The 239,050-nt window shown below is 43.1% G+C and overlaps 29 protein-coding genes across 54 annotated transcripts; 24 read left to right on the plus strand and 5 right to left on the minus strand.

Annotated features, from left to right (window-relative positions):
• Positions 1 to 3,068: 3,068 nt before the first annotated feature.
• On the minus strand, positions 3,069 to 59,840 carry LOC6550608 (potassium voltage-gated channel protein eag). 4 transcript variants are annotated; one of them, XM_026981797.1, is made up of 17 exons: positions 59,057 to 59,075; positions 43,321 to 44,011; positions 24,333 to 24,453; positions 20,169 to 20,281; positions 17,876 to 18,007; positions 17,231 to 17,337; positions 17,020 to 17,163; positions 14,932 to 15,028; positions 14,537 to 14,883; positions 14,317 to 14,472; positions 14,131 to 14,203; positions 12,685 to 12,884; positions 10,756 to 11,008; positions 9,982 to 10,397; positions 8,466 to 8,756; positions 7,793 to 7,810; positions 3,069 to 6,954 (listed from the first exon to the last, which is right to left on the minus strand). In XM_026981797.1, exons 2-17 carry the CDS (start codon positions 43,397 to 43,399, stop codon positions 5,743 to 5,745), a joined length of 3,759 nt encoding a protein of 1,252 aa, XP_026837598.1. In that variant the 5' UTR covers positions 43,400 to 44,011; positions 59,057 to 59,075; the 3' UTR covers positions 3,069 to 5,742. The 4 variants fall into 4 exon arrangements, 2 of the variants coding, with proteins under 2 accessions (XP_026837598.1, XP_026837599.1); XM_026981798.1 differs by lacking the exons at positions 3,069 to 6,954; positions 7,793 to 7,810; positions 8,466 to 8,756; positions 9,982 to 10,397; positions 10,756 to 11,008 and adding an exon at positions 59,666 to 59,831 and having other exon boundaries at positions 12,629 to 12,884; positions 24,327 to 24,453; positions 59,057 to 59,334; XR_003408017.1 differs by lacking the exons at positions 3,069 to 6,954; positions 7,793 to 7,810; positions 8,466 to 8,756; ... (12 more) ...; positions 43,321 to 44,011; positions 59,057 to 59,075 and adding exons at positions 59,186 to 59,303; positions 59,666 to 59,831.
• Positions 59,841 to 60,252: 412 nt separating this feature from the next.
• On the plus strand, positions 60,253 to 61,205 carry LOC6550609. The gene is made up of 3 exons (XM_001978100.2): positions 60,253 to 60,473; positions 60,539 to 60,718; positions 60,888 to 61,205. Exons 1-3 carry the CDS (start codon positions 60,261 to 60,263, stop codon positions 61,113 to 61,115), a joined length of 621 nt encoding a protein of 206 aa, XP_001978136.1. The 5' UTR covers positions 60,253 to 60,260; the 3' UTR covers positions 61,116 to 61,205.
• Positions 61,206 to 64,566: 3,361 nt separating this feature from the next.
• Positions 64,567 to 71,612, plus strand: LOC6550610 (probable 4-coumarate--CoA ligase 1). Its single transcript, XM_001978101.3, has 5 exons — positions 64,567 to 65,031; positions 68,634 to 68,844; positions 69,394 to 69,936; positions 70,237 to 70,351; positions 70,410 to 71,612. Exons 1-5 carry the CDS (start codon positions 64,750 to 64,752, stop codon positions 71,050 to 71,052), a joined length of 1,794 nt encoding a protein of 597 aa, XP_001978137.1. The 5' UTR covers positions 64,567 to 64,749; the 3' UTR covers positions 71,053 to 71,612.
• Positions 71,613 to 73,354: 1,742 nt separating this feature from the next.
• Positions 73,355 to 161,913, minus strand: LOC6550611 (flotillin-2). Of its 10 annotated transcripts, none has more exons than XM_001978102.3 (8): positions 161,819 to 161,913; positions 160,294 to 160,439; positions 81,248 to 81,435; positions 79,960 to 79,998; positions 78,822 to 78,930; positions 74,586 to 75,153; positions 73,778 to 73,961; positions 73,355 to 73,715 (listed from the first exon to the last, which is right to left on the minus strand). In XM_001978102.3, exons 2-8 carry the CDS (start codon positions 160,340 to 160,342, stop codon positions 73,536 to 73,538), a joined length of 1,317 nt encoding a protein of 438 aa, XP_001978138.1. In that variant the 5' UTR covers positions 160,343 to 160,439; positions 161,819 to 161,913; the 3' UTR covers positions 73,355 to 73,535. The 10 variants fall into 10 exon arrangements, with proteins under 10 accessions (XP_001978138.1, XP_026837416.1, XP_026837417.1 ...); XM_026981615.1 differs by having other exon boundaries at positions 161,706 to 161,913; XM_026981616.1 differs by having other exon boundaries at positions 160,294 to 160,429; positions 161,819 to 161,912.
• LOC6550612 lies at positions 76,786 to 78,261 on the plus strand. Its single transcript, XM_001978103.3, has one exon. The coding sequence runs from the start codon at positions 76,982 to 76,984 to the stop codon at positions 78,098 to 78,100; it is 1,119 nt and encodes a 372-aa protein (XP_001978139.1). The 5' UTR covers positions 76,786 to 76,981; the 3' UTR covers positions 78,101 to 78,261.
• LOC6550613 (glucose dehydrogenase [FAD, quinone]) lies at positions 82,175 to 86,373 on the plus strand. Its single transcript, XM_001978104.3, has 3 exons — positions 82,175 to 82,378; positions 83,949 to 84,421; positions 84,498 to 86,373. Exons 2-3 carry the CDS (start codon positions 84,040 to 84,042, stop codon positions 85,994 to 85,996), a joined length of 1,881 nt encoding a protein of 626 aa, XP_001978140.1. The 5' UTR covers positions 82,175 to 82,378; positions 83,949 to 84,039; the 3' UTR covers positions 85,997 to 86,373.
• Positions 86,977 to 89,063, plus strand: LOC6550614 (glucose dehydrogenase [FAD, quinone]). The gene has a single exon (XM_001978105.2). It carries the CDS (start codon positions 86,977 to 86,979, stop codon positions 88,948 to 88,950), a length of 1,974 nt encoding a protein of 657 aa, XP_001978141.1. The 3' UTR covers positions 88,951 to 89,063.
• LOC6550630 (glucose dehydrogenase [FAD, quinone]) lies at positions 89,942 to 91,965 on the plus strand. The gene is made up of 2 exons (XM_001978106.2): positions 89,942 to 90,570; positions 90,624 to 91,965. Exons 1-2 carry the CDS (start codon positions 89,951 to 89,953, stop codon positions 91,903 to 91,905), a joined length of 1,902 nt encoding a protein of 633 aa, XP_001978142.1. The 5' UTR covers positions 89,942 to 89,950; the 3' UTR covers positions 91,906 to 91,965.
• On the plus strand, positions 92,854 to 93,343 carry LOC6550631. Its single transcript, XM_001978107.3, has 2 exons — positions 92,854 to 93,098; positions 93,202 to 93,343. Exons 1-2 carry the CDS (start codon positions 92,855 to 92,857, stop codon positions 93,315 to 93,317), a joined length of 360 nt encoding a protein of 119 aa, XP_001978143.2. The 5' UTR covers position 92,854; the 3' UTR covers positions 93,318 to 93,343.
• On the plus strand, positions 94,066 to 96,863 carry LOC6550632 (glucose dehydrogenase [FAD, quinone]). The gene is made up of 2 exons (XM_001978108.3): positions 94,066 to 94,584; positions 94,990 to 96,863. Exons 1-2 carry the CDS (start codon positions 94,252 to 94,254, stop codon positions 96,601 to 96,603), a joined length of 1,947 nt encoding a protein of 648 aa, XP_001978144.1. The 5' UTR covers positions 94,066 to 94,251; the 3' UTR covers positions 96,604 to 96,863.
• On the plus strand, positions 97,587 to 101,064 carry LOC6550633 (glucose dehydrogenase [FAD, quinone]). The gene is made up of 3 exons (XM_001978109.3): positions 97,587 to 97,725; positions 97,911 to 98,913; positions 100,062 to 101,064. The coding sequence occupies exons 2-3, from the start codon at positions 97,941 to 97,943 to the stop codon at positions 100,958 to 100,960; spliced, it is 1,872 nt and encodes a 623-aa protein (XP_001978145.1). The 5' UTR covers positions 97,587 to 97,725; positions 97,911 to 97,940; the 3' UTR covers positions 100,961 to 101,064.
• On the plus strand, positions 106,099 to 116,375 carry LOC6550634 (glucose dehydrogenase [FAD, quinone]). Its single transcript, XM_001978110.3, has 3 exons — positions 106,099 to 107,225; positions 114,023 to 114,273; positions 114,358 to 116,375. Exons 1-3 carry the CDS (start codon positions 106,768 to 106,770, stop codon positions 115,881 to 115,883), a joined length of 2,235 nt encoding a protein of 744 aa, XP_001978146.1. The 5' UTR covers positions 106,099 to 106,767; the 3' UTR covers positions 115,884 to 116,375.
• On the plus strand, positions 119,845 to 126,976 carry LOC6550635 (glucose dehydrogenase [FAD, quinone]). Its single transcript, XM_026981614.1, has 3 exons — positions 119,845 to 120,278; positions 123,759 to 124,764; positions 125,035 to 126,976. Exons 2-3 carry the CDS (start codon positions 124,648 to 124,650, stop codon positions 126,757 to 126,759), a joined length of 1,842 nt encoding a protein of 613 aa, XP_026837415.1. The 5' UTR covers positions 119,845 to 120,278; positions 123,759 to 124,647; the 3' UTR covers positions 126,760 to 126,976.
• On the plus strand, positions 123,762 to 124,647 carry LOC113564484 (uncharacterized protein DDB_G0283357). The gene has a single exon (XM_026981621.1). It carries the CDS (start codon positions 123,783 to 123,785, stop codon positions 124,632 to 124,634), a length of 852 nt encoding a protein of 283 aa, XP_026837422.1. The 5' UTR covers positions 123,762 to 123,782; the 3' UTR covers positions 124,635 to 124,647.
• Positions 130,911 to 138,635, plus strand: LOC6550636 (glucose dehydrogenase [FAD, quinone]). Of its 3 annotated transcripts, none has more exons than XM_001978112.3 (2): positions 130,911 to 131,110; positions 135,240 to 138,635. In XM_001978112.3, exon 2 carries the CDS (start codon positions 135,689 to 135,691, stop codon positions 137,786 to 137,788), a length of 2,100 nt encoding a protein of 699 aa, XP_001978148.1. In that variant the 5' UTR covers positions 130,911 to 131,110; positions 135,240 to 135,688; the 3' UTR covers positions 137,789 to 138,635. The 3 variants fall into 3 exon arrangements, with proteins under 3 accessions (XP_001978148.1, XP_026837414.1, XP_026837413.1); XM_026981613.1 differs by lacking the exon at positions 130,911 to 131,110 and adding an exon at positions 132,470 to 132,537; XM_026981612.1 differs by lacking the exon at positions 130,911 to 131,110 and adding an exon at positions 134,868 to 134,973.
• LOC6550637 (glucose dehydrogenase [FAD, quinone]) lies at positions 145,305 to 147,370 on the plus strand. Its single transcript, XM_001978113.3, has one exon. The coding sequence runs from the start codon at positions 145,359 to 145,361 to the stop codon at positions 147,225 to 147,227; it is 1,869 nt and encodes a 622-aa protein (XP_001978149.1). The 5' UTR covers positions 145,305 to 145,358; the 3' UTR covers positions 147,228 to 147,370.
• On the plus strand, positions 148,270 to 150,579 carry LOC6550638 (glucose dehydrogenase [FAD, quinone]). The gene has a single exon (XM_001978114.2). The coding sequence runs from the start codon at positions 148,473 to 148,475 to the stop codon at positions 150,336 to 150,338; it is 1,866 nt and encodes a 621-aa protein (XP_001978150.1). The 5' UTR covers positions 148,270 to 148,472; the 3' UTR covers positions 150,339 to 150,579.
• On the plus strand, positions 152,615 to 154,960 carry LOC6550639 (glucose dehydrogenase [FAD, quinone]). Its single transcript, XM_001978115.3, has 2 exons — positions 152,615 to 152,827; positions 152,926 to 154,960. The coding sequence occupies exons 1-2, from the start codon at positions 152,683 to 152,685 to the stop codon at positions 154,638 to 154,640; spliced, it is 1,860 nt and encodes a 619-aa protein (XP_001978151.1). The 5' UTR covers positions 152,615 to 152,682; the 3' UTR covers positions 154,641 to 154,960.
• LOC6550729 (glucose dehydrogenase [FAD, quinone]) lies at positions 156,425 to 158,500 on the plus strand. Its single transcript, XM_001978116.3, has 2 exons — positions 156,425 to 156,697; positions 156,761 to 158,500. The coding sequence occupies exons 1-2, from the start codon at positions 156,541 to 156,543 to the stop codon at positions 158,488 to 158,490; spliced, it is 1,887 nt and encodes a 628-aa protein (XP_001978152.1). The 5' UTR covers positions 156,425 to 156,540; the 3' UTR covers positions 158,491 to 158,500.
• A 160-nt stretch (positions 161,914 to 162,073) lies between the features above and the next one.
• Positions 162,074 to 162,923, plus strand: LOC6550730 (BLOC-1-related complex subunit 8 homolog). The gene is made up of 2 exons (XM_001978117.3): positions 162,074 to 162,394; positions 162,466 to 162,923. The coding sequence occupies exons 1-2, from the start codon at positions 162,177 to 162,179 to the stop codon at positions 162,797 to 162,799; spliced, it is 552 nt and encodes a 183-aa protein (XP_001978153.1). The 5' UTR covers positions 162,074 to 162,176; the 3' UTR covers positions 162,800 to 162,923.
• Positions 162,924 to 163,092: 169 nt separating this feature from the next.
• On the plus strand, positions 163,093 to 163,894 carry LOC6550731 (glutaredoxin-related protein 5, mitochondrial). Its single transcript, XM_001978118.3, has 2 exons — positions 163,093 to 163,543; positions 163,612 to 163,894. The coding sequence occupies exons 1-2, from the start codon at positions 163,225 to 163,227 to the stop codon at positions 163,800 to 163,802; spliced, it is 510 nt and encodes a 169-aa protein (XP_001978154.1). The 5' UTR covers positions 163,093 to 163,224; the 3' UTR covers positions 163,803 to 163,894.
• A 68-nt stretch (positions 163,895 to 163,962) lies between these two features.
• LOC6550732 lies at positions 163,963 to 164,809 on the minus strand. The gene is made up of 2 exons (XM_001978119.2): positions 164,648 to 164,809; positions 163,963 to 164,587 (listed from the first exon to the last, which is right to left on the minus strand). Exons 1-2 carry the CDS (start codon positions 164,649 to 164,651, stop codon positions 164,016 to 164,018), a joined length of 576 nt encoding a protein of 191 aa, XP_001978155.1. The 5' UTR covers positions 164,652 to 164,809; the 3' UTR covers positions 163,963 to 164,015.
• Positions 164,810 to 164,957: 148 nt separating this feature from the next.
• LOC6550733 (myotubularin-related protein 10-B) lies at positions 164,958 to 168,680 on the minus strand. 2 transcript variants are annotated; one of them, XM_026982503.1, is made up of 2 exons: positions 168,305 to 168,680; positions 164,958 to 168,105 (listed from the first exon to the last, which is right to left on the minus strand). In XM_026982503.1, the coding sequence occupies exon 2, from the start codon at positions 168,011 to 168,013 to the stop codon at positions 165,467 to 165,469; it is 2,547 nt and encodes an 848-aa protein (XP_026838304.1). In that variant the 5' UTR covers positions 168,014 to 168,105; positions 168,305 to 168,680; the 3' UTR covers positions 164,958 to 165,466. The 2 variants fall into 2 exon arrangements, with proteins under 2 accessions (XP_026838304.1, XP_001978156.1); XM_001978120.3 differs by having other exon boundaries at positions 168,320 to 168,678.
• A 3-nt stretch (positions 168,681 to 168,683) lies between these two features.
• Positions 168,684 to 174,130, plus strand: LOC6550734 (lisH domain-containing protein C1711.05). Of its 3 annotated transcripts, none has more exons than XM_015155807.2 (6): positions 168,684 to 169,247; positions 169,314 to 169,376; positions 169,477 to 169,895; positions 170,591 to 170,665; positions 170,749 to 171,939; positions 173,013 to 174,130. In XM_015155807.2, exons 1-6 carry the CDS (start codon positions 169,206 to 169,208, stop codon positions 173,257 to 173,259), a joined length of 2,037 nt encoding a protein of 678 aa, XP_015011293.1. In that variant the 5' UTR covers positions 168,684 to 169,205; the 3' UTR covers positions 173,260 to 174,130. The 3 variants fall into 3 exon arrangements, with proteins under 3 accessions (XP_015011293.1, XP_026838306.1, XP_001978157.2); XM_026982505.1 differs by having other exon boundaries at positions 170,598 to 170,665; XM_001978121.3 differs by lacking the exon at positions 170,591 to 170,665.
• Positions 174,131 to 176,344: 2,214 nt separating this feature from the next.
• Positions 176,345 to 207,648, plus strand: LOC6550736 (Ca(2+)/calmodulin-responsive adenylate cyclase). 8 transcript variants are annotated; one of them, XM_026981497.1, is made up of 20 exons: positions 176,345 to 176,569; positions 176,675 to 176,775; positions 177,574 to 177,727; positions 194,799 to 195,078; positions 195,140 to 195,874; positions 195,949 to 196,076; positions 196,337 to 196,640; positions 196,739 to 197,038; positions 197,453 to 197,458; positions 198,345 to 198,575; positions 199,794 to 200,267; positions 200,337 to 200,476; positions 200,547 to 200,657; positions 200,741 to 200,981; positions 201,170 to 201,536; positions 201,608 to 201,782; positions 201,843 to 202,851; positions 203,429 to 204,567; positions 204,932 to 205,629; positions 205,687 to 207,648. In XM_026981497.1, the coding sequence occupies exons 4-20, from the start codon at positions 194,878 to 194,880 to the stop codon at positions 206,100 to 206,102; spliced, it is 6,675 nt and encodes a 2,224-aa protein (XP_026837298.1). In that variant the 5' UTR covers positions 176,345 to 176,569; positions 176,675 to 176,775; positions 177,574 to 177,727; positions 194,799 to 194,877; the 3' UTR covers positions 206,103 to 207,648. The 8 variants fall into 8 exon arrangements, with proteins under 8 accessions (XP_026837298.1, XP_026837299.1, XP_001978159.1 ...); XM_026981498.1 differs by having other exon boundaries at positions 176,345 to 176,775; positions 201,843 to 202,503; XM_001978123.3 differs by lacking the exon at positions 176,675 to 176,775.
• Positions 207,649 to 209,768: 2,120 nt separating this feature from the next.
• On the plus strand, positions 209,769 to 211,134 carry LOC6550737 (venom allergen 5). The gene is made up of 2 exons (XM_001978124.3): positions 209,769 to 210,181; positions 210,326 to 211,134. The coding sequence occupies exons 1-2, from the start codon at positions 210,065 to 210,067 to the stop codon at positions 210,977 to 210,979; spliced, it is 771 nt and encodes a 256-aa protein (XP_001978160.1). The 5' UTR covers positions 209,769 to 210,064; the 3' UTR covers positions 210,980 to 211,134.
• A 994-nt stretch (positions 211,135 to 212,128) lies between these two features.
• On the plus strand, positions 212,129 to 213,237 carry LOC6550622 (venom allergen 5). The gene is made up of 2 exons (XM_026981935.1): positions 212,129 to 212,686; positions 212,917 to 213,237. The coding sequence occupies exons 1-2, from the start codon at positions 212,169 to 212,171 to the stop codon at positions 213,161 to 213,163; spliced, it is 765 nt and encodes a 254-aa protein (XP_026837736.1). The 5' UTR covers positions 212,129 to 212,168; the 3' UTR covers positions 213,164 to 213,237.
• A 46-nt stretch (positions 213,238 to 213,283) lies between these two features.
• LOC6550623 (probable E3 ubiquitin-protein ligase makorin-1) lies at positions 213,284 to 214,685 on the minus strand. Its single transcript, XM_026981934.1, has one exon. It carries the CDS (start codon positions 214,683 to 214,685, stop codon positions 213,750 to 213,752), a length of 936 nt encoding a protein of 311 aa, XP_026837735.1. The 3' UTR covers positions 213,284 to 213,749.
• Positions 214,686 to 223,139: 8,454 nt separating this feature from the next.
• LOC6550624 (solute carrier family 46 member 3) lies at positions 223,140 to 231,780 on the plus strand. 2 transcript variants are annotated; one of them, XM_001978127.3, is made up of 5 exons: positions 223,140 to 223,535; positions 228,088 to 228,450; positions 229,735 to 230,136; positions 230,209 to 230,949; positions 231,012 to 231,780. In XM_001978127.3, exons 2-5 carry the CDS (start codon positions 228,089 to 228,091, stop codon positions 231,295 to 231,297), a joined length of 1,791 nt encoding a protein of 596 aa, XP_001978163.1. In that variant the 5' UTR covers positions 223,140 to 223,535; position 228,088; the 3' UTR covers positions 231,298 to 231,780. The 2 variants fall into 2 exon arrangements, with proteins under 2 accessions (XP_001978163.1, XP_026837252.1); XM_026981451.1 differs by having other exon boundaries at positions 223,140 to 223,524.
• Positions 231,781 to 239,050: the final 7,270 nt, after the last annotated feature.

Here is a 239,050-nt window from a genome sequence, read left to right on the forward strand (position 1 = left end):
TTCTGCAGATTGAAATTCGTCCATGCGGGCACTAGCATCATCGGCATCCTCAGACATCATGTCTTCCCCGTTTTCTTCATTAGTAATGATGTCCGTGTCGAGAATAGCAAACCTGTTACTAGAGCTTGCCTTCTGGTTAATTGTGGGGACCAAGTGCGGGCCCTGGGTACTGCTCACTCTTTTCGGTTTAAGGATGGGGGACAGTGGCTTTGCATTTTTTCTCTTGCCTGCTTTCCGATTTTGATCATCCAGTAATCTTCTGGCAGCACCGCTTAGATTTTTTGCTGCAATGTCGGGGCTGGTCAATTGGGAACATTCTTGGTTTGCTACACTTGAACCAGAACAGATGCTGCTCATTGTGGGATTTGCCATTGTGTATATGGTGCTGCTACTGGCACTAGAAAATGTCACTGTTGTTGTGGTGGGACTGCTTTGAGACTTATTGCATGTAATGCGTTGAATTTCTGATCGGCACTCGTCTCTAATCTTACTAGGTAATTTTCCAGCTATTGAGAACATTTTTTCATGATCAATCTGCTTCTTTATAAGCTGAGAGTCATCGAAACTGTTTTCATTCATTGTTTTTATATTGTCTTAATATTCAGCAAATAATTTGCGGGCCCAAATGTCCGGAACAGAGCATAAACAGTTCGGTTTTACTGATAAGCAAAGTTTGTTTACCTCTTGTGCAGTTCTGCGCGGGGTGAGGTAGATGACTTGCCCGAAGGGCAGAAAGCACCGTTTGAATGCACTTCACCTGATGCACTTTTTGTTTTTGTCAAACTGCCGACACCGCTCAAAGCAGCGCCCAAATAAATGATTTGTGCTATTTTGAGCACAAAAGGGAATGCACCGATAAGCAAAAAATAAATCACTTTTGCATGCGCGCGACACAACCGATCTCTTTGACTGCCAGAGTAGGAATCGTGGAAGTAAGTATAATTGATAAATCTTGATAGGTATTGCTAAATATGTTGCATACCTATTTGGATGGCAATATTAGACTGCTCTTTTTAGAATATTTCCCGCCCAGAGGGAAAATCAAAGGATTGGATGGTATTTTTTAAAAACATTTATGTATGTATTTCTCTTTTCTTTGTTTCTTTTCATTTATTGTGTCTTAGCTTCTGTCCTGCGCCTTTTGCGGTTCTGAAACATCATTCTTTGCTTCGCCGCGTTCTTAGTATTGACTTCCCCTACTTTCGATCGATCCTTTTTAGACCCACAAATATGGGCTTTTAGCCTGTCTGATTCTGATTCGGGTGTTGGTGTTAGTGTGTGTGTGTGTGTGTGTGAGTGTGTCAGTGTGGGTCGAATGCGGTAATAATCAAGTAACTATACACATTAACTGTAGGCTTTAATCCAGCGATTCTCAAATAAATGTTACAACTTTTTTCGGTTTCGGTTTCTGTTTCTTTTATCGATTTCGCGGCTTGTCTCCTGGCGTTTAAACAATAGCCCAAGGACGAGTCTTAGCAAGCTTTAAATGGTATAAACTACCTACATACATATGTGTACATATAGCGGCGTATATGCACGTGTATATATATACTTATGTGGGTGTATGTATGTATATAACTGTAAATCTGCTCAGCCAAGCCGTAGCTCGATGTATCTAAGTTTTCGGCGCGTTGAACCAAAACTCAATTGATTTCAAACTATTTTTACATGCTTGTATTATTATTGGTATTTTTTCATTACATGGAATGTTGCAATTGAATTATGTAGTATTTTAGTGGCTTGTTTAATTTGTAGTTAAATGGTATTCCTCTTACATGTTCATTTCATTTCATTTCGTTTGTTTGTTTGTTTGTAAATATATAAATAGGCAGCTTTTCGATTTTAAAAACAAAGGGCGCGTGTACGAAATAAGTTTCGGTTTCTCTTTTTAGGTTTTTTTTTTTGGTATTTTAGCAACTATGCTTCTCAAATTGGTGGAAAATGTTTAACATTGCTTGATCGCGTTTGTTCTTTCATTTTGTTGTAAAATTTTGGTTCTTTTTCGTCTAGAGTCTAGAGCATAATGCTAAATATTTTTGTTCGGTATTTTCAGTATATTTATGATGTTTGGTTTAGCCGTAATATTTTTGGGATTTCTTAATTTTCTTTTTTATAATTGCTGTGGGACTTACGTAATAAATGGAACAACGAAAATGAGGCGCGTGTTTACTTGGTTAAGGCTTTTTTCTATCATTGTATAATGTATATTTAAATTAATTTAGTTTTCACTTGGGGCTTTTTTGTAAACGGTATTCGTTAATTGAGTGTTGTGAGTTAATTATGCTCTCTTCTCTGGCTTGCATTAGTTGTGTATATTCTTGAGTGTTTCTTTAAGTTTGTTTAGTTTACTTTCCTTTTGTTTTTAGTTGTTTAGAAAAAAATTCTGGCGTATAAAAGCTTAATTTTGATAGGTTGTCGTCGTTATCTGTAACTAGAGGTACACATATATACATGTACATACATATCTATAATAATAATAATATGGTTAATCAGTTTCTTTGGCGCCGCTCAGAAAATATTCCAGCAGACGGACCCGAACCCGGACCCGAACCCGAACCCAAACCCAAGCCCAAACCTAAGCCCCATCCGGAACTGACCTTCAATAGCCTACCATCTGGCGATCTGTATAAATATCAGACTGAATCGGGCGTTTTCTAGGCGAAATCGAAGGCCAGAACATCATGACTACTCTTATCTGGGACTAGAAATGGGGGCTCTTATTCTTCAGTTGCATAACATTTTTCCTGTCTGGGTGTATATACATGAGACTCGCATATATAAATCCGCAAACTTTCCTTTTCCCATAAATTTTTCAATATAAATTTCGACTAAATTGCTCGCTCAGCTTGATCTAAAAATTGTAATTGCACCATTTTTAGTTTCACGTTTTCGTTCACTTGTAATGCTAATGCTAGGTTCAGTATTAGGTCTGCGTTGCTAGTTTGCTGAATGCTGCTTGAGTTGGTTTAGTTACTTTAGGTTATATTTATAAGGCTCTGTGTAGTAGGGTCTTACTACCCGAAAAGAATGCAAATGATGGGGCGAAAGCGAGAGACAGACATAGAGGAGTGAGTGAGAGAGAGAGAGAGAGATTGGCGAGAGATAGGGTCAAACAATATGAGCTCGAGAACCAGTATGAATACTAAACTGCTATCGTATCAGTGCTATCGTATCTTCATATGAGGACTTTCGGTAAACCTGCGTCTTATCGCTTCCCATTTGCGGCCTAGTGCGTCTTAGCTTTCCTTACTCAGTTGGTTTGCTGCCTAATTATTCGTTACTAATTAGTTTTATATATATTTATGTTTAGGTATATTTGATTTAATGTTATTAAAAAAAACCTATTTACAGTGAGCCCGCTACATTCTTTAAACTTTCAACTAGAACTTAAAGCCTAAACATATGCAACAAATGTTTATTCCGCTATCCATTAACTTTTGATTCTTTGTTGAGTATTGGAAATACGTATATGCAAAGGGAGTGGGTGTTAGTGACTGACCGCTCTGATTGAGTGTTGGTTACTCAGGTTTAATACCACTTGAATTGCTTTTTGGTTTAATTTGGTTAAACGGGGATGGGCTGGCGCCCTCTTGGGAATGGGAATTGAAAAAATCTACAACTAGAACTAAGTAACTTTCGCGGACAGAACCCCGAAACCCGAACTCCGAATCCCGCTTATGCAGGCCCCACCCCTCCTAACTCCCCCAACTATACAGGGAAGACAGTTCGTATGTATGCAAGTATCCGTAGTCGGGTCTTCCGGTTCTGCCCTCTCTCTACGCTAGGTATCATAGGTATCAAATATCAAATATCGAATATATCGAATAATTATCATATACCAACTAGGTAATCAAAACGGTAACCGAACGAGATTCAAGTGGACTCCAACTGACGGATGCTATGTCTCTGGCGACTTAAACGTAATGAAACCTTGCCTATAAACTGCCCAAGGATAATCGTACTCCTCATATTCCTCAATCTCCTGCTTAACCAAACCGAAGAGTACATCTCGTATTACTCCGGTATAAACTATATGCCAAGTGCAAGCCTATCAAATGCCAGCATAAACAAATATCTAGGTTCATTTTTTTGTCTAAACTTTTCAAATAGTTTCGTTTTTCATTAGCTAATGTCTTTTTTTTATCACAAAATATGTGTGTAGGTTTTGTTTGTTGGTTAGTGTTGGTGAGTGGCGTGTGGTAACATATTTTGCTAATTTTAATTCAAGTATTTACAATGCCCGAAGAAATCATATTTGATCCTTGCTTGTAACTACAGATTATGCTATTTCCATCTTAATTTTTTTGTTGGGTCTTAGTATTTTTTAAATTTTTTCTTTCTTAGGTCTGTCGATTGTCGTTTCGTTTAGCGGCCACATATCTGCTGTCTATATCTTTTTGGTTTTACTTAAGCTTTACTGTTGCTGAGTAAACTATTTGGTTGAGTTGAGTTTTCGTTATCGTTTTCGAGACTATAAGCCTACCATATAGGGAGCCAAGCGAGTGCGAGTGCCGAGTGCTCAAGCCGAGTTTCGTTAAGTTAGTTAGTTTAGTTAGTTAGGACGGGCTATATCCATACATGTATCTATTTACACTTTGTTCGTTAGCTTGGTATCTGTGAGTGAGTGAGTGAGTGCGCGTGTGTGTGTGTGTGGATGGGATCCCTGTTGGGTCCTTTCTATAGTTAGGCTTTAGTTTAGGCTATGTACAATTCGCGGGCATGTTTCGGTTTGTAAGCTTATTCTTCTGGTTCTTTGCCTCCTTTAGCAGTTATCACAAAATTATCCATATATACATACAGCTATATATATATACATATATATAAATGGGAGTGTGTCTCTGTCTGTGTGTCCTTTACAACGTTTGTATATATGTGTATACATAAAAAGGTAAATTATTGCAGTAAATGTAGCAAATTCGTAAGCAATATGCTTGCCCTAATCGTAATCGTTATCATTATGGCTAACGCTACCGTAATCATAGTCATAATCATAATCATGTAACGGTTATAGAGTTGTGAATATCGAGTATCGAGCACTTCCATTCAGAGTGTGTGTGTGTGTTTGTGTGTGTGTTTGTGAGAGACAGGGATATCACTAGGCCGAGATCTATGCAACAAAAAAGTAAGATTTTCATCCAAAACACGTTTTTCCTATCTAATTTAAAAAAATGTTCAATTAACGATAACTTAGTAAAAAATATCATAATCGTAGGTAATGATATATTAAACAGGTTTGAGAATATCACCAGAAAGCTTTTAGGTACTACGAAATAAGTATTTGAATACTACTCACATTTAAGTAAATGATATATATATGTAGAGAATTATTTTCAAGCTATGTTATCTAACCTTCAAATGAAATATCAATTAATTAAATTCAAACAATTGCAATCCTAAATCGACTGTGTTCAATAATATGAGTATTTAGATGTTTGTTTTGTACACAGAGATTTGAACATTTAAAAATCGGATTTTCAAAACGGCATTTCAACTACTCCTAGTGGAAAGCTTTCCGTAATCTTTGGATAAATACTTTGCAGTGGACTTTCAAGTGTTTGAGATAGATGAGCTAGTTTCAGTGTTGAGTTGAGGTTACAGCTGTATCTTAAGTATTTAGACTAACTAAGCGTAGGCGTAGGCTTGCGAGTGGGCGTGGCTGGGCCCCTACTCCCCGATTTTGTATTATTGCTCCTGGCTGGATACCGGCTCCTCCCCTCTGCGCTCCTTTCCGATCGTCGTGGGCTACAGGAAGTCCAGCTTGCCGCGCATTGTTGTACCGCTGCCTGTGGGTGTGGTCGTGGCTGTGGTGCTGGTGGGCGTGCCGCTTCCACTGCCCCCCGTTGTGGCCGGTGGCGGTGTTGTGGGCGTGGCACCGGAGCCGGATCCTCCAGCTCCTCCGGCGCCACCAGACGGTGCCGATGGCAGTTGGGCCGCCGTAAAGTCCTCCTCGAGCAGGCGCAGATGCAGTAGTTCCGCTCCAGGCGTTGTGGGCGATTGATCCGCCGCCAGTTGCTGTTGCTGCTGATCCGCTGACGCTGGCGCCGATGACGTCATACCAGATCCGGCAACGCCCGCTGGAGCTGCGGTCGCGGTGCCGGCCGTCGAGGCGAGTGTCTGCTTAGGAGGCGCCGGTGCTTTCCTGCTCTTCGAGCGTCGCTTCTTGAGCATCAGTGGCCCCAGGCCGTTGCCTCCCGCGCTCGACACAACTGTGGCGCCCGGATTTAGCAGACCAGCGCCACCAGCGCCAGCTACTCCTGCTCCTGCTCCCGATCCCGATCCCGATACTGATGCTCCTGGCGATGAAATGGTTATCACAGTGTCCACTGGGCTGGTTACCACAGATGTTGGGGGGGCCGGTGTTGTGGGTGTGCCGCCGCCCGCGCCGCAGCCCGCGCAAATCTCGTCGCCGGGCGTGGTCTGGCCACTGCTGTTATCCGGAGCGGTGGCACCGGTACCGGCACCTGGTGCCAGCCGCTTGACCAGCTCGCCCAGCAGATCCTCGATGCGGCCAATTCGCTGCTGCATGCGCTGCAGCTCCAGCCGCACATCCACCTTCATGTCCAGCACGGTGGCGATGAGATCGCGCTGCGCCAGCGTGGGCGGCGTCTCGCGCAGCCCAGTATCGTAGGTATCCGATGTGGTGGCCCTCGAGCTGGCCATCTCGATTTGGCGCTCCCGCTCCAAGGCCAGATTGCGATCCCCTTTGGTGACAATGGCCACCACAGTGGCTCCACTTCCTGGTGCTCCAGTTACTCCAGAAGCTGCTCCCGCCGACGCCGTGGATGTGGCGGCCACTGGCGGCGATGGTCCCACGGTGGCCGAGGCTGCACCCTCGATGACCACGCGACTGTCGCGACTTGGCGGCGAGGAGTCCACCTCGCCACCCTCGTCGATGGTGTCCTGGCGGGCCAGAGTCGCCTGGCTAGCCTGCAGCTTGGGCGCCTTGGGAAAAACCTGGAGGTGACGTTTAATGGAACAATGGGCGATGCGGAGATGCGGATGCAAATGCGGGATAGACAGGCGGGGTGGCAGGTTGTTGCATGTTGCATGTTTTTTGTTCGGTTCGGCAGGGGAGAAAAGTGAGAAAAATTGTGTTTGAGTTGGTTTTTTTGGTTTCGTTTTCGAAATTCGGGTTATCAGTTTTGTGGTTTCATTGTTGATTGATTTGGTTGGTTGGTTGGTTCATTGATTGATTGATTGATTGTTGAGGCATTTAATTCGTTGCAGGATTGTAGTTTTATTGCAGATTGGCAGAGTGCAGTGCATTGTATATTAATCCAATTTATTTTCAAGTTGCAGTTGTTGGTTTTCCAATTCGGAATCAATTTTGAGTTGTTGCAGCAAGGCAGGCAATGATATTATTTCAATTTCGAGTTTTAGTTGCGAGACAGAGAGAAAAGTCAACAGTAAACGGAAAAGATCGAAAAAATATATCAATTTGGTTCGGGATCATTGCAGTATAAACAATCTAAAGGCAGTTTGCTGGGTGTATTTCTTGAAGGGCGGTGGGCATGGTGCAGGGACTTATGTTTCGGCAATGGGCGGGCCTTATTGCGGTTCATTTATATATAATACATCTATAATCGAATGGACTTTAGAGCGTTTAAGTACAATAATTACGCACAGTGCAATAAATTTGATGAACTGATGAACATTACGATTATTACGATTGCCATTTGCCCGCCCATTTGCCTATCGATTGTCGAACCGATAACAGTGTTTTGTGTGCCAGAGTGGTACAGTACAGCCAACTAAAATAGCGGTTAAACAAACTAATTGTTCGTACACTTACTTTGCTTAATTGTAAATGCTATTCAATTCGATTGCACAATTTCAAAATGGAGAAATACGAAATGATAATTGAGAAAATGAACGGAAAATGATTGAGTAACCGCATTGATATCGATTACGTAACCGGAAGTGAGAAGAGCAAACGAAAGGCAAAAAAAAAGGAGAGACAGAGTTATCATTAAATTCGGGAAACCCCAACAAACATGCATTTTAGCATTATTCCGCGACATGTCTGTTTTGGTATACTTGTTTCGTGAATGTTACTACGTTTGAAGGCCTGTTTCAAATTTAATTTTCGGACAATTGATAGTAATCTAATTTCATTATTTGGTCTAGTTTTATATAGTGGCTTTAGGGCAGACTTTCAAACGTAGTATGTAATATATAGCTTGATTCCACCGATCAGAACTACAAAAATTACGTATACGCGAGCAGATCAAATTTTCGGTGGTTAAAAACCATTAGAGAATTTTGGGTAAATTCTTACAATAGCGTCACTGGAATCAAGCTATTCCAATCAAATTACAAATTTAGTTGCTTAGATTCGAATGCCTGTGTCTCTGAGTGTATGTTTCGTTTCTTGCTGAATGCCAGATCGCGGTCTCTGGATACCGTATAGCGGCTACTCAGATCCCAGATCCGATTCAGATCCGATTGATAAAGCGCATAATTACTTTGTTGCCTTGTCCACCATTGCTACTCGAAGTACTACTCTGCCGCGCTTGGGCGGTGCTCTCTCGGAGGCTTTCGCGGGCGCTCAAACTTCTCGAGACGGCTACCTTGGCGCTGGTGTCGCTAGCTGAATCGACGCTTGAACTGCCCAGGAGGCGTCCCCACTTGCTGGCCCGTGTACTGCGCGCAGATGGTGGACCCGATGAGGGCGATGGGGATGGCGATGGCGAGGGCGCCGCGGCGGTGCTGAGGATGCGAGCGTCCTCGGTCAGTGTCAGTTTGGCTGGTAGCTTCTTGTATATGTTGTTGCATTTTTGGTTGTCGATTTATTCGATTAATTTTGGCAAGGGGGCATTATCGAGCATTTTACCGAGCAAGCATTATCATATCATATCAGGCGTTTGGCGATCAACAAATTTTCGGGGAGAAAGAGAAAAGAAAGAGAAAGTGTGGGGGATTTGGGGGGTGTTTTTAAAAGCGCAGGGGTTGCAGGAAATGGGAAATTTTCGATTCGGATTTGAGGGTAATAATACAGAATTTTCCGTTAGTAATTTTGTTTAATTTCATATCAATTGTATTTTAGCCAAATTCACAACATAAACCGTAAGGAATCAAAGCAGAATATGGTATATACAAAGCGAAAGGTACAGTTGTGTTCGTAGTGGGTGTTTTCGTGGGTGGTGAGTATGTGTGGTTGATTTCGTGTTTTCGGGGTGAATTGTGAACAGTTATATGCATTATGCGTAAGCATGTAAAAGAAAGACAGAGACAAAGAAAGACATACAACGAGCATAAGTCACTTTTGTAATCAGTTTTTCGCTTCAATAGTAAACAACATTAGTTAAGCAATACAACGGTTATTAACTACTGTAAACAGTTAACAGTTAACGGTAAACGGCAAACAGTTGCCCCACCGCTCGTGTTTCAGTGCCCGGGTGTTTCAGTTCGCCTGGGGGCTTGGACTCTGGCTGGAGCTGTGATTGGTGGATTGTGAGGCTGAGGCTTCGAAAGAAACATTAGTTCGGTTAACTGTGAAGAATGGCAACGGAACGGGTTCGCACCGTGGTGATTTTGAGCCAACCGAAAAGGAACAAAGTATTTTAACATAACATAAAATTATACAAGTACCTTCTGCGGTTGTGCGATAAGGTGATAAGTCTTTGGTTTTATAAATCTCTTTGAAAACATCATTAAACGTAATGTTGCAATTACGCCTACTGTGTTTTTTCATATATATATGTATATAAATTCAAAATATTGATTTTGGTCGGTTGTTAGAAGTTAAGATCGTCCGTATAGCAGTACTTAAAATACTCCTTCTTATCGAACAAGCCCAAAGAACTTGAGTAAACCGCACAGAACTACCCAATGAACACAACAACATGAAAACATGAAAATGGAACATTAAATAACAACAACGAAACACTGAAAATGGAACGCATAACACAGAAAGCAGAATGCACAGCAACAGAGAGAGATAGAGAGACAAAGAGGGACACTGCAATCCCAAGGGCTCACCTTAGTTCGCTCCACCTCGCCGTCACCCTTCTCGACATCACTTTGGCCGGATCCGCCGACGAGCTCCTTACTGCCCGCTTGGACCTGCGGAGTGCGACGGAATTTGGAGAAGATCTTCCGGACAAGATGGTCCTGATTCTGGGGCAATTGCGGCTCGTTCTTACGCCGTTCGGCCAATTCTTTTTCGCGCTTCACATCGGCCACCTTGCGAAAAATCAGTCGATGTCTGAGATTGTAGGTGAGCACCAGATTGCGTGCAAAGCTATTCGCAAATGCCGAATAAAAATCGAGGACTTCGAGCAATTTATCACGTTTGATGGCATGCAAATCACAATAGGTCAGAGCACGCACATTGGCCGCACTCTGGCCAACGGCCGAGTCCTTCCAGAATTGATCGCCGAAGACGTCGCCCTTGCCTGCAAAGAAAGTGTTCTCAGTGTGCAGTATGGTTCAAGTTAGGGCCGCAGATCTATTGCCGATATCGATTGTCCCGTGTCACTTTCTTAAAACATATAACCGATACATCACGTTTTTGCGCTCCTTGGGTTATTAAGCATAAAGTATACCGAATTTGATCGGTAATCGAAAAAATCGATGCCTTGGAACATTTAAGTTCAATTTAAGTGATATGGGCTTAGTCATTTTACCTGATACCTCCAAATGCACTGACCTCCGTTATCGAAATAATCGAAACAATCGACGTAGATAGTTCTGCGGTTTCTGCTGTGGGGAAGTAGGGGAAATCGAATCGATTTGCTAGACCGCGTAACTCACCCAATATTGCCACAACCTCGTCGTCTTGTATCACCTCCAGGCTGCCGGTGACGATGAAGCATAGGCTATCGATGCTCTCGCCGGTGTGATAGAGCAGATCCCCCGGCGCCGAGTGCGACATCATGAAGTGCATCGCCAGTGCCCGGAGACAACCATCCGAGGCCAGACGAAATGCCGGATGCTCGTTAAATACTTTGCGATTTAGATGAACACATATGTCAGCCTTCATATCTTTCGGACAATAGTTTAGTACCTGCGAATTGTGAACGAGTTGCGAGTGGCGGTTCGATAGGCTTCGATTCGAGACTAATCGAATCGAAGCGATTGCAATCGATATTGGTGTATTTGGATTATTTGAAAAACACCTTTCTGAGTGGGAACTTAAAAACTGCGGACCACCACGGAGGTTTTCCACCCAGATTATTTGACTCTCTGGGCGGAATTCTTCAGCTCTAGTGGCTAACGGGACACGCACACACACGCACACATACACTAATACACATACAACATTGATCGAGTGTCAGTGTGGGTGTCTCCTGTTTATTTTTTAGTGTTTTCGTCTGTGACTGTTTGTGTGTGTGTGTGGTTGTATGAGTGTAATTGAGTGCTATTTCCAATTTTCAGGGAATTAACATCACAATTTTATTTTGGGTTTCAAGGACGGGGATTTTTGTGGTCTCCTAATTGCGGCACAAACTACAGTCAACGAGATAGTTATAAAGGTCAGTTTATACGGCTTAGACCGGTTGTAAACTATGTTTCTCTCTGTGAACCAAACACGGTTTTATATACTATCAAAATTTCGGGCGCAAACGACCCCTGATTTGTGTTATTTCTGTGATCAGGGTAATAGGTTCATAGCTTTCTAGGGGACGCTGCGCCGTTTGGTTCAGGTTCATCTAACGGCATGAATTTGACGGACGCTTTTCGTTTTGGCACGGATCTCGCTCGCGGGCAGACACATGGAGAGAATGAAAAGATAGATCGATTAGCTGAGTTCTGTTAAAGATGAATGCGTTAGATGAATAGAGCTATTTGGGTGATTCCGCACTTTTTCAGATATTAGTTTTCAATTTTTGCGGCCACCCACAGCTTACCTCGGACCCATCACCAGGACCTTGCTCTGTGGGTGGGCTGGGACTTTGGGCTATTTGATTTTTAGGGGCTTGATCTTAGGCCTAAGGAAATGCGAGTAGCAACTTCAAAATAATAGAAAAAGAAAGCGCGACAGCAGCGACCAAAGATTTTGTGTCGAACAGTTTTTGGAGAGAGAGAAATAGTACAGGTGTCATGTGAGGTAGCGAATAACAATTAACGAGAATTGTGGTGTCTTTAGTTTGACGTACGAGTAATTGGTGTACAGTGAAATTGTGTGTGTGAAGCTGCTTATGAAAAACGATTGACCAACCAATAAATTTATTTTCAGATAATGGAACCTAATTAGTATAATACCGAAATAATAAACTGACGAAATCCATTTATGTAGTGGTCGTTTTATAAACATCAAAATACATATGAAATGCGCACAGAAGATTAAAAAAATATTTGAACAAAAACCAGTTGTATGTGGAAAATTTAGTAGCGATTGACGAGTGACTAGTAACGAGTAAGGAGCAATTGTTTAATGTATGTCATGTATGTGTGCGTATGCCGAGTGCATTAGAGATAGTGATAGGCTGAAGTATGCCAAGCTCTGTAGAGAAGCCAGCTATGTACAAATGGAACGCAGTTCCAGCGCATTGACTTTATAGACAAAAGCGTTTGTAAATGAGACACATAAATGGGAAAATGCATCCTTGATCCATCTGACACAATGCCAAAATGAATGATTCTGAAAGCTAAAAGCTGGTTTGGCAACGAAAAAAGGCTCAAGGCAATTTCGCTCCCCAGAAGATCCTTTTGGTTAGTTGTGTCGTATCAGGAACTTACCTTCTCCGTATCCAGACCCTTGGTCATGGCCCAGGTGGAGACGACATAGTCCATCACTCTTTCGCTGAGAGCCTTCGGCACCTCGTGCAGCTTCATGAACTCGCGCACATTGTTCAGCATGTCGTGGTACTTGGCCGTGGCTGACGTCATCTGCTGGATAATAGTGGTAACGTGGCCAAAGATCGTGGCATACAGCAGAGCTATATCGTTGAGGATTTTTAGATGGAGAGAAAGAGAGAAACGTGATGAAACATTCAGATTAAGCGACGGCGGTGCACACAAAGTTGAAGAGCTCGTAGTTTTTGGGGTTCCATTCAAAGCAAACTTTACACGATCAGCTAGATAACACTTGAGATGTGTGAGAGTGCACAGAGAAGAAGTTACCACAAACTAAGAATTTTATTTGTGAATCTCAACTAATGAAATCAAATCAACTGTACAATGGAGTAAATTAAAAAATCTTTGGCAGTACAGATCAACAAGTTAAAATACTTAGTACTTTTGGTATTATTTTTTCTCTGCGTGTACACGAAGTGTGCGTGTGATATGTGTGAATTAGACAGTTATAGGGTGTGTGTTATCAGTATTCGCTGATGCTACGCGCTGTGGAAGAAGAGACGCACAGGTGCGCGGCTAGAACAGTAATAAATTCCACAGATTGGACGAGCACACAGTTAGACAGAGACAAACAGGTGAGTTGTAGGAAAAGGGAGGAAGTGGGAGCGGGATGGTGAGTGACATGAGCGAAATACTGCGCAGGATCAGCTCTACGATGGCAGTTTTCTTTCGCTTTTGTTGAAGTGCTAGTCATGCGCAGTGTTCGACATCATTTTTTCTTACTGACTTTGTTCGATATGTACTACAGTACAGCAGAAAAGGTACGCGTTGCAAATAACGAGTTATAGATAAAGAGTACCGAATAACAGGTTACATAAAAAAAATTAATATCAACGACTTATGATTAGTTACTATTAATGAGTAACGAGTTCGCCCAACGAGTTACAATTACGGATCATGCGTTACGATTGCCGATTTACGTATAACAAGTAACGAGTTACGGACAACGAGTAGAGAGGAATACACAATGCAACTCACACATGGCCACGAATTGTGTAACTAGATGACGACGGAGCAGAAGAAGGGTGGAGAAAAAGATTTGACACTTGATTCTGGCTGCGATCAATCAATGATTGACATTGTGAGAATGCGAGTGAGTTGCTCTACTAGGACATGGACAAATGGACATGGGCTACGAATCGTAATCAGGCTCTACACCAAATAACTGCAGCGATTTATTAGTTCTAGCGGCGCAAGCGGATGGCCTAGCTTTCAAATGAAATCGGAATCGAGATCGAGAGATCGGAACCGGAATTCAAAAGCGTGACGCGTGTGCGGGAATATCAAGAAACTTGGACGCGGCAACGGAACGTGTTAAGGACACAGCACCTGCAATGATCATCATGCAGATGGTGAACACCTTCTCGTTGTCTGTCTCCGCGGCGACATTGCCGAAGCCCACCTGTACAAAAAAGAGAACAATCATATGAGGAAATGGAATAGTGAACAGTTAAGGGATTATTTAGTTGGCGGCAATGATTACAAAGGATCATCCACAGCCACACACACACTTACCGAGGTCATGCAGGTCATGGTGAAATATAGGGCCGTCACGTACATGCTTTTTCGTGACGGCCCATTGACCAACTCTGGCCCGGTGTCATTACTCCATATATACGAGTACGGTGACTGGGTGACATTCGCCAGCTTCCACAGCCAGCTGTACTGGATCTGAAACAGAATGGTTCACAAGTGATTTAGATCGAGTACATGTGTTGCGAAATATCATACTAACCCCATTATCCGCATCGCTGCGACCAATCGAGTACCATATGCAGGCTAGCCAATGGGCCACCAGCATGTAGAAGCAGAGCAGCAGGATCAGCATCGCCGCACCGTACTCCAGGTAGCGGTCCAGTTTTCGCACCACCCTCCCCAGACGCAGAAGGCGGACGACCTTGAGGGCACTGAACAGGGAACCGATACCGTCCTCATCCCGATCGAACGCATTGAACACGTCGTACGGCAGGCAGCTCAGCAGGTCGATAATGAACCACGACTTTAGGTAGTTCATTCGGATCACCTTGGGGTCACTGACAACCTCGCCACCGGGACCCACGAACGTTGTATGGAAGTTTAAAACTGTGCAGAGGTATTAGTAAGGTACAATGGAGTATTTGGCCAACTCACCAATATCTATAAAGAATATAACGTCGACTATTGAATCGACCACGAGCAGGGAAACATCCTCTGAGGTTTTGTTTTTAAACGCTACATTGTATGGCACCTGGAAAAAGGTATGAAAAGTAAGAAAAAATTTGTAATTTGTAGTTTTAGAACCTTGTTACAAAAGTATAAAAAAAGGGTAGTCAACAGTGCGTATTAGCAACGAGCTGTTCATCCGCACCACATTACTCATACGACCCATAATACCTATTATAGAAACCTTACATATTAAATTGCTTTACTTCTAATGACTCCCAATAAGCCAAAGTAGCTAGTTTTTTGTGTTCTTGCATACAATATAGAATAGTTTAAGACTGATCTGTCAGTCTGTGAGCGACGAGGTGGCTCACTACCGGTTCCATCACCTGAGCAACAAATGGAACTGCTGCCCCACCACAGACCCGTCTATTTTGTGTTGTCTTAACTGTTGCCCCAAGTGGCAGTTAGAAGCCTCTTAACGTGGCTTGGCTTGTCCTGGTCGGAGGTTGGATTACAAGCCTCGAATGCCGCTGCTTATGTCCTGCCAAGTCCTCATCCTCCGCCGACCGAGCATATTAATTTAAGCACATGGAGCATAAGCCGCCCTCTTTGAGGCCGCAATAGCAGCAGAATGGGTATGGGGATGTGGATGTGGATGATGAGGTGGAAGGACTCGTCGTCTGAGCAGCCACTTGGTCATGTAAATGTGTGCACTTGTCTGCTGCCATCTCTGGCCCAGCTTTTCGTCCTCCTTGCCGGCTTTGCCTGGATGGGATGGGAACCAAACATTAATGTCTGACAAAGGGTCGTTGTCTGAACTGTTCACTTGAGGCTGAGCCCAAGCGACGAGCGCTTTCGGATCCGATTGGAGTGTATTTTCCTAATTGTAGGTGATAGCGGGCGGTTACTGTACAGGCACAGACACACGCACACACACCTGTAAACTTTCTAATTGGTCGTGATGCGAAGAAGGGCAGGCAAATTCTATACTTTTGTTCACCAATTTACAGTACAAGCTATTCTCTACAAGCTTAACTAGTTTGATGTTAACATATACTAAACATTTACTAAATTATTTAAGCTTTAGTTCCTAAAGGCTCTTGTTGCTCAAAGCCATGTAGTGTAAGTAATTACCATTGCCAGCTTTTGTTGTACTTTTAAACGACTTAAAATAGATTTCCTTCTACGTCAACTTTAAGTCGCTTGTATATTCCCAAATCCCTTGGCCACCTGGCTGAAATATCACTTAGCTTTCCAGCTTTTTTGTGCGCAATTTGTATTGGCGTAGTTGCAGACAAAGTTTTGATTTGTCGCTGGCTATACATACATTTATCCCAAAGTTGCGACAGCCACAATAGCGAACAACAACAAGCTGGAAAACCAAATATATAGAAACACCCAGGGACAAACAACTTATGCCGCAAAATATCATTAAACAATAAGTAAACGAAAAGTTGCAACATGAGAACAAGAAGCTAAACGAGAATTGCAACTCTCTTTTTGGCTGCTGTACAAGTATATCCCAGTAGTTCTTGGAGGGAAGCGATGGTTATTTGCACCCAGAACCGAATACAAATCCCAATCCACACGTGTGCGGATGCCAACTTATGTTGGGCGCAATTTAAGCGAAAATGTTAACATCTTGTTGACGGAAATAGACACAATTCGAGCAGACAGACGACATCGGCTTATGAATGGGCATCGCATGCGGCCTTGTGGCAAGCTGAATCTGTATGGGAGTATGGAGAAGTCTCTCCCCGATAATCCCATTCCTTCCAACCCTTTCCCCTGCCAACACCTGTGTCCAAAAACCAGGCCAAGTCATGAAATATTTCACAATCGCTGGTTAGACAGCATGTTTGCTGATGGGAAAAAGATGATGATGATGCTATCAATGTAAACGCAATGAAATTGCGCTTTAATGTGGAGCAGGTCTTCCTGAATAAGATTTTGAACTAGGGATACTTGGCTAAAAAAGTTATTTTAGAAAGGATTTTATCAACAAGAGCCAATTATCATCAAAAGGATATACATTAGTCACTATTGACCTCTGGAAGGCAGTTATCCACTCACCATGATGGCTGTATAAAATGTTAAACACAATATCACCCAGTCCCAAATGGCCTTAAATGCACAATAATGCAGGAGTATGTGTGGCGGCGTTTTGGGCGCTTCCTGCCGGTACTGTGGCATGATATCCGCGCTTAAGGACATCATCTGTGTATGCACAAGAAACGAGTAGGCAATAATATGGGCAGAAAGATGCAGCAGAACCAGGACTCACGTGCGCCAGATTGGACTGCTTCGTGGGATCCTTCAGTGTGGGCAGATGGGCGCTGAACTGGCGACTCCGGGTCACCGATCTTGCCAACTTGGCGAACTTCGAGAGACCTAAAACTGGCAAAAATAGATTAACCGCTACGAGGTTGGCACACGCACACGAACACCGATAAACAAACAGTGCATCGAAACAGTAAAAATCCAGCACAAAGGTTAACAAATACAAGGTATATAAAGTGGAATATAAATATATATATATATGAGCAATATAGAGAGTGTTGTCACAGCAAATTGGGTTTGTTTTTCGATTTTTTCGGGGTTTCGGGTTGTTGGTTTTCAATTTGTTCAAGCGTATTTACAGGTGGGTGTTGTGATTGTGGGTGCGTGTGTGATTGTGTGTGTAGACATGGAAAGAGAGAGCAGATAAGTTGAGTAGTGAGGCGAAAGAGACGGCCGCATTCACATAGAGGTGCAAACAATCATGAATCACGGCTGCTAATGCTGACTAAAACAATCAATCTTAATTCTTTTATATGCCAAAGATGTTGCATTTTTGGAAACTATATTCATTGCGTTTTTAACACTTTCATCAAGCAACCGTGTTCCATGGGTGATTTCCTAAAAAGAGAACTGTGGAGCCTTCACTTACCTCCCTTGGTGTCCTCGCTGTCGATGGGCTGCTTGAGGGCCGTGATGTCCCGGAAGGTCAGCAGGAAGAGCACCACCAGGTCGCGTTCGTTCCGTATGGGTGCGACCTGTAGCAGCAGCCATAATGGGGTTTCTGTGGGAATGCGAGTCGGAATTAATAACAGCTATAGGTAAGTGCGGCGCAATGACGTTGCTAAAGGGGTGGGAGTACAAACACAGGATATACGCATGTATTAATATCCATATATACATATGGGTAATTCCATTCGCATTGGGGTCACCACGTCGGACGGAGATGGCAACAGTGGGGACACAGACAGACATTTCATTGGATTGTAATTATTGATATGGAACGCTGGTTAATGGAGGCTGGATTCGGAATGCTCCATGCTGCATTCAGACACAATGGTCGGCATGTAAGTAAATCGACATGGTACAGTGCGCTCCATATGTGTGCAACAGCTGAAACTGCTTGTCCTTTGTCTCTGCGCACGAATAATTCAATGAGAACACTGATTGTCGAGGCAGTCGATGGGTTTGCCAATGCAAATCATTCGTTTTCAGTGGTATTGAAATACTTTTATGCAGCCATCATTGTTTAAGCAAAGGCGACACATTTAATGAATTTAATATGAAAATACATTTATTATTATAGTATTCTTTTCTATTTTATACGTTTTATAGAGTATCTTCTTGATCAGAGCTATCCATTTCGGTATGCATACGAGTATGTATGTGCACATTTTTTGAATATTTTGGCTAATTAGTTATTAAAGGGATCTGCAGCTAGTACATTAGTTTTAATTGCCAAGGACTTATTTATTTTCCACACGTACTGCTAACGACCACAATTTTGGTAATTGCCATTAAAGGACAACTCTCTCTCCTTCCTTCCGATTGTGTGTACGTGTGCGTTTGTATGTGCTGGCATAATTATTCACCAATTGCAAGCACAATTTGTTACTTCCGTTTCCGGTGAATGTTTATTTGCGGTCATTGTTTCAGCATATATACGTTCCTATTCTAAGCGTATACTTCTTCCGATGCCGGGATTGATAGGAACTGACTGGATTAATGTGGTCTCTCTATATCCAAGTGCCAGGGGACACCTGTCATTGGGATATTCAGCCATTGTTGTTCTTCGGTGGTGGGGCTCTCCTTGGCCCAAATCCGAATCGAAGCAAATATTTTGCTTCTCAGTTTGGTTTGAAAGCAATCGAAGTGCGCCAGATGTTGCACTTTCCCATATTTTACAATTGATTTATGCCAATTTAATGCCCCCAACCCATATTTCCCCCTTATTTCTGACCGCATATGCAACAGGATGTGGAAATATTGCTGCGGGCAGACTGCCAAGACGTGAATCGAGAAGGAAACCATGGCGGCAGTAGTATTTCCACTCGGAAAATTCCGCTGGTGCGCTACCAGTGGAAGGTGGCACCCATCCCCTAAAATGTACCCCTTTTCAATACCTTGGGTTTGTGCCTTGCCAAACTGCGAGAGGGCGCAGCCACACTGCAGATCTGAAAATTGATACTCGAAGGCGTTAATTCATGAGCTCGACACCCAAAAATGTCTGGCGATACTCGCTGGGGAGCTTCTATCGATTCCACTTGATTTGGCCGGGATTGGGGCGTTTGCGTTTGGGGATCTGGGATTGGACGGATATGGGCAAATACTACAGGTGTTTGGTCGGACTGCTCGGGCTGGCAGCTTGATTGATGGGCCCCACTCAAAAGTGCCGGCGGGCTGCCATCGCAGCCCCAATTTGTTGGCATTACGGGTTGGCAGGCGGCAAAGGCAGAGGGTTGTGCACACTTGCAAATAGAATTCAAAGGGGTTCGAAGGGCTTGGGGGGGCTTGGGGGGCTGTTTGGGAATGAATTATGAAAGGTTCGGAGTCAGAAATTCACGAAATGAACAATTTACAATGGGCACAACTCGAGCATAAAGCCAAATAGCCTACAGTGGCGGATAAAAGATTAATTTGGATTCGAAATTGGTGCAAACTTGTAGAAAGAACATTGGGACTTTGGGCACAAATTAGCTGCAGAATAGGCCGCAGAATTAATATTTTGGTTACATGTCGAAAGATTTATAGGCTGTCATTTCTGTTTTAATAAACATTCCCTTGCAAAAGCAGCTGTTTCTACCATAAGTGGTCCTTTCTAAGGCAGGAGACTTTGATTTGGGTATTGCATTAGCTTCAACTTTCGTCCATTATGCGCAGGCAATTTGGCACAACAATCGATCATACGTACTGGGTCAAAGGCCAGTGCACCGAAGCATACTCACTGTTCTTCTTGTAGAGCAAAATCTCGAATTGATCCTGCTGCTGGTTCTCCAGCGTGTACTCCAGCCGTCCCACCGTCTCCTTGTCTGTCAGCTCGCCATACATGAAGCCGCATCTGCAGGGGTTTTCCAGGGATGTGAGTGTGGATGCCAGGATGCCATGATGCCAGGATGCCAGGATGCCAGGTTGCCGGGATGGAGATGCCAGAAGAAATAGAAAGAGATGCGGAGAGCGGACGAGGTTTTATTCTTGGTTAGCTTTACATTGGTTGCATGCCGCAAATGCACACACACACACACACACACAAACCTATGTGAAAAAGAAAGACATAAAACACACACATGGACGCCAGGGCAAACACATGCAGCGGAAAATGGGAAAACAGAAAGCGTTCCAATTCGAGCAAAACATGCCGAACAAAACAAGATTGATGCACCTGGGGCCCATCGGGTAAAAATACGAAGAAGCTTCACTGCACACAGCAAAAAGTATTAAGCAAATATCAATTTAATGCACCGCTGCTCAACCGCTGGGGTCTCACATTTCCTTGGGACTCAGGTCAATAATTTATATATTATATTAGGTCAAGGAGTAGCAGAAATACCTAAAGAGTGCCTTGAGTTGAAGAAAACATATGGCATTTGGTTTTGAGTCAAAAATACCCTTTGATGCGCGATGTTCGCTTTTAAACAATACTGAAACTTTGAAGAATTGTTGTTCATTTACTAAAAGCGCACTCTTTTCTGACAGTGTTGCCTTTACCTGGATTTTTGAAATCAAATGCTGCATTCGGAAATTTGATATTCCCAACATACGGCCGAAAGTTATGCGTGGAAAACTTTTGCCGGCCTTTTCCCAACGAAAAGTTGATAACTACAACCACGCTGGTTGGCTTCCTTATGCATAATTCCTGGATGCCTTTTGTTGAATGTATTATTTTCCGTTCGCTTTCCCAATGAAAAACTAATAATTAATGATCGATTTTCTGGGTTAAGCAGGGGACTAAAGTTTCGGTGCCTATGTGTGTTGACTTGGAAAAGTCAGCGCAAAATCGGGACAGGGAATCACTTGCAGTGCCGCACAAAAAGTGTTGCATACTTTTCGGCAGAGGCGCGATGACGTCAGTGGCGAACGAAGGGAAACGAGAACGCTGCCGAAGCAAAAGTGTGTAAGCAAGACGGGAAGTGGAGATGGAGGGGCAGTAGTTAATTTCTGTTGTTTTGCTTTATTCGTGCCCCGAACAAAAGTTCAACAAACTACGAAACGGCGACGTCACGGGCTCGTTAATGTGTGTGTACTTTGTGTTCGCACACAGGCACACACACACAGGGGCAAAACACGAAATTGGGTTACAAAGCAAACAAAAAACAGGTCCTGGATTCGGGATATGGCCATAGATATAGATATACGTATGTGTACGTACAGATATGGATGCACAAAGTGTTTATGTGCTCATGGGTGGAAGGAACACAGTAAAAGCCCTCGACGAGCACTCGAAATTCTATTATTTTCTAGGGGGTCCAGGGAAAAGCACTCAACGAAAATCCCTAATTCAATCTAACATATACTGGAGAGCCGTACGCAAAGGCTTTACTAGGTGAAAATGCACTTAAGTGATTTCAAAACCCTTTTCGCGGCGCGAAAAATTATGCCATGAAATTCTTAAGAATTTGAGGAATGTGAAATTAATAGGAGGAATTATTATTTTGAATTCTTGTGTTATATCGAATCCCTTTTGAAATTGCTAAACATTTTCATAGAGGATTAAGTCGACCACCGTGTTGGTCTTTTTGACATTTACAAAAAATTTTTTAGGCCTTAGCTAAATGGTCTAGATATATCTAAATATTTCATTGATTGGCAATTTATTATTGGGCATTTTAGTAATAGAATATCCTCTAGCGAGCTTCTACTGTACAGGAAACTTGAGGAACGAAAAGCGATTTGCGTTGCGCCAAAAGAAATTGCATTGAAGCAAATGTTAAAAGAAAACCAAACGGTTCCTTTGATTTTTTTGCATTTCTTCGTTCACTTTCTTCTGTTTTCCTTTCCTTCTTTTTGGGCTTTTTTCTGCTGGTCAATGCTTTCTTGTTGCCTTTGGTCGTCATTCCTCTTGTTTCATTACTAGTCTTTTTGTGTCTTTTGGATCACACGCGACCAGAAAACAGAAACAAACAAAAAGGTGGACAACAACAAAAGTGGGTCACAGCAACAACAACACTGACGGAATGAGCGAACGAAAGAGAGGGTCAGACAAATGGGCCCAGCGAGCGAAAGAGATGGCAGTGGTGCTAGCTAAACGACAGATTGGCATTAAAAACTTGTATTTTTTTCCACCTGGGGAATTTTGGGGACCGCTGATGCTGCAGCAGGTGAGCTGACGAACGAACCGTACTATTCTTTTTAGGGCCGCTTTTTTGGCCTGCAAATTACAAGCAATTCTCGGGAGAATCATTGGATACGCTGGCCTCTGGGCCGCCGCTTGTTGATTTATGAGGCTGGTGGGCGAAAGAGATAGATGGAGATGGAGTAGAGAGAGACGGCCTTCGGCGAAAGCAGAAAAAAATAGGTTGAGAGACCGAGTTCACGACCATCAAAAGTTCTCGCCAAATTCAGGCAAACAAATGCTGTTAACACTATTGCTCCCTATCTTTATTTTTTTGTTATAGCCATCCCTCCCTTTCTCTGTGCCTCTCTCTCTCACTCCCCATCACATGAATTCACCAAAGGATTGCATAGAAAATTTGTTTGGCCAAGACCACCGGCAGGCAATTTGCAACAGTGTAACGGGAAATGGAAACGCAAGCGGTAGGCACAAAAGAAAAACGGGTTAGGGAAAAAGTAGACCAATTTCCCGCGCAAAAATTAAACCAACTTTACCGGGGGGATTCACATTACCTTAACAGTTTTGGTATGCTGATTCGGATATTCATGATGTATTTTAGAGAAATTAGCGCAGTTTGTTATTCATTTTCATCTCTGTTTTTGGAAAACCAAAAGATTAAATTACGCCAAAACTAACAACATAATTCTTCGCCTGTTTAAACAGGCAACATTACTGTTGGTAATGTTGCATAAATTTGGACCTAATATTGCATTTCACTACTTATTTTTATATTTCCATGTTAATAAGCGTTTTGTCTTACAAAAATGCATACTCCTTGCCGTTCTAAGATTTTTACGGCTGCGTCTTTTTGATACTTTGTGGCATGTTTTCCAATTACAGGAAAAAATTAAATATTAGGAAAAGCCTTCCTGTCCCTCTGCATTAAGTTCGTTGAGCAGCAAAGTGCATTAAGTTCGACAATGGTTTTTAATGGCTGGCAAGAATATGCGCAAATAATTAGAAAAAAACAGAAAAATATTTGCGAATAAAGCAGCGGGAACAATAAATGAACTTCACATTCAATGGACGGGTGTAAGCAGCTGCGGATAAGCCGTTAAGCAGATAAACACGGTGGAAAATTGTGGAAAACATGGGGGCGGCGGGGTTTTTCCGGATGAGGCAGGTCAGGTGCGTGAACGAGTTGTTAATGGGACATGAGGGGCAGGAAATCTGCTGCAGTCTCGGGCAAATCCTCTTAGCCTGAAGCCTCCCAAGGGAAAATGTCCAGAAGAGTAACTGCCCTGTCTGTCTGCCACGCCCCCGCTATTCCGCCTCCTCTACTCACCCATTTTCCACCTGCAGCAACTGTGCAGCTTACAGTTTGAGCAGCACGGCTCAAAAGCTAATATTTGCCTAAGAAATGAGCATGCAACTGTAACTTGATTAAAAGTCCAACTGAAGAAAGTAAAAGTGATGATGTTAAACATGAAGGATAAGTGCTATGAAATCTGGAGAAGAAGAACCAGTAAAACTAAGTAAAAATTAACAAATGTGCTTAAGCATAATCTGTTTTCGTTGCATACATACAAAAAAGGTATAATAATTGACAACCACATAGGTACACGAGTATGGTAATAAATCAACATAAGCCACCGTTAACGGCAGTTAAGCCGCGACATCAAGGACACCAATAAATACGAGTATATAGTTACACATATCAATAGTCATTTGGGGATTAACAATATAAGCACCGATTATTCAAACGGAGTAAACACCAATACCAGCGAGAAGAGAGCGAAAGTAGTTGAAGTGAGTATAAATCGGCAATACGTACACATACCTGCACGACTTCTGCATGACCTCGGCACGGTTATAGCCGCTGATCTTGCAGAAGGACTCATTGCAGTAGACGATCGGGAAATCGACGATTTGTGCGTTAGCCAAAAGAAACGAGCTGTCCGCTGGAAAAAAGACCATAGAAAAGGCATAAGTTAATGGGTAATCTGTAACATTTAGGCAAAAATATTGGCATCTATCTTCTACTATTATTAATAAATCATTTACCCAAAACAAGCACATACTCAAACAAACGTCATCCTGTTATCCTGAATAGATTCGCCTTTTCACCAATTTATGCACGATTGTTTTGGCATAAAAGAGCCTGCATTTCCACTTCACAAATTCCTCGGAAAATGGCCAACGACAAATTTGTCATTGTCAGTCAGTCAGTAAGTCAGTCTATTGGGTTTTTGGCGTGGAAGTTTATCAAAATATTTGAGCGTAATTGGAACATTTCAAATGTTGTCATTCATAATCAAAATCGTTTTATTGACTGCCAGCCGCCCACTCACTTTTGGCTGAATTGGTGCAGTCAGTTGTCAGTTGGTAGAGGTACTTAGTAATAAACTGTACCCAAATACGATGTACAATTCCGCACTTTGTTTATAAGGAAATGTTTGTATTTAAAATTATACTATTTTTACTGGGCCAATTCGCAATTCTTTTTTAAAGAGGGTATACGCTGTACTATTAAAAAGGGTATGGAACACGCACGGAAACAGAGTTAATTCAAGTACCTGTTTATATATACGGATAGCGCCCATCATTTCAAGTCCCTGAGTCGCCTAATGGCGGTTGTTATGGCTGAATTTGTTACAGGTACGAGTTCAAATTCGAATTCAAGTCTTCGGGTAAGCAGGTAACATGTGTAAACCACGCGCTGGCATCGCATGGCAGGGACATAGACACGGACATGGAAACGCAGACATACGGACAGACATCTATACGGACAGACATATATACGGACACGGACATGGCATCGCACGTGTAACTGGCATCGACCTGCAGACCAGCCCTTTACTATGCGATTAAGTCTGACTGGTTGTTTTACTATTTATTTGCTGTTTGCCATTTCGCTTGTTTTCCTTTGCCTTTCTCTTTTTTTGTTTTGCACAAACATTCGTTTTACCTTTGGGTGATTTTATTAGTGGCATTTGAGGCGCCCTCTGTTGGGAATTTATGCGGAACTTAAATTCCAGACACTAGTTAAATGGGAAAATATTTTATAAAGTAATAAATTGGTTGATAAATTGATCGCTTCAATCGATTGTGTGATATTGTAATGCTGTAGTTTTAAATACCGAATGCTTTGCAACGAGCAAATATCAAAATACAAAGTAGCTCACAAAGTATTCGTTGAGCAGATGCTCAAAGGAACTCATTTGGCCATATTTTGTATTGACATTATGTGGAAGGTGGGGAAACTGGAAGGTAATACCGAGGAGATGGGGAAGTGGAGTCTCCTCACAGCTGACAAATGCAAATGTGGCAGGCACGCCATTCCTGGCCCAAGTTGCATGTCGCAGGTGCCAGACGACGGGAACTGGAAAATGCGGGGAAAGTCCAAGGGGAAAAACAGGAGGAATAGCGATGCAGGGGCAGGAGAAAAGCACACTAACCCACATTGACATGGACATGGCCAAGCCAATGAATATGTATAAAAATATTCGCATGCAATGGCTCGATGGCTCTACTGCCGTTGGAAAATGGGAAATGCATATTTATGTGATACACACACACACACACTGGCACGCAAGCCCACTGGCTCACACACACACACCCACACACACATGTGGAGCACGTTTTACGACTGCAACAAGGACAACAACAACGCTTGCTACTTTATAGTGTCAACAGTTGCCGTGACTGAAGCAAAATCAAAAAACAAAAAAACAAAAAAGGGAAAAAGGAAAAACTGAAGTAGGTGGGTGGCTCTATATGTGTGGTTCAAGCGGCTATCTCGCTACGTTCTGCAATTGACTGTTGCTGGAAAAATGGTGGCAAAGGAGCAGCCTCAGCGTTTGCAACCGAAAATTGGGTTGAACCACTCCCTTGAACCTCCCTCTGAGAACTAAATTGGTCAAGCTCTAACTTAATTACTCGAAAATAATGTTTAAACCGCAAATTATAACTTTTGGTTGGGCAAGAATATAACACATAACACATTTGATAGCCACTCTGTGGGCTTACATTTTACATGTATTTATTATGATTAAAAACAACAAATTATAACTTTTGGGGTGGCATGAAAATATTACACATACGCCACGTTATCCAGGTCAGTGTTTTTATTTGTGGGCCGGCTTTAGTTTGCATATTCATTGCGACAACATGTAGACATTAATAAATATGTTTGAAATGAATACAACACGCCAGGTGTTCGAGTTTGCAATTTGCATTTTATATTAAAGCTTAAACAATAAATACATATTTGGTATTTTGCATATTCAATACGCATTTAAGAATGCATTTTTTTACTGGAACGGAATTTATTTTACACTTTACATTAAGAGAACAGCATTAAGAAGCCAACACTTACGATGAAAGTATATAATACCGCATTGCGCCATAACTTCAAGTTGAAGATGTATCTCAATAACACGGGTAAATCTTATGATCTTAAGCACGGATGAGCATTAAATTTTTGGGTTAATTATTTATATTACAACCAACATATGGCCAGTTCCTTGGCCCAAAGAAAACCTGGCGGCTGTCTTTGTGTGCGTGCTTGATTTTGCCATTTAGTCAGCGCATCACCACATTTTTACAGGGTGTGGGCTGGTTGGGCTGGTTGGGCTGGTTGGGGTGGTCGGTTTGGCGCGGGATGGTTGAGGATGGCTTAGAATCGCTCATGTGTGGTTACGCCGCTGTTTCTCCGCGACTGCGACACTTAATCGCATTCAAAGCTGGCTCAAAAAGTTTTGCAATTTGCCTTGGCCATTTTTGTCCGGCAGCGATTCGAGTTGCTTTTAAGCCGCGCATTGCATTGCTGCCATCTCGTCTCGGATGTCATTGCATTTGGCTCACCGCCCACCGCATCATGGCATCATGGCATCATGGCATCCTGGCATCCGTTAACACGATTTGGCAGCGCAACTGAAGCGGGAATGCGGGAATGCGGGAGAGATGTCAACTGGAGCCTGGGAGCCGTGTGGGTGAAATCAGATTGGGAGCAAGGTTTTCCCGGAACAATTTCCCCGCAAAATGAGATTACAATAAATGTGTAAACTATGTCCTTCTATGCTGCGACGTCAGCTCAACAGATGTCTCTGAATATTCAAGCCGACACTTGAACCCTTTTCAACTTTGATTTACATCTGCTTATCAGCATATAGTTCATATAGTATATATAAACTTAAAGGTAAGTTGAGTTCTATGAACATATTTGTAGCTACACCAAGTGAAGTACTCAGCAAATAACACCGACAGCGAGTCTCTGACTAATAAAGCACTCAAAACGCCAAATCAAATAATAATATCGTTAGGAAATGAATATTTCATTGCTGATTGACAGCAACATCTCCGTGCCCTGATTGCCCAATTATTTATGAGCTCGATCAAGAATGATATATTATAAGCGTCAACATCAACCGCCAATCGTTGTTTCACAACAAACAAAAAAATGGCTGGCCAGGAGGTAACTTACAATTTAATTAATGATTTTTTGATTTTTATTTGAAAGCCAAACAAAAGGAGACGGGCAGAGGCAACAAAGTATCGAAAATGCGGAAGGGACTATGTCTTGTATTGAGAATTTTGGGGCTTTGCTTTTGGGAGCTGACAACTCAACCTGAAATGTCAACAAGCCGGCAGGGAAACAAAGGAATCGGGATTGGGATTCGGATTCGGAATCGGATAGGGCTCCTTTTTTCCGGCAGGCGGTCCGTGTTTCTCGATGATTGATGAGGTGGCTGAAACGACCACCCACTTTGGCCCCCACCCCTGGCCAATTAGCCGTGCAGCATTTACAGTTGTAAGTTGGCCCAAAAGCCAAAACGAAAACGAAACCGGAAAAAAAATTAGAAAAGCGGGGAGCCTGTCGTTGATTGATTTGAATTTGTGCGGTCGACCGCAGTCCCGAAAATAGGCCTCCTAAGTGGATTTGTTAGCCGAAAGAAAGAGAGGAGACCTTGGATGGGGGACCTCCAAGGGATATAACAAAACTAGTCCATTAACTAAATGCACTGGCACACATGCAAATGTGGTTGCAATTCCGCAAAACTTTCATTTCCGCTTGGGCATCGCACAGTGGGTGAAAAGTGGAGTATTGCGGGTCATTCGATGACATTTAATGGCATGTTGCTTAAAGGAATCCGTATTGGTTTCAATGGTGGATGTTTTGTATGACCTCGTTTAACTTTATTTCCCAGATTATCCCAATTTACCCACTGTGCGGACCACTTTTTTCTCGACTACTGTTGCTTTTCCTCCTGCAATTTCCCCTTCGTCTATATTACCCCATGTGCACCCCTTCATTTCCATTCCCCAGCCTTTCAGTTTTATGGCCAGTTTTGTCATTATTTTTTTTGTGGTTCTTGCATTTGCCGTCTTCCTTGTGCTTGTCGGCCTTTGTTTCTGTTGCTGTTTCTATTGTTTGGAACCTGTCACACATACCACAAAACTCACACGCATACCCACACATGGATTCACACTTAAACTCACACTAACAGAATAATTTGTTTGGTTGGTTTTTATGGCATTAGTGTGAATGCTGAACGCTATAGGGTTCAGGCGTCACAACGGTCCTTGCAATTATCCTTTATGCACACCTCGCCACCTCATCCCCTTGCTTACCCCTTTCTAGCCACCTTTTTGGCCCCCTTTGTGGCCCCTTTTATACCCAGTGTAGTTGCCAGCCCCTTTGGAGCTGCGATTAGGCCACAGATTGCCAGCTGGCCATGCCATTTTGTCCACCATTTTGCAGATCCTTTAACTCCGCCTAACACTTTCTCCTCACCCTTTCACTCTTAGTCCCTTTCCACCAGTCGAGTGCATAAATTTTATTGTCCGAAAAGTAAAAAAGGCTCGGCCTCCGACAGCATTGCGATTTAATTACATTAGCGACAGCTGGAGAATGCACAAAAGTGGGTTGGCCAGCGGGGGGTTAAGTAAGAGTGGGCGGTGAAAGTGAAGTACAGTTAAAGGGGGTGGTGAAAGTGGAGTTTGGGGGAAAACACGACAAAACCACGTTGATTAGGCCAGCCTGTTACCGCTACGACTCCTTGGGGCATGCTTGAAAAGAATTGCAGCCAAGTTTTAAGGCCCTCCATCCCGTTTTTTCTTCTTCTTTTTTTGCTCTGTGTCGCATAATGGCATTTATAATAAACCTCTTGTGCTCTCTTTCGCACTTCCTAGCTCTATCTCTGTCTTTATGCGCGCCATTTGGCGTTTGTTATTAAATTTGCATAATTAAGTGAGAAGCTGCGATCCAGAACGAAGCCAAATCGCTGGGTAACTAAGGAAAACTACTGATAGTCGGCGGAAAAAATGCAGCTTCTGGTAAGTCAAAAATTAATTAAATTTGCTAAGAAACTGGAAAAGGGAATGTAAATGAAAAGGAGAAGAAATACGATAAGCCAAGGGCTTTAAATAAAATGTCAGGGCTAAGAACTTATTTTGCTCTTAAACTTTCATTACTGGAGGCAAATATAATAGCACACAGCTTTTTCGCCAGATCGGCTAGACTATTGATCCCGATCAAGAATATATATACTGTATAGCTCTATCAGCAACGGATATAAAAAGCAGTGAATTTTCTCAATTTGCTTTGAACAAGAATGTCGCACTGGATCTTGCCATATGTTGGACTCGAATTCATTTTCCATTTTTTCATTTCCATTTGCCAATCCGCCTGGCCCACCCCACAACTTTGCTTGATTACTTTTCATGTTCTGTGACTGCTTGGTGGACATTTGACTTCAAGGTCACCAGAGTGTTCGTGCACATCCCTAACACCCATGCCACCCAACGCAATACCCACCCGAAACTGTTCATTTAATTTTGCCCGCGGGTCTGTGGTTTTGCACTATTCCGCAGTCCTTTCAATATTTTCTAGTTTAAATGCTCTCCAGCATTTCGGAGACTTTCGCTAACAAACAAATTGTACGTGCTTACACAGTGAAAAAAAGTAATAGCAGCTTCACAGTGTCACATTTTCTACAGTATGGGGATATCAAATAAGTTGTTATGAGAGAAAATCTTCATAAACAGGCCTCTTACAAATTTCAGCAATTTAATTTAAAAATAAAATTGTACAACTTATTATTAGTATTTAGGCAACAAATATTAAGTATTTAGTATTAAAAAAAATAACTTGAATTCAACTAGTAATAGTTAATGCAAGAAACACGCTTTACTGCGATATTGAATTAACTGCCGATTGCTTGCCAATTCTTGGCACTTTCTTTTTGTGCAAGTGTTAGTGGGTTGACCAACTCTCCCAAACACACACATTCCCACACACACACACTGACACACTGAGAAACCCACACACAGACAGCCGCAGAGCTGTTGGCGCCATCGGTTTGCCACGCTCCGCTTCGCCTCGCATTTGCTGATGCCACATTAAAGTTTTTGGCCCCGTCAACGTCGTCGCCATCGCCATCGCCATCGCCCTCTCCCTCTCTAACTCTGCGAGTGTGTGTGTATGTGTGCGTGGGGAGGGAATTGCCTTGGCTGATAAATAAAAAAAGAAGGGAATGGCGAAAAAGTTGATTGCGTAAACTTTCAACTCGGACCAAAGCAGCAACAAAGTGGCCGGGAAAAGCAGCCAACTTTTCCCCAGTTTGGAAGTGCAAGAGCGAGTTTTAGTTCCACACACAAACACACACTCGCATCTGTATTACCAGGATGTGTGTATGTGTGTGTGTGCCTACTTTGCTCGCTCTCTTTCTCCCGCTGGCTGCCTTGCCTCCATTTTGCATTTTGGCCGCAACTTTTGCGCTGCGTTGCGTGTTGCGAGTGGCCCCAAAAAGCATGCTAGACTTTTTGTGCCAAGCAAATTAGCCACGCACTCACACACCCGCGCAACTCTCACACACACACACACTTGATGGCCAGAGTGAGTAAGATAGAGTGAGCGAGCGAGCGATATGTTTGTGGAAAGGATGAGAAAACGCCACTTGACACGCGATTTTTTGAATTTCCGGTAGCCACCTCAAGTACTTAATTCTAAAGCATCGTTTTATCTGCATTTAGATTAATATCCTTAGATCAAAGTTAGCAGCTAATGGCTATTCATTGTATCATCTCGGTCAAATGTTCCTTAAAAATGTACCACAACACTAATACTAATTTTCCAATTGAAATGCATTTTAAACACTCTGAAACTAGCGCTGAACATGAAACATGGTTTTCGTATTATATTTTCAATATATATATAGTTACTTATCAATATGAATATTTTGACGGCGGGCTTTATTCTTAAAGCAAAACAGCTCGTTTTCAGAGCAACATAATTATTCCTGGGTGGTTTACATTTCATAGAATTCCTTTGAAAGCAGGAATGCTTGTGCAATTATAAGATCTATATATATAATAAAAAATAAAGGGCTTTTCTTTTCGACCCTATGCATATTTTATTCGAGGAAAGAAGCTTAGGTGAACTTATTTTTTCTAAGAGGCCTTAATTAACCTTTAAGGCGTTTTGAGTATTAAACCTAAGGTGAAAAAGGTAGCTTTTAACATTGGTTTTAAAGTTTAAAAGAACAAGAAAAATAGGACGTATAAATTCACAGAATCCGGCATCGAGAAATTCTGGCAGCAACCCTTCTACCCATTCCTACGTGTGTCATGCGTTCTGGTTCTGTTGGGGATTAGGCTGTGTCTTAATTTTGATGTGGTCTGCTCTGCCACTTTCAGTGGGTCCCCGTTTACAGACCCCCACTTTCAGCCCCCCACACAGGCACACCTGCCAGGCACTTCACAGTGACATGGAAGATGGGGATGGGACAACAACTTAATCCAATTTGACTGGACGGAGGCGAAATATGGGACTTGGCCACCCAGGGGCCCCCCTCCCCGTGAATGCCCCTCCTCCGACGACCATTGTGGTCATTCTTAAATGGCCTTTTACTTAATGCTAAGTGTCGTTTGACTGCTGTGCTGCCCCCACTCTCTCCTCCTCGATGCTCAATGCTCGATACTCGATACTCGCAACCAAAAGCAAGACCACCAACCAATCCGAAAAGTTGTCGGAACCGACGCGCGTTGTTGTCTAATTAAAGCGATTTGGCTTTGGTCACATGTCGATAATAATGGGTAATAACTAAGTGGAATATCCCGCTGAATTGTGATGGACAGAATGCTGAACACATAACAAAACCCCAAAATGGGAGCCATTGCTGCGCCCCCCACTGAGGCCCACTGCAGGGGGAGGGATTATAAACGCAGTCCTCTCTCATGAATTACGCAAAAATCGGGGACGCCGCAATCAGAAAGCGTGGGAGTAAAGAATAATGGGCAAGTAAGCTGAAAACGTCTGGGGCGGTGCTCAATCAATTGTCGCCACCTGGCCAATAGACCTGGCCCTGATGGTGGCCCTCAGGTTTTGGCCATGGCATTGAAGCAGGGCACAGAGGCCTTTTTTCAGAGGTGGCCATTGATTTCCATGGAATTTCTGGCAAAGGTCAGAGCGTTCCAAGGCACTCAAGCCACTGGAAATGTTAACTAACGAATGAAAGACGGGGATACACAGTACACGATTTCTCTTTAGCTAGGGAAATTGAAAAATTAAGAACTCCAGAAACTAACGAACACTTTGATGCGATAATTATCGCAAGGTGACTGAACACCCCTCCTGCGAATTATTTATTATATTTCCCTTAAGTGCTGTATCCTATACTTTTCGCATACCCAGCTCGGTGTGCTACTTCCCTAACATTCCTTGTTTTTGGGGCGTTGATTGGTGGCTCAATTGTTATGATTACACCTTGTCGCTTCGCCGCGACAACGTGGCGTATGATTAATGTGGCGCAAATATTTCTATCCCTATTCGGATTCGCCAGCCCCTGAGAAACCGCACAATGGCCAAATGACACGAAATCTGGGCACTCGAATCAGCTCCTCTAGCAGAAGGAAAAAGTGTTTATTTAAATTTCTCTCTCTTTTGTTTGCTTTGATTTACTGTTGCGTGTAAAAGTCCGAGCTCGAGTCCGCCACAGGCCAAGTCAATAGTCCTCGGCCCAGGATCAACCTTTTGGCCAGGTCAGTGCGGATTATTATTGCTATTGCCTGGTTTTTTTGTGCCCCATCCACAGCTCTTCAGCGTTTCCTTCCTTTTACATTTTTTGCAAGGCACTCGCCATGCTTTGACCTTCTGCTCGGTAGCGTGGCGGGAGCAAAAGGAGGGGTCTTTAAAGCTGGGTAATGGGGTGCAGTCGCGCATTTCCGGCCGCCCGAAAATGAAGGAAAACGGGTCAAAGACGCAGCCCCAGCAACAGCAATGGCCACATAGCAGTGAAAATGGTGGCAACAACAAACGACAAACAACGCGAAAATTTAAGTGTCGCAAACTGAAAACGCAAGCAAAGCAAGGCAAACGAAGGCAAAGCAAAGCAAAGAAATGGATAACAAATGAGACTCAGCCAGCGACAAAAAATCAATAAATGTAATGACCGCCCCTTTTAGCCACCGCCTCTTTGGCGGCAAAAAAAAAAGAAAAAAAACGTTAATTTACACGAACCCAGCGACAATAACAAAAAGCCGAGGCGAAAACCAGCAACACACAGACGGCAGCAAAAAAAAAAAAAAACAAAACAAAACAAACAACGAAAACGAAATGAAAAATGAAAATCAATAATAAACAAACACACCGACATCGGCTACGGAAACTGGCGCCCGAGCAGGGACACCAAATGGGGCGAATGACGCCCGAAGAGGGAATGGCGACACCAGACAATGATTGTACATAATTGCAATTGTTCACCGATTGGGATGCGTTTCGAGGGCGTTTCGCAGTGCGGCTTGTTGCATGCCACAGCGCGGCGACTCCGCAACTGCGCACAATGTATTTCCATCTCTGTCTCACAGTTACTCACATACAAACACAAAATACAGCCAGACCAAACAATTATTCAAGCCCATTCAATTGAAAACGATAACAACTCTCACGGCTCTAATCCTCAGCCACTTGAATTTTCTATGCAATCGAACCAATTTATGTTCCATTAGCTTCAATTCCAGTTCCAGCTGGTATCGTTTTTGCCCGAGTTTCCCCACTCCGCTTATTCATCACTTATTCGGTTATCATTTATCCATCGGAGGCCTAACAGCTTTGACCTGGGCAAACAGAAGACCAGAAAACCAGAAAACCAGCAAGGCAGTGATGGATATCGCCAGGCACGTGTTTTCTTTTGTGGGCCACGAGGCGTATGCGTAATCAATTGTCAACAGGCAAAACACTGCCAAGAATAAATGCACGGAGGAAAACTAGTGTTTCGAAATTTAATAATGCTAGTTATATTAATATGAGCTGTCCACAAATTGGACTTTTAGAACATCATGGTCAACTACCTATTTAAATACCATAAATAGCCGAGGCATATTTGCTTTCCAAGAAATCACCTAAAATCTAGATCTAGTGATTGATTTCCCCTATTTTTTCTGGGGTGTTCGGGTAGTGAGTGGAGAAGAGAGCCCACCTCCATCTAATGTCCCCTGGCCACTTTGGGCGCTTTTTGCTGCTGCTGATGTTGTTGTTGCTAATGTTGTTTGGCTTGCTGACGAAGATCAAACAGCCGCGCCAAGTGTCGAGCTGCGACCTCCTGGGGGGCAAAGGCCACATCTAATCGGGGGGAGGGGCGAGATTCAGTGGCAGTTGTTGGAGGAACAGCAATGTGCACTCGAGATAAACGTGCGGGGCAAACCGCAAAAGTGACAAACCCAAAAAAGGCAAACAGAAAAAGGAGGAAAAGAAAAACAAGGGCAAAGTTGTTTGCCTCTTTTTTTGCACACCTCCAACCCGCAGATAAACCACTGAAAAATGCTTGCCATCGGACTAGTCGGGATTTTTGTGGATTTTGGTTTTCCTGTGTGTGTGTGTGTGTGTGTGTGTGATGGTGTGGGCTTTTCCTTGCGCTGGGGGTCAGGCTTTGCGTTCAATTTTAATGAGTTTGTTACCAAACAAGGACAAACACACGAATTTTCGCCTATTTGCAACTTGTGGACAAATCGAACAGACCGCTAAAGGGGTTTTCGCAAGCGTTAGGCATAAAGTAAACTAATTAAAAAATCTGCCTAAGCCATTTGCTCGTTCTGGCAGTGGCTGTGTCTTTGGTGAGTTTATCGTCCACGCGGCTAAAAATTTGCAGCCCAAACAAACACGACGAAATGGTGGACCCGAGCACCCCAAACCATTTATCCTCCTTAAATTTTCCAACCCATTTACTTGGGTTGATGGATTTCATTTAGACGCAATATCAGCTTGTTAGCTTTCAAATATTTGAACAAGGGTTTTTTTCTAACTTAAAAACGAAATATTAAAACATTCTATTAAGTTATACATTTGCAAGAACTGTTAGCTATGCATAACAATAAAAGTTTGTTTGATGGGAAAAATATGGGGCCAGATTTATTGCCAGAAAGTGGGTAACTACCGCTCGCTTTCACAAATATATTCAATTTCACATTAATTTTCACAGAATTGGGACAGAGTCAAGGGCCGCGAAAGAAGGTTAAGTGTTGTAGACAGACGTATCGTGCAGACATTTAAATAAAGCCATGCATTTAGTGGGACTTAAGCGCCACTTTCTGGTCCCATTTCCTGTTTTTCTATCCAATGCTACTTCAATCTGCCCCTGTTTTTATTTATTGCTGGCATGCAAATCGCATTAGAATCAATTGCTTCACCTGGCGACCCATATTTCCCCCAGTCATTTGCATTGCCGCCGTAATATGCCGCACTCCTGTTGTCGCCGCCTCTGTGTTCATTGCCTTTATGGCATTTCCAGCTTACGCATCTGTATCTGTATCTGTATCCTGTATCTGTATGCGCATTTGTATCTGTATCTGTCCGTTTCAGGTCAGTACTTTCATCCTTTCCTGCAGCGACCTAAAAGCTGTTTTACTTTCCCCCCACTTGTGCTGCCAACGAAACGAAATCCTTTTGGAAAAGGCTTTGCGTCTTCGCAGTAATCCGCTTTCGACAGTTGCCGGGCGGGAAAATGCGTGTATGGAAAATGGAAAACTATGCGAAGGAAGTGGGGCGAACTGTCTATTCTCCGTGGGGCGTGCCTAAATCTATTGATGGCTCCTTTATCGGGATTGGAATCGGAGCTGATGGGCCAGGCGGCCGTCGCCGTTCGTCAAATGGAATTTGAAGGAGGCCTCAATAATATTCAAGCTTATTTCTCCTAATTGGGTCGATAAATACGGCACAGTTCAGGTATTTGCCAAATAAAGGTGTATGCATGTTGTGGGTTCTACTGGGTCATTACAACTTGAACATGGGAGTCTGTACAAAATAGATTGCATCATTTATTTTAAGTCGCTAGCTTACGAAGCGATTAGAGTACGTTCATTTGGGGACGTTCATGATTTTCAGTATCTATTTTTATATTTCATATATAGTCGATCATTACTGCCATTTTGTCCCTTCTGCCGCTCGCCAAACTTTTCATTCCATGCCCGGACTTTTCCGGCAATGATTAAGCACTGTTTCCCGGAATACTTTTCGTCGAAATGCAGACACTGTGTGCGTCAGTCATATGGCAATATGGCAATGAGGTGCATCAATTGTGCGTCCATTTATGTCACTCCTGCGGTCCTCCGGTCGCCTCGGAACCTTCAGTTTCACCGGAATCCTCCCAATGAGCGCCAAAGGAGAAGGGGAGTGGAGTGGTGGACTTTTGTTAATTATCTCATGTTGTTTATGGCTGCATGTGTTGCCGTTGACGACTGTTGTTGCTGCTACTTTGTTGCATGGATGGAAAATGGCAAATGGCAAATGGCAAGTGGCAAGTGGACAAATGGCAACTCAAGTTGCTGTGACAACTGTTTGGCCAGAGCCCATTTAGGGATTCATGCTGCTGAAGCTGATGCTGATGCGGATACCAGAAACAATCCACATTCGACAGCAGCTGAGAACGAAAATCCGATTTAAGCTGGAGTTGCAATGCGGCCGCCCTAATTGAAAGTGTTGCCATTGACCGCAGGCAAAAAGGGATTTCATTGCCGAGTCTCGAATGGCAAAGCACCTTCCGGGCTTTCGCCCACTTTCGCCCACTTTCCACTTGCCGCACTGAATCAATTCAATTCCACAGAATCTGACATTTCTCGGTCACACGTGCGTGTGTGCCATTGCTCTCGTTGGCGAGTTGAGCGAGTATGCGACTTCGATTGCGACTCTATTTATAGCCCATTTCACTTGCGCCCTTCACACACACAGACATACAGACACGCACACGCTCAAAGCATCCTGTTCACGTTGACAACTTAACGGAAAATTCATTTCACACTCTCACAGTTTTGCAGGTCGAAAAGGTTGGCCCGCTTGCCCACAGGCAACCGATAATTCTGTGGCATGCGTATAATGCCAATTGCAACAGGAGAAGCCACTATGCATGCCACGAAGTGTGGCAATTTCACTTGTAGGCCCTTGTCGAATGCTGAAACTATCTTGATTACAGCTGGAGTTTCAGCGAGCATATGGATTACTGCGGCTTCATTTTGACTTTTGAATGCCCAAAGTGAATTTTTTAAATGTTTATTATTATAAAGCGACGAATCCGTACATGCAGTACTAGTACCATAACATTGCAATTAAACATATAAATAATATAACCAAACTTCTCACTTATCGTGGGAAGACTAACAACAGAGTCTCAAACGTCGAGGGGGTCTTTAAAGCTGTCCAATTGTTTTGGCAAAGCCCTTTCTTTTAAGCCTTCTTAGAGGCCTGGCAGGGAGTAGGCGTCTTGCTAGCATGCTGTGGTGTCTTTTAAGCCTATCACTGTATCTGCTTGTGTGCCTTGAGATCTGTTCTTCCACTGTATGCAGATTAAGGTCCCGATGAAGGGTTGAGCTACGTACATAGTATGGGCAGTTGGTGATGGCACGCATTGCACGATTTTGCAAGACCTCAATGCGTTTATAGTTCGATTTTGCAGCAATACCCCAGATCTGCACTCCATATAGCCAGATCGGGGCTATACAGTGGGCGTATACTGCCCTTTTGGCTCTAAGTGTCATGGTGCTTCTTCTGTTGATCAACCATCGCAGTTGTTGCATTCTCTGACCGCATCTCCGTGCCGCAGCTTTTAAGTGTGGGCCAAAGGTCAACCGTTTGTCAAGGGTGATCCCAAGGTATTTAGCCTGCAGAGGTTGTTCTAGGGTTACGCCATCAAATTGTATGGGTGGTGTGCGCCTAATGAGAGTCTTCAAGGTGAAACAAGGATTGATGGTCTTATGTGGATTTACCTTTAAGTTCCATCTTTTGCACCATGCAGCCAAAGTATTGAGATACTCTTGGAGGCCACGTGCTGCCTCAGTGCAAGAACTGGAGCTGTATAACAGTGCGATATCGTCAGCGTAAGTGGCGAGTAGGGCCTTCCTGGGAGCTTCCATATGGTGCATATTTGGGCAAGGCAAATCCGCGGTAAATATTGAGTAGAGCAGCGGGCCGAGGACGCTGCCCTGCGGAACTCCAGCTCTCATGTAGCAAGGGGTTGAGTAGGTGCTTCTGACCCTGACCATGAACTTCCTATCTTCCAGGTAAGATTTCAGGACTCCATAGTATGGTGCTGGAAGCAGCTTTTTTATTTTGCAGAGTAGGCCGATATGCCAGACTCTGTCAAATGCTTGCTGCATGTCAATAAATACAGCATTGCAGTATTCCAAGTCGTCAAACGCCTGAATAATGTGCTTAACCAGTCTGTGAACCTGCTCCACAGTGCTGTGTCCCTGTCGAAATCCAAACTGGTGATCTGGGAGGATACGGCGCTCCTTAATAAAGTCACCTAGTCTGTTGGCAATCAGCCTTTCCCATATCTTGGATAGCGAAGACAGCAGACTTATGGGCCGATACGATTCCGGATCCTCTTCAGGTTTCCCAGGCTTATGTATCATGAGAATTGCTGCCATTTTCCACTGCTTTGGGAAGGACTGCACCCTAAATATAGCATTAAATATTTTCGCCATGTATAGGATGGCTCGGAGAGGTAGCGCTTTTAACGTGGCATTACAGACATTGTCGATGCCAGGAGTCTTCTTTATTGGCATTGATTTAATGACTTCGGCAATTTCCTCAACCCTGATTGGTTTAATTGGTAGCGACATTTGTAGGGGTATCTCTAGGCTGTCAAGCGTCTCTCGATTCTGCTCCATTGTAGCGAATTGGTAATGGGTGAACCTAGTCTCCAAATGATTTGCAAAGGAATTGGCCTGTTCCTCCTCGTTTTTAGCAAGTTCACCTCCCGGGCATCTAATGGGTACCTGTCTGAACGGTTGTCTTTTGAGGGATTTGGTGGACTTCCAGAGTGAATACCCAGCATCCACCGTATAGTCCATAGAAGCCAGCTTCTGCTCAAAAAAGATACTTCGAAGGTCTCTTACCACATTTCGTAGTTGTTTTGCAGCACGGTTCCATAAGATGCGGTCCCAGGGATCTTGAGATCGGATTGCTCGCCTTCTGAGTCTCCTTTTCTGTGTCAGGAGCTCTCTAGCCTCTCTTGTTAGGGATATTCCATAGGGGGTGCCTGTCCGAGGAACAGAAGGCGTAGATGCAGTCGCAGCCCTGTGAATACTTTGCGTAAGGTGATCAACAGCCATTTCAATTTCTTCACCAGAATTTAGCGTGATGTTCAACGGGATCATGCTCTCCAGTTGTTGACTAAAAGCGAGCGGGTCAGTGTGCTTGTTGACTAATCGTGGACTTGGATTCACATGGGTACTATCTGTCACAATACTGATGATCAAAGGCAAGTGATCGGAGTCCAGATCCCAACTTTGTGTTATACTTGTTAGGGAATCTGGTATACCATGATGCACCGCGAAGTCAATGCAGGAAGGCGTATGACTGGGTACATAAGGATACCTGGTTGGCGAACCAGTTGCAAGTATCTTAGCTCCAGTGATAGAGATGGCTTCCGCTAGCTCACGCCCCCGGGGTGAATTGTAGGTGTCGCCCCAAAGCCAGTGTCGGGCGTTCCAGTCGCCACCAATCATATACCGTTGGCCGCAAGAGCGTATTGTGTCAGTAAATTGTCTTTCGTCGATACTAACACTGGGAGGACAGTAAATGGCGCCGAACTGCACGTCACCCAGTCCTGTAGCTACTTTTACTGTAGACATTTGTATGCTGCGTGTCTCTATGACCCTTTGCGGGAAATGGCGAAGAGTTGTCCTAACGAACACGGCTGCTCCACCAACGCTATTATTATTTTGCGATGGCCTAAATGCTGGATAGAAAGCATAACCATATATCTTAACAGTATCCCCTCTTTTAATTCTAAGTTCCGTCACAAGAAGAATGTCCACGCTATTATTGTGCGCGTAAAGCTCAATATCTTTAGCTTTTCTTGAAATGCCGTTGGCATTCCAAATAAGAATCTTTAGTGGATTCATTGTGGGTGTGGAGCGTTGTTAGAAAGCTGGTAGGTATGTTCATTCCCAGCTCCTTGCTTTAACATGGTGGTTATTTCAAATACCATTCTTTCGAGCTTTTCAAGTCGTTGATTGGTTTGATTTCTGTGATGTTGCTGATCTTGTTGCTGCTGTTGCAACCACATAAGAAACTGATGTTGTTGTTGTTGTTGCATTTGCTGCTGCCATTCTTGGAACTGTTGTTGTTGCTGTTGTAACAATGCTTGGACGTCAAGTGAATTATTTTGCTGAGTGTTCAGTCGTTGTTGCTGCGATAACTGTTGCGTTTGTAAGTTATATAAACGTCGCTGAGCTGGTCCATCCTTGGAGGGAGTTGTATTAGAGTATTCTTTTGCTACTGTGGCATAGGATACTTTTGTATTTACCCCAGGGCCTATAGATGGTTGATGCTGTACCATATTTTGGTGTTGTTGTGTTGGTTGCTGATCTTCAGTTGACTGGTTAGTACTCTTACGGCGATTAATCTGCACGGAAGGAAACTGTTGCTGATCTCTATGGTTGAACCCATGATTCTGCCTATTTAAGTGATTCGCCTTCTTCGCAGGCCCCATAGATCTGCGGAGAAGCTCCTGGTACTTATGGCAACCTTTATAACTAGCCATGTGATCGTGAGAACAGTGATAGCATGTGGGCAGAGCATCTACAGGACGTGTACATTGTGTGGTTTGGTGATTTTCACCACACCTGGCACAATTTGGATGTCTGCGGCAGTATTTAGCTGTATGGCCATACTCCTGGCAACGTCGACATTGTGCAATTTCACTAGACTTTCGCATCCTTTCGATCCGTATTTTCTGTCGGCAAAGGGTCTTCACGTGATAAATTTCATTAATATTAGGGCAGGGCTTAATGTTAATGAAAAAAATATTGAGTTTTTCATCTTTATTAACCCTTGAACTAGGGTTGTGAATGTGAAGTACTTCATAGCCTAAACATTTCAGATCGGCCGTTATATCTTTGTTTTGTGTGCTGTGATGTAAGTCCCTTACTACAATTCTGTGTGCTTTTTCTGTCAGCATTTGGTAAGTGTGAAACTGCATACCAATTTCATCCATATAGCTAACAATTTTTCTGTAAGTGTCACTGTCTTTGGGAAATATTCTGACTGTTTCCCCTTGGTTAGCTTTGACTACGACGTTATCTAGACTTGCCTTTTCTTGTATGAGCTCAAATAGGTCATTTAAGTTGCTAATATTAACAACAATTTGGGGTGGTTTTTTAAAATCTTTGAGTTGATTGTTGGCGTTAGATGTTTCCTGGGATTTATTGGCAGTATTGTTTTCTGCAGATTGAAATTCGTCCATGCGGGCACTAGCATCATCGGCATCCTCAGACATCATGTCTTCCCCGTTTTCTTCATTAGTAATGATGTCCGTGTCGAGAATAGCAAACCTGTTACTAGAGCTTGCCTTCTGGTTAATTGTGGGGACCAAGTGCGGGCCCTGGGTACTGCTCACTCTTTTCGGTTTAAGGATGGGGGACAGTGGCTTTGCATTTTTTCTCTTGCCTGCTTTCCGATTTTGATCATCCAGTAATCTTCTGGCAGCACCGCTTAGATTTTTTGCTGCAATGTCGGGGCTGGTCAATTGGGAACATTCTTGGTTTGCTACACTTGAACCAGAACAGATGCTGCTCATTGTGGGATTTGCCATTGTGTATATGGTGCTGCTACTGGCACTAGAAAATGTCACTGTTGTTGTGGTGGGACTGCTTTGAGACTTATTGCATGTAATGCGTTGAATTTCTGATCGGCACTCGTCTCTAATCTTACTAGGTAATTTTCCAGCTATTGAGAACATTTTTTCATGATCAATCTGCTTCTTTATAAGCTGAGAGTCATCGAAACTGTTTTCATTCATTGTTTTTATATTGTCTTAATATTCAGCAAATAATTTGCGGGCCCAAATGTCCGGAACAGAGCATAAACAGTTCGGTTTTACTGATAAGCAAAGTTTGTTTACCTCTTGTGCAGTTCTGCGCGGGGTGAGGTAGATGACTTGCCCGAAGGGCAGAAAGCACCGTTTGAATGCACTTCACCTGATGCACTTTTTGTTTTTGTCAAACTGCCGACACCGCTCAAAGCAGCGCCCAAATAAATGATTTGTGCTATTTTGAGCACAAAAGGGAATGCACCGATAAGCAAAAAATAAATCACTTTTGCATGCGCGCGACACAACCGATCTCTTTGACTGCCAGAGTAGGAATCCTCCCAAAGTGAATACTCAACTAAACTTAAGTTAATTATTCATACTTTCACTGCATACTTTTGTGCCATTTCCCATCACACATAAAATAATTAAGGAAAGTGTATAGTTTGAATGCCAAAGGGGAAGTTATTAAATAATTTAGCAAATATCAAATATTTGAGTTGAACATTTTTGGGTACTCACGCTGAGAGTTGGAGCGCCGGATGATGTTCTCGAGGAATGTGTTCTGCGGCGCAACCAGTCCACGTCGTCCGCCAGGCATTTTGCCGCCTAGACGCTACGCGTCGCGCTGCCCAATCCTCGCCTGCTCCTGCTCCTGTTCCCGTTCCCGTTCCCGTTCCTGCTGTCCCGTTTTGCTGGCCCCGGTGTCCTTCCGCTCCCCAGTTTCCCCTTTCCTTTCACGCTCACTTCCGCTGACAGCTGGCCTCCTGCACTGGACGCTGCGTTGCACTGACAACTGACAGGTGCTGACGGCTGACAGTTGTCAGCTGATGGATAGATGGCTGGCGGAGAATGCTGCTCCTCCTTCTTGATTTCTGATATCTCCTAGATCCTGGCTCCTGATTCCGGAGGGTGCTCTCAGTGCGCGATCAATTCAAGTCGATGTGGGTGAGGAACCGATCTCGTGTGGTCTTGGATCTGGCGCTCACTTGAATTTCACAGCGGGGATTCGTCATTCTGATGCTGTCTCTCGCTCTCTTTCTCTCTCTCTCTTGCTTTCTCTCTGTCTCTCTCTCGCTCACTCGCTCTTCTTCTCCCACTAACACACACACACGCACTCAGTCACTCACACACATGCGGAAGAGAGAATCGCTTCAATGCTTCAATGATGACCACTTGACCATTCACACAGTCTTATCGGTTGCATATGGCACTGTAGGGAAGAGAAAGCAGAAGAGAAGCTGTTAGATCAACCATGTTTGAGTTTGAGCCTTGATTAAATAATTATGTACCATATAATCTATGTTCCTGCACATTAATTTATAACCAGTCACAACTCAACGAAAAGCACATTTGCTCGATGACATTGCTTGAGGAACGCTGTCTACATAATACTTATACCCCTTACTCGTAGAGTAACAGGGTATACTAGATTCGTTGAAAAGTATATCATACTCTTAAATGTTTCTGGCGCAATACTCTAAAAATCTGCATTCAAATTTAGGATATTTTTAAACTTAATTTTTTTGATGTTATGATGTAGACTTTTTTTTAAATAGTGTGTTATATTTAGCTGTGTAACGGGTATCTGATAGTCGATGATCTCGACTATAGCATTCTATCTTGTTTTTTCTTGTATACGTAACAGCAGACAAACAAAATAAAATTGTTTGAGAACATTTAATCCCTAGCTCATTGTCATTGCAATTCAAAACTGAGAAAGTGGCAAAATAAATGCAATTTATTTATCAGGAAATTTCATAAATCGAACCACAAATAAAATCGCAGTATTTTAACTAATTGAAACCCAATAACAACGGTGCATAAAGCGTTAAGACTCAATTATATGAACACAAAAAAAGATTATAGGTTTAGGAATTTGAATTTATTTGCTTTGGAAATTAGGCCCAAAAATGTTCGATGACAAATTAATGACAGCTCTTAATTCCTGAAATTAATTGTTGCATGAAAGGCATTTTAGTAAAATCACTTAAATTGATCAATGCAAATTCAAGGCCTTTTCAGTTTGGCTGTCAAGACGCATTAATTATGCAGTTTATGCAATTTAAATATGGTTACATTAAGTGTAACCTTCCAATTGTATTAATTGTGCACTCGGGCAGAAGATGTGCCAATTTTGCACAAGTCTCACAGTTAATTACGATATTCGAACAGACAACAGGGCGTATGCGTAATCTATCTATTGTTTCCCTCAAATGCTACACTCTCCGCAGCTTATCTCAAGTATATTACGTACAAATGCATTGGGAATTCTGTTTCCCGATAAGTGACGCAACTCTCACATAACTCTTTCGTGGACCGATTTAGGCCGAAATCCGCATTAAGTACACCCTAATGAGCAGCCAACCTGCCATCAATTGGCTGTCTTGGGCCACAATTACGCAACTCGATTAGCCAATTATCAGAGCCAGGCCAAATAGGGCCGCAATAAAATCGCAAGGAGTAAACCGAAAGTGCAGCAGCAAATTGGCTAATTAAAGAAGACAGCCGAACAAAGTTGATTCACTTGTCCAACACGCACTAATTACAAACTGCAGGAAGTTCGCCAAGCAGGTGGTGCACAGGGAGGTCCTGGGGGCAGGATCCTGAAAGTCCTGGCAGCTGGGAAGCCCAGGAACAGACTCATTAGGATCGGATTGAGTCGAGCCGGGCTAAATTGGCATGGGTCGTGCGTACGACAGCAGCAACTGAAACATGAGGATTATGAATAGCTGGAATCAGGCGAAGCCAAGTCAGAAGGACTCGCATTGCAGGAATGAAGATGTTTGCATTTAAAGGTTAAATATACACCAGAGTGGGCGGAATATGCTGCTTAAACAAGAGCTAGACTTAAGATGCAGCTCAAGTGAATGCTTGTGGAGGGAAAATCCGGAAAAGAAATTAATCTGAAGCTGACGCAAATGAAAGGGTGTCATGTGTTTTAGGTGTGGACCAACAAATTACAGAATAAAATAATCAATTTAGAAGCATATTGCCTCAACTTGACCTCAATATCACTTTCATTTCCTTTCATTTTCTGTATTTAGTTTCAACTAGAACAACAAAACTAGAACAACAAACCGATCAGCTCAAAACACCTAAAACTACAAAATTTCCTTCAGCAATTATAAGCTTATTACAATTTGCTGTAGTTCCCTTTTGAAAATTACCTCTAAACTGCGTAAAATAACTCTAACCAAAATGAAGAATGCAATTATTATGGCGCTTTCATTCCAAAAGCATTTCATATTCCAGTTTGTCTTGGGCCCCGAAGTTAGCAACAGTTGCACGGTGGAAATGGACTTTGAATTCGCATTTCAGTGACTCCCCAGAAGCCCCTTCTCACACTACGCCCCTGTACTGAGCTGTTGTTCCTGTTTTTCCTCCTGCAGGGCTGCTGGGTGAGCTCAGTAATCTTTAATTTCATTAAAATTCAAGCAACGCCAACGACAGCTTCTTTGTCCTGTTCTCCAGATCCTTGCTGTTGTTGCTGTTGCTGTTGCTGCTGCTGTTAGCGGAGCATGGACTACGGATGTTGCCAATGTTGCTGGTGCCGTAAGTGCTTATTAGAGGGCAAAAAGGAAGAAGGAACACTTCAGTGTAAGCGAGTAGCGCTCTCAGGCATTTATGAATTTTCTGGCTTTAATGCGTGGCCCAGGAGCAGAAAAGGAGCAGGAGCAGCTGCCCCAGTGGCCCAGTTGGAGTGAAACCAGAGGAGGGTCAGCAGATGGGTAGATGGTGATGTAGTGACTGGCTGGCTGACTGGCTGACTGGCATAAACTTTGCCAACAATGTGCTCATTGTGTTCACCCTTCATTGGCTGGTTTATCCCGTCTCGCCCAGTCCCTTTAATGCATATAATTAACTGCAACTTGCTGCTCCGTGTTTGCCACAGGGATAATGGACGCAAATTCATAGCAGATCCAGAGTTGGGGCATCTCCAATGCACCGACGACTATGATGCACCAGGGAATAGACAATAATGCAAGTCCTACGGCAATCAATAATGGCCCTCGCATAAAGTGGCAACTTCCGGCGGTTTAACATAATTATGCTTTCAAACGAGATTATTAAAACGCGTTATCAGTATTGAAAAGGTACGAATATATAATAGATAATTAAAGCACTTATGACGTCGATTAAATTTCCCATGGAATTATATATAATTCCATTCATTTTCAACTTAAAAGTTGCGAATTGCGAACATGTAAAAATAATATATACTAGAAAGTATTGAGTTGCATCATCGAAGCCAATCCCATCATTGCTATTTACAGCACAATTGGATGATCCCCGACAGGCAAACACTCGTGAAACGCACTGTACTGGCTGCTGTCAATTTGAGGACCAATCGCACATTGCCCACTGACGTCACAAGCCAAAAAGGAGGCAGAATAGGAACGGAAAGTCAAGCCTCTCAGCACTCGCCTATTTATAATAAATGGAATGTCGCCACGCCCCTTAATGTGGCGTTGCCTGCCCCCTTTTTCCCCTTCTCCACTGACACACTTGCCACTTGCCATGGCCCCTATGTTCCACCGCTTTCCACAGCTTCCCCCATCCCACATTTTGCACCTTGCAACACATGAAAAACTAGAGGAGTTTTGCTGACAGTGTGAGCGCGCGCGTGTGTGTGTGTGATTGTATGTGGCAAGGACCAACTACAACTATTTCGGACGAATATGTGGCAGTCGCTGTGGCCGTGGCACTGAGAGAAATCGGCTGCATCTCCTAGTTTTTAGTGGATCTGCATGCTAATTTGAAAATATTAAGACTTGATACATTTATTCATTAGGGCTGTTTACTAAGTACCAATACATTCTTTGTTGCCATCATCCATAACAAACGAGTTCTTTAACTTTTTAGGGTGTCTTTGAAACGTAAACATGCACTTTTCCAGTATCCGTAGATTGAATCATTGGTATTGATAGGGCTTTTTTGACTACGATGCAGAGCTTGTGGGCAAAATTAAAAAGTGCGGGCGGCAATGGGGGATAGGTACGTTTTTTTCCAGTCTGCAGCCGAGTGACCACGAGAAAGGAGCAGGACAAACTATGCCACAGGATGACGCTCACCTTGCCCCACAAAGCGCAGCATCAGCAGCAGTAGGAAAATCGCTGAAAGGGGAAAAGCGGAAAGGCTAAGAACGGAAAATCAGGAGGGCTGTGCGGGGGCGACTATACATTTTAATTTGTTGCAGCTCTAAGAGTTCGTCCCTCCGCTTCATTCTGTTCCCCTATTCCAATTCCCCTCAGTGCCACCCACTCATTTTATGGCTCACTTCAAGTACGTCATAAAAATTAACATGAGAGGGTCAAGGGGCTTGGCCAAAGGATAAGGAGCAGCTAAGATGGCTGCGAGTCACAGGACACAGGATGCGGATGGCTTGGGGTTCGGTGAGATAATATACAAAGCTGTTAAAGAATATCTAAGATCACTATTACATCACTGCTTAAAACTAAATACACATAAATTCATATAAAAATATATACCAAATAATCGTATTCGTATAAATCGATTTGATCTTTGAGGGAACTTTTAAGGAGCTTCAAAATGTGCCACATAAATAGTTGCTCCAAAGAAGGATCACACACAAGTCAGCTGTGTGATGTCCCTATTCCCTGGATTGTACTCATGGCACTTGGGCTTTGAGGAGGAATCAGGCTGGTTTATATCTCCCCCAGCTCGTTCGCACATGCATATAGAAATATATATGTATATACTCCCCAGTACGCTCCTTTCGTCTCATTCATTTGGATTTAATTTCCGGTGTGCTGCGTTCGTTCGGCTTTCAAATATTAATAGAGCTCCGACATTATTAATGAGATGGTGTCATCAAGAAAATGAAGCTGCCCCGGCGATGTGTAACCCGCCCTCAAATGCTCTGGCTCACCTTTCGGATACTTTGCCATTGTGGACTATTCAAAAATTTATAAACTTTTTGCCATTCGCTTTCAGTTTCGGTTCGGCTACGGGTTCAACTTGGCTCATGCGTCTAAGCCAAAAGCGCACAGACAGAATGAGTGGTAGACGGAATTTCTGAGCACCTGAATTTGGCGAACAGCACCAGAGAATCCTGGCCATTGCCTAATTACCTTCTACACCAGGGCTGCCAAGCGGTACGGAGTTCTGTTCCTGACATCTCGTTTAAATGCATTTGTGCTTGTGCACATGCAATGTGCATTCCCATTCCCAATCCCAATCCCATTCCCATTTTCAATTGCCATTCCCAAGGCATTCACATTTTTCCAATATTCGCTTTGACAACAAATTTTACGCTCTGTGGACAAATCATTGTTATCCCCCGCAAAAAAAAAAGGAACCGCTTTCCCCCACAAACTATATAATACGTTTTGTTTCGCCCCTCCCCTTGTGGCAAATACATGTACATACATATCTCATTCGGAAAGCACAATTGTTGCAACAATTACACAAACACAAATGCAGGGAAACCAAAACAAAGCAAGCCTAACCCAAAAGGGGGTGGGTGGAAAACAGCAAGCGGAAAACAAAGCTCATGGGGACAATAGGCTCGACTGGGTGGCTGAAAGGGGGGAAAGGGGGCACTAAGCGCGGCGACCGAAATGGAGGGTTGTCATGGAGGGGGAGGGGGGCTGGAGGACCCACAACCAGACAAAAAAATGGCAGACGCAGAACAGACCAAGGATGCGATGGCAGCAGGACAATGGACGTACTCCATTCCCAATAAGAAAGGATACTTCGATTCGATTGGCAAATGAAAAGGAACTGCTGGTCAAATGTATCCGTGAGTTATAGCACTGTTTGTATCTCAAATATCTAGTGATAGAGGGCATAAAAGTAATATTTACTTAGCAGCGCCATTCCAGTAAATAAATTATTGCCTTCCATGCTGCTTTTTAAGTGATTTCTAGTCTAAGAGACCTATTTCCTTCTGAGGAATAACCTAAACTTTGGGTTCATAAATTGCAGAAGTGTCTTGGCATTGTGATTTTACAATATAAATAATTTTAGGCGACACCAGCACAACACAAAGTACAAACAATTATGCCTGGCAAGGTGTAAATAAACTCAAATTCAAACATAGAATGTTGATTGCATCTTGCATATGAACTTCTGCTGGAAATTTATAGCTTCCGTTTAACGCAAAATTCATTTGATTTAAGGGCTTCTGGCAGAAATATACTATTTCCATCGAATTTAAAATGCAGGAAAATGGGTTAAACATATTCATTGCATATTGAAAACAAAATCTTTTGCTTAATTACAGCTTATCATTTGATAATGAACAGAAGTAAGATAAGACAAAGATAAAGTGTTCTGATTGATTACGCAAATTAATGAATTATCATTATTATTTGTGGATTGGACTTGAAATTAAAGAGCTTGGCTGCTGTTAGGGATCTAAAATGATTAAATGTCAAAATAAATTTAAATATAATGCGCACATCATTTGATTTATCAAACAATTGGAGTAGGAATGATTAAAATTTGATTTTTTGAATGAATTTTGATGCTAGCAATATCCAGTGCCTTCAGGCAATTGAGCTGTAAATTATTGTAGCCTAAACTAATACAAATAATGCAGTTTAAGCTTTAAATAGTTAAGCATACAATTAGTAATGGCCTAAAGAATAACTGCAAAGGTAAATCAAGCCGAGCAGTCAGAAGTCAGCCTTATAAATTGAAGTCAAACAGGTTAGCAGGAATGTCAGTGCAGGTGCTTTTGGCTACCGCAAAAAAGGTCACAAGTTCCAAGAAGTCCAATGCAATCAGCTATGGTCAAAGACCCAAGGAAAGCAGCGAAATAGGGGACCATACCCAAGGGGATACCCCAACTCTACCGATTCCCCCGATTTCTCGATCCCAAAAGGAGCCAACCGCCGACGCATTTGGCGCCTAAGGCCGGGCTAATTGATTGACATTTCCTGTCGCAGTCCAAGCCCCTAGAAAGGCTCGTCCTTTGTTTTCCCGCTCCATGGTAAATGTATATGTATGTGCACAAGTCAGTGCTACTTGGCTATGCGCATAAATACATATACTTAACCTTGATTTTGCCAAGTCGTCAGCCCAAGTTGCTTGGGGCCTCTACCGACTGAAACTGCTAACTGAAACAGCGACTACGCCTGAAACTGCACGGGGAAAAACAAATCCCTCAGATATACTACCAATAGGATGGGTCCATGGAGGTATCTTTTTCGGAAATTTGAAAGGTTTCGTTTTACTCGAGTATTTACAGATACAAACTGTGGTAAAAAAAAAGCAACCATATAAGATATATTTGATAACTATTATGTATTTGGGGTTTCTTGAATTTAAAGTAGATAAGTCAAATGTAAAGTAATAAGCTGAAATCCTAAAGAAAATGAGAGACTGCCTGACTTATTTTTTGATATATGATGCAATACAATCGGAAAGAGGAGCCATATTTTTTGCCCTGTAGAACTGAAACTGGGCCTGACTTTTGCGTGCCAAGTTGGGCCGCCTTGGCCGGGCTGGCAAAGTAGGGCAGCCATTTCATTAACCCAAGACAAAAAAAAGGAAAAAAACGAAAAAGAAAGTCTATTTTGGGATACCCCATTCCCATTTCCATTCCCAAGATATATATTTCAGCTGAGGCAGATTGCATTGGATAAATCCGCCGAAATGCGACTGCACTGGATTCCTTGGAATCTGAACACATCGCCCAACCTCCAGGAACTCGCAGAACATTATGCCCGACTAATGCCTCGGATGCCACGGATAATGCGTCCTATTTGTCTTCGGTCCTCTGAGTGAGTAATTTTTATTCATATTTTGTAGTTAATTAGGCGGCGCCGGCACCAAAAGCACTTTGGCATAAGAAAAATAAATGGAGATGAGTGTTCATTATATAAATGAAGTGGGTGTGGTAGGTTGAGTTGGATTTTCCTGTACGCATTTCCTTGGAAATGCTGCGAGTCCCTTTATGCATTTACTCCTGTATTTAAAAATTCTTACAAAAGTCCAGGCATCTGTATAAGTAAGTTGTAATATATTTACTTATACTTATGTTATTTACTTCAGTATCTTTCTGAAATGTAGTATGCTTTCAAATGTAGATGTTTGTGGTAATTGCTTCAAAATTCGTTTGAGTTGCCACGTTTTTTCTTAAATTGTTTATGAGAGCATATATAATTTAAACGTTTAAATCCGCTTAAGTTTGGTTAAGCTTGCCCTTTTTGCAGATTACGTTCCCAGCCAAAAAACCGATACCCTCTACCCGTTTACCCGTTACCCGTTACCCGTAACCCGTTACCCGTTTGCTGACCGTTTGAGCCCGTTAACGTGGCGCGGGCCAGATGTGATTTGATTTTATTGTTGCGGCGGCTTATCAGCTTTTGGCCTTAGCTTACGGCTCACTTGGCTGCCTTTGGGCCCCATCATTTGCCTCTTCTTAGCCCTATTCCTTTCTCCCTTCTCCCATTCCACTCACCATTCTTCCTTCTAGTTCTTCTTTCTATCCCCATGCGCTTTTTTTTCTCTCAGTGGCAAATTCAATTTGATCTTTTTATCGATTAATTTGGCCTAGGCTAAAGCTGTGGGTCTCCTTGCTCCGTCTCGCTCTCTGGCCATCTCCCCATCTCGTTCCCCCGCGCTGTGACTGCCTCTCGTTCGCCATCTCTTTGTCTCTGCCTCTGTCTCTGTCTCCCTATCCAATTAGACTTTGGTGCCTGAAACGAGCAGTGCAATAAAAGCCACCGATAGACACAGTTAAAGATAGTGTTGCACCTGGCCAAGTCGCCACCCGTTTTTCTTGCACTTTTGGCCCTCCCACATTTTTCCACCGCACGCAAGGTCAGTGCGGCGCACGTAAGTATGCAACACATAATTTTTGGCCCGCTTTGCATGGCTTTTCTGCAACTTGCATGCAACTTCGCTTCGCATTGGCTTTTCCGAATGGGGGAGTGTCAAAAGCGTATCCTTGTGCCAATTGCTCCGTAAGCAATCCTTAGGTCCTTCTGCACTCCTCCCCCTGCTCACCAACAAAAAAAACTGGCTGGCACGCCCACTGTATATTCTAAATATAGCTGCAGCAGTCCCAGACCTCGAAGTCCGCGCCTTTTCTTCATTTGGCCGCTTTGAAGTTGCCGAAGTAACTTCTTCGTGCTGCCACCTTGCACTGCAAGTTAAGTTGGTTAAGCGATTTATGTTTTTATACAGATTTTGCCATATCTTTAAGCGAATATACCTTTATCTACGTTGTGTTGCTCAGTTTTAAGAATAATATATACCATTAGAATTTATATTTTATTCTAATTCCCCGAAAGTATATGTACATAATTCGTTACTAAAAAATCCTGCCATTCAATTACGAAGCCCACTTCTTTTCCGGTGTACCAGAAATGACTCAGTTGTCGCTTTCCCGCTGCTTCCCATTTTTTCGATGGCAAAATCGAAAATCGAAAGTGTGCCAAGACGAGAGGCGAAAGGCAAACGGCAACAAAGGGAAATTGTGTCATAAAAACTTTTTCGATTGCGCCACGCGCAACCAAAGCAACACTAACACTAATACTAGCAACAACAAACACAACAACTTGAGAACTTCAGGCCAGGGGCTTTTGTCTGCTTTTCTTGTTTTTTTTTTTCTGTTGTCCGCCTGGAAAAGTGGGCAGTGGGACGGGTGGCGACTGGGAAAAACTCGAGACTGGCCAATTTATTCAGCTTCTTGTTCTGCTGCTGCTGCTGCTGCTTCTGCGATGGCATATTTACTTGTCATGGCTAAAAGCAAAGCTTACGCCAAAAAATATTGACACAGTAAGAAAACGCTCCCACACACACAAGTACACAGCGCTCAAAGCACACACACACAGACAAATACATTCACATGCACATGATAAGCAAACAATAGGCCAAAGCAGGGCAAACAAAGAGAAAGAGACGGGAAAAGAACAAGAGCAGTGTGGAAAAGGGCAGAAATTCAAGAAAAAAATGAGTATCCTTTTCTTACACTTTTCGGGGGATCCCCACACACACATACACACAGTGACGATAGCTGTAATAGTTTAACAGCGTACGCCGAAAAGTATGCTGCGACATTTGGGCGGTCGACAAACTGGCGTCTACAGTTTGGGAGCCACTGTACAGAGCGAATCAGGCGGAAGGCGAAAATAACTTTAGAAGGCATTGTCCTGCAAAAGTTTTCAATTTCCGGTCAGTTACTTTCGACTCCCGTAAACAAATAATGCGCACTCTGATATAAATACGTAATGGTTATCATTTGCAACTTGTTTTAAGCATTTGCGGCTTGGGAAATTACTCTCCTGTAGCTTTTCATTCGAATAATGAAGTTATGTGGTTTTCGCAATCAAAGCAGCCAGTAGAGTCATTCAAAACTGTGTAACATACTTGTGGCTGGCGCAAAAATAATAATTGCTAGACTGAGAACTTGAACAACTTAAATTTTCACCAAAATAGAAGGTTAGTTAGACGTTTTCTTACTATAAACTTGCACGCAAAGGTTCAGTGTAAAGTTAACATAAAATAAGTAATTTTTACAAAGTTCTTTAAAAATGTACTTCAGAACTACGCATTTATGGAAACCATGGCATAATCAACGTGATTGTCATTTTTAAAAATGTCCTACTTGCATTTGTGGCGTGCAGATATCATGAAATGTTATTAAAATTTTAGTTTATTGCAGAATTGTTTCATATAATATAAACATTAAAAGCAAATAAATAAACTCATAACTGGACTGTGTGTTTTACACATTCGCAAAAATAATTAAACAGTATTAGACTGAGTATCAGCTTATTTTGAATGCCAGTAACTCGAACTTGTATTTAAGTTTGCAGCAATTGTGGCCAATACAAATAATGCTGCTGTGTATATTTTATTGTCTTGAGTGTAAGGTGATTCTAATCAATTGCTTCTTTCATGGAATTTGTTTGACCCTTGTATGGGAGTTATGAGATTGCTGCAGAATCTATTGAAATTGAAATTAAATAAACCTCGTTATATTTAACCTCGAGTAGCCTAAGCCATGCAGGAAATTCTGTAAATGCGTGCCAACTGCAGGCAATAATTTATTTAAGCTGCTGAGGCCAAGAATCGGCATGCGCCTTTGTCTTGTTTTGCAATCTGCCTTTATTTTCTTTTTAATTATTTCTGCGGCTTGTTGGCTCTCCGGATAAAAGGTTTCCGGGTGGGCGGAAGGGCCACGCCCACTACTGCCAGCTCGGCCGCCCAGAACAACACGAAATTCATAAATTAATGCATGGCGTGTTGTTGGCTATTAAAAGCAATGAGCAAGCACATGAGAGGGAAGATCTTAGAGGAGCGGGATGGGACACAACCACACACACACACACACACAAGGAAAACCAACAGCTTAGGGACTAACCCACACACACACACACACACACTGACATTCGGCCGGGCACATTAACATAAAAACAACATCAAGCCAAGGGCCAAGAAGAGCAGAAACCAAAAAGCCAAAAGCTGGAAGAAATACAGCAGAAATGGCAAAAATAAAAGAGGAGCTACAACAGAGAAATATATAAATTTACATATTGCGCACGTGCTTTTGCCTGTTCCAGCTTCTTTGGCTCTTGTACTCCCTCAAAATATATCAAATAGTCCAAATGTACTCCCTAAAAGGTCGCAAAATGCACTCAGAGCAGGAGTAGTGTGAAAAATGGTGGGATTGCTGTGGGCACAAATACTAGTGCATTTACTTTTGGACACCTTATCATGTGATTTTTTACATTTCCGGAGCTTAACAGCTTTAAAAAAATTGTAAAAAAATTAATTTACTTTTGGAGAACTGAGAAAAATGGTTGGCTTTTACCATCCTTAGGCTCCGTTTTTATTTGGAAGCTGGCTTCGGAATTTTTGGTCCATTTTATGGCGACAGGACGGCGTGCCCATTTTCCCCAATGACTGCCAAACTGTGGCCACATTTTACATATGTAATTGTCTATCCCACCAAAGCCCCCACCCCCGGGGCACCTGCCAACTGCCAACTGGCACGGCGAAGAGGCAGTGGGGGCGTGGCAGAGCACCGCTTTGATAGCCAGTGGAATGTTAATAAACTTGTTTTGATACGACAGCCAGATCTCGGGCACAAGGTCAACGAGGACAAGGACGCGGGGAGCGAGTTTTCCGAGTTTTCCGAGTAGTCCTGCTGCAGCAAAAAGCCAAGCCAAACAGTCTGGCAATCTGAAAATCTGACAGGAAGTCAGCAGGTGGTCCAACTGCTTTGGTTTCACTGTAAAAGCGATAAGTGCCGCACTGCCTGCACACAGAAACCTCAGTAGAAATTATGGAAGGTCCTGGGAAAATATTAAGCCATGCGGCTCAATCGAATCGAAACTTTATTTGCCTTTCTGTTCTAAAGACCTTCTATTACACTGTGCAAGAAAACACAAGTAATGTAAATAAAATATTCCATATACAAGCAATTGGAAAAGATAATAATAATAAGAAAAATAATTGAGTGCTAATAGCGGGGCCAGAAAAATGAGTAAATCACTGCAAACTGCATGATGAATGAGCGCCTTTCCGCTCAGTGTAGATAAGCGATAATGCAGTTAGCAGAATAGCAGTGGGCCAGGGGCGAGGTGGGTGGCTGTAATGCAGCACCATCCGGAAACGGAAGCCACGGAAAGGCAACACGGATGCCAGCGGATGTCAAACATAAAACACTTGCGGAGGGTCAGGGGAAGAAATAAAAAGCGACGTGTGGCAGCTAGCATTTAACATATTCTATGGAAATCCGATAGCAAACATTTCAAATGCTCTCACAGTACGTAAAGTTTGAAATCTGCAAATCTGTTTAAAGGCTTATTGGTGCCACTTGATTGATTAGCCAGGGTATTCCAAACGCCATCCCTTTCCCCAACACTTACGCTTCATTAGCTTTGGGTAATAAAAGTGGAGCTACGTAAAGGACACTGAAATATATTGCAGATGCTGGGCAATTTTGATAGCTAACTTGGTTGTATGCAAATTGTGTGTACATTTATCTTCTACATTAAATATTAAAAATATAACTCATTATGAGTATAGAAAAATAAACCGCTTACAATAAATCAAAACTTTATACTCTGTTAGGGCTGCTTATTTTTCGTTCAGTGCACAAATAGGGCTATATGTGTGGCGAATCTAATTTACGATTTGTGCTATTAAATATGCGCAAAGTAAAATTGAAAATTGCAAAGTGGGAACGTGAAAATGCGAATGGGAACAGTCGGCGTTAAAAGTCAATTGCCAAAAGTGTACAAAAGACATATCTACAAGATACAGATATACATACACTGGCCATGTATGTATGTGTGGGTATTGCTTCTTGTTCTTTTCATTTTATTTTATTTATTTTATGTTGACAGCAAATTGCGGCGCCCGTCAGCTTGGACTTTTCCTGTGCTATTCCCGTTATTCTTGTTATTTTTGTCATTTGTGTTGTTGTGGTTGCTGGTACATTTTTAATGTTTTGGCTCTTTTCATTTGGCACACACACACACTGAAGCATACACACACACACACACTTAAGGCCACACATGCGTGACAAATTGTTGGGCTCTTCTGGTGAATTTGGTTGTTCTTTTCGGATTTCTTATTTTATTTTCTCCTGACTGCGGGTTTTTCGCGTTTTCTTGGGCGGGCGGAAAACTTGCTCTCAAGATTTACTCGGCATTTCTGTGCTGGTGCCATTTGGCATTGTTTGCATACTTCCAGGCGCAAAAAGTGGGCGGACCCATTCAATTTCACCCTCTCCGTCTCGCTCTGTTTGTCGCCCCCTCTCCTTCGGCATCAAATGCTTTAAATATTTAAGTAGTTTTACCCGTTTCCTGTTGCTGTGACTCACTGTACGTGTGCTTGCGTGTGTGTGTGTGTGTGTGTGCGTTTGGGAGTGTTTGTAATGGTGCGCCTGTGTGGGTGTAAAGGGCATCAATATCAATCTTGTGCGGATGTCAAATAACACAGGCCACCCACACTTGCACTCCTTTTCACCTGCACACTTTGGCCAGCAGAACTTATGCGAATCGAATATACCCTATTTCTTTACTAGCAATGGGCTTAATAGCTTTAAGTAGGTTTCCCATTAATTCTACCAATAAAAGTGATCTTTATATTTCAGTTGGCAGTAAAGTCAAGTTGGTAAATTGGTAAACAGAAGTTATTGAACCACTCTCGAAAAAAAAGCTTACGTTTATTTATTTATATAAGATATGCCAAAGAATTAGTTATTCATTAAAATATTTTGTACAAAAAATTAAAACATAAATTGTATTTTTTTTCTTTTTAAGCATAAAAAATTAAAATGTAACTCTTTAACAGTGCGCTGTTACCATTGTGGCAACTTAATCTAATCCGCTTATATATATCCCCTAATATTATTTGTATAAATTTTTAATCTTTAATTTCATTCCATATTTTATATTGTAGGTGCACTAAAAATCGAAATTTAATTTAAACAATTTTTGTAGCACTCTTATTTGGTGTTCTGCTTAATGACCCTTATTTTGCTGCAGATTTGATTAAGTTGATTAAGGTAACAGTGCGCTGATTAAATAATATAGACTTCATTCCCCTACAAAAATAAACGTAAACTTCTTATTTTAAACTTCTTAGCACAATGGCTGTCAAACTGCAAGCGTGTGTTGCGGTTGACACTTATGCAACCGCAAAGTGCGTGTGTGTGCTTGTGTGTTGGTTGCACTTGAAAAACAAGCAATTGTTGTAGTTGCTAAGTCTTTTTTTCGCTTTATTTGGTCGCTGACATAATTGCGCATTTCATTTTTTGTTGGCTGACACACATTCAAAGAGAAGGAATATATAGCAGGAAAAAAATCAAGAAATTAAGAAAACAATAAGGAACCAGCGCAAAACTGAACAAATAAATAAAGGAAAAACGAAGCATGAATCAACGAAAAACCAAGAGCACGCAAATTTAACTTATTATGTTCCATTCTTCCACTACTCCTTCTCCCTGGCTCCCTGCTCATTTCAATTTTCTTTGCTCTTTCTTACATTTTCTTTCGGGCAAAACTTCGCCGTTCGCGTTGTCTCTTTCGCGCCGCCAGGCAAAAGTTTTGGTGGCGACAGCGACGCCGGCAGCGACGCCGGCAGAACAACAGTAGACAACAATTACAATTAGAAGTGTGTTTATGCCGCCTTCTCGCGCTCTCTTCCTCTTTCGCTAACTCTCTTTCCATATATAATTCTTTTTTTTTTACCCTATTTATTTGCGGCAAAGTGAAAGAAATTCAACTTTATTACACAATATTTGGTCCTCCCTTTTTGTGATTACCTTTTGTTGCTTTTTGTTGTTTGCTTGGTTGCTTTTTGATTGCTTTTAAATGGTGGTTAAATATATATGTGTATATATATATATTCTATATATATATATATATATATATATATATATATGTGTATATTTTTAGTGTTATTCCGCTGATTCCGATACTTTCTTTGATTCCGATTCTTCACTGGTTTTCGCTTGATTCTTCGATTCTTTTCAATTTATCTGCCTTCGCCGTATTTGCGATGTGATTATTCTGCAACGCGTTCTTCGCATTTCACTTTGCACTGCAGTTGAGCGGCGAAGGTGAAGGCGGTGGTGGCGGTGAAAGCGGAGGAAGAGGAGGAGTAGAAGAAGAAGAAGAAACAACCATTAAGGGACACGAAGAAGCACACAACAAACAAGAAAGAACATGAAACAAGAAACGCGGAGGAGCAGCAGCGTGCAACAATTGCCGACTGCGACGTCGACACGTGCGCGGCGCCCCCTCTTCCACTCCCATAATTCCCCTCTCGCGACACCACCACCGCCTCCCACCGATCACACTGTTGTAATTTACGAAATATGCCAGGCGACATAAAAAAAAAATACAAAAAAATTCGTATTCGATTGGCGCACACAAATGTTGGGTTAATTCGCTGGATTTTCGAACTGGAGGACGAATCCCGGATTCTGAGGACCGCTCGACGCGAGAGCTGCGTCTTCATACTTCTTCGCGACTACGCACCTAAAAGTCGACTACGTGTGAGTTGCGCGCTGCTAGAGGTGGGAAAACATCGATACCACTGCCGATAGTACCATTATTTTCTCTTTGATATTCATCGATTGCATGAAGAGCGCCGCCCACTCGCTAGGTGGCGCTACTCACTATGTTATCGATGTATCAGGTACAAGGGAAATGTGTTAAGTGGCAAAGCGCGCGCTTCCTATCGATTTTTGAATAACTGAAGTCTGTTAAATATTTGAGTTAATTATTATTTGAGAAAAATCGAGATTGGCATTGTACAAAAAGTATTTCTTTGGAAATACTATCTATACTAGATATTCATCATAACTTAGCTAGAGAAGGGGGAGTAGTTTGCCATGATTTTATGCCCTAATTTTTTCGTTTTTCATTGCCTTTCAATCCCCTATGCCTTACGCAAAAAAATTGTGTTATTCATTTTTTCATTTTAAATTTTTTCATTTATAAATTAATTGTACAACGTTCGCCATGTATACCATGCGGCGGATCAATGATGTGTTTTGCCAGCTTATGCGCACCTACCTGGACATAACACTATCATGCTGCGAATCATACTCCATTTGGAAGTTCCCGACTAATTTCGATAGGAACATTGAGCTTGCAGGCACCTTTGTTTGCAGCTCCGAGGAGATGTTCCCATTCATGTTCTACTATGCTCTCGGCATCAGTGTCGTTGGATCGGTGAGTAAAAGGAAATTGCATTATTATTTGACTGGGGCAGGAAGTGAAGGATTTATTACCCGCAGCTTCACAATTTTCTAGAGTTCATCAACATTTCCTTCGAGAGGTTCGGCATACATCTGGTGAGGATGTGGCGGCCACGGAATGCCACAAATTTCAGGGACAAGCAATTGCGCCGTTTTCGAATCGTCGGAAGCATTTTGATGTTCAAGGCGTGGTCCCTACTGCTGTACGCCTTGGTATCCGTGAGTACTAAAAATATCAACAAGTAATAGGTACTATAAATGTTGAATATACGATAATTATTCCAAAATTCTCATAGAACACCCATTGAATTATGTTTTATTTTTACAAAAATATTATTTAAATCGCTTCGAATTGTAATAAAATATTCCAAACATTATTTTAATCCAGATCAAGCCGCATTACATTGCTCCCTGGGTTATAATTTCTGCCACCACCATATCCATCGATTTGTTCCTCGTGCTGTTGGATGTCCTACTGTACCAGACGATAGAGCAGCGATCCCTGCTGATCCTTTCGTTTCCGTTGATCAACTTGTGCTGTGTCCTTAGCGTGCAGTCGACCCTCAAGCGACTCATCGAGACTTGCGGTACGCAGGATCTTGTTTGGTGGACATGATGTCGCAATGGCGTTCAAATTAAGCAAATTAAATTAAAAGTAGTGAATGCAATGCAGTATTTTTCCAAATCGTATCTCGTATTTTCTAAAAATCGTATCAACAAAAATAAAATATTAAAACATTTTGAAAATAGCCGGTTACTATCGATATAATTCAATATTCTCTTCACCAAGATTACGAAATTCCATTCTTCTTCAGCGCCATCTGGATGTCATTCCGCATTCTGACAGTTGGCTAATGGGTAGCGCATATGTGTAATGAAAAGATTGTACATCGTTCTTAACGCTTCATTTAAATGCTTTATAGCTTTTCGTTCTTGAGCTTTCTGGATCACACTTTATCTTAAAAAACAACCGACTTAGGCTTAACAAGGCTTTTAATTAATAAATCTGTTTGGATTTGGTATTGGAAGCATACTCAATTGGCTTTTTTTTTCAAATCATATTATCATAATATTGGGTAATAGAATAATATGCTATGCAGGTTCATAAATGTAGGTATTGCTACATTGTTTACAAGCTAAAATAAATATAGAATTTGTAAAAAAAAGCTAAAACACCATTACAGGTGTCTAGAACCACCCCCGCAAGCTGCGCTCACTTTCCCTCTCTTTTGAAGAGAGGGTAGAACACCAGCCCCAACCCCCTCTGCATCAAGTTTGTGGCAGTGCCCCAACGAACGCTGAGCACAGCAGGTAACCAAATTAGTGCGCAGGTGTTTGCGTGAGTGATAGTCGAAAAACTGAAACCTGTGGCAAATCCCCCCACTAAAAACTGATAAAGCAACCAGAAAAGCTGAACCCTACACCCCAGAAATCTAAATCCTGGCCATAACCCAGCTCAAAGATAGCCGAGATAAACAAGTTGAAGCTGGGGCATATGAAAAGAAAAAAACACACGTATAATACAAAAGAAAAACAACGTAAAACGACGCCAAAAACGCGCATGCAACAGCCTTAATGAAGGCGAGAATAACTGGTTTGCTTGGATAAACATTTTGGAGTTTGTTTTGGTCCCGTTTTCAGTGGGCAGCAGGGGAGGGGGGACTGAGCCAGGGTCCAAAGTTCAACACAAAACAGAGCCAAGAAAGTACGACGACTCGTTTTCGCGAATCGCACAAATTTTGCATGCTCCGCACAGGCGAGTTCGCTTGTATAGCATATAAACACAAGTATGCAGAATATGATAAAATCTTCCCTTGGTACAACTAAGATAATACGATTGTCTGAATAAATATGTTTACAAATGATTTATTTAACAGGATATTATCAGTATGCTCTTAAAACATTCTTCTTATTTTTCTATTTCGATTTACTGTTTTTTCTATGCGAAATATGATCATAATACAAACCTGTTGTCCCAAACTAATCAGATAATAGCTTGTCGATCCATCATATCACATTTGCTAATTTAATTAGCCAGTATACTCTCAATATTCACAATTAAATAACCTGTGGTGCTATAATTGTGAGCTCAACTGTAGATGTGGGCGGAGGGCAGCTCGAGAAAGAGAGATAAAACGTGTGTGATGCATTAAAAATGCTGTTTGATTTGACATGCGAATAAAATAAGCACATTGCATGCGAGTGTATATAAGATAAGTTCGAAATCAGTTGAATAACAAGTATCCGACATTCATATAAGGCCCAACTATATGCTATATACAACTATATACAACTACAACATCAGGCCCACTGTAACTCTCTCTCTATAATTTCTTTTATCTCAATGCAAATGCAACTGCAACGTGATCGAAGTAAGGGAAAGAGCGGGGGAGAGTGTGGCGAAGAGAGCACTCATTTACATAGAGCTCGAATTGTACGACTGTGTGAGTGAGTGGCCGAGGGAGGAGAAAGGTAGAGAGCCTCATTTTTGGCCTTGAGGTCCGCTTACGTTGCTCTCTAGTTTTTGTTGCTGTTGCTTCTGCTTTGCGGGGATTTGTTTTGTTTCTCATATTACATACTTGCATACATTTATATGTACATATGTATTGCTGTGGACTGTGCTCTTACAAGTGTCCATTTCAAACGCAGAATTTCCCCCAGCTGGCAAAACTTGTTGCAAAAGAGTGTTGCGTTTCCCAATCAAACACTTGCAAAAGGGTGAATGCACTGGTTATTGACAGTTTTAATTCGAAAAACTACATACGGCTTAAGGGCATTTATTCCTGCCCAGATATTCCATCTCTACCAAATTTTAAATGATGCTCTAAAAAGTTGTAATACATATTATTACCTATAGAAATCTTATGGGGTATGCCAAACATGTTTAATACAAGGTATTCCTTCCACATTATTACCTAAAGACTTGTATTTAATGAGGTAGGACATTCATAACAAACTAAAATTTTCCATCTGGTCTGTTGATTGTGCACATGAGTAAATGGAACCCGATTCATTGCAGTTCAGGTGTTCTAACGGGATTAGCGTTTCTTGAGTCAGTGTCCAAGGTTCACCGCCATACTCATACCATTCCGTTTTCATACCAAAATTCTGGTGATAAGCACAGGAAAGGCCTGCAAGTCATGCGTAGACAACAAGAAGCCACTGCATCGCGATAACGATAAGACAGTGGTGGCGAAAGGGGTTCTCAGGGGGGGAGGTGCGTGGGAGGCAAGTCTAGCACTTCAGAGCCACTGTGTACGGGAGTTGCCTTAAGTGATGCACTGGAAAGAATTGGAAACAGCCTCTTCAGCTGGAAATGCCTCAAGTGGCGGTAATAACAACTAGAGGTGTAATTATACGCGGCACCTCCACTTTGCGAAGGAACAACGTGACAACTTGAAGGGCTTATCTCGAGTGTGTATATCAAATGACTAATAAAACTGTTCTAAAGGCATTTCAAGTTATTATAAATAGGTATATTTATTATTGATATTTGATTCTGCCTCTTTTTTCGGTTCCTTTTCCAATTTAAGCTCATTTTAAGTAGCATTTTATTGACTGATCGCTTCCCTTTACAATTTACAGTTGCAGTCTGCTGAGAGTGAGAGCGGTTAAGTGAGAGAGTGCATTCCGGAGAAGGCCAAAAATCAAAAACAGAACAGCACATACACTGAGAAAATGATGTCAACCTAGGTACGCTTACCTATAATACAAGATATATATTTTCATTCGCTACAGCTTAACAATTATTGTAGCTCTTACATTTCTGATTTTTTTAAATATTATGCTCAATAGAACTAATAAGAATTTTGTTAGGAAGCTGATAACAGGAGAAACTTATAAATAAATGTAGAATTTAGTAAATCTCATTTGAATTATTACAGAGTAAATGAAAGTCTAAGGATCAAAACTAGCTTTGCTTACCTTCTGCTTTCAGTGTATGATCGAGAGAGACAGACATATCGCGCACCGCCACCGCCAACGCGATCGTATTTGTTTTTGTTGGCGTTGGTTGGTGTTGGTTGGTTGGGGAGAGCAGCAGAGGCAGAGGCAGAGGCAGCGGCAGCGGTATTACTTCTCTCAGCGCCGCACGGCGTCGCCAGTCGTGTTTCAACACTCGACAGCAGCAGACGTGTGGCAGCAGCAGCAGCAGATACACTAGTTCAACACCTCGAAGAGGCAACTGCATAGGAAATACACACACTCTGTGCTACACTGAGCGAAAAAGCGCGTGACTACCAAATCCAGCCATGAATCCAGCTGCTCAACTGCTGCGCATGCGCAGCGCTACCGCATTTGGTAGCGCCGCAACGCGTAGCATCACTACCAACCGGCGGCAGCGGACCACCAGTACCGCCAGCGCCCAGCGGGAGCGGACGCAGAGCGTCAGCGAGTCGGACAAGTTCCTGCACTACAGCCCCGAGGACGGCTACTACAAGACCTCGCCCTTTGACCCCGTCACCGTTCCCAACGTGCCGCTGCACGAGTACGTGTGGCGCGACTTCAAGAAGTGGGAGCGACGCACTGCAGCGGTAAGTGATCAGTGATCAAGTGTTGAAATAGTGTTAAAAACACTTCCCGTGAGCCGTTTTTAATACTTTCTGCAAGCAAGCAGAAATCCCTGTTTGCAAACAAATCGTTAACATTTGAGCCCCTCCTTAAATAGAAGCTTACTTTTGTAGTACGCTAGGGTTTTTCAAGTCCATTTGGAAATCGATGCCAAGGGTTCGGAGTTGCCAGGGATCTTAACAGTTTTCCGAATATAAACAAGTGTTTTTGTACAATACTAGAACTAATTTACTGTAGTATCACCTCAATATTCAAAGATGTTTAGTGCATGTGTCTCAAGCAGATAAGTAAAGCCCATTGATATTAGCGAATCTCAAAGGTAACTACATCCCATTGGGATCTCCAATCGACAATTAAACAATGGTAAACAAGAACGTAAACGTAGGCCCGATCCCCATAAAAGCCACCGTGAACCCAATCGCATTATAAATTCACGCAATCGAAATCGTTGCATTGGTTGTCGTACATATGTGCCGCTCAGAAATACTTTGTTTATGGCGGTTTATTGAACCTGAACCTACGTCTATATATAAAGTGATATTTATACGGGCGCTGGCATTCGCAGTCTGATTTGCGATTGCCACAACACTTCGCAATGCCGCATGCCAAACTTTGTATCTTCGTATCCTTTATCGCAATGCCCCCCGTGGTTGCAGATACACTTGCGTGTGTGGTACCCCGACTTATCAGTGCGATTGGGAGGGTCTAGGTGGAGTCTATGGCAGTATTTGGGTCATTAAGACCTCCGGTTCGCCATCGGTCCCCTTATCGGACATCGCTAATGACGGGTTCTGCTGATAACGGGTCCGTGATAAGAGCGAAAGTGAAATGTACCAAGCAGGCCCCACGATTTCCATCAGGGGGGCCAAAAGGCCGGCCTCTCTGGGGGCACTACTATCGTTCCCTTCCGGAATACCATGGTACTTCGATTCCCGTTCCGGACTTCGCATCCATGGATCAGTGGGCGCAAGTCAGCCGGCTGAGGCAAATTGCCCGGGATTGCAGATAAGGAAATCTCGCGCTTAAATGAATCGCGTCCAGCTTTTGTCGACGGGTTAAACGAGTAGCCGGTGTAATTTTAGACCCACACGCGTACATATGTATATCGTTCCCAGGCGACCTTCGCCAATTGTTTACACTTTTCACTTTTCGCCGTGTAACTAGAAGCTCTACATGCGAGTATATGTATGTGCATACAGTTTGCAAATCAAAGTGCAAACTGTTTTCATTGAAATTTATTGCCATCATTTGTGCAATATAGGGGAGGTTGAGCTCTGATATAACCGAGTAGTAATCACCCACATGGCCGGTTTTTGTTTGAGGCGTAACCAGAGCCCCAGCCAATTGTTGAATTAAATGCAATTAAAAGTACAAAGTTCGCCTTTCGTCTCCACTCGCTGCCACGCCCACTAGGTTGTCCACTGCGCCCCCAGGATTGGTGGCAATTGTTTATTTAGGGATGGAGCACAAAATAAGAAGGGCTTCCACTAGACAAGATAAGGATTTAGTCGTGTCATCATTATACGCGTATTTCCAACTTTTCGTCAGGCGGATCAGCTATTGTTCCAGTTATTACAGGCACTTGTGGCTTGTGCAAATATTTATGTTATTATTTCTGTGTAGCGAAGAGTAATAACTGCTAGAATTTCAAGAGCTATCTACATACATGCAGTCAGCAATGGAAACTTAATTAATTTATATAAGCATTGTTTACGTGCCTTATTATTAGTTATCGTTGGCTTTCTGTAATTCAAACAAATTTCTTAGAAATACTTGATGGACTATGTAACCTGCCACTTTAAGTTCCTCGAATTTTAAATGGAATGTTTGTGCGTTTGAGAATTGCAATACAGATGATTCACTGGTGCAATCACTCAATTTTAATCAATTTCCATTCGCTCAAGTGTTTGTTGCCCTGAACCGAGCCACAAAAATGCTTGATATGTCCATATAATGCGCTTTTAATTGTCTGGGGTTATTTTTTACTTGATAATTTTGATGGTTTTGTTTTGGTTTTTTGTTTTTTGTTTTTTTCGCTCGCCGACGTCAACAGTCCAGCCTCCTCCGTATTTTCTCGGCGCTCCAAATTGCCGTCCTATGTTGGTAATTTGGCTATTAAATAGTCATGCACGGGCTATAATTCTACAAATCTATGTGAAGCAACTTGGGATATTGTCTATAAAACTGTTGTTGTATTTATATTTATATTTAAATTTCCTAATACTTGTGGATGCTACCTTTAAATGCAGGCACTATGATGTGGCTTTTTTCATTACCTAATTTAGATGATCATTTTTGTTGATTAATTAATTAATTTCTATTGTTTTGTCTGAAATATGAAAGGCATCTCCAAGATGTGCCGCCGCAACCTGAGATACTTTCAGCTATTTCTTAGCTACTTTTCCGAAGCCAACAAGACTTTCTGGCAGTTCGCCGCCGCAAAAGTCAACAAACGCTGCAGAGTAGGTGACAAGAGCGAGAGAGGGAGAGGGAGTGGGCCAGAGCGAGACAGATAGCGTGAGGGGGCTGACTTGTTTAGACTTTGCAGACTTTGTACTTTGCCCCACTGAACTTTGGACCGTCCCACCGACTGAAGCCAAGCGAAGCGGTTTCCGATGGACCCACGGGGGGCTCGGCGGTTTTAGAGGGGTGCAAATCAACATATACATGGCAATGCACGAAATGATTCTCTTATTTTTTACTCGCTTATTTATTCATTATGGCGTCGGCCTGTGTGTTTGCCTCGTTCGTGGGTTGTTTTCTTCAATTTGAGCAACTTGTTGGCGGCGCGGCTATTTATAACGCTTATTTTTAACCGAATGTGATTTCCGACTGCGCAAATTTGGGCTGACGATCCCCCAATCTGCGATTCACCACCCCCAGTCATTAGGGCCACCCATTTAGCTGGTACGCAACCTTCACCTTAGCCCTGCCATCCGGTTTTGAGGTCAGCCCCACGCGAAGTCAAGGCCAGTCAAAAAGATATGAGATCATCAAGGGATGAACTTCAAATATATGTTAGCAGTTTGTAATACTCAAATAAGCCAGGTCAGCACAACTGACGTACTGACCTTGCTCAAATCCCAAAAACTATTTGAAATCGATTAAATAGCTAAACTGGTGCTGATAAAATAGCACTGGCTCAGATAAATGAGCCAGCCGATTAGGCTGACATTGTCATTTCAATTAGCGCGGATATCTTATCGCATTATAAGCTTTTATTATCCTGTTGCTAATTAGGTGGTTAATGATTTAACCCATATCAGTGGTATGGTGTGCCTAATTTCAGCTTAGTTAATCACTGTTCCGTGCTATAACTACACTAAACACTAGATTTCCCATAAACATACGATCCTAACATATGCGTCCTCTTGAAGCATTCTTCAGATAAGATTCGAATGCCACCCATTTGGATTTTCCCAGACTTTGGTTGATTTTGATTTATCGTTATCAGTATATTGGCCCGATTAGCATATATTTATATTCAAGATACGGGGCTTTAATGATTCTTAAGCTGCGTATTCTATATGGAAATCAATCCACTTTACTACATTTACTTTTTTAGGTTTGTGTGATCACCGATCGGCAGTACACTTTTGCCCAAATGCGAGATGCCTGCGCCGCCTTCGCCGTCCGTCTGCAGACCAAGTTCAATCTCCACAAGCCCGACGTTTTGGCCATCTGTCTGCCGAATCTCCCCGAGTATCCCATCGCCACATTGGGCGCCATTGAGGCGGGACTGACGGTGACCACAGTGAATCCCGTCTACACGCCTGGTAAGTTAGGATCCCAGTGGGTTCTGTGTACAGCGATGTTCGCAGCAATAGTAACTAAATGCTAACAAAACTAGGAAAGAACAAATATTTATGAACAGAATTTTTACCCTTAAGAAAGAATGACAACCGATGTTAGCTATGCCAGCGATGGCATTTTACCAAAACCAAAAGTCAGAATCACCCACTGAGTTGTAGATTACAAGTTTTTTTGTTGAAAGCTTTCAAGGTAACCTATTCAAATTACCCCTTAAAATGCACTTCATTTTTATGACTTAACCCATTCGGAATTTGTGAGCACTACGTCGTGTGTAGTTATAATGGTTGCACACCGTAAATCCTTCATAAAAGATAGGGGCATATAAAAGTGTTTGTGCGATGCAGTTAATTAAGCGAGCAATTAGCTATTTGCGTGACCACCGCTGTACATTGCTTAGTGACTCTTGAGTGCGTCAAAGTCTCCTTATCGGGAGGTCTTTGTGTGGTGGCATCTGTATTTTGTGGTACCAAAGTCGAAAGACCATCTCACTGATCCTCACACTTCTATTGCAGACGAGATCGCCCGGCAGTTGACCTTTAGCGGAGCCAAGTTCCTGGTGGGAACGGTGTCCGGATTCGCCACACTGAGCCAGGCCAGCAAGCTGGTGGGCAGGCAGATACCCATCGCCGTGGTGCGTACTAGTGCCGAGGAGGTTCTGCCCGAGGGTGCCATCGATTTCAGCGAGCTGACGAGCACCCAGAATGTGCGTTACGACGATCTGAAAGTGCCCAAAGAAGCGTCCGCCGAGGACATGGTCTTCCTGCCCTTCTCGTCCGGCACCACCGGCCTGCCCAAGGGTGTAATGCTCTCGCACAACAACATCAGCAGCAACTGCGAGCAGGTCCAGGCATCCCTGCCAATGGACCTCCTGGGTCCCCAGAACACGTTGCCGGGCGTCCTGCCCTTCTTCCACATCTACGGCCTCACCGTGGTCATGCTCTCCAAGCTGGGACAGGGCTGCCGACTGGCCACCATGCCCTGCTTCAAGCCGGATGACTTCATGAGGTCGCTGGACAAGTACCAGGGCAGCATCCTCAACTTGGTGCCCCCAATTGGTAAGTGGAAAGTGCTTCGTGGAGCTATATTGCAGTACTAAATACCTTTTCTTATTCGTTAAAGAAATTATGGGAATAATTTAATTTAATTTAATTAATTATGGGAATGGCAATCTTATTTACCAGCCAATTCTATTTCGGATTGCTGTAATTTCTACAATTTACTTTTTGTTTCGCTTCAATGCCTAAAAAAATATTTCTAAAAATTGGTTTAGGGCAGGTTCTTCTCTTATGTCGTATTACCATAAATAATTCAAAAAATGTTTGATAAATATTTAATCTATTGCATATACTTTGCAGCCCTCTTCATGATTAATCATCCCAAGCTGTCGCAGGAAACGGCGCCCCACTTGAAGGTGGTGATGAGTGGAGCGGCTCCCATTGGTCAGCACGATGTGGAGCGCTTCCTGAACAAGTGAGTTGGCGACGCACGATTTTAGGACGACCCGAACTAATGGCATTTCCGTTCACAGATTCCCGAACACTGTCTTCAAGCAGGGCTACGGCATGACAGAGGCTTCGCCCGTGGTTTTGCTGACTCCGGAGGGCAACAAGGTGTACGCCTCGACCGGAGTGCTGCCGGCCAGCACGGAGGCCAAGATCGTTCCACTGGATGGAAACGATGTCAAGGGCGTGGGTCCGCGCACCACCGGCGAACTGTGCGTCCGAGGTCCCCAGGTGATGGCTGGTTATCTGAACAACGATGAGGCCAACCAGGTCACCTTCTATCCGGGCAACTGGCTGCGCAGCGGCGACGTGGCCTTCTACGATGAGGACGGTCTCTTCTACATCACGGACCGCATGAAGGAGCTGATCAAGGTGAAGGGCTTCCAAGTGCCACCCGCCGAATTGGAGGCAGTGCTGCGCGATCACCCCAAGATCCTGGAGGCTGCCGTCTTCGGTATTCCCCACGAACTCAACGGCGAGGCGCCGCGAGCCATTGTCGTCCTGCGTCCGGGAGAGAAAGCCAGCGCCGAGGAGATCTCCGCGTACGTGGCCGAACGGGTGGCGCACTACAAGAAGCTCGAGGGCGGAGTGATCTTTGTGGACGAGGTGCCCAAGAATCCCACTGGCAAGATCCTGCGCCGCGAGCTCAAGGAGAAGTTCTCCGACTAAGTGCCTAGAGGACGGATCTTCGTAGGCTAAGAAATATTTTTGTGATTTTTTTTTTTGTTCTTCTCAATGTGGAATGGCACACGGGCAAATGGAGTTCTTGAAGCGATGTGGTCTTCAACCTATTGCCAAATTTAAGAACTCCATTTGATTGTGGTTGCATTCCGCGGAACATGTATGTATATGAGGAACATCAATGTTGGCCCTGCAACATTGCATTTACAACTTCGAAAATACTTAGTTCTTAGGCTTAGACATAGGTCTCGATTAGTCGCTCGATTGGTCCATAGTTAGTAAGTCTAGATTAGGCATACGTAAGACCCTATACATAAACAAATGCGTAATCTGTATGCTTGTACTCTAACATTTGATTATACCTAATGACGCATCCGATATTTTGCTATGATATTCCCCTACTTGCATATATCAATTTTTTTTTGCCTTGTACCATAAGATAATTGTTTGTTGATCGTATTAAAAGACGGCGGCATGCCAAATCCAATACTATAAATGCCATGTATGCCACGATGTTTAAAAATAAAGACGAAATGAACTAGTTGAAATGACGTTGTGTTTATAGTGGCTGAATTATCGTGCATTGAAATATATCAGTACATTAGTTCAGCTGTTCATCTTTGAACATTATTTGGTTATTTCAATATCAAAATCAATCAAATCAAGTATTTTTTAATTTATTTATTTACGACAAAATACACAAAATTTTACATTTGATTTAGGCTTAGCTTTTAGTTCTTTAGTTCTTCGGTTGGTTGTTGTTGTTTTCTTGCTTTCTCCATCAGACTGAATTTCAATTAAAATTACTTGGACTTAATATACAATAGAAAAAAAATATATATGTGAGTGTTCTGTGTCTAATGGATGTGTACGTGATTCGTAGAAGTGCTTACAAAAATTAGGGTTAATTACTCTATCAAAATGAAAGGGTTGAATTATTTGCTTAACTATTTAATTCCAGTTAGACGTTAGTAAATAACAAAATTAGTACCTTAATTTTTTTTGTATTTTTTCTTTATTTTTTCTCTCCTTTTTGCTATAAACTAAAAAAAAGTGTAAGAATAAATTACAAAAATCGTAAATGCATATTCGTAGTTCAATATGTGTTGTTACATAAATAATAAACATTAAAAAATGATTAAACGAGACAAACGTAATTACATATATATATATATATGTATAACAAGAAATTAGGCTTGATTTATTTTTGTGCACTGAAATTAATATAAAAATTCAAACGCTTGTGTATTGGTTAGTGTGTGTGTGGGGTTTGGAAGAGCGCCAATTGCCGGGAAAACAGTGTTGTAAAGTAATATACGACTATTTCGACTATACGACTATATATCAATTGATCGAGCAAAACATGATTTTGGTATAAATAAAACGGAAATAACTGACAATCATTTTCAAAGTTGTACCCTATATGGCACGTTTCGGTAAAAACCAATCGTTTAACAAAATTCAGAAGAAGACATACACGTATTAAGAAATAAACAGTTGGTCTGAGATATTTAAAAAAATGTCTAAATGAATGTAAACTATAATTAATGTGCCTGGAAGTATGTCAGCTTTTTATGATTAGTAACTCGATCTTTCGCCGCGAAAAGCACTCTCCTTCTCTTTCCATTTGGCTTACTAGCTTTAAGTTTTGGCTTTAGTCGATAGGCAGTAGTTGGAGTTTGGACAGATAAAAAACCCATTAGCAGATAGAAATTGTATTAGAAAGAGATGGAGGGAGACTACTTATACAGATCCCTACAGCACTGTAAAATGGTACATATATGCCTATACAACACTGTCTGCTATGAAATTGTATGTGTTTATTTAAAGAACTCTTTGTGTATAGCAAGTCTGCATGTATATAGTATATATAGCATAGTAAATAAATAGCTAACACTCTGCTTAAATGGTTTTCGATTTAAAGTTATACAAATTTCACGTTGATTTCTTGTTATCGTTATCGGTTTTCGTTTTCGAGAGAAAAGGCCACAAAATGTTGCGTACGAAATGCATAACTTTAGCTGAGATTAACGTTGGTTTTTTGTTGTGTTCTATTATTGATTGTTACGCCGCCAAACATCACACACACACACACTGGCACACCACACAGACGAGACAAGTGTATGTGTGTATTGCATGTGTGCATATACATATACAAATATATATATATATATATACATACAAATATATATATATATATAAATATAATATCGGAGTACATTTATCTACGTTCGATTTCATTTCGAAACTTGAGTTTCTTCAAGTTTTTTCGCTGTTTCCCCTCTTTCTCTCTCTCTCTTACAAATGCACGCCCCTCTCTAGCAAACTATCGCCATCTTGTTTTGTCGCTTCCTGCCGTCTCTTTCTCAATTTGGTTGCCTATAATTTTCTGGTTTTTGTATCGGTTACAATTCCTTTGCGCTGCGTTACGTTGTCATTGCCATTTCCTGGATATCCCATTCCATTTGGTTTCACGCCTTGGCCCCCGGAATCTTGGACAAGACCTTGGACAGATCCACTCCGGTCAGGGCGTTGATGGATGGCGGTAGCTGGGCCACCAAGCGGGTCACGTCGTTGGTTATATTATCATTGCCGCCAATCAGGACAATCTCATCGGTCTTGGCCAGTGGTGCAGCCACCTCAGCGGCAATCTGCAACGGATTTCAAAGGAATATATTTGCAATTCCAAATTAAATGCATATGGAGCACTAACCTTGGGCAGCGACTCGAGCACAATGTTCATGATGGCAGCATCGCCGTACTGCTTGTACACATGGGCCTTCATCCGCATGCGTTCCGCCTCCGCCTTGCCCACCAACTCGATGGCATGGGCCTCCGCCGATCCGATCTTGCGGATGCGCTCCGCCTCGGCACGGGCACCCTCGATGGTCTGGCACCTGCAGAGGTTAAACGCGGTTTTAGCATCTAATTGGAATGCAATTAGCCTACAAGAGCTGGTATCCACATATTACACAAAGCCACAGAGCCCTTATATAATAAAAATTCCCAATTGATATATTATTATTAGTTACGTGTTGACTGCAATCATTCGCGCTGAAACTGCGTTTATCTACAGGTAGATACATACATGGTAATAATATATTATATTATATCTGAAGTTACCATAACGATTGTATTTTTTGTGTACTGTATAAGGCGGCTATATATGGAGTAATAAATTATGGACCATGCCAGAACAGAATTATAATATAACTATTTAATGAAATATCTACAGCTGATCACTCGCTTATCACGGTAACTAGTTGTCGCTTGAAGTGCTTTTCGGTGGAACCTCTCCATTATAGAGTATATATATATATATAGAGTATAGAGTATAGATCTATATATGGAGTAATAAATTATGGACCATGCCAGAACAGAATTGTAATATAACTATTTAATGAAATATCTACAGCTGATCTCGCTTATCACGGTAACTAGTTAACGCTTGAAGTGATTTTCCGTGGAACCTCTCCATTAAGTCCTAAAGAATTCGCGTTTTCGTTACTCTTCACACTTACTGCTTGGCCTGGGCGAGGGTCTGGAGGCGGAAGGCCTCGGCCTCGGCGGGCAGCTTGACTGTGCCAGTGAGCTCGCGATCCTTGCGCTGCACTTCCTGGGACTCGATCTCGATCTGCTTGCGTCGCTCCACCACCTCGATCTGGATCTCCTCGTTACGGATGCGCTGGCGGATCTTGGCCGCCTGCAGCTCGTAGGCCAGCTGGGATTCGGCCTTGGCCGTATTGATCTCCTGGTCGAAATTGGCCTTCTGCAGCTTGTACATCCTGGTGTTGTCCTCGATCTTCGTGTCCGTCGAGTACTTCACATCCATGGCGCTCTTCTCGCACTCCGCCTCGCGGATTCCGGCATCTCGGTTCGCTTCCGCCACGCCGGCATCGGCATCCCGCTTGACCACGGCGGTCTGGGCCTTGCCCAACGAGGCCAGGTACTGCACATCATCGTACACGTCCTTGATGGTGAACGAAAGGATCTCGATGCCCATGCGACCCACGTCCGGAGCAGCCACCTCGCGCACCAAGGCAGCGAACTGGTCGCGGTCCTTGTACACCTCTTCTACTGTAAGCGTTCCTGCAAGGCCACAAGCAAAGCAATCGAATATTAAGTGGGTGTTGTCATGGCGGGAGGTAAGTGTGGTGTGTACACACAGAAAATAAGTGGCATCTTGGGCACTTAATTTGGCATTTTAATTTAGCTTTGAAACTGGTGTTATTCCCAATCTTTAAAGTAGGTAGTCTACAATCGATTGTCTCATGTATATAATGAAAAAATAAGACGTGCGACTTGATAAGCAATACACCAATCACGTTCTCATAACGGAATTAAATTGTAGAAGCCTTGTAATGGCGAATATCGGGTCACGTACTTTGGTGTAAGGACAAAACGCTGCATTTCGCGAATTAAATTATAGGAAATATATCAACAGTGCTTTTGCCGTTTTGATAAACAAATAGTCATGATTTAAACACTTGCATGTCACAGATAGCAACCATTTTGATAGGGAAAATGAGTAGGGGAAATGGATTTTTCGTTGGGGTGGCTCTTTCCACCTTTAATCGATGACCTTACCGCCTGACCACCAGCGAGGTAACACCCACTATCAGGGCCACCTTAAAGACGCCCATCCAGACGGCGGACATGTCGTCGAACAACTGTTCCAAAGGCCACCAAACGGGGGTCTACTTATTGGATTGCTATCTCCGTTCGCGCAACGATTCCACAGTCTAACCACTATCTAGCCATCTATCTTGCGGGCCTTAAATTAAATCATTCCGTGTTCTCTGCTGTTCTTGACGTCATTTGTCGCATTCTTATCGCTGGCGTTGATAAGAGCTCTATGCCCCAGTGACGTCACTTAATGACAAGCAAGTAGATCGTAGCTTTTCAGTTTTCCTCGCAGATGGAGGTCCCCAATAATAGCACCCACAATTACGACTGCTCACACGCGATTGACAAACAAACCGACAACCAAAGCGTTTCGCGATGCGCTTACAACTAACTGACAGGCAGCTCAAATCGCCCGGAGACTCGGACTTGGATTCGGAATGGTTATAGGTATGGGAATCGGTACTGGAATCGGCCGGGTACCGGCTCGCAAAATGAAATTGTAGTCGCGCCGCCAAATGGAAACCGCCTTGAAGTCTCGAGCGTCTCGTGAACATACTATAGACTAACTAGTGAGCCATGTATAACGACTCGGGTTCGATGGGCCCATAAACCCTCGGCTCGAGTTATGCTTAATTAAAAGCTGTAGATTGGCCATCAAGGTCGTGGACAGACCTGGGCAAATAGAACTGTGGATAGCTGGGAATGCGAGCTATTCGATTGGAGGGTAATGTAGAAAACTTGCCCTTACCGATTACCAAATTGAAGAAAAGTACATTTAATACATGAACGATTGGTGGCAATTATAATTAAAAATATAGTGTTGGGGAATTGTCTTTGGAGATATGTAATCACCGAGTATTTCGATTGTACAGAAAACTCTCGTTCATCCTGATAATAATGTACATATGTATGCCACATATCACTAATACAACTAATAGACATCAATATTCACTATAAAATGTGAATAAAATCGTATTTAAAATGCCAGATATTACCGGAAACTCTTGTATATCAAGGAGATAAAGAAATGGAAAGACACAAATCAGTGCCAAGTAGGCCTTGACCTTAAATTCGCTACACATGTCAATGTGCTTAGTTTGGCTAGTTCAGTCTCATTTTCCACTTCGATCAGAAGGTACACCAAAAAAAAAATTGTCTCACTCTAGCTTCCGGATCAATTTTCACTATTCTTTGTTTTCTTTATGTGAATACAAACATACAAATATTTTCAATTCAGTTTTACCGATTTGCAAGTTAAAATAACGATACCTATACAACACAAAAGGACACGATGTCCTCGCTGCGACGATCACATGGCGGTGGTCGTGATTTCCTGCAAGAGAACAAGCTAAATGTGGCCAGAATGGAGACCAATGGCAGGTGTCTAGCGGCGGCCAATGCCCGCCGGGTGCCCCTGTGGCGTCCAGTGGTTCTCCACTACTCGGAGAAGTTGCGTCCCCATGCCTATCCCAGCCAGCGTCGTCCACGCCCGTTACACGGAGCCCATGAGTCTCCCCGCCTGCGGAGCGGTCTTGCCCAGCCATATGGATTCCACAACGAGATGCGCCGCAGAATGCCACCAAATCCCTGTGGCTGCGATGTGGCCACACGTAAGACGCAGGAGCGCAAGGAGCAGGAGCGTCTGCAGGGCGGTTGGGAGGATCAGCAAGCGAAGCAGCCAAGGAAGTACTGCACCGGTTGCAACTGCCATCACGGCTGTCCGCACAGAAATCCATCTGATCAGGTTCACCAGGCAGAGGCGGTGTCACAGCAACCGGAAACGGATGCCCAAATGCCATCCAAACAGGGCGAAGGTGATCAGGCCGATAGCGCTTCGATATGCTCCCGCATGTCCCGAGTATCCCGGGCGTCTCGTCGATCCCAGGCTATGTCAACACAGGGCCAGGGGAACACCGATCCCGAGGCACCATTGAGTGCTCGCAGCGGTGCCTCCGCAAGGACGCTCAAGTCCAAGCGATCCGTTTCCCAGGAGAGTGTGCGCTCGAGTGCCACCATCAAGTCGAACATTACTGTGGCCTCCAGGAGCACCACGGCCTCGAAAAGATCTCAGGCCAGTCGCAAGTCGCAGTTAATGGAGGTGATGCCGCCACCAACCCACTTGGAGGAGCAAAGGCCCAGAGAGAAGAAGGAAAAGGACAAGGACAAGGAGAAGGTGCCAACCGCCATCGAAGGCTACACACCATTGACCGCCAGCGAGCGACAGGCGGCTCTCCAGGATGCCCACATAAAATACAGCAAGCTGGTCGAGGAATACAATCATATGCCCGTTTCGGAGCCAACCTTGCGGGTGCGCAATCGGAAAATCGCCATCGAGCGGCAGCTGGACGAACTGGACTATGCCATCAATATGTTTGATCAGCCCCATATGGACATGTATTACAAGAAGTGATGATCGCAATGATGCGTGTTATTCGTTGCGCAGATTGTTGCCCGTTTCCAAATTTAATTGTTTGCCACAAAACTCAGATCAGAAAATGGAAAATGCGGATTTGAGTTGCTATCAAATGAAGCATTAAAATTATAAATGACTGAGGTCAATTGCAACAGAAACCAAGGGCTCATGTTTTAACTTATGCAAGAATTAAAAAAACAAAAGATAATTAGCTTAAAAATACTAAAGAGAGAAAAATACCAATGAAATGCGTTGCGATACGAAATTAAGGAAATAACTCATTACAAGTTTGAAGAACCCTCAAGTGGACTAATATATTTGAAGGAGAACGTAAAGCCAAGGTTAATGGAAGGTTAGAATATGGAAATCAAATACAAAATAAGTTTCAGAGCAATTAATCATTTGTGTTTTATTAAAAACCATTAAACAAAAGCTCTTCCATGGGGATGCCCGAAAGTATGCATTAATCTTTCTGAACACAATATAATATATTAATGCAATTAATGAAAATTGGATACGGGTTTGGATACCCCACACTTTGGTTTGTAGGGCTTCACACGAAGGTGACCTCCTAAAAAGTACTTATACTGAAGGGGAAACTGTATTTTTCCAATCCCCCAGAATTATAATAATACTGTGTTCCGAAAGCTGTCAGAATACTTTATGTTCCGACTGCATTTAATGGGTAACCTAGCAATGTATTCGTCACCATACTCACCCAATATGGCTCTCAGATGTCCTTCGAGGGTCTGCAGGATCGTCTGCTTGATCTCCTTGACGCTCTTTCCAAGGAATTGCTCACTGGCAGTGCCTAGAAGCTCGTCGGCCTGATGGTGGAAATAATAAACATTCATCATCTGTACGTGTGTGCGTGTGAGTGTTTGTGTGTGTGTGTGTGTGTGGGTTGGTTGTGTGGGTGTCACCATGTCGGTGTGCATGTGTGTGAAGACATTTTATAGGTTCGATTGATTGATTTTGTATATTTTTTTTCAGTTTGGAGCGGAAATATTTGTTTGGTTTATTTAAAATTTATATTTTATAGAAATATATATATTTTGTATTATATTTTACCCACACACACGCACATGCACACATGGACAGAGCAACAGAGATATATAAATATACAAATATATTTATCGTATAGAGGTATATAGAGCGATACATGGAGTATAACGGTAACAGCAGCAACCAGAGCAGAGTAACGGTAGCAGTAACGGTAGAGCAGTATTTTTGTGGTATTTTGTTTTTGGAGTAGAACAATTTAGATTTTAATGATATTTGTTGGTTGAATGCATGTGTGTGTTTATATTGATTGTGTTTTGTTTTTTTTGGTAATTATTGTTGATTTCGTTAACAGATACAGTTAGTTGCGGATTAGTTTTGGTTTTTTTTGTTGATGAGTTGAACGTTGAACGATCAGTCGGCGGGGTTTTAGTCGATTTTTTTTGGTGGTGGTGAAAAGAAAGTAGAGAAAAAAGAGAGTAGAACACAGAGATCAACAGGGTTTCAATTTTTGATAATTTCTTTGTATTATTATTTTGCAGACTGTACTTTTCTTTCTCCTTCTTCTTCCTCCTCAGCTTCTGATGATGATGATTGAATGACTTCGATAAACGCAAAATGCATAACGAAAACAAACACGTATAGGCATAAATTCCGAAAGAAAGCACATGCATTTAATACAAATGAATGGATCATGATCACTTTGCGCTAGGTGTGTGTGTGGATGCGTGTGTGTGTGGGTGGTTAGGGTGTTCGATAAGAAATGGAAACATATTTTGTTCAATAGAAGGACAAAAAACCAACATGAATCGAACCCAGGATGTTAAATTAAATAAATGCAATCATAAACATACCTCGTCGTTATGATAATCGTTTTGCTTATACGAAGATGACTGCAAAATCGAATGAAAATAATTAAGTAATGGAACAAAATTTTGAAACAGGCAATTCTTTATGTCATTAAAACGATTAGAATTGCGACTACTTGGAAAGTGAAGTGCACTTTTTAGATGCTGCATTTACTGAAATTTGTGATCATACTCGTACAAGTGAAGTGTGTTTACATGATATTTATAAATGGTAAAACAGTTTTGAAGGCAATTGGTATTATTACATAGAAAGTTGAAACTTTTAAGAACTAGATAGTATCGTTATTTCACATGTATGAGTTGAAGATCAAAAGATCCCGAAACCCCGTAACCATATAATTTAATAATCGAATGCCTAAGCCTCCGAGTGATCACATAAATCTAATCAGTAAACATTTTGACACAAAACATAAAACGTAAACATTTGTAGTAAAAGAAACCTGTTGAAAGATTAACTTATAGACAAAACAGAATCAAGTGATGTGAGTGAAATCGAATTGTAAATAATACATGATATCGTCCGGATCACGAACATGTCTAAAAGTCAAGTAAAAAGTCGGTGCTCAGTCACAGAACTGTCCAACACAGACAGCAATCCAGATATAAACCTATTTTACAACTTTAACAGATTAAATTATAATATTATGATTAAAAATCCAAAATTTGTATATTTTGATCAAGCAATCAAAGAGGGAACTAATAAAAACCGAGAGAAATAAGATTGTATCGAGTGCCGAAAACGGGAACAAACAGGCGGGGTGTTCAATGAGTTCTACGTGGAGTTCTATGGCTATAACTAGGACTACGTGAGAAGATCACCGGGACGGGTGATCGCAACTTACTTGGCGGTGGTCAGATTGAGAGCACTTGCTAGGCTAAATATGCATTCGATGGGAATGGAGATTGAATTACTTGGGAATTGGGCGGGAAATGTACAAAACAAAGAGCCAAACATTTGATTAAAATAGGTTCAGAAAGGATCGATCATTCATGTATATGTATATAGATATAAACGGGTGCATGCAGGATACCAACTCGCTACTTTCGGCACTCTAATTGGCTAAGAATATTTGGGCATTAACGAACCAACAAATCTTGCATACTGAAGTCAAAAACTGAAATGCGGTCAAACTTCAATCACTTTCGCTCAGATTTGGGGGGTGCAGAAGAGAAAAGGTGGCCAGAATACCCACAAACGAGCGGAGATCGGTTGAACTTAGCCATTTATGTATATGTATATGGCTGTACATGTCTATAAAGCTGGGGATCGTACCTTCATGATCTTGCATTGGGCCACTCCGGTCACCGTCAGCGGAACACCCTGCGACGTCTCCACGTTCTCGCACATCGGATTCAGGGTCATCACGTTGAGGGACAGCCGCTGGACATCGGTCACCAGCCACCACGCCCACGCCCAGCCGCCCACAATCGTGCGCTTCTTGGTCGATCCACAGCAGCCACCTGTAAGAAAAAACATGATATGGGTTAATCAATATAATAAGTCACACTATAATAATCAGTCTAACTGCAATTTCAGCGATTTAGCAAATGTAAAACTTCTTTACTGGAAGCGTAGTTGGGTCGACATTCAATAACTTGCTATAAGTAAAGCCTTGCTTTAATATATTAAGTTTGAAATAACTTTGAAGAGTGAAGTAACCTTTGGTTAACATCTTTTAACATTTTGTTTTTGTAGGTCCAACTTTTCCTTTGCCAACCCTTGCACTTGGCTGACGTCACACGCACAGTGACCCACAAAAAGGTGTTGCCACCAGGCACGCCACCTTTTGAAGATCGTGGAGCTTTCGGCGTTGGTCTGTTGGTCTGTTGTCCAAACAGTAAGAGTGAAAGCATTTCGCCGAACCGGGTGTTTCTGCTGGTATGTGTGTTGGCTACGTGCCGGCAAACACGTCACAAAGGCCGTAACTCAATCGATATACATATCTATGTGCACATGTCCAGCCGAACAGGAAGCGTAATATTCATACCTGCATTGTCCATAAAGAGTGGAGAAAAAAAAGTAACGGTCCCGCTGTCCAAAAGGGCACAACACTGCACTCTCTCAGAGCTTCGGAGAAAAGAGTTGAGGAAAGAGAATGGGAGTTCGATGGAGAGCGGAGCGGAGTGGAGTGGAGCGGAGCGGAGTGGAACGGAGTGGAGCGGAGGAGAGGAGAGAGCACTCACCATCACTAGCGGCGTCTTCGGCATACCTGTCTTCAGTTACCAAGCGAACCTCTAAGCGCGAGGTCGTGTTTCGAAGCGCCGCCGAGGGAATTGTGACGAAGATCTCTGGGGAAGTGCGCACGCATGCGCAAAGCGAAAGAAAAGAAAGAAAGTGCGCACAGAAATATAAAAACAAACAAACCGCGCTAGGGAAGTCGAGAATTGTTATTTCGTTTCTCAAGTGAGTAAAACAAAAACGAAAAGCATGGCGAGAGAGAAGACAGCGAAAAAAGTGTGCCAAGCGCGAAAAACGTACATATTCAAAAAAGAAATCAAAGCCAAACAAGAAGAAGCGGGGCTCCAAAATACGCACAGCAATTCTTTGACGCCTACGCAGAAGCTTTCTTCTTTCCACGAATGTGATTCATGCCGCTATTACGCATTTCACTTGGCAGCCGTTTCCTAATTTATTTAGCAGAATATTTTCATGTTGCATTTTAGTTTTTTTAGCAGTGGAGTTTATTTATTTTTTTTTCATACCTTGAACTTGATCTGTGAGCACATTCAACTCTTGCAACCTGTTTGCAAAAACAACAAGCAGCAGGAACAACAACAAATTTTGTAATTGCCATTGACTAAAACAACAGCAAATCACGCAACATCAGCAACAGGCTCTTACAGTTACCAGACTTTGATTATGCAAAGATTGGCAAGAGCAAATGCATTTCCTCTATCTTGACTTCTTCGCACTGATAAGGCTAATAGGGAAATATACTGTAAGAATTGACGAAGGAAATTATTTTCCCCACTTCAAAGGCAAACAAAAAAAAATGAAAACGTGCTCTTATTATTTAACGTATTTAAAGATATTTTCGTAATATATTACCTTATATTATTTTAATTTTTTTAATTTATAAGACAGTTCAATTTTGAGCATACTAAGAATTTGCCTGTCATTTAACAACACTTAATATTCTATCAAGGGCAGTTTGTGCTAGGGAATTACCACTGTACCTAAGCAAACTGGTTGCAAGTGAGAGGACTGCGACGTGTGAGTGAATGTGTTAGGGAATTTGTGAGTGTGCATCACAATTGTTGCATGCAGTTCGACTGGGAGTGAAAAGTTGCTAGCTGCTTTTTTCAGTTTGGCTTATCGCAATTGTTGTTTTTGTATCGCTGCCCAGTAAAGTTTTATAATACAGTGGGAGATTTCACTTTTGTGCGGGAGGCCCCCTACCCAAAGATGCCCCATCACATACAATCCATTCCACTTATTTACATTCCGAAACACTGGGTGCAACACGTGAAGCGAAAGAGTTTTGAAATATCCGATAAAATATCTCTGAGAAAATTAGTTAAGTGCGACAGTTGAGTACGACTTTGATCTAAGGGGTGTACAAATTGTAGACCAACTTATAGAAGCACACTTGGATTAAATAGTACTAGGATAAATTATCTAGAGTAGAATTACAAAACAATAAAAATGCGCAGCGCAAAAGAACCATTTTTTTCTTAGCGAATTATCCATTAGCTACCTAGATTTATCGATCACGATCATCTTGGCTCGTAATACTTCACAGAGTTGAGGGAATCCAGCCAAATGTATGCATAACAAATGCAAGTTACGAAATCGACGCGATCGAAGCGATACGATCGTGATTAAAATATTGAGTATGAAAATCGCACCCTATAACCCGATTACACACAAAATGTCAATGCTACTTTTCATGTCATGTACCTACTTTTTTCTCTGTCTTCATTCCCTTAAAACTCACTTCTTTAACCCAAAAAAAATGTAATTGTCATTGCAGCCACGTGCCAGCTAAAATCAGCGACCTATATCTATATTTACATAAAGTAGACACCCCCCAACTGAATCCCAATCGGATCCCGACCCAGAAAATGAGCTCGGCGATCGTTGGAGCCGCCTCGGCCATCGGAGGAGCGGTCACAGCGGCCACCAGCAACAGTTGGTTCATCCCGATGCTGATGGCAGCGGTGGCCTATTTCCAGTACGAGGAGATCATCGATCCGGAATCAAAGCCCAGTGATGTGGGCGGCGACGACATCCTCGACCATTATGACTTTATAGTGATAGGAGCCGGATCGGCGGGGGCCGTGGTGGCGAATCGATTGACGGAGGTGGAGAATTGGAATGTACTTTTGCTGGAGGCCGGTGGCGATGAAACGGAACTCACGGACGTCCCTTTGATGGCTGGCTATCTGCAGCTGTCCAAGATTGACTGGCAGTACAAGACGGAGCCATCGGGAACATCTTGCTTGGGTAAGTCTGCCTAAGGAAACAAAAATTATTTCGAATCCGATCTGTAATTAAACACATATATTTTCTGCTTTTCCAGCAATGCAAGGAGGTCGCTGCAATTGGCCCAGAGGCAAGGTTCTTGGCGGAAGCTCAGTTCTCAACTATATGTTGTATCTGCGTGGATCTAAGCACGACTACGACAACTGGGAGGCCCTGGGCAATCCCAGTTGGTCGTACCGCGACGCCCTGTACTACTTCAAGAAGTCGGAGGATAACACCAATCAGTATCTGGCCAATACACCCTATCATGCCACTGGTGGTTATCTCACTGTCGGTGAGGCGCCATATCACACACCACTGGCGGCTAGCTTCGTGGAGGCCGGCGTGGAGATGGGCTACGAGAATCGGGATCTGAATGGCGAAAAGATGACCGGATTTATGATTGCCCAGGGCACAACACGACGCGGATCGCGGTGCTCCACGTCGAAGGCTTTCCTAAGACCCGCAAGATTACGTCCCAATTTGCATATATCTATGAACTCGCATGTGACTCGCATCATGATCGATCCCGTGACAAAGCTAGCATTCGGAGTGGAGTTTGTTAAGGATCAGAAGCTCTACCATGTGAGGGCCACCAAGGAGGTGGTTCTATCCGGTGGATCGGTCAATAGTCCGCAACTGCTGATGCTGAGTGGCGTGGGTCCACGAAAGGAGTTGGCCAAACATCGAATACCGCTCATCAAGGAACTGAGTGTGGGTGAAAACCTGCAGGATCACATTGGTCTGGGCGGTCTGACTTTCCTGGTCAATCAACCAGTGTCCATTGTGGAGAATCGTTTCCATACCATGTCAACTGTACTGCAATACGCTGTATTTGGCCAGGGCCCATTGACCATACTGGGCGGAGTGGAGGGATTGGCCTATGTGAACACCAAGTATGCAAATAGCTCCTTGGACTGGCCAGATATTGAATTCCATTTTGTCTCCGGATCCACGAACTCGGATGGGGGATCGCAGCTGCGAAAGGCTCATGGATTAACTGATGCCTTCTACAGAGCTGTCTTCGAACCGATCAACAATCGAGACGCCTGGAGCATAATACCCATGTTGCTGAGACCGCGCAGCGTGGGAAGTATTCGCCTGAGGAGCGGCAATCCCTTCGATTACCCCTATATCTTTCCCAACTATCTGACGGATGACTTCGATATGAAGACCCTGATCGAGGGCGTGAAGATAGCGGTGGCGTTATCCCGAACGAAAGCCATGCAGCGATTTGGGTCCAGAATTTCGAGCATCCGCTGGCCGGGATGCGAGCAAGTTCCGCTCTTCACCGACGCCTTTTGGGAATGCATGGTCAGGAGGTATACGTCCACCATCTATCACCCGGTGGGTACCTGCAAGATGGGTCCCTACTGGGACAAGGATGCTGTGGTGGACGCCAAGTTGAGGGTCTACGGAATCCGAGGACTACGCGTCATTGATGCCAGTATTATGCCCAAATTGGTGTCCGCCAACACGAATGCGCCGGTGATTATGATTGCCGAGAAGGGCAGCGATATGATAAAGGAGTTCTGGATCAAGAACACCATCGTCTGAACGAAACTTACTTTGTAGAGTAGATAAACTACAGTTTTCTAGAGCTGATTTCTTAACAGATTTATGAACTTAATACTAAATCAGCTCATCAAAACTGTGTTTTATCAATTGAATGTCCGAATGTCTGGTTAACGTGAATGTTTAAATGTTTGAACTGAGTTTGTTTGCCTGCGAGTGCTAAGATTAAGTGTCTGCAAGTTGTGTAAATGTTTTAGACATAAAGCCCAAGCTTATGACCCATCCAAAATTATTTGATCAAACTCGAATCGTCCCCCTTTTTTTTTTTTTTTAAGTACCTTGTAAGCATTGTATTTATTTTAATAATATGTGAACAATTAAATTACGGTCATTCCCTGGTTTTTGTTAAATTGGTCAGGGAACATGGACTTATCGCCTAAATTTCAGTTATCAAAAGGTAAATTCTTTTATAGCTTTGACGCTATCAGTAATTGCTTTTTTAAAACACGACACAATTCGATTATTGAATTGGACCACTCAAGATAGGGACTGCCATTGTTTAAATACACAATATATAAAATGATGGCAAGAACCTTTTGTACACGATCATTAGGTGGATCATTTTTTACTACACTCTATATGTACATACATAGGTGTGATAATAACTGCAATTCTAGTTAGCTTTCTTAGCAGCGCCACCTGTTGGACGGGGCCTCAAGCTCAGGGCTATAAATATAAATGGGCTCGAAATTGCATATGTTTGTTTTTGTATTTTTATGGTCGGACAAACAGAAAGCAGCCCGAAAAATTAAATAAAAGCGGGCAGAGTATACGTATACATTTGGTTGGCATGGTTATCGTGCGCGACATTCTTTTAATTGTGCCTGAAATGCCGTACCATACGGATCGCTTACTTCATTAGTGGTTAAAATCGCTTACTTCATTAGTGCTTAAAATCGCTTACTTCATTAGTGGTTAAAATCGCTCACTTCATTAGTGGTTGAAAATAAAATCTGTTAAAAATGGGTGATCAGCGCGTGCACAAACCGCGGACAGCGGAGACCAGAACCCTTCTCCGCAATGAAAGATTTTTGCCGCTGTTGATTCTGCTTTTTGGGGCCAGTTCATCAGTTGTGGGCCAATTGTTTTCGGTGGATAGCAGTGGCCTGGGCATTTCGCTGATGCAATCGGTGGCCATAGCCCTGAATGCATCCAGCCTCGCCCTGGCCAACAACACAGCCTGGCCGCTGCAGCACGAGCCGCCGGAGGATCGGTTGCAGATCGAGAACTATGACTATATAGTGGTGGGTGCAGGAAGTGCCGGTTCCATTGTGGCCAGTCGATTGAGTGAGCTGTGCCAGGTGAAGGTTCTGCTGCTGGAGGAGGGACAACTACCACCGCTGGAATCGGAAATCTTTAGTCTGACCGGTGCACTGCATCATGACGAGCGCTACATGTTCCTGGAGGAGGCAGTGCCCAATCCGACATGCTGCCAAGCAATGGCAACCGCGCACGGATGCGTTTGGTGGCATGGACGCATGATGGGCGGTGGTGGTGCCATCAATGGCAATATCTACATACCCGGCAGTCGGGAGAACTTCAGACGCTGGAATTCAACCGGCTGGGATTGGACGCAGGTCCAGAAGACCTACTCTCGCCTGCAGCAACGCCTGAACCCCTCCTATCTTCAACCGAATAGACTCAACTTGAAGTTGGCCAACCTCATATACTCCGGTTCCGCCGAGCTGGGAGTACCCCGTATGAAGCAGCCGTTGATAGCAGGTGCCACCTTCGGTTACACCCATCATGTCCCCGTGACCATTAACCATGGACGAAGGGCCAGCAGCGCTCGTTTGTACTTGGCCAATGATCGAGTGAATAGAAGAGGGAACCTAAAGGTAGTACGAGGAGCCCAGGTTCAGAAGGTGCTACTAAATGCGAAGGGCTCACGGGCAACTGGAGTGGTTTATACCACCAATGGTACAAGACATACGGCGAGAACCTCGGGGGAAGTGGTCCTGAGTGCCGGCACCCTCAATTCCGCCAAGTTGCTTCTACTCTCGGGCATCGGTCCGCGGGAGGAGCTGCAGAGATGGAACATAACTACGTACCAGGACCTGCCAGTGGGTCGAAATCTACAAGATCATGGCATGATGCCGTTGTTCCTGCTCTTCGGTTCGAACTGTGCCGTCAACAGTACGCGGGATCCAACAGAGAATCCCTATGCTCCCGTATCTGTCACGCAGTATCTGCTGGAAAATCAGAGGGGTCCTTTGGCCAGTGGCTTCTACATGATGGGCTACATCAATTCCAGTTCGCCGAGCAGCAGTCGTGGTGAACCCGATCTGCACGTGGTGGCCCACACTCTTTTGCCCAAAGGAAGCACCGGTAGCTTTGGCTACTTGGGCTTTCGGCCGGACTTGGTTCAGGCCCAGCAGGATATCTTGCAGCAAGGAGATCTGCTGCAAATCATGGGCTCACTATTGCGTCCCCTTTCGCAAGGAAGAGTGCGTCTATCGAGCAAGAGTGCCGCTGATCAGGCAAAAATCGAAAACCACTATGGCCAGGCTCTAGAGGATCAGAAGACGCTACTTCGCTATGTGCGATACATTCAGAAGCTGAGCAAAACCCGATCTTTTCGTCGATGTGGTCTGCGACTTTGGCTGCCGCCCCTCGCCGAATGCGACATATTAGCTCCCGATTCCGATGACTACTGGTTGTGTTACATCCGATATTTCTATGTGGGTGCCTGGCATTCGGTGGGCACTTGTCGCATGGCTCCGAGGAAGGAGGCGCATGCCCAGCAGGATGGCGGCGTGGTGGACGAAAGATTGAGGGTGCATGGCGTCAAGGGTCTTCGGGTGGTGGATGCCAGCATTATGCCGGAATTGCCAGCGGGTAATACGAATGGACCCGCCATGATGATTGGTGAAAAGGGGGCTCAAATGATTCTCGACGATCGGGAGGCGAACAATGAGGTGGTCCAGGAATGCTGATCTTTTATAATGTGTATTATACATATGTATTATTATAACTTTAGGAGAAACTGCAAATAAGTTTTGATACAATTGCAATAAGCCAAACACACATTTATGTTTAATCAATACAGCTTCAGCATGACTTAAAGTGGCTTGATTATTGGTAATTTAATTATAAATGACAGATAATAATAATATTGCATTTCGCACGACTTTCGTCAAATATTCGATATATACAGGGGTTTTATCTTCATAACTTGTACAAAAATGTTCGTGTAGCTGAATGCTTTAAACAGCTTATTATCAATTATAAAGAGCCTCATTACTTTTTAATGGGTTTGAAAAACAATTTTGCGAAAAATGGCAAAAAATTCAAGCGTTCAAATATGAATACCAATCGATTGGGAATTTAATTACGGGAATAACGAGGTATGTTATTCCATTTTCAGACAAATATATCCAAACTGGTGGATTCCAAATCAAATACCAAACCAAAGTAGAATCGAGTAAAAGGTTTTGGAAAAATATACCCTATAATTACGACTTTATACAGCTTTTAATCTAAATTAACACTTCCCATCACTTTCTGCGCACAAGCAAATCTCAATTAAATTTGTGTTAATAATATTTAGAACTTGGAGTAAAGGTTAAAGTCTAGACAGCTTTTGAATCAAATGTAAATTGCCCATTCTTAATTGCTTAAATGCGAACTTAGTTGCCTTTCAATACACGAGTTTATTTATGATCTTTGCGCTTAACGCATTTTATAGTTTATTTATAGTTAAATAAACTATAAGCAAGGTAGAATTTCTGTGTTACTAGGTTCTTTTGCAGACCGAGTTTGCTGTGGAGTAACTGGGATTGCAGAAGCCAGTGTTTTGCATATTGGTCAATGCACTCACAGAAATAATGCATCTTGGTGGATCAGCAAAACTGACTTCAGCTGGATCAGCAGTTTCGCTGGAGTGTAGAAAAATACAAGTAGTTCCGCCGAAACTCAGTCAGTTGTGTATTCACGATGTCGGCGATCAACACGTTTGTGGCCATGTGGCGGTTCTTGCTGACCCTCGGCCCCTCGGCCATGATCATCCTGCTCCTGAACAAGGGCATCCTGGAGCAGCGGCCGGATATTGTGGATGAACAGCATCGCGTACGCTCCATACAAATCGAAGATCTTCGCGAATCCTACGATTTCATAGTCATTGGCGGCGGTTCGGCGGGCTGTGTTTTAGCCGCCAGACTCTCGGAGAATCCGGAATGGAGTGTACTACTTTTGGAAGCTGGAGGGGATGAGCCACTGCTCATCGATTTGCCGCAATTGTATCCGGTATTCCAGCGAAGCCCGTGGGACTGGAAGTACCTCACCGAGCCATCGGATCGATACTGCTTGGCCATGGAGGATCAACGCTGCTTTTGGCCACGGGCCAAAGTTTTGGGCGGATGCAGTTCCATCAATGCCATGATGTACATACGCGGAAATAGACGGGACTACGATCAATGGGCGGAACTGGGCAATCCTGGCTGGAATTACGCCAATGTTCTGCACTATTTCCGCAAGCTGGAGGACATGAGGGTGCCTGGATTCGAGCATAGTCCGTACCATGGCCATGGTGGTCCCATTTCCGTTGAAAGATATAGGTGAGTTGAAGATACCACAGAGCAATCGCATTTTTCAACGCCACTTCTCCTAGATTTCCCTCAGCGCTTTTGGACATTTTCATGAGGGCTGCCCAGCAGCTGGGCTTGGTTCATCCCGATGGCGATTTCAATGGTCGAACTCAGACAGGGTTCGCTCCACCACATGGAAGCCTTCGCGATGGACTGCGTTGCAGTGCCAATAAGGGATATATTCGCCGGAGTTGGCAGCGTCCCAATTTGGATATCGTTCTCAAGGCCTTTGTGGAGCGAATTTTGATCGATCCGCAATCCCATCGAGCAATCGGAGTGATCTTCGAGTACGGTCTGCTGAAGCACACGGTCAGAGCCAAACGGGAGGTGATTCTGTCCGCTGGATCCCTGGCCAGTCCGCAACTCCTGATGGTCAGTGGTGTGGGCCCGAGCGATCAACTGGAACCACTGGGCATTCCGGTGGTGCAGCATTTACCCGGTGTGGGTGGCAATCTGCAGGATCACATCTCCACCTCGGGCGCCATCTACACATTCGACAGTGGCCAAAATCATCATCTGTCGTTCGTTGTGCCCGAAATGATGAACGAACAGGCGGTGGAGGATTTTGTTCAAGGATCAGATAGCTTCTTCTACGCGATGCCCGTGAGTGAGGTGATGGGCTTCTTCAGCACTCGCTATCAGGATCCCCGATTGGATTGGCCAGATGTCCAAATCTTTATGGGCAGCTATGGCTACGGAGCCGATGGTGGAATGATTGGTCGCAGAGGAGCTGCCATTACACTGGACAACTATGCCGAGGCGTTTGAGCCGATGATCTACCAGGATTCGTTTGTGATAGCTCCACTGGTGATGCGCCCACGCTCCCGGGGATTCCTACAGATACGCTCTGCCGACCCCAAAGTCCATCCCCTAATCCATGCCAACTACTACGACGATCCGCACGACATGGCCGTCATGGTGGAGGGCCTGAAGTTGGCCCATCGTCTAACACAAACGCCGGTGATGCAGTCCCTGAATGCCACTATGAATATCTACGAGTGGCGCAATTGCCCGGAGGTTGAGTATCTCAGCGATGCGTTCTGGGAGTGCTTGGCCAGATTCTACTCGCAGACGATCTACCATCCGGTGGGCACCTGTAAGATGGCTCCAGCCTCGGATCCCGCCGGTGTCGTAGATCCCCGATTGCGGGTCAGAGGAATGCGGGGATTGCGGGTCATCGATGCCAGCATAATGCCCACTATTCCGACTGGCAATACGAATGCTCCGACTTTAATGCTGGCGGAGAGGGGAGCGGATATCATCAAGGAGGACTGGCGTCACTACAGAGATGGAGGTTGGGGCTAGCTACTTGGATATCACTGCCCCTTTGTACTTTAATTTAAAGCAATAAATTCAGTTTTAAACAAATTTTAGCGTGAACTTGCCGCAAAAAAAAGCAAATAACTCGCGCAATACCTGGATAAATATTTTAAAAAATCAGTATACTTTTGCGTTCATGAGAAGGTATTTGTGCAAATGATACGAAAACGATCTTGCAACCTAGATGAGCCCTTCGAGAACTATCAAATTAAATGCCTGGCTAATGGCATTGGATTTGTTCATTTTTGCCTGGGAGTCAACGAATGCAGCCACTGCGATTAGCAATCCATATATCAATTGGAACTAACCATATACGAGTATCATGGATAACTATTCATTGTTGCCATTCCGCAGGTCAGCTAATTTGCTTTGGTAATGATCTTGGCATTCAGTTGACTCGCGGTGCATTTTGTTACCCATTTTCAATTAAATTCATTGCATTTATCGTTTATGTTGTGTTCCCTGTTTGAAAGTCTGAGAACTTGAATAACACTTGTCAGCGATCTGAAGTTTTGCAATATTTGCAGTGATTACTTATGATTGTGCAGTCCGTTTTAGTTGTGAGTAGAGAGCATATTAGTTTTGCGATTTGGTAGCGTTAAAAATGTACATTAAGGAGTATATATGCAATTAATAAAATCATATTACATTTTTCCTCTTCATTTTGTATGCCCGTATGTTACTTATGGTAATAGAACTATAAAAAATGTCGTAGTTATTAGAGTTCGCAATGAGTATCTTTAAGTTTCGATCCTGACGTGGAAGCATTGTTCTCAATCGCTTTTGTCCGTAATTTATGAGCGGCCACTGAACCTAAATGGCAAATGGCAGCGCGAGCTTACGAGTTTTACCAGTTTGAGTGGCTCAGTGCCTCAGTGGGCCAGTGGGCCACCTTTCCGCAAATCGGAAGAGGTTTTCGAGACTTTTCATGCGAATGCGCGGCGATTGCGCTGGTCAGTCCACGTCCGCCACTGATCGCAATATGACGCTCCGGAACCTGTGCCCCAAGTGCATCCTGCTGGTGGCGCTGCTGCTCCTGCTGGACTTCAGCCTGGCCGGACCGCAGCAGTTGTTCCTCACAGACGACGTGAGAACAGAAACGGGCACGGGACCAGCAACTGCGGCTGCAGCCGGTGGTGATTTGGGTGAGGATCGCTTGCCCCTCAACGATCCATCGGGTGAGTGTCAAACTGAAATCCATTTTTTTAAACTCAAACAAGTTGGTTCCTATGCTTTCAATACCCTTGAACATACTTATTGAACTGCAATTTTTCCTCATAGATCTGAGTGCTGGTTTAAATTTGGCGCCCGTTGGCAGTCTGATTTCGGCAGCAGCGAATGTCGTTCCCCCCGCACCCATTCTATTTATTCGCACGGCCATGAACAGCGGGCTCTGACCGCCAGGTGGCGCTAACCGGAATTCTGAAACACCCAAAAATAATTGTCTCTAATTTTTAAGCGCCTTTGGGGCACCACTTTAATTACTTTGTTAAGCTGCATTTTTTTTTGTATTTTAATGTTTTCCATTAAGCTGGATTGCTTTGGTTTTGTTTGCCGTCTTGTGTCGAGCCAAGTGCTATAAATGACTTTTTATACTCGTTTAATCTGGTTATGACTTATTCGGAGCGATACAATGTGTGCAGCTTGGGACTCTGTTTTAAAAGCTACTTTGTTATCTAAATTTGTTATCAACGAAATCTCTAGTACGTTACTGTTTTTAGTTTAACTGGGCTCAGCTCTTTAAATGGCTAGCAATTAATGATTTCAAAAGCAATTTTGGGATTTTAAAACTTCCTCACATCCTGGTTTGATTTTAGAAAAATTAATTTTTCACACATTAATTAGTATTTATTTGTATATACTTTATCAAAATGTGCCAATCGGAAAATACTTAATGTAATTGGAAGAAAGTAGTTCAAGTGGGCGATGAACTCATTTCGATTGCGATTCTGGTTCTTATAATGCTGATTCACACAGGAAAAAATATCTGTGCACTACTAACAATTATTTATAGCGTATAAGACTCCACTCTTTATCTTTAAAAAAATGTACACTTGCTCAAAAGTAAACAAAGATGCTTTCGATAAGCACTGAAGTCAATGTGAGCTTTTTACAGTTTTCACATTGATTAATGTCTAAAGATTTTTTTAAATATATGTATTTCCCTTGGTTCCATTCGAGTTTCTGTCGCCGCAGGGGGAGGATGCACTGTACCGGCTTATCAGATCAGTGGCTATAAAAGCGAATCTTCAGGCGCAACCGCGCCTCAGATACAGACAGAACCGGGACCAAACGAGTGGCAAGAGCAGACGCAAAGAAAACAGAAACGCAATGTCACTAGACGGCGGCCAGAGTATCAACGTGGATGCGGCGGCCATTGGCCCAAATGCGTGTGGATCCGGTAGTACGCCAGCACCACCTGCCATCGGATTGTGGAGTGGCATGATGACCGTCCTCGTGCAGAGCCTTCTATCGTCGCAATGTCTCATCTCACCCGCCAGCCAGTGGCCAGTGGACTATGTGGGCGATTTGAGTCAGCCCTATGACTTTGTGGTCATTGGAGCGGGATCTGCGGGATCCGTGGTGGCCAGCCGGTTGAGCGAGAATCCCGACTGGAAAGTGCTCGTCCTGGAGGCGGGCGGCGATCCACCCATTGAATCTGAGGTGAGTCCATAAGCCAAGATATCGCGCATATTTTTTGTCTAATCTTATACATAGCTATACAGCTCTTTCCACTGCTATCTTACTAAAATTTTCCACTCTCGAGCTTCTCAAACTACTGAAGACGCAAAACAAAGTCTGGCGGGAAAGCCCCCCACCATATCATAAAAATTATTAATAAATATAACGAGCAATATCACTTAACACTTATCAATGTTTTGTTAAGAAGACAGTCTAAGCTTCTTTTATATCTACAAATTGTATCTAAAACTGCATTTAAATTGGTATCGAAGTGATTGTATTGATAGCAGTAAGTGGTAATTTTACACAAATATCAATTCACCTTCATGTCTATAAGTATGCAATAATAAGAAAGTAAATTTATACATAACTAAAATGCACTTGCAGTTGCCGGCACTATTCTTTGGACTGCAGCACACGAAGTTCATGTGGAACTACTTCACAGAGCCCAGTGATGAGGCCTGTCTGGGAATGAAGGAAGGTCGCTGCTACTGGCCACGTGGCAAGATGCTGGGAGGATCGGGAGGAGCCAATGCCATGCTGTATGTTCGTGGCAATCGCAGGGACTTCGATGGCTGGGCGGCAATGGGGAGCACGGGCTGGAGCTATGACCAGGTGATGCCGTTCTTCGAGAAGTCCGTCACGCCCCAAGGGAATGCCACCCATCCCAAGGGTTATGTGACCCTGAAGCCGTTCGAGAGACAGGATAATGCCATACATCAGTTGATCATCGATGGCGGTCGCGAATTGGGACTGCCTTATGTTGAGAGATTCCAGGAGGGCAGTGAAACGGGCTATGCCCATGTGCCGGGAACCGTGAGAGAAGGTCAAAGAATGAGCACAGCCAAGGGTTATTTGGGTGCAGTCTCCAGATCGCGTTCCAATCTGCATGTGGTCAAGAATGCGCTGGTCACCAAATTGGATTTCGATGGCGATACGGTGACAGCAGTCAACTTCGAAAGGGCTGGTGTTAACCATCAAGTGAAAGTGAGCAAAGATGTGGTGATCTCGGCCGGCGCTATCGATTCACCAGCTCTTCTCATGCGTTCCGGCATTGGACCCAGTCAGCATTTGAAGGAGTTGGGCATACCCGTAGAACTGGAGCTGCCAGGAGTTGGCCGCAATCTCCAGGATCATGTGCTCGTGCCCATCTTTCTGAGACTGGACGAGGGTCAAGGCGAGCCAATGACGGAGAAGGGCATCCTGGATGGCATATATCAGTACCTAATCCATCGCACCGGACCGCTGGCCACTCACAGCACCGCCTCCCTGGTGGCGTTTATCAACACCAATGCGAGTAGTGATAGTGCTTATCCGGATACCGAGAACCATCACCTGTTCTTTCAGAGAGCCAATCACGCTTCGCTGGAACTCTTCACCAAAGGTCTATCCATCCAAGACCAATACATAGACGTGTTGCAAGGATATCTTAAGGAGTCCCATTTGCTGTGCGTTTATGTTCTACTCTCACATCCGGCGGCCAAAGGTGAATTGCATCTACGGAGCAGAGATCCCAAGGAGCCACCCATCCTAACCAGTAATTACCTATCAAAGCCGGAGGATGTGGCCACGTTGATGAGGGGCATACGCTACATTGAATCCCTCGAGCAGACCAAAGCTTTCCAGGATCACCTGGCCGAGATAGCTAGGATTCCCATCGAAGAGTGTGATCACATAGAGAGTTACCGCAGTGAGGAGTACTGGCGATGCTATGCCAAATACTTCACCTTCACCTGTTACCACCAATCGGGCACCGTGAAAATGGGACCCGACTACGATCCCGAGGCCTGTGTGAGTCAGCGCTTGAAGGTCCATGGATTGGAGAACCTCAGGGTGGCGGATGCCAGCATCATGCCGGCGGTGGTCAGTGCCAATACGAATGCGGCCACGGTGATGATTGCCGAGAGGGCGGCCCACTTCATCCGGGAGGATTACGAGGGCGAGGCAGTTGGCGCCAATGGAGGTATCTGGGTGCCGCACATGCATGCGGATGACTTCTAGTTTGATAATTCCAAACACAGCCCTCTTTTCGATTGGCAACTTGTCAACAACAAGTGCATACATTTAAGTCTGTGGACTTCAACACAATTCGGTTTATCGAACTATGAAAATTAATTATCAGATTGTTCTTAGCAAAACAAAAATAGCGCACGTTAAACAAAATTCTTAAATGGATTTGCAAGTAGTTATCTATTAAATTTGTTTGTTATTTATAAACAGTAGTAATTTAGTGAATCGTTTTTTTTACAATTATTATAAAATATATAAAACGAAAACCAATGCTCATGAAGTTTTTAGTGCCTGAATTTCGTATAATAAGTAAAAAGGGTATATACAGTTCATAAATAGAAGCTATACCAAGCAATTGTGGCCTTGCCAATACCATGACAGATACAGATAAACTGTAATCTGAATTCGAACCACCCTGATGAAGAAGCAGATACAATATATAGAAATCAGATTCCACCGCCCATTACTAAGATGTTTAGCATATTTTTGCCCAAACTTGACCCACAAACCCACAAAACAGGTTTTTCGCTGGCGGTAGCTCAACAAGAATAGAACCTGTCCTTATCAGCTGGAACCGAAAGAAAAGAACCAAAAACACGGCCACCAACGAGCATAAAGATAACCGAGTGCGAACATAGGGAGACTCTAGATTCTCCATTCTCCAATCTCTAATCTCGATTCACGATTCTCGATTCACGATTCTCGATTGTTGATTTTGGGTGGCTTCCATGGGTCGCTGCGGGTTTATCACACCTCAGTTAGCTAATCTTCGAGTGATAAGGGGAGTGCCGCGCAGCTGCTGAAGGCGGAAGGTGCGTCTAATTTATGTGTGTGTATATATATATATAGCTACGGCTATATACACATACTCGCAGCGAAATGCAAATGTCTCCGAGCGATTTGGTTTTTTTCTTTCTTTTTTGATTTACGGACGCCAATGGCATACGAAAAGCGTTCGCGGCCCGGACGTACAAATTCCGGTTGAAAGCCGGTCCGGTAGAACAGTTGCCGTCGAGCGGAGAGAGCGTTCGCACGTGTGCCGCAGGTGGATTACGGATTTCTGGTGCCGAGAATCAGTGCAGGATCACCCGAGGATAATACAGAGCACAGCCTGTAGGTATCCCATGGATTTTCAGTGCATAACTTGTAGAAGTGTATCTGTATCTGAAGTGCTTTATCTCGAAATTTTAAAAGGCAGCCTATAGATTTTCCAGGCAGATGGATTATAAAAAGATAGAATCATAGATGCCTATTTTTTCAATTTTTACCATGATACTAATGAGCAGTTTTTTTTCCAGCACACGTGAAGGACGTTTTGGAACACCACGATGGAGTTCCTTAGCGCCCAGTGCGCCGCCCGTTCGGCTGGTCCGGCGAATACCCTGATGTCCCTGCTCCTGTCCACGCTGATCACCAAGTACTGCGATTTGAGTGGCCAAAATCAGTGGCCAGAGGACAAGGGCGATTGGCTGGACCAGGCAGGTGGATTCCAGCATGATTACGACTTTATTGTGATTGGATCGGGTAGTTCGGGCGCAGTGGTTGCCGGTCGTCTGGCCGAGGTAAAGAAATGGAAGGTGCTGCTCCTGGAGGCCGGTGGCGATCCACCAATTGAGACGGAATTCGTTGCCTGGCACATGGCCACCCAGTTCTCCGAATGGGATTGGCAGTACCACTCGAAGCCGAACGGACGTGCCTGCATGGCGATGCAGGGCGAAAGTTGCCACTGGCCGAGGGGCAAAATGTTGGGCGGCACGAATGGAATGAATGCCATGATCTATGCCAGAGGTACGCGCAAGGACTTCGATGACTGGGAGGAGAGGGGCAATCCTGGCTGGGGCTACGACGAGGTGCTGGAGCACTTCCGCAAGGCCGAGGATTTGCGCTCCACGCGACCGGATTACAAGCCCGGCGATCATGGCGTCGGTGGACCCATGGGACTCAACAATTACGTATCCGACAACGAGTTCCGCACCACAATTCGCGCCGGCATGCAGGAGATGGGCTACGGCAGTGCTCCGGACTTCACCGAGGGCTCGTTTGTGGGCCAAATGGACATCTTGGGCACTCAGGATGGCGGTCATCGCATCACCACCGCCCGATCCCATCTGAAGAAGAATACGCCCAATCTGCACATCCTGCGCCACGCCCACGTCAAGAAGATCAATCTGGATCGCAACAACCGAGCCGAAAGTGTGACCTTTGTGCATCGCGGCAAGAAGGAGTACACGGTGAAGGCCAGCAAAGAGGTCATCGTGTCCGCCGGTGCCATTGGTTCACCCCAGATCCTGCTGCTCTCAGGTGAGTCAAACAAGATTTCAGTATGAACGTGCCCATTACTAAAAGTACTTGTTGAAGTATTCATACAAATAGTTTGGCTTTAAAGGTCCACTCCGGAAACCTTCAAAAATATCAGCAAACCCTTAAATATTAACGTGCTGAACGTATTTTTTGATAGTATAAATAATGCAGATAAGTGAAATTAGCTACTATTCAAAAGTGCCATCTTAAAACCAATATTTCTTGATAGCATATAAAAATATCTTTTCGGATCTCCTATTATATAGTTTTTTTTTTGGCTAAAGCGAGGTACTTTTCCAATGTGCAATTGGTAACAGCTAGATTTAAATAAGGAAATGCGAGCATGATAGCGAATGCAGATTAGAGGTTTTCTCGGTGCACATGTGAGATATACTTCCATCCTTCAATCCAACTTTAAGCCCCTAAATCTTGTTGATTTTAGTTTAGCTTCTGTTTATGTTTGTTGCATCTAAAAGCCTGAAAAGACTTTTGATAAGCGCGGATCGGGCCGATTAGATAGCCGGAATACGATATCAGACCCGAGCAACGGAGCCTCTTGTCGATGAGATGCCAATGTGAAATGGTCCGCAAGGTCGAGCAAGGTCAAGCGGTTATGTCCGTCCGATCGGTAGGGATAGTAAAAATATATATTGAAAGTAACGTTCTAGCGAGATATAACAAAATCTTTTACGATTGTGCGGTACTTTCCCTTATAGTAGGGAGTATAATAAATTTTCCAGCTGACGACTTATAGATTTTATGGCTAGTATTTCAGCATAGTTAAAATTTACAAACCTGCAAAGAAAAACAGTAAAAATCAGTTCGTGAAATTGTTTAAGCGGAATTTGTAGAGAAAATCTTATTGAAGAACAAGTTCTCAAAATTCGCATGAATTTTAAACTTAAATGGGGCAGGTTTTTTAGTTTAACTTTGAAACAGGTTTCTCTATGTATATCAAACATTCTAAACAAGAAATACGCAATAGAATATACAGCTGGTTATGATGATACACCGAAACTAATTAGGCATTTGAGGGTTTTAATATGAAACGAAAAAAATGTTGTTCAAAGAAGTATATATGAAAATGTTATAGAGGGTTTATAGTAAAAAACAATAGCCTAACTAATTCATACTTAATAATTTCACAGGCGTCGGTCCCGCCGATCACTTGAAGAGCCTGGGAATTCCCGTGAAACTGGACCTGCCCGTGGGTGAGAACCTAAAGGATCACGCCAGTCTGCCGGTGATCTTCAAGATCGACAAGTCCACTGCCCGCAAGCCCACCGAAGAGGAGCTGGTGGATGCCATGTACAACCTGCTGATGGGTCGTTATAGCAAACTGTTGCACCACGAGGCCACCGCCTTGACTGGATTCATCAACACCACCTCGATTGAGGGACCCAATCCGGACATCCAGACCACCAACTTCTTCAGCCTGATGCAGAGTCCGGAACTGAAGGGTTATGTGGCTGCCACCGGATTCAATGATCGCGTGGCCAAGAGCATCTTGTCGGCCAACCAGGAGACCAATACCTACATTACGTATTTGCTGCATCTGAAGCCCTTCTCGGCGGGAAGTTTGACCCTGCAATCTACGAACTATTTGGATGCTCCGATCATCGATCCCGGCTACATGACCGATGAGCGTGATGTGGACACCTACATCAGGGCCTTGAATATCTACAAGAACTTGCCGAATACCAAAGCCTTCAGTCAGCGGGAGGCCGCGCTCCACAAACTGGATTTGGAGGCCTGCAATGGGCTGACCTATCAGTCGGATGACTACTGGCGCTGCTATATCCGTCACATGACCACCACCGTTTACCATCCGGTCGGAACCACTCGCATGGGTCCATCCACTGATCCCACTGCCGTGGTGGACCCGCAACTGAGGGTCCATGGCGCCAAGGGACTGAGGGTGATTGATGCCAGCATTATGCCCGACATTGTGGGTGCTAACACCAATGCCGCCTGCATCATGATCGGCGAGAAGGGGGCGGATATGATCAAGGAGGAGTATTTGGGCGGAAAACACACCGAGCTCTAAGCTCAGCGATATTTTACGATATAAGCTTTAACTTTTTGTCACATTTTTTTTGTTAATATAAATATATATGCTTCTTACATAGAAGGTTACAAGTTTGAGTCATTTAAAGTCATTACGTGTGCAGTAAGTAAGACATTTAAATAATAGGAGGATTTGGTATTGATGCTGACTAAGTCAAAAGAAGTATAATTAATTTATAACGCTTTTAAGACGACTTTTTGGTTTGAATGAAGGGCTTCTAGCTCCACATACTTATCTACGTTTCTTGGATTTTCTACACTCACGTCTTAAAACTTTTTACTTCTTGGTTGGCGTCTTAACTAAAATGTACAATGGCCCTCAAACTGTCTTAAGCTTCCACCAACTTTTTGTCCTTAATGCTTTTTAAGATTGAAATATTCAAGATATCCGTATGTTACTCTTTAAGTTTTATTACCAAAACAGGATATTGAAAAATGCCTGCCAATTTAATATTGAGTGTATGATTTATCTGCCAAAAGCGAAAACCGCACCATCACCATTAAGTGGCGATTGTATTGAATCTCGGCGATACTTGATGCTCGGCCTGGTTGGCTACGTTTTGGTTTTGATTGACAGCTTTCACTTTTAATTTTGCCGTTTTGTTTTACTTTTTTTCTTTTTACATTTTTTTGGAACTAGGTATATATATATAATTTTCGATTTTCGGCCAGCAAATTGCCGCTCATTGCGGACAACTCATTATCCATGCCCGGCGACCAACGCAATATGTATAATATTTCCAGGCGCCGCGAAGCGTGCCAGTTTTTCGGTTTTTGTTTGAGCATTTCGGTTTTCATCTAATGCGTGGCGGTGCATACCAAACTAAACGCAATTAATTGTTGGCCAAGTGCTTTTGGCCAGCAAGTGGGTGGACGCCTCGTAATTGTATAATAGAGGTGTTAGGAAAACAGAAATTATCGGAATCATTTCTTTTATTTAAACAAGGCGAAGCTGCATATTCCTCACTATAGGATTTTGGCTGGCTTTACTGTTGACTTTTCATGTAATTAATTAAAAAGGTTTAACTTTTATGTACACTATGGTATTAATTTGACATTTAATGGCTTTATTTTACATTAAGATATCTAGCTGCGGAATTGAAGTACACTTTTCATTTCACACATTGAACTCAGTCAAATTGAAAGACTCATCTATACTAGCCGTTTTATTACGAAATCTACTTTGAACAATTGCTCCATTTAGTGTGAGAGGTTGCACTATCTAAAACCCCCACCCACTTCGCCACTCCTTTCATGCAATTAACAAAGGTCACGTAATAACCCTTTTTTCTTGCCATGCACTTGACCAAACCGCAAAATGGAAACCAATTAGATGAAATCGTTCGCGATACAAGCCAAGATAATGGGTATGGCACATGGCATACCTGACACATTCAGTCCGTGGAAAGTGAAAAATGGGTAGAGGTGCGCGGGAGTACGCAGGGAAATTCCAAAAATACCAACGTCACACATGCGAGTAGGTAAAGCTAAACGGTTGAGGCAAGTGATTGGGATGATTTTCTGCTGACGGAGGAAATGTCAGCTCACCGACTACCAGTTGGCCACTGTCTGCCACGCCCCCTTTGGCAACCGCCCATCGGGTAACCTACATATCTATGTACACACTCGTACATATGGTACACATCTGTTCGAAGTCTTAGGCACGTCGGCCAAATCGGCCATGCTCGACTGCTGTTCAGATACACGAGCCGAGATACAAATCGGAGATGGACGTGAGTTGAGGTGATCGCGGTCGGATACTCACGGCTAGATATTGTAAATTAGAGGCGAGTTATCATAATTAATTACTCAAAAATGTGGAGCAAAGCCTAAGAGGCATTTTAGCTCCAAAGTTTGAGAAAACATTAGGTATTCAGTTTGAATTATAAGAGAACATTCTATAAAGAATTAAGTTATTAGCATTAAACCTTAGGGCTTATCTGATTGAATGTGTGTATTATTTACGTATTAAAGGAATTTAAAGATGTCCGATTTGCAGAATCGTGTCACGATACCATTTCTATGGGAGTTACGAGTACTTGGCTCACTTGCTGCTATTACTCCATGGCTTCGTTTCTGCATTTGTCGTTTAATGAAGTTCATTTCCAGCGCGCAAGTTGGAGATACCGATGTGGATGACTCAGCTAAAAGACAAAGTCATGGTTGGACTCAAGGGGCTGAAATGGGGGGATGGGGATGCGTAATTGTTATGTCACCCAACAGGGGCTTTCTTCTGGGCCAACCATAGGCCAGAAGAAAGGGGAGAAGACGCCTCTTCGCTTTACCCAACTTTGCTTTATTTATTTGTTCGGAGCCTCTTCTATTTTCACTTTTAATTGCCCTCGAGCATAAATTTGTTTGTTGATTGGGCAATTGGCCCAAAAGAAATATTGCGTCTGGCATGGGCGTCTAGCACATAGGTAGTACTTGTATGAAAAGTGGTAAGTGCCGGAAATTGTCCGCCGTGACGCCAGAAAGCTCGTGTGTGTAAAACCAGATGGTAACACTAATTGTAATTGTAGCGGAAATCGTTGATTAAATATGCACAGAAGCCTGGGAACCGAAAGTGTTTTCTGGCCATTATGATGCATTAGTATTCATTAGAGTGTAATTTATTTGGTAAGAGCGGCTTTAATTTATCAAGTGCAAAGGCCTCCCTTCAAGAAGGTCACTTCTCATGATCATTGAAGTATAGCCCTTGACCAATGGAGGCCCTAAGACATCGAGTTAGAAACAAAAATACAAAGAAGAAACCAAAACAAAAGCCGGCAAGACACACTCGTCGCAAAAAGTTTGACAAGTTTATTTGTGCCTTTTATTGTCAAGTTTTATTTGTTTATTTGGGCGGGGGGCGCGGAGTTTCCCCGACATTCGCATGGAAAACTCTGCTTAAATTGCTTGAGCTGACCTTGCCCCATTAGATGGTGATATATCAAACGATCGTCACATCATCGCGGATCCGTTAATTTGCGGACATTATATTGTGTGTGAGACTTTCGTCATTCCAGTTGCAGGTGGAAGTGGTTCAAGTGTTTCGGTCTCAGGGACTGGACAATTGGGAAATGCTCTAGTAAACACTAAAAGAGTGTCAACCCAAGATAACTGACCATAGATAATACCAAGAGATACCAATAAGATAAACTACACAAAAAGCTAAGAAATAATACCTTTATGTTTCTGGGAAAATATTTTTAAAATTTATAGCTCATACATCCTGTTGTACAACCGTTGTTTTAGTATCAATTTCTATTTAAAAATATACATTTATTTCATGTAAGACAACATTTCTATTTTCTATCGTTTAAAATTTATTAGATTACTACAATTAATAATAAAGCGGCCGCTTTGTTATTTTCTATCGTATAAAATCCATTTAGATTATTACAACAGAAAATAGTTCCCATTTCGCCTGAATCCTTCCCGGATATCACATTGTATAACAATGCAAATGCAACCAGGAAATTGTATGGAATGCAAAAACATGGCTTTCTATAGCCCCACGAAACACATAACTTGGGGTTTTTCGGGACCACCATCAAAAACATCACCCCATAGGCAGAAATTGAAGCAATTTTGGTGGTTCCATTGAATGTCGATTAATGGCACAAACTAGTTGCGTTGAATATCCGTTCGATATCAGGTGTGTAATGTAATGTAATGACAATTACTTGGCAAAAATCGTGTTGTGGTTGTCAATTGGCAAATACACACAACCACACACTGATCGAAATAAGACAAACCGGCTAGACAATGAAAACTCTAAATGCCACTAATTTCACTTTGATCTTCGCTTTTTTATTCAACTCGTCGGCTTCTTCAATGCCAAAAACTGGTCAATTGTTTGTGGTTCTTCTGCCAGCTGTCTTTCCAAGTCGAACTTAAAGTCGATAATGTATTGTAAGTACAGTGAAGATTAAGTATCCAACTAAAGTTATGTATGAACCCTTGCGTAAAGGGCACAACAAATATTAAATGAAAAGAAAAACTCTTTTAATATATAATTCAATTGGTTTTTACACAAATAAGCTGTAATTGTACTTCCATATGTTTACGCAAATTTTTAATACAAAACGTTAAATTTATGAAAATCCAGAAATTATTTAAGTGAATCGGTTATGGTTCAATTCCTTGCTAAGGAAACGGTATACGAAGCGGAATTGTATAGTATCGGGTAAAAAACATATGGTGTAGCTTAAACTTTGCAGTTATCGAAGTTCGACTGTTCATCTTGTCGACGTCTTTGCTTAAAAGGCTTACGTGCGCAATCCCAACTATTCAACTGCCGCAGTAACTCGAAGTTGGAACCCGAAATTCGGCCTCAAAATCGAGCCCATCGTTCGCGGAGAGAAGTGCACATAACCGTAAAGTGAGCATGAAGGTCGTCTGGCGTCTGCAAGGAAATTCGAAATCGAAGAAGAAGAAGAAAAAAGAAAGAGGCAGAGGCAGAGGCAGAGGCGGTGCTGAAGGAAAAAACCGCAAATGTCAGATACATCTTCGCATGTGTGTGTGAGCGAGAGGCAGGAGCTGCAAGCGGTTAATTGTAACCGTTTCGCAATGCACAGCATCAGCCATCAACCGCAACCGCAACCGCATCGCATATGCATGTGACTGTGAATGCGAATATCGATGTGGTGGTGCGTGTGGGAGAGTGCGAAAGAGAGGCTCGCGAATCGGTAGCGCAGGCGCAACCGCAAAGCGAAACGGAGAGAATAGGCAGTTGAAACGGTTAAAGATTTTAAACGATTTCTAAATCCTAAAATAAAAAAGTCCCAATTCTCAGTTTTAATAAATAAATTAAATATAGTTTGTACAAACCACTTAGAACATTTTGATTTTTTTTGAGGATACGATAAAAATTTCAGACTAATAATAAAAGAAATAAGATTTAAAAATGCGAATACCAGCGAATGAAACCCAATTAAATGTATGTGCTAATGTTCGCGATCAAAACTGTTTTTAAAACTCAGCTGCCGCGGAAAATGCAGTTGGATTCGTTGGAGAAAAAACGTGCGCATGCGCAACCGATTGTCGGCAGCGACGCCGGCGTCCTCTGCCACGGCTACCGCCTCTGCCGGCGCTGCAGCAGCGGAGACAAAACGTCGCAGGCCAGCGGCTTTTGTGGCTCAGAAACGCAGCGACTGCCAAGCGAGGCGGAAGGCCTAAAACAAACGAAACGGGCTGGCGAGGCGAATTATCCAGTGAACCGGTTAACCGATTATCCATTTTCCATTTTCCGTTGCACGATTACCCATAACCGATACCAAAATCAGCGCGCGCGGCCCAACTAACTATTTCAATTACAATTTATTTATTTTTGTTTCTGTTTGCTCAATGTGTTTACGAGGCCTAAATGAAAGTGCAGAAAGGCAAGTGACTGTGAATGCGAACGTGACAATGGCACAGAGAGAAAACATCACAATATAGTCCACAAAAAGCGAAAAACGCTAAAAAACTCATTATTTACTCCATAAACTTCAAATATTATGGAAAAAAATTGTCGTATTGTTCTTAAGATCGAATTTCTCAACATTAATGACACTTCGATTTCCATTTTAACGTTTGATTTTTCAATACATGAGATATTTGAAATGACCGAATTGTGATGTTTTTTTCTCCGTGTGCTTTGATAGTGAATGCAAAAATAGTGACTAAAAGTGGCCGCAATGCAGTCACAGCAATAAAGCGGAACTAAACCCAAGGAAACGCCCAAAGAAATTCAAGAAAGGAAGCGGAATCCTTCCCTGAAAAACCTTCCACCTAGTAAACCGATTCTCCTCCCCCAAAAACATGGTTGTAGTTCCCGCTCTAGGCGCCGCCGCCGTTTCCGTGGGCGGTCTGCTCTTCAAGGCGAGTGCCGCCTCCAAGGCGGCGGCGGCAGCGGGCGTGGCCGCGGCAGGAGCCTCCAAATTGGGCCTGGCCATTGCCGGCGCTATCAAACTGGCCACCGCTGTAATTGGCGTTGGAAAACTGACCATACTGCCCTTCCTGATAGCGGCGATTGCCTACTACAACTACGATCTCTTCGATCCGGAGAATCGACCCTTTAATGTGCAGCAAGTGGAGCTGGCCTACGATTTCATCATCATCGGTGGCGGTTCGGCGGGCACTGTGTTGGCCTCCAGACTCTCGGAGATACCGCACTGGAAGATCCTGCTCCTGGAGGCCGGTGGCCATGAGACGGAGATCTCCGATGTGCCGCTGCTGTCGCTCTATTTGCATAAAAGCAAAATGGATTGGAAGTATCGGTGAGTCATTTTCATTTTCATTTAGACACAAATTCAACTCAACTTTTTAGAATCTATACACTTTTAAACATTAAAAAGATTGTTAGTCCAATTGGTTGGTTATTGTTGTCCGGTAATTCTTTTTCAAATGCATAAATCTTGGACTTTTTGGCCTCATCATATTTATAATTTTTTCTAAATTTTAATTGTTTCAAGTACATATATAAAAGGTTACTTCCTTATCTCACTCAAGTATTTTTCGATTACTTTACTGGGCCAAATAGTTGGCCTTAGCAGTGGCCGGGCTTGCCCTTTGTTTGCGCCCTTTTTTTTTGGCCAACTCATCTCAATGACGTTGCCATTTTTCCAAAAGCTGGCCACGAATTCTGTCCATATGCTAATCTGCATCGATGAGCTGTAGTCATTAGTATTCGGAATAGACCAAATAGACAGCTCAACTTGAATGGGTTGCGGGTTCAGACGACCAAGACGATGATGATGATATGATGGTGCCAAAGGCCGGATTCGTTTAGTTAGCAACCGCCTGCCAAATTTCAGACTATTTGCAAGCTCTTTTCACACGCAAACAGTAAACCGATTTCAGCACTCGTCGAAAAGAAAGGGAAAATGCACTGACTTATACGATTTGCTCACGTCGAATTTACAGGAAAAGCGACATGTTGGAATTAGTTTCTGGGAAATATTTAATGGCTCCTTAAAAGCACCTAACAAAAATTGCATTAGGAGTTGAGTGCCAGAATTCATGAAGCATATAAGATAGTATTTTAATATAGTTTTATTTTCAACAGAATGGTATTATTCTAGTCCCAGTGCTCATCATTCACTAGATCCATCTTTTTTCAGCATATTGAAAGACATTTTCTTCTCATAACACCATTAACACCAATTACTTTACAACAGTTTTCATTGCATTTCTCTTGATTTGTGGCTTCTGCTCTCCAAAGATCTCATTTCTCGGATCTGGGAACTCGTATCTTTCACTTTTCCTCGGCCACTTTCATTTCCCAGCTCACCCCCCTCCATCCAGAATGTTCCAATTAGATAAAGTCAAACGTGGACCATTACCATTTAGCAGTATCATCTCGATGGATAATCTTCCAGCTTTTTGTGCTTGTGTCTCGCTTTCAGATAGCAATTAAGTGCGGCTTTATATGGCGGTTTGAGCATCTATTAACCGAAAATTTCGTCTTAACAATAAATGGAAAATGATCAGTGCTTCTGAGAGGCTGATTCGAATTAGAACGGGCTACCGTTAGGCAGGCCCTTTGAACCTGAGGCTTCTAAATTTGTTGCATTTTTTTCGGTTTTGGGGTGGGTTCCTCTGATTTCATTCAGATCGTTTTCTATCTCACGGCATTTCATTAGTAACAGCTGATGCCGGTGATCCACGGCCACCTGTGGCCACCGGCTCCCAAATAAACAAATCGAACTTTACTGCTCAATTATTCATGAGCTTTGTCTTTTTTTGGTTTTTTTTCTTGGAATTTTGTCCGAGCGTGTTACCAATACCGTAATCTATTTAACTGTTTAATGTGACAGAGGGCTGGGTGTTTTGGGTTGGGTCTATAGGCCTAGCGGCGATTTATTGGTTCGGTTTTCTTTATGGGTCTTCTTCGCGTTTTGGCTTAAAGTTTCACTTTCAGAATTCCAATTCCATTAGTATTCCAATTCTCTTGTATTGTCTTTCGTTACCTTTCCTTTTCTTCTCCATTCATATTCCCATTCCATTAGATTTTGGCATAATTGAATGCAATATGCGGTTAAGTGCATGCGAAATAAATCATAGGGTGCAAAATCGAGTAAACAATGTAAGCACCGCGAAAAAAGTACACATTACGCTATTAGATTATTATGCTAATATCCAGTTTCAGTGTAAACTAAAGTTATAAACTAAAAGAAAAACTGCAATATCTAAAAATGTAAGCAATTTTCATTTTTTGATTGTAACACAAATTCAACTCTAGTTCCACATAATAACCAACAATTCAATTCTAGTTTCACATAATAACCAAATATCGTTCAGTGCACAAAAACAAAACCCAAACTGAGTGCATCGAGTGTGGCAATATAATCGAGTGTGTTTCTGAATCATTGCATCATTGGCGAACTCGGGAGAGTCGGTAGCAGTATCTGCATTTTTGTATCTCAGCGCTACCAACTCAAATCAGCTGGATCTACAGAGAGCAAAGTATCTGAAAAAGTGTGAGTGTAGTTTGTTTTGGGTGCAATGTGTTCAAAAATCGACACTCGAAAACCGCTTTACAAGCAACGGGAAATTCAGTCTGCAGACTGCAACGAAATTGAATCTGAGTTGGACAGGAAAAAAGAGACAGAGACTCGACAATCACTCTCACGTCAATCATCGCCGGTAATCTTGATTGACTCACTCATGGGCTTAAAAGTTTCACCCAGCTGAGAAAGTCACTGAATTGGTGTCATCAGTTTGGTATCTGCTTGGATTCAGTGTCAAATTTGTGGAGTTCAAGGTCGTGGAAACACGATCATTAGAGTGACAGTTAATTAGAGTTTTTAAACACCCAAGTCCCTTTGCCAACATTTTTTAAAATACTGCCAAAACTCTTGCGGCACTGATAATAAAACAAAAATACATTTGCAACCACCTACTTTCGTTTGCGATTGCAGGATAAGTGCCTAAAAGTTTACAGCTTGCCGCCAAATATTTCATAACCCAAGTCATTTCAAAGTATTCAACTTCGCAGCCAAGCACAGTAGGCGCCGCCTAAAACCAATAATGGTTCTACAGGGTAAACAAGCAGCCAGTTGGGTGGGAGAAAATGTGGCATGGAGGGCCCCCAAAACCTGACTCGTTAGCCCCCGCAAGCAACCCATCTCTCATCTGTGTTGCATTCCACTTGGGGATTACGCAAGTCGAGTTGGCGATGACCCCCAGTCTTATCCGCATCATTAAATTCCCTCCTCGGGATCGTTAATGCCAGAGATATTTTGGCATTCACAGTGGAGACACACCCCTGACGAATTCGAATGCAAACTGCAAGCGGATAGCAGTTTATGGAACATAAATATACAAATTGAAGAGAAAAACGTCGACTCATTATACTATAATATGGTGATGAAAACAATATGTTGAAGTAGCTTCTCTAGAAAGTGGAAAATCTTGTTCATCTTTTATGGAAACTTCCTTTTTAGAACCCTATAAGTTTGTACATCACTTCTCGCAGTGTATATTCTGAGATCGGGATATCCTACGCCGGTCCAGTCCAATTTCCCAACATAAAACCGGATTGTATTGCAGTTGCTACGATAGGTATGGTATAGTGTGATTTAGTATGGCATGGTATAGTATGGTAAAGTGGGTTAGGCGGCCGCAGGTCTGCATGGAAATGGCACAAAACGAAGCGAATGAAACGAGCTGAAATGAAATGAAATGAAACGGGCTGATACCTGGCAATTGCACCTGAATAGCCGGGTTGCCAATCGCCAAAAGCCACTAAAAATCGGCGAGGAGAGTGGCTTATACGTGAGCCGGTTAAATGGACAGGCTTCGGTGGGTTTTTATACTCGAGACAAGTGTCTCGTACCTCGAATTGTGTCAACCGGGCGATAAAAAACCAAGTAGAAAACAAAACAACTGCACACCACGTTTGCCCAAAATGAAGAATCACCGATCAACACTAAATATTGATATGGTTATGGATATATTTCATTTCATTTGAGTTTACACAATCGAACACATGAAACTTGTTGTGACACCAGACGGATCGCAAATATTTGCTGTTAATCTAATTAACACCAATACACCAATGGACAGATTATGTAAAGTGGAAAATTATTAGTCACATATGCATTTATGTTTAGGACGTCGAACTATTGTTTATAAGCTGTATGGCCAATACAAATGTACAGCAAATATTTTAAAGCAACTGATAGAGATTTGAAAAATAGTAGTAAAATAATGGAAACAATAAATATGGCTGTGGAATTTACTGTTAAGCATTTTTCCCACATTTCACTCAGCCATTGCTTTAATTAATAAAAACATTTCCATTAATAAATCGCATGAAACCGTTTTACAACCTAATGCGGCTGCTAAGTGATTTTATATGGCAATCAACAGCAGTTCCATCTGAATGCGTTTCCCCTTAAATTTTGTTGGCTTCTTGGGTTGGGGAATTACTGTGGGGCCTTAACCAACTTTCGGCTAACGAGCATTAAACAATTACGAAAATAATGCAATCAACTCGAATTTTCGGCATGCATATTCATTTCATAAGCGGCAATTATGATTGTTGAGCACGTCGAATGTCCCTAATGCGCGTTTAAATCCACTGTTTCTAGGTTTTTGCAAAAAGAAAAAGAAAATATATATGCACAAATAAAATATAAATAAATAACCCTGAACTGTACCAGCTTCATCGAAAGAAACGCACTGTAGCTTAAATAGTTAACATTATGTCACTAATGTCTTTTGATGATCTTTTGCAGATCACTTTTTAAAATGTGTGTTGAAGCCTAATAATAATTATCATTGTCATATAATAAATATATTATTTTAGCCAAACAGTGACTGAAATCAATGAAATAGTTTGATTTCCGCTGAAAGGACTCTCCAATCGTTACCAAAATTCAAACAATTGCCTTTAGGACAAGATGTACACGCCCACACCCACAAAAAACCCAAGTAACTAAGCGAAATGAGTTAATAATAATTTGTTACGTTTATGTGAGTTAACTGTTAAATGGCAAATAAAAAGCAAACAAATTGCGTCAGTTGGGCGTCTCGCACAGTGGAAGGCCGAAGTTGAGGCGAAAGTTTTTTCTTTTCTTATTTTCCCTCTCAATTTTGTTTACCTGTGGGTTTCGATGTATGGTTGCACCTGTACTACCTCTGGTATCTATGAGAAATGGCCGCAGCACGTAGCCAATAAGTCAGTATGCCAAACAATGTGCCACAGTGGGGCTACAGTGGCGCGAATCGATATTAATGGCTCGTCAACGAGGGGTTAGCCCTATCTACCTATTCATCACCGATCTGGGCAGCATAAATCAGAGGTCCAATATGTGCATGTCGTATGCTAATTACGCATACCCCTACCCTAATCGCTCAACCTCTAACTAATATAAAAAGACACAAATAAATAAAATGCAGGGACAGGTTTGACACCCTAACCGCAAGAGAGGCAAGTGTATTCAAAAAGACAAGTGAATAATGGACAATTAACACTAATCCACCGACTAAAATTCAGCTAAGTGGGAATTATGAATTATTATTTTAAATAAAATAAATTCGTCTAATCAAGATCGAATATAGGAAAGGGAAGTTTCGCGAGACAATTTTCTGGCTGTAAAAAGGTATGCGCTTAGTTTTAAAGGCGATTATGCTAGCTTGAATGTTAAAGGGTATCACCAACTTCGTGGCAACTATATTATTTTATTAAATTTAAACTCTTTCTCTTTCTCCTTGGCTTTGGCACGCTTTTCGCTTTTCGCCCCGCAGCACGCCATGTTAGCCAAGTAAAATCATTGCTGATCAAGTTTTCCGCAACTGACTTTTGATTTCCGTTTGTTTTCTTCGTCGTCGCCGGTTTCTCAGCCGAACGTGGCTTAGTTAACTTGGCTAAGTCGCGTCTTGATTGTTGCCTGTCACTGGTAATTTGTATTTTCATTAACGACAAGACAAAAATGTCTTCCTATGTGTTTAGCAGCGGGTATAATGGGCACCCAAAAGAAAAGGAATTTCGGTTTATTAGATTCGGAAGAGCTAAGATGAAAAGAGACAATAAAACAAAACGTTTTGTTTGCCAATTTGTCGGTTTATATTGGCTGCACTCACGGCAGGAGAAAATGCGAATAATGCTGGGAACTTTGCAATGAGATTATTATCTTAACAAATGCGTAACTTCAACTGGGATATCCGCTAATTGGTGGTGCTCGAAATTGCTGGGTGGAAATAATCGTGTGTTTTTTAATTTTGTTCGCCCCTTTTTTTAATATTTTACATTTCTTTCCTCTGATTTCTACTTTATGCAGTTAAATTTCCTATTTTCTATACAGAAATAAAACAAACTGCATGTTTCCTATGATGAACTTTTAACTCGAAATATTTAGGACACTATTTCTTAAGAAATACATTTGAATTATTGTCTGTTTAGATTGTCTGGCTATGCATCTTTCTTATACCTTCAAGTAATTAAAACTTTTATCGACCTATGCTTTTTACTTATAAAATTTTTACTATTTTCAATTTGCTTTTAAAGTAACCATAAATTTTATTATCTTAATCCTGTTTTTAGCTGTGTGGTGTTTTTAACCATGCTTGAGCAACATATCCGCAACCTCCGCAGTACTACAATCCACACTTTAAATGCCATTCGTAGATACTCATACTCATGGATACCATTTAAAGCAACTTAAAGGGCAAAAGTACGAAGGGGAGGTCGCTCGGTTCATTGCCTCATAGATATTTCTCAGTTTTTGTCCAAATGAGCGTTTAACACCGGCTTTGGGTTTGTGTTGTAATTAAGTTGGCCACTGGGCAATTTACCAAAATTTTTGCCCCTTTTTTTTCGGGGGAGTGGGCGTGGCACCTCTGGGACTAATGCGCTTTCATTGTCGCTTTTGTTGACTTGCCACAAAAAAAGTAATCGGATATCTCTCCCAGCTTGTTTGGTCTTGGCCAGATTCGCTAATTGTTTTCACCCCAGTCGAAATCTTTGTGGCTACTACACGGCTATTTCAATAAGCCAATTTTGAAGATTTTCACCTTCTTTCTCTTTCGTTTTCTAATCTACAATATATTTATGTGTATTTTTTTACAGCACCCAACCTCAGCCGACAGCTTGTCAGGCAATGAAGGACAAACGCTGCTGCTGGACGAGAGGAAAAGTCTTGGGCGGCAGTTCGGTGCTGAATACAATGCTGTACATCAGGGGAAACAAACGAGACTTTGACCAGTGGGCGGATTTTGGAAATCCCGGATGGTCCTACGAGGAGATTCTGCCCTACTTCCGGAAGTCTGAGGATCAGCGGAATCCCTACTTGGCCAGGAACAAGCGCTACCATGGCACAGGTAAGTCGAAGGCTATTTAAATGGAAGGATATTTATTCTCAATATTTCGCAGTATGAAATTGATAAATAATATCTTGTTTTCAGGTGGCCTTTGGACCGTCCAGGACTCGCCGTACAACACGCCCATTGGACCAGCATTTCTGCAGGCTGGCGAGGAAATGGGCTACGACATCGTGGACGTGAATGGAGAACAACAGACGGGTTTCGGCTTCTATCAGTTCAACATGCGACGTGGTTCGCGCAGCTCCACGGCCAAATCATTTTTGCGACCAGCTCGCCTGCGACCCAATCTGCATGTGGCACTCTTTTCGCATGTCACCAAGGTCCTAACCGATCCGCATACGAAACGAGCCACTGGAGTTCAGTTTATACGAGATGGAAGGCTGCAAAATGTGTATGCCACCAGGGAGGTGATCCTGTCGGCCGGAGCCATTGGATCGCCACATCTGATGATGCTATCGGGTATTGGACACGCCGATGAGTTGGCCAGAGTGGGCATACCATTGGTGCAACATCTGGCGGGCGTGGGACAGAATCTGCAGGATCACATTGCCGTTGGCGGCATTGCCTTCCTCATCGACTATCCCATATCGATTGTGATGAAGAGAATGGTCAATATCAATACCGCACTGAGGTATGCCATCACAGAGGATGGTCCTTTGACCTCCAGCATTGGCTTGGAGGCGGTGGCTTTTATTAATACAAAATACGCCAATGCCAGTGACGATTGGCCCGATATGAACTTTATGATGACCTCGGCATCGGTGATGTCCGATGGCGGCAGCCAGGTGAAGACGGCCCACGGCCTAACCGATGAGTTCTACCAGGAGGTGTTTGGGGAGGTCAACAATCGCGATGTCTTTGGCATTTTCCCCATGATGCTGAGACCGAAGAGCAGGGGCTACATCAAGCTGGCCTCGAAGAATCCCCTCAGGTATCCGTTGCTGTATCACAACTACCTCACCCATCCGGATGATGTCAATGTTCTGAGGGAGGGCGTCAAGGCGGCGGTGGCCATGGGTGAAACCCAGGCGATGAAGAGATTCGGAGCGCGATTTTGGAACAAACCAGTGCCGAATTGTAAGCACCTGAACCTGTACACCGATGACTACTGGAACTGCTTCATCAGGCAGTACACGATGACGATATACCATATGAGTGGTACGGCCAAAATGGGACCACCAACGGATCCCTGGGCAGTGGTGGATCCCCAGCTGCGGGTCTATGGCATACCCGGACTGAGGGTTATAGATGCCAGCATAATGCCGGCCATTACGAATGGCAATATCCACGCGCCGGTGGTGATGATCGGCGAGAAGGGTGCAGATATGATAAAGCAACTGTGGCTTACCCCCACCACGGCGCCCGTGGGCGTTCAAGGTCAGGGGCCGAGCCCGCGTCAAGGTCACAGCACGAGCCCAGCGCCACCACCACGAACCCAGTGGCGGAGTAAACGATCATTGAACTCCACGGAAACGGAAACAGAAACAAAAACGGAAACGGAAACAGAAACGGAAACCGAAACGGAAACGGAACCAGAAACGGAAGCCAGTGAAAAGTTGGACATTGGAACATCATCTGTACATCAATGGCCACTGCCAAGGTCGTAGCTATTGAAATTGAGGGGGGTTTCAAAGGGATCAATCGGGTGCGGTGGGGTTTGTTGGGGTGTGTTTGGTTCATCAGTTGGAGGGGGGTTAGCACAAATTTCCGCCTTCTAAATAAATTTAATTTATTAAGCTCAACTTGCTCAGCTCATTGTCACTGTTTTTCGCTCTGTAGCCAAAAGAATAAATGAATTACAATAACCATTCTTCGCAAGGAAGCCCTGTCTGCTCCACCCATGATCGTAGTCATTTAAGCGCTTCATGTAAATATCGAGTCATTTATGCTAATTCTTAAATTTTTTTTTAATATCGCTCGTCTGTTGTGTGTGTCCAATCGAAATGTGTATTTTTTGTTTTACTTTTATTGTTTGTTTGACGCCGCGTACACTTGGAGTACCTCAATTAGTTCGTAAGCCGAAGTTTACGATTACGATGCAAATGTTTGGTTAGTTCTTAAAAGTATGTATAGAATACCAATAAAACGAATAAAACTAATTTTACCTCAAGCGTTGCTTTCATGAAGATAATAAAGACTGGTTCAGTTCATTTCACATTAAGTATACACGAAAAATCCCTTTAACCCAACTTGATTTATTTACTTTGCACACTTAACTATTTGGTCTAAAAATCAGTCGAAAGTTTGAAAGTAATAGCTTAAAGTTTGTAGTGCAAGGTATATTCCGGCAACTTACAGTTTGACACCGGGCTCACAAATTTTTATTAAGATACAGTTTGAAATTCACCATCAAAAGCTTATCCAAAGCTTACCTGTAATGAAAGATATCAACAGAGATTATTAGTAAGCAAATATTTTCAAATGAAAGCTTAACATTTGTAAAGTCGGCTAAAAAGCAGGCTTACGATTTTGAGAGCTTTGAGAAAGCTGAAGACTTTCTTTAACCGAGCTAAAATAGGCAAGCTAAACTAATTTTTTTAAGTCCCACCATTAAAAGTGCTCAGATAAAGATATAAGTTACCATCTCTTATTCCACTTCTTGTCAGAACATGTGCTAAACATATCAATCAATTTAACAGATGACAATTTAAGTACACAAATGCCACTTAAGAAAATGGAGCTGATAATTCCAAATGTCGAATAGCTGCCCTAAAGGAAACTCCTCCATAAATATCTAATGGATTAAATCATTTGAATTGCGATTTTATTGGATTGTGCAAGACACCTATGTACTAGCAGCATATCAGTCCTCAGAAATGAGCAAGGAAATGTTACGCAAGCCGATAACCAATGCAGTTCCTCATTTTCCACATCGGAACGGATATTTTCCAGCGGATCTAAGTAATTTGATGCGGTTAGGTGCGTTAATGCCAATGCCATAATGCGATCATGATCACCCTTCGGCAAATTAATAGCATTTTTACAATTTCATTTACGATTTCGGTTACAGCCGATGATGATTGCAATTAGTCCGCCTCTAATGGTGAGCAATCACAGTAGCTAGCGGTGCGTAGAGGTATAATAAATAATTCCCAATTAAATAATGCATTTTGGTCGGCTAAAATAATTTGTTAACAAAATGCACTACACATCAAGGCGTTGTGTGCCTGGCTAATTGCCGCAGGTACTGCTTATTTTTTTTGCCATAGATATCCCCATCAGCGTTTTCTTTAGCATTTTTTTTGTTTTGCACTTGGGTCGCGGAAGACGGCCATAAATCTGATCCACATGCCTAACTAGATTCCACCTGTGTGCAGCACTATAGGCCCAACATAAAGGCCCCGATTCCGATTTCAATTCCAATTGCAGCGCTCTCAAGTGCAACGCATAAATATTTATGCTGCAAAGCAATGACCGTCCAAAATTTTACAGTCATCTGAACGAAAATGAAAGTTGCCCGCCACCGGCGGCTTCTCAGGCCCCACGATCCCCTTTTCCTTTCCCAGCTGCTCCATTTCAAACCTATCCACTTTTGCCCCCACGAAATGCGGCACTGGAAACAATTTATGCAGTTTTCCACATTTTATTTGAGACTGACCATTATTCTTACCTCTTTTAGACTGGGAACAACGTAGTCAAAAATTTGATACTTAGAAAAGGCTCTTTATACATAATTTGGTTAGAAATGGTCATAGAGATAAAAGAAAAACTGATTTGTAGAACTTATTACCAATTCAAAAATCGCTCATCACGTTTTGGCGGATTTAAAATAATTAATAATTTTTAATAATTTAAATATTACGAGCTCAACAAAGTATGACATTCCATATTTGGACCATTATTTCCAATTTAAGGGAGGATTTTTTTAGAAGGAAAAAGAGAAAAATAAAAATTACACATCTAAGATGGTTGTTATAATCACAACTTGGTTAAATTCTTACTATTTCGGACGAAAAACTTTAATAGTCGCCCTTATTTAAGTGTCTAAGATCTTAACACGAATATAAGTTATAACCGTGCTAATTATAAAAATATGAAATAAAAGATAGTTTGGTGTACCATTGTTCCCAGTGCAATGTCAAGCTCGAAATCGGCTCTTTAGCCTAACTTTTGGCCTGGTTGTCGGAAGCCGGCAACATGCAAAAATATATTTGCATTCGCAGCGGAACAACGAGCTGCGCCGCTCCGCTGGCGAAAATACAAAAAAAAGCACGTTGCTCACCCCTCGTATTTATTTATTTTCGGTCTCCGTCTCTGTTTTTGCATAGAGTTCAATGCAGGGGCAATTGCACCTGATAATGCCCCCAGAGGTCGCAGGTTTCACAGAGTGGCTCAACTCGTTGACTTGGCTAATGAATGGAGCTAATGTGAATGCATTTATTTGGAGTGGGTAGTGGGTTTCCCGCTGGCAGGCGGAATCGACAGGGGGAAGTAATAGATTTTAAAAATTAAATGTATTAAAAAAATAAATATGAAAAATATACTTCTGAACTATCTTAAGTCTAACTGTCTTATATGCAATTCCTGTTGATCCACAAATCCTATGTACATATTTCAAGCTGTAAACAGTGATATCGCAATACTCTGATCTTTTCCCCAGGCACAAGTACTCCTAATAAATTCGGTATCGGGCACTTTTACCCTTCGATTGCATCGCTTGTCAAATGAAATGGAATGGTATGGAGTACGAGTAAGCAAACCGGAAATCTCCATCTCGGTGCCGATCTGTATGGCCTTGTTGCTATTGGGGCCCCAGTTAAACGCTCAACTTTTGAATTGGGAATCATGAATAATAAAACGTTAAGTCAATTGCCAGACTTGTAAATCGCTGGCGATGATCGCTGCGAGCAGTTTTGGCTCAGCCAAAGAAAGCCTCCAAAACTGGCCGACGTACTTCTCTTTTCCCAATGCATCGCCCTCTCTCTTTCTGAAGCGGTATCCCCGTCCTGTTCTACACAGTTCCCAAAAGCTTTTGCAATGGTAATACAAACGTTGAATGGAGCACGTAGCTCAATGACAAAACCCGAAGACAGCCGAGTCGAAGCCCCATGAAATGGAAACGAAATCGAAAGTGCCGTCTTCTCATGGTAAGTCACTGAAAATAATTTGTAAAAAAACTGTATGCCCAAAATATGTTACCAAACTAACAAATGCAAGTTTTAGATTTGCACTGAAACTAATTTTAAAGTCAGTAAAAATCGTAATGCAATTAGCTCGCTCCAGAGAACAAATAAGTAGGGAAAAATCGTTAGATGTTCGTACTGATTTAATATCTTATATAACCTTAAATAGCTGTTTGAATATTAAGGTTTCATTTTTTTTTCGGTGTACCCATTTTGTAAGCAGCTTTACGGATATTTCTCCCTCTGCTTTCAACTCTCTCTGCGGGCCTGAAGCTCGGACTTTTGTTTGTGCTTCGACTTGCACTCAACGGATATAAGTTGTTGTTATCATTTTGGAGTGCGAGGGAAAAGCTTGCGAAGGCCGTACGAAAAGCTACTTCTTCATCATCTTGGCCGTCTTCAGCCAGTCCAATGTGGCCAAAAGCAAACCCAAAAGCGAATTGTTCATTGAACAAGACGAGCTCGTGGCGTGCGTTTCGCAGTGAGCGGCAAAATATATATCACAGATATATGTACGGTATATAAATATTTCAGTGATCGGTAGTGAAACGAAATCGCCTTGGACAATTATCACTTGAAAAAGAAATAACAGTGCAATAAATCGTACTTTGTCCCTTATTTTTTGTCTGTTAGTTTTGTTGTTTTTTTTTTGTTTTTTTTTTTTTTGCATTATCTGTTGCCGTTTTGAAAGATGAAAGACGGCAACAGCAGTCATGGTAATCGTGAGTGAGACAAAGGAAAGTGGCAGGCAGTCGCGTTCAGTTTGAAGCCGCCACACCACAGAAAAAATAAATAAATAATCCGTTCCAGCTTCGGAGCAACTGCAGCTACTGGACAACCAAATCAGCGGCCACAAATATACCAACCAAAAAACCACAGGCAAGTGTACCAAACTTAAGTGAGACTTGATAAACACCTACGACTATGTGCATTTGAATAAATTTAAGTCTCAGAAGTTAATATGTTCAGAAATATGAGAACGAGTAGTATAGCTTTAAGTTATTAATATTCGCAAGGAAAATAAGAAATTATTTGTTTACTTTTTGGGCAAAAATTAAAGATTCGTCTGCTGCCGTAGACAGTTCTCTTGCGCAAAAGATGCATTCATTTAGCATTTGTTGTCTAAGTTGATAATTGCATACATCATAGTAAACACTGATTAAATAAAAGGTCAACTCTTACAAGCTTTATAAATACATTCGTTAATAAACACACAAATAACCATTAGCTCGTACATTAACACCTATTTGCATTCATCCAAGACAACATGCGCACACATCAAGTGCGGTCATTTTCACTTTTATTTTTATGTAACAATAACGAAACCAAAGGGTCACAACTTTGGCAGAGATGGAAAAAAAGGCCGCCAAAGAAAGACTAAGAAGCGGAGGCAAATAAACATTTGGAAACAAGGAGGCGAATACTACTAGCAGCCAGATATTCTTATGTAAGACTCCACCCAAAAACGCCTTGCGGTTGAAGTGGTGCTATTTGTTTGTGGTCTATTCACACTTTCTACCGCCGATACGGTGGCATTACTCCAGCGATCCGGCGATTGGTATATCCATCTCCTCACACCTCTGTGCGAATTATTATCAATTTGTGCACGTCGCAGCCATAAAGAGGCAATCATGGAGCGCGTGTATCGCCACTGGCACTGCGTATGCATACGACTCGGGCAATTAAAAGCGCCAAGCAGGCCAGCAAGAAAGTCAGTAGTGACACTATAGAGCCAAAGCTACATAACCAAATGATTCGAATAGTCAACTGAGAGAGCCGAAAATGGAGCAGGGAAAACCCTGGGAAGTGGCGACAAGTTGGCCCAAATGCAAGGGTCAGTCAGTAAAATTCTTAAAGAAATACAAAATTTGTAGTTTAATAGCTCTTATTTTAATCTTGTATTGAGAGCATAGAATACTATCATGACATTTTTTTACAATTAATTTATGCAACTATAAAATAGAAAGCAAGGGAGTCAGAAACTGTAGAGATATGCATAAATCTGTTAACATCTACATGAAGTTCAGCTGAAATAATATGTTTAAATAAACATAATCAAGGAAGTTACATTACCTAAAATATATTTATGAAATAAAAACCACCAAGTAATCGTTTAAGTCAGTGAATACACCTTTCGTGCCTTAGTCTCTCAATTAATCACAGTCTTCCCAAACGTAAAGGTAGTAATTATTTAATTTTCAGGTGTCACCTAGCAACTGCAGCACACACAGCAAGGAAATTAAAGTTTCTATTGTTTTTCCATACTATTTCTACGTTTTCTCGCGTGTGTTTGCTGGCCAAGTTGGGCTTCTTTAATGTGTCACGGTACCATGACTCAGCCAACTGTCGAGAAAGCGTTCAGCTGGAGTAAAGTAGCTGAAATTACTTGCCACACTCGGACTAGATTTATGTGGCTATGGGACGACCCACAATGGGCAGGGCACACAGAAAAAACAAATAAGTAAGCCAACAGAAATCCGTGAAAATGTCGTCAATTATGGGGCATAAAGTCTGGCCATAATTAAAAGCCGTCAAATCATAATTGGCAGGCAGTTGAGCACCAACAATGAAATAAAAAAAATAAGCCAAAAAACTGCGGCCACTTGCTAACAATGTGTGAATTGCATAATGACGATCTGAGCCAACGAAATAAATGGATGAATCGACATCAATGTGATGTAAAAATGCCCGAGAAAACCTAGCCCAGTATTGCGTCAAACAGAAAAAATAGGTAGACATGCGTATATGGCTTGGAGGGTTTTCCTTTGTCACTCCGCCCAAGGGCGTTGCATAAATTAGCGGGCAGTGTTGCGTCTGCCTTTAACGGGGATTTGAGTGAATGAATTTTTCAGATTTTCGATTTAATTTCTGCCGTCTGCCGCTGATGATGTTTGTTTTTTTCGTGTTGTTTTTTTAGTGTTTTTAGTTACATGGCAACCGTCGAGCCGTTCAAATCGCTGAAGCGAAATTGCCCGGTAAAAATTGTTATATATACACATATTTTATATCTCAATTTGGCTAACAGCATATTGCGCGGCTAAAAATAGACAACTATTTTCGGTGCGGTTAATTAATCGGGAGCAGTTCCAGAGCATTTATTTTCCAGTGTTGTGACAGAGGTACCCCAAAAAAAAAAAAAAGAGAAAAACTAAAAAACCAGAAAACATGCATAAAAAGGGAAAAATAAAACAAATATTACATACAATAGCGATTACATGAAATACGAGTACCGTATGTAGGAAGCTCGATGTCGCTTGGCTTTCACTGCGATCGCTTTAAATCGAGAGCGCAGGGGGAAAACTGGAAAAACCACAGAAAAACAACAACGACAGGAGCTGGACGGCAATTAAGCCCCGATGCCGCCAGTGGACAAACAAAATAACGAAATTACATTTTACAGGCTTAGACATTGAGACATTCGAGACTCTCGAGAGACAAGAGACAACAAAAATCAAGAGTCGAGGATTTTTTTTCTGTTTGCTTTTTCCGCCTGTCAAACGGCATTGAACTTGAAAAACTAGCCAGCAAGAGAAAGAAAAATAGAGAAATATATGCAGCCGCGGAGAGACAATATAATACTATATACAAATAAGAAAAGAAAATGAATGGCTATCTAATGAGATGCAGCTGACATCATTTGAATATTTATATTTTTTTAATTCAATTTCAACGCGATTTGATAACGTTTTATTTTCGTTGCTTGCGAAAAATGTAAGCAAGTTCGTTGCCTAAGTCTTTTATTTGACTACGCGTGTAACAGCGCCATCTGTTGGTTAACGATTGCCAAACTGGAGGCTTTGGAATATATACACGAATTTTGGATGTATATAGCGGCTTCCGCTAGTCCATAATGCTTGCATGTTGCTGATTTACGAGCCAGATTCGGTTTCGTTTTTGTTTTTGCGTGCGAAGTCATGCAACAATGGCAAACATGTTAACAAGAAATCCGAAAAAAAGCCACTACAATGCTCATCAGCTACCCATTATCCATAAATGGACAAATGATAGCGCAGCTCCCACGCTTTTGATTGTCGTTATCTGGAAATGGTCGAGAGCTGGTTGCTCCATCAATGGATTAGGGTGGGAAATATCAAGATGTTGCCAGCCAAACCATAATAATGATAGCAACCAAATCAATCAAAATAGAGTTGTAAAATGTGGTTGCATGAATTTTGATTATATAAAAGCCAACACTTTAGCAAATTGATTTTATAAAGAAGGCTATCCCTTAATTCTATTTATTATTTAATCACTTAGTTTACAAGTTCGAAATCCAAATATTGCAGCAAAAAATGTGACTAAAGTTCTTTCTTCTTTGAAAAGGGTTTTTAAAATTGTGTCTAACTTGTATCGTTGCAGTTCTGTTCATATTTCTGTCAAAATATGGGCCAAGAGATATCGCAGCAGCAAAATCAGCAACACCAACAACACCAGCAGCACCAACAACAACAACTACCCCACCACAAACGACAACCCCAGCGAAAAAGCTTCAGCGGCATCAGCAACACCAATCAGCCGATCTACACGCCCACAAGTCACCTATCCACCAGCTCCTCCACCACCACCAACGAATATAGCCACACGAATACCACTAACAATATCAATAATAACAACAATCAGAACTACCGATTGCGTCACAAGTACAACTTGAGCAAACAAACCTACGAAAGGAGCAAGATACCGGCGAGTGCAGCGAGTACAAGTCAATCGGATACGGATTCGCATTACGCCAAACTAAACCTGCAGAGGAGCAGTTCGCAGAGTTCCGATAGCGGCATCTACAATTCGTCCTGCCACTGCAGCTCCATATCCTCGATATCGGTCGTCAGCAGTAGCGCGAGCAGCAGTCGCAGCAGCAGCAGCTCTAGTCGCGGTTGTCCCAGTTCCCTGGTGTCCAGCAAATCGAACCGCTCGCTGGACAAGCAGAAGCACTACCTAAGCCATCACCTGTACATCAAGTCCTATCTGGACATCTTGGAGGAGGACGAGCGGGCACGGGCTCACTTCAAATCCGCTCGTCCGGGCGGCATACGCAACTACACGCCCAAGATCTTGGCCAGCGGGGAATCGAGCTTATCGGGCAATTCCAGCACCAACACAGCCCTATCATCCAGTGCTCCAGCCCATTGTTACGGGCTTGGCAAGAGGACAACAGCCGGCGGCACAGGCGGAACAGGCGGATCAGGTGGAGCAGCATCAGGAGCAGGCGCAGCTGGTACGGATCCGTGGATTTGACAATTACTGAAACATGGCGTTTGGCACAATGACGTCTTTGCTTGGCATGATCCCGCTGCTGGCGATCGGCATGAACTTCTATCGCTATCAAAGCGTAGATCCCGAGAACAAGGTCCAGGAGCCAACCGTCGTAAGTTGCATGTTCCAAATTCATGAAAATTCGTGAAAATATGTACCTCTTTAACAAGTCAGTGGTTGACTCTTTGGTCAATTAAACATTTAGTTATCATCTATCATTTAGTTAGATACCCATTAGATTAGCTGTTCTACATAATGGTAGCTCAGCTATATCTTAATAGGCAAATCGACTCCTAATTACTCATATTTGTAGGTATTTAAAGTATCCTTTGCATACACTTAAAGGCTTTTCAAATATATTTATAAACTTCCCATTTTTTAGATACGTCGTCAGTATGATTTTGTGGTGATTGGCGGCGGATCCGCTGGAGCTGTGGTGGCGAATCGCCTGAGTGAGGTGCGCAATTGGACGGTTCTGCTACTGGAAGCCGGCGGCGATGAAACGGAGATCTCGGACGTGCCAGCTCTGGCGGGCTACCTGCAGCTAACGGAGTTGGACTGGAAGTACCAGACAACGCCCTCATCCACGCGGCAATACTGTCAGGCGATGAAGGGCGATCGCTGCTTTTGGCCAAGAGGAAAAGTGCTGGGCGGCAGTTCCGTTTTGAATGCCATGGTCTATGTTCGTGGCTCCAAGAACGACTATAATCATTGGGCATCGTTGGGTAATCCGGGCTGGGACTATGACAGCATGCTTAAGTACTTCCTGAAATCGGAAGATGTACGTAATCCCTACCTGGCGAAGACGCCCTACCACGAAACGGGCGGATATCTAACGGTTCAGGAGGCCCCATGGCGTACGCCACTCTCGATAGCCTTCCTCCAAGCGGGCATGGAGATGGGCTATGAGAACCGGGACATTAATGGAGCCCAACAGACGGGCTTTATGCTCACGCAGAGCACGATTCGCCGTGGTGCTAGATGCTCCACGGGCAAGGCCTTCATCCGTCCGGTGCGTCAGCGTCAAAACTTTGATGTCCTGCTCCATGCGGAGGCCACCAGGATTCTGTTCGACAAGCAGAAGCGAGCCATTGGTGTGGAGTACATGCGGGGTGGTCGCAAGAATGTGGTATTCGTGAGAAGAGAAGTGATAGCGAGTGCTGGTGCTCTGAATACTCCCAAATTACTGATGCTTTCCGGAGTTGGTCCAGCCGAGCATCTGCAGGAGCACAATATACCAGTTATATCGGATCTCCCGGTGGGCAACAATATGCAGGATCATGTGGGTCTGGGTGGACTCACCTTTGTGGTGGATGCTCCACTGACCGTCACCCGCAATCGTTTCCAAACCATACCGGTTTCCATGGAATATATACTAAGAGAACGCGGTCCGATGACATTCTCGGGCGTGGAAGGTGTGGCCTTTCTGAACACCAAGTACCAAGACCCTTCGGTGGACTGGCCCGATGTACAATTTCATTTTTGCCCCAGCTCCATCAACTCCGATGGCGGCGAGCAGATAAGGAAGATACTGAATCTGCGAGATGGTTTCTACAACACGGTGTACAAACCACTGCAGCACAGTGAAACCTGGTCTATACTGCCCCTGTTGCTGAGGCCCAAAAGCACCGGATGGGTGCGCCTGAACTCGAGGAATCCGCAGCATCAGCCCAAAATCATACCAAACTACTTTGCCCACCAGGAGGACATCGATGTGCTGGTCGAGGGCATCAAGTTGGCAATCAATGTCTCGAATACTCAGGCATTCCAGCGTTTCGGCTCCAGATTGCACAACATCCCACTGCCAGGCTGCAGGCATTTGCCATTCCAGTCGAATGAGTACTGGGCCTGTTGCATCAAGGAGTTTACCTTCACCATTTACCATCCCGCCGGCACATGTCGCATGGGACCCAGTTGGGATGTTACCGCAGTGGTGGATCCGAGATTACGGGTCTACGGGGTATCCGGAGTTCGCGTGGTGGACGCCAGCATTATGCCAACGATCGTCAATGGGAATCCCAATGCTCCGGTCATCGCCATTGGCGAAAAGGCCTCCGATTTGATCAAAGAAGATTGGGGCGCCAGACGGGCGCATACTTCCACTTAGTTAAGAAGTTGTCTATCGCTAATTTATGTTTCAACTAGTCAAATGTGGATTAACTGATGTAATGTTATCGCTATGTGTTTTTGTTTTATCAAATTCCTCGTTTTGTTCACCGTTAAATTTATGCTTAGGTTTGAATAAGTTTAGTGTACAAAATCCCACAAAACAGTTTTTTTTATTACTTTATCAAGCATTTGATTAAATATTTATGTACCTATTTATTAAAGAAAATTCGTTTTTTACTCTCGTTACTTGGTTATTTATGGGGATGGATGTTTTCGTTTTATTAAAACAAATAAATTACCAATTTAAATTAATGCTTTTTGGTTTGCATTTCGAACTCTATCCCATCTATTTACCAATGTTTGGTTTGTTTGATGTGCGTTTTCTTGATAATTATATAGATTGTTAGAATTTACTATCTTTTTTGTGGTCAAATACATTTTATCTACATGAAAGTCTTATGTTACACAAAGGATACTCTCACTCTCATGTAAGATTACATGACAACTGTCATTTATTTGATTGTTTTGAAAAGCCAGTATTTAAGCCAAGGAAATTGATTAAAAACAGCTTGAACGATCATTTTTAAAAATAAACTTATGCGCATATATATCACACATGTCTCTATTTATGAGTATTAATTAATTATTGTATGTTTAACTTTGGCTTTTGTTGTATCTTGTGCGTTTAGCATGTACATGAACCGTGGTGAACCGTAAGCTAAGACTTCAACCGCAGAGAAAGTGAAGTCACGAAGTTTATAATTTGTATTCAATTTTTTGATTTGCCTTAAGTGCTGGGCGTTATTTTGCGCACGCCCCTTTTGGCCAGTTTTCTGGGCTGCCCACTCTTCCGCTTTACCAAAGCCAAATGTCAAAAATTGCCAGTATGATCGAAAAATGCCCCCGCGATGGCTCCTTGAAAAGTTTAAACTCTCTGCAGTTTTAATATGCTGATGATGGTTTCCGTAATCGCCCGCCTCCTTTCTTATGGCCGTGGGCGTGGCTTTGATAGTCAGGCTTCCGTGTTGCCATCAAAATAAGAAACAAAAATATATGTATCCCGTTTCGCTTTGGAGCGCTCAAGTGTGCCAAGGTTATTCAAATTTATTGACCACATAGCCAGCTTTTCGGCACGTTTTATTTCGTAGGTGTCAGTTGAAAGTTTGGGCAATGCCCTGTCGACAATTATCGACTGCCAGCGAAAAGCCGGACAATTGCGAATTTCGCATGCAACTTCCAGGGAAGCCCAATACCATACGCCACCCAGTAATGATAATATTGCAAAAATAAATAACAACAAAGAGCAACACAGCAATAAATGAAACCGAGTCTATAAACCACCCAAGGCGATGCCCAGACTTCTTATATAAGGCCCTCTTTCGGGGTTATAGTATGGTATGGTATGGTATGGTATGGTACGGTATACAGTGGGAAATAACTAATAAATAAATGCAAACAAAGTTTCGGGCAAATATTTGATTTGATTTTAACGAAACGACAAGTCATTGCGACCGCATACTAATGGAAAGTGTTATGCCAAAGATGAAGATGATGCAGATGAGCGAGTAGTCGGTATGATGACACACTATATAATATATATACATATATCAGGGGCAGCAAAGATCGGCGGACGTGCGCTGAACATCTGTGTCTGTGGTCAGTGAAACACAGAAATTGGGTCATTAAACCGTCGAAAGTTCGATCGATGAGACCAACTTGAAAATGAGCCGGCTGATGAGGTGAAATGGGAAATGCACGCAAAGTGTATAAAAGATGGATGGGCATCGAGATACCATAAGCCATTAAAATATAAATTTAAATACAAGTATGTCTATAAATACGTCTATTAAAAAGAGCTCACAAATTAATTAAGCTTATAATATGTCACGCTATTTAGAGGTTATACAATAAATGGCCAAACCTTTCTCAACGAGAAAGATCATCCATCTTATATCCGCAATATAAGCAGTAACACATAAGCCCAATAAAATGAAACATTTGAGGAACTCATTGGTAACCATGCGTTGTATCTCATCAGTGCGCGTATGCATTGAATCGAAATTAATCATAATGCATGTCAAGGGGAGTTTGCATTTGTTTGAATACCTTTTTCACCCATTTTTTTCCCCCATAATCTATTTTCTGCTTTTTTCTCCCACATCGTAATCGTCATCCTCCTCAGCTCCACAGTGCAAACAGAGATACGTGATGTCGAACACACGCGACAAATCGCACAAGAAAACGAAAGAAGCAAATGAATCCAAGACTGGTTGAGGCGGGAAGAGGCTTGTGGAGCTACGGCAGGGATTGAATAATCTTTGGTTAATTTCGGTCAATTATGCCGTGCCTCAAGTCCGCCATCGAAGTTGCAATTGCAGCGAAGCCGGACTGAAAGACCGAAAAACCAAAAGCGAAGCAAACCAAAACCGAAATAAACTGAACTGAACTGAACTGAATAAGCCGTACAGATTCGAACCCGAAATCGTTCAAGGCATATAATTTCAATTGCAAACTGGAAAAAAAGGGGAGGAGGGTGGAGCACACGGTGGAGCATTGTCAAAAAAATATCAAGTATCCGCCGCTTATGTCATAGATGGGGCAAGGTGTTAGGTGCCGCGCCTCACGTAGGCAATCAAAAGCCAAATCAAAGCCAACAAAATATATATCCGCGCTGCCATCCAGCTAACGAGGTTTAATCCAAAGTTAAAGCCACTTGTTGCCCTTTTAATTCGAGCTCTGATTTGCTGGTACAGCCTTTCGCCAGATGGTGCACTTCAAATCAGCCCACCCTCTCTTGACTTCAAGGAGTTTACGGTTGAGGGAAAGTTGTGATACTCTCGAAAAGGAAAGATTATTAAGTTATTCATGCGGATAAATGGTCAATTAATCAGCTTAAAAAGAGTCACCTTCTTTCCTCCTTTTAAAGCAAGGACGATCGAAATCCTGCTTGACTTTTTGTGATTTTTGCAAAACCTTCTCTTGCAGTGTCCAATTTGCACGGGCATTGAATAGTTATTTTTCCAACACACCCCTTTCCCCAATGAGTTGCATTTTTCGTTGAAGGCGTTGCTATTTAAAATCGCCACATTCCCTTTTGCAGCCAAATTATCTGTATGGGCTCCACCTACTTGCCCATGGCCCCTCTTTATAAATAAGGTATACGACATACATATATCCCTCTTCCCTGAGCACTAATTGCACTTTAACACCCAACAGCCAACAAAAACGGCGAGCTGAGAAACGAGGCGAAATGGGAAAAAGACAGCAGTGAAATATTTCAACAGCTTACCTAAATCATGTTGTTGCTTTTTACCATAGCTGTGCTGTTTTTGTTTTTAACTTTTTTGGCTCATGATTACATAAATTATACCCGTTGACAAAACACAGCCAGCCAGGTTGTCCCAGGCAATTGCCAAGAAAAAAGATCGGAAAAAAACCAAAACAGAAACACAGAAAAAACACACAGATTTTTCTCAGTCATGTTTATGGGTTAATAACTTCATTTGACCATTTTTCGCACTGGGTTTGCCACTTTTCAGCTGAGTTTGGCATGCGAGGAATGCGGTCACTCAGGCGGAGAGAACTTCCAGCGGGAAAATGCCTTCCCAGAAACACATAAAACTCCTTTATAATTAGGGGGGACATTTCTTGCTACCTTATATAAAAGGTATTTGTATAATTTTCACAAAAGCCAAGCATACTCGTACCAAGTATATTTTCATAAAAATATTTATATATTTAGTGATATGGAAATACTTATGATATTTTTTCTCATGCCCAAGAAGTGTCTATGAAAAGTAATCATACTGTTTACAATATCTACAGTCATACCTTTTAGGAAATACTCCATGTAATAACCTATTGCAACCAGACGACCTATTTATCAGTCGCGTTTGAAATCGCTAGCCGTATTATTTTATCGTGATCCATGTAGGCCCAATTACCACCACACTGCTCTTTCTCTTTCTATCGGCCATTTGACCTTCTGAATTTCTTGGCCCCATGACCGCATCTTCCTCTTCGTCTGCAGTTCGTAACAAACCACTGGCGTACCGTTATCAGAGCTTCAAACTTGTTGGCCATCCAACGTGTTCGATGTGCCAATAATATGCAACATCTATGGCGTTGGCTTTTCGGAATTTCGCGGCAAGCGGATCGTTCAGTTGACTACGTGCAACGCAGCCGCGCAGACGCAGTCAGCGGTTTGAAAATCCGAGCTAAATAATCATATATATGCATACATATATGTGCATATTTCTTAAACATCGTCAAATTCAACAATCCAAAGGATCCCGTGATTTGTGATCGATGTGCCAAAAGTGCCAGGCTACGTGGGCTAAGAATTGCAAGTAAGCCAGTACAGAAAGTGAAGTGAACCGAAAGGTTAAAGCTGCAAAAACACCTGTTGCCGGTGTACAAGAATACAAAAAAAAATGTATAAAATCAATGGGTGCAAAACAGCTCGAAAGGAAATGCACTCAAGTGCATAGTTTTTTTTTGCTTTTTTTTGCATTTACACAATCCACCCACAAAAAACCCACATTAAACTATGAAATACATTCGAGAAAACAAATAACGAAAAAAAATAATGGAAAACGTTAACAATAAAGAAAGAGCGGCTTTGATAAGTAGGCTATATGTTGCACACTAACGGTTGTTGGGCGATTGTCATTGTTTTTCATGTTGCTGCTGCTGTAACTTTTTCTTCTTTTTCTTTTCTTTTTGGTTAGTTTTTTCCTCTTTTATTTTTTGCAACGCCAAAGACAATAGAAAGATTTGTCTTTGCAACATCAACAGCAGTTGTTTCTCTATGAACATTAGGCTCTTGTGGAGACACAAAGAAATTTGCATAAACATCAACCAAAATAGAAAAAAAAAGGAAAAAAGAAATGAGAAGTGGGCGACGTCGGCCACGCCCATTTCGCATAACTTCAGCGCAGCAGCAGCAATGCGCATCAACAACATCTTCGATAACAGCAGCCACATTATGGTTGATGCCTCCAGTCTGACACTGAAGGCTTTTAGCCAGCAGGCATTAAGCCAGAGGAGGCTTTTAAATGGAAGCTGCTTGATTAAAAATGGGTATTAAAAATCATTGAAGCAAATTTGGAACTAATTTGGTAGTCAGCATATATACAAGCGTGAGGAATTGAAAATGGGGTACAAGTCATCGGGTTAGAGATTTACCAAAAAGTTCAAAATATCTAACATTTTTAAGATGAATATCCTTTGGGTGCAGTTTGGCAATGGCGTTTCATAAGCCTTCGCTGAAATGTAATGTATCTTTATTTGCCACTAAATAGCTAAAAATTGTGCAACGCTAGTTTTCCTTTAAGCTATCTTCCAGTAGTCGTAAACATCCCTGTTTTATTCGATTTGTTGCCTTAATGGCCAGTGCATAGTTTTAATTAACATTTGGCACGCACTTGCAGTAATACACTGGGCGAAATGGGTGTACCTGAATTTTTTTTAATTTAAAGTGCATATTATGCATTGAATTTACTATAAACATGTTTGTTTCTGTGCACCAGCAGCTTGTGGCGCACATTTTCCTGGGTGTTGTTGCAGCTAAATGAAATTTGCCGCTAGGTAATTAAAACATTTTACTTTAGCCATGAGTATTATAATTAATTAATTGCACTATTTGAATACAGTTAGATGGGCATTCGGGCTGCAGTCGCTGGTGGCCAAAATCAAGTCAATGACACAATGACTGCTGCCCAGCAAAAAGCTGAAGAACCCAACCGGCAAATGAGTGTGGCACCTGGCACCCAAGGTGACTGACATCAAATGACATCAAATGACACCAACTGACATTGTAATCATGAACCCAAACAACTGTATAGCAATGTCGAGTGGTAAAACAGCCTGAAACTGAGTGACTGACTGACTGTCTGATGTCTTGTGTTTGTTTACACCAAATTAGCGCACAAAAGCGGCAAGCAAATCACTTAATTGTCCCAATCATCAAATGATAAAGTGGTTGAATGCGTGGGTGCTAAAAGCAGTGAGGCACATAAAAACTATGAAGTTGGGTTAGTGATCGCTGATCATGGCCTTCAGCTGGACAGGAAGTCTAATCGGTTTACAACGAAGGAAAGATTGTGTATAAAATAATCCACACACAGCTGTGCTCAAGATATTAGCTTGCGGTTTTAAATGCGTGTGTATAAAATACTAGATCAATGCACTCAATTAAATTTTCCAAACACATTATTCTATTTTGTATCAAAATAGGACAGCAATTATTTTATATATTATATACTCGTATATATATTTTACTATTGTTTTGAAGACAGCTGTTGATGTAGATTTTTCGCTCGGGCCTAAATACACTGTGATTTTTTTCTCCACAGTAATGACGCATGTCAATAGCAGTTTGGAGTGAGGTGGGGGGTGGGGGTTGGGGTATGATAACTCCGGGCCGGGCCAACAGGTTTACCTGGTCCCGGAGCCGCAAAAGTAAACTTGTTTGCTGTCGCTGCTGACCCAATTTCGTGCAACTTTTTTCGACATTTTACAACAATTTTTGTTGCCGTGCTCTCTGCCCCGCGGAGGTTTTTCGCACAAAAAACCAAAACAAAACTCAGAAAAAAACGAACCCTAAGAAAAGCAGAAAAGCAATCTGTAGAAGAAATGAACCCGCAGCTTCCACTCTTCAACTCTTCAGATACTGAATCCGAATCCGTATCCGTATCTGCATCTGTGGCAAGAAAGGTTCGCTTTGATAGCAACCTGTTGTTTTTTTTTTACTGGTCTGGCCTTTCACTTGGTCGCCGGAAGATCTGGTTTTGCGGTTGGTAATTGAAGTGATAAGAAATCGACATTGAAATTGATTATGTCAGAGGGACCGGACTTCAAAGAAAACTAAGAGAGAAAAAAGGCGAAAATCTTAAAGCTATTTCAAAGTCATGTCCTAAACTCAAAGAGTAAGTGGGTTACAATTCAGCTTGGATGCCATTAAAACTATAAAAACTGGTCTTAGAAATGAATGTCAACCTCTGGTAATAAAAGAGTTTGCTGACCATTTCGCTACCCATTTTACACACGTTTTAAACGCATTTTAGGATTAGGAACTTTCATAGGCTTTGCAAATGTAATAAAACCAGATACAAGAATTTCCAAACTATTTTAAGTAAAATATCATTATGAAATGTATTTTTAATTTAACTCGAACAGCATAACTTATAATTATTATAAGTAATTAATAAGATACCTGCTGTTAATTAGATCTCTTTGTAGGCCGCAGTAAGTCCAATTTGCACCATAAAAAACTTAATGAACTTGTAGGGCAAATCAAATCGATTTGTTTTATTATTACCAGGGGGTATCGTTAATCACTCCAATGAAATAGCCATCACTTCCCCGTCTTTCGACAGCACCTGTCACTTTTTTATTTTTCCCCGTGCCCCGCGTGCATCCCTTCACCTGTCTGACTGTCTGTCTGTGTAGCGCACATTCATTAGGCCAGGTATGTAAATTGTAAGTTTCACGCCCACCACTCCCCCAAAAAAGCCACCCCCTTCTCAAATCAACAAGAAAAAAGAAAAAGGGACCCCTCACTTATTGGTAAACTGGATAGACAGGCGTTAAATGCCGTTGGAGATTTCAACACCCGCTCGATAACAACTCAACATACCGCCATGTGTCAACAGATCCCTCGCACAAGCACGTATATATGGCCAAAAAAAAGCTATTGAGTTTCGATCTGGTCTTAAGCCCGGCTCAGCTCGAAAATACAAACTGCTCGCAAAACAATCGAAATGAAACGAAACCCATTTCGTATGTATTTTGCCCAATCGAGCACGCCAATTACAAATACCCCAAAAGATCCAAAAATAATATAAAAAACGATAGGTCCACCGCTTACGTCACTATATCGTACAACAACCAACAACAAAAAATATTGTTGTAATCCGAAAACCGAAAACGGCCGACGAATTTGAAAGACAAACAAACAGAGAGATGGTTGCATTTACGTGTCTAACATTATAAGCCAAAAATGTAAAAAGCCGCTAACAATTCCCCCCTTTGTCGCTTTTGGCCGCAATATACCGTCAAGGTCGTCGCCGTGTTAACATCCAAAATTGGTCGGGAAATACTTTTATGGAGCTGGGGAAGTGGGTCTTGGATGAGTGCAATACAAACAACTGTTGCAACCGAATGCATTCGATTGGGCAGTTAGGTTTGGCTCGAAATCAGCTCGAAATTGGTAAATCATTTAGATTTTCAACAACCAGAACATGCAAGTATGTTTTGCAAACGATAATAGCGCCTTTTTGGTTGGTTAGACCTACGCAATGTGTGCTGATTGTGTTAGATAATTGGCGGAATTACGAAAGCCAAGGTTTTGTAACTTTAGATGTGATAGCAACGAAGTTGGATATAGTTCCAAAAGTTATCGTTAATGTTCTCCATTAAAGCGATACAAGTTCTGCCAAAAATATGTGTATTTATTGACGTTTTCTTATCTTTCAGTTGGCCTACGAGGAGCACAACGATAGCACAACAAGGATAAGGAAAGACTAGTGGAACAATCAACTATAATTACTTTAAATGCAAGGTAGCAAAGGCATAGCTACAACGGAGTTGTGGAAAAAAAGGAATTCTTGTGCAAAGAACCACACAGTAAATGGTTAGCGAGCAGTAAGACTCTCTGCTTATAACGCATATAGAAAACCAGGAAAGCACAAAGCATAGTGGCACAAACGCACTGGACCAAAGCAGCATTGAAACTAAGCAGCTAACTGAAAATCGGGCCAAATCAGAGCCCCGCCATGCACAAAAGAAAGAAACCCTAGACTTTAGAGAGTGGAAAGAAGATAAAATCCAGCACTAAACCGAGAGAAGAGGGACAATATAGCAAGCAACTGGCCTAAAGTTGGGATAATCCCACAGAGAACTCAAGTAGACATCCGTACGCCAACATGGTGCTCAATCTGCTGTTCATAACCACTGTGATCAAGTCCACATTTGGCGTGGTGACCACGGGACTCTGGCTAATCCCACTGATGCTGGCCGCCATTACCTACTATCGATATGATGCCGTGGATCCCGAATCGAGGCCCTTGGATCAACTGAATCTGTATCCAGAGTACGATTTCATAGTGGTGGGCAGTGGCTCGGCCGGAGCTGTGGTGGCGAATCGCTTGAGCGAGGTGAGGAAATGGAAAGTACTGCTGATCGAAGCCGGTCCAGATGAAAACGAGATCTCTGATGTACCATCGCTGGCGGCCTATTTGCAATTGAGCAAACTGGATTGGGGCTACAAGACGGAGCCCTCGACGAAGGCGTGTTTGGGAATGCAGAACAATCGCTGCAATTGGCCAAGAGGACGAGTTTTGGGCGGCAGTTCGGTGCTCAACTATATGCTCTATGTGCGCGGCAATCGCAATGATTACGATCACTGGGCATCGCTGGGCAATCCAGGCTGGGATTACGACCATGTGCTGCATTACTTCAAGAAATCGGAGGATAATCGTAATCCCTATTTGGCCAACAATAAGTATCATGGTCGCGGAGGACTGCTAACGGTTCAGGAGTCACCGTGGCATTCGCCCTTGGTGGCCGCCTTTGTGGAGGCCGGTACTCAGTTGGGCTATGATAATCGTGACATTAATGGCGCCAAGCAGGCGGGCTTTATGATTGCCCAAGGAACGATACGTCGTGGATCGAGATGCTCCACCGCCAAGGCATTCCTGCGACCCATACGCTCGCGGAAAAATTTCCATTTGTCAATGAACTCCCATGTGACCAGGATCATCATCGAACCGGGAACCATGAGGGCACAGGCCGTGGAGTTTGTGAAACATGGCAAGGTGTATAGGATAGCGGCCAGAAGGGAGGTGATCCTCTCAGCTGGTGCCATCAACACGCCCCAGCTAATGATGCTATCTGGATTGGGACCACGAAAACATCTGGAGAAGCATGGCATCCGAGTGTTGCAAGATCTGCCCGTTGGCGAGAATATGCAGGATCATGTGGGTATGGGCGGACTCACTTTTCTGGTGGACAAGCCCGTGGCCATTGTCCAGGATCGCTTTAATCCCACTGCCGTCACCTTTCAGTATGTGTTGCGTGAACGAGGACCGATGACCACATTGGGTGGAGTCGAGGGTCTGGCCTTTGTGCACACACCGTACTCAAATCGCAGTCTCGACTGGCCGGATATTCAATTCCACATGGCACCGGCTTCCATTAACTCCGATAATGGAGCCAGAGTAAAGAAGGTATTGGGCCTGAAGGAATCGGTGTACCAAGAGGTCTACCATCCCATTGCCAATAAGGATAGTTGGACGATAATGCCACTGCTTTTGCGGCCGAGATCGCGGGGTTCTGTAAAGTTACGTTCGGCGAATCCTTTTCACTATCCACTCATCAATGCCAACTACTTTGATGATCCCCTGGATGCAAAAACTTTAGTGGAAGGAGCCAAGATAGCTATTCGCGTGGCTGAAGCCCAGGTATTCAAGCAATTTGGATCGAGATTGTGGCGCAAGCCGCTGCCCAATTGCAAACAGCACAAATTCCTATCCGATGCCTATTTGGAGTGCCATGTGCGCACCATTTCGATGACCATCTACCATCCATGTGGCACTGCGAAGATGGGACCCGCCTGGGATCCCGAGGCAGTGGTAGATCCTCGCTTGCGGGTCTATGGAGTTCGTGGACTCAGGGTGATTGATGCCAGCATTATGCCAACGATTAGTAGTGGGAATACTAATGCGCCGGTTATAATGATAGCTGAAAAGGGCGCAGATCTCATCAAGGAAGATTGGCTTACGAATCCCGAGTACAAAGTGAAGCGGCAGGCTAACAGAGTTAGAGATCCAGAGCCAGCTGGTAGTAATATTCAGGGCATCGTCACATTGCCCAGAAGCAACAGCAGCAACATCAGTGACAGGAGCAACATGGAGAGCCACTTCAGCAACAGCAGTCACATCAGCAACATCAATTTTAGCAGCAGCAACAGCAGCAACATTGACAGCATCAGCAGCAACTTCACACTCAACTATGCGGATAGTTAGTGACTTCAAGATGAAGAATATCGAGCTAAGTTAGCTCCAGACTTTGTGCTCAGGGCTCCATAGCTTTACACACTCACATAAAGTGTCCACAACCAGAAAACAACACAAAATTGTTGCCATTGCTAAACTAACATGCTGAGACATAAGCTCTTTGAGTTCGCTGACAACTCAACTGAAACCAGAATGTGATCCAACAATTCACCGAACATTCTTTACCTAAAGTCTACACTGGAACCAGAAGCTATTTTATTTATGGAACAACCAAAAAGTCTATATTAACGACTTGAAGTTCATTATCATTGCATGGTCAACTTGTAATGCTCATAAAAACATTACTGCGGAACCAGAAGTTCTTAGCAATTAAAACTGGTTGCTTATTCCTTTTGAAACCATTTAAAAGCACTATTCATAAAAGGTTTATGCCTGAGAATCAAGTCTTTTAACAAGACAATCAGTAATCCAAAAAACTGTCTCCTAAAGCCTTTCTAATTTATACAAAAGATTAGGCTAGCTGTTCTACCTGTTGGCGTTATCAATAAAAATAGAAGAGGCGGAGTTTCTTAACTTGTACTTCCCATTGAATCTCATCGCATGACGTCCTCAAAAACTGTACACAACGATCCATTTGTAGAAGGAATCCAGAACAGAAATCGAGTCATAGATTTAATGCTTACCTAAGTAATTGTTGTCTTTTTTTTGCTTATGTATTATTTATGATAAGTTAGCGATAGATAATTTAATGTTCTTTGACTATTTATAGAAAACTTCCATGAAAAGCATTATTTAAATGACATTCTATTTAATAAACTACATTTGCATAAACATGAAGGCGAATGTTTGTTATTTGCTGACAGCCAAAAAGCAGGCAACACAAGTGAGTTAAGCAAAAAAGCCGGAGAAGAAGAATTGGAATCATCAACAAATTGGATGTACATAAGTATTTTCCCATTTCAGTTATTTGCATTTGTGTTCTAATTACTCAAAAAATATGTAGTTTGTTGTGGAACTAACATAAAGTTCAATTTGCCTTTGGCAGCACTAGGTTTTCCCAAAACTTGTCTTTATCTGTAATGCAACAGAATAATATGCCTATCGCACGTATTTAATTACATCATTGCGAGTATTTGATTGATTACATCAGACACGATGAGTGACAAGTAAATAGGGCCAAGCCCAAGTACAAATATTCACGAAATACATAATAATGCCCTACCTACCTACCCATTCAACTTCAAACTGCCATCGGAGTATTTATATACCATAGCCTAGCATTTGGGCGCGGTAGTAAAAAAGACATAGCAACACGCAACATTCTTGTGTAGAAAATGTGTATATTTAATAACCACCGGATAAGCCACGTTTTCAACTTGTCGCTGCAACGCCCAGTGATATATATACATACAAGTGGTATATACGATATACATAAAAGGCCTTTAAGTTACCAAATCGAAGTGTTATTAATCATCTTTCTGACAGGCCAAAGAGACCATGGCCTTGGTCAACAATTTTCATTTTCATGCGAGTATCGGAAGCCGGAAATGGCCAACGGAACTTGGTCTAATCAACTCAAATTATAATCACCATGGATTGTCTTTTTTCGGATGTGGATCGCAGAAGATGTGCTAAGTGATCGGTCCCTGTACCACTTTTCGACCACGAAACGTTCTAATTGACCGGCAAAAACCCAAAAAACCAAAGAAGAAAAAAAAAAAAAAACAAAACCGGCTTATAATCATTTCAACTGAAGCTAAGCACAAAAAACCAGATTTTATGGCTTATTAATGGGAATATACAAGACGCTGCTAAGCGCATTTACACAAAACATGGTCAACAAATCACACATTTTAATGGGCCAGCGTTTCGGGCAAGTTCAAGGTCTAATTCGGTTTCTTTTAATGTAAAAGTATATTTATTCTTTAGGGTATGCGGAATTGGGAGGTAATCGTCTACAGCTTTTCAGGAAGTTTCTGCTTCTTCCCTGTGACTAGAGAAATTATAAGTTGGTCATCTTCAGAATACTAACTTTTTACTTTCAATATTGTATCTAGCTTCTTTACTATATTTACTAAAAATAGAATACATCTTTTGTATTGATTTGTATGGATTCACATTACGTATACGCCATGTATAGAAGGTATAATTATAGACGGTATCCACTAGGCGCATACAAATCAGCTTACATATGGACTTGTTTTGTGAAATTAATGCAGCCACGCCCCCGAAAAAAATCAAAAAGCACACAGAGAACGTCTTAAACGGAATGGAGACCCAATGTCTACGTGACCAAGTGCAATTTCGCCACGAGATCAAACCGCCAGATTTGCCCTAGACATATGTGTCCACACGCAAATGTCCCAGCGGTTTCTCGGCCAAAAACGCAATAAGCCCAAGCAAATATGCAAAATTTGGCAAGAGAGTCTGCAAAAATTCACAAGTCGAAACTGGGCCAATGCCCAGCGGAAGTAAATAGCAGCGGATCATCTGCGGCAAAAAGTGATAAAGACAACTTCCGGATCGATGTGTTACCGTTCCAGTTAGAGGTCAATCAACTTGTTGTGATCTCCGATCTCCGTTAGACAAGCCATCGTGTGCGAGCAGTTGACCCAGACCCAATGAACTTGATCTCTGCCTCGGTATAGTCGTAGTATTCAGTTATTTGCATACTCCACAGCAAGCGACTCACCTGTAAATAAAAAAAGAGGAAAACCATTATAATTGGTTTCGATAAATCATGAACAACTGAGAATTGTACGAGATTACAGCATAAATATTCATGGTAACATGGCAGCATTCTATCCGCAAGCGGAAGTGTCTGTTTTTTTTTTTTCCTTTCAATTTTCTGTTAATTCACGGCCCTGGTTCATGATTAGTGACCCATATATACGATGTGGAACCCAAACAGCCAGTTCTTTTAGTTGTTACAAAGGTGCCAATCAAGTCTCAATTCGATGCAAAGCGAATAAATACTTCTTAGTCACTTTTTTTTTTGAGCAACCTTGGGGCACGGAAATGTTGGGCATACATCGGGTTTTATGATTCAGTGGTAAGTTTATACATTTTATAAGAACTATTAGGCTAATGTTCTGCGTTGATTGAGTCAGTGATTTGCATAATGTTGATGGAACTGTGTGGATTTTTCCTTAACAGAATATTTAATTTTTATGGAATTCTTAAAAATTGTAAGCTAATAAAATTATTGCCTTACGGTTGAAGCTCTGCCATTTTTAATTAGTAAACAAATTATTTTCGATATTTACTTATAGCATTTTCGTTTGATTATCTTGATCCATGAACCCCAGGTTCCATCATCATCTTTTCGCTGATCTATCCAATCAACTTCCTGGCTTCATCAACTATTTCATTTTTGAAATGAACTAAGTGTACTCCATTGACCATTGATCACAACAATCGCACCGAATAGTGGACTTCAAATCAAATAATTGCACACTTTAATGTGCTTTAGTGCTTGGCAAACAATAATGTTATCTGGCCAAACATGGTCTGTGTATCTATTTGGATTGTATCTGTATCTATATTTGTGCGTTACCGTATAGCAATTATGCGCATTATGATCGTATCAAAATGTTATTCAACTTCTGTTCTGCTTTGTCATGTCAATCAACTGCAAATGAATCGATTTGTTGCGGCTCCAAGAATTCGGGGGAAGTCTCAATAATTGATTCATTTACTCAGCTTGACTTCCTACAATAAAATGCGTCGATTTCCTTTGTGTAATCGAATTATGGAAATCACTCTATAAAATGCAATAATAATGTACAGGAAGTACGTACTTCTTGTAGAATATTTACGCAGGTGTTCCGGTTGTGCATAATCTATATTTTCATTTATTGATTTCAAATGAAAACAGAAACAAACCCGCTAAGCTTATGTTTTTCAACATATATTTTACACACCATTGCGAAGTAAATGGTAAATACATCACATAGTTGTGGAACTCTCGCTGTTCGGCGGTTCTATCGGGATCTGCGCAATCGAAACGGGCGCAGATGGATCCATAAGATGGCCACTTTTTGGCTTGGAACCAGGACTTTGCCAGCAGTTCTTGTACCAGGCAGTTTGCTGATGTCTCAATCCAAGACCGGCGGCAATCCTGGCCAAAGAGTGATACAAACTGCGGGACAGGGCGTGGAGAAATCCACCAAATCTGTGGGACGGAATCGGCTCTGGGAGCAAAAAATTATTCAAAGGAGTTGGGCTTGATGGGCTACAATTCGGCAGGTTCGTAATTGTGGTATCATCCCCTTCATCATCACAAGCATCATCGGTGTCCGCATCGTAACCATTTTCGGAAAGACTACGACTTTGATACTGGGTATTAAGGCAAATGGGCTTCGGGTCCAGAGTTTCCATTAAGTACCCATTGGCTTGCACATTATTAAAACATCTTTTTGAACAACTTGGCTCATTGTCGAAACTCGTCGAACTTGAAGATCCTCTATATAGAGGTAAACCTTTAGGATAAGGTGTAATCCTAGGCTCACGTTCCTTAACAGCTGGTTTGTGCATTGCCCAAATTTTCAGATGTCGTATGCCAGAAGTTTGTGCTTTATGCTCTATTTTGAAATTTTGACAGTTTTGTGTTGACCTACTCCATTTAAAAACGAAAACCTATTCAGCAAACTTAAAGGTAATTGCAATAGTAATTTGTAAATATTGAAAACTTTAAATAAAAATATATCCATTAAATAATAATCCGGAAATAATATTTTTCCATGTGTACCCTCCTAAATGACTGAATGTAATGACCTGTCGTAAAATAACTGATGATAAAACTACTGTATTTAGTATGTCGAATTAGGAAACACACACTTTGTAAAAAAAACACACCTAAAAATGTTTACACTAAGTTTAGGAAGTGCAAAATAAAGCGACGAAATGATTTCCCTCTATTATGTTTAATAAGAATTTAGTTTGCAATAAGAAATATGTGTTACCTGGTAAATAAAAACATTGAATATATACTTGTATATTACCTTCATTCATTCATAAAACATCGGGCCTCTCAATACTTGCAAATATTTATAGCTCTTTTTGAACATATTTTGAAATGTAACAACACGCTGAGAAACTGGTTTTTGGCATTAATCAGGGATGAGATGTCTTAACTGTTTTCGATCGGCAAATATTACCACATCTAAAACACTGTCTATGCAAATTTTTAGAAGTGAACGAGTTGCTTTGTCATGATGATCGAAGTCAACGCAATTAATCGCCACCAACGAAACAGAAGAACGAAAAAAAACCCAAAAGACGCGTTTTATGGTTAAGTTAAGAACATTTTATGGCCAGCACATTTTCTCAAATTCTGCCAGTCATTCGGCACAGTTTGAATCCAGCAGCTGTATCAACAGGGAAATTCGTTTCACATTTAATAACAAGTAAGACATCCTACATTTAAATGATTTGGCATCCTGCTTTGCCGCCTTCGAATGCCATGGGCCAGCCAGTGAGTGTCAAAGAGCCACTAAAGACATGGTCGAGGCCCCAAATTTAAAAATTGTCAGTCAGTGCTAAGCTAAGAGCAACTTGGCCAAAATCGGCAGTTGCCAACTATGAAAACTCGGTCAAAGACAACGAGTTTGCTTAAATTCTTGACTTTATGCGAACAGAAACAGTCATTTTGCTGCTGTATCTCAGCTAGCACTCTACCTATCGATAGTAAGAGCCAAAGCTTTAATTGCCGTTAGCTGGATGCACTGGGCGAAAAACAGCACTAAGTTGTTATATGGGTAATTCAATGCAAAAGGCCTAAGTTCTTAACGCAACTCCAATATAGAGGCCACAAAAAATTCAGAAAAATTAAATTAAATTAAATCTATTAATTACAACTAAAAAAAAGATTTTTCTTGCTCACAAAATCTGTGGCTTTGCCTTTAAAGCAGTTTTGTTAGCTTGAATGCTGAGCTTGAAATGCATTTGCGGAATTCACAGGAATTGTTTGCACTGTATATAATCGAATGGCAGCTCAACGAACTTGAAGCCCACGAATCGCAGACGAATTGCGAAATTGGAAGCCGCAATGCTTTTTCAGCCTTGACTCCAAAGTGTCCAGCGTATCGGCTCATTTGGGCTTGAATGTCAACGGAGATTGGTTCTGGATTGCCCTTCAGATGGTTCTCAACTTCTGTGGACCTCATTTGTATGCCAGTCATGTGTTCCTTCGATAATGATGATGATGAAGATGATGGTGATGGTGATATACTCCTTCTGGAAACGGAACCTCTGGGCGGTGTCCTTCGACTAACCATATACCATCAGAACGACGCCATTTGGGGCGGAGAACACATCAAAAAACCATTAACCATTTTAATTTATTTTTATTTTGTATACATTTTTACTCTTTTTAGTATGTCATACGGTTGCGGTCGACTGGCCAAGTTTACGTTGCCAAGTTACCATGTTTCCAAGCTGCGGGTATGGGGTATCTTGGAATTTTTCACAGCGTCTGCCAATCGACTCTCTTGGGCTCTCCCATTCTAAGCGCACGAATATTCACATGCAAGCGGAAATAATTATAAAAATTACTTACTAAACACAAAGCTTTGCTTCAAAGAAACAAAACAAAAGAATAAAGAAAACAAACCCCATGAATAAAAGCAAACATCCAATCACTATTTACTAGTGGGCAAGTACAATTAGAAGCGACTGCTGATCGTTTGCCCAGTGATTATTTGGAAAGAAATCAATAAATTAACAAATTAAAAGTTTACATCAGTTAATTTCCAGCTGCGATTGCCCTAAACATTTTAGTAATACCCTCACGATCTTGGAACCTTCACCACATTATCGCTGTGTTGATTTTAAAAAGTTAGGTTTATTTTGTAAATGAATTTTTGATGGTATATTTGCTTTTTCAGTTTTGTCATGGTATATTTAGGGCAAAACTTCATGGTTCTTTTTGTAAAAGTTAAATCACTTTATTACACTTGGCAACCACAATACTTCGTGAAATTTTCCATTTACATATCTACTTTAATAATATTGCTATACCGGATAAAACTTTATACCTATATGGGTTTCCAAGTTCAAGAAATTCTGTTCTTCCCCCTGTGAATCCTATAATAATCAGTTGTACTTATGTAATAATTATACCAGTCACAGTTTCGTCGTCACCTTCAAATTCTAATTTCGTTGTAATTTTCCCTTAGCCACAACCCAGCGATATGATTACTAGATCAGTCCCCGTTATTAAGCGATTTCTGTATTCAGCACACAATCTGGAATATACGATACCCCGTGAATCTCTCATTTGTGCATTCGCACTGCATTTTTGTCGGAATGTTTACGATCTTTGATCGATCAATACATTGCACACATTAGCTTCCACATATACTCTCAGTTTTCACTGTTGTAGAACAATAGGAAAAATAAGACTCAAACTAGACTGATGGTTAAGACCAAAAGCCGTAATTGTCAAGAGTGCAGGGCGCCCCATGAGTTTTTTAGGTGCATTTAGCCCAGCCTCTAGATTTTAGTTCTGCTCTTAGTACACAGCGTTCCAGTCGATCGCGGCAGTCGAGTGAGTCCGGCTGCAAGGTGATGAAGCTCCATGATGACTTCGCCACGGAATCACCTCGGAGCCCTTCTTGTCCTCTGGCTATTGGAGTTCTCACTGGTGATTAGCCAGTCCAACACTGGCAATGTGCTGAACGATTTGCTCGAGATCTATCGTCGCGGCCAGGCGCAATTGGATCTGGAGAATCTGGATGAGGGTCAGGCCATATCGGCGAAATATGATTTTATAGTGGTTGGAGCCGGCACAGCCGGATGTGCCCTGGCCGCGCGACTCTCCGAGAATCCACGGTGGCGAGTGCTGCTCCTGGAGGCCGGTGGTCCCGAGAACTACGCCATGGACATACCCATTGTGGCGCATCTCCTGCAGCTGGGCGAGGTCAACTGGAAGTACAAGACAGAGCCATCGAATAGCTATTGCCTGGCCATGAACGACAATCGATGCAATTGGCCCAGGGGCAAGGTGATGGGGGGCAGCTCGGTGCTCAACTACATGATGTACACCAGAGGCAATCGCAGGGATTACGATCGCTGGGCAAGTCTGGGTAATCCGGGCTGGAGTTACGAGGAGGTATTGCCCTATTTCAGGAAGTACGAGGGCAGCGTGGTGCCGGATGCCGATGAGAATCTGGTGGGACGCAATGGTCCGGTGAAGGTGAGCTACTCGGCGACGAGGACTCGGATCGCAGACGCCTTTGTGCGGGCCTCACAGGATGCGGGATTGCCGCAAGGGGACTACAATGGAGAGAAGCAGATTCGTGTGTCCTATCTGCAGGCGAATATCTACAATGAGACCCGTTGGAGCTCCAACCGGGCGTATCTTTATCCCATCAAAGGAAAGCGTCGAAATTTGCATGTGAAAAAGAACGCCTTGGTTACCAAGATCTGTATTGATCCGCAGACGAAAACGGCTTACGGTATAATTGTCAAAATAGATGGCAAAATGCAAAAGATTCTGGCCAAAAAGGAGGTCATCCTTTCGGCGGGTGCCATCAATACACCCCAACTACTGATGCTCTCCGGCGTGGGACCCGCTAAACATCTGCGGGAGATGGGCATAAAGCCACTGGCCGACCTGGCCGTTGGCTATAATCTCCAGGATCACATAGCTCCGGCTATCAGCGTCTTGTGCAACGAAAGTTCCCTGCAAATTAGCGAGATGTTCCGTTCGGAGGCAATGGCAGATTTCCTGAAAGGACGCGGAGTGCTCCGCATACCGGGTGGAGTGGAGGCCATATCATTCTATGCCCTGGACGATACCCGTAATCCCGATGGCTGGGCCGATATGGAGCTCTTTGTGGTGGGCGGTGGATTGCAAACGAATTTGGCCCTACGTCTGGCGTTGGGCATCCAATCGAACATCTATGAGACCATGTTTGGCGAACTGGAACGCCAGAGTGCCAATGGCTTCATGATATTCCCCATGATTCTGCGCGCCAAGAGTCGCGGGCGCATCAAACTGAACAGTCGCAATCCCGAGGAGCATCCAAGGATCTATGCCAATTACTTCTCGAATCCCTATGACTTGAACATCACGGTTCGGGGAATCGAACAGGCAGTGAGTTTACTGGACATGTCCGCATTCAAGGCAATCGGCGCTCGTTTGTTCGAGAAGAGGATACCCAATTGTGCGAAACACAAGTGGAGGAGCAGCGCCTATTGGGCCTGTTATGCCCGACACTTCACCTTCACCATTTATCACTATTCGGGAACCGCCAAGATGGGTCCTCGATCGGATCCCTCGGCGGTGGTGGATGCCCGACTGCGGGTCCATGGAATCGATAGGCTCCGGGTTGTGGATGCCAGCATTATGCCCTATTTGATCTCGGGCCATCCTAATGGACCGGTCTACCTAATAGCTGAAAAGGCAGCCGACATGATAAAGGAGGATCATAACTTCGTATAGGGCACGCCTATGTTTTCTTAAATGAAAAAGCCAACTATGAGTAACACTTATCAATCAGCGGATGCGTTATCTTAAGAAATGTATATACCATTAATTTTTTGAGTGATTTCTAGTGAATTAAAGACGATACAATACAGTACAAATTCGGCGAGTCCAAGTCCTATAAGTGGAATGTTTTGTAATATCAATGGATGAAAATTAGCAGAAAAAGGTTGATAGAGAAATGAGAACTTTGTTTTCATTTGATCAAGTTATAAATAATAGCTAAAACGCTATTTACAAGTTCTGATCTTACGATGGAAAGATTTCAATTACAGCAAATCAATTTGAAATTGTTGATGCTTGTCATCAGTCTTATTTAATGAACGTAATGAACGATTCAGTGATTTCCTTCAATTTTACAGGTGTAATACAACTAGTCTCTAAAGTCAATTTTTCATCTTGCTTTCATTGGCATAAATAATAATAGTTATTAGTAAGCCTTAAAATTAAAACCTGAACTACCCGATAGACATCTAAAACGATAAAATTCTATAGTATTTATATAATTATATACGATTTGGTTTGACATTTAACCAGAGACGGTGGGTACAGGTTCTTCGAAGAACCCCGCCCGAATTCCTCTGCTAAAAAGAAGAATCACGCAGAATCACGATGTCACTATGCTAATTGCAGCCCAAAACCAATCGAAGAGGATCTTAACCACCGGTTTTCTAGCCATGGGAGGCCCTTTAATGTTTTAACACCGGCTTCCGCATCTGATTCACAGTTGCTAACGATCGTCGATCGACTGGCTCAAGTCAATGTCAGATACAGATACATTTTCAGATTCAAATGCAGATCGTCAGAGCTTTCAGTTTTAGCCAGCTCTTCGTCTTTGTCTACGCAGATGGTTGTGAACGTGTCCATAGTCAAGTCTTCCGAAAGATTTGAAGATTCTTGGCGAGCCGAAGAAACCGAAAAGCCCGAAAACTAAAAACCGAGTGCCGAGAGATTCGCAAAGCGATCGTTTCGTTCGGCGATCGCCGCCGAATTTAATATTAAATTGAACTTGGCCACAGCATTTGTCAGCATTTCTAGTTACGTATCCGCTTGGGCAACACGCTCGCGATCGCGTCGATCACAAGAACTCAGAACGCGTTCGTCTATCATATCCAAAAAAAACCCATATATATATTTTTTTTGACTGTGCAATTGGTGTGAAAAGTGCAGAAGAAGTCGTTACAAGTAACTAAAGGCCCAAAAATGGCAAACAAATCGCTGATATTTGTGGGCCTGTGCCTGGCATATATGGCCACATGGAGCCAAATCTCTGCCCAGAATAACAACAATGTCCTCTTCGAGACGATTAACTTTCTGAGACGCGGCCAGGCGGACGTGGAGCTGGAGAACTATGACAACAATGTGGTTCTGGACAGCGAGTACGATTTTATAGTGGTTGGCGCCGGAACAGCTGGTTGTGCCTTGGCCGCCCGACTCTCCGAGAATCCACTGTGGCGAGTGCTGCTCCTGGAGGCCGGCGGTCCCGAGCGACTCGTCATGGACGTGCCCATTGTGGCGCATTTCCTGCAGCTGGGCGAGATGAACTGGAAGTACAGGACACAGCCATCTGATCACGCCTGCCTGGCGATGAACAACAACCGGTGCAATTGGCCCAGAGGCAAGGTGATGGGAGGCAGCTCGGTGCTCAACTACATGATGTACACCCGGGGCAATCGCAGGGATTACGATCGCTGGGAGGCCCTGGGCAATCCCGGCTGGAGCTTCAAGGATGTGCTGCCGTACTTCAAGAAATACGAGGGCAGCAGTGTGCCCGATGCTGAGGAGGATTATGTTGGTCGCAATGGCCCGGTGAAGGTCAGCTATGTGAACTGGCGTTCCAAGATCGCCGAAGCCTTTGTCGATGCCGCCCAGCAGGATGGCCTGAAGTACAGGGACTACAATGGACGCATTCAGAATGGTGTGGCCTTCCTGCACACCACCACCAGGAATTCCACAAGATGGAGCTCAAATCGTGCCTACCTGTATCCGCTGAAGGGCAAGCGCAGCAATCTGCATGTGAGAAAGAATGCTCTGGTGACCAAGGTGCTCATCGATCCGCAAACCAAGACGGCCTATGGCATTATGGTTCAGACCGAGGGACGCATGCAGAAGATCCTGGCCAGAAGGGAGGTGATTGTCTCCGCCGGAGCCATCAATACACCCCAACTACTGATGCTCTCGGGCGTGGGACCAGCCAAACATCTTCGCGAAGTGGGCATTAAGCCGCTGGCTGATCTGGCAGTGGGTTACAATCTTCAGGATCACACGGCACCGGCGGTCACGTTCACCACCAATGCCACCTCTCTGAAATTCGAGGACTTTTCCGATCCCACACTCATTAACCGATTCAACAGAATGGAAGGACCATATGGATCTCCCGGTGGCTGTGAGGCCATTGCCTTCTGGGATCTGGATCACGAACGCGATGAGGATGGCTGGCCTGATATTGAGCTCTTCCTGGTGGGCGGTTCCATGTCCTCCAATCCGGCCATTTCCCGTGCCTTCGGCCTGAAGAAGTCCATATACGATACACTATTTGCCGAGATCGAGGACAAATCACTGAATGCCTTCATGATCTTCCCCATGATTCTGCGTCCCAAGAGCCGCGGTCGCATCATGCTGAAGAGCAGTGATCCCTTCAAGTATCCCCTGATCCATGCCAATTACTTTGCCCATCCCTACGATGTGGATATCTCGGTGCGGGGACTACTGAAGGCCGTCAGTCTGATGGAACAACGTGGCATGCAGAAGATAAATGCCAAGTTGTGGGAAAAGAAGATACCCACGTGCAAGCAGCATCCCTACAAGAGTTGGGCCTACTGGGCCTGCTATGTGAGGCACTTCACCTTCACCATTTACCATTATTCGGGCACCGCCAAGATGGGTCCCAAATCCGATCGAGCTGCAGTGGTGGACCATCGACTTCGTGTCCACGGGATCAAGAATCTGCGAGTCGCAGATGCTAGCATTATGCCCGAAATCATGTCCGGTCATCCGAATGGACCCGTCTTCATGATCGCCGAGAAGGCAGCTGATATGATTAAACAGGATCATGGTTTTATCCAGTGAAGCCACCTTACCCCAAAGTTGATTCCACAATCAGGTGTAAGCCCCATTTACACTGGCCTACCATCAAATCGTCCCATTCAATCACACCTCAAATGGCCAGTGTAAAATGGGGCTTAAGTTTTAGTTAAGACCTTCCAAAAATTTTTTGTTATAATCTCTAGTAATTTTTTCTTGCCTGAACTGATTCTAGCTTAAGATTTAGCTATATAAGCATAAATAAATGAATATAAGTTTTGTATGTACTATAACAAAATTTGCTTTTCTATACATGCGGACTTATAGAACTTTACGAATTCTATAGAGTAAAATTTTGTATATAGAGCTGTGGCCTTTCCGATTTTAGTTTGACTTTGGGCATTTAACAATGACTTCACTTTTAACTCTTTAAATACAAGAAAACCAATAGTTATTTTACTTTGACATTGAATTTTTTTGGACTTCTGTCTTTGGCATTGTTTCACTTTTATCAATAGGAATTCTCTGCTCTCGCACTTTTCATGCTAATCAATCTGAGGCTTCATAATCAAAATCTGTGAAATCCGTGAAGTTGTCCGCTTGTTTGACGATTTTTTGTTTTGATTTATTACACGCCTTTGTTTTTTAGTCTGTCTCAATTTTTTTATTGTGGCGGAAATGTATTTTTTCCCTTACTCTCGTTTTTTTTTGCGTTCGGTTTTTTTCTTGTTTAACGAACAAGCCGGTGTGAACTTTGTTAGCTGTTTTGTTTAAGCAATTTTTGATGATGAGTCTTTGGATTGATCTTGGTATAATTTGCATCGATTCGACCTTAGAATTATTTATGTATGTGGAGTGTGCATAAATCAGTCGAAAATTGAGAATAATTGCTTTAGGATAAGTATATCTTTCAACATCCCAAGGGTAGACTATATTAAAATTCTATTCAAATAGAAACGAAAAGCTTTGAGCTTAGCTTAAAGCTCTTTGATTTTATATTTTTTGATATTTTTTTTTTTAAACCGGCCTGTAATTCTAAATCTAACACAGCACATTCGTCACTACGTGAATGGTATTTCGACAGTGCTTATTTTTAAAACCGGTACTCGTAGAGTAATCAACCCAGAACCCGCAGTGAAAACTCATTTCCAATTTCCCTTTCCTTAAAAAAAGTCCCTATGGTTACGCCTGACTTTTCATTAACACAAATTGAAATATTCATGAATCGAGGGGGCGTTTTGAATCGCTTACAAAAAAAGGCGAACACAAAACAGACAAATTTTGAATGCAATTGCCATGACCAAAACATGGCCCTTCCTCCAAATTTCAGATCCATGTCCTCTGTGAAATCCCTGTCCTGTTCATTTTTTGGTTGCTGGGATTTTGTAAGGGCATCCAATGACTTTTATTGTGGGATTGGAGGAACTGCATCCATATGCTGGGGTTGATCCCAACTGCACTGAGCCACCCCTTTATCCATTTTTTATTTCACTCGTTCCTTTTTTTTTTTTTGTTAGACCTAAAGTCGTTTAATCGGCTTTGGTTTTGTATTACCCTATGGGGTGGCTTGGAATATATTAACCCTCGAGTGCCCGAGCCGCTGGTGCTTCAATCTTCAAAGATTTAACTGACAGTCCAGCGACATAAAAAAAAATACTCGTCAGCACAGCCAGAACAAGATGCCTATCCAAGTGCCATTGAACCGAGCTCAGATGCAGAGGAAATACAGAGAGAAAAGTAATGTATAACCAAATTTAAATGTAAATAGTATAATGCACTTATTTTAAGGAAAAACAAATTAATAAGTGCTATAAAAAGCACCATAATATGGTTATCTTTTTGTCAAATCAAAACATAAATGATCGGGTTTTTCGTTCCCTGCATTAGAAAAGAGACAGAGAAACAGCAAATGAAAGAGAGGCAGGACCGTAGAGATGAGCAAGCAGAAAGCGCAAATTAGCAAGTGGCAATAAAAATTCTGAGACAATATCAGCCTGTTTTGGCCCTACAAACCTGGCTAAAAGTCAACCAACTCATCTCATCAGCGGAGAAAGAAAGACGTAGAGATGCGGAGAAAGGAGGTGAGAAAGAGATGGGGGGATAGAGATCAGTGAGGGAGAACCAAACCGGCAAGATAATAAACAGTGGAGCAAAGTTCACTTTGAAGTAAAATAAAAACAATTTGTTCTGAGAAGCTCCACTAACTAACTTTCCACGCGCAGTGCTCATAAATAAAATGGCTAGAATAACTAATAATTATCTAGATTTTTTTTATACGTGCACAACTTGTTCCACAGTGCGGTGGCAGAGGTGATGCCAAACAGAGGTAGAGGTCCAATTTCATCCAAAGCTCGGTAGCCACAGAGATCAGTTACCGGCCATCGCAACCATGGAGAAGCTGCTGCTGTCCCAGCTTCTGTTTCTGCTCCTAATCCCACTTATACCGCTGATCCACACCCAAAGGAGCTCCCAACTGGACGAACTGCGGCGATTGGGATTGGGCAATGTCGTCAATGTGCCATTCTTCAGCGATGGTTAGGGTTTATTAAACACATTACTAATCGAATTTTGGAATTCCTCAATTCTAATTTAGTTTAACTTTATTTCCACTTTCCCCCACTTCTTCTTGCAGTACCCCAAAGAAATTATGACTTCATAGTGGTAGGAGGCGGAGCTGCTGGCTGTACATTGGCCGCTCGTCTCTCGGAGAATCCCAACTGGAGTGTGTTCCTCATCGAAGCCGGAGGCGTGGAGAACATGGTGCATCAGGTGCCACTACTCGCTGCCCATCTGCAGTCGACTGCCTCCAATTGGGGCTACAACTCGACGCCGCAGCGCCATGCCTGTCGTGGAATGCCCGATAACAAGTGCGCCCTGCCCAGGGGCAAGGTTCTGGGTGGCACCAGCTCCATCAACTATATGATCTACAATCGGGGCAATCGACGGGACTTTGATGCCTGGGCAGCTGCAGGAAATCCCGGCTGGAGTTACGACGAGGTGTTACCCTACTTTCTGAGGAGTGAGCATGCACAGCTTCAGGGACTGGAGCAGTCGCCATATCATAATCACAGTGGACCCTTGAGTGTGGAGGACGTGCGTCATCGGACGCGATTGTCTCATGCCTACATTAGAGCTGCCCAGGAGGCGGGTCATCCGAGAACGGATTACAATGGTGAGTCCCAACTGGGCGTTTCCTATGTGCAGGCCACCACACTGAAGGGCAGGAGGCACAGTGCCTTTCGAGCCTACATAGAACCCATAAGATCCAGGCGTCGGAATCTGCACATCCTAACACTGGCCAGAGTCACCCGTGTCCTGATAGATGCAGCCACCAAGTCCGCCTATGGAGTAGAGTTGACCCATCAGGGCAGAAGCTTCAAAGTGAAAGCCCGCAAGGAGGTCATACTATCGGCGGGTGCCTTCAACTCTCCACAGTTACTGATGCTGTCGGGGATCGGGCCAGAAGATAACCTCAAGGTCATTGGAATACCCCTGATCAAGGCACTGCCAGTGGGTAAGAGAATGTTCGATCACATGTGCCACTTTGGACCCACATTTGTGACCAACACCACGGGCCAAACTCTGTTTGCCGCTCGATTGGGCGCACCGGTGGTCAAGGAGTTTCTACTGGGCCGGGCAGATACCTTTCTGTCCAGCATCGGCGGCGTAGAGACGCTCACCTTCATCAAGGTGCCATCCGGCAAGAGTCCGGCCTCCCAACCCGATGTGGAACTCATCCAAGTGGCCGGCAGCTTGGCCAGCGATGATGGCACCGCCCTGGCCAAGGGAGCCAACTTCAAGCCCGAGATTTACGAGAAAATGTACAAGGATCTGACGCTGAGGCAGCAGGATCACTTCAGCTTCCTCATCATGCACTTCAAGCCCGCCTCCGTGGGTCGCCTGTGGCTGCACAATCGCAATCCACTCGAGTGGCCACGCATCGATCCCAAGTATTTCTCGGCTCCGACGGATGTGGAGAACTTGCTGGAGGGCATAAAGGAGGCCCTCAGAATCTCCAAGATGCCGGCCATGCAGGCCATTGGCACCAGACTCCTGGACAAGCCGGTGCCAGGTTGCGAGAGCTACGAGTTCGCATCGGATGATTACTGGAGGTGCTCCATTCGAACTCTATCCTACACACTGCACCACCAGGTGGCCACCTGTCGCATGGGCGCCGAAAGTGATCCCACCACCGTGGTCAATCATCAGCTGAAGGTGCATGGAGTGAGGAAACTCCGGGTGGTGGACACCAGTATCATCCCGTTTCCACCCACCGCCCACACGAATGCAGCGGCATTCATGATTGGGGAGAAGGCGGCTGATATGATACGATCCGAATGGAGTTGATTAAAGCCAGGTGAAGAGCATCTTCAGAGACATCAGCGATTTATGTAAAGGGGTTAATAAAATGCGAGAGGAAAGTTTGAAAGTAAGCAAACGAGTAAAAACGGCACACGTTAAAAGCATTTGACAGTTCTTTAATATTTTAAATGAATTTTGGGTTCCATACATAATTTTGAAATCGATAAGACACACAAAAAGAAATCAAATTTTCATAGGACTTCTTTAAAGGGTATCATATTTTATTAATCATTCTGAAAAAACTTTATGTCAAATTCATAACATTACTAACATCTTTTTTGTTTAAATAAACATCCACGGAAATCGTTTTAATTGCCTTTTGAACTTAATTGCCACTCAAATCCGTTGAGTGTAGCGTCAAACGGGGTCTTCAGAACGGTTCGGGTCAATCCAATGTGGACCACGTCATGACCTAGCTTAATAAGTTCCCACCGATCCGTTCCGGTCTCCAACTGATCCGAGTCCCAATCGGCCAAACGAGGCATCAAAAAACAGGTTTACGCCCTCCAAGTTCAATGCCTCGGCAGTCTGGCCGAAAAAATACTAATAGAGCGCCGGCATTGTGTATGCCTCATCGATGATATATGTATATACGATATTATTGTATTTTACATATTAACTTGAAGTGCATTTGGGGGCCCAGCGTTGGGAGAACACGCGCCAAAGTTAAATGAACCCGCAAATGGCAGACGACACTTAAAAAGTGAGAATCTTGTCATTCTCCCTTCACATTTGGCTAAACCAGGAAATGAGGGTATCATTTTCTGGATACCCTACAGTATTTAAGTTTTTTTTAAATTTTCAGATGGATATTTGTCGATGGTTTCATGGAAATTAGTTCAAAGCCTGAGATATGGTTTTTATTGCATACTTTTAAACACCTTTTGGATATTTCTTTTATAATAACTTCCAGCTTCTTTATATTTACGTGAAATCACAGTCATTTTTCTCCGTGTACAACTTAACTATGCAGAAGAACCAGCTGATTTGAAACTGTATCAAGACAAGTTTATCTTTATGACCTCAGCACCTCAACTATGTTTTGATGCTTCCCGCTAAACTCCGCGATTTTCACTATTTATTTTTTGTTTACTGCTAATTGGTGCTAATTTGATTTGGGTTCGTTTTTATTTCTTTAGCCGGCTCTGGCCAACTTGGCTTGTTTTTATTAGTTTACTATTTCTATTCGCCCTGCTAATTGGTGTATGTTTTGGATTCGGTTAGTTTAGTGCTCAATTTGATTCATTGTTTGGATTCTATTTCTTAGTTTTAGGCGAAGTTTTTTTTACGATTTTCCGTGTCAGTTTATTTTTTTAGCTCTTCCTTATGTGATCTATAGCATGTTTCTTCCTGGAGTTCCCTGGAGTTTGTAGTTCATTTAAAAATTCTTTTACGGTGAAATAAATTACGAAAAGTAATTTAAGAATGCTTGAAATGACAGTATTTAAAATAAAATAATATAAAGTGCTTAGCCACTATATGCACATGCTAGTCCATAACTTTCAATTAAAATTCCTAATTGTTCAAATAATCTAATAATAATCACTAAATAACTTAAGACCTCACAAAAAAATGGACAAAACGCATTCATTTTAGCATCGTTGGAAATTGTTTAAACGAAGTACAGAATCCCCAACGCCCTTCGCTGAATTGCAGGGTATGCGGCTTATATGGCACACGGGGTGGGCGGGGCCCCATTTGGCGGCGGTGGCGCTGGATTAACAGCCACTGAGAGAGCCACAACAACAAAGGCAGCCCACCGACGTGTATGAAGCGCGATTATGGCACCTGAGTCACTCACTGTCAGTGCAATCCAGTCCAGGAGCCATGGCTTAAAAGCAACTCCCTCCAGGCGATAGCAGCTCATTTGCCCACCATTACCCAAATGCAGTCCACACAGATGTTACAGCTTTTCCTGCTCTTGCTGCTGCAGCTGCTCATTTTCACGGCCGTTTCTCATGGGGACATCAACCGACTGCTGCTGGACCAGCTCAACCAGGTGGGATTGGTTAATCTCATAGAGCAGGCCACGCGACCGAATGGTAAGTGGAGGCAAAGCTCCTGAATATTATATATGATTAAGGTTCCAATACTTCCCCTTGCAGTACCCAGAGATCTATCCAACTATGACTTTATTGTGATTGGATCCGGAGCAGCTGGTAGCGCATTGGCGGCCCGTCTCTCGGAGAATCCCCAGCTGTCGGTGGCCCTCATCGAAGCTGGAGGAGTGGAGAACCTATCGCATCTGACGCCAGTGGTGGCTGGTTATCTGCAGCAGACATCCTCCAATTGGGGCTACAAGTCGGTGCCACAGAAGCTATCCTGCCACGGAATGAACAATAATGAGTGTGCTCTGCCGAGGGGCAAAATTCTGGGTGGCACCAGCTCCATCAACTATATGATCTACAACCGGGGCAATCGCAGGGACTTCGATGCTTGGGCAGCAGCTGGAAATCCTGGCTGGAGTTACGACGAGGTGTTACCCTATTTTCTGCGCTCTGAGAATGCCCAGCTACAGGGATTGGAGCAGTCGCCGTATCACAATCACAGTGGTCCCTTGAGTGTGGAATATGTGCGCTTTCGATCGCAGTTGGTGGATGCATTCGTGGAGGCATCCGTGGAATCGGGTCTGCCGCGCACGGACTACAATGGAGAGTCCCAGCTTGGAGTCTCCTATGTGCAGGCCAACACACTGAATGGACGCAGGCACTCTGCCTACTCGGCGTACATAAAACCAGTGCGTGATCTGCGCTCCAACTTGCAGATATTCACCTTCTCCCGAGTGACCCGCATTCTGATCGATGAGGCCACGAAATCCGCCTACGGAGTGGAGTTTCACTACAAAAACAAGGCGTATACCTTCAAGGCCAGGAAGGAGGTTATCCTTTCGGCAGGCACCTTCAACTCCCCGCAGTTACTGATGCTTTCGGGGATCGGGCCAGAAGATAACCTCAGGGGCATTGGAATACCCCTGATCAAGGCACTGCCAGTGGGTAAGAGAATGTTCGATCACATGTGCCACTTTGGACCTACATTTGTGACCAACACCACGGGTCAAACGACCTTCTCATCGAGAGTCACGCCAACTGAGGTGATATCATACCTTCTGGCCGGAAATCCTGCCACGCGCTTGAGTTCCATTGGCGGAGTCGAAGCCTTGGCACTCCTCAAGACGCAGCGATCGGATTTGCCAATGGATTGGCCTGATATCGAGCTGATCATGGTCACTGGCAGTTTGGCTAGTGACGAAGGCAGTGGCCTGAAATTGGGTGCCAATTTCAAGGACGAAATATACGACAAGATGTACAGGGAACTGGCGCAGACGCAACAGGATCACTTTACGCTGCTGGTCATGCAGTTCCATCCGAAGTCAGTGGGTCGCCTCTGGTTGAAGGATCGCAATCCACTGGGCTGGCCCAAACTCGATCCCAAATACTTTGTGGCCGAGGAGGACGTGGAATACCTGCTGGACGGCATCAAAGCCAGTCTAAGGATCATAGAAATGCCAGCCATGCAGAGGATTGGAGCGAGGTTGCTCAAGCGAACAGTGCCGGGCTGCGAGGGCCACCAATTTGCCTCGGATGATTACTGGAGGTGCTCCATACGAACTCTATCCTACACACTGCACCACCAGGTGGCCACCTGTCGCATGGGCCCCGAAAGTGATCCCACCACCGTGGTCAATCATCAGCTGAAGGTGCATGGAGTGAGGAAACTCCGGGTGGTGGACACCAGTATCATCCCGTTTCCACCCACCGCCCACACGAATGCAGCGGCATTCATGATTGGGGAGAAGGCGGCTGATATGATACGAACCGACTGGGAGTTGATCTAAACAGGAATCAATGTAGAAATTCAAAAAAAGCAAGAAATGTTCCAAGGCTGAAGTTCTAAACTCCATAACTCAACTTATCTTAATCGGATTTTGAAGTGGCATACCTCTAAAAGTTTCTGGCGCTATTCTCTAAAAATCTGAATTCAAATTTAGAAATATATATTTTTTTAATTTTTTTGATATGATGTTGATGTTTTAAGTTTTTTTTCATATTATTATTTTTTTCCCCAATTTCTACCGATATTCCCGAAAATGTTGGAATTTCTCGTTTGCGCTTCCACTAGCTGAGTAACGGGTATCTGATAGTCGGGGAACTCGACTATCTATCTATCTTGTTTTATTTATGTTAATATCGCAGAAATGCCCATTAAATTCAATATGCGTGTCTAAATCGATTATGTTTTACGAGTACTGAGCACCCAGTGGGAATGGAAATGTCCGTTAAAGGATTATCGATGCCCGTTTAAGTGCATTATTTCATTATGGTAAATTTCAGTTGGCAAAAGGCAGCGAAAGTGCAGAGTAAACTCGTCTTTTAGTCCGCAGTTATTGTTTGACTTGGCAAGTTAATTAAATAGAATTACGTTAACGAGACGAGCGAGTTGCAATTGGGTTTCTTGTTTTGGGGTTGCCAACATGCAGGGGGTTGGGGGGTCGGGTTGCCCCTGGGGGTTGGACAGAGTGCATTAACCCATGCCCGCACAACCGCACGGGGGTTGAAAAAGTTTGGCTAGGCTTAGAAAAATGGCAACATAAAACGTGGAATACAAAACACACCAGGGGGTGGTTTCCCTTTTTCACTCGTGATGCTGGGGATGGTGGGTGGTGCGATGGGTGATGGGCAGTGGGTGGTTGCATACAAGTGGTTATCACTGTCTTGGGCTTGTTGTTCCCGTTGTTGTGTGTGCAAAATTCAATATGCATCGGGGAGTTTTCTGTGCCGCCAAAGGGAAAGACTTCCGGCCCCAGGGCTGCGCAAAAGATACCCAAGGTTGCACCGAAAAAAACCATCTAGCAAATGTGATCTTTATCTGTTTGAATTATAACATTTTTCCTATGCTTTGTCGAAATCCAGAAACTATCCTGTTCAATAACATATGTAAATCTATAGTCTATTTAGTTTTAGAATTAGTTATACAACTGACACACAGAATCACAAAAGTAAAGGGTTTAATTTAAGTAAGGTTATCAGATTGATAAGAAAGCAGTTCCAATTGTTTAAAGTCATCAGGCAGATAAGAAACGATATACTATTATATGATTATTATGAGACTTCTCAGACTTTCATACTTTCAGATTATTTGGTAGTTGTGTACAAACAACGCAATTTAAAGTGCCCATGTGATAAATTTGTAATGTATGTATAACATTTAAAATGCTAAATGATAAGTAATAAAGCGAAATTCAGAGTAAAATAAATGGGACAGGTAATACAAGTTTTTGCGAAAGGGAAGATGTCAAAAGGGGTCTAATTAATTAATTTGTCTTGCAGGTTGGGTTTTTCTAATGCTGAACATACAGAGAACTCAAATTTCGAGAGTCTGAGCACAGATGGAAGCATGCATTTAGACAGCTTTTCTTTCAGTGCTGTCATTATCCCCAACGAAACACTATCGCAGATCAAAGCGAAGTCGAGTCGAAATGTAAATATGGAACCCTGGCTGAATTCGCAATGTCCTGTCAACATGCGGTTTCCTAATTGCAGCATTTCAAAATCAGTCAACAGGCGTTTGAGCCTTCAGTGGTGGCGAGAAAGGGTTGAGCAGTGGTGGGTGGTGGGTGGTTTCATGGGTTCCGACTCACCTGAAACAATTAACGCCTCATTGGGACCCGTCGTGTGTATGTTGCCCATCGTAGAGTCGTTCCTCGTCGCCGTCTACTTGTTGGTCTCTATTTGTGTTTTACTTGTTTGGTGTTACTCCTTTGGCCGAAAGCTCCGCTGAAAAGTTCTGACGCAAAAATGAAACAAGAGCGCACACACGGATGTATAATTAGCACACGGAGAAAAAACACTTATCTATTACTAGCAATTTTATACCGATTTTGAATAATTTCTATTTTTGTTATCACTTATTATTGACAGCTTTGAAATGGAATTATATTTATGATTTATATAAAATATATATAGAAACATTTTATTTTCTTCCCATATTTGCTCGCTGTGTCCAAATAATTTAAAAAAACAAGATAGAAGCTTTCAATTAGCCGCCCGAGAGTATGTTACAAATTAGATATCCAGATTAGCATCAAACACGCGCGAATTTCTTGTTTTTATTTACTTCTGTTCTCGATGTTTGTTGTACTTGCTTCGCTGTTCTCTTATTTGTTGTTGTTTTATATCGTTTATTGAAAGCTTTTTTTATCTATCTCTAGGGAACAGCAACAACAATAGGCAATGAGGGGCAACTTGTTCTGCATACAAGACCTCTTATATACAATACGTGCATATGTATGCACATTCTATAGTGTATTTGAACGATCGAATTGGAATGTTGGTCCGAGTTGTGGACACTTGAGGAGTTTGCTGTGTTGGGGGGGGAGTGCGGCCACTTGAAGTGTAAAGTGTGCTGGTGATTTTTATTGGCTTTATGGCACAGCTGGGGAACTTTTTTACGCCGCTCTTTATCAAAGTTCAAATAAATAAAACTAAAATAAGTTGCGAATACAAATTAGAGCAAGGGGGCGCGGGGTGGTGCGGCATGACGTAAGCAGCCATGTGTGCGTGTGTGTGAGGGGGAGAGAGCGAGTTTGCTAGAAGGAGAGCAAGAGATGGGGCGCGTCTTATCAATGAGCTCATCATTTTTGCACTGAGAAAAATCAGAACGAATTCTCAGGCCGCAACAACAGCACACGGTGTGCATAAATACCAACAACAAAAATACGAGGCACACACACACAGGCATACACACTGGAAAATTAACCCTTAGTGTGTGCGTGCATTCTGATTGGGGTGGCTGATTGGAGTTTCTACATAAACAAAGTTTGTTATTGCCGCTTTGTTGTTGCTGTACCAATGTTTATTAGCAAACGTTTTTAGCTAGAACTTATGACTAGCAGACGCTAAGCGCAAACCGGCTTTGCATTACGCTAGATTATTCATAAATCATTAAAATGCGAGCCGGGAGAAAAGTTTATCAGCATCACACAGTTTGTTTTCCGTTTTTATAGCTGTTGCTCTGCCATTGGATCTTCCAACTAGTTTTTCATTCACTCACTGGCACAGTAAAAAAAATGTGAAAAAAATATTTCGAGTTTAATTGATCGCGTCAGTTGAATTAATTAACTTTTGATTTTCAATTAAAACGCATCAATTGACAAAAAATTTTACCGTTCTTTAGAACCGAGTCCCTTTGCGCTGGAGATGGAAAAACGCCGATTGCTTGCTGGCATCGATGCTAGTGGTTGCGAGGATTAAGACTATCGAGTGATATCGATGTGTTGGGCGATATTTTCACTTTTCATATTTTCAATTCGATTACTATTAAAATGCATAGTTTATTAGAATATAAAATAATGGTTTCACTTACATCCACACTTGATAGCATAACCAATATTATTGTGCATTTCCAGTCGATATATATCGGATGCCAAGCACGAATACCCAGTCAGGTTATCGATAACTAGCCCAAGTGTGAATGTAAACAAAACAGAAACAAAGAACGAAACCCAAAATAATTAATCTCACAATGTCGCGCGGCGGCGAATTGGTATTCAAAACGAAGAAAACATCGGAGAAGATATCGGAGAACATACACATATTCGCCAACGATCCATCGCTGGCCTTTTTCCGGGTGCAAGAGCACGTTCGCAAGGTTTCCCCAGCGATTTTCGAGAAACGCGATGAAGTCTTCCAGCTGCAAAATAATCTCCAGGGACATTGCTACGATATGGAATACGGCATTCAGTATGTTCTACTACTATATAATATATACTCTACCATATATGTATATCTTAACTGAATCTATTTAACCACAGAGCCCTGCGAACGATTGAAAAGTCGGAGAGCATATTTGAGAACATACAGGAAATGATCAAGGCTTCAATATTCCTCAAGCAGCAGCTGAAATACGAGGAGAGCAGGAAGAAAGTGAAGAAAGACAGCACCAAATCTTCCGTCTACAAGCGATTCTCCGCCCACCTGGCACTGGATCTTCCGGATTTACCCGACTTCGGTGGCGTTATGCGGGAAACTAGCCAGCGAATGGAGAGTATGATAGGTCCTGGCACGGGAACAGGACGAACTGAGACCCAAGCCGCGCTATCCAGTAATCCGGGAGAGCTCCAAAGATCCTATACGACACTACACTAGATTTACCTGGTTCTAGCATTATATTCATAGTTACGTATGCATTCTACAATAGTACAATACATTTATTTCAATTGTCAGCCTTGATATCTTTGATTATGCGAAGGAATAGTATATTTATCATAGCTGAAGATGTATATGATTAATAGCTGACTATTTCGGTTTATATTTGGATTTAGTAATGCTTTGTGGCTATTATTATAAGTAAATAATATCTTTGATTTACATAAATACATTAAATATTACAATCTTGAAATATTCCAAAGTTTCTTGAAATTTGTGGCATCGAAATCCGTTCGGTAATCGATAGGCCGCTCCGTCGCCACTCGAGCTATCGATACATTTCAGCTGACACTTGAACAGCACTTGTTTTTATTAGATAATATTGCTAACATTATTATTTGCTCGAGAAAGTCGCCGCCGTGAAGATGAACCGAATTTGCCAGAGCCTGTTGCGTCCAAGCTACCGGATTCCCGCTGCCCTCAACGGCGGAGCAAGTGCATCCGCCGCCACCACGCCGGGATCCATTCTGTGCCGCTTCTTTGCGGCGGATGCGGCAACCGGCGCGGCGGTGGACAAGGCGACGATGGACAAGCTGGTGCGCACCAACAAGGTGGTGGTCTTCATGAAGGGCAATCCCCAGGCGCCACGTTGCGGCTTCAGCAATGCGGTGGTGCAGATCATGCGGATGCACGGCGTCCAGTACGATGCCCACGATGTGCTGCAAAACGAGTCCCTGCGACAGGGTGAGTGCGCTCCGCGTGTGCATCAGCCTGCAACGCTTTAACCTGTCCCTTTAATCAATTGCCAACAGGAGTCAAGGACTACACCGACTGGCCCACCATTCCGCAGGTGTTCATCGATGGCGAATTCGTCGGCGGCTGCGACATCCTGCTGCAGATGCACCAAAGTGGCGATCTCATCGAGGAGCTGAAGAAGGTGGGCATCGTTTCGGAGCTGCTGAAGGCGGAGGAGGCCAAACAGCAGGACGACAAGGCCAAGTGATGATCCAATAGAGCACCCAAAGATCAAATCCCTTCCTAAATATGTTAGCCACGCAACGTTTTTATTATTAAATGTTTAACTCATAACGACAATAATGTGCATTCCATGTGATTCAAATCATGGGCATGTAATCACAGTATAAAGTTAGGATTATGATATACCAGGCTTTGTAGAAGTACCATTACGATGTAGATCCCCATCTGCAATGACTCTTCATCTGCGGGTTGTGCGCCCCTCGTCGATTCGCTGCAGGATGCCCAGGATGCGACTGCGTGCCTGCAGAGCGTCGCCCACCTGCAAGAGGGAGAAGCACTGCTGTCGACGCTGCGGATTAGTCATATTTACCAGGATCTCCATCAGGTTGTCGGCTATGGCGTGGCGCATCGTTTCCTCCGACGGCATGGGTGGAATCACGCGACTCGGACGAAGTGGGCTCGATTGGGTGGCGGCATTATCGGGATTCCCCGCTGGCAACTGGCTGCCCACATCCTGCTTTTGTTGGTTATCCTCAGCTCGCCCCTGCAGATCCTTTTGCTCCAGAATTTCACTTAGTGTCATCTTGCCATTCCGTTTGTCAGTTAGCAGCTTTTCCTGATCAATCCCAAAGTATTCTTCCAAGATCTTATGATCCTTTACTGCGATTGAAATCCGGTTGACTGCCGGATCCCCAACTTGAACTTCCATTACTTCCTGCTTTAGGTCCTGATGCTTAGCATTTTCCGATGCCTCCTTTTTATTTTGATCCTGAACGTCATGTCCTTCGATTTTATCTGGCCGATTCCGATCTGGAATAATATGATTTTCATTAGGTAGTCCTTATGTCCGTGAATATAGTTTTGTATTACCCATTTCGCTGAGATTCACTGACAAATTATAATACTAACATCTTTATAAGTTTGTTATAACTTCCATGTGCTATGATTATAACTGGAAAACACGAATAACTATAAAATGGACTAAAAAATCGGGAATTAAACAGTTATTTATCGCTGCATGTTAACCCTTATGTGGCCCCGTTTTTGTCATTTATTAATATTTAAATTACGTTAAAAACTCAATTTATTTAGTTTCCTCTGGATTCCTATCAAGTATATAGTTTACTACCCAGATATTACATTTAAGAAACCTATGCCTACATATTAATAGACCTTCAACTGACTCACCTACATCGATCTTTTATTAATACCTTTTAATCCATTTGAAATCTTCTTAAAGGTGCCGCAGTACAAGCTCGTTTTGTTGATTTTACACTTTTGATTTATTTAAATATACATATCGATATATTTAGTTACATACAATATAATACATATTGATTAAATTGGTGTTTTCGTACGCTTCGTTATTGCTGATTTGTGGTTTGAAATCGTTTCACATCAATTGCTTGTCGTTACGTTTGTTATTATTTAGTCAATGTTACGTTAACTTTTATGATGCAGCAAGGCAATGCAGTTTAGTGATTGTAAAACGAAATAAAAAAAAACTTATACCATAACTTGCTTATTAGTTAACAATAGTCAAAGGTGTTAAAAGCGATATGCCATGTATATGTGTTTTCTGAAATGTTTTGTTTTTTTCTTTTTTTGTGTAATACTTCGAAAGTTCAGCGTTGAAAGTAAACCAGTGGAACGAGTGTGTGTGTGCTTGTGTGTGGAGGGTTGTGTGGATCAGACAATGGACGACTTGTCCAGGAAGGAGGAGGTCTCCATCAGCAGCTCGCTGCTGCTGCTCAGGATATCGTAGAGCTGGAGCGGTGCATCTCCGGCGATGGGATTCCCGAAGGGAAAGAACGACGATAGCGTCGATAGCTGCAGGTTGCCATTGACGGATGTGAGTCCGTTGGTGGGCGTGGCGGCCTTCGTCGGCGTCTTCCTGCGCCGCTCCACACCGTCCACAAACTCGGCCTCGTCCTCCTTTTCCGTCTTCTCGTCCCTGTGCCGATTGGGTCGCGATTCGCCGGTGGACTCGTAGAACGCATCGGGCAGATCGTCAAAGTTCTGATACTCCAGGCAGCGCTGTACCTTCGCTATGTTGCTCAGCAGCAGGCGATGGAAGAGATCCACCTGCGGCTGCCCGCCGCCGCGAATGTCCAGGATGGGCAGCCAGCGGTAGTAGCACTGATCCCACACTTGCAGATCGAAGATACGGTGCGCCGGCTGCAGGAAACGATCCTGAGGCACTGACGAAGCGATCGCGAAGAGCTGCGGATTGATGGTGTTACGCGAGGGCGTGGCTCCAATACCAGCACCATGCGCTCCCTTATTCCCGACCGCCAAGGATCTGCGATGCGCTGCGGCACCAGCCTGGGCACCTACATCGCCCCGCTGGCGCTGGTACAGCGGATTGCTGAAGAACATCTTGTCCTTATCCGAGAATTGTTCGCCCCAATCCCAAACGGGACGCAGGACGAGCTGCGAATCGCGCACCGCCTTCAGGCGCTGGGCCTGCGTGTCAAACTGGAAGGTATCGAAGATGGGCATGAAGCACGAGTCCCACAGCGTGGTCAGGTACGTCTGCGTGAACTCGAACTCGTCGGTGAACTGCTGCAGTAGCTGCCACACGCAGTCGAGGAAGAGCAGGAACACTGGGCTCTGTTCGCTGTCCAGTAGCTCGGCATTGCCGCCGGCTGGCTGAGCGGGATAGACGTGACCCAAGCGCCGCTGGAACGGATGCTCCAGGGCCACCCACTCCTTCTGCACCAGCGACTGGAAGCCATCGATGGTACGGAAATGCGGATCGAGCAACAGCTGCGCCAGACTGCTGATCACACAGCACAGATCACGGCCATTGGACTCCTGGAGGACACAGGTTACGCCGCTGCGCAGCGTGGCAGCCGCTTCGCTAGCATAGCGTAGGCACAACGACACATAGAACAGCCAGTTGGTCTTTTCGAGTAATCCCAGGTACTTGTCATCCTGCAGCATGAACTTCTCCGGCGTTTCCGGCGTGCACAGGCGCCTCAGCTTCTGGTAGGCACGCAGCACATCCTGAATGCTCGGCAGGCGATCCGTCAGCTGCAGCAGCTTCAGCTGTCGCCCCGCATCACACTTGCGCACCAGCTCCAGCATCACATTCTCCGATTTGGTGTCCTGCTGCGCAGCAGGCTGCAGTTCAGCTAATCTGACCAGGGCAGCGCTGCTGCCATAGCTGTACACCCAGAAGGCAGCTCGTGAATCGCAGAAGGCGCGCGACAGATCCAGGAATCGGTCCACGCTGCAGCTCTTCGGTATAACGAAATGCGGCGGCACAGTGTACTTGCCCGCCTGCAGGGGATTCTGCAGCAACTGGACACTGGCACTGCTCACCACCTGCCACTCGGTGGCGCCGCAACGTATCAGCTCCCTGGCCCAGTCGTTTTTCGTCGCATACATACTTGTGCCGGACGCACCCAGCGTCGAATAGTACGGCTCTCGGTGCGCATAGGCGAAGCTCAGGTCATGCCGCATGGGATAGGCGAAACGCACCAATGCCGAGGCAATCAGTTTGCCCTGATCACTGGCTCCGAACATCTTCGAGTCCTGCTGCTGGAAGGCGAACTTCAGCAGGCGAAAGTTCTTGCACACAATGTGCAGGGCGGCGATGCGACCGCTTATGTTCTGCTGCTTGAAGGGCTCCAGTTTCTTGCGCCTGCTGATTCCCGCATGGCTGGCCATGCCGCGCGCCGCCTGCAGCGCACTGGCCGCCCGTCCCAGCTCGGCAATGGTGTAGATGTGATCGATGTTGTTCAGCGTGATCTCATTCCGGCCCACATAGGCGTTCTCCTGATACAGATCAACCAGTGGCGCTGTGCTCGCATTATTGCGCTTGGCATGCAGCGGCACAAAGGCCAGCTTGAAATTGGTAACACTTAGCAGGCCGAAGGTGGCCTCCCTGTGATGCTGATCCGCTGGCGTGCCCGACGCGGACGATGTGGCGGTGAGGGTGGAGCCACTGCCGCCTCCACTGCTGTCCATCGGATCGATGGGCGAGTACATGTAGGCCGGCGCCGTGGCCACTATCTGCTCGCCCTGCAGCAGGCGCGGCTTGGCCAGATGGACGTCCCTCAGATCGCTGGGCAGGCACCATTCGTTTGTGTCCGCAGTGGCGCGCAAATCGCCGGGTAGCGGTGCCACATAGCTGGTGAATGTGTTGCGCTTGTGGTGGTCAGCACTTCCGGCGGATCCCGTTCCTCCCAATCCGCCGCCGCTGCCGCCGACGCCGCCGCCCGTGGCCATTATTTAGTCTGCACGTCGCTGGAATATTCAATTATTCACCACTTCCTGTCTGCGGCGCTAGCTCTACCGTTATTTCGCTGCTGTCGTGCTGTCTGTGTCATGCGAGCAGAGAGAGAATATGGAGCACATCAACGGCGAGTGGAGACAAATGGTTGTGTGAAAACAGAATTAGAATTATCGAGTGTTAGCAATTTACTGATTTTTTTCTCTTATTTTGTGTTTGGTAAGGGTTAAGTAGGAGGGGGTGGAGGTGGGGGGGTGATAAGTTTTTATCAGTGAAACACAATTTACCGTTCGGATTACTACCTGTGTGTGCGTGTGTGTGCGAGCGATCGCCGTTGCTTTTGTTGTTGTTGCTGCCGCTGCCAGTGTCGCTGCGGCTGGTGTTTTTGTCTTTGGATTTTGGATTTCGGTTCGAGCGGGGTCACGCGTTGTTGGGGTCATCTGCTGGGGTCATCCAACTGCACCATCTGGCGTCTGCACACACGCAACGTCGGTCGCAATGTGCATTTATTTATTTATATTTATTTGTTCACTTGGTCGCCACAATGCATACGACACACTAACACTCACACACACACGCACACACATGCACGCACATGACACTCGGTGTAATCGGCGCAGTGTGACCAGACGCCAGCAATTCCAGTATTTCGGTTGCGCGTCAAGCCAACAGCGATGACTGAACGACACTCGTGGAACGCTGGAATGTGAAAAATGTGGCTGAATGTATAAATAGAATGAATCAAGCAGTTGATTTATGCTCTTCAACATGTATGCATTAGTAATGAAGAGCGCAGTTTGCTCATTTACGTATTGCTATATAAGTATTTTCTGCTTTTATCGAAATCTATGGTAATAATCGATAGTTTCTATGCGCTTTGCAACGGTAACAAGCAGCTGACCCGAGCTTTTTCCGCGGGCACAGCGCAAAAGCTCCGTAGCGTGTTGTCATAATTGTGTCTGCAAAAGCTCGCTTGATTCCATTGCACGGATTGATTCGATTTGCTTTGCTTTCGCTATTCGCTATTCGCGATGTGCCGTGGATAATGAGTCGCCTTGCCAAATGCAATTGACCCACTGAACGAGCCCGCTGTCCCGCTGCCCAGCTGCACTGCATCCACCACTGCGACTCCACGGTGAAATCCAGGCAAACCCCGAGCAGCGCCCTCCCCCCAAATCAGCAGCCACCATGTCAACGGAGAGCAACACGCCCGTGGATCCGAGGGTCCAGGTGAGTGAGGGTTCACCCACATACACGTATACGCGCCAAGCCACCTAATCCTCGGGCGTCGCTTAGGTGGAGCTGGAGAAGCTGAACTCGGCCACGGACAACATCAACCGATACGAAGTGGAGCTCGATGTGAGTGGGCGAGTATTGATTTTTCCCCAGTTACCCCAATTACTTACTATCATTGCTTGCGATCCATGTCCAAATCCAAATAACCCAATAACCAAATAAGGAGGCCAAGTGCGAGTTCAAGCGTTTGCTGGCCGAAAGTGTGGTGAGGATTAAGGCAGCCGCCCACAAGTTGGGCAACTCCATTGACGCCGCCAAGCCGTACTACGAATCGCGCATCTACGCCGCCCAGCTGGCCAAGGAAACCCAATTGGCAGCGGCCAGCCACGAGAAGGCCAAGTCCATTCATGCCGCCGCCAAGGAGATGGTCTATCTGGCCGAGCAGGGGCTGGGCGAGAAGTCCACGCTGGACACCGCCTGCCAGGAGATGCTCAGCCACGCCGCCAGCAAGGTCAATCAGTCCCAGCTGGAGGTCACCGACACCCGCAACGCCCTCAAGATGTGCCAGCTGAAGCTCGAGGTGGCCAACAACCGGGTCGGCAAGCTTCAGGGTCAGCTGAAGCAAGCGCTCAGGGCATCCAGGTAAAGTTCATTGGTTCCCTTCAGGGCACACTGCTTGCGGGTTCAAATGCGTGACTTCCCACCGAAAGTCAAGTGCTGGTGACCCAGAAATTCAGTCCAGAAATACTCCTTTGCAATGATCCATCAGAAAGCCACAGAAATCTCTTCCAAACTAAACACTTGTCTTAATAGTGATTAAATACGTTTCCAAGATGTTTGCTTTTATTTTGCATTAACTCCGGAGAATTTGTAATATTTTTAAACATTTCCTACCTTGCGATAAACGTCAGTTTCTCGAACAAAGTTTGCCCATAAAATAAGAGTTAGCTTAAATATTAGGCTTATTGTTATCCAAAGACTGATACTTATTACCAAAACGCAAGTATGAAATAGTTCTTAAAACTTCTAATGTTTATAAACAGCTAGAAATCCTCAGGGATTTCCGAACTTACGCTTATCTTATTTAACTTGCCTTGGTTAACTTTTAAGTTTTCTAAAACGCAAGTATGAAATAGTTCTTAAAACTTCTAATGTTTATAAACAGCTAGAAATCCTCAGGGATTTCCGAACTTACGCTTATCTTATTTAACTTGCCTTGGTTAACATTTAAGTTTTCTATTTGTTTATTAAATTCTAATTTGTTGTATGCCTTTTCGTTTTGTTTTTTTTTCTTTTGGCGGACTACTCTGTCTTCCGTTCTTTCATCTTTCTTTTAGATTGCAGCTCAAGCGCAATTTACTTTTGTTGAGATATTTTAGCATTATGCACGCTTTGTATTGTACCCTCTGTTCGTGAGTATCGCCGACTTGATTTGGCCACATGCAGCAGGCAGCACCACTAACCTAATCCGCTGGCATCCTTCCCTGATACCTAGGCCCTACTACGAGACCCGGGCGAACTACAATGGACTGCTGAAGGCCCAGAAAACGCGCGTCAACGAGCTGGAGGCGAAGGTCAGTGCGGCGAAGCTAACGTACAACGAGGCGCTGAAGAATCTGGAGCAGATATCGGAGGACATTCACCGGCAGCGGCAGCAGCGGAATAACCTGCTCAACTACGAGGCCATGCTGCGTCAGGTGGACGCCGTGGACACGCTGACGGCGGGTCTGGAGAGGAGTTCCTGCGGAACAGCTGCCGATCTCGAGGCGGAATCGGGCGCTGAGGAGCAGGAGCACGTGGAGGAGGAGTACCTGCGCATGCCCGAGCGTCTGGGTCACCACGAGTGCCCCCACCTGCTGACCGATTTCGAGGCGGTGCTCACCTTCCCGCAGAAACTGGCCGGCGGCATGCACAAGTCGGCCAGCACAGGTGCTGCGGCGGATGGGGAAGCCGGATTGGGACCGCTGGGCCTGCACGCTCCCTACGAGGTGAAGTCGGGCAGCGGATCTCTGGCCTCGGGATCCGCTTCCGTCTCGACTTCGGCTGGCGGAGCACCGGCGGACAACGACATTGATCAGTGGACGGAGATCCGGCTGTCGCATTCGGATAGCACCAGTTCCAGCTACTCGAATCAGTCGCTGCTCGAGCAGCAGGGCCTGGACTCCACGGGCGGCATGTCCGGCGGCCTGGGCCTCGGCCTGGCCAGGAACCATCTCGATGCGGATGCCCAGTCCCAGCACTCGACCTCGTCGTCCGATGAGCCCAAGCGCAAGGTCACCTGCACGACGATATTCCAGGACGATAGCAGTGCATCCAGCGGCGCTGGCCAGCAGATGAGCCGCAAGCAGAGCCTCAGCCAGTGGCTGTCCCGCTCGAATAGCTTCAAGGGCAGTGGACGGCGACAGAGCCTGGATCTGCTGATCGATGCCGGTGACAAGGTGAAGGATGTGTTTAGCTACGGCTTCCAGAAGGTGGGACGCAGCCTGGAGCGCCGCAACAGCGAATCGGAGATGTCCGGCGATTGTGCCGCCGAAGGAGAGGCACTGCTTGGCGGCACAACGGACGCAATGGCGCTGGCCGGCGGCGGAGCATCCGGTGCAGCTGGCAGTGCATCCGGTGCAGCTGGTGGAGGTGGATCAGGTTCAGGATCTGGCGGCGGTGCCGGTGATTTTTTCCTCTTCAGCAGGTCAGTAGACGGTAATGGGGCAAAGGGTGGCGGTCGCAGTCTGCTCAACTCGCTGCACAGTCGCCTCACCAAGCTCATTTGAACTCAGAACTCGGAAATCTGATTTCGATCCCGATTCCGAATCCGAATCCGAAACCGAATTTGAATCTGAATTTGAATTTCGAAACAAAAATATCTATATACATATGTGTACCCGAACCGAAACAGCGATGATCAGCGCAATTTTTGCACCCATCTAATCCAACCAACTACAAAAATGAACAACTGCAAAATTTACTAATAGTACTAAAATTACTAATACGAACAAATTGGCTGCTTTGATTTGGTATCTGCTTTTGCTACTTTCGATCTCACAAATATATCTTTCAAAAAACTAACTGCAACAACTACAACATCAACAATAACAACAACATCAACAGCAACAACAAGAACTACAACAATAACAACAACAGCACGAACGCACACTCGCTTTAACCTCAAATTCTGTATGTACTGCTCAAAACGCAAAAACCAAAATCGAGAAATATCTGTTGTGTTTTTTTCTAAACGTTACCTTTTCCCCTCATCATTAAACGCTTGGAATCGCTTTTGCCCTCTCCCTCTAAGTCGAGTCATCTCCATAACGCTATCCCTGTCTAATTGAATGTTCATACCTATGTTGTATACCCTGTACTCTAGTTAGTGTTTCAGTTGGATAGGTATTTTAGAGAATTTTTATATAAACTTGTTGTCCGAAACTTATTTTTTTACAACCAGTTTTCCAATCTGAAAACTTTATTATAATCGATCCTAAGTATGTACTTATAAAGTAGTATTTGTCAAATTATATTCTCCATTGCTTTTAGCGCGTAATTATGTTCTTTAAAATTAACTTGTAGAACTTAGAGTACCGGTTATCTTGAAGTCGGATAAACCCGACTGTGTTTTAAGTGTTGTAATTGCTAACCTGTACTATCACCCACTATATATTATATGTGTACTTACTGTCTATTTCTATCAAGTCTCAGTTTTGTGTTTTTCGTTCGAATTTCTGTATGCAAAGCTATTACATGCCAAAATAACTAACTTTGCAGATCTTCAGAGCCAAAAGAGTTACTGTCCGATGAGCAGGTTGAGAATTTACTATTAAATCACTTGGTGGATGAGAATGGTGCCATTATAGTGGAGGAACTCAAATCGCCAACAACAACCACAAGCATGTTCCACACACACCAACATCAACAACAACATCAACAACAACAACAACAGAATCAGCAGCAGAAGCAACAACAAAAGCAACACCATCAGGCACTAAACGTGGTGGGAGCCTTGCTGTTTTGAAGCGACAGCGAAATACCCTACACTTAGAGAAAAGCAACACCAATACGCCCTCACCATCACTCACAGTCATAAATGCGGTGATGGGAAAGTCGCTTTTTAATGAGTGCATATATGATCAAAGGTGCCACAAGAAGTATTTAAAATTTAGAAAATTTACCCATTTTTGAGGATGGTTGTAACTTATTCCTAAAAGTACCCCTTTGACAATTTCGAAAACTCTTGTTTGGCCGCTGACAAATCCCATCACTGCAGACATACAAATATGAATTATGGCAAAATTTTACTCTATGAGTATTGGGGGATCTTTACGATCGATCCAAAATGCAATTAGTCAAAAACGTAGCGTACATATCATTCAATACAAAGACAAAGACATCAATCCAGACGGATCGGATGGATGAGCCCGCAGGAATCTTTTAAATCCACACCAACGCACTCAGGCACGTGTGGCAAACTATGTTCTAATCCTAAATAAAAGATGTGCAATAATTTAGTTTATCTAGTGGCATATAAATAAGAAAGTTACATTTTATGCTGTTTACAAAAAGCAAATAACTAAATGCTAGTCAAGAAAACGAAAACAGTTTATTAGTTTTAGTGTGTACGAGCTAAACATTCGGTAAAATGATTTACAAGAAACCCACAAAATACATAAGAGTGTACAAATAATGGTAAACGTGGCGTGCACTGAAAGAAAATGGAGAGTGCGATGACAATTCGCGCAATAGACCCTACAGCAATATTACTTTATGGAGACATTTCAAATACAAACGGCTAGCAAATTGTCCCCGAATTCTTCGGTCTTCTTCTGTATACGCCACTGAATGTTAAATAATTGCATATATTAATACCTGCATAAAATTATATGAAGTGTATTATACAAAACTGATTGTTTCATTTCGAAAACGGGGCAGTTGGTGAATAAAATGGTAAAAATGGGCAAAGTTGATTTTTCTGCCACAACAGATAAAAAATTAAGCAGTTTTTAAATTAGTTTTATTACTAAATAATCAAACATCGGATTTTAAGTTATGCTATTTATGAATTTCAACTCGACACAAAGGCAGTTTTGGGTCACCATTTTTCAGACGATCGGTATATTCTAGTGTAGTATTTCCGATTACAATGGAGCAGAATCGAGAGACGCTTGACAGCCTAGAGATACCCCTACAAATGTCGCTACCAATTAAACCAATCAGGGTTGAGGAAATTGCCGAAGTCATTAAATCAATGCCAATAAAGAAGACTCCTGGCATCGACAATGTCTGTAATGCCACGTTAAAAGCGCTACCTCTCCGAGCCATCCTATACATGGCGAAAATATTTAATGCTATATTTAGGGTGCAGTCCTTCCCAAAGCAGTGGAAAATGGCAGCAATTCTCATGATACATAAGCCTGGGAAACCTGAAGAGGATCCGGAATCGTATCGGCCCATAAGTCTGCTGTCTTCGCTATCCAAGATATGGGAAAGGCTGATTGCCAACAGACTAGGTGACTTTATTAAGGAGCGCCGTATCCTCCCAGATCACCAGTTTGGATTTCGACAGGGACACAGCACTGTGGAGCAGGTTCACAGACTGGTTAAGCACATTATTCAGGCGTTTGACGACTTGGAATACTGCAATGCTGTATTTATTGACATGCAGCAAGCATTTGACAGAGTCTGGCATATCGGCCTACTCTGCAAAATAAAAAAGCTGCTTCCAGCACCATACTATGGAGTCCTGAAATCTTACCTGGAAGATAGGAAGTTCATGGTCAGGGTCAGAAGCACCTACTCAACCCCTTGCTACATGAGAGCTGGAGTTCCGCAGGGCAGCGTCCTCGGCCCGCTGCTCTACTCAATATTTACCGCGGATTTGCCTTGCCCAAATATGCACCATATGGAAGCTCCCAGGAAGGCCCTACTCGCCACTTACGCTGACGATATCGCACTGTTATACAGCTCCAGTTCTTGCACTGAGGCAGCACGTGGCCTCCAAGAGTATCTCAATACTTTGGCTGCATGGTGCAAAAGATGGAACTTAAAGGTAAATCCACATAAGACCATCAATCCTTGTTTCACCTTGAAGACTCTCATTAGGCGCACACCACCCATACAATTTGATGGCGTAACCCTAGAACAACCTCTGCAGGCTAAATACCTTGGGATCACCCTTGACAAACGGTTGACCTTTGGCCCACACTTAAAAGCTGCGGCACGGAGATGCGGTCAGAGAATGCAACAACTGCGATGGTTGATCAACAGAAGAAGCACCATGACACTTAGAGCCAAAAGGGCAGTATACGCCCACTGTATAGCCCCGATCTGGCTATATGGAGTGCAGATCTGGGGTATTGCTGCAAAATCGAACTATAAACGCATTGAGGTCTTGCAAAATCGTGCAATGCGTGCCATCACCAACTGCCCATACTATGTACGTAGCTCAACCCTTCATCGGGACCTTAATCTGCATACAGTGGAAGAACAGATCTCAAGGCACACAAGCAGATACAGTGATAGGCTTAAAAGACACCACAGCATGCTAGCAAGACGCCTACTCCCTGCCAGGCCTCTAAGAAGGCTTAAAAGAAAGGGCTTTGCCAAAACAATTGGACAGCTTTAAAGACCCCCTCGACGTTTGAGACTCTGTTGTTAGTCTTCCCACGATAAGTGAGAAGTTTGGTTATATTATTTATATGTTTAATTGCAATGTTATGGTACTAGTACTGCATGTACGGATTCGTCGCTTTATAATAATAAACATTTAAAAAAGTATTTCCGACCCAATAAAATACTCATTTCCATACGCAAAACCCAAACGACCAGCTGATATATTCGACATATCGATGGACTATCACAAGCACCTGCATCTCATCTCTACGATAGTGCTTTCGCGGCGCGCCGATTAAAAAGAGCAAGAGTTACTATTAACTATACTAATAATATCGCGTGAATCGGAAACGATAACGTTTGTTGTGCGCTTTAGCGGTAACTATCCAATTGGTATATACTTCAACTAACGCTGTTAGCAGGATATAAAATGGCACCAGCTGATTTCCCACACTTGTTCGGTATATCGATAGACTATCGCAGGCACTGGCGGCCCCATCTCTACGATAGTGCTTTCGCTGCGCACTTCGTGCGCCATCGTGCGTCCTCGTGCAGCTTCGCCTCGACTCGGTTCGCAGTGGTTCGCTTCGACCCGCCGACGGACGCTTTAGTTTGGCTGCAACGCTTTGCTGAGAACAGACCGAACGGAAGCGAGCCGAGCAAACCGAACGGCCAAACAAACCAAGCCAAACAATCCGAAGAAATCGCGTCGTGAGGTGTGTGGAAAAGCGGTTAAATAACGCGGCACTCTTAATTGTTGTTCTTATTTTTTTTTCGGTGCTGCTGTGTTCCTCTGGCATTTGTCATTTTTTTTTTCGTAGTAAAGTGTTACAGTGTCTCGCGCTGGTCGTTTGTTTTCTTTTTGTCGTGGGAAATGCGCGCGCGCATTTAAGAAGTGGCAGGAAAACTCCAAACGCAGCTGGTAAAGATTCAAGTTTTCGCCCAAAAAAAAAAAAAAGAAACAAGAAAAACAAAAAACACCGAAGAAAACACGAATGCATGGCCAGCAGATGATAAAGAAGGAGAGCAAGAAGAGGAGCGCGCCGCGATGCCTTCTGCTGTTGTGGTTGTTGTTGCCGTTCTTGGTCGTGTTTGTTGCTGCTGTTGTTGTTGCTGCCGCCTTTATCTGCATTGTCTTGCGTCTTAACTCGTTTCGCTTTGGCCTTTTCGGCTCTCTCTCCCTCTCCCCGTTTTCCACTCTCCCCCACTCGCCTCCTCTTGCCTCCATCGTGTGTGAGCTATCCATGGATGCGCTTTGCCACTGGCTTTGCCTCTCTTCTCCACGTTCCTCTGTCTCTTTGCTACACACGCCTTTTTTTCGGCTCACGGCGGCAGCAGCGAACAGCGGTAACAGGAACAACAGGAACCAGAACAACAACAAGGTGCCGCAAAAAATCGATAACGGTATTGGCAGCGGCGGCAACACAAGAAAACGGCAACAACTTCCGCTTCCCCAAAAGTTGCAAAATGTCACCTGCCCCAAGGATTAGATAATCAAAAAGGGCACGCGAAGAGAGAGCGACGAAAAGGAGGAACGAAGAGAGAGAGAAGGAGAGAGAGCGAGAACGGGAGCGCAACCGGGCTTGCCACGCCCCCGCCTTAAAGCGTGGCTGCCACAATTCTTGTTTTAATTAAGAGCCAAACATTCAATTACAACTCGCTTGCCCTCTCACTTGCTCCCTGTCGCTATCTCATTCACACCCACTTACTCTCCGCTCAGCCATCTATGCATCTTGAACGTACAACAACAACAATAACAAAAACAATAATAATAAAAACAACAAGAAGAGATACAGAACAAGGAGCCAAAAAAGTCGAAGAAGAAGAAGCTGCAGCAGAAGTCCACTTGCAACACAATCGTTGTTGCTTTTTGGGTAAGTGTTTTCCTTTGACGGAATTCAGTTCGAGATAATAAGGTACATTTATACTGAATACTGAGCTACATTCTTATGAATAAGATACAAATGAAATCGGGAGAAGGTTGTTCGAATGGCTTATTGAATATTATTAAACTTAAATTAGAATATAAGTATGGTAAAAATTATATATTACAGATATACACATTTTATGGAATAGAAAGGGGAAAAATAAGATAAAAGCATGAATTCCTCATCTAAACAAAAATAGAAAACAAAACTAGGTATCTAAAATTCTGAGTGGGAATCAATTTAGAATTCAAATAAGTGTTTCATAAAGTTGTTAAACTACATTGACAATTATTATCTTTAAATTGTTATCTACAGATTTATTTTACAAGGTTCCCGTTTAGCGTAGTTCAATAGTTAAAAAGTAACAATATTAATTTATGGCCAATCATTTTTATGACGATCATATAATAATAACTTTTAATAAGAACTACTTGACTTCGTATTTGATCAACTAATGAGTAGACAAGATAATTAGAGCTGCTAAGCCAGTTTAATGACTTCTATTCATAGGTTTTCATTAGGGATCTCGAATTATTAAGCCTATTTATTGCCTGAATCATTAGGGCGATGTGTATAAATAATTACCACCCCTTTTAACAAATTGCCTTTAATACTATAGTTTTAAATGGTGTGTGGTGCAGCTGACACATGTGTTTCTTTTCGCCCCGCCGACTTTTCATATTTTTGTTGTACATATTTATGTTCTCGGCAGTGAGACATGCGACAAGCCTCCGTAAAATCACGGGATTCGTTTGATTTTGCTATTTTTGAAATGGTCTCCATGGCTACATGGCGATGCTCCCCCTGGGGAAGAATGCCCCTACCCCAGATGCGTTTCTCCAGAGAATTTCGCTTTGATGTGTGCCTGCGTCTAGGCCACATCGCATTTGTTGGTAATAGCACTCGGTGCATTGGCCGTCTTGGCCTTCGAATTGGTCGCTAAAAACCATAGTTACACGAACAATGTAGCCTCTTCACATGCAGTTTTGCTGGTCTCTGCGCCACAAGTTCTTATTTTTTATAAATACTTCATCTAATGCGCACCCACAAAAAGGTCACTGGATGCTCGTTTTCATTTGGAGTTCAAGGATATGGGTCAAGTGGCTTGCTGGGGGTCCAAGCATGTGCGTCTTATGGCCCATCAACACCCACAGATTATCGTTTTGCGGGCCACACAAACACAAAAGAAATATTAAAGGACAATTTCCAAAATTGCTAGCACTTTTTGATATGCCAAAATTGCAAAAAAGAAACTGCCTTCATGGTATCAAAAATCTTTCGTTATTTATGGTAATATAAAAACCAGATTTATTTTTAATTCAGATAAATGTTGTCGGGAAATCTTCAGAATTTTTAATTTAATTAAATGTAATATGGACCGTATCGTAGCTACGATATTTGTACGATCTGCAGTTTCTTATGCAACATAGTGGTTGGACAACATTCACAATTCTCCACACTGGGAGTTTATGAACATCAGCATCAGCATCATCATCCCCATAACCACCTCCCCTGCATCCAATGAAGAAGCTTCGCTTCTCTGACTTGGTAGTGCCACTGTTGACACGCTCCAAAGTGTTTGCCTGAACCCACGAAGCACCTACAGCATTAACATGGGCACACGGAAAGAAAATGGGCTCAATAATCAGCAAAGCAAATACAAATACAAATAACAATGAACGTAGGCGGAAGCTAAGTTTAATTGGTTAAACAACAACCAGACGCCTAAAACAAAAAACAACATTGGTGGCCGTTTTTGTTTCTTAAAGTTAAATATATCGTATCAGCTTATTTTTAAACTAATATGGTGCTTGGTGACTTATTAACTTGTTTTCTTTAAATGCGCAAGGGTATTTAAGCGTCGACTAGCGAACATTTTTTGCCCAAGTCAGCATCTTAAAATTATTGACAAATGCGTCGCTAAACAGCTGTTTTATGTAGACATAAAAGATACTTTGTTGTGTTATAATTAATAAACATATTCTCGATAAATGAGAAACATGTTTTTGTGTTACTTGCAACTCGCCGTAGATATATTTTCCCTGTGCAGCATCCACAGGCACATGGGCTCCATCCGTATCATCCATCGGCAGCCACTTCTCCATCTTCCACAGCATCTTCAGCATCTTTGCGGCAGGGCAAAGTGTGTTCTAATGGTTCAATGAACTGTGACTGTGACCACAGAATCTCGCAGATGCAAAAGTTCCCATTGTTCCGTACGCACTGCCAGTTTATAAAAGCCGCGTTGTTCAACTTCGCAGAATAGCCTGACCAGCCTCACTTGAAAAAATGGGAACGAAAGCAATGGAGTTCTAAAATGCTGTGTTTTCAAAGGATTTGTGTTTCAAAAGATATTTGTGAATGAAGTATTTACCTGTGACAGAAACAAGTTCAATTATTTTTCTCCCTTTCAATTATTTGAATCTGTCCTAGTTCAGTTGGATGTTCTTAAAATATTGTACAAAAGTAACAATTATAATTAATCACATCGCAAAGCACCAATCAAAGTGCTTCGAAAATGTAGGAAAATTTTCCAATTCGATTTTCCATTATGGCATTCCTCATACAAATCGTAAATCATGGCGCCAGTCGTGAATTCAATTAACTTTGGAACACAGGCAGACAAAAACATGGCCAAAGATTTTTAATTGACTCGCACATTTTCGTTTTCAATTTTTGTTTTCAAAGGTTCAATATTTTGCTCACGACTTGTGCAAATAGAGTACTTAAAGCAAGCGAAGTAACAACGAATTCGGCATTTTTCGGCCAATTATTTATCCAATGCAATTTCTACTTGGTAGCAACATGTATAGTCTTTGATTGAAAGTGTGTTGCCCAGCTTGTATTCAATTGAAACTACAAGTTATTCCGTAATGGTAGTAACAGCTCGCCTAGGGTATTACCGCATCGGCTTAGCCACGTTAATAGGGTACGCTTTTCGGACTATTCCTGCCTGAAATGTACAAATTCTTGTTGCTCTTGACGGGGTGACTGTGCGTTGGGCCAGGTGACGAAGCCGTCATCGTTGCAGGGAACGTGACATGCATGCAAATTGTGCATTGACGCGACACCGAGAGTGCAACCTCAACCTCAGACCCGCAGAAATAAATAAATAAACTGAAATACGAAAATAAAGCAGAATGGGGGAAACAAAATAGAGACCTGCGGCTGGCGGCTGGCGGCTGGCGGCGATAAGGCGAAGAGGTGCCGAAAGAGTCAGTTGCCTCTAACCTTCGGCGAAGTGAGCTAAATTGCCTGACAACAAACTGTCTTTGGAAATCGCCTCTGAAAAGTGCAAGTGGGCGGCTGATGGGGCAGTCGTGCCATTGAAACCGACCGAGGAATTACAAAAGAATCCACTTCCTACAATTTCGCCCGGCAAACAAGTTTTCTAAGCCCGCCAGGTAGAGAAGAAACTGCGTTTCTTCCTTTAATTTCGTTTGAACATATTGCATGCTTGAATGGTTTTTGAAGATTACTATGGTATTTTTTACATTTCATATATCCTGTGCAGCAATTGTTCGGAAGATAGTGGTTCCAGCTAAATAACTAATGCGAATTTGAGCAGCGGAATACGTGCAGGTCAAAATTCATTGCCAAGGCAACGTCGTTGTTTCTGGTTAAATAATAAATTGAAAATAAGTTAAGTAATATTATTACGGCGACAGTACTTGACTTCGACAACCTCTATGCACTTCATTCATATCATACACAAGTGCCCATTACTCAACTCGTCGAGCGAACAGCTTTTGAGGATTGATTTTATTGAGTTCTCGAGCAGATATTTCTAGAAATTTGGAGTCTCCAAAGTCAGAAGTGTATGCTAAGAAGCGATACATTAGAAGTACATCACTGACTACGGTCCACGTAGTGACGAAGCGCGCTAGGAGTCAAGCTGAGAAAAGGTGGCAAGTGCAACTATGGATCTTATCTGAGATTCGGTTCGATGAGATAGAGAAAAGACACTGCTGAAGTTGGACTGCAGCAGTGGATAGAGTTTTGAGAGGGGCTGGGGGCGCGGTGGGGCACAGTCCAAACTGGTTCTCGTCGCAGTTTGCATGCCACATCCAATTGGTGGCGTATTTGGGTCGCAGTTGGCGGCAGCGCTCCGTTGCAGTTGGCAGTTGGCTGTTTTGCAGGCGTTGGCCAATTACGAGCACATATACGTTTCAATTGATTTCTAATTAACCATTTTGCATTTGCTGCGTGCCAGTGTCCATGTGTGAATGTTCTCACGTGTGCACTTGATCCGCTTCGGTTCCATGTTTCATGTTCTCTAATGCCACTATCCGTGCCACCTCCACGCTGCCCCATGTGGCATTCAACCAGGTGTAAGGGTGTTGGCTTTTCCTATCTATTTATCCATTTGTAGGTCAAGCAGCGTCTTTGTTCGCTTTGTGTGGGCAGCGCAAGATGAGCAGACATTGATATCAAGTATACGACTAGTAGGCATGTGCACTACTTTTCATCACACTTGAGCATGAAGAAAGTGCTTTCCAAACCGATAATCAGCTCGACCCCAATTGGCTTTAAATAAATATTTGGGCTGTTACAAAAAACGCGGTAAATAATAATAAATATTAGGTCTTTGTATGTAAAAAAAGAATGCTTTTTGAATCGATTATATTCGATTGTGTTATTCGATTCGATTATAGAATTTTGGTGGTAAGAAAATGCCCATGATTGCAAGCTTCTGTTGAAATATATATACCCCGTGTAAGAGTATAACAATTTGTAACTTTCCCATCTGTGCGAACAGTTTTGTTTTTGCTGCCCCCGCTCGTTTTTCTTTGGGATTACTAAACGCCGTCGCAGATCAGACTGACACCCATATGCGAGTCAATTAGTGCATGTAGGCGCAAAAATTAATTTGTTCGCCGCCAAATGTGACAGAGCCAGCAAAAACATAGTGAAAACCCCCTGCTCGCCATTTGAAAATTAACCAAACTGAAATTGTGAGAGAGATCTGCACTGCGAATCAATTATGGACATCACAGATAAATTGAAGCCTAAGTATCTGCAACTCTTGAGGAGCTGGAAACCATTTGAATACCCTGTAGGCAAGGAGTCCATGCCAATTGTGCAATGTATGCAATATAAAATTCGATCGTTGACCGCAAAATATAGTATTGAATTTTAGGGCATTCAATCAGTGTGTTTTTCACACATGTTTCCTGTTGCCGTTCTAAGTTTGATGAACTTTTGACCAGCTGTTTCAGACCACTTTGGCTACAGATCTGTGAAGTTGTGAAGTTGCTGCCTGTGTGTTGGGGGTAAATCAATCAGGCTTAAGTGCTGGCCAGCAATTCAATCCCCGCTCACTACAAAGCTCCTTAGATAGCGGTGGCTGTATCCGAAGTCTATTGGCTCGAATGAATAGTGAGTAGTCTGCAGTGAGTAGTGAGTAGTGAGTAGTCAGTAGGGAGTAGTGAGTAGTGAGAAGAAAGAAGTGAGTAGTGAGTAGTGAGAAGTGAGTAGTGAGTAGTGAGTATCTGTGTGTGGACAGCGGAATGTGCTGGCAATTAAAATGAACTCACGCTGGCAACCCTGACAAAAACGTGCCGCCAGCCGGACAACTGCAACTTCAACTGCAACTGTGCAAAACTATCTGAGCGGCAGCTGCTCGGAGTCGAAATCAAAAGTGAGACTGAAAAACCTGCCTTCTGTATGAAGTCTGGCTCCAAAGCCAAGCCACTTACACCAAAAGCGCGCGCATTGATTAAGTTTTGAGTTTGATTTTGATTTTCATTTTGATTTTGATTTCGATTGCGATTTTCAGCACTCGATCGCAGTCGAGTGAACTGAAAAGATCAGAGAGAAAACAAGACACTTGCGCACGCGCAGCAAATTTGTAACGTTTGAGCCTCTAAACGAGCTGCGAATTGAAAAACACTTGACGGACTGACAGGTGAAGACAGATCAAATTGGCAATGCCCTGTGACGAGATGCTGGAATTATAGTTTTCATTAAAAATGCAATCTAGATTGAATGGAAATACCGGATTAGGAACTCTTAGGAAGTGCTGTTGCAACGTTTATAGAGGCTGTTTTGAAAGCGTTTACTTATAAAAAGAAAAGGATGTAGAGAGCATTAGAATGAGTTATTAATTGAATATAGTAATCATTTTCAGTTAGAGCAATAGCAATTCACTATGCACTACCCTCGAATCATCTTGAACATTTTAATTTAGGCACTTTGCAATTCAATTTCATAACAAAGTCATAACTTGATCGTTGAGCATTGGATGGGCTGAATTCATTCATTGCTTCGACTGTTTATCTAATTGCCGATTTGATCGACATGACAATGATCAGTCGGCCAGATGATTGCTTGTGTCTTAAGTCCCCGCCCCAATGTGGCCAGCACACCGATCGATCGCCGATCAATCAATGCCATCAATCATGCATGAGCGAGTCAACGCTGGAGAGAGAGTGGATTGACAGGCCGCTGGGATTCGCAGGGGCGCTTGAGGGGGCCAAATGGCCAATACGTATACGCCTCTTGGACGCACTCGAATTACACTAGCCTGCAAATCTGGGAAACGTTGAAAACTGTTTGTGCAACAGCTAAGCAAGAAAAAGCTAAGTACTAACATGTGTTTTTGAATATTATAGTCGTTCCGAAACAATGCGAAGCAAAGCCCTCTTGACAGCCAGTGTTCAACTTGCTAATGGTCACAATTAGCTACTCCAGAATGAAGTGAAACTGTATCCATCCGCAAGCCGCATTTCAATATAAACTTGTTGGCCAATTCAGGCTGCTGGCTGACCAAACAATTATCACGCAATTCGCTTTATGAAGTTGGCGCCTGCCACTTCGAGTCTCTTCAGATGCTCCATTGGCCATTGCCCATTGATTCCAGCAGCACCACTCGAACATGTCAGCGAATTCTCAGGCCTGTTTGCTCGACACTTTGGGTCAAGTTTATTGGATTGCCTTGGTTTGCTCAGCGAAATTAATTAACATAGCATTGACAGCTAAAACCCCAGTCCAAATGAAATGAAAAGCACTTTTCACTTTGAGGAAATTATGCAATAACGATCCCAGACATCTATGATAATTTACTGACCAGTTTCAGACGACGTTTAACGACATTTTCCAATCCGCTTATGGCAAACAATTAAGAACGCTGAGCACTTGACAATTTATTGCAGTTATAAAATGGTACAAAAAATAAATAAAATTTGAAAATCTCATCTACAGACAATGACACTTCCATTTTGACACACATACAAAGTGGTTAATTAAAAAATGCCAATTAGATTCCGATACCCGATTTCGTTAAGTACTCAAGCACGTTCCAAGAAAAATATAAAAAGCGAAAAGCAAAATAAATCGCCAGTGATTCAAACGGGCAAGATATAATAGTTCTCCAAAGAACCAAAGGGTCTGCCAGGGGAAGTACTATTTTTAGCTGTTTTCGGTAAGCTTGTAGTGCCGAGTATTTTCATAGCTTATTGTTTTTGCATTGCTCAATATTCGCGTGACAAGGCAAAATGTCAGATGTTTCACATATGTTGGTGGCACAACAAATTATACTAGTATACAAAAAGAAAAGATGAAAGCGAAACAGACGCGACTCTTTCCCATTCGATTCACAATGAGCAGTTCAATTTGCTGAACCCAGTCGAGTGTGGTGGCCAAAAGTGCAAGTGTTGTTCGTAAAAATACCATTTCCAATATGATATTTTACAATGAGTGGAACACATATACTTTGTGGCCTAGAAAATAGTTAGGTTTATTGATGGAAAGGGCGATTCATTAAAGGTTCCTTCGTAGTTCAACTGAGAGATGCATCTAATCCACAGTGCAATTCCCGATCGATTCCAATATGTGTCAGTGAACTCCAGAGCTGGCATTTGACCTGTCGGAAAACAGGAACTGCGGCTAAAATTATAATGCCCCTTCCTGTGAATTTAAAAGGCAGGCCAACCTGCAGTGGTAGAACTGCAAAAGTCTCAGTTGACCCCAGCCTATTGGGACTTTCTGGAAATCTAAATTCTCCACAGCGGGAGGGGGAAATATAAATAGATTTCCAAATGGCATTGCAAACAGACAAACAAATATCAGTGCAGTGGAATCGACTTCAAATCGGTGGTTGACGAAAAGGGAAAAAAGAGTGTGGACAGGGGTTAATCAGCTCTCGAGTTGCGCTGATAAAATGAAAACAAATTTCAAGTGGCCAGAGCAACTGGGTATACAATAAGTTAATACCTAGTTTCAATGCTGAAGGGCATATGTGACTGGTGAAAAAGCTATAAGTATTCAAATAAAGATTTATTGTATAAATAAATCTTGAAATCTAAAAACACTATACATTTTCCCGTGTCTGGCAAAACTGGTTTGATTTTCTGTTGCATGGTATCTATAGGGTCGAAACACTTTTGACCGATCTTACGTCTTTCTTTGCGGAGGGTCAGGAAACTTTCGCTACGGTCGCAGTGGCGGTTTGATAAGACGGTGAGATAGATAAGCTAATATGGGAAGCGCTATACTGAAGTGCGACCGTGAATATACAGCTGTGATCAAAATAATAATTGTATTGCCACCACCCTTGAACTTCCCTGCCATCCTACATATCTATGCTAAACAGTACAGGAAGTATTACTTTATCATTATGTACTGCATCACTGTAAAATCTAAAAAAATTTGAACGAAGTGCTGCCATAATATACCTTTATAATACACAAAGTATGGCAAGTTTGTTAGATTTTTAGGGAATCTGGTGCTTGACTTATTATCATCTCCGCTTATCATTGATGTCTTGTGTCTACCCCTTGCTGTTTTGTTTACGGCCTGAAAGAGCAGAAGACCTTTTATCGATTCGCGATTTGGGTAGTGATGTCATGGGAAATATGTAGACAGATAAAGAGTTTTGCGTAGATGGGCAAGTCAACTGCCTACCGAAAAGGAAGCAAAGCTCTGGATGGCACGTCAAGGTCAAGTGGAAATTGCGTGCCAAATGCTGCAACGGATTTCTGATTTATGAATTATATTATTTCTTGTGATAGCTGTTTCCTCAATTATGCATTGGACTTGGGTGCAGAAAGCACTTGCAACCTAGCAAACCGGATTCGGCTTAGTTTCGAAACTTTTTTAACTACTATTTCATATTCCAAGTTTATTTTAATTCTCATAAGTATCCATATTTTCGACTATTGATTATCATCCAAGTCATTTCAATTCGAAGTAAATTTTATTTGCCATATAAAAGAAGTTGACATTAGCTTTTACAGCAGTACATAGTATTTATCGTAGACGATAAACAACTTTCGATAGAACCGATTGCGATGTCTGGCTATCGATGACGCCCATACCCCGTATGCTATTATCCAAGTCATTTAATTCGAGTGGTCTGCAGTCACAATAAATGTCGTAAGCAACATTGGTCTAAAAAGGACATTGGACTCATACCCACATCCTGGAAGGACTTGGCAGGTCCTTCAGAGCAGGTCCTTCAAGCGGTTTGTTGTCACCACTACTACTACTACTGCACCACTGCTGTTGTTGGCAGGCCGCCAAAGGGTCATCAGCACCGCGAGCGCATAATGGCTTGAGTGTGTGTGCGAGTGTGTACTTTTCTGGCTTTGCTGGGTTTTCCCAGGTGACGAGGACAAGGAGGCGCATGTGTGTCCTGTCGCCTGGGTGGCTGTGTGTGTGCTGGTGGCCGGTAGGAAAGGACACTTTGCTGCTGCGCCGGCACCTGTTTCCTGTGTGCGTGGGTCGCTGCACTCAAGACACCTGCAATTCATTTGGCACATTTGGTTCAACAACCCAGAAGTTTGCCGTCCATGCCTTTTGTATCTCCTGGTGCGCTTTAGAATGATACTGTTTATCCCCACCGACTGGCCAGCTCAGGATGGCTCCTGGATGCTGATAGTAATAATGATGACGCTGTTCATGATGTCCAGTATCCGGTCTTCCTCTTCGATTTTGAAGACCAGATGGAAGCAGTCAAAATGTCAAGTGCTGACGAATCATCTTTTTCATCGCCTCCTTCCGCTTGTCTTTGGCAGGATAAAAAGGCAAACGTTGGCTTTATATCTTTTTGTCGTTTTAATTTCACGGTCCTGACGTTGAGTTTTCATTTGTCGCGGCCTTTTTGTTTTAAGTATTCTAAGGACAAAGTCAATGACAATCGGGAAATATTATTTCTTGCGCTGCTGGCGTTTCGTTTATTTTCCTTTCAGTTTGCTGTTTCGGTTAGCTTTTGCTGGCTGCCATTTAAAAGTCAACACTTTAAGTGAGATGTTCCGACAAAATGACCAGAGACATTAGGAAATCGCTGATGGAGGGGAGATGCTTTTGAAAATGATTTGGCAGATGTCGATTATGCTGAAAACTCTTTCAGTTTCCATGGTGGGATTTTGCATTATCAATTTAAAGCAAGCCCAATACATAATAATCATTTGACAAGCAATGTGTATTAAAGCATTATCTGAAAATACTTTTGCACAATCTAAATTAGAAAGTGTACTGTTTTGCGCTGCGAAATCATTTTCCGGCCTCACAAACTCAGCAAATTATTGAACTTAATTAACGACTGTTTCGATGAACACATGGAAATCAAAAATGAAGCGCTAAAGTAATGGGATTTTTGTAAACACTTATCACTCATAATCGACATTAGCAGTCAAGTTAATCTAAACACTACCGCCCGTGTGTTCTGTTTGTTTTAGATCACGGGATCTATTAAAACTAGAGATTCCTGCGCAGATCAAAAATGAACTTATACCTATAAGTTTTGAAAGAATTTCCTGCTAATAAGACTGCTGCATCTCAAGTTTTCTTTACAATGCCCGTCTTTCTAACAATAACTTAGGAGCTTTGACTAGGTCAAGAAGGAAATAAACAACTAGATTTTAAAGTGATTGTGCTGTCATGTTTCTAATTAGCGAAAACGTCAAGAGGAGAAACTGAACCTTCACGAAGTAGTTAAATTAGCTTTGACCAAAATTTTCCACATCACTTGGATATCTCGACTTCATTTTCCTATCCAATTTCGAATGCTATGAATAAATTCCATTGAATTTAACCCCCTATTGCATGTTGTCATTCGGTTTGTTTTCACTTAAAATAGCAAATATTTAATATTCATAATGCTCGCCCGTTGACCCAACGTCACTTCAAGTATCTTGGATGTCTGGGGATCGGGTAAATGTGGAATTCGGATTCGGTTTCTGCTTTTTCCCCATATTTCTTTGCGTGCCATGCATAAGATAGTTGTATACAGGCGCATATTCGGGGTCTAAGTGGCCAAGGTTTTGATCTTACGAAATAACTTACAGCTAATAGCATAGATTACAAATAATAAGTTTGCGTTTTGATCGCGAACATTGCGTCACAGCGAGCTACACCTGCATCTTGACGGGATTACAAAAATTATAGTTATTTGTGCAAACGTCGTTCCGATAATCGTTTAGCCATTAGTTGAGCGGGTCCAGAAAAGGGGCGATTATCAGCCTATATCATATCAAAAGCTTTCCACAGATGTGCCTCTCTGTGGTTGCAATGATCACTCGGATCATGCAACTTCCGGTTGCAATTTAGGACGCTCAATTGTGCATGCTGACTTCAACAGAGATGCGATGGAGCAGAAACGCGCAGATGTTCGCTATATGATCATAAAAAATGATCTTTGAATAAATGGGATTGGCTCGAATATTTCAAGAATTTTTCCGTATTTCTCAATGGTTTTTCCCAATTATTGCATACATTAAATATTCCTACTGATTTTCATTGAGATACAAATGTATCTTGCACTCTAAGCGTTTGTTTATGAAAGTGGTCAATATAAATATATGTATATAACTTTTAATTACACAACGGGATCACATAACCTTTATGAACCCCATTTTCCGAGGTTAGCATATAAATTGCTAGTGTACCTAGCCAATATTCATTTATTATTCAGCTTGGATGCCAAATATTTGATCAGCGTACAATGTTCTCTTATCTGAAGGCTGCAGAAAATCCTTGATTCTGTCTATTTACGAGTATGTGTACCCACAAATTCCCATTTGAACACGGTTTCGGATTCGGAAGGGATGCATTACGCGCGATTAACCCGCTTGGAGCTCCAGATCGTTCAGGGCGCTCAATCATCTAGCGGTTAAAAATAAACGCTTTTTATTGATTTTATTCTGTGCGATGGCCTTTCGGGTAATTTGCATCGTGCCCTTGCCGGGCTGTGTGCCACCACTTGAACCTCCACATCCACCTCATCCATTCCAACCAGTCCATCCTGCCGTCATTCATTCATTCATTGCGGATGCGAAGCCACGTTCGCAAAATCGGAAAGCGATTGGATTCCTAGGCTAGAGGTTTTTACATATGCTCAATGCGTTTCTTGGTATCTCGCGCCTTGTGTTTTTTGCGTTTAATTAGGCGCAAAAATGCAGTAAAAAGCACGGCGAACCAAGGAATTCGCTGAAAATCCCTCAAATACAAATTTAATTTGCTCCATATCGGCACGCGGTAATCAAGCGACACTGAAAACTAATTGTTAGTTAAAACATGCAGGAACACTCAAGAATAGCGGATTCAAAGCTATAAAGGTGAAAGATTTATAAGTTTTTTATTTTACTTCTAACTATTCCATAAGAAATCAAAATTACAAACTTGAAACTTTCCTTAACTCAAATGTTTAGGCCCTTTATCTTTCCGAATGCAGAAACCGCGTGAGGAATACGGAATAAATGTGGTATTGAATCATCTGGCAGTGCATTGCACTGCATTGAAATATCCAGGGAACGTGTAAATAGAGGCGTCGAGTCAACAGAGCACCTACCTAGATAACATTACTCCCACCTCATAAACTTCTTCCAACTTCCAGTACAGTAAAGCAGCACAATGGGAAACCGCATTCAAAACATCTCAAATAGGTTATTCGACAAAGAAGATGATGATGAAAAGATACGTTTTCGGATAGGCAGCTGCCCATTTCCACTCAACCCACTTGCAGTATTTCGACTAAAATACGTTGCTCTTACGAGAGCCCCACTGTACCTGTTGTTGAATCTAAAGTCAAGATGGTAGTTCGGCAGCAATGGCCAATAAAGACCAAGCCAGGTTGCTTTGTTGAACTCCGCGGTGTGGAGGTGCAACATGTGTACTTTATATGCATCTATTTGCCTTGCCCATTATCTGAGTGCAAAGTGTAATGCGTTTTCAATTCTTATCGTATTGAGGTGTGTGCACTGGCTCGCTTTTGTCCACGGAGAGCACAAAGGCATTAAAACGTGCCTCATATGTGCTAAACAAAACTAATTAACTAAAAAGTGCCCCTTAGTCGCCATCGAAATCGAATTTCGCGCACTTGCTAATAAAAGCACTAAAGCCCAACAAATGGCCACCAAGTTTTATGGCCTTTGGGGGCGGGATTTGGTTTTTGGAATGGGAGGCAGTGCCTCACATATACGAGTTCCTTGGCGAGACAATGAATTTCGTGTGGCGCCAAGTTTCACCCCCAAAAAAGTCTATCCTTCATGTCCCGGGGTCTCCATTCAATTTACGACAATTTTGGAGGGTCAGCTAAACTGATTTTGTTGCAAAAGCCCAAACATGATGGCCTACTTAAATGGCCAATATGAAGAAATAAACGAAATATGTGTTGGGCCGCAGCGAGGAATTTTAGATGCAGATAACACTAGTCCACAAAATATTCGAAATATATTCGAGATTCTGGCTTGAAGTGCAAGTTTTTCTAACTTCTTATCTGCTACAGACGATTTGAATCAAGGTAGCCAATAAATGATACTTTTTAGATTTTTGATAACCTTTTGTTTTGCTCACCACTGTTATAAATTATTTGGTAAAGTGGACGGCGAATTGTGCACCGTATCCACTAATTGATTTTGTCTTGCCACTTGCCGGGCCTAAAAGGGGCAAATTGGGCTTGCCGAACAACATACACAAATATAATTAGTTTTTGGATAGTCAAAGGGACACAACTTTGTTGTCTATCAAAAGTGTTTTAGTAGAAAACTTGGTCTAGTACAAATTTCGCTTCCGTTTGGCAGCACACGGCGTGTGGAAAAATGTATTTATGTGCCACATGGCGGATGAGTGGGAATTGTCGGGTTGTTTGTGCAAAGATGATAGATGGGTTTTTGCAGCATATTTCTTCCGAAATGTAATCCTTTAAAATATACAACAAATATTTTGCAATATTTTATAGACAAAGCAGCCTTACATATAAATTCACTGCATTTTACCCATTAACTTTTGGCAATACACCTGTAGTATTCTTAGCCTTTGAATACTTCCACACTCTTAATTTATTGCAGTTCCTGGAGTTTTCCTTTGGGAACCATAAATGAATCCGAAAATCCAATCAGTTTAGTGGGCCATAAAAACCGTTTAATATGGCCAAGTACATTTCTACGATTTCCTTTTTTGCTAAATGTTTCTGTTTGCGTCATTTGGCTGATGCTGCTGCTACTTTTGCAGCGGCTCCTCTATCTTTCTATCTATCTATCATCTATCCATATACATATCTATCTTTCTATCTATCGGGTTGTGCCCTAATTCGCTGTGCGGGCGCCAGACGGGGAAAGGGAAAATGAAAATTGAGTTTTGATTGATTATATGGCGAGAATGACGCCGATGAAGACGATTAATGGCGGAGCCCATGAAAGTGTTGCAAACCTAATTGCTGTCAATTGCTGGGGCTAGAAAATCAATCGAGAAAGCGCAGCAGAAAATCACTTGCGATGCATTATATTCGCTGATCCATCACGCACCGCAACCCTCAATGTAGGCCCTTTTTTGCGCAGTGTACTCTTGGCAAGCAACCCCTTTGGACTCTGATCTCCGCGATGGTTGCCTGTCAATGGAAAACAAGAGGGAAAACACACGAAATTGTCATGTTTTCGCTTCACGAGGGGCTAGTACATAATATTGGCTAAATGAATGGGATGCCAAGTAGGAGCAGCGCGTGTCAAGTCGATACGTTTCCCAATCATAACATTCTATTTGATTAAATTAATTTTTAGCCCTGTCTGTGGAATATAGCATCTCAACTAGTAGCAAAAACAGCTCGTCGAAATTTATGTAGGACACATAAATACAATTTCCAAAATACGCACGAAATGCCCACTTGACGTGAATTTATAATGACAGCAATTTTTCCGTTGCGTTGTGTTTTTGGCCTATAATTTTTGTTATTCATTTTTTGTGTTGTTTTTATTTTTTAGTGTTTTCTCACTGTTTGGTAGTTTTGTGGCTCTGATCCGATGAACTTGCAGTGTGAAGCACTCGCATTTACACTTGCATAACTCAGAAAAATTCGCTTGAAAACTTGGCGTGCCGCAAATAGAATTTTGGACAAGCCCACACAGAGAAGCACATAGAAAAAAAAAAAAAAATAAATACAACCTGGTGGTTTTGAAGACATTAAGTTGGGGACGAGTAATGTGGACGCCAAGAAATTGAAAATATTCACGTTTCATTATATTAATGTCGCTGCGAAAATGCAAATTCGAAATGCGCACATCAAAAATGATTCAAACAACCCACATAAGCAAACAAACAAGCGGCGCGAGCAAACAAATTGACAGGGAATCAACGAATAAGCCAAGCCAACTGACTGAATGGCTGAATGGCTGAATGACTGACCGCCTGAATGACTGAATGACTGACCGCCTGACTGACTGGCTGACTGACAAACTGCCACCGCACAAACAAAAGAAACATCCATGTTGACGTCTAATTGTTGGGGCTTCCATGGAGCCAACTGTTCAAACACGAGGCTCTACAAGATCTGCTGCTGGATCTGGACGATGCTTGCCCAACTGGGCAGGTTACCAACTTCGGCATAATTTGCACAGTTCGTTGGCATTAAATGCGCGCCAAGTTCGCCAAAGGATAGGTGGATGCCTAAAAAATGGCTCAAACTGAAGTTGCCAGATACAAGTACAGCAAGTATCTTGATATAACCAGTGTCATCCCATTCAGCTAGGATTCGTCAGGGTCGGAAAAGGCTCCATTTGGCTTTTGGTGGCTTGTGAGTAATGACCTTGAGTTTGGGACACTGGCGACGCCTTCGCCGTGTGTGTTCCAGCAAAAAGGTTGCGCTTGCCACATCTCTGAGTTGCACACATCTGCTCCACCGATGGATGCCTAAAAATGTTTTCATGCCTAATTGATTTAGCGTCTCGGGCATGGCCGAATATAGACATCGATCCAATGGCGGCCAGCGGCCAGCGGCCAAATATTCCACGCTGCACTCGTTAAAGCCGGCTAATTACGGATTTTATTTGCAAAATGAATTTGTGCATAATATTTTAATGAATTCAACGGATTGCCGCATACAAATCGCAATTAATCTGCCACTGAAAGACCGTTGTCAGCAGTACTTGCCACCCATCTCATAATATTTTCAAGTGCGTGGGCTTGTGGGAAATTTGTGCTGAACATTGATTGATTTCACGCCAGCTTCGGCTTGCTTATTTTTAGCGGATATTTTCAGCGAACTTGGGAAATGTTATTTTAAACGATTTGGCCAGGGGGGGGGAGCGGGCTCTCGACGTGGATATGCTGTTGGACATTTTCCCCTCCATTGGTTGTGTGCACGAGCACCCATTTCCTATTTCCCATTTCCCATTTCCCATTTGCCATTCTCCGTTCTCCATTTTCCATTTTCCATTTTCCCCAAAGCCGGCCCACTGACATGCAACGCCAGGCGGATTTCAAGGTGACCTGCTCCCGCTTACACTGCGGGAAATGAGGGGCGCCTTCTGCATTTGGATTTGTTTGTTAAATCCAACACTCTATTAATAATGTTATGTATCTATATCTTCAAAGGAACATAGCATAGGCTAAATGTATGATTTGCATTGTTCCTCGCCTAAGTTATGTACATGTTTTCTCAGTGTATCTATACTATACTGCTTGTGGAACATAATGCGCAAGTAATGTGTCCCTTTGGGTTTTCCCGTTGTGGGAAACTACTATATACTATATATTTAAAATATTATAAAAAATGTATTAAATGCAATATCAAATCCACTTGCAGCCCCTGATCTTGGCGGCCCCAATCCCTTTGGCAGGCGTCGGAAGGAGCCGCTCGGCAGCGGCAGCTGCGGCGGCGCCGCATGGACCATGCCGTGAAGGCGACGCGCGGCCGCCCGCTGAACACGCTGCGCTTCGAGAACGATGAGCTGGAATGCCTCTACCAGCGGTACACGCTCAAGCTGCAGCGGTTCTCGGTGCTGGGCGTGGTGGCCCTGGTCTTCGTGCTCTGCGGCGTGATGGCGGCCCTGTCGCTGACCTTCAACAACGCGGCCACCTTTCACGTAAGTAGCTGAGCATCCTTATATGGCATTGATTAAACGTGTTTCTGGCCACTCCCAATAGAACGTCTTCAATGCGATCGTGTGCGGACTGTTCGCCGTGGTGCTGGTGCTGCTGCAGTGCTCCGTGATCAAGGACCACCACCTGCCCACATTGTGCTACGGAATCCTGCTATTCACGGCCAGCATCTGCGTGGTGTCGATGCCCACACTGGGCAGCGTGTTCCCGGTGGACACCAAGGAGGTGATGGCCGAGGGCGTCTGGCAGATCGTGTTTGTCGTCTTCCTGGCCTATGCCATGATGCCGCTGCAGATCTGGGAGGCGGTGGCCTTTGGCATCGCCCTGCCCTCGGTGCACATAAGCCTGACGGTCTACAAGATATTCACGGATGCGCTGCGCTACTTGGAGTATAACCAGTTGATTGCCAACATAGTCATCTTCATTGGTGTGAATGTGGCCGGCCTGGTGGTGAACATCATGATGGAGCGGGCTCAGCGACGCACCTTCCTCGACACGCGCAACTGCATCGCATCCCGGCTGGAGATCCAGGATGAGAACGAGAAGCTGGAGCGACTGTTGCTATCGGTGCTGCCGCAGCACGTGGCCATGCAGATGAAGAACGACATCCTGTCGCCGGTGGCTGGGCAGTTCCATCGCATCTACATCCAGAAGCACGAGAACGTGAGCATCCTCTTCGCGGACATCGTCGGATTCACGGTGCTCTCCTCGCAGTGCAGTGCCCAGGAGCTGGTCCGCCTGCTCAACGAGCTCTTCGGCCGCTTCGACCAGCTGGCCCACGTAAGTTGGGTCAATCCTACGATAATACCATTGCCAGACTTAATTGTAATTTGTTCCCTGTACTTTGCCCACAGGATAACCACTGTCTGCGTATTAAGATCCTGGGCGATTGCTACTATTGCGTCTCCGGCTTGCCAGAACCACGCAAGGATCACGCCAAGTGCGCCGTGGAAATGGGACTCGATATGATCGATGCCATTGCGTGAGTATCCGTGCAGAAAACAGAGTCTTAATTGATAAATAAATTGAGAAAACGCCGTCACTGATAAGCAATCACCTGCGTCACTAGTTTTAAAACCTGTTTGATGTACATAGAAGTGTATTGTCCAAACCTTTGGTTCGTTGTGTCATTTGCTTTAAGCCCTGTTGGTCATGCCACAATTAATTAATGCACCTTCGCATTGCTGCTGCGTTGCACTTCAATTGTAATCTCATGCGAGTTCCCTTCCTTCGTGTTTTCAGCACCGTGGTGGAGGCCACCGACGTCATCCTGAACATGCGCGTGGGCATCCACACGGGCCGGGTGCTCTGCGGCGTCCTGGGGCTCCGCAAGTGGCAGTTCGACGTGTGGTCGAACGACGTGACCCTGGCCAATCATATGGAGTCCGGCGGTGAGCCGGGTCGGGTGCACGTGACCCGCGCCACCCTGGACTCCTTGTCCGGCGAATACGAGGTGGAGGCTGGCCACGGGGACGAACGCTCCTCGTACCTACGCGACCATGGTGTGGACACGTTCTTCATCGTTCCGCCGCCACATCGACGCAAGGTGAGCAAAGTGTTTGTTGTGATAAAGCGTGTGGTTTATTGCAATACAATGCCAATTTCTTTGCGTGGATTCGCCTAATCTGTCCGCATCTTTCGCAGCCACTGATGCTCAACACGCTGGGCGTTCGCTCGGCGATCGGCAGTCGGCGGAAGTTGTCGTTCAGGAACGTGTCCAACGTGGTCATGCAGCTGCTGCACACGATCAAGTTCTCGGAGCCGGTGCCGTTCTCCAACATAGCCACCGGATCCTTCCCCTCGGCGGCCAGCGCCTTGGGGGGCGGACTTGCAGTCGGCGGAGCAGGAGGAGGAGGCGTCGGAGGAGGTGTAGGCGTGGCACGGGGCAGCACCTGCGACGCGAACTCTGGAAGCGTTCAGGTTTCGGAGAAGGGATCGCGCAAGGTAAGTGGTGTTGTTTTTTCCGAAGATCAGCAAGACCCCAATCTCAAACGCCGACTCGGGAGTTTCAAGGTGGGAGAAGTTGCAAAGTTGGAAGTTGGAAGTTGCAAAGTTGGAAGTTGGAAGTTGAAAGTTGCGTGTTCCTGTAGCTCGGTTCTGTTCTGTTTATTTTGTCGTAGCTCCAGAGTTTTCTGCATGTCCGGGTGGTTTTTGAGGGATTAAGTTTCCGGATACTGGTTACCGGATCCCCGATAACGGGTGGTGTGGCTTGGTGTGCTTTTATTTTCCGTACTAGTATCCTTGTATCCGTAGCCGAGGGATGCACAAAGATTCGTTAGATAGATCTCGGGTAGCATCAAGACGGCGAGAATCCTTTTCATTTCTTGCTTTGATTTGTTTCCTTTCGTTTTCTTTCAGGATGCGGTAAGTTTGCCTCACCCATGTCTAAGTATTTCTATATCCAGCAGTTGAAAACCCGATAACCAGTAACCCTTATGCCTCAGTTGCGCTTTTTCCCCTGGCCTCTACTTTTTAGTTTCTCGATCGATTAATTTGGTGGGCTCTTTTTCGTTTCGTAGTCGCATTGTACAAAACTTTATCTACTCCTTTATATTAAATAAGATTGTATTATTAGCTTAGCAAGATCGGTAATTGTAATTCGTAATGCTGTCTCAACTAACAATTGTAGTTTAACGGCTCGTTTGCGTAGATGTTGTGTGTAGTTTGATTGTAGAATATATATATGTACATATATACATATCTGCGCCTCGGACTTGTAAATTGATCTAAATTGTTGTCATCGGGAACACAAAGGACACACTTAAATTATTTAGAATTGCACTGGTAAAACGAATTGGAAATTTGTCAAAGTTTTCAACTTAACTAACACAAGCAATCGGTTAAATCGATAAATTCGCAGGCGATGCAATTCGGAAAGTAGTTTCGTCCTTAGGGACGATCAATTTTATAGGTGGTTCAGTTTCGCTAGTGATTTTATACTAAATTCCATACTCACACATGATATATATGTATATATATTAGTGCTATTTAAATGCAGCCAGCAACCCTTCAGTTTCGTTTCGATTATTTCGATTTTGATTTCCACTTGATGCGCCTCTTCTCCAATTTCTATCGTTATCGTTTTGATTCCCATCCTAACTCAACTTACCGTTCTACTATGATTAATTCCGCCCCTCGCTACTGTTTAATTTACGCCTAGTGATAAGAAACACACACAAAACAATAACTTTGTGCAAATGTAAATATAAGAACTTACATGACAACTGTGTATACTACTTCTCCGATCCAGGTGATACGTCTGCAAAAGATCTTGCATGCAACACCGCCACCGCACGGCATGGGCTATGGCAGCGTCGTCGGCAGCGGCGGCGGTGTGGACAGCGGTATTTCCGGTGGTGGTGGCTGTGTTTCCGGTGGTATGGCCGGTGGGGGCGGTGTTCAAGTGACCGTAGGCACAAATCCCAACTCTACAGCGAGTACGATTAGTCGCATTCATAGGCACAATCACAAGAGCAATAAAGTGAGCAGAGCAGCAGCCAAAAAAAATATATACAAAATAAAAACATTCTATACTTTCCGTTCAATCGTTCAAAATCGTTCCTGCGTTCGTTCGTTCAAAGGTCCCTTTTGCAGGAAATGAGTTTTCATCGGTATGTGCTTCAATGCATAGCCATTACAATTGGTTATGGTATATTTGAGAGCTCACCTCCTTTAAAGGGACCTTCAGTTTGTGTTTCGTCCATTTGCATTCGTTCTATAATTGTGTTAATTGTGTAACTACTTCATAAGTGTGCTTTGTTCATTCGTTATGTGTGTTTCGTTGGCCTTCTTCGAGTTTTGTGACTGGGAGGGCTTCCAAGCAAAAATCCCCAAGCCCACATCGCTATGTTCCTCTTTGCCTTGTTAAAGCTGCCTGACACTGGACCAAAATGGTACGAAATATTCACTGAGGTTCGCTTTTACCACGAGCTCACATCGTCTAAATCTTGCACGAACTATGATTAATAATTATAATTACAACGCCACCTATGAGTCATATTTTAGGTACTCGCTCGAGGGAACTATACAATCAATTTTTATGAGGAAGCAGATTTAATTTTCTTGAATTATTCCATAAGTACTCCATGCCAAAGGCAAGTTAAGTTCACTTTTAGCCCTTCATTTAAAATATTTGTTATTTACCATTATTATTATTTACAACATATTAACAAACACATTGGTACTTTGTATTTTTTGTTGAAACAAAATGTGCAAATGTAAGTTTCATTTCTGGTTCAGTGTCGTCGAGGAGCTTGCCAATTGCCAGCTGCAGCTGTCCATTATCATTGCCCATTCTCGTGCCTCGGAGTGCATGATTCGAGTCCATCCGCGAGTCTTGACCAGCATCAGCATGCTTAGTGCCATGTCCCAGCTCCGCTCGCCGCCAACCAGTTGCCATGTTAGCATGTAGTGAGTGGCGGCCACATACCCCAGTCGTCTAGTGCACACACGTAGAGCTTTTCAATCAACAAACTTAATTCTTGAATCTTCAACTCAAGCAGCCAGTTCAAGTGCCAAGTGCAAGCCATCCAGCAAAATGAACAACTCGTCCGGGAACCACAACCACAACTAACGAATCTGTCTCTCTACTTCTTGCTCCCTCTTGCATGGCTTTCCGTTCCATTCCGCACATCGCAAATCGCAATGGCAACCGCAACCACAACCACAACCGCAACCGCAACCGCATCCGTAACCGCAGTCCCAGTCAAAGGTGACGGACAAGTTCAAGAGGCCATTCCGGAAGCGGCACTCAGTGGCCGCCCACCACCAGCCCACCAATCGGGTGAATCGATTCCTATCCCAGGCGATCAATGCCCGGTCGGTGGACTGCGACAAATCGGAGCACGTGGACCGACTGACACTGCGCTTCCGGCAGAGCGACATGGAGCGCGAGTATCACAAGGACTTCGATCTGGGCTTCACCACGGCCATGGGCTGCTCCCTGCTGCTGCTCATCCTCGGTGCAGCACTCCAGGTGACCGCTCTGCCGCGCACTCTCATTCTGCTGCTGCTCTTTCTGTTCGCCTTCATCTGGGTGAGCGCCATCCTGATGCTCCTGCTCGCCGTGCGGCTCAAGTGGATCATCTGGGACATCTCGGAGAGCTTCTCGCTGCGCATGGCCATCACCATTTTCACGGTCATACTCATCTACTCCGTGGGACAAGTGAATGTGGTATGTACAGATAGACACTGATATTATACTGAAATGCAATCCAACCTTTTCCGTTCCCCTTCCACACAGTTTACCTGCGTTTCGGATCATCCGTGCTCCGGCAATGGGACGACCTCCTTCCAGAACGACTCGCACCGCAAGTGCTCGCTGCCCCAGTACGTGTCCCTATCGGCTGCCTTCGCCTTCCTATCTGTATCGGTGTTCCTCAGGTGAGTGCATCATTGTCATCGCTGGGCGGTGGGCAGAACGATGCTAATGCGAAACCCTGATTGTCCACAGGCTGCCCATCATATTCAAATCGCTGCTGGTGCTGGGCATGGGCACCATCTATGGCCTGTTCATAGAGCTATCGCATCAGAATATCTTCGAGTGCTACGACAACCGGGTCAAGTAGGTCAACGCTAATTTTGGCCGTCGCCAAGTCCACTAAACCATAAATCCACTAATCGAACGACCTCGTTTCTTCTGTGCAGCGCCTCGATTCCACTTCACTTGATCTCGCTGGCCCGCATCGCCATCTTTATGATTGCCATTCTGGTGCACGGACGGCTGGTGGAGGGCACTGCCCGGCTGGACTTCCTCTGGCAGCTGCAGGCGTCGCAGGAGAAGAAGGAGATGGACGTGCTGCAGGAGTCCAACAAGCGCATTCTGCACAATTTGCTGCCCGCTCATGTGGCTGCACATTTTCTCGATGCGCAATTCCGCAACAACATGGTGAGAACTACTTGCTCTAATTGCCCCATTGACCCAATGACAAATTTAGAGAGATTAATATGTGCATGGGCACAAGGAATAAGGTTAATAGGAGCTCGTAAATTTGGAAAGATTAAAGGGAACGAGTGGAAAGAAAGTTAAATTAGCCAGAGTAATTAACCAGAGATCTTTTCATCTTTTTTGCGCAGGAGCTCTACCACCAGAGCTATGCCAAAGTGGGCGTCATCTTTGCCAGCGTTCCGAACTTCAACGAGTTTTACACGGAAATGGACGGCTCCGACCAGGGGCTTGAGTGCCTCCGTCTGCTCAACGAGATTATCGCGGACTTTGATGAGCTGCTCAAGGAGGATCGCTTCCGCGGCATTGACAAGATCAAGACCGTTGGCAGCACCTATATGGCCGTCGTGGGACTCATACCCGAGTACAAAATCCAGCCCAACGATCCCAACTCGGTGCGGCGCCACATGACGGCGCTCATCGAGTATGTGAAGGCCATGCGGCACTCACTTCAAGAGATAAACAGCCACTCGTACAACAACTTCATGCTGCGCGTGGGTGCGTAGAGAAATCGCGGAATATAATTTGAGTTTCAATTTGTAACTAATTCGATTGTGAATCCTTCGTAGGCATCAACATTGGACCCGTTGTGGCGGGCGTCATCGGAGCTCGAAAGCCGCAGTATGACATATGGGGCAATACGGTGAACGTGGCCAGTCGCATGGACTCCACCGGAGTGCCTGGCTACTCGCAAGTAACGCAGGAGGTGGTCGACAGCCTGGTGGGCTCGCATTTTGAGTTCCGGTGAGTGTCACATAATCAGGCTGCCAAATTGCATTATAAACTGATTCAATTGCATTGCAGCTGTCGCGGCACCATCAAGGTGAAGGGCAAAGGCGACATGGTCACCTATTTCCTGTGTGACAGCGGCAACAAATCGCTGAACGGAGAGGTGCGCAATGCCATGTCCCTGCCACAGAGTCTCCATGCGCCGGACTACTATATGAAGGTGTCGCAGTTTCCGGAGAATCGCGTCAACAGCGACACCTACAGCAAGAAGGAGAACGGACATCTGTACGCAGGCAACGGCGGCGAGGAGCAGCAATTGCTGCTGCAGCATCAGCACAAACAGCTCGATCCAATGCCGCTGCCTGCTCCTCCGCCGCCGGTGCTCCATCACTTGCACCAGCAGCAACAGCAGCGTTTGAACAGCAAGCTGCAGAAGCAACCAATCTTCATGGCCAACGGCGGTCTGCCCAATATCCGGGAGAATGGCAATGGGCACAATGGAGACCATCAGCAGCAGCAGCAGCCTGGTGGCTTTATGGTGGCAACGACGACACCGCCGGCTGCAGTGGCGGTTCCCCTCCAGCCCCAGCCCCAGCACCAGCACCACCAACTCCAGTTCCAGCACCCGCACCAGCATCCACTCCCGCCAGCAGTGGCGGTTCCAGTGCAGCACCAGATCCTACTCCACCACCAGCTCCAGCTCCAGCACCAGCACCAGCACCAGCCCGTTCCTTCGGTAATGTTGCGCGAGTTTAATATTATTGAGAACCCGACTTCCGGCGGCCGGCATCAGCAAATGGAGCAGCTGCCGCCGCATCACGGCAGCCTCGACCTATCGGGAATGGGTATGGGAATGGGTGTGGGGGCTGGCGTGCTCGGCGGCGACTGCTTCATGATGCCACGGCGAGATCGCGAGCGCACGTATGTGCCGCCCTTAAACCAGCATGGCCATCATCCACCGCATCACCTCCATTCGAATCTGAATCAGAGCCAGCACCCGCCATCGTTCACCAGCCTGGGCTATGGCCAATGCCGGGAGAGCGAGCCGCTATTGCATGCCAGCAGCGTCGCGCCGGTAGCCAAGGTGAGTGAAGACGCCGAACACCTGCTCTGGAGCAAGGAGATCCTCCTCTGAACAGCCAGCACCGCCTTGTCCCAGCCTCCAAGCCTCCAAGCCTCCCAGCCTCCAAGTGCCTCAGAAACTGCCCTGTTTCGACCCGAAACTAATAACCGAGATGCCGAGACCCATGCCCATCCCATTCGTAACTAATCTCCAAGCACCAGAATAGACTTGTATGCATTCATGAGAAGTAGGAACAAGGCCTAAAAACTCAAAGATGGTCAGGTTTATATTTGCATTTAATGTGAAACCATTTGACCATTTGCATTGCAATTAGATGTTCTAATTAATTAGCTATATAAGTCAGCTAAGTTTTGGATACCTAGCACTCATCGTGACCATATAATTAGTGTGATAAGGGAACTCCTGACTCAACATGCCAGTCTATTCTGGTTGCTTGCCCACCTATTGCCCCGCAAATCCACTCCTTATATCTATATCTGTGTGTACCATGTGTCTAACTCTCAATGTCCACTCTTTGCATGACCGCGCACATCTATCTCTCTCTCGCTTGCTCATCTCCGACTAACCACGCCCCCAGATCATGCCCATGCAGCATGCGCCAAAGTACGAGCCACCACGTTACACTTCTCCCCACACCATGTTGTCGCAGCAGCAGCAGCAGCAGCAGCAGCAGCAGGATCAGCAGTCACATCCCGCCCAGGAGCCACATCCTTTGCAGCGGCAGTACGCCATGTATTCGCAGCAGCCGCAGCTGCCGCCGAAGCCAGCGCTGAGGACGTACATGAAGCCGCTGCCAAAGCTGCCGACGGATCTGGAGGAGAGCCGGGACATGTCCTCGACGGACGACCTCAGCTCACGTCCACACTCGCCCTCGATGAGCAGCTCGGATGAGAGCTACTCGAAGACCACCGAGGGCGAGGGCGAAGGCGACGAGGATTCGCCGCGCATGGTCAACGGCGGCCATCTGCACCATCGCAATGGCTACCACCTGCCCGCCGGCGGTCTGGTCAACCCGCTGCAATGGCTCTACCCCTGCGACATTCAGGTGGATCCCACCTCACCGGTCGTCGACATGGCCCATCTGCATGACTTTGAGCTCAGCTCCACCACCGAGAGTCAGGGCCATCACACCAACAGCAACACGACAAGCAACACGCAACACAAGGGCGACAGCTGCAACAGCTTCGACTACCAGAAGGCAGCAGTGGGAGCGGGAGCGGGAGCGGGTGCGGCCATCGCCACCAAGTCGCCCTTCGAGCGAGAGCTACAGCGTCTGCTCAACGAATCCACGCGAGCTCGTTGCCTGGCGACCGCGACAACGGCAGCTGGAGCCATCTCCACCACGGACCAGACGACCAGCAATGGCAGCCGGGAGATGAGCTACTCCCTCAGCAACGGGAAGCTGAGCTCCGCGAACGGACATGGCGCCGGCTGTTCCGGATCGGGATCAGGTTCGGGATCGGCGGTGGGCAATGGCAGCGGTGGCAGCGGCAGCAGCAATGGCAATCTCAGCGGCGGCAGCGGCAGCAACTCGAACAGTGGCAACAACAACAGCAGTCACCACAAGGCGGAGCAGCAGCAGCACGTGGAGCACGAGCACCTGGCCGGGGGCAAACTGCTGGGCAGTAATAGCTTTATGATCGCCAAGCATCCGGTGGGCTTGGAAGCCATCAAGGAGATAACGCGCAACAAGAATCCCTCGGAGTCCAGCCAAATGTGAGTAGACCATGACCAGTGATGGGACGGAACTCGGTAGGACATATGTACTTAGTTGGATGTCCCTCAACCCGATCAGAAATTCCTAATCCCGGAGGGAATGTGTTTTTGTAAGGGGATTATCTTTTTACTTTCTTCATAAGATAATGATTTCTGTACAACGCATCTTAAAGTGTACCTATTTTAGTTATCCCATCACTGACCATGACGACAGCTTCCATTCCATGTCATGTGGTGCAGGTTCGCCGCTTTCATAACCGGTATGGGGGTGGCCCAGTGTTACTTTTAATCTTAGATCCCTCTAATGATATACTACTATGCATATTCGAAAACCTTATCAAATCGAGCGATGTGACTCTTGCAGGCAAACCTCGGACACGGAGTCCTGCGAGATTCTGCACGAGAACCGCAACCAGATGCATGTGCTGGCCATGCTGGAGATGCACACGGCCAAGGAGCTCAATGGCAGCCATGCGCATCACGGGCAGCATCACCAGCAGCCACAGAGGACGCATCGCCAGCGACCGCGCTCCAAGGAGCTGCAGTACAGCCACGAGAGTCTGGACGGACTGGATGGAGCGGTGCAGTCACAGTCGCAGCAGCGACACCAGCGCTATCACCACCACCATCACCACCAACAGAGGCAGCAGCAACAGCAGCGCTACAACCATGTGCAGGAGCAGGAGGAGCGTGACGACACCGAGGACAACCTGGCCGATGAGGAGTTTGAGGACGACGAAGTGGGCCGCGATGTGCGACAGAAGCGCCTACAAAAGTCCGAGCTCAATCACAAGCGATCGGAGGTTGCAACAGAGGCTGGTGATCACCACAACAACGAGCCGGAGGAGGAGGACGACGATGACGACGAAGAGGAGGACCACCGGAATGGCGGGCGGGAGGCGGCACCGCTGACCAACGGCAGCATGCGCGGCCTGGAGGCCAATGTGATAAACGACGAGCTAAAGTACGGAGCGACCCATCTCAATCACCAGTCCATGGACTCCAATCCGTTGGAGAGCCAATCGGAGTGGTCGGATGACGATTGCCGTGAGGAAGCCACAGGTGAGAGCAAAGCTGCTTACGATTTTCTCCAAGCATAACTAATGTTCTGCTTTCTAGGGGGAGCCGAGTCCACGGGCTACATCACGGATGAGCCCGGGCTGGAGAACATCTCGTTGCTGAACGAAGCTGGTCTCACCGATGCCGAGGGCGCTCTCTCGGACGTTAACTCGCTGTATAACGCGCCGGACGTGGACGACACTTCGGTGTCCAGCCGGGCCAGCTCCCGCCTGCTCAGCCTGGACTCGCTGAGCGGCCTCTACGACTGCGATCTGGACTCCAAGCATGAGCTGGCCATTGTCAATGCCTCGCACAAGATCTCCAGTAAATTCGGGCAGCCTTCATCGCCGGCACAGCAGCAGCAGCAGCAGCAGCAACAGCAGCAGCAGCAGCAGCAGCAGCACCCGCAGCAGACTCAAGCCCAATCGCATTTGGCTCCGGTTCAGTTTCAGTCCGCCGAGGAGTTGAGAGAGTAAAGATTGAAAGTTCGTGTGAAGCAGGTGGAGCGTTAAACACTCAAACGTTGTTATTGCTATACGCAAATGGTGTCTAATAATTTACAATACCTAAACTAAAGTAAACTATATCTAGAATAGGTGACAGATATGCATATGTCGAAATATATATTTATGTATGTATAGAAGCAGAGGCACTTAATGCTGCTCGAAGGCACCCCTAGATGTAAGCCCGTTTACTTTACTGTGGCTAGATCACGCCTAGCAGGTATTAACTCATATATATATGGTATATATACAGCATGTGCAAGAAGATCTATATGTATTGAAAGTAAGCACGTAGTCATTGGTTAGCCCGTCGCCAATTGGCCCAGTTAAGCGTTCCAGTTACTATGCCGCGCGAAAAGCAAAATGAACTTGATATTTAGCCGCAACTTGAGATATCCAATGCTAATCCACGAATCCATCGTTTCGTGCGCGTAGTCCTCCTAAGGACTTAGCGGGGGATCGCAGTTAGGCGACTCCTGACCACTCCCATATGTTATTAGTGTATGAATATATGTTTATGTAATATTTTAATCGAATAAGCAAAGATTTGGCCATTATACGAAGCCACAACCAACGCATGACATGTTGTAAATAAAACAAAGTGTTATAAATATGTTTTCGATATTACTGTAAGGCTAACATTGCCCATAGACTGCTACTCCAAATTGAAATCGAAATCCAAACCACTTGAGATCCACCAATTCGTATATACATATTAAAATACCCTGGTGGAAGATACGTAAATCCCTGTTTTCCCTTCCGGTTCCATTTTCCGAGCTCCAATGCGCCCGTTGCCACGCCAAGCGTCTTTGTAGCGTCTAAATGTACATGTTTGTGGCCTACTCTTGGGCTCAACCACACAATACAGAATACAGAAACTGGCTTAAACTTAGCTTTTGTATTCCAAATATATGATGTTGCGAATTTTTAGTTTAAGTTCCCGAGTGCTCGATGGAGTCACTTAAAGTGGACTCCACCATGTTGCCTGCTGCACAATTGTCAAATTTCATTTGCTATGCTACACTTCAGTGTATTCGTTTGTAAGATCTGTACATAGAATATTCGAACATGATAGAAGAGGATTTACAATTACTAGACATTTAAGATGCAGAGACAAAGGAAATATTCTTGATATTGTTGCCCCGACCCCCATAACCGAAACCAAAAACCAAAAACAAACAAACAAACAACCAACGCTAAGCAAATGAAGAAACTGAAATAAAATCTCGTACAACTGTGCAAATGATAACTAAGATAAATGATCGATGTAAACAAACAAATCCATATTTTGTGTGTGCAATTTATTAGGTCGCCCTAGGAGCGCCATATATTATTAACAAAACTACACGAATATATAATGAAAGCAACAACCACAGCTACTGCAAGAACTGCAAACAGCCCACAGATCAACTTCTTATGCAAATATATAAACACCAATAGCGCAGATCAGTATACATACAATGCATATGTACATATAAATGAAACTGAGAACCAGCTGGAATAAATATATCTATATATACACACATTCGTAAAATTGTACACTGAGGCAGAGACAGGAAGCTGGACTCGTGCAAGTATATATTTATTTTTCTGTACTAAGAGAAAGTAAATGGTAAAGAATTGAATATTATATATATGCAACGGCAGACATCTGTCTATATCTACACGAAATAATGGTGGCTAACAATGCCTTAAAAGCGGGAATGAATTCTTAATCCAAAGGCCAATTGTCGACTCATTTTGATTCATAAATGCAATTATCAATTTGGCAAAAATTGTATCAGCGCAGGACTGTTCCCGATTCCGTGCGCAAGTAAATCGAAGTCTTGATCCACTTAACCATTTTGCAAAGACTTGGCTAATAACACAGGCACTGTATTATTGTTAACATTAAACGGACACCTGTAATGTCAAAAATCTGCTTGTCAAATATTTGAAACAAATGTGCTTTTAATGGTCTGATATACATTGCAATTCGTATCTTTTTTTTTGATTTATTTGTGTATGGATATTATTTCAAAAGTGAAAATTGTAAGCGGTCAAAAGGACTTTTTTTTTTTAATTTATTTGGGGAAACGGAACAGGCCTGTTTGAATAAGAGAAAACCCTACTAGAAATACATAAAATGTCAGCATATCAAATATGTCAAAAATTATATATATATATATATATATATATATATACAAAAATATAAACTGGTGTATTATTTGACGGGTTTGCTGGTAAGATATATTTATATTTGAGTTAAGAACATGTTGCTGCAGTTGTTTCATCTAATTATGGAGATTTTGAAGCTAAAGTGAAAAGGTCTAACCCAATATTAGATTTTCATTTCAATTTGCCAAATTACATTTCATTGTTAACTGGTTGAATCGAAGGTCCAATAGTTCAGGCCAATATTTTGCTGGCTAAATTGGAAAATCGTTGGTTTTGCCATCTTAAGTGTTCCGGGCAGCTGGGTAAACAACTTCCGTCTTGGCTAGTGGCTTTCGCACTTGATCTACTGCCTTTTGCCTGAGCTGCAGTTGGGCTAACATTTATCTGGCGAGGAGGGTCATCGTGACACGTGCCGTACTCTTTGTTTGTGTATTCACTGTACCGTATTTATATTTACAGCCAAGCAGTGGTAGAACAAATGCATGGTGGTGGAAAATGTCCTACTGCACAGAACTTTATTTGCATTTGAGCCAATTTGCAAAGCACTTTGTTATACCCGTGTCAGTAAAAGCGTATACATATGGAACATATGTAATAGGTGGAGGGAGGGAACCAACCATACAGAGTATACAAATATATTCTAACTGTATCGTTGCTTCTGTCCGTTCGTCCGTCTGTCCGTATGAAATTCGAGATCTAGGAATATACTGAAGTTGAAGAAATTAGATTAAGCAAGCTTATATGGGAATATATGTAATAGGTGGAGGGAGGGAACCAACCATACAGAGTATATATATTCTAACTGTATCGTTGCTTCTGTCCGTCTGTCCGTTTGGATGTCCGTATGAACGTCGAGATCTGGGGATATAATGAAGTTGAAGAAATTAGATTAAGCAAGCTTATATGGGAATATATACTTTTTCCACATAACAATTTCCATAACAACATTAGATTTTATTAATTGAGGTAAGGAAATCTTGACTTCATATTTCCTACATTTGCATTTGAGCCAATTTGCAAAGCACTTTGTTATACTCCTCTCAGTAAAAGCGTATACATATGTAACATATGTAATAGGTGGAAGGAGGGAACCAACCATACAGAGTATATATATTCTTCTTTAGCTGCTTCTGTCCGTTCTTCTTGTCCGTTGCTTCTGTCCGTTCGTCCGTCTGTCCGTTGGGATGTCCGTATAAACGTCGAGAACTAGGGATACACTGAGGTTAAAGAAATTAGAGTAAGCAAGTGGGAATATATGGAAAAGGTAGAAATTTAAGATGTTATTAACTGAGGTCAGGAAATCTTTGCTTTATATTTCCTACATACTTTTGCAACCATTAAGTAGATGGGATTTTCCACAACCCAATGAAAGCCAATTAATTTTTTCGAGTTGTTTTGAAGTAATCATTCAGATAAAACACAAAGAAGCGTCTGTTTTTGTTTTGCGTGTGCTCTTCTGCAAACAATCAGTGATACTCAGCTCATGGAGAGGAACATTCAGGTGATTCCCGCAACATGTTTTCATCACACCGATCGCATGACGTCTTTTGCGGGTGCAATGAGTGGGTGGTATCATTACACATCGGAGCAACTTTATCTTACAAAAAGAAAAACAAGCAACGAGGGGCGGCAGACTCGGCTGGCACAAATGAGACACTCTGGCGGTAAATATTTAATCAAATGGTGATAAAAAAGAGAAGCAAAAACTGCTCTACACCGATTACCATAAAAGCCCGTTGCGCTGTGGGAATCGCTAGCAATCAGGCCGGGAAATAGAAATGCGCCACTTCGCGATCATATTTAGCCTATCTCTGGCACTCGGCATCGCCTCCGCCACCGACTACTGCAAAAAGAGCTGCGGCAACACCAAGAATCTGGGATGCGGCAATAATGGGGTGATTAACCATGGCTATAATCCTTAACGTGACTTTCAAGCCGGGCTTGGAACTATACGCTCCCTTACATAAATGTGATATCTAAAATGTTATTTAAATATGTACACATACGTGGGAATATATTTCTTCACTTTTCATCCGTAGGCCTGGTCCTCTAGCTGTCCCAGTGACGCCACCCTGTTGACCCTGACCAGCGCTGAGAAGAATGCACTGGTGGCCAGGACGAACGAGTATCGCAACCACATCGCCGGAGGACTGAATGCCAATCTGAGTGCCGCCTGCCGGATGGCCACGATCAAGTGGAACGATGAACTGGCCTACTTGGCCAGTTTGAACGTGAAGAGTTGCCAGATGAAACACGACGGATGCCACAACACGGATGCCTTCGACTGGTCTGGCCAGAATCTGGCCTGGATGGGCTACTACAATCCGCTGAATGTGACCCACTATCTGGAGTGGGGCGTCGACATGTGGTATGATGAGGCGGTGTACACCAAACAGGCCTACATCGACGCCTATCCGTCCAACTACAATGGCCCGGCCATTGGTCACTTCACGGTGCTCGTGGCCGATCGGAATACGGAAGTGGGTTGTGCCGCGGCCACCTACTCGGTGCCCGGACAATCCTACAAGGCCTTCCTGCTGGCCTGCAACTATGCGGCCACCAATGTCCTGGGCATCAAGATGTACAGCTCGTGCCCGAAGGCGGCCAGCAAATGTACCACCGGTACCAATCCCAGGTACAAGTACCTGTGCAGCGCCAACGAGAAGTACAACGTAAACAATCTGTCCTACTGATCCAATAAATAGAAGCTAAACAAAAGTATACTCTAATCAAAGACATCATTATCACAGTCCTTATAACTCCAAGTTAATGGCATGATATAATTTAATCCGAATCAGTTATAGATTAATTGTACACTTTTTGAGTTACCAATACAAATGCAAATGAATTGCAAGAATTTTAATTGCACATTTTGTCCATGTGTATTAATACCTATTATATGAGTACCTATTAATGAGTTGGATGCGGACTTCAGCGGAACTGCTCAGATACTACGGGCTTATCTCTTGTCTCTTGGAAGATAAGATACTCGATTTCAGATGAAGGCTCGTCTTGGTCTTCTTCTGGGAAATGTAGTATATGATGTGATAAGATAAAAACAATACCTGAAGTCTTGGAAAGCATATTTTAATAAAAAAAACTCCAGTTCGCGGTATTTTCTCGTCTTTATTCATTTATTTGTTTTGAGAGCTTATACTTTATTATATTCGCTTCTTTGTTTTTAACTCCTGATAGGGCTGTTTATATGAGTTTGATAAAGAATGAAAACACACTAATGGAGCTAATAAATCAGTTGGATTTATTTACATGGTGCCATATTTTTAGCACTAATTAAGCTTATCACTAGGCTTTGAACCTGATAGTTAACTTATGCACGAGCACATGCAACTAAGGAAGTGCCTAATAAATTGATACTCAGTGAGTTTTGATAACAATCATTTTACCAGTCAAGAAGTCTGCACGAGAAAGCGACCTATCCCAAAAGGGAATCACCGCATCAAAATCACAGCAAGTAAGAACGCTGGAGTGCCGCGACTATCGGATACCCGTTACTTCTAAAGTTCTATTGAAGTATACGTCGAAATTTATAGCTGAGCGTAGTTTTTGTCCCAAATTTTTAGATCTAACTATATATAGCTTGTTTGAAACACCGAATGGATATTTGAATATTTTCACATTTGATTTGATTACTTTAGAGTTAAGAGAACTGGCCAGAACTTGGCAGAACTAAATCAGTCTGTCGTAAATAAAAGACTGGCGATTAGATTGAATGGAAAATGGCTGAAAGAGCATGGAGTGATTTATAGTTGCACTCCATTCATGTCTACCGATCCGCAATGCTCCAATCTGCCCCTTATAAGCACACAGCCGAACGATCCAACCTATAGATCGCCATTGGGTGTTAGACGCAACGAAGGCAACATGAAGCTCGCTCTGCTCGCCATCCTGGTAGTGGCCTTGGGCCTGGCCCACGCCACCGACTACTGTTCGTGGGACATCTGCAATGGTGGCTCCCACATCGCCTGCGGGCACAACAACTGGTGGGACAGCAGCTGTCCCGGCGATGCCCAGCTGATCGACATCAACGATGACTACAAGTGGGTGTTTGTCCACTCGCACAACGACAAGAGGAACTACATTGCCGGTGGCTACGATCCCAATCACAATGCCGCCTGCCGCATGGCCACCATGGAATGGGATGATGAGCTCGCCTACCTGGCCTCCCTGAATGTCCGCCAGTGCAACATGGTGCACGATAGCTGCCACAACACCGACGCCTTCAAGTACTCCGGCCAGAACCTCGCCTGGCAGGCCTACTCCGGCGACCTGCCCGACATGGGCTACATCCTGGACAACAGCGTGCAGATGTGGTTCGACGAGGTGCACAACTCCAACTCCGGCATCATTTCCGGCGGCTACCCATCCGGATACAACGGACCGTAAGTTCGCGTTGTTTTTCCTTTTTTTCTCTGTGCTGTAAAAGAGTTGAGATGGAACTAGATATCAATGAGGAACTAGAATCCACATAAAACAAGAGTTCTTCAGTATTCTACATTAGGTTCACTAGTTTTGAGTGATATACATAGTTATGGATATGCATCTATGCAACTGCAAGCATTTTAAATTTCAAATTGATACTTTATAATGGAAACTTCCTCCTGTCTCCCAGTGCCATTGGCCACTTCACCGTGATGATGTCGGAGAGGAACACCCGCGTGGGCTGCGCGGCTGCCCGGTACAATCGCGATGGATGGAACCAGGTGCTGGTGGCATGCAACTATGCCACCACCAACATGATCGGCCGCCAGATCTACTCCAGCTGCGACTGGGGAGCGCAGGGATGCGGATCGGGCACCAATGGCGAGTTTGGTAACCTCTGCTCGCCCTCCGAGTGGTACGATGTCAACAGCTGGTAAATCTGGCGAGCTCAAAACTATTTAAAGCTATTTCGAAAGATTATATTGAGAGTATGTTTTTAGCTCGATTTTTTTGTAAATGCATCATGTTTTACGCAAACCAAATGGGCAAGCCAAGAATCCTTTTTAAACTGATGATTTATTATCTTCCTTTGGTATTAAATGTAGCTGGGTGTATGCAAGCACGGAGAATTTTTGAAACATCCAGTGAAAAGCCATGTAAACCAAAATTTGGTGCTCGACTACTGGTTTGGTTTAATTTTGTATGGGCTATATTGCTATCTATGTATATCTAAATATTCGGCCATACTGGGATATAATGTGCTATATTGGTCTCAATGGGGATGCATGGAGCTATATTGTGCTCAGTGTTATACATATTTGTCTCTGACAAAGACACGACCAAGTTTACGAAGCGTTGTCCCTCTGCCGTCTAAAGAAGCTGCCTAATCCTCATCTGTTTCCCTTGAAATGAGTGTATCGCTTGAGTCACCCGGAAATCGCTCCAATGGAAATCCAGTGGATCGGTCACACGCCAGGGATGCTATTCCATATCATCATCAATCATATTTGCATTGCATGGGCATTATTCTGATACGCTGCTTTTCGATTTCGTCTGGCTAATCCCATATTGGCGATAGTGCTTGTAGAAGCACTTGTTGCCAAACGGACACTTGCCCAAGCCCATCCTGAAGTACTTGCAATCCTTGGCGCCCATCGCCGTGCGATACTCGCTGAGCAGCTTCTCCTTCTCCTCCTTGGTGTCCACCCAATAGGCACTGGGGCATACGAAGTCCGAGCAGACGCGACATTCGGGGCAACCTCGCGTCACCGTGGGCTCGAATTGCTCGACCTGGCGCCGCCATGTGCGAATGCAGTTCAAGCAGAATGTGTGCTTGCACTTGGACAGGATGCCGAAGCGGCGTTCACGCCCCTTCTTCTCCACGATGATATCGAAGCAAATGCCGCAGGTCTTGTCCTTGGATCTGGCTATTGCGAAGGATAGCTCCATCGCCTGCTCGTGCTGCTCCAGGCACTCACGATTGTGCTCACGGCGCTGATTCTGATCCTTCGGGTGGAGACAGTACAGATCGCACATCTTGCAGATCTCCATGTGGAGCGGATACGAGCACTTTTTGCCCCAGATACAGGTGCCGCCGTATGGACAGATGTCCTGGAGGTCTCCCGCTGATGGCGTCTCGGCAGGAATACTCTTGCGCCTGGGCACGAATACCGGCGCACTTGCCCAGATCTGTTGCCGACTGTAGCTGCTGGTGCTGGCCACCACCTGCTCCTGCCCCTGCGCCTGCTCCTGCCCCTGCTCCTGCTCCTGCTCCTGCTCCTGCTCCTGCTCCTGCTCCTCCTCCACGATATCGTCAGCGATCTCCGATCTCTGCGTGCTGTCATTGCCGGAAGTGGACGAATTTGGTGTCTCATCATGCGAGAAGCGACAGAAATTGCCGAAGCGACATGTTCCAAGCAAATGGAAGCGACAGACTGTTTGACTACGGCGATGCGACATGATTGATATCCTCTAGCTGTTCTTGAGAACTACTTGTGGTTTTCAAAAAGCGTAGCAAAATTTAAAAAAAAACAAAAATTATACTTTTCTTGTGTAAAATCTTTGAACGATTTCTCGGCAATACTATCCTTCTGAAATATCTTATAGCAACTACTATTCAAATTGGTATAAAATTCGATGGCGACTGAGTTGCCAAAGTGACTGAGTAACAAAATCAGTGACGCCAAGAACAAGGCATTCTATTTTAATGTTCGTTAGCTAAAACACATTAGTTAAACACGGATATATTACTAAAATTTGGAAATATAGTAGCAAACGTTGAGTATTTATCAGCTTTAAGAGGAACTAAAAGAAGAAACAATAATTTTACGCACCCAAATTGCGCGGTTTTTAAAAATATCAAATTGGAGTATTTCAAAAACATTCCAAACAAATGAATAGTTGCAAATACTGAAAATACTGAAAATTGTCATTTACATAAGTATACCTATTTTCTTCACTTTTATACTGGAAATTTGTGCTAATAAATATACCAAATAGTTAAAAACTTCATGTGCAACCTGTTTGCTGCAAAATTGAATTCTCGAGCCGCACTTAAGAATCACAACAAAAATTCGAGAGAGCCAGCAGTACTTCTAGTACTTCTAGTGTCCTTTGTCCTTTGTCCTAGTGTCCTTTGTATACTGGTAATTCGTGCTAATAAATATACCAAATATTTAAAAAACTTAATGTGCAAGCTGTTTGTGGCAAAATTGAATTCTCGAGCCGCACTTAAGAATCACAACAAAAATTCCAAGGAGCCAGCAGTACTTCTAGTGTCCTTTGTGTCCTTTGTAATCCCCAACTGACTGACTGGCTCAACAGTTGTCGCGATTGATTTGGCAACTGGGTATTGGGTATTGGGTATTGAGTACTGAGTATTGAGTACTGAGTTGTCGTAGATTACGGAATTCCACAGACGACTTTCCGCCATTGCCATTGCCACATCAACGAGTCTATTGCTTCCGGAAACTGTTGTCTTGCACACCCGATAAAGTCGGCTGGTGAACCGGGGTGATTCCCCCAGTGTTTCCGTGTTTCCGTCATGCGGATTGTTGTTATATGCCGAATTTGTCGTGAAATGTCTTGGTAATCAATTTATGTGCTCCGCCGTCGCTAGTTTTTTGGGTGGTTTAAGCACCGCCATTCGGCAGCTGCCGCAAGCCACAGCAAACTTTTTGCCATCTGAATGCGGGATGAGGATGCGAGTGTGGATGTGGATGCAGATGGGCATGGGGATGGGCATGGGCATGAGCTCGGAAATTCACCTGCGGAATTCACAACGATAACTTCCACTCATCTCCGCCTGGAGGCCATCAACTTTGACGGCCTGTCTTTGGTGTCTCGCTGTCGATGTGCTGGTGGCGCCTCTGTCTATCTGCCAGTAGCCTGTTGGCTGTTGGTCCTCCCCTGCGTCCTGTTGCTCGTCCTGCACTCCAAATAAATTGGATGAAATGGCTTCGAATGCGCTGATATGGCATTAAAGCGGAAGTTCCGATGCGAGCAAAGTGAAAGGCTTTCTTTGTCATTATAAATGCCAAAATTATTTTAGTAACACTGTCTACGTAAAGATTTTTTAGTATATGCTACACACAGAACAAATTGTTGGGCTTCTTGCTACGTAAATGTCATCTCGAGAGTAGAACACTTTCCTGCTCTACATATTCCTAATATAGTTTACTTCAATGTAGTAAATATATGGCCACATAAATCCCTGCTAAAATGTATTATTTAATAATCATTTTGATAAGCAAAAAGCGAGTGGCTTTTCTCCCAGTGCCACAGTCTTCCGTTTTGGCGTACGTGAAAATGAAGCATTTTCCATTTGATGATAACAAAACATGTTTGGCATATTGATGAATGCCTCGAGAGAATGGGTGTCCCTATCCAGACCCCACCTCCCACCTCCATCCTGGCGGCACATTTCAGCACATCTTGCGGCAAGGACTCGAATTAGGCGGCAGCTCCAGCGGAGCTCCATGCTCCATGCTCGATTTTAATGATGTGACTGACGGACGGCCGCCGAAAAATTTATGTGCTTTACTTGGCTGCTTCAATGTTTCGAGATGGTGTGGTACTCCCCCACTTCCACCCCCTAGTATTATTATTTTTCCCTGGCATTTGCTTTTGCTTACTTTTCATAACTACCCGCCGTTGAGAAGCGTTTGGCAGCCTGTTTATATATGCGGGCTCCAACGTTTGTTTGCTTTTCGGAATACGTGATTCGCCCACGGTGCGGATGTGGAATGTGGACGTAGAGTTGGGGCAGCATCGCAGCATCGCAGCATCCGTAGTAAAAATATAAATAATAATAAAAATAATTTCTCACTTCATTTGTTGCACAAATCGAAAATAAGCTTGGGCGGAATCGAAGTCCGTTCGTGTCTGATGAGTTTCGTTCCTCTGGATTCTGGAATGCCAATACTTTCCCTATTTTTGCCAATCAAGCTTAACCACGTAAAATATATACCTAATGCGCAGGCCAGTAATGCATAAATGGACATTTGAATGAATTACTTAATGAATTTATTCTTGGCTGGATTCGCTGGACGGAAATGTGAAGGAAACTACTTACTAGTTTGCTTTGGTGAGTAGATATTTGTTATTATTTATGTGAGTATGGACACAAAAATATATAAAAATTAAGGCGAGCAAGTTTGCCTGCTGAAAAGTTATGCAAATTCAATTACAGCAATTGCCAGCTGAATCTTTCGCATAAAACGTTACTTAAATTGCCAACAAAGTGCGGCAAATACCAATATGAAAGCCAGCGTGTGTGAGCGGCTGGAATATCAGTTATCTCATATGTACTTGTACACATTTAAGTCTTGCACAGGAAGCATTAAAACAGGTTGCTATCAGGAAGCCAAATGACGGCAAAGAGTATGTACATACTTATTATGGCTGGCTGAAGCGCAAACTGTTTAAAGGTATCAAAAATGCAAAGTAAATTTGAATGTAAAATATTTTCGAGAGCTATTTTCAGTAATTCCCTATACATTATTACAGTGAAGAATTGTAGTTGGCAGGAATTAACTGGCTTCCAGTGCTTTGTCTTCATATCTATAAAAAGGAGCCCTGTTCAAATTGTTCCCACATCCATTCATTATAAATTGTGCCCATATTCGAGTGAGTCCGTGTCTGTGACAATTATAAGTGCAGCTTACACTCACTTTCCAAGAACCGCGCAGCTCTCTTCAGCGAACATATTAAATTAGCCGCCAAGTTGGAGCGAATTTCAATTTGTGCTCCGCGTGGCAAACAGATTTTAAGCCATCCCAGCACTCGGCGCTCTTCTTTTGCCGTGCCTTCTAAGCTTTTTGTTCCCTTTTCCCTTATTTTTGCCCCGTGTCGTTGACACTTTGAGTGTGTATGTGGGCTGCCTTGTGTGTGTGTGTGTGTGTGTGCTAGCTGCACGACGTAGCATACTTTCGAGCGCTGGCATTCATTAATCAAGTTCAGGGCACTTTAAAGTGCTCGCTTAGCCTCGACTCTGTCACTTGGAGCTGAAAACTGGCTGGAGCTGAAATGGGTTTATTTCTGCCCCGGGGCAGCACCACAAACGCACACACTTGTGCTCAGAATATGAGCAGTTTTGCAAGAAATTGAAACTAAATAAATATGTGGTGCCATAAGGTGTAACTGAAAAATTGCTGGTTAATTACCACAAATGAGCAACAAGCTCAGATTTGAAAACTACTCAAAAATAGTAATAATTACGTGAAATCATAACTAATTAATTGTATTAATATAGCACTTATAAAAGCCACTAACAAATGCTTGTGCTCCATTTGTAGTGCATACTTTTAGGCGGCATTTTGGTTGCACACGCTTTTGATGGACAAAAATTAAAGTTACATTTCAGTGATTATGAACATTACCACAGTTTTTATTGTATTATCTTTCTTGCCACATTAAGGTAGCTACTGATTAGAAATATGTGCGTAAATGCCTGTTCCGTATGCATTACTTTCAGCAGGTGGAAAACCATACAAGTTTTGTGCGGCACACGCAATGGGTACAATTATGTAATTAATAATTAGTAATAAGTATAAAAAAATAGTAATAATTACGTGAAATCATAACTAATTAATTCCATTAATATTGCACGTATAAAAGCCATTGACAAATGCTTGTACTCCATTTGTATTGCATACTTTTAGGCGGCATTTTGGTTGCACACACATTTGAAGGGCAAAAATAAGAGTTACATTTCAGTGTTTTTATTATATTATCTTTCATGCCATATTAAGGTAGCTGCTGATTAGAAATATGTGCGTAAATGCCTGTTTCGTATGCAGGTGGAAAACCATACAAGTTTTCCGCAGCACACGCAATGGATACAATTATGTCAATTGTTACACTTAATGGCTTACTTTAGTGCGACCTCCGGTGCACTTAGCATGGTGTGAACTGTGCCCTGCGGGTTCAGGTCAGCAGAATGCCCACCTTTGGTGCCCTGTGCCACAATAGAGACAATATTGCCGGCATTTACATATAAATATTTATTGTCTTCCATGGCCCCAAGTTGCATGTGAGCGGTCAATTTAACACGGAACAACGGAGCATTTCTGGCCAGGACTTCCCCAAGGGGTTATATCTTTTCTTTTCCTTTCTTATATACATATATTTATGTATGTGTATATATTTTTTGGTGGTGATAAGCAGCTGTTGTTCCAGCGCCCTTTGTTTGCCTGTGGATGCTCTTAAGATGGTGCAAAAGGGACTGGAGGCTGAGTTTGGGCATTTTTCTGGCTTCTTTTATGAGGACTATCAACGGTTATGGTGGGCAGGAACTCCCCCGAGGATTTGTTTGCCTGTCCTCTGGCTTTATTATTTCATCATTATAACATTTCCCTATTTGGGGCACATGTACATATGTGCGGTGGGGAAATAAGAGCGTTGATAATATTTTTTAAAGGATTTATATGTATTCTCTGCCGCCTGAATTAAATCGAAATAAAATAATAAATAATGGCATATATACATTTTAGGTGAATAGAGTTAAGCAAAAAGTGTAGCATTTTGTGCACCAAATTGTTAACACATTAAACGTAGCTGGGCTGTAACTTCACTACTAATAAATTGCATACACATAGCTTGTAATTTGTTTACCCAACAAATGATACAACCGAATTCCCACTCAGATTGTGTTGTCATGGGCATTTGGCATTCTGATTGTTGTTATTTACTTGTTCTTCATTGTTGCTGCCAATTATATTGGTCACTGGCAAAGTACAAGGGCAAAGGCTGTTCGCAAATGAAATAGTCATTTTTATTAGCATTTGGCATAAATATTCGGAAATAAAATTCACCGAACGGCAGTTTTTGTGCGCCATTAAAAACAAACATTTTCACAAGTATTTTTTATGCTTGATTTTGCCCATTTAAAGTAAAGAATTCGTTTGATGTTGTCACAAAGCAAATTAGATATGAAAGCACTCGCTTTTTGCCCTATATTTTACTCTATATTTTTGCCCGAATAACACTTTAAATCATCAAGTGAGTGCTGTCAACTGCCTGAAGGCGTTGGTCCGAATTAGATGCGATCTGCGACTCAAGTTGGCCATAATAGTTGGCACTTGCTTTTGACTGTTAGCTTTCGAGCGAAAATTGTTGCGGCGGACCAACTTTTAACACCGATTTCTTGTTAAAAGAAACGCACGAAGTGTTTATACATTATTGTTGTATCGGCGAATATCTGTCTTATAGTAGTTTTGTGTGTCGCAAATGAAATTGTGTGATATGACTGGTAGGTTCAATAGGTTTGCACCCTATTTGCTGTGGCAGAGTGGGCATATGGATTTGCAATGCAGCTTGACAAATGCATGAATATGCTTAAAAAACAGTTGGGTAAAAATATGTAAATAATATTATGTAAATTAAAATATTATAAGCATTAAATAAAAGTTAATTTGTAAACCAAATACATGGTGTTTTGACTTCCCAAAACAACCATTTGACCTCGGCGATAGAAGGGTTTTTTTTTGTCCAGTCCAGACCGAATGAAAAACATGTTTATTTTTTGCTTGACGCACAGGTAGCTGCGTTGTTTGTTTTGGTCTTCGAGCGACGTTAATAATTACCTTCAAATTTATATGCAAAATACAATCGATTGGGCTAATTTAGCGACAACACAACTAATTGGACAGCGACTCGAGTTACTGGGAGAAAGTGTGTAAGAGAATTTGTTTATATTGCAAAACGACAAATTGGGCGAAAACGCCGTACGAGTGCCAACTAACGTGCCTTACATAAGACGAGCCAGAAAAATGTGATGGCATTGGGCGATGCTGCGATCCTATGAATACATTTAAGATGATCAGCCGCTCGGCAGATGCAAGATTCTTCCGCAAGTGCAAACAGGTTTAAGTAATTAGGTATGTCGAACAAGATGGGTTGGAGTTTCAATAATTTCGTGTGCTGTCCTCGTGCAAGGGAATCATAGATCACTTTGTATTCGCTGGCATTTTCTTGGGAGCCATGGCTTGCCGCAATTATGCTGAACAAAACTGCAGTTATTCTGAATATTTGCATTCGAACATAGTAACAATTGCAAATTAATCAGCGCCACTTACTATAAAGCGGACAAAGGCGTTCCGAGCCACGGAGCAACGTACCACCTGCCAGTTGCCATGTTTTGCATTGAATTACCAAATAACTAATAACTAATATTGTTGCTTGATTGCCGACACCGACTTTTAGTTTCCATCTCATTACGACCAGTTATAAATGATCATCTGGACGGTTGTATCTGAGTACCGCAATACCCTTTACGTATTTGGGTGCAGTGCGGCTATTCCAAAGCTGCAGATAATAAAGTGTCTAATAGTGAATTAAGCCACACAAGCAATTACCACTAAAGTGTCTAAAGTATGCAACCATTACGAGTGTAAAGGCATTCTAGTAGTTCAATGCTGTCCTACCTCGGATTTGGCATCCGCAACTAAAAAGCAAGTGCCTGCCCACCGCTGGAACACCTCCCAGATGCATTCGAGCAGAGGCCCTAAGCTGCAGCCGATGGATGCACTTTTTGCGGTCTCGCGGCATTGTGGCTTTCTGAGTCAAGGCCAGGCAGGCGTTCACTGAACCCCGCCGCCCAACCAACCCATCATCGCAATCTTAATCACATGGACGGCGCTATTTAAAGTGCGATAATTATGGCCAACGCTTAAGAGCAAGCTGCATCGCCAGCGCACAGAACATCCAACGTACTAATTGAGTGCTCAAGTTAATTGCCGAGAATCGAAAGTTTTCAGATTCTAATTGAATAATTGTATATTTTTTGTAGCAATGCATAAGGTGAAGTGCTTGTATATGAAAAGGCTCTCACTGGTATTCGGCTTACACCCAACCTTCCTCAAAAGCCAAGTTTGTTCGGCACTTAGTTACTGGGTATTCGAGCAATAATTGATTCGTGAATGATTACCTATTAGGTTTCACAGAATATCACAATCGAATGTGTTGTCGTGACATTTGTGTGTATTTCTGAGTGAAAGCTGCAAGTGAATCAACAAACTGTGAATTGGAATTTTATAGGCCCTTACAGCAAACACACTTTTGTTTCTGCAGCTGACAATTAAATAAATATCAACCAATGCGCCTACACACATTTAATTGGCGTCGCGGGGAGGTGTAGCATACTAATTGCAGCACAATTGCCAGAATTAAGAAATTTATAAGGACGATCGAGGTTATTAGTGCGCTTAATAATTTAATAATTACTGAGCTCTGCTATTTAGTTCTTAGTTTTTAATGAATGAATCTGCACTCCTTCACTCCATGCAGCAATTCTGGTACTGAAGTAAAGGATCTGGCTTAGTTTGTTAGATTTATTTATGTCCAATGTCTTCATTCAGTGCGGATTCCACGTGGAAAAACGGCGGAGCTGCTGGCAGCGCCACCTGTTGGCCAACCTTTATCTCCGCCGCTTCTGTTTCAGCGTGTGTTCTGCGTCAGCAGCGCTGCCCCGTCGCTGATCGCACAGCCCAACCGACCCACCACCCACCACCCACCCAACTCGACACGACTAAACCTGCCGACGCACAGTGGGACGAGCTAGCCACTTGCGTGGCAAAATGAAGATCACATGCCTGCATTTCAGTATCTTTGATATAGCAGTGGGAAAGGGGTTTAATTGCTCTTCATAAAATAACATAGTTATAAAATAAATAAACCCGATTGAAATGTTTATAAATAACTATTTTTCAATACGGATTAAGTAATCCAAAATATATGTGTCAGCTTTATATTTAAAATTATCAAAATGCAGTGAATTGCATTTTCGTAATCATGGAGGAGTATTTTGTGGGCATGGCAACTTTTCGTTGATTTCTGCGACATTTTCGCCCCACTGTGCGTTCCACGGCGGCGGCGGCAGCGGCTCGACATCGGCGTTTTACCGTGCGGCGGCTGCCCAGCGGAACTCATCAAATTCAAAACGAAAATTTTAGTCGCCGAGTTCAGCTCAACGCCGATGGTTTAGATACTGCAAGCACAAGCTGCATTTAGTGGAAAGCGACCGAAAGTGGCGTCTGAATAAATAGTAAAAAAATAATAAAAATACACATAAAACCATAAAAGGAAAACACAGAAGGCAGCGTTTTCCACCTTTTTTTGTTTTTTGTTTGTCACCGCCCGCCGTTCTTCCAATTCAATACCCATTCCCATACCGATTGCCACTCGAAGAGCGATCCCAACTGCATTTGCAGCCGTGTGTCAATGTAAATGATTGCGGGCAAACAGAACGAGCGGCGATTAAAAAACAAACAAACAATTCGATCGGAGGAGCAGTGCATTAGTGAGTCTCAGGTAATAAAGCTGCGGAGAATTAAAACTGAATAATCGGAAGGGAAAATCGGTGATGGGGATTTCCGCAAGTGTACACGTATAATGTTTGCCGTTGCTCCACCAATTGCTTACAGCATCCATGTGCATGTATCTGTATCTGTATTTGTATCTGTATCCGTAAGTGTATCCCCCAATTGTGTGTGCGTGTGTGTATGTCTTGCTTCTTTTTTTTACTAATTTTATTAACGACATGTAAATTAAATCAAATCCGCTTGTTTGACCATCGTCCCAAGTCCCTTTCACGTATTGTTGTCGAAAATAAGAAACTATATAGTTATTATTTGTGATTTGCCTGAAAGAAAGTAAAACGAGATACGAATCGCTAAGGTAATTCAATATTCAATAACTAATTATAATTCAACTGTTTCGGATTCTTTTATATACAAGTACTGAATACATTCCTTGCATTTCATATTAAATGATAAGTTCTTGAAGTTTGAGTGGCCCCATAAATTAGTATCCACTTTTATCTGGCAAACAAATTCCGCAAATTGAAATTATATATGGTTTTAAAAAAAGAAATGCACATTTTCCACCCTTACTTAAATACAAATTTCGGTGACATCCCAGGCCATTTGTCAAGCCCAATTAATTATAATTATGGCCTGAATAAATCTACGCAAATGGCAATTCATTTATTCTAAATTTGGTTGTTTTCGCATTTTCTGTGACGGGTTTCTTTCTCTATTGCAAAATGAGATCCGTGTTTTCGCTATTGTTTGATTGTCCAAATTAGTGGTGCGTTTATCATTACGTTTGATCGCCGATGAATAGGTATTTCAGCTAAAAATATATAATTCCATAAGCCCCATTTTACAACCTAGTATATGCCCATTAGAAAATAAACCTTAGATGACTGTATTTGAGTAATAAGTAGCAGATAGTCGATTTACATTTTTTTATCAATTTGTTGCTTTGCTAGTCTGCTTCTATATTTTCATTTTGTCTGAAACTTCCGGGAATTGCAAACAGGTTTAGAAATTGTCACAGAAATTAATCACAATATATTTTTGTGGGTTCAAAAGGTAAATTGTAAATTATGTAAAATTATTTTCTGTGCACAATGTATTTGAGACCAGCTTGCGTCCGTGTGTCTAAATATTTTAGCGGCTAATTTTACCATTGAATTGTGCATAAATAAATCCGAGAAGAAAAGTTGTTCTTTCTTTTTTTGCCAGCTAATTGTATTTAATTATTTCCAATTTAGTGCCCCCGACTAAAGCAGAACTTTGTTTATTGTGTCACGAGCAGACTCCGTAGCCGCAGTATCTATCTTTGTATCTTTGTATCCGTGTCCGTGCGATAGCGTATCTGTGATGCAACACTCGTATTTCTAATATCTAATTGTATCTGTCATAGACATGCAATTAATAACGTAAATGGGTAATTTGGAGCGCCATCGCTTGTTCGATGCGCATGTGTGAAAAGTTTTGTTTACCAGCCGGAAGTGAGCATAACAACTTTGGGGACCCCACAAAAAACCCCAGACAGAGATTACAAAATTAAATAATAGCACAATGGCTGTCAGGGGTTAAAAAAAAACTTGGGCACTCGCCAAAAATAATGCTTATAATCACTGTAATTCCTCTGTCATTTGGCTTTATTCACCGTGATTTACAACGTGGGAAGAGCTAAGATTAAATACCCCTAAAGTAATATACCCTTTGTCAGCATAACATTTCTATTAATATAATATAAGCATCTTTCCTTAAAACATTAGAAAAACATTAGTTATACTTTTATTCACGCACTAATGGTTTGACTGACTAGTCAAATGCGTCTTTAATAATACATATGTCATTATAACATCAACTTTTTGTTCTAATCACACAATTTAATAATACCAATTATGAATGATTACCTGAAATTCGGGAATTTATATTGCCAAGCTTCACTGTTCTATACAAAAAACAGAAAAGCTTGGTTGTTTTTATACGAAGTAGTAAACTTATTTATTCGGTTTGAATTGCCATGATTTATTCCCAGTATGGAATGCATATGGTCGCTTCCCGGTTGTACCTTTCCCAAGCCATTGATTTGGCTGTTTCGTATGCATACATGCTCCATACAACCACCTCCAAAGTCGGCGGATTGATGGCCATATCGGTGACGTGACCGATCGCCCTCCCAAAATTCATTGGGTTCCACGCTATCTGATTAACTGGCATTGCTGAAGTTACATACAGAGTTACAGATACTTTAGAAACTGCAGCTCAGCAAATGTGGAAGCTTGAGATCCGACAATGCCAAGTGCTCTCCAATGACACTTCTTCAAGATTTGTGAGCCATGGGTTAAGATTTAAGATATGGGGTCGGTAAAAAGAATTAGTGAACGTGGCGGGTTTGCACTAAATGCGATTTTAGAAGTACACAAAGTGTAAGCAAGTAGTGCGAAACATAAATCATTTAGGTGATTGTTATGTCACTAGACGATTTAAGCTATTTTAAGCTAATTAATGCCTGGCTAAATCGATTTGGGTTAACTGGGTTTTCGGTCATTCCTATCTTAACAATAGAGCAGACAATAAACCCCACAGAATACGGCCAGCCGCCAAACGAATGCCATTACTCAGTGGCCACTATTCATTGCGAATTTATTTATGGAACTCGATCATTGTCCCGCAGCTGCACTATAGATTGGATATCCGAATCTGAGTGTCGACCCAGCTTTCTATGTGCCTTTCTTTGGGACTGCGTCATCGTCTGGCGGAAGTTGGGGATTAAACAGTCAGTGCTGCACTTTATGGCCAAGATGTTTGGGTGTGATCAGCTGTCAAGGTCAATTAGCTTTTGCCCAATTTTGGGTAATTTTAACTCGTCGCTGCGATTAAAGTAAAGCTGGGCAATAGAATTGGCCAAATAAATATTTTGCTTTTTCGTTTGCATTTATTAAATCTAAAAAGTGTTAAGTCTGCGCTCAAAACTGCAGTTACATTCACGAATGCCGCAGCTCTATTAGTTTGGGCATTAGTTTATCTCCAAGCTAAGCTATTGTTTAAGTATTTTTGTTTAATTGTTTTGAACAACCAACGCCAAGTATGTGTCTATATACAGACACATATGTGTGCTTAGCCATTATCATGGTGGGTTCTGGTAACATTCACCGCGATAAGGTTAATGCGCTGGCACTTAATGTTGGCAAGACATATAGACAGGTATGCATATGCTTTAGGCCAAAATGTGGCAACAATTGTGTAAACACTTTTAGCGAACAAAAACAAATGCACCAAGCAAAACAATTAAAAGCTACAGCGCAACAGAAAGAAGAAAACAAAAACGCCAAATGAAAAATAAAAACGTTGTCGTCGTTGTCTGGAATTTTCAAATCTCAAGATAAAGTTGCAGACTCGGGGACTCCCTGCCTACAGATCAGAGTTCCACTAATTACACTTTGCAATAGAATTGGCATGACACGTATAATTATGTTTGCTGCCGATTTTCTGCTGTTCTCTGCCAATGAGCTTCATTAGCGACCTACAAGCGGATGCTGCGATATCGGAATGGGAGTTTCCCAAAAAGGAGCAGGGGCACCGATAACAGATACCCCTTATCAACGATAACGCCACTGCCTTTAGAGATCGCATGCTGACGCCCTACGTTGCTTGACTTTGATCTTACGAATGGCAGTCGATCAAAAAAACATGAAAATCATTTAAGTAACTTGAAGTGAAGTCATTAGTGTACTGTACACAAAACGACTCAAATAATTCACTTGATCAGAAAGACCAAGGGGAAATTCCCTAAGATAAGCCCAGTAATTACATTTTGAAATGAGATTTTAATTTTGAAAGACACCAATTGTGATAATAAAACCATATACGAGGTACCAGATTAGCGGTGCAAATAACCGTGGTAATGGACCTTTTATTAAATTTATCAATTTTGTGTTTATGACCATTCGTTTTAGATAGCAACAGTAAATTTGTCTTCAAGGTGAAGCAATACTAAATTGCGCTTGCAAAAAGTTAAATTAAGCATTAAATGGGTTAAATGGTTACTCGCCTTCATTAACTTTGGCATCATTAAAAATAGCAAATACTCGTACAGCGATTTTTAACGAAGAATAAAAACCTTTAAATCCAATTGTTTGTTGCAAAAGAGAGAGTGTGTGAAAAAGGTTTCACTACCTTTTATTTATTTCCTTAAAGATTTTAATCCATTTGCCCAAGTTTTTAGAATCTGAAGAGTTCGCGAATCCCACGAATGAGTTCAGTCACTTTCGTGGGTATAATTGTTTATAATGCGAATTGGCATTGCATGTTCCGAAAAGTAATTGGGTATATTTATCTCTCCCAGCACTACAATACTATTATAAGCTTAATCAAATAGTATAATGGTTTAATCAAATAGCATAAAAGAAGCCAACGACCTGGCTAACAAATATATTGCTATATTTATTTTCAAATGGCTACGCAGCGCGCCATTAAACTCCAATTTTCATATTCTTTCTTTGCTATTACATATTTACTAATATTATTTTTTTACTTTCAACCAATTCTTACCCCGCCCGCAGGATGTCACCCAAGGACGGCAGCCTGGGCGATGCCAAGTTCGCCAAGTACACGGTGAAGCAGGAGGCACCTGCTCCGGCGACAACGACACAGACCACCACCACTGGTGTGGACAAGTCGATGGCCAAGGAAAAGGACAATGCCACAACGAACCCGCCCGTGAAGCGAACGTGGCGCGAGAAGATCCGCCTGGTGGCCAACAATGTCACCGTGGAACCGATCCTGGCCGCCTACATTATGCCCAGCGTGCTCTCCAATCTGGCCACCCAGAACCTCAATCTGGAGAAGGCCTGTCGGGTGAACATGGCCTATGGGGATGAGGTGTGCGATGCCCTCACCCGCCGCCAAACCGCCAACTACACACTGTAGGTCACGACCTTAGGAATATATTGAAATATGTCTTTCAAAACGAACAAATTACTTGCCATGTGCCCTAAGTTATGCAGTGCTTAATTTTGTTCTGAAATGCGAAAATACTTTTGGGCTTCAGGTTTTCTATCAATAATAATGCAAGATTGTAAACATTTGTCTTTTTTATGACAGAATTGTTTCGGAACTCAAGAGCAGTATCTTTTAAATATTTTCCTACTCGTATATTAATTTAATATTATGTTTTTTAATAGTAATATGCTCAGAAACTCAAGAGCAGTATCTTTTAAATATTTTCCTACTCGTATATTAATTTAATATTATGTTTTTTAATAGTAATATGCTCAGAAACTCAAGAGCAGTATCTTTTAAATATTTTCCTATTTGTATATTGATTTAATATTATGTTTTTTAATAGTAATATGCTTAGGAACTCAAGAGCAGTATCTTTTAAATATTTTCCTACTTGTATATTGATTTAATATTATGTTTTTTAATAGTAATATGCTTAGGAACTCAAGAGCAGTATCTTTTAAATATTTTCCTACTTGTATATTGATTTAATATTATGTTTTGCTCTGATTTAATAGTAATATGCTTAGGAACTCAATAGCAGTATCTTTTAAATATTTTCCTACTCGTATATTAATTTAATATTATGTTTTTTAATAGTAATATGCTTAGGAACTCAAAAGCAGTATCTTTTAAATATTTTCCTACTTGTATATTGATTTAATATTATGTTTTTTAATAGTAATATGCTTAGGAACTCAAGAGCAGTATCTTTTAAATATTTTCCTATTTGTATATTGATTTAATATTATGTTTTTTAATAGTAATATGCTTAGGAACTCAAAAGCAGTATCTTTTAAATATTTTCCTACTTGTATATTGATTTAATATTATGTTTTTTAATAGTAATATGCTTAGGAACTCAAGAGCAGTATCTTTTAAATATTTTCCTACTTGTATATTGATTTAATATTATGTTTTTTAATAGTAATATGCTTAGGAACTCAAGAGCAGTATCTTTTAAATATTTTCCTACTTGTATATTGATTTAATATTATGTTTTGCTCTGATTTAATAGTAATATGCTTAGGAACTCAATAGCAGTATCTTTTAAATATTTTCCTACTCGTATATTAATTTAATATTATGTTTTTTAATAGTAATATGCTTAGGAACTCAAAAGCAGTATCTTTTAAATATTTTCCTACTCGTATATTAATTTAGTATTATATTTCGCTGACTTAATAGTAATATGTTGACTTTTCCAGGGAGGAGGAAACAGTGCAGCAAATGGTGGCGCGAATGGCCGCCTGGAAGACGGTGATCCAGTCCCTGTTCCCCTGTCTGCTGATCCTCTTCTGGGGATCCTGGAGCGATCGCCACCGCCGGCGGAAGCCCTGCATCCTCATCCCGGTGGTGGGCGAGTTCCTGGGCGTGGTGGGCCTGATGCTGTGCGTCTACTTCGAGCAGACGCCCATGGAGGCGGCCGCCCTCACGGAGGCAATCTTCCCCTCCCTCAGCGGCGGCTGGTTCACCATGTTGATGGGCGTCTTTAGCTACATAGCGGACATAACCACGGAGGAGGATCGCACGCTGAGGATCGGGATCCTCAATGTCTGCTTCTCGGTGGGCGTGCCCATCGGAATGGCCTTCAGCGGAGTCCTGCTCAAGTGAGTGTCCAAATAGTACCAATTATATATTCAAATAATATAAAAAAACCTATGATATCATCTCGTTTACAGGCAAATTGGATTCTATGGCGTGTTCTCGATCTCGGCCGCCTTCTACGTAATAGCCTTCGTGTACGGCTTCTTCTTCCTGGAGGAGCCACAATCCCGGCCGGAGAAAAGTGCGGAGCAGAAGAGCCTGCTGGCCGACTTCTTCGACAAGGAGCACGTGGTGCAGACATTCCGGGTGGCCTTCAAGAAGGGCGAGAACCAGCGCCGCAAGCGCGTAATCCTGCTGATGATCGTGGTGATGGTGATCATTGGTCCACTCCACGGCGAGATGGCAGTCACGTATCTGTTCACCCGCTTCCGCTTCAATTGGTCGGAGGTGGAGTTCAGCTTCTTCTCGACATATGCCATGTTTACGGGTCTCATCGGTGTGATTTTCTGCGTGGGCATTCTCTCCCACAAGCTGAACATCGATGATGCACTGGTCGGCGTTCTGTCCAGCACCTCGAAGATTCTGTCGTCCTTCGTCTACGCCTTTGCCACTTTGCCGTGGCATATGTACCTGGGCGGCCTGGTGGAGATCTTCAATGGCACGGCCTTCATAGCGATGCGATCGATAGCCACCAAGTTGGTGTCCAAGGACGAACTGGGCAAGGTGAACTCGCTGTTTGGAGTGGCAGAGGCCCTCATGCCCATGGTGTTTGCGCCCATGTACACCACCTTGTATGCAGCTACGTTGAGAGTCCTGCCAGGTGCCTTCTTCCTGCTCGGCGGCGCTCTTACCCTGTTCTCCGTCTTCATATTCCTGTAAGTCGAAGGCCATGTTGCTCGGAAAGTCCTACTAATAGCACGCTGACCTTTTCCCCCAGATGGATGTACCGCTTCCAGGTTCGCCAGCGGCGGAACCCGGCCTCCTCGGATGCGGAAAGTGCCTCCGTGAAGGATCCCAATGGCAACATCAATGCTATCGAAGCCTTGGTCCTGGCCAGCGAGGCCAAGGGGCAGATGAACGGCATCATCGCCAATGTGATACACGAGTCCTTGGAGCACGCCGATCCCACGCCGACACCAGCCACAAATACCTCACCACCAATCGAGCGGGGCATCGAGAACCATGGGTTTGTCCAGGAGGAGAAGGTCAGGGATCGGGATTGACAGGCGCGATGAGAAGGGGATCCAAGTATTATCCCATCTTCATGTACATACTCACATTCCGCTGAGGAAATTGAAGATCGGGAGGCGGAATAATCGGGAAGAGATGGGTGCTCTTTCTCGGGATTTCTGTAGCTAGTAAGTTGATTCACTGACTTCCTCCATGTGAACGTGCATCCCTAAAATCGAAAATCTTTAACTGAATCGACAAATTACTATCTTGAAATTGAAATACCTGACTGGGAGCCTGACACTCGCCTAAATTTCCCGCTTTATTCTGAACCTTAACCTGTTTCTATTCCTATTCACCTAAACAACGTGTACAATTACAAAAATTATTATTTTTTTATTTAGCCATAAGTTTCGAAATGTATTTTCGTTTTCGTTGTAATTATCGTATCGCCGATTTGTTTACTTTTATAATTTCCTTTTTTTGCTTATACAGCTAAAGAGTGTTAAGATGAATTTAATAAATGTAACAGTGTCCGAAGAGGCGATTCATTTCTGCATGGTGTGTGTGAGAGGTCAAAGTCCAAAGCGTGGCATTTGAACAAATGCACTAGTCAGCAAAACAAAAGTTGTAAATATGCACAACATTTTCCAAAATTCCAGTGGATTACTCCCATTTGCACTAATTTCTATGGCTATACCAGACATGTAGTTCTTATACTAGATTCCAAGTATTGCCTTGTTGACTAGTGTTTTAGACACCGTAATCAGTGTCGCCGGCAAACAATTACACACACAAATGAACTAGTTGGCGGACTAAATGGAGTGCTGGCCGCGAGCCTATCGCCATTTTCCTGCACGTAAAACAGGATGCCAGGAGTCGAGGAATCCAGAAGTCCGCTGCACAAGGGACGCAGGACGACGGACGAAGGATATCTGACTGCGGACACGCGGCGCTGAACAATTGGTTCGCTCATGTCGCTGATAATTGTCGATTGCATTGCACAAAACGGATGCGTTTTGTATCTGCCTCATGTGGTATCCACATACGTACGTATGTATGTATGTATGTACCTATGCCGCTATTGTTGCCCTTTTTGCGGCATTCCCCACGACATGTGCCACCTGCGAGTGCATTAGCTGTGTGATAGCCTCGGAACGGACTGTATAATTGCCGTGAGGCGGGCATTTCCATTGTGCACATGCAGGTGGCACTCGAAACTGGGAACTTCAATGATCCGAGAAAAGTGCTTGAAACAGGGCTAAAAAATAATAACAAAATTAACTTAGTATCATATCCGTTCACTCCTTGGAGAAAATATCGAGATCTTGTTAACTACTAATTATACACATAATAATAAACCGTCAAAAATATAAGTAGTGCATTTATGGGTCGCTTTTGCTGTATGCAAACCATTGCCATTCGGCGCATTATTGCTGGTCCGGCATTTTTGTTTTGGCAACTGCACGTGGCACGTATTGCACTTGACAGGACTTTCGGTGGGCGTGGCAGGTGGGCGGGGGCAGGTTTTAACTGCGGCTGGCATCAGCATTTAGTATCGTCGCCGTCCTCAACGTCGTCGTTGTCTCGCTGGCCTTTAATTACTTTTTCGATACCGACGCCCACCTGGAATCCCCATTCCCCATTCACCATTCCATCCAACGGCAATTCGAATTTAAGCCACAATATAGCCCATCCTTTCGGCGTGTTGGCCATATTCAAGCCAGCCAAACTTAACAACATGTTGCTGCAATAATGCATCAGAAATTTGATATGGGCCTATTTGTGGGCCTTTTGTTTTGCGCTGAGCTCTCTTGACTTGTTTAAGATGATTCGTTGACCCATAAATAATTGGAGTAAACAATGCCAGCGCAACGAATTCGAGTGTGAAGTGGGGCGCAACATGGCCATAAATCAGTGGCGAGCTGCATTTAATCTGGCTTAAACACGCATTTTCTTGACAATTTCACAGTAAACTGTTCATTAAACATGTCCCGAGCGTGTTTTCGGGGAATGAATGGAGCACTTTCCATAATTAATACCCCATTTTCCCTGCTCACCCACCGGCCGCGTATAAATCAAACAAATTCCATCGGTTTATCAAGTTCCCAAACACCAAACACCAAATCCTAATCCAAATCCAAATGCTAAATCAAAGCCAGAGGCTAAAGGGCGGTCAAACAAATGGGCATCTCCATATGGATTTGAACGGCATCAAACGAGTTAATTAGGCGTAAGCGCAGCCAACATCCATCGGGTACTCAAAAAGAAAATAAATACAAGTACAATGTTATGCGACTGCAGCATACCCATTACTTTGCTTTTCAGCTATTAATAGAAGTTGTGAACGAATCTTAATCAAGGTGATTTGTTTTACTTCCGAAGATGTGTTATAGCCCTTTGTAATTTTTGGGACCATTTGCTATTTAAGCTTATTTATATATTTTCTATAAGCCCTGTCTAAACTGAAACGCCTTTAAGTGTGGGGTGCACAAATCTGCAGGAGGAAGCGCAGAGGTTAAAGAACCTCGAGAAATGACTTTCTGGGCAGGCGAAAGTCAAGGGATTTGACCATTAAATTCCCGCAGAGGGTGGCTAACACACATGCATTTGATTTCAGACGGAGAAAGTCGCACACACACATGTCAGTAAGCCTATTTTGTCTCTTGACCTCATTCCTCGGTCTGGGCTTTCGCTTTCCCTTTCCCTTCCGCCCTTCCGCTTTTCCGCTCCTTCCGCTTCTGTTTCTTTTGCTGTTTCCGTTTCCGCCTGGGCAACTCCGCATTTGGAGTCTGAATTCGATGGCAAATGCTAAGTAGTTTCGCTTTTAGTGCAAAATACTTGCCACCTTCACTCGTCTGGCCCACATTTTCCCAGTTGTTTTTCGGATTCTTTCCGTTTGTGTGTTGCCACTTCACAATTCTTTGACTTCGATATTTGCCACACTTGAGGGTGGAATGGTTTTATTTCGCCTCGTCTTTGCGTTTCCAGTGTATGCTGGTAATTTCCTCAAGAGGATTCTCGTTGGGAAAGCCTGGATCTGCCCCCGTCAAATTGATGTATGTACTCTCCTAATCAATGAAATTGCTCGCAATCCGCTTGCTGCGGGTGGTCCTCAAAGGAATACCCCTAACCGTATCCCCACACCCATTAGTCCTCCGAAATGCAAAGTCAACTCGACCCAGGCATCTCTCAGTCCCATTCCCTTTGCTTGCATCCCCTCTGCAAGTCACTATCCACTGTTGAACTTGAAGTTGCACTTGCAGGGCCACTTACAGCAAAATAAAACAGAGTCAAAGGAAAACTTTTCACATTTGAATATTCCTCGGAATGAAGGTGTCTTCCAAAGTTGTTTTACTAAGGAATACTTTAAAGTTGCAGGGCCGCTGGCCAAATTTAAATCGAGCAACAAGTTGTGCGCTAGCACAAAAATAGTTGGTTTTAGTGCATACTATTAAAGTAAAGTAAATATAACACTTCTATATATTCAGTTATAATATTTAGAGAAAAATAAATGCGTAACATTTGTATAATAAATAAGTAACGATACTCTTTTTAACAGTCCATTAATATTTAACATTCATTTGCTTTCGTTTGTGGTTTATTTTATCATCCTCCACAATACTTTCGTTTGGTATTTTGTAATTTCTTGATGTTGAAGAAATTCCAAAAAAATTAAGAAATGTCCCAAGGCTGAAGTTGTCCCAAAGCTGAACAGGTATCTGATAGTCGGGGAACTCGACTATAGCATTCTATCTTGTTTTATAACTGATATCCCTGATGCTGCAGTAAATGTGGGCAATTAAGGCAAACAATTGCTGGGCAAACGCATTGTGTACGCCGGCTACTCATTCACGCCTCCCATCCCGACCCAGTACCCTCTCCGCATCTCCAACTCCAACTCCGATTCCAGGTCCAGGTCCAGGTCCAGCTCCTCCTCCAGCTTCAGATCCCAGCCCCAGCTACAGCTCTCTTGTGAAGTCAATTGGTTCGCCACCACAGCATTAATGTGGCCCCTGTGCCTCGAACCCGGACGACTCCCCTCACGACTTGGGCTTAAGTAAATATTTGGCCTACGTGCCCATTACGTGATTTTCCGATAGTCTCCCATCGATAAAGACGACGACGACGACGTCGAAGTCGGGGAAGATGGGAATGCTGATGGTGCTGATGATGATTGGTGATGGGGATGGTGATGCTGATGCTGATGATGATGGGAAGGTGCACTTGAGATGGGATGCAGTGTGCAGTGCTGCATCGCTTTGGTCGGCGCTACTTGAGTGGAAAGATGCAGAACGGAAACCTCGGGCGGCATGCCTCGATGCCAACGAACTGGGGATTCTAGACCCAAAAACACAAGATCTGTGTAATTCTTCCGCTGAAATTGTTCGCCTTCGGTTCGTTTGGTTTCAAAATCCCGTGCAATTGGCTGGATCGATGGGAACTAATAGTTCCAAGGCATTTGGAAATGTAATACAACAGATATATACTGTCATTCCGTCTACATGGAGAGTACTTACAACGATATGCTTATGAACTAGATATATAACTTCATTTTATTTTGAAAATTGGTCCTGAACAAGTTAAAATTATGCATATTATACTTTTAGCGCTCAAGTCGTCTCAGAAAAGGCAAAAAGCAATAACGTTTGTTTATTGGACAAGAAAACAGCAGTACAGCTAATTAAATTGAAATTATCATTGTAATAGTCCATATTTTCCCTTTCACAATTTGTTTCCTCCATTTTTCCATTCTGGCATTGTGATTTTCTAATTGGTTGATTTAATGTGACCAGCGAACGAAAATGCCTATTAAATATTCTGTCAGGAACAGAGGACCGTGAAAAGTACAGTGAAAACAGCAAATCACTTTTTGTGAAAGCGGAGGCAAAAATAATAATAATATTATTATTAACACTACAGATGTATGTATGCCAAGTTTTTGTTCATTATCTTGATGCTTGGCAGTCAAGGGCTGCAGCAAACAAGGATGTGTTTCTGTGTCTGTCCTGTTCTTCTGAACCGAAACATCGCTTATATAGAAAACTTTATGCTTCGTTAAAAATGATGTACAAATCAAATGCCAGAAGCAATTTCCCAGCAACAATTACAGCCAAAACACCAGCAGCCAGAGAAGCTCCGGCAAACCACAAAAATGTTGGGCCAAGAAGATGTAAGGGAGCGTCTGGGCACACAGAAAGAAATTGAAAACAAAATTTATTTATTTACTTTATGTGGTAGCAAGAAACCCTTATGCTTATTGGGCTCAGAAATGGTATTTGTCGCTGGCTTTTCCATTGACAATGGCCATTCTATTGGGAAACAGTCAAGTGTGAGTGATAAATAAACACAATCCTAAATGCGATACAGCTTGTAGTATTAAGCAAACACACTATTTGGCTCAGTGTAACAGTCAATCCTGGCTCTAAGGGATGTGTGTTGCGGCGGACAGGCCAAAAGCTTGCGAAGGGCAATGAGCAAGAATAAATAAATCATTTCAGTGAAAACAAAAATGGAAACGGAAATACGAACGCTGGAAAAGAGGTGGAAGTATCGCCACCGAAAAGTCTCATTAGAAATACATAGCAGCAACCGCAACAACAGGAAAACCAGAAATAACAAATATTCCAGCAAACATTTTTGAGGCAGTAAGCCGAGCCGTTTTGGAAAATGAATTGAGTATCTTATACAATCGATAAACAAGTTTATATTTTAGTACGCTGTTAACTATGGTGGGTGTATAAAGTTATGCAACAAGCTATATATTTTATAGAACTAAAATAAATGAATATGAAATATTGAAAAGCTTAAAAACGAACAAGTCTCTTAACAAAAAAATGTATATTCCCTATTTAAGCTTATTAAATTTACATGTACTACCTGAAAGCCTTGTTATTTTCACACATTTCTCCGTTAATTTTTCCCATTTTTTGCACTGCCAAAGAGGGAAAATGTTTCAAGCCGGAAAATATCGCGATCGTGGGACAAATTTGGCAAGGCGTACGCGCCAGTGCCACGCCCCCAAATGAAAGGCGTTGACCAGGGGCCTCATCGCCGTCATCATCATCATCATGGCCATCAGTGGCCTCATCTGGAGCAACTCAGTCAGCTCTATAATGATCGTAATGATCAGGTGCTGACCATTTGCATTTTGCTTGGCCAAGTGCGAGGCGGCGTCATAATTACACGTTCCGCACTTTTCGGTGCACGGCGAGGAAGTTAGGCATAATTTATGCAGTATTTAAATATTTTTTTTTAATGAAAATAATCCAAATACCTAATCTTCATTAGGGTCCCAATTTTTACGTATTATTTTACGGAAGCTTCCCTTATTTTCAAAAATATAATGCATCATGATGTCATATAAGTCTTTATACACACAAAAATTTAATTTGACTACGAATATTGTTGAGTGCATAGATCCCAAGCTGGAGTTGCGGTTCAAATTTCTGACTGCCAGAGCTCCGGGCGTAGTGAAATCGACCGAAAGTTTACCGCAATATAGAAAAGCCAGCCATAACATATTTCGCTGCGGTTTCCTAGGCAAGGAATCGCATGAAATTTAAATTCCATTAAGACCAGCCTTCGGAATTAGCGAAATGGACCCAAATCAAAAAGGGGCAAAGGGAAAACAAGCAGCAGGTCAAAGAAAACATAAAAACAAAACGAGGAGTCTTGAGAAAGGGACACACACCAGTGATGCCATTTAGCATTAAAAATAAATAATATTCATAAAAAAAATCTGTCCTGTTTTTTCATCTTTTATATTAGTGAGTGATATAGTGAGGTCTTTAAAGTGAGTAGTAAAAATTGTCTTAAATAAAGCCTGAAGAATGTTTTGCACTATGCAACCGCAGTGTATGTGTAGGGTATGTATGTATGTATGTATATATATGTATGCATGTATGTATATATATGTATGTATGTATGTATATATATGTATGTGCGTATGTATGTATGTAGTGTATGTGTTACTTGCACAAAGTAGTAAAAATTGTCTTAATTAAAGTCTGAGGAATGTTTTACTTACTGTCGGAACACATAGTTATTGGGGCTTTTAATATTTGCTTAGGAAAAATATTTTCTTGTAGCCAGCCCTATAATTCCCAACTGGTTCTAGTCAAGACTGACATGACTTCAGGTTTAGAGTCACAAAATATTTTAAGTAATCTCTCTTTCCGGTCGAGCAGTGAGTGTATGTGTAGTGTAGTGTAGTGTATGTATGTATGTATGTATGTATGTATGTATGTATGTATGTATGTATGTATGTATGTATGTATGTATGTATGTATGTATGTATGTATGTATGTATGTATGTATGTATGTATGTATGTATGTATGTATGCATGTATGCATGTAGGCATGCATGTATGTATGTATTGTTTGTGTTACTTGCACAAAGTAGTAAAAATTGTCTTAAATAAAGCCTGAAGAGTGCTTAACTTACTGTCGGAACACATAGTTATTGCCGCTTTTAATATTTGTTTAGGAAACTTATTTTCTTGTAGCCCTATACTTCCCAACTAGTTCTAGAGAAGACTGTAAGGCATATCTTCTAATTTAGAGTCGCAAAATATTTCAAGTAATTTTTCCTACCGGCCGAGCTGTGAGTGAGGTGTATGTGTTCTTAGGTGTGATTACTTGCAAGATCACAAGAAATGCTATAATATTTATTTTTATTCATAAAAAATATTTAAAATACAATATAAAATTCTTGTTAAGAAATTGCTGTGCTCAAGTAAATAACAAACCCTTTTTGCCTGTTAAGTCCGATGAAAAGCGTGGCCAGGAAACCAGGAAACACTT

The sequence above is a fragment of the Drosophila erecta genome, unplaced genomic scaffold, assembly GCF_003286155.1.
Source record: "Drosophila erecta strain 14021-0224.00,06,07 unplaced genomic scaffold, DereRS2 tig00000126-arrow-pilon, whole genome shotgun sequence".
NCBI lineage: Eukaryota > Metazoa > Arthropoda > Insecta > Diptera > Drosophilidae > Drosophila > Drosophila erecta.

What these genes read in the sequence shown, in the direction of transcription:
- LOC6550608 (XM_026981797.1), bottom strand. Translation starts at nt 43,399, where the DNA reads ATGCCTGGCGGACGACGTGGACTGGTTGCGCCGCAGAACACATTCCTC. An exon ending in AGGGTCTGGATACGGAGAAG is followed by an intron (nt 11,009 to 12,684) that starts GTAAGTTCCTGA and finishes CACAATTCGCAG; the next exon opens with GTACTAAACTATTGTCCGAA. An exon ending in CGAGGTTGTGGCAATATTGG is followed by an intron (nt 10,398 to 10,755) that starts GTGAGTTACGCG and finishes CTTTCTTTGCAG; the next exon opens with GCAAGGGCGACGTCTTCGGC.
- LOC6550609 (XM_001978100.2), top strand. Translation starts at nt 60,261, where the DNA reads ATGTATACCATGCGGCGGATCAATGATGTGTTTTGCCAGCTTATGCGC. An exon ending in GCATCAGTGTCGTTGGATCG is followed by an intron (nt 60,474 to 60,538) that starts GTGAGTAAAAGG and finishes TATTACCCGCAG; the next exon opens with CTTCACAATTTTCTAGAGTT. An exon ending in TGCTGTACGCCTTGGTATCC is followed by an intron (nt 60,719 to 60,887) that starts GTGAGTACTAAA and finishes ATTTTAATCCAG; the next exon opens with ATCAAGCCGCATTACATTGC.
- LOC6550610 (XM_001978101.3), top strand. Translation starts at nt 64,750, where the DNA reads ATGAATCCAGCTGCTCAACTGCTGCGCATGCGCAGCGCTACCGCATTT. An exon ending in GAATCCCGTCTACACGCCTG is followed by an intron (nt 68,845 to 69,393) that starts GTAAGTTAGGAT and finishes CTTCTATTGCAG; the next exon opens with ACGAGATCGCCCGGCAGTTG. An exon ending in CAACTTGGTGCCCCCAATTG is followed by an intron (nt 69,937 to 70,236) that starts GTAAGTGGAAAG and finishes TATACTTTGCAG; the next exon opens with CCCTCTTCATGATTAATCAT.
- LOC6550612 (XM_001978103.3), top strand. Translation starts at nt 76,982, where the DNA reads ATGTCCTCGCTGCGACGATCACATGGCGGTGGTCGTGATTTCCTGCAA.
- LOC6550613 (XM_001978104.3), top strand. Translation starts at nt 84,040, where the DNA reads ATGAGCTCGGCGATCGTTGGAGCCGCCTCGGCCATCGGAGGAGCGGTC. An exon ending in ATCGGGAACATCTTGCTTGG is followed by an intron (nt 84,422 to 84,497) that starts GTAAGTCTGCCT and finishes CTGCTTTTCCAG; the next exon opens with CAATGCAAGGAGGTCGCTGC.
- LOC6550614 (XM_001978105.2), top strand. Translation starts at nt 86,977, where the DNA reads ATGGGTGATCAGCGCGTGCACAAACCGCGGACAGCGGAGACCAGAACC.
- LOC6550630 (XM_001978106.2), top strand. Translation starts at nt 89,951, where the DNA reads ATGTCGGCGATCAACACGTTTGTGGCCATGTGGCGGTTCTTGCTGACC. An exon ending in ATTTCCGTTGAAAGATATAG is followed by an intron (nt 90,571 to 90,623) that starts GTGAGTTGAAGA and finishes CACTTCTCCTAG; the next exon opens with ATTTCCCTCAGCGCTTTTGG.
- LOC6550631 (XM_001978107.3), top strand. Translation starts at nt 92,855, where the DNA reads ATGCGCGGCGATTGCGCTGGTCAGTCCACGTCCGCCACTGATCGCAAT. An exon ending in GCCCCTCAACGATCCATCGG is followed by an intron (nt 93,099 to 93,201) that starts GTGAGTGTCAAA and finishes TTTTCCTCATAG; the next exon opens with ATCTGAGTGCTGGTTTAAAT.
- LOC6550632 (XM_001978108.3), top strand. Translation starts at nt 94,252, where the DNA reads ATGTCACTAGACGGCGGCCAGAGTATCAACGTGGATGCGGCGGCCATT. An exon ending in ATCCACCCATTGAATCTGAG is followed by an intron (nt 94,585 to 94,989) that starts GTGAGTCCATAA and finishes ATGCACTTGCAG; the next exon opens with TTGCCGGCACTATTCTTTGG.
- LOC6550633 (XM_001978109.3), top strand. Translation starts at nt 97,941, where the DNA reads ATGGAGTTCCTTAGCGCCCAGTGCGCCGCCCGTTCGGCTGGTCCGGCG. An exon ending in CCAGATCCTGCTGCTCTCAG is followed by an intron (nt 98,914 to 100,061) that starts GTGAGTCAAACA and finishes ATAATTTCACAG; the next exon opens with GCGTCGGTCCCGCCGATCAC.
- LOC6550634 (XM_001978110.3), top strand. Translation starts at nt 106,768, where the DNA reads ATGGTTGTAGTTCCCGCTCTAGGCGCCGCCGCCGTTTCCGTGGGCGGT. An exon ending in AAAATGGATTGGAAGTATCG is followed by an intron (nt 107,226 to 114,022) that starts GTGAGTCATTTT and finishes ATTTTTTTACAG; the next exon opens with CACCCAACCTCAGCCGACAG. An exon ending in CAAGCGCTACCATGGCACAG is followed by an intron (nt 114,274 to 114,357) that starts GTAAGTCGAAGG and finishes TCTTGTTTTCAG; the next exon opens with GTGGCCTTTGGACCGTCCAG.
- LOC113564484 (XM_026981621.1), top strand. Translation starts at nt 123,783, where the DNA reads ATGGGCCAAGAGATATCGCAGCAGCAAAATCAGCAACACCAACAACAC.
- LOC6550635 (XM_026981614.1), top strand. Translation starts at nt 124,648, where the DNA reads ATGGCGTTTGGCACAATGACGTCTTTGCTTGGCATGATCCCGCTGCTG. An exon ending in AGGTCCAGGAGCCAACCGTC is followed by an intron (nt 124,765 to 125,034) that starts GTAAGTTGCATG and finishes CCCATTTTTTAG; the next exon opens with ATACGTCGTCAGTATGATTT.
- LOC6550636 (XM_001978112.3), top strand. Translation starts at nt 135,689, where the DNA reads ATGGTGCTCAATCTGCTGTTCATAACCACTGTGATCAAGTCCACATTT.
- LOC6550637 (XM_001978113.3), top strand. Translation starts at nt 145,359, where the DNA reads ATGATGACTTCGCCACGGAATCACCTCGGAGCCCTTCTTGTCCTCTGG.
- LOC6550638 (XM_001978114.2), top strand. Translation starts at nt 148,473, where the DNA reads ATGGCAAACAAATCGCTGATATTTGTGGGCCTGTGCCTGGCATATATG.
- LOC6550639 (XM_001978115.3), top strand. Translation starts at nt 152,683, where the DNA reads ATGGAGAAGCTGCTGCTGTCCCAGCTTCTGTTTCTGCTCCTAATCCCA. An exon ending in TGTGCCATTCTTCAGCGATG is followed by an intron (nt 152,828 to 152,925) that starts GTTAGGGTTTAT and finishes TTCTTCTTGCAG; the next exon opens with TACCCCAAAGAAATTATGAC.
- LOC6550729 (XM_001978116.3), top strand. Translation starts at nt 156,541, where the DNA reads ATGCAGTCCACACAGATGTTACAGCTTTTCCTGCTCTTGCTGCTGCAG. An exon ending in GCAGGCCACGCGACCGAATG is followed by an intron (nt 156,698 to 156,760) that starts GTAAGTGGAGGC and finishes TTCCCCTTGCAG; the next exon opens with TACCCAGAGATCTATCCAAC.
- LOC6550611 (XM_001978102.3), bottom strand. Translation starts at nt 160,342, where the DNA reads ATGGGCAACATACACACGACGGGTCCCAATGAGGCGTTAATTGTTTCA. An exon ending in CCCAATGCAAGATCATGAAG is followed by an intron (nt 79,999 to 81,247) that starts GTACGATCCCCA and finishes TCGATTTTGCAG; the next exon opens with TCATCTTCGTATAAGCAAAA. An exon ending in ACCCTCGCCCAGGCCAAGCA is followed by an intron (nt 73,962 to 74,585) that starts GTAAGTGTGAAG and finishes TAACCTCTGCAG; the next exon opens with GTGCCAGACCATCGAGGGTG.
- LOC6550730 (XM_001978117.3), top strand. Translation starts at nt 162,177, where the DNA reads ATGTCGCGCGGCGGCGAATTGGTATTCAAAACGAAGAAAACATCGGAG. An exon ending in GATATGGAATACGGCATTCA is followed by an intron (nt 162,395 to 162,465) that starts GTATGTTCTACT and finishes ATTTAACCACAG; the next exon opens with AGCCCTGCGAACGATTGAAA.
- LOC6550731 (XM_001978118.3), top strand. Translation starts at nt 163,225, where the DNA reads ATGAACCGAATTTGCCAGAGCCTGTTGCGTCCAAGCTACCGGATTCCC. An exon ending in AAACGAGTCCCTGCGACAGG is followed by an intron (nt 163,544 to 163,611) that starts GTGAGTGCGCTC and finishes AATTGCCAACAG; the next exon opens with GAGTCAAGGACTACACCGAC.
- LOC6550733 (XM_026982503.1), bottom strand. Translation starts at nt 168,013, where the DNA reads ATGGCCACGGGCGGCGGCGTCGGCGGCAGCGGCGGCGGATTGGGAGGA.
- LOC6550734 (XM_015155807.2), top strand. Translation starts at nt 169,206, where the DNA reads ATGTCAACGGAGAGCAACACGCCCGTGGATCCGAGGGTCCAG. An exon ending in CAAGCGCTCAGGGCATCCAG is followed by an intron (nt 169,896 to 170,590) that starts GTAAAGTTCATT and finishes TCTTTCTTTTAG; the next exon opens with ATTGCAGCTCAAGCGCAATT. An exon ending in TTGTATTGTACCCTCTGTTC is followed by an intron (nt 170,666 to 170,748) that starts GTGAGTATCGCC and finishes CCTGATACCTAG; the next exon opens with GCCCTACTACGAGACCCGGG.
- LOC6550736 (XM_026981497.1), top strand. Translation starts at nt 194,878, where the DNA reads ATGGACCATGCCGTGAAGGCGACGCGCGGCCGCCCGCTGAACACGCTG. An exon ending in ACAACGCGGCCACCTTTCAC is followed by an intron (nt 195,079 to 195,139) that starts GTAAGTAGCTGA and finishes CACTCCCAATAG; the next exon opens with AACGTCTTCAATGCGATCGT. An exon ending in CCGTGGGACAAGTGAATGTG is followed by an intron (nt 200,268 to 200,336) that starts GTATGTACAGAT and finishes CCTTCCACACAG; the next exon opens with TTTACCTGCGTTTCGGATCA.
- LOC6550737 (XM_001978124.3), top strand. Translation starts at nt 210,065, where the DNA reads ATGCGCCACTTCGCGATCATATTTAGCCTATCTCTGGCACTCGGCATC. An exon ending in TGGGATGCGGCAATAATGGG is followed by an intron (nt 210,182 to 210,325) that starts GTGATTAACCAT and finishes TTTCATCCGTAG; the next exon opens with GCCTGGTCCTCTAGCTGTCC.
- LOC6550622 (XM_026981935.1), top strand. Translation starts at nt 212,169, where the DNA reads ATGAAGCTCGCTCTGCTCGCCATCCTGGTAGTGGCCTTGGGCCTGGCC. An exon ending in CCATCCGGATACAACGGACC is followed by an intron (nt 212,687 to 212,916) that starts GTAAGTTCGCGT and finishes CCTGTCTCCCAG; the next exon opens with TGCCATTGGCCACTTCACCG.
- LOC6550623 (XM_026981934.1), bottom strand. Translation starts at nt 214,685, where the DNA reads ATGTCGCATCGCCGTAGTCAAACAGTCTGTCGCTTCCATTTGCTTGGA.
- LOC6550624 (XM_001978127.3), top strand. Translation starts at nt 228,089, where the DNA reads ATGTCACCCAAGGACGGCAGCCTGGGCGATGCCAAGTTCGCCAAGTAC. An exon ending in TTCAGCGGAGTCCTGCTCAA is followed by an intron (nt 230,137 to 230,208) that starts GTGAGTGTCCAA and finishes TCTCGTTTACAG; the next exon opens with GCAAATTGGATTCTATGGCG. An exon ending in TTCTCCGTCTTCATATTCCT is followed by an intron (nt 230,950 to 231,011) that starts GTAAGTCGAAGG and finishes CTTTTCCCCCAG; the next exon opens with ATGGATGTACCGCTTCCAGG.